This window comes from Ursus arctos, unplaced genomic scaffold, assembly GCF_023065955.2.
Source record: "Ursus arctos isolate Adak ecotype North America unplaced genomic scaffold, UrsArc2.0 scaffold_19, whole genome shotgun sequence".
Classification (NCBI taxonomy): domain Eukaryota; kingdom Metazoa; phylum Chordata; class Mammalia; order Carnivora; family Ursidae; genus Ursus; species Ursus arctos.
Window position 1 is genome coordinate 33,378,967 of NW_026622863.1, and position 253,850 is coordinate 33,632,816.

The 253,850-nt window shown below is 45.7% G+C and overlaps 4 protein-coding genes, 1 long non-coding RNA gene and 1 pseudogene across 10 annotated transcripts; 2 read left to right on the forward strand and 4 right to left on the reverse strand.

The window, feature by feature from the left end:
* Nucleotides 1-2,067: 2,067 nt before the first annotated feature.
* Nucleotides 2,068-18,950, reverse strand: GCSH (glycine cleavage system protein H). The gene is made up of 5 exons (XM_026495297.4): nt 18,672-18,950; nt 14,927-15,006; nt 13,648-13,711; nt 7,396-7,527; nt 2,068-5,455 (listed from the first exon to the last, which is right to left on the reverse strand). Exons 1-5 carry the CDS (start codon nt 18,817-18,819, stop codon nt 5,358-5,360), a joined length of 522 nt encoding a protein of 173 aa, XP_026351082.1. The 5' UTR covers nt 18,820-18,950; the 3' UTR covers nt 2,068-5,357.
* A 4,089-nt stretch (nt 18,951-23,039) lies between these two features.
* LOC113252530 (polycystic kidney disease protein 1-like 2) lies at nt 23,040-111,724 on the reverse strand. Its single transcript, XM_048224010.2, has 43 exons — nt 111,345-111,724; nt 108,838-109,002; nt 106,276-106,455; nt 103,018-103,128; nt 100,436-100,583; nt 90,482-90,702; nt 88,304-88,708; nt 86,073-86,150; nt 83,637-83,686; nt 81,793-81,910; nt 80,067-80,274; nt 78,726-78,846; nt 77,871-78,012; nt 76,725-76,901; nt 75,965-76,110; nt 75,106-75,300; nt 72,278-72,409; nt 70,795-70,977; nt 69,006-69,130; nt 67,868-67,994; nt 67,078-67,209; nt 64,238-64,460; nt 63,459-63,652; nt 59,181-59,411; nt 56,908-57,009; nt 54,368-54,546; nt 52,546-52,692; nt 49,859-50,058; nt 48,999-49,216; nt 48,077-48,293; nt 44,359-44,587; nt 43,725-43,929; nt 42,375-42,471; nt 39,563-39,700; nt 37,869-38,054; nt 36,627-36,954; nt 34,898-35,031; nt 33,181-33,308; nt 30,504-30,664; nt 26,758-26,968; nt 25,149-25,250; nt 24,463-24,594; nt 23,040-23,316 (listed from the first exon to the last, which is right to left on the reverse strand). The coding sequence occupies exons 1-43, from the start codon at nt 111,643-111,645 to the stop codon at nt 23,206-23,208; spliced, it is 7,338 nt and encodes a 2,445-aa protein (XP_048079967.1). The 5' UTR covers nt 111,646-111,724; the 3' UTR covers nt 23,040-23,205.
* Nucleotides 88,694-160,681, forward strand: BCO1 (beta-carotene oxygenase 1). The gene is made up of 21 exons (XM_057314673.1): nt 88,694-90,560; nt 91,599-95,052; nt 96,024-96,257; nt 96,827-96,976; nt 97,667-97,994; nt 99,836-99,945; nt 104,206-104,302; nt 110,474-110,607; nt 115,446-115,541; nt 118,358-118,465; nt 124,676-124,944; nt 128,648-128,776; nt 137,160-137,289; nt 139,126-139,273; nt 140,873-141,020; nt 143,708-143,928; nt 146,369-146,626; nt 154,239-154,344; nt 155,211-155,305; nt 156,485-156,596; nt 158,527-160,681. Exons 11-21 carry the CDS (start codon nt 124,881-124,883, stop codon nt 158,754-158,756), a joined length of 1,641 nt encoding a protein of 546 aa, XP_057170656.1. The 5' UTR covers nt 88,694-90,560; nt 91,599-95,052; nt 96,024-96,257; nt 96,827-96,976; nt 97,667-97,994; nt 99,836-99,945; nt 104,206-104,302; nt 110,474-110,607; nt 115,446-115,541; nt 118,358-118,465; nt 124,676-124,880; the 3' UTR covers nt 158,757-160,681.
* LOC113252532 (uncharacterized) lies at nt 124,995-180,301 on the reverse strand. Of its 5 annotated transcripts, XR_008960204.1 has the most exons (6): nt 179,170-180,301; nt 173,410-173,472; nt 138,598-139,701; nt 138,353-138,417; nt 131,026-131,140; nt 127,949-129,881 (listed from the first exon to the last, which is right to left on the reverse strand). It is a non-coding gene; the product is annotated as an uncharacterized LOC113252532 (long non-coding RNA). The 5 variants fall into 5 exon arrangements; XR_007191061.2 differs by lacking the exons at nt 138,353-138,417; nt 138,598-139,701 and adding an exon at nt 124,995-125,605 and having other exon boundaries at nt 129,460-129,881; nt 179,170-179,972; XR_007191059.2 differs by lacking the exon at nt 138,598-139,701 and having other exon boundaries at nt 179,170-180,232.
* GAN (gigaxonin) lies at nt 179,525-241,359 on the forward strand. 2 transcript variants are annotated; one of them, XM_026495298.4, is made up of 11 exons: nt 179,525-179,863; nt 206,207-206,321; nt 208,912-209,262; nt 211,291-211,508; nt 211,732-211,853; nt 215,292-215,404; nt 217,183-217,332; nt 218,215-218,351; nt 218,800-218,928; nt 228,479-228,588; nt 228,676-241,359. In XM_026495298.4, the coding sequence occupies exons 1-11, from the start codon at nt 179,697-179,699 to the stop codon at nt 228,855-228,857; spliced, it is 1,794 nt and encodes a 597-aa protein (XP_026351083.1). In that variant the 5' UTR covers nt 179,525-179,696; the 3' UTR covers nt 228,858-241,359. The 2 variants fall into 2 exon arrangements, with proteins under 2 accessions (XP_026351083.1, XP_044238457.1); XM_044382522.3 differs by lacking the exon at nt 206,207-206,321 and having other exon boundaries at nt 179,584-179,863.
* On the reverse strand, nt 183,577-192,788 carry LOC130544100 (40S ribosomal protein S21-like; annotated as a pseudogene).
* Nucleotides 241,360-253,850: the final 12,491 nt, after the last annotated feature.

Genomic DNA, 253,850 nt, shown 5'->3' on the forward strand with positions numbered 1-253,850 from the left:
CTGTGAAGTGGTCTGGAGCCTTGCCCCGGAGGCGGGGAAGCGGCCGCGGCCGCTTACACCCTTCTGTGGGCCCCACGGGATGGAAGGTTCCGGGACAGGTAAGTCCCCGCCGGCAGGCGAGGGCTACAGTTGCCCTGGGTTACGGACGCGCTGGGGGCGGGGCCCGCGGGGGGTTGTCGCGGAAGTGATGCAGAGCCCGCCTGGCGTAACAAAGCTTGAGCGCGGAAGGCGTCGCCGGCTGATGGCTGTGGGCACGTGCTCCCGAAAGGCTCTGCGCGGCTGCGCACCTTCCACCCGCGCCTGAGGAGACGCGGCCAGCTTTGAGCGCCTGAGGACGCGTTTGAGGTAAGGTAAAAGACCAAGCGCGGGTCAGGGAGATAGACGCAGCGGCCGGATGCCCCGCGGACCGTGGAGTTAGAGAGGGCTCTTGGACCGGCTCCTCCTCAAAGACCCTGGACCTCACGCCCCTCACTGTTGCCGTCGGGCCGGATGGTGCTGGGGGTGGGGGATTGCCCTGCGCATTGTAGGATGCTCAGCAGCACCCGTGGCCCCCACCCTCTAGATGCCCAGCAACCAAAAAGGTCCCCAACTTTGCCAGCTGTTCGCAAATCGCCCCTCCTCCAGGAGAGCGACTGCGGGTCAAAAACTTCCTAGTGGAATCTACTTCTCTTTAACTTTTGGCCCCCGCTTGCTTGATGGGGCAGTAATAGTTTGAATCCGCTTGGGGCACCAGGTCACGCTCGTTGAATTTGTGTCGTGTTCCTGTACAACCCTGAAGGGAAGTAGCCTCACGCCCTTAAGTCAGACGACGACTGATTGAAGACAATGCAAAGCTACCCACTCTTCCCCTCCTTTGGTCCTCGCACTTTTGAACGCCTAGAGGTGCAGCCAGGGGTGGGACCTCTGGCCAAAGCCGGGTATTCAGTGGTAGAGCCTGGATCCAACTCACATCTGATTCCAAAACCGGTCGCTTTCTAGTTTTTTTTTTTCAAGTCTGAATATCTCTGTTGCATAAAAGCATTAGAATGTCTTTTATAACACTATGATGAAGAGGCAGTTGGAAAAATAGCTATGTATTACTTTTTTTCCCCCCAGAACCCACAGTTCTGTAATTAGAAAGTAATTAGAAAGCTTGGAAAGTCTATGGAAAGACAATTGTGTAACATTCTGGGAAGTTAGAACAAAGTACTTTTCTAGACATGACCACTTTTTTAAGTGTCATTTCTTTACCTAAAATATGCATATTTGGATCTTGTATCTCACAACCTGGAAGAAATGGTATGCCTGCATACTTCTAAAAACAGTTGTACAAAACTGCATTACTTCATTGTGCACATTTGTTTTAAAACCTAAAACGTTCATAAACTTAAATGGTAGCAAAGTATCATAAATCTTGGAGTTTAAAAATGTCACACCCCAGGGCACCTGGGTGACTTAGGCAGTTAAGCATAGAACTCTCGGTTTGGCTCAGGTCCTGATTTCATGGGTTGTGAGACTGAGCCCTGCATCCAGCTCTGCGCTCAGCAGGGAGTCTGCTCGGATGTTCACTCCCCCTGCCCCTTCCCAAACTCATGCTCTCCCTCTCCAATAAGTAAAATCTTAAAAATAAAAATATTACAACCCTCTTTGAAAAGTACTGAAAGAAATCTAATGACAGTTTGATACCCATCAACATCTATTTTAAAATATAAACTAATTAAAAGAAATTCTTTTGCTTTTTCTTCTTAAATTCATAATTGTATTCTTATTTTACTTCCTACACAGAACTTCATTCTAACGTACCTATTATGGTCAAATGGTCAAGACTTATTGAGTAGTCTTATCAATTGGATGTGCAAAAAAAAAAAAAAATTTTGAAGTGAAACTTAAAAGACGATAAGGCTAAAACAGTCCATTGTTTTTCCAGATCGAGAATTGTCTTTCTTCCCATTCAGCTGACAAATAGTAGGAATGTATTACATGTGTTGATAAATATTGTTGCTGGAAGTGTATCAGAATGAAATGGGTGGCACTGTTCCTCCCTCCACAATTCTTGTATCTGTGGATAAATATCACATATGGCTAGAATGAGGCATATTCAGTCCCAATTTTATTCATTTTTAAAACATACATAATCTGAGATATCTTGTTCATATGAAGATGCATATGAAAGAGGTTTTGTTATAGCAGTCTCTCAAGTTTTTAAGAGCTCCTTTACACAATTCACAGTTAACAACAAAAAAAAAAATTTAATGATCAGGTGACAGTTTGGCTAGGTCCTCCTTCACTTCTTTTGAAAACAGAAAATTTGAAATCACCTGACTAGTGGAAGGCTTTGTTACCCACTCATTAAAGCTACTTTCTGTTTCTGGGAAGTATACCAAAATTTTTAATGAAGTATTTTACTAAATGACTCTTAATTAAACTTGACTGTAAGATTGTTCTCATTAAGCACATGTGGAAGTTGAAAGATGGTAACTGATTTCCTTCAAAATAACTGTGCCTGCACACTTTGCTTTTAAATGGGCTAGCGGTAATCACTCTTGAAGTTCAGCAGGTAAGAACCTTGATAGCATGACTGAGTATAAATGTTAAGGGACAACTGTTTAGTCATGTTTACAAAAAGCCATTATAGACTGAATCAAGATATCAGAAGCTCTAGTAGAATAAGATCCTAGAGTTGGCCAAGGAATGTTTCTAAAACAGAAAGATGGAGGCAAGAGATATATGAAAGCTGTATTTTCTATTTAATTTTGCTATGAACCTAAATCTGGCCTAGAAAGGGAAAATACTGATGAGGATAGGTAGTGAGTAGTAAAGCCACTTGCAGGGAAAATAGATTTTAATCTCCTTGTAAAGTGAGGGCTCTTTCTGAGGAAGGCATGTGTATGATTGAGTCTGAAATACAGTGATCGTTAAGCAGTAATGAGGACAGTTACAGTTAGCATAATTTTTTAAAAAGATTTATTTAGAGAGAACACAGAAGCAGGGAGAGGGGCATAAGGAGACTCTCAAGCAGACGCTCTGCTGAGGTCAGAGCCTGATGCAGGCTGATCCCAGAACCCTTAGATGACCCCAGCTGAAACCAAGAATCAGATGCTCAACCGACTGAGCCACGCAGGTGACCCTAGTACTTTCTTTCTTAAAACTTAATGTTGTCAAGTTCTTTAAACTCAGGGAGGTGATAAAATTTTTAAGGTGATAAATTTTTGTAATACCTCTAGGGTAACCTGTTCCATTTCTTGAGTTTTAATTATTAGCAAGCATTATTCAAAACCTTTATTAAACTGCTCTATTAAGACCAAAACCATTCAAAAGGAATATGAGGTCAGAGAAATTAAATTCTCTTTATATACTTTGGGAAGGCCAGTCAACGCCTGTTATTTTTGGCAGCACTACAACAGAAATGAGTGTTGAAATGGTTCTATATTCTAAATAGCAAAAGAGCAAGTTGCCATACTGTTTGGCTCTTTGAAAAAGCTCAGAGGGAGCCTAACAAAGCAAGTGTGTGTCTTTGGGAAAGGATGGGAGAATAAAAAACTGCCCATCTCTTTCATATTATAATCACTGATGTCCTTTCACTCCGAAGTTGCCATTTTTTGCTTGCTTCCCCCCTCTTTAGAGTATTCATTCTCCCTCCCCACCACCCCTATTCCAATTTAAGTATTTTTATAGTAACATTAGCTAAGGAACTGATAAAGAATGGACGAGGAAATGTGAAAATCCTAACCATGGATTTTTAAGTGTCCAGCTCTATAAGTGTCTTATCCTTTCCACTATTTTTCTTTTCTGTGAAATGGTGGTATTTATGGATCTGTCCTACCTAACTCTGAATATTGCTTTAATCATCAAAAAAGGTAATGTATGAGAATACTTCAAAACAAGAGTAAATTTGTGTAATTATTACTCATTCTTTTCTATTTCCAAAGCAGAGTAAATTAATTTTTAATAATTAAAAATTGACTAATAATTATTTAAACAAGGAAACAGTCATCCAAAATATTTTGGATACTTTCTTGATAAGGGTGCAAAGATATAGCTCAGCAGGGACATGGCCATTTAAAAATGGTTTCTTTCTCCTGAGCAGGAAAGATTTGTTATTTACCTACCTACTTCCTCTAGGTTTTCACATTTGCAGTTTACTCACAGTCAGAATGTGGTAGTATTTGAATACCCTTTTCCTGCATTAACTGGGAAAAATGATAGAGGTATGTCTGCTCTTGCTGTGTGTGTGTGCATTTATATATATTTATAGTTATGTGTGTATATATAATATCCCCTTCAAAATATCAGCATATTATACTTGGCTTAGAAAATATGCTGTTTAGCTACTTAAAAACACCCCTGGGCACTGTAAATTGCTTAAGCTGTGAAGAATATTCACTAAGTCAATGTGTGAGCTCATACAAAGTTTCACTATGTCCGTTTCTGTCCCATAACTTAAAGCGGAAACCTGAATGTGGTTTATTTTCTTAAGGATGCCATATGTTGTGCTTATCAAACTTATACTTTCCTTGTTTTTGTCTTCTGTCTTCTAACTTAGCAGCATTAAAAAAACAAAACAACACAAAAACCACCAAAGTTAGTGCTTTCTTTTTGATTAAAGATGACCAAAAATGGTACTTAATGCTATCAGGCAGTTAGGTCTTTAAGAAAAACCAGATTTGTGACTAAAAGGAAACATTTTCTTAGAACCTTTCATTGTTACGGCTTAAATTTCCTTTAAAAAAAAAAAACTTTCCATAAGTTAAAATTAGCATTTTCACAAATACTAGCAGAGTCATTAAATGAAATATTAAGAGCAAACAAAAAAACATGTTAAGGAAGAAGTTGAATGTTTTATTATTAAACTATTTATCTTCCTGCAAGGCTGTTGCTTCACTGTATAAAAATAGCACCAGCAAGTGCAGTATATTGCAAAATTAAGGTAGCATTTGTTCTTTATCTGACACTACACAACTAACAAATCTTTCTCTACTTCCAGTTATTTCCAATGGAAAGATTATTTGAGTATTTTGACCCCCATCCAGGAATAGATGTAAGCAAGTTACAATATTCCCTAAGACTTAAGGTAACAATGTCACCCCTGAATTACATGATTTTTATGACTAATTTTTAACCACAGATAATTTCAGGATTCTGAATATCATAACTGGAGCATAAAAATCAGAGGGTGCTGCAAAACAGATGCATATTATATTTTTTGCAATCATTATAAAGTTAAGGGGTATTTTCTTCTATTAGTATTGTTGCAAGTAGTTTCTTTTTCTACTGGTATTGCTAAGTAGTTGCTATTTGAAATCCTCTGTGCACCACTAATTTAAGACAACTATGCTAGATTAAATTGTTTCATACTAGTTTATTTAGGGGTTCCATTTTCACTCCTCAATAGATTTTATGTATTTCTCGTATGCTTCTTCACTCATTAATTCATCCAGTTCTGAAGGATTACTGAGTGCTATCTTGATCAGCCAACCTGCAACCGAAAAAAAAGTATCATATTTCAAATTATCTTTTTAAAGAGTAAAAGTCAAATTCATTCAAAATGTAAAATCTTTGAGTTCCTCAGAATTGATCTAGCTAGTATTCTTTACATAAACCACTCATTATTTGTTTAAGGAGCTATATATTTTTAAGGAGCCTTAAGAATTCAGTTAATACCCTTGCATAGCACGATTGAAAAGAATTAAAGCCAGAACATATTCTACTATATGGATTAAGAACTCTTAACCTCACACCTGTCAGAATGGCTAAAATAAAAAAACACAAAAAACAAACAAGTGTTGACTAGGATGTGGAGAAGGAACCTTTGTGCACTCTTGGTGGGAATGCAAACTGGGGCAGCCACTGGAAGACATCATGGAGGTGCCTCAAAAAGTTAAAAGTAGACCGACCTTATGATCCAGTAATTGCATTGCTGAGTATTTATCCAAAGAATACAAAAACTAATTCAAAGGCTATATGCATCCCTACGTTCACTGAAGCATTATTTACAATAGCCAAACTATGGAAGTAGCCCAAGTGTCCACTGAAAGATGAATGGATGAAGATGTGGTGATTATATATATGTGTGTATGTGTATAAAATGGATTATTACTCAACCATAAAGAAAAATAAGAAATCTTGCCATTTGCAACAACATGGATGGAGCTAGACAGTATAATGCTAAGCAAAATAAGTCAGAGAAAGACAAATACCAGAGGATTTCAATCATGTGGAATTTTTTTTTTTAAAGATTTTATTTATTTATTTGACAGAGAGAGACAGCCAGCGAGAGAGGGAACACAAGCAGGGAGAGTGGGAGAGGAAGAAGCAGGCTCCTAGCGGAGGAGCCCGATGTGGGGCTCCATCCCAGAACGCCGGGATCACGCCCTGAGCTGAAGGCAGACGCTTAACAACTGAGCCACCCAGGCGCCCCCAATCATGTGGAAATTTTTAAAGTAGGCTCCGCACCCAGCATGGAGCCCAACATGGGGCTTGAACTCACACCTCAATCAAGACTTGAGCTGAGGTCAAGAGTTGGATGCTTAACCGAGTGAGCCACCCAGGCACCCCTCATATGTGGAATTTATGAAACAAAACAAAGGGGAAAAAAAAAAAGAGACTCGAGTATAGAGAACAAACTGATGATTATCAGGACAAGGTGGGTAGAGGGATGGGTAAAATATGGCATGGGGATTAAAGAGTACATTTATCATGATAAGCTATGAGTAATGTGTAGGATTGCTGAATCCCTATATTGTAGACCTGAAACTAATATAAACACTATGTTAATACTAGAATTAAATTTTTAAAAATTAAAAAAAAAACCCTTAAGTTGTCATAACCATCAACAACACTGATGGATCCAAATATACAAGACCAGGGATATCTTCCTTTAACAGAAGGAACAACGACACTAACTGATGAGGTGAAGGGGAGCAGGGAGCAGAAAGCACTACTAAGAGTTAGAAGGGCTAGGTGACAAGGCAACAGAGAACTACAAGCTAATCTTAATTTTGCAATTCATGTAAAAAAGGTGAAAATTGCTGCTACCGTACTTCACTGGGTTATTAAAAAGATGAAAACGTGACAAAACTGATGCAAACAGGTATTATTCTTTTACCACCTACACTACACAGTATGACTGGACACCTTTATGTCTGAAGAGGTAAATACTTTGCAAGTGTTCATAAAAAGTCTACAACTTTAATACTAAGAACTCTGTAAAATAAGGCAATGCTTTTATTGACAGAGATATTAAACCTAACCCTATATATTCAGCTAATCTGTTTCCCTTTTTTAAAGCAAAACATCCCTACTTAGTATCAAAAAGTACAAAAAGATGAAGTTACAACCTGCTAAGGCTTGCTGCTTTAAACTCTAAATGTTAACTGCAGCAGTAATCCTTTGAAAAAATTTCTAGCAACAACTTACCATCTTCATAACAAGATTTGTTGACAAGTCCTGGATTTTCTGCAAGAGCTTCATTAATTTCAGTTACTTCTCCTGATAGAGGAGAATAGAGTTCACTAGCAGCTTTCACACTTTCCAAAGCACCAAACTCCTCTAAATTGAGAAAATTAAAATATTAGATATCAAAAGTCAATGACCTGAAAATATAAAATACAGAGAAGTAGTCACCTTTAGTACTGGCATGATAAAACATTCTAAGTATCTTTAAAGATTTTACTTATTTGAGAGAGAGGGAGATAGCAAGAGCTCGAGCAGGGAGAAGGAGAAGCAGACTCCCTGCCGAGCGGGGTGCCTGACATGGAGCTTGATCCCAAGACCCTGGGATCATGACCTGAGCCAAAGGCAGACGCTTAACTGACTGAGTCACCCAGGTGCCCCCAAACATTCTAAATGTCTTTAAGAAATAAAACCACAGGTTTCTTCATGCTCTTATCACCTGTGAGAAGGGTATGAATATCCTCAATAAAGTGGACCTATCTGTTTTAGACGGAGTCAACAACAAATGGTGATCTATCTGAATACCAGATGTACTTAAACCCAGTAAACTTAATTTTCTTCCAATTTACTGTGGCTCCGAAAAAGCATATGAAAATTTTAGGAGATTCCAGTAATGGTGAAGTACCTCATCAGACCAGCCTTCTTGCAGACAATAATTATAAACTCTGAACAAAACAAAAACAATTGTATGAAGGCTCTGAAGAGTAACCAAAGGAGGAGTCAGTCCTTAAAAAGGGGCCCAAAGTGGGTGAGATCTTCATTTATATAACTTGTACTGACGACATTACCCCATTCAAAGTGCACAGTGTAACTAGAACACAGAGAAACCAGTCTTATTTGCTTGAGAGGTCAGAGGACGGAACGTGGGCCTGCCAAGGTGGCTGGAAATGGAGGGCTGAAATCCTATAAAAGGAGCCATGGTTAAAAGAAAAAGTAGTCAACAGATTCCAAAATGACCCACAGATCCACATATTGGAATAAGCAGAGAACCTAAAAGTAACTATTACAAACATGTTCAGATTTTTAAAAAGATCATCATGCATGAACACATGGGGGAATACCTGCAAAGAAATGGAAATTTTAAAAATGGACACTCTAGAACTGGAAAATATCATATCTAAAATAAAAATCACTAAATGACAATAAGAGCAGAAGGGTCAGTGAACATGAACAAAGAGTACCTGAAATTAACCATATTTCAGTCTTTTGACTGAAATAAAAGACTGAAAAATTAACAGAGCCTTAGTCACCTGTAGGACAACACTGAGTGATGTGAAATGAATGATACTGAGAATACAATATACCCAAGTTTGTGGATATTGCTAAAATTGTGCTTAGAAGGAAATTATCTTTAGGTCTCACTTACAAAGAACATCTTAAAAATCAATGACCTGAGTTCTAAAGACACTAGAAAATGAACAAAAGCAGTTAGTTCATGGAAAGGACACAACACTTGAAAGAAGGGACAATAGTGATTTTTTAAAAAAATGGCTTTTGGCCTGAAGACAGGCATCAATCTATGCCATTTGGGGCAGCCAAAATTCTGAGAGAAATCTGTCTTAATTGGCTAACGGACCAGAAGACAAGTTGAGGCCACCATAACTACTGGGAAGTGAGGTGGGAAATCCCAAGGAGAGAGACTAAAAGGGAGAGCCCCAAATCCTGTGTATAAACTCTATCCATGTCTCTGAATGATGCCTGAGCTATGCATGCATAGCTGGTGTCCCAGCTAAAGCTAAAAGAATTAAACTTAGATTTTAGCTGCTACCCATCACAAGGGAAATGATGGCATTTTACAGTATGGGTAAAAAAAGTACTTACTAAAACAAAGCCCCAATTTTCTACCGAAAGAAAAATTAGAGCAAATTAAGTCTCAGTTGAAGGAAGAAAACAAAGATATGAGCATGAAATAAATGGACTATTAAAAAATTAACAGTAAAAATTTGCTTCTTTCAAGATTAATATGATTGATGAATACCTAACAAGACTGATGAAAAGAGAAAACACACAAATTACCACATTTTTACTACTGAATTTGACAATATAACATGGAAAAATTCCCCCCAAAACATAACAAAACCAAAGATAATGTAGAAAATATGAATAGTCTTATATCTATTAAAGAAATTAAATTTGTATCAAAACCTTCCCAGAAAGAAATCATCTGACTCAAGATTTAACTGGTTAGTTCTGTCAACATTTAAGGAAGAAATAATACCAATCTTGCACTCTTTCAGAAAAAGAGAGGAGGTGAGAACATTTCCAAACTTAGTCTAAGAGGCCAAGATAGGGACGCCTCGGTGGCTCAGTCGGTTAAATGTCTGCCTTCAACATACAAATGGCTAACAGACATATGAAAAAATGTTCAAAATCATTAGCCATCAGGGAAGTGCAAATCAAAACCACACTGAGATACCACCTTACACCAGTGAGAATGGCAAAAATGGACAAGGCAGGAAACAACAAATGTTGGAGAGGATATGGAGAAAGGGGATCCCTCTTACACTGTCGGTGGGAATGCAAGTTGGTGCAGCCACTTTGGAAAACAGCGTGGAGGCCCCTTAAAAAGTTAAAAATTGAGCTACCCTATGATCCACCCATTGCACTACTGGGTATTTACCCCAAAGATACAGACGTATCTTTGCACCCCAATGTTCATAGCAGCATTGTCCACAATAGCTAAATCGTGGAAAGAGCTGAGATGCCCTTCAACAGATGACTGGATTAAGACGTGGTCCATATATACAATGGAATATTACTCAGCCATCAAAAAGAACGATTTCTCAACATTTGCTGCAACATGGATGGGACTGGAGGAGATAATGCTAAGTGAAATAAGTCAAGCAGAGAAAGACAATTATCATATGGTTTCACTCATTTATGAAACATAAGTAGGAAGATTGGTAGGAGAAGAAAGGGGGGTAAACAGAAGGGGGAATGAACCCTGAGAGACTATGGACTCTGGGAAACAAACTGAGGGCTTCAGAGGGGAGGTGGGTGGGGGAATGGAATAGGCTGGTGATGGGTATTAAGGAGGGCACGTATTGCATGGAGCGCTAGGTGTTATACGCAAATAATGAATCATGGAACTTTACATCAAAAACTAGGGATGTACTGTATGGTGACTAACATAACAAAAAATTATTATTAAAAAAAAAAGTGTCTGCCTTCAGCTCAGGTCATGATCCCAGGGTCCTGGGATCGAGTCCCACATCGGGCTCCTTGCTCAGCAGGGAGCCTGGTTTTCCCTCTGCCTGATGCTCCCCCTGCTTGTGCTCTCTCTCGCTCTGACAAATAAATAAAAATCTTAAAAAAAGAGGTCAGTATAACTAATTCCAAAATTTGACAAAGCCATCATAAAAGACTAATATCTTATGAATATTAATACAAAAATGATTAATTAGCAAATCAAATCCCACAATATATTTTTAAAGATAATTTTTGCACCGTAACTACCAGGAATGCAAATCTGGCTCAACATTTAAAGATAACTTTATTCATCACATTAGCAGAATAAAGGAGAAAACCCTTATGATCTTATGATCATGTCGGTAAGGTGGATGAAACAAATGTGACAAAATTCAACATCCATAAATGATAAAAACTGTCAGCAAACAAGATGGAAAAGAACCTCCTCTTCTGATAATGAGCATCCATCAAAACCCTCCTGCTAACTATCATGCCTAAATGATGAAATTTTAGTGTATTCTCAAGAATCAGGAACAAGGCCAGGCAGGGTAATGATGTCTACCTCACTGCTTCTACACAACATTATACTGAGGGCTCAGGGCTGAGCAATAAGGCAAGAAAAAGAAAGAAAATGCATAGGGGTGCCTGGGTGGCACAGCGGTTAAGCGTCTGCCTTCAGCTCAGGGCGTGATCCCGGAGTTCTGGGATCGAGCCCCACGTCAGGCTCTTCCGCTATGAGCCTGCTTCTTCCTCTCCCACTCCCCCTGCTTGTGTTCCCTCTCTCGCTAGCTGTCTCTATCTCTGTCGAATAAATAAATAAAATCTTTAAAAAAAAAAAAAAAGAAAGAAAATGCATAAAGACTGAAAAGAAATAAAGCTTTTTATTTACAGATTACATTATTGTTTACATAGAAGATCCAAAGGAATCTACAAAACTGTTAAGAATCAGTGAATTTAACAAGGCCTGAAAATGAAAGCAAAAACTATGTGAAGTTTCAAGAAGAAAACACAGAGAGTATCTTTGCAAACTTGGTATAGGCCAGAGTTGCTCAAACTTTCTCGGTTCATAGTGCCCTAAGTATCTTAGTAACATATTTTTCATTTTTAACTACAACTATTTATTTATAATGTGTGTCTGTTGGATACTATACAATTTCTCCATCAGGGAATCAGACTGAACACCAACCACTGTCTTATTGATGATCCTTGCTTACTTTCACGCAGTATTTGCTTCAAAGACACATTACCCAACATAACAGATCTGATATTGGAACTGTTAACTCTATCGAGCTATCAGTGTGTGGTGTCCAAAAGAGGTTGAAAATTTTAAATATCCCATAGCTCTAGGGTATATAGGATGGGAACCATGGAGACAAAGATTTCTTAGAAAAGATGCAATGTTCTATACATAAATAAAAACATTAATTAACTTGGACTTGTTAAAAATTAAAAGCTTATCAAAACAGTTAAGAAAATGAAAAAACAAAATCACAAACTATGACAAAATTTCACAAAATATAGATCTGAAAAAGGATTTGTACCTAGCATATACAGAATGCCTAAAAATCAATGGTAAAAAGACAGTCCCAATAAATTTGGTAAAGGCTTGACTAGAGACTATAAACCAAAAAAGATGTGAGTGGCAAAAAGCACATGGAAGGGTGCTCAAGAATAATTTATCATCTCACAGTGAGATCTGCAGTGCCTAGAACTCTCTCATATTGCTGGTGAGAATGTAAAATGGTACAATCACTTTGGGAAACTGGCAGTTTCTTATAAAGTTAAACATACAACTACTACACTACAAGCCAGAAATTCCATACACACACACACACACACACACACACACTCTCACACACACCCCCAAGAGAAATGAAGACATCTACAAAAAAGTTTATAGTAGCTTTATTTCTAACAGCTAAAAACTAGAAATAACACAGAAACCCATCAACAGGAGAAAAGATTAAAATGTCATATAATGGTACACTATTCAACAAAAAAAAATAAATTGATCAAAAAGAAAAACTGATCACTCAACATAAATCTCAAAATCATGATATTGGACAAAAGAAGCCAAACATAATATAAAAACTGTGTGGTTACTTTTGAATGAAGTTAAATAATAGACAAAACCAACCTATGGTAACAGAAATCAGAGAACAGGTTGTCTTGAGAAGGGTTTTAATTGGCAAGGTTTACACAGTTGTTTGTCAAAACTCATTGGATTATACACTTCATTCACTGTATGTAAATTTTACATCAATTTTAAAAAAGCCTTTAGCAGAAAAGTTTAAAGACAGTATCCATTAGAGATACTTAGGTTAACATAAGTTTTTTAAGCACAGAAAGCAGGTTCATGCTGCTCACTTGCTGTAAAGAGATGTTCAGAAACAGGATCTCTTGCTTAAGAGCAGCAGAGTGGGTACAAAACATGAGAAACAAGAACTGATGTATAGAACACAGAAAAATGGACAGATAAAGATTATTAATCACAAGGGTCTTATGATATCAGAAAAAGTTCATACGAAGACCTTCAAAAAGAGGAATATGACCTAATATTATGAGAGCCAGGAAGCAGAAAAAGTTCAAGCAAGATAAATGATGGGAAAAGTTTAAGTAGAAAAAAACCAATATTGTCAAAGATATTTAGAAAAACAGATTCTTTACTCCCTCCAAAGAAAAACAGATTTAACTTTCTCATCCTACTTTTGGATATGGCCATTTGAGAAAGTGATACTTGAAGATTTTGCTGCCATTTTGTGAGCTCCGACACACCAAGGCAGAAAAAGTATGAAAAGAGGTCATGTCCTTGATGACCCTTCACTGTGCCACTAAGCCAATCCCCTGTCTCCACCCATCTCCAGACTTCTTGAAGGAGATAAAATAAACCCCACTGTTTAATCTTTTAGGCGAGTTCTCTGTTACTTGAGTAAAAAAGCACTCTACCTGGTCCTAGGTACAAACAAGTTATTATTCAAGGTAAAGAAAACATATGGCATGAATAATATACCAAGATGAGAAAAATACCTTGTTTGTTCAGTTTTGTCCCAACGTCAGGCAGACTACAGTAAACAACATCTCCCAAAGCTTCCTAAAACAAACAAAACACAATTCTTTAAGAAATCAAATTAAACCTCCTGGTGAATAGAAACAAGTCAAACACTAACCTTTTATAATTCAGACAGTACATATTTTACACTTGAGGGGCTCCATTCTTTGATTTTTCTTACAACCCTTCAAAAATGCAAAACTATTCTTAGCTCAGGACCTGCAAGAAAACAGGCCACCAGCTAGCCTGGCCCATAAGCAGCAGTGACTCCTGTCACAAACCATATCCCCCTCACTCCCCTATATACTAGGCTTCTCTGAGAACAAACACACCTTGTGCTTTTTCACCTTTGCAGTTTTGCTTAGGCCATTTCCACTGCTGTATTTGCTGAAATACCCACTGATCTGTAAATTATAGTCCTCATACCTTGTACTCCCTGAAGACCTTGACTGCAAGTTAAGAAGTGAGCTCTCCAGGTGAATTACAACCCTTGTACTACTCAGGGCATCCATCACATAATGTTTTGTGGGTCATTTTCCATGTAGGTGATTCCCCTCATAGACTGAACTCCAGGAGGTGAAGATAACACTTTTACAGTACTGTACACAGTACCCTGTACTGGGGCTCAGTAGGTACACAGGCCAGTGAAGACAGAATCGTCATTGATCCTCAACACCTGAGAGTCCAACACTTCTGAAGAATAGTATATACTCCTATCAGTTAACAGTTTCCCCTTCCAGCCCCACTCCACACACAGCCTCAGTTGAAAATCACTGACTCATACTTGTTATTTGGCTTCCCATTCTCTTTTGCATAATTTCTCAATATGGGATCAGTGGGAATACCGAAATTAAGAGAAAAAGATTGGCTAAATAAAAGGTTTGCCTTTGTCTAATCTGTGCCAGTCTAGGTTTTCCTTCTTCATGCCCCAGGGTTGTGCATGTATCACAATATCCATAAACACTGTCGACACTCCCATGCCTTTTGCTTGCTCTTATTTTTTCCCTTAATTGCCCCAACATGAAACATATTTCTTTCTTGAATAAGGTATGTTTACTTCTAAGTGTTAACCTTTTAATAATCTCTTAAAACACTATATACTGCCCTAACTAAATTTATATTTTACTTGTTTACTTGACTGGTGTTCCTTAAAGGGCCCAAAATAATGAAGGGCAGAATAAACAATTTTTAAAAGGCAGAGACAATCCAATTTAGGCAAGAGCAGACTGTTTTAAGTATTTCAAGATAATCCAATACCTGTGCAAAATTGCTGATTCCCACTGTTCCAATACCATTTTCTGTTGTTATCCACTCATGTTTGTCTGTGAATTTACGCACTAAAATAGAAGACCAATATTTCAGAAAAGCAGTGGTATTACTTCTTAAAAAGCACTTTTCATATCAATACTGTCAAAAGGCAAGACTTTCCCGGTATTTATTTGACTTACTGACACTGCCTTTCAATCATACACTGCCCAGGAAAAACCAGATCACATGAAAAGACGGAACATCTTCTCAAGAGTAGTATTTAGGCAAAGATGGCTTGAAGTGAATGAACACCTTGTGCATCTTCCGGAGATTTGATTATTCCAACATTAGTCTAAATCACACATACAAACTATTTTGGAGCGTACTTCAAATGTATACTCATCTATTACTGGTCTGTCTTACAGAAGGTAGTCTGTCCCTCTGTAGACTTGGGGTGAGCATAAATGCTCATAATGCTTATAAATGCTCATAAATGATTTAACCTGAAGGAAAAAAAAAAAAGTGCCTCTTTAGGTAGAGTTGACCTAAGAGCGTTTCACTGCAACTTGTTATAAAGTGGAATCTTACATGAATGAAATTGATCTGCAACAATTATAACTTGACTAAGTTCTTAAAATTCCATTTTCCCTGAATTCAAGCCTGCCCTTGAAGAAGATGGCTACTATCATATAAAGAAACAAACTATAAGATCAGAACTCAACAGTCACCTCAGAGCTAAGGCATTAACTGGTGGAAAGTCAAGCTCTGCTCAACATTCAATGGACAGGTTAGCCCTTGCTTGGCTTTATGAGCTGCTTCTCTTCAGAGACATGGCCCAACTACTCAAGGATTCCTGGAAAAAAGACTGACTGAAGTTCAAGACATGTGAAAAAGGCTATTTAGAATTTAATGTTAGAAGTACTCTAAAGAATAAATAATTTTTAGGAAATCATATGCTACCTTCTTAAATATATGTATCACATTCTGAGGCCAAGTATTTTTCCAAAAACAATGCATCAGAGGTTAATAGGACTACAGTTCATCAATTCAAATGCTGTTTTAGAGTAAGACTTTCTAGTTCACTCTTACTCTTACCCAAAAAAATAGCTGTACTTAAAAGAGCATTAAATTGCTTTGATTACACAGCACTGATACACAGCAGAATGTAACTTACTGCTTTCTTTTTCCCCTAACCATTAAAAAACATTAATTTCATATTCTTCACTGGAAGAAGTTGTAAAAGCTGTCACAAAGGAACTTGCTTTGCTTCATTCCACTTCAAATAACTAAATGCTTCAGGTCAATGTGATCTTTCCGTAAAGTTTCTACTTGGTGTTCTGACTGTGCCCCCCCCCCACCTTCTCTTGACTACTACAAGTTTAGAAGCTCTTTCCTGCCAGAGGCTCTGTAGCCCTCCAAGGTTCCTAGGCCATCCAACTGGCTCCGACAGCACTCTGCACCACTCTCCCCGATCCTGACCCTACAACACACAGCACTAAGCAGCTACCCTTTTGTCCATTCTCCCCAGCAAGGAGATGAAGTACAAAGCAAGCAAGAGCACGGTTTATCTCATATTCATCTGTATTCCCAGTTCTAACACAGCACTTACCAAACAGTAAACACTCAGAAGTTTAAGGAGTGAAGAAATTCTTTAGTTTTAATTAAGTAAAGGAGATTCTGAGCAAAATATATAGGTATTTGGCTACACTCAATTCTCCCTATCACTCTGTTACAACTCTAGAACTGGCTGATTACAATACAAATTATGAAAACTTTAAATCTAAATATACCTTTTTAAAGTAAGGGCTGGACAACAATAAATATGACTTCTCTGAGACTATTTTCTCAATTTTGGCCTTGGCATCTTGCCTAATTGTAAAGATAATCTTAGGAGTAAGGTTGCTCACACACACTCAGTTTAACAACTGAGGAAACACAATTTTAGAGGAAAGACAGCAACATTAGTAAGGTAAATGCATGTTAAGTCCACTTAATTTCAAAGTCTGGGAGACTTTTTACAAGGCCAAGCTGTTTAGGCTAAAGACAATGATTAGTTTAACTCTCCTTTAACCCTCAGCTCAATAGGAAAAAAGTGGACAGATTAGGTAAATAATTACTTTCTTACTGAGCCTTTAAGAACATCGTTTTTGGCCTCAAAATGAGGCGTTTTCAGTAATTTATGAAAAGTCTGCATTTTCCTCTTTTCAAAGTCACTAGTCAAGGGGCACCTGGCTGGCTCAGTAGGTGGAGCATGTGACTCTTGATCTCAGGGTCGTGAGTTCAAGCCACACGTGGAGTATGGAGCCTACTAAAAAAAAAAAAGTGTTCCAAAGTCACTAGTCAGGTAGCAAATATTGGCCAATTTTTACCTACTTGATTCTATAATATTTAATAACGAGTAACATTTACCAAGTACTTACTATGTGTCAGGCTATATGTATAGCAGTTACACTATTTCATTTCATCCTCCCAACAACTCTGTGTGGTAGAGTTGTTATCATTTCCATTTTTCTGATGAGGGAAACAGACTAAGAAGTTAAGTGACTCTGCCCAAGATCACATAGCTAATAAGAGGTATATCAAAATTGGAACTTCGGTCTCTCTGTTCTTAAAAACCTTAGTGTTCAACCTGATCGTGGGTATTGATATTTTGGACAATATTTAACTAGCTAACTGGAAACTGCAAAAAGCCAGCAAAAGCATCACACTGAATAACCAAAAAACAAACAAACAAACAAACAAACCAAAAAAAAACACAACAACCCCAGACTTGAAGTTCATTTCTTTTCTGAGGTATGCTTTCCCCTTTGTATTCAAATTGGTAATTACTGGTATGTGTCACCAACAGAACTAAAGGAATATATTAGCAAAGGGAGAGAAGCATCTTTATGTTTCAGACTGTAATAAGTGTTATCAAGTCTTCCATTTCCAAACAGGTTTCTAAAACAGTGAACTTGGTGAGACAACAGCCATCACAGGCCTATGCACCCCTAAGAAAGAAGCCTGAGTTCTTGGAGGTGCAGTTAGCGTCTCAAGCATTTGCGCACGCAGTAAGAAAACTTTTTCTGCTGCGGTAACTATGCTAAAGTATAAAGTAGCACAGATGACCAAGACATTTGTGGACAGGGGCCCCAGTTATTTCAACTGCATGTACGTGTGACGCCTCATTTCTATCCCAACACATCCATGACTCAATATAGACTTTGGCGGAATGTAAGCGTCCAAAAGATTTTATCTCACTGTTTTTAAGAAATAGCGGATTCTTCAAAGTTATGCTCACTTGCTAGTTAAAATCTAGCTCAGATGCTTTAATTTCACTAACTGCTCTTTAATTTTACTTCAGAGTTCTCAGTGACAATCGACGTAACAAACTAAAGCCTACCATGTCTCCGATTTTAGGGCCCACGATGCACACACACGCGAGATAACCTAAGGTCGCGAAGGAGCTTAGCGACGCTTGCACGGTTCTCCAGCAGCGAGCGGCCAGCGATCCTGCCGGACGGAACGAGCCCGCACTTGGTGGCCTCGCGTGTGCTCCAGGCTTCCTCCTCCTGGGTCCCCAACCCGCAGGACAAAGGCTGCGGTGTCGGCCACGCAACTAGGGATCCCAGCAGTAGAAAGAAGCGTGGGCAAGGGTCGCCTCGCTGGCGGGTGGTTCACTGGGGATTCGAGGTAAGCAGCGGCCCGGGAGGGAGGAGTCCAGCCCCGTCGCCCCAAGCAGCCCGGCTCTCCCCACGTGCCCGCCCGCGCTTACCCGAGAGCAGAGCGGAGCCCGTGCGCAGTGTCCGGACGGGGCCCGCCCTCAGTCCCCAGGGCCGCGGTAGGCAGGGCGCGGCGGGTGCGGCGGCGACGCGCAGGCTGCGAGTCGCAGCCCGCACGCTCCGCACCGCTCGCAGCGCCATGTTCACAGAGGTGCGGGGGTCGCAGTGCAAGCGGCTCGGGAACGGGGCAGGGGCGGGGCAGGGGCGGCCCCCCGGACCGGAGCGAGCCGGAGCGAGCCGGCTGGTCCGGGGCGTGGAGGCGGGGCTTGGTAGGGTCGGGGACGGGGACACCAGGCCGGGCGCGGCCTCGGATAGGGCGACGCGCGCGAGAGAGGCGGGGATATGCGCAAGAATTTCGGCCCGGAAGGGGCTGGGGTGGGGGCGGGGCCTAGCGCGGTAGCTGGTTGAAGGGGTTGGCGGGGTGGGGCGGGGCGGGGTCGGCGGGGTGGGGCGGGGCGGGGCCGGGCCCTGTCCCCTGGAGTCGCTTTCCGGCAAGGGAAAGTGCAAGGTCAGCACCTTCAGCTTTGCTGGTTTGGGGGCCGCGCCGGAGCAGTGAGAAGGGTTCCCGGCAGGGATGGCTTCGCGGACGCGCATTCCTGTGCCAATGGGTCCCTGAGGTCTCCAGGAAGGTAGAGTGTCCCCAGTCCTGTTAAAGGATACCCTCCCCTTCTTCTACAGAGGATCAAGGTCACGCAGAGTAGGGTTCATAGCTAGGTCTAAACTGAGTCATTCCAAACGAAGCCTATTGTTGGGCATGGGCTAAAGGAGCTCTGACACATAGTGTTTCTTTGACATTTCAAAATACCGGAAACAATCCAGGAACCCACTTTATTACTTTACAGATCCCAGGAGGCCTGGGTACCCCAAACGGAACAGATAGAATCAAGAAGCTCAGAGGTGCCAGGATTTGTCTAAAGGTCGGGAGCGTCTAAAGGTCCTTGGTGGAGACTGGGTGGGAACTGTCAGCTAATGCAGGAGCCATTATAAAGCAAAGTTGAAACCCAGCATGGTCAGTTCCCTGCTTACGTGGCCAGACCCATGACCAAGGCCTTTCCAGAAAAGTGGAAGACATGTTCCCATTCAAGGGCACAGAAAATAATTAAGTCCTGGGAAAGACCTCACTTTCAATACAAATTTTATGGAGTGGGCAGGAATCAGCAAAGAAACACCAGAGTGAAAAACACCTCAAGCTCCACATCTTCATTAGGGGTTGGGCGCCTTAAAGTGATGTGTGTGCAGGGCTGTTTGGGAGACTCATGTTGCACTGAGCTTCCACCCCGCTCATAAAATGGGCACTGTCAGCACATCTGTGCAGTGGCTTGCAAAGGCTGTCATGCTCCATTTTCCTTTCCTTGATATGTGCCAGGGACTGTGCAAGCATTACCTTTTTAATCCTCTCCAAACCCCTTTCTGGATATTACTTTCATTTCATAGGTGAGGTACTGGAGGCTCAGAAAAGTTAAATGACTTGCCCAAGAGTGGAATGGGGAAAGCATTTATAGCTTAAGCAGCTATTAGGTGGCAGTAGCAGGACTTGACCTCTAGTTGGATTCTGGGTCAACGGCTCTTAAACTCTGTTCTATGTGCCTCCTTTTGGGAAGCTGACTGGCTCACAGTGGTCTTCTCCAGACTCCAGATCTCGGCTAGCTTCTATGTCAATATTCTGTTTTTATTGTTGTTTTGTTATACCCCAACATAGCATGCTGCAAACCATGCCCTAAAATATTTATTCCCAGCTCAACTAACGCATTTGGTGGCAAGAACAAGGTCACATACCAGTCTGTGGACCATATTGCATGCCCTTCCACCAAAACAATAGGAAATGTGTCAGTTTTTAAAAATCTAATAGGCATTAGGGTAATCAGAATTTTTTTTTCTAACTGATCATCTTTGTAACATCCATGGCTTGAGATTTGAAAGGTCATCTCATAGTACATTTGGTACAGACACCTGAAAATTGCTGGTGGTCTTTTCATTCAAATATCTCAGAAGGGGCCCACTCAACTCTTTAAGCTTTTTTTTTTTTCTCTCATAACAATACAATTGAAGGAGTTGACAGTTTGATATTTACAGTCAGTAAAGGAGTGGAGAGTAGATAGGAAAGATGAGAGAGATGAAGAACTTACAACTTCTCCAGATCTTAGAACTTTCCCTATTTAAAACAGACTGTATGGGGGCACCTGGGTGGCTCAGTTGGTTAAGTGTCTGCCTTCAGCTCAGGTCATGATCCTGGGGTCCTGGATTGAGCCTCACTTCAGGCTCCCTGTTCAGCGAGTAGTCTGCTTCTCCCTCTGCCTCTCCTCCAGCTCATGCTTGCTCTCTCTCTCTTTCCCTCCCTCCCTCCCTTCCTTCCCCTCTCCCTCATACATAAATAAAATCTTAAAAAACCAGACTGTACATATCTGGGATAGGTGTCTGTACCAGCCTATTGGGACGTGTGCATATACCTTGTTATGGGTTATTTGATGAACATCTCCGCACATATAGCTGATGTTCATACCTGACACAATAAAGAATGGACGATGGGGTTTGGCTGGATAGAAGATGATGAAATCCCCAAGGTTTTCTGTATGTTCCATGTTGTGTGGCTCTTTATAAAGGATCCTGGATTTATTTGTTTGTTTTGTTTTTTATTGTCAGGGTGGGATCCTGATTCAACTGTCGTAAAAAGTCATTTAAGCTCTCATCCAGTTAGAAAGCAGTAGTTCAGCTCCAGGGTTGATTAAGTCAGTCATCAAGCATTCATCTTTCTGCTTTGCTATCTTCGGATTGCTCCCCATGGTCTCAAGATAGCTGCCAAAGTTCCAGGAGTCTTGCTCAGACCAGACAATATCTGGCAGCATAAGACCCCATGTCTATGTGTCTCTTTTTATTAGCAAGTAGACCTTTTCAGGAAGTGTCCTGGAGACTTCAATTTTCATTGGCTGGAATTGGGTCATGTGACTACCCTAAATCCCTCACATCAAGGGAAATGGATTATTATTACTAAGACAAATCAGCATTTACCTTAGGTAGCTACAGGGTCACCTTCCCATGAGTTATGTGGGAAAGGGATAGAGATCTACCTGAACAAAGTTGGGTTTTGATAGCAAGGAGGAAAGCATGAGATGGATTTGGGGCAGGCAGCCTGGAGGATCTGTTACCACAGGTATGTGAGGAGGAGGGACCAGATGGGTGAGCTGGAGAGGATATGTGAGATGTGTCCCCTGCATGGAGGAAGAGAAATGTGCCCTTATCCACACAGACGCCTGAAAGCCTTTTATTATCTAGATCTGTGGTTCTGAGAATTTAGAGCATGTTTATCAAGTCTGACTGCACATTGGAATCATCTGGGGAGGCTTTAAAACTGTTGTTGCCTGGGTCCTAGCCCAGAGGTTCTGATGTTTTGGAATGAAGTCTGGGGATTCTAGCATGCAGCCAAGGTTGTGAGCCACTGGTATAGATCAACAATTCCCAAAGTATCATCTAAGGAACCCTAGTTCTGACTGAGGTGCTGCAATACTGGATGCCTGGGTCAGAAAAGTTTGGGAGTCATTATACACATTATCTCTCCTGCTCATTTCATCCCAGGAGACTCACAGTGCCCGTTTAGCATATTAAAAACTCTGACAATTCCCATACCAAAGAACTTGTATAACCTTTTATACAAGTGTGTTTCTCACATTTGTTTGATTCAGAAAGATTTCTGAGGGAATGACACCTGTTGTGTTGAATTTTGTTCATTAGAGACATGTTGAAGTCCTAACCCCCAATACTCAAAATGTGATCAAAATTGGAAATAGAGTTGTTGCAGATATAATTAGTTAAGATGAGGTCATAATGAAGTAGGATGGGCCCTCAATGCAGTAGGACTAGACAGCTTATAAGAGGAAAAGAAACACAGGGACAGACAAGGAAGAAGGCCATGTGAAGACACAATCAGAGATAAGAATGATGCATCCTCAAGCCAAGGAACACCAAAGGACACAGAAGCTGGAAGAGAAGCCTCTTCTCCGGAGTCTTAGAGAGAACATGTCCACATTGACACCATGATTTTGGGCTTCTATCCTCCAGAACAGAGACCATAAATATTTGTTATTTTAAGTCACCTACTTTTTTCTGGCAACTGTAGCCAACTTACATGACGGCCGTTAACATCTTTCGGACACAGTTTGAGAAACCCTGAACCAGAATCATTCAGAAGCAAATCCCTGACCAACCAAGAAGATGAAATAGTCCAAAGAGATTATTTTTCCCAAACTCCAGACAATATTTATTTTATTTCTAGAAGGAAATACATTTGAACAAACAGTCTATCATAGTAGTGGTAATTGCACATATATGTATATATTTTTTTCTTATTTTTTCACTTGCCAGGCTTGGTGAATTTTCTATGCACACAGAAAAACATACAGAAAGACTGTAGAATCACCAGTAAACATAGGTCTAAGGCTCTGGCCTTCCCCCTCTGTGGATGCTTATGTGTGGACGAAGAGCTTAACCCTTGGGTGCAGCCGGTACAGGTGGAGGGGACTGGGCCTCTGACTGCTATTTGGGCTGCTCACTGCTGTTTCCAGGCTCCTCTCTTTTACATTTAATACCCAGGAAACCGAGTATTTTCATCAGCAACAAATCGGCAATCTCTCCTTCCTCTGACAGCTGAAGAGGGAAAAAGAACCGTGTGACATACATAGAACCATCCTCTTTGGGGGCTTCTCTTTCTTTCTAAGGGTAAACCATGGTTTTATTGTCCAATTTGGTTTCTGCCAAAGTCACTTCAGTATTTAGAGTCAATTTTGTGTTGGGAGTCCCCTTCTGAGAATCCCAAGGGTGTGTGCTCCCACCTTTATCCCCATGAGGTTCCTTCTTACCCAGTGATGAGAATGATAAAATTCCCTCTATCACCCCCAACAGAGGCTCTTAGGAACTTATGTGCAAAGACCCTCATGCCTTGCTGCTGGGAATGTGAAAGTGTGCAGCCTCTTTGGGAAGTAGTTTGCCAGCTTCTCAAAATTTAAACTAGTTACCATATGACTTGTTGAAATAAACTTCTGGGCCCAAGATGGAGCTGCTCCTCCCTGGCCTGCCATGACAGCAAACTGAAGCTTACAGAACTTTTGTGTCCCTGTAAATTCTCCCCTGCCCAGAATGCAGTATATCAGGTCAACCAGTCCCCAAACACCAAGCCACCTCTGAGCTCTATGCTTATTTTCTTTTCTGTCTCACCCCAAACAAGGTTGACTGTGTGGCCCCAGCCAATCAGGTTTTTTTTTCTTTTCCTTGTTCTTTATTATTTATCCTGTAAATGCTTCCTGCTTTCCATCCCATTTGTACTTCTCTGAATGGAGACTGTCCACTTCATGAAGTGCTAAAGTTTGTATCGCCAAGTTATCTGCTTCAGTCATTTTTTAACAGGTTCTCAGCCTCGGCTGTATATTAAAACCACATGGGAAGATTTCAGAAATACCAGTGTTTGACTTATTCACGCAGGGACTCTGTGTTTATTGGTCTCAGTGCAGTAGCAGATGTCCCAAAAGCCCCCACGTGATTCTAATGTACAAGCAAGGCTGAGAATCACTGAGGTCATGAACAAAGTGCCATCTTAAGAATTCGGAGACCTGATTCTAGTTTGCCCTTCATTTGCTTGTAATCTCAGGGAAGTAATTTCCTCTTTCTGGACCTGTTTCCCCTCCCATGAAATGAGGGCTTTGGGCTACAGTGGTCTTTCAAATCCCCTTAATGTCTAATGCTGCTCAGTCTCTTCCTAGTTCAAGGTCAGTTGAAAAATAGGCCAAAGGGACTTACCTGATCATATTTTTGCTCCTCATTGAAGGCCACCAGGATGACAGAGATAAATAGATTCAGCACCACAAATGTCATGAAAATGATGCAAGACCCAATCAAGAAGGAGCCAAGCACTGGGCTGTAGTCCAGGACCTGTGGGGGAAGAAAGCCAGAGTCATGCCCAGGAGTCCTGTATCCTAGTGGCCACTTCCCCTAGGCACCCTCAGAGGAAAAACTGGTTCCCAGACTAGGCAGAGCCTGGAATCAGGAAGGTCCCCTTTTGCCTGGCAGCTGAGAGTATGGGCAGGTGCTCTCAAGAGCTGCCAGGAGAGAAAAAGGACAGCACCCCCTACTCCCTACTGCTGCCATTTTCAAATTTAGCTACCATATCTGGCTAGGGCCAGGAGCACTCCCTTCTAGAGACCTCCCAGCACAGCCCTCTCCTGAGTAGTCAGTGCCTGATGTTCTTCTGTAAGCAGGGGTTCCCAGGGCAAACTATGGGCCCTAGTATGGGGCTGTCTGCCTGGAGGAAGGAGAACAATTTTATTTGCCCAAAGTTGCCCTGTGCTTGCCAGGCCATGGACCCAAGGACTAATATCCACCCAGGAGGAAGCATTTGAGGAGGGTGCTTTTTCTAATTTTTATAAAGGCTTGGTATAGACAGCAGTGTCTATGTTCCCCACCCCTACCTCACCACACCCCATTACCTCCTCGTAGTTAAAGATTCCTAGCTGAAGGCTGATCATCGTTTCTGCTGCATCAAAGAGGGTTTTGTAGGAACGGAGTTTCCAACCAAATATTAAGTTTGACTGTTATGGAAAGAGTTCTCATGAACAGAGAAAGAAACCAAGTGATCCTCCCACCCCACCCCCAATGCCTGTTGTTTGACAATAAAGTCAGCGTTCTGGGTCAGCCATATCCTTGACCTGGCTGTACCTACAGCGGCTTGCAAGTGGGTGTATGTACATACCCAGTTCTGTAAGGGATGCGTATGCACTTCAGGGGTTCACGCATCATCTGCTAGGCCACTATTATGTTCAGTCACGTGGCTGACTCAGAGATGAAACTAGGCTCTTTGAGGCCCCCAACCTCTCTGCTCTGGGGCAGTTGAGTTGAATAACAACAGGCTTCTGCCTGGGCAGGGCCTTATGCCCCGCCCCCACCATATTTTCTCCTCACCACTGCGCTCTTCCCCCCAAAGATTTCCACTATTGTGTCAGGGAGGCCCAGCAGTCCCTTGGCTCTGAGTTGGTGACTTCTGGTCCCAGAGGACACTGCAGTATCCCTGTAGCTCCTGCACTGCAGATGGAGAACTGAATAAATCCATGTGAATTGAGGGGTCAGGTGAAGTATTTTTGATAAAACCAGACACCAACTTTTTAGCATATACCCTCCATCACTGCATCAACGCACCTCACCCCATTTCTCAGGGTGAGAGAGGAAGATGAAGTAGGGTCAGAGAGTAGGGAGTCAGGGTTGAGGTGATAGGGACAGGAAAAGAATGAGGAATGGGGAGAGAGTTAGAGAGGGAATGGGGACTAGGATAAGAGGGACCCCTGGGTGCTGTGGAAGTCAGGGATGTTGGAAGGTGAGACTGGATGGGGCCAAGGCAAGAACTGGGAGAGGGGTTGGGGTAGAGAGTGGGTCAGGATTGGGTGAAGGGTCACAGAGGAGTGGGAGCCCTGGTATTATGGGGAATGTGGGCTTGGAGAGGATGGGGGCATATTTAGATGGAGATCAAAATGTGGCAGAGGGTCTTTGTTTCCCACATTAATCGATAATAAAAGAGTTGATAGTACAACATTTTTTTTTATTCACAAAAGAGATGTGATTGCCAAGAATCTCTCAGTGTCAATTGGACTGAATGAAATGATTTTTGGCCCTATTAAGTTCATGCCTCATGTGTTAGGCATCAAGCAGTGACATAGTCTGCAGATGTGTCTGTCCTCACTTCCCCATCTCTGCCCAATTCATCCCCCATCCCCCAACACAGAGGGAATGTTCCGTGTATGTCTGAGCAATTGGGATGTCAGGAGAATTGGCACATCCAGGCAGGGTCTAGATACAGAAAGGAATCCTTTATTGGAGGTAGTCGGCCCTTTCGGTCTTAGAGACTATACCTCCTCACTCTTACCCAACTGAGGTCTCCAGCCTTTGTCGTTTGGGGTGGCCGGTTTATGAGCTCCCAGCTAAAAAGCCCTGGACTCAGAAGCTCCACTATCTCCCTCAGGTACCAAAGTCATCTTAACCGTAACCCTCAACCCCCCACCACTGAGAAGCCTTTGCTTCTAAGGAGACTAGCCCTGAAGCACTCACCGCAATGGAGTAAGCCAGAAGCATGATAAGGATGACGATGATAAACCCTGAAATGTCCCCCCAAGCATGGCGCAGGGCTGAAGTGATCATGTTCATTTTGGGGTTCAACCTGAGCAGATGCCAAAGCTTCACTGTGGACAGCAGTACCAAGAAGGCAATGATGTAGCCAAGGGCAGCATCAGCCGCTGCTGTCTCACCGAAACTGATCCCCCTGTGGGACCAAAAGAGGAGACTGGGTCTCAGAGACTATGAGAAGCTCAGCCAGAGCTCATTTGGGCTCAGCTCATCCCAGGATGCAGGATTAGATTTATCATGATCTCAGAGGCCTTCACTTCCCACAGTAGGTCTGGTAGATAGAACTGGTCCAATTTCCCGAGCTAGGTAATGAAGAGCTGGTGATGATGGTGATGGTGGGGATGATGGTTATGCTATGGATGACAATAGTGATGGTGGAGGTGATAATGATAAGGATGATGGTGGTAGTGAGGATGATGTTGATGGTAGTAAAAAGGATGGTGAGGATGATGCCTATGATAGGGATGATGATGGTAGTCACAGGACCATTACCTAACATTTCTGGTTAATGGCTGCAGAGCTGTGAAAGAATGGCAAAGGAGGAATCCTCCCAGTGCCAAGAAGATGGAAGTGAGGGCATTCTGTGAGCCTCCCCTCCTGTGTCGGGATCCCTGGATGCCATGTCCTCCCTCACACTTGTCTGAGTGTATGTCTGCACTGTCCTTGCACTTGAAGGAAGGATGGAGGTACCATTCAGTTTCTGTGCTAAGTAAGGGCCTAATGAACCTCAACTGCATTATCTCAATTGACTTTCAAGGCCACTGGATAAGGTAAGTATTGCTGTCTGTTTTACAGATAAGGGCAAAGAGTTGGAACAAGGTCACAGAGCTAGTGACATAAGTAGTGGTGGAAGAATGAAAGTTGGAATCCAGGCATGTCTGATTCCAAAGTCTGGGTCCTTCCTGCCCTCCCACCCTGCCCTTCATTCCCTTCTCTTCCTGTATTTGTACTTTTAATTCAGTCTTAATATTGGTGTCTCATTAAAACAACATAGAACTAAGGGTGCCTGAGCAGCTCCGTTGACTAAGAATCCCACTCTTGATCTCAGCTCAGGTCTTGATCTCAGGGTTGTGAGTTCAAGCCCCATGTTGGGCTCCACGCAGAGCGTGGAGCCTACTTTAAAAAGTGCAATGTAATAGACCTATATCTGGTGACATGGGTGGAGAACAGGTTATTGTTACAGGATTTGCTTTTCCTTTGGTGCCTATGGTTCTTGGTCATACCACTTCAAAGAATGAAGAGGTAGACCAGACAATGAGTGGTGGGCAGCAAAGCAAAGTTTATTGAGCAATAGTAAAGTGATAATACAAAGCTCCTGAAGAGGGAGGGGACGTGAGAGGCTTGCCACTGGAGTTTCTAAGTCTAGGGGTCTTTATGGGCTTGTTGTCCAGCTGTTTTAATCTGATAAACCCTCCATGCACCTGTCATCCAATCAGGTTTTTGCCATCCATCAGCGGGAAAGGGTGGAGGGCTCCTTCCAGGGTGGTGTAAAATCCTTTTAAGGGTGGTTTCCTCTTAGGGCGGGGCCCCTTGTCCCTGTCTGCCTTTCTTCCAACTATCCTTTGTCATTAGGTAACAAAATCATATGATCTCAAGTTTATAAGAGCATTTACTATACATTTATAATGCCAGAATGAAAGCTACCCTTCTACCTATTCTCCCACCTTCCAGAATCTTCCTTCCCTTTGAGCCAATTAGGGCTACTGGTATGGATGGCTGCTTCCTCCTTTGGCTCCTGCAGCACCTTTTTCCTGCCTCTTTTAAAATACCTAATCCTCTCTTATGCCATTCAGAGCTCAGTGAGGGTTTGTGAGCTAAATGAGCCAGCCTAGGGTATAGGTTAGGAATGCCAAATTCAAATTACAGGCCCTGCATTTTCATTTCCAAATTCTGTGACCTTGGACAGACATCCTTTCTGAGCCTCTAATCTCCTTATCTGTAAAAAAAAAAAAAAAAAAAAAAAAAGATGTTCATAATTCTATCTTTTAGAAGTTTTGGGAATATTAAAGTAGATGAGATAATGCTTTTAAAGTGGTGTTTTCATAACAGTGTACAACATCCAACAATAAATAAATGTTATCCATATCAATAAAATCAGTGGGTGAGTCAAGAAACACAATGGTTTGAAGTAAGGATTGGGATCCTAGAGACACACAAGCTAGGTTTTGGGGGTTTAAAAAAGTTTTTTTTTTATTTTTTAAGTAATCTCTCCACCCAACATAAGGCTCAAACTTATGATCTTGAGATTAAGAGTCACGTGTTCTACTGACTGAGCCAGCCAGGTACCCCTTAAAGATTTTATTTTTAAGTAATCCCTCCACCCAACAGGAGGCTCAAATTTACAACCCCAAGATCAAGAGTTACATGCTCTACTGACTGAGCCCCTCACATAAGCTAGGTTTAAGTTACTTCTCTACCACCTTTTAGCTCTGTGGCTTGGGGAAGTTAGCTCTGTAAGCTTCAATTTCTTTTCTTTTTTTTTTTTTAAGATTTATTTGTTTGTTTGTTTGTTTGTTTATTTATTTATCAGAGAAAGAGAGAACACAAGCAGGGGGAACAGCCTGCAGAGGGAGAAGCAGGCTCCCCACTGAGCAAGGAGCCGGTTGCAGGACCCTGGGATCATGACCTGAGCCAAAGGCAGATGCTTAACTGACTGAATCAACCAGGCATCCCTTCAATTTCTTTATTTGAAAAATGGAGTAGTGTTAATGTAAGCAGAAAGAGTTAGGGTCCCCAGGAACAGAAAGACCTAGCTTTCTTGACAATAGGAAGTCATTTTAGGCCCCCAGTCATCTTGTGAATGAATATAAGAATAAAACAGCCATTATCAGGCCAGGAGACAGTTTGATCATCACGGACATTCAGTGCTAAAACAAAGCCAAGATTGGTCTGATGTACATTCTTGAGTTCTCTTTGCAGGATCTAAACTCCCTTGAGTACTCAGATACCAGACCAACTAAAGCCAGAGAATTGATAATGCTGACCCTAGTGACTTTGACCTGGACTCAGTTACCCTAAGATGACTTCTGCCCCGATGCCACGCTGTATTCCCCATTGTGCACACAAGCCCTTTATGAATATGTTTTCACCTTCACCTGAAATCTTCCCCAAATTTGTGGTTTGGGGAGACACTGCTTTGGGAAAGATCCTTAGTGTTCTCCTTTACTTGTTGCAAGTAAGATCCTTCCTTTTCCTACTCTTTTGGCTTGGTCGTGTCTTTTGGCTCGATATCCACCAAGAGGCAAACCCACATTTGGGTAGTAACAACATCTACCTCCGTGGGTTCTCGTGAGCATCTGGTGGACTAGTGCATCCTGCCTAGCAGAGTGGACACTTTGTAAATGGTAGCAGATGTAGGCAGACTGGTGTGCTACTACATCTTTTGGGCAGGGACCTTCACAGGATGTCGCATGATCTTATGTTTTGGTAAGATTTGCTACAGTAAGATATTGTTCTATTTTGTCTTAAAGAGCCCTCTCAACTGCAGATATGTCAGGCCCCAAGCCTGAGTCTAAGTGGTAGCTATAGTTATGTTTTTAAAGAGTGACCCTGATCCTCTGAGGATCAACAAGATTTCAAAAGCCGCACCCCACCCCCGCCGACCCTGGGGCCACAGAGCCCGAGGAAGCAGGTCTAGTGTGGGAGTTGGGGGCAGAGGCAGAGCGACTTACTCTTGCCCATGGTTCCGGTAGTGCTGGATGTCACGTTCTGCAAGGATGGCCCTTTTCGCAAACATCGCCAAGGCACTCCAGCTGGCCAGAATGATGGTTAGCTCCAGAAGATTCCACTTGCTATGGAAATAGGACCACCTCTGTTTCCTCATGAGCTTGCCCTGGGAAAGGAGCTGGAGGTTCTACCAAATGCTGTAGCCAGAACTGTGCCTCCCCACCCCTTCCACCATGGCTGTCCAAACCAGCCAAGATGACCCTCCAGCCAGGGCCTACTGTATCCTGGAAAGGCTTTTCTTTTCTTTCTTTCTTTTTTTTTTTTTTTAAAGATTTTATTATTTTATTTGACAGAGAGACAGCCAGCAAGAGAGGGAACACAAGCAGGGGGAGTGGGAGAGGAAGAAGCAGACTCCCAGCAGAGCAGGGAGCCCGATGTGGGGCTCGATCCCGGGACCCTGGGATCATGCCCTGAGCCGAAGGCAGACGCTTAACGACTGAGCCACTCAGGCGCCCCTGGAAAGGCTTTTCAATAGAGAAGCCATAGAGTGCCTGGGACCTCTCCCCAGCCTTGTGCACAGACCCCATCTGCTTTCATCACCAACTTGGGCTGCAGAATTTGGGGGCACATAAGAGTAAAAACAGCATCTAACAAGAAAAACATTTAATTATCTCTGATGCAAAAAATTGGGGAATGGGAACGAGCCTCTCAGCCTTTCATAGAGCATTTACTTTAGAAAACTTGTAATTGTGAAATCTTTCTCTGGACCTTTGACATGTATGTAAATCTTTTTGAAAGTTAAACTAGCCTCAGGAATATTTTTTTAAAGGACCTGGGGGCTTTCTCTTTGAAGTGTGAACCTGAAGGAAGGTAGTGCCCTTCACTCCCAGTTTCCCTGGGAGCGTAGAAGCCAAATGGTAGGCACCTGGCTCCAGGTTGCAAAATGACAGCCTAGTGTGAACATGTACATTTATTTTTCCTTTTGATAAAGGCAGTTAGCAAACACAAGTGACCACCCCAGTTACCAGGTGAATTTAGGGTGGACTAGTGGGACAGAAGATGGCATAAATCCTCTTGAGGATTAATTACTGTTTATCTTAAGGATGAATATGTAATGGGTCCTCTGTGCCCGGCAAGATGCAAGGGCGAGACCCCTTTCTGTCTTTGGAAACTCTTAGTGGATTGCCTAGGATGCGCAACACATTCTAGTGTAATGCTTATTCAACAAGAAAAGTTGTTTTCTTAGGGGGAAGTCGGGAGTTATTGTTTAACAGGTACAGTTTCAGTTTTCTAAGAGGAAAAAAATTCTGGAGATGGATGGTAGTGATGGTTGCGCGACGATGTGAATGTACGTAATACCACTGAGCTGAACATTTAAAGATGTTTAAAGTGGTACATTTTATGTTACATATATTTATCTACCACAATTAAAAATGAGTAATTTTGTTAATATAGTTTTTTTTTCTTTCTACCTCTGTGGAGAGGTTTTCTAGATTGGCAGGAGACTTTGTTTTTAATCCTCTTTCCCCATCAGGTGTCACACGTCCAGAGGAATTATGCTGTGCAAGACTAGGCCTCCTTCCCGGTTTTTTCCCTCCCACTAAAGAGAATCTTCCATGGTCTGTTCCGTTTCCCTCCTCCTCCCTACTTATGGAGGAAGGATTTGTGCTTGACTGCTAAGAGGCTGAAGTTTGCCTCCATTATAAAGGGATGGAGGAGGGGGAAGAATTTAAGAATTGCTTAAGTGGCATTTTGAGAAAGATTTGAGGGCTTTGGAAAGAAGTGTTTTGTGGCAGCTGCAGGCAGAGGGTGAGGGCAGTCCAGATGGGTGGAGTGACCCCAGGGATGCGTGGTGGAGGGGCCTCCTTTGATGTTTTCAGGTTGTTATTTGATGACTGTTCCCTGTTGGGTTTGCATTGGTGATGCTCAGAGGCCCTGGGGGATCCAGGTTCATGAGTCTGAGGTGCGACAGAGGGGTTGAGTGTCGAATTCAGGGGTCAGACTCTCTGGATTCAATTTTGGCCTTGGATAAATTCCTTAATGTCTCTGGACTTCAGCTTCCTACTCTGTGAAGTGGAGCCAATAGAATCTTTCTCCTGGTATTAAAGGGGAAAATCCACTCAAGGTTCTTTGCACAATTTCTATCACGTGGTAAACACTCAAAGTATCATTCTTACTTTAAAGTGGTTGTTGCGGCTGTTGAGCAGGGGATGGGGATGCCCTTCAAGATGTCTGATTTGCATTTTTGGTGGGGCAGGGGCGGGGGCATATACCGAGCTTCAAATAAGTCCCCAGCTTCCTCAAACCACCATCGTTATCAACATCTGCACCTTCATTTTGCAACATGGTAGTATTTAAAGGTAGCAAAGGGGACTTTTCCTAATTCCCAGGGACCACATGTAAACTGCCAGCTACTTTTGACATTTTTCGAAGGTCTCAGTTCCTCTCCCTTCCCCACCCAGCAAGGACTACCCTCTGAGTCCCAGTTCCTGACAGGTGCTGAAAGCTGGTCCCTGAGCTGGGTCAGCCCTCAGGACTACAGAAGGACCAAACGGGTGCCATGGCAAACAGGTTAGCAGAATGCTCCCCCTCCCTTCTTCAGGCCTCACTCTGGGGAAGGTGTGTGAGAGGGGACAGGGACACTGCTGCCTCCATCCCATGGAGCTGTAGTCTACCCCTCACCTGCACAATAATGTAGTAGAGGAGGAACAGGAGGTAGATGGCCTCTGCTGCTACCATGAAGGGGTGCCAGCCGTCAGTGAAGGGGTACAGGCGCAGGCTCTGTAGGTTCACATGTGTAAAGAAGGTTCCTGGGAAGCAAAACATGCTGTGCTCACTCCCGGTCACCCATCCTCTCAGAGCCACCGCTTCTGACTAGAAGTCATCAGTGGCACGATGCAAACTCAGGCCCTTCTGAGGGCTGGCCAGGGTGAAAGAGAAGGTAAAGGTCCTTTAGACCTACAGACCCAAGGGACTGGACACATAGTGGATGTCACAGACAATGAACATATTAGAGGGGATGCAGGAAGCTGGGCTGGAAGAGACACTCCCTATCCTCTGCATCTGATGTCAGTCATTTGTGCCTTCTGTCACCTCCAGCCAAAGCCCACCCACCTACTTAACATTCATTTACTTCAGTCTGGCTCACTTAAAGCTGGTTCACCTAAAGAGAGTTCACTAAAGATCAATTTACCTATTGACCAATATACCTAAAATTCAACCTTCTTTTGAATCATCTTTCATCCATTTGTGTGTCTTTTCCTTTTGGGGGGATATTGTAACGATATTTTAGTAATGATTTAAAAAAAAACCCAGTTTGATTAGGCTGCTGCCTCTGAAGACAAAGCCAACCCCGAGAATGTCAGAATGGAGAGACACAAACAACCTGAGTCCTTGCCGACATGGAACTGCTTGAGCCAACCAGACCTGAAACCCACTCCTCACTTCTCATTTGTAGAAACACATAATTTAATCAGATGTGTTTGAGGACAGGCTGTTTAATTGGTCCTTAAGGGCCACAAAGGTGGCAAAAAGAAGTAGGAGAACACAAGGATACAATACCCCCCCACAAAAGGATTTGAAAGAAGTGTTTGACAGTGGCCAGTGATCATGGAAGTTGAAGGCCTTTTACTTTTCAGTTTACACTGTTCTGAAATTTAAGGAACTACAGGCATGTACTAGTTTTATTAAAAATGTAATTTGATACTAAAAACTTTAATTTTTAAAGGAGAGGCAGTTGAATTTAGGAAAATTGGTTATTAGCTGAGGAAGCTTTAGGTCAGTGTTTTCAATAGATTTTGGTAGCGTTAAAAGAAGGTGGAAGATAGGAAATGGGGAGAAAGAAATAGAGCAGAGCACAAAATATCAGAGTACCTTACATGTAGTGAAGGGAAATATTTTTGAAGCTTTTGTCTCAGTTATATATCGTGTGTGTGTGTGTGTGTGTGTGTGTGTGTGTGTGTTGGAATATGCTGTAAAATATACTTCGCCCTGTAGGTTGAGGTACTCATTGTAAAATGTTGTTTTAGGTGAAATTATCTTTTACCAGGTCACCCCCTCCCCAGCCCTTCACTGCCAGCCCCCCTGCCTGCCTTCTCCAGAGCAGAAAGCTCAAGATGATGGGCTACCTTCAGACTCAACTGGGTTCCCTCCGGGTATCTTGGGAGACAGGCCAGAGAGAAGTGGAGGCAACTAGGAATAAGGCTGGAACAGCCCTGGAACCTGGCCTTTGGGTGCCCAGGGAGAATAAGACCCACCCATGAATCTCCTAAACAACCATTGGCCCCCGAGCTCTGGCCCTGGGGCAGCGGGGCCCAGCCTGGTCAGGAGCCCTGGCCCAGAGGGAGGGGTGTCTGTCTTCCAGGACACTGTAGACGGGGTCACAGGCGAGGCTGCCCACCGAGGGCGCTAGTCTCCAGGGTCAGAGTGATGATGCAGAACAGGTTGACGTTGGCATTGTAGACTGTGAACTCCACAAAAACGGCTCTGGTCAGGCTGTCCAGCCAGGTGTTGTCAAAGAGGTACTGGAGAATTCTGTAGGAAGAGGGCTATTTAGGGACATCAACTACAGTGGCTCCCTGCCCCCTCCGCCCAGGGCTTCCTGTAGAAATTTCTCCCTCTGGCTCTGTCTGCTCCATGCCCTGGGCCATGGGCTTTGGGGCTGCTTCTTGGAGTGATCACAGTTTCCCACCAATGGTGCAGTGTCTTGGCACCCATGGTCTCCTGGATGCTGGAGAAGAGGTCCTCAAAGTGTGGTCCCCATACTGCCAACATCTGCATCATCTGGAAACTCTGTAGAAATGCAGATTCTCAGTCCCCACCCCAGATCTCCCTTAAACAAACTCCCTTGGGGAATCTGTGTTTTGGGGATCTGTGTTTTGGGGATCTGTGTTTTGATGAGCCTTCCAGGGGATTGCGATGTTTTTTCAAGCTTGAGGGCCACTATGTGAGAGGAACTGCATAGAAAATCAGGGGCTTAGGCAGGCAGCAGTAGCAGCAGTAGAGAGACCCCTCTTGGGTTGGCAGTTCACAAGAGACCAGTTCCTGGAGATCTGTCCACTGCTGTTGTGGAAAGAGCATGTGCTGGAGGGACCAGGGTTCAAATCCTGACTGCCTCCTGGACAAGCTAATAACCTCTCCAGGACTCCATTTCCTCATCTACAATGGCGTTAACACCAGTGCTTTGGGAACATTGTGAAGAGAAAATGCAATAGCGCGCGCGCATGTGTGTAATAGTGACAGCTGTTATTACTGGCAGCAATAGTGATGGGCCTGTTTTAAAATATACCCTGTGCCCACTGGCTCTGTGTCCTGCTTGGTGTGTAGAAGAGAGAATATCAGTTGTTGCAAGTGGCAGGAAAATACCTCTTATGCTGAAATTGACTATTCCTGTCCTGTCCTTAATCCCAGAGGACCCCTGCCAGTTGCTCTCCTTGGGGGTTTGTTACCTGTGCTCCTTGAGAAGACTGAGGTGCACGTGGGTTCACTAACTTGCCTGGGGCCACACAGCTAACAGGAGCAGTGCCAGGGCTTCACACTGAGGGCTTTCTAACTCTGGAGTGTGCTGGGAGAAGCGGTCTGCATGGGCTCTGGATGTCCATGCACAATCATGTTGGGTATTCCAGGAATGAAAGGTCCTGGTTGGGCTTTACACAAGCCATTTCTTAAGGTTATGTTTGTAGTGAGCAACCTCGAGGGATAAGGTGACCTCCTACAGACAAAGAGCAGGCTTGCTTCTATCACTATAGAAACAGTGAATGCTCCAAACTCAGTGTTCTTCCTTGGTACTGTAACTCACTGCACATAAAAGCATGATTCTTGGCTAAGGTTAAGAGCCTTAGCCACTTCTTACCTGCCTGTGGTGGCTTTGTCTGGTAGAGTTCCCCATCCCTATACTGGTTCTAGCAGAGGCCACCAGACTCAGCCCACCAGGCTGAGAGTGCTGGAGAGGGACTCTGAGATTGCAGTTTCCAGGGACCTCAATCTGAATTGGAAACACAATCTGAATACTTCCGAGTCCCCCAGTCCCTCCCTACAATGACAAGAATGAGCTTTGCTGCACCTGTTAATCAGACCTGGACTCTAACCAATGGCTTTCCTTGGCCATACTTGAGTCAAGTGAGTCTTACCTTGATGCGCTTTTACGATCAGTCCCCAAGGGGACCACATAACCTCCTCCCCGGTACACAGTGAGTTTGCCCCAGATGGGATACCCTCGGCGTTGGCTCTGGCTCTGATACTGCCAAGCCTGGGAAAAACCACTGCTGTTATTGGGTATGGAGGCATTCCAGCCTTCCCCATAGTCTGACAGGTCTTCAATATCCAGGGAATATGGTGCATGGCATCCATCAAGAGAAGCCTGCAGCTGTGGGGCAAGAGGGCACGAACTTTCCTGGACCCTCACTTGGCGAATCTGGGCACTGCCAACCAGCTTAGAGTTCCCATCAGTGATAAAGCCTGGAGAGTAAAAACAGGTGGGTCAGCCTAGCCATCAAAATTGTCTTAGTGCATCCTGGCCTGGATGCTAATGTGAACTACAGTGTACCCAGTGTAGAAACAGTCAAGAGTAAGTAGTTCATGGCCAATCACAGGCTATATTCATCACCATCTTCCCACCTGAGGTGTGAACTACTTCCTGCATAACTTCTCTTGAGGAATGGTACCCCCACCACCTAGTCGTCAGCTGGGAGACCCTTTGTGCCCTTTATCGCAATGCCCACATCCTAGTGGTCAACAAGGCTCATCAACTCACCTCTTCGCTGTTGTCTGCACCCGTGCTCATCTCTCTATTCACCCCTGCCTCTCATCCCTGCATCAGCCCCATCATTTCTCCCCAACATCCTAACTACTCTCTGTTCCAACTTCCACATGATTCTGGAATGATCCTTCTTAAATGCAAATTTGATTGTATTACTTCCTCATGGAGAAACTGTCAATGCCTTCTCATTTCCTTAAGCATAAAATAGAACTTCTGACGCCCTTCATGATCTGGCCCCTATTTCTCTTTTCTGCTTTGCTTTTTACTGGTCCTCAACTCCTACCTTACACTGCAGCCACATGCAATGCTTTGTAATTCCAGGAACGTGCTGTGGTGTTTCAGCCTTGCCTTTTTTCATGTTGTCCCTTCTGCCTGGTATACTGTTTCTGCCTAGCCGATTCATGCTCGGTTATCTCTCATTTAGGAAGTCCTCCACTCTGCATCAGCCCCTCTCTTGTGTACACACAGCCTTTTGAGGGTCTCTCCTTCAAAGCATATGGCCCTGTGGTTATTAGTTCTCTGTAAGGGTGATGGTGACAGTGACCCACTCCTGTTCCTAGAAAGGAGTCTGCACAAGGGGGTTGACACATGTCCTGGGGTGAGGGGAGAGTACCTGGGTAATGACTGTACAGGTTGCTCACAAGAGTGGTGTTGGCCCATATGAAGAACTCCTTGAAGCTTAACACAGCTGAAAAGCCTTGGGTGAAGCTGTGCTCAAGGTGTCTGTTGAAGTAGTAGGTGCTGGGGTCCCTCTGCCCATAGGCAACCAGCAGCAGCATCCACAGGAAGCCCAGGTATGCTGAAAAGGGAGGCATAGTCCCTGGTTAGGCAGAGTCCCCAACTCCCACCAAACCCAACGTAATGTAGGAAATGGAATGGCATATAGCTCAGAATAGTCGAGGACTTGTAGATCAGCTACTTGCCCCGCTAGTGACAGTGGAACCAATCCTTAGACATTGGGAAGAAGTAAAGTACATAGATCATGAACTTCCTGCCTGGGTTCAAATCCTGACTCTGCCACTTCCTATCTGTGTGCCCTTTACAAATGATTTAACCCCTCTGCTTTACTCTCCTCATCTGTGAAATGGGGATAATAATTCTCTTTCACAGGGTCGTAATGAGGGAGTCAACAAATTCATATTCATTAAGCACTTAAAAATAGTGCCTGCCCAGAATTCATGCTATATAAACGTTTCTTAAAAAGAATCTTTTAAAAATGGGGCTCTGTTGCAATGGGGCCATGTTGCAATATTGAGGATAGAGCAATGAAAATGACAATTGTGTTCCCTGCCCTCATGGAGCTCACCTGTGGACAGGTGAGTGTGATGTAAGGGCCCCTTATGTACAAAGATTTAGGTTAGGATGTCAGCCATCAGATTGTGGGGGATGCAGAGCCTTACCCAGAATCTCTGGGTCCAGGGCCTGGGAATATACATCCCAGTAACCCCTCCCTGGGATGAACTGGGGCTCTGCCCACACCTCTGGGCTCTCTTTATTCTGTAACATGCTGCTACTCCTATGCAAGCTCCCCTGCTCTCTGCATTTGTCTGGCTGTCTGTGCTTAGCCATTGGGAAGGCAGGGTGGGAGTGCTGCAGGGTCCATGTTCTCCCCGAGAGCAGCCCTCAGCAGTGACCTGTGAGTGACAACCCAGGACTATGTACTGCATGCCCCCACAGAGGTCCCCAGAGGACTGAGCTCCAGTTCCCCCCTGGAACCCACTCATCATCACACGTTCTTTCACCTCCCTTCTCTTCTGTACTTTCCTTTTCTCTACCAGCGTTTCTCAGCATCACCTCCCAAACCAACTATTTGTACCCCAATCTGCTTATGGAGAACCCAGACTAAGAAACACAGTGATGTTTGAAAGCTTCTGGTCAGCAGGTCTGGGGAGGCTTTCAGTCTTTGGGCTGAGAATTACAAAATCAAGAATTAGCCAGAAGAAAAGATGGGGAGGAGGGGAGGCACATTCCAGGCAGATTAGATTAGCCTGGGCAAAGGCCTGGGTCAGAGGGCAAGGAGTCCCAGGAGCAGCAGAACATGGTGTGACTGAGCTCAGGGCACAAGGGACTGCAAGAGGTGACCCAGGGTGGGCAGAGCCACAGTAGGGAGTTTGGATTTTATTCTAAGGGCCACGTGGGGCCACCAAGGGATTTTAAGTGTAGGGGAGAAGCAGGGATGAGTTGGTATTTAGGAAAACAGGCCCAGAAGCAGTGTGGGTTTGTCAAATATTACAGCTTTGTCTGTTCAAGTCTGTGCTGACAACCAGCGAGTGGGGAGACTACTTGTGGGTGACCTTGGTTGCCTACCCAAGATTTCTCTGATGAAGGCAAATGCCTTCTGTTCCTTGAGATGAGTGGTTTTCATCTTCTCGATGTCAGTGGCCAAAGGTGGCTGGTAAATATCTTTTCTGCTGCATCTTCGTGGTCGGAACAAGGCAGAGGGGTCTGTGAAAGCAAGAACACAAGGACAGTCCCCCAAAGGGCAGTGGAACCAGCCTCTACTTTTGCAGCCAGAAGCCTCTTCTCTCACCAGGAACAACAGGATCTGCCATTCTTCCTCCTCAGAGCCATTTCTCAATGCTACCCTCCATGCCTTTGCCCCTGCTATCCTTGTGCTCAGAATTCTGTCCCTACTCCAGCGGGAGGATTCTCTTCGTACTGAAAGCACAACGCCCTCCCCTCCCTGTGCTCCTGGACCCTAAGACAGATCCCAGTGCTCCCGGAACTGTAATGGATGGAAGAAGGAGGATCACTAGTATTTCAAAGTCTGGTCATGTCTAAATATCTTCTTTTTCAAGCCACTTTATTGAACTATAATTTTCATAAATTTTCCCATTGGAAGTCTACAATTCAATGATTTTAGTACATGTATAGAGTTGTGCAGCCATCACCACAGCCCAGTTTTAGACCATTTTCATCAACACAGAAGGTTCCCTCACGTCCCCATGAAGTCAGTCCCCATCCCCAGTCTGTCCCACCCTCAGCCTCATTAATCTGCTTTCTGTCTCTATAGATTTTTTTTCTGGATATTACATATAAATGGAATCCTACAGTGCATCGTTTCTTGTGTCTGGTTTCTTTCACTTAGCATAATGGTTTGGAGTCCATCCATGTTGTTGTGTAATTAGTATTTAGTTCCTTTTTTTGGTGTGGATGCACTCCTGTTTGTTTATGCATTCACATCTAGGTTGTTAATAGTGTTGGCTATTAGGAATAATGCTGCTACGAACTTTCACATACAGGTGTTTGTATAGACACATATGTTCCTTTCTCTTGGGTAGATTCCTAGGAGCAGGAATTTCAAATGAATGTGCTCTGAACATGTATATACAAGTTCTTGCATGGAAATAAGTCTTCATGTCTCTGGGATAAATGCCCAAGAATGCAATTGCTGCAGCATATGGTGAGTCCATTTTTAGTTTTGAAAGGAACTGCCAAACTTTTCCAGAGTGACTGCACCATTTTACATTCCCACCAGCAGCGTGTGAATGCTCCAGTTTCTCTACATCCTTGTCAGCATTTGGTATTATCACCACTTTTTACTTTAGCCATTCTGATAGGGGTGTATTGTCCCAACTGTCTTTGAATCCATGCCTTTCTTCCCACCCTCACTGCTAGGACATGTCACCTCTTGCCTAGGCCATTCCAATAGTCTTTTCCCCACTTGTACTTTTGACCCAAAACTTCTGGTTTCCTAAGAGCAGCCACAGTAATTTTCCTCAAATCACAAGATAGATCATGCCTCTCTCCTATGTAGCACTCCAGAACCCCAGCACTGACCCAGGTGCTATAAGGCTCTGCTCCCCACCCGCCTCTCGGCCCTCATTTTGAACCATTCTCCCCCTAATTCCCCTTGTTTGGGCCACACTGTCAGTAATCACTGTAAAATGATAAGCTCTGTCCCACCTCAGAGCCTTTGCAAGGGCCCAGTGTGCATTCTTTCCCCGAATTCTCACACTTATGTTGTTTACTTGTTTAATGTGTCTCCCCCTGTGGGCTGTACTTTCCACAGGCAACCTACTCCAGCCAGTGCTGTGTTGACAGGGGTGAGAGCAGGGATTGGCTTCAAATGGGCAAGAGGGAAACTTTGAGGATGATGAATTAAGAGGATGGTTGCACAACTCTAGAAATTTACTAAAATCAATGAATTACGCACTCATAAAGAGTGGATTTTATGTAAAGCTTGTCCTTAAGCCATCGAACTGCCTGGCACACAGCAAGTACTCTGCCAAAGAGTGGCTGCCGAAGAAATGACTGAATGAATATTTAATTGTTCTGGAAGCTGGCGTCTCTTTGGACAAAAATTACTCTTTTGTCTTGGGAGGATTTTAATGGACCTTTTGGATCTGCAAAGCCAAAACAAAAACAAACCTAAACCCTATCCTAGAGTGGAAGAACACAGGCCCATGAGGAGGAAACCACACAATATAATAATGTCAGTACAATAATATAGGTCTGCCTTTTGTTTATTCCCATTTTATTTTCCCTGAACGTCAAAATCTCTGCATAGACTATTAGAGTGTTGATTCTGTTCTGTTTGCTTGTTTGTTTTTGTGATTATCTTATTGTAGGCATCCTCGAGAGTTTAGGTTGGGAAGTGAGAAATCAGGTTGGGGGGCTGGGTGCTGCTCAGTGGCCTCCTCCAACAGGGGTCAGAATGGCTCCGTTCTAATAAAACTTCATTTATGAAAACAAGCAGTGGGCTGGATTTGGCCTTGTGGCTGTGGTTCGCAGACCCTTATCCTGGAACTCTCTGCAGCCCATGTGCAAGCATGTTCTATTTTGGTTTTCATTCTAAAGACCAGGGTCCCGAGCCTAGGAGGAGAAAGCTGCTTGCTTGGGATTACACAGAGAATGACAGCCATGCAGAGCGCAGCGCCCGAGGGCCTCTTCTGGCCAAGGGGTTGTGCTTGGGTGCCAGAGAGAAAGGCTGGCGGTAGAGAGGGAACAAGGTTGCTCTAGAGACAGTGAAGGAGTCATTAGGTTTCGGATGGTTTGGGGGTGCTTCCCCAATCAGGGGTGAAGGAATGATGGGGCAAGAAGATCAGCAGGTGGGCTCTGTAGGGCTCTCTCAGCTTCATCGGTTTCCAGGCCCCTGCCTCTGCCTATGCACCATTACCTGGGCCGAGCAGATGTCCCGGGAGGGAGGCCACAGGCTCCTCCTCATCCTCCACTCTCTTCAAGACCAGTGCAAAGAAGGCAGCAAAGCCCAGCACCTGGAAAAGACCCACTGTGAACCGCAGGCCTGGGTTGAAAACTATCAACTCCTGATCTGAGAGGGGTCAGGATCAAGGCCACGTCTGTGTCCTAGGCACCAAGCCATGCTCTGAGGAAGTCAGGTGGGAACCAGGCCATCCTGTTGCAAGAGGGGACATGGCTGTGAAGGGAGAGGGCCAGGGCACCTGGCCACCAAGCAGATACTGTGAAGCCTGAGCTCATCCTGCTTCTCATACCAGAGCTTTCCCACCTGCGCTCCCCTGTTGATAGAGCTCCCTCTTATCTCTTATACTACCTCTAGTGCTGAATTACATCTCCTTCCTCCCTCCGTCCCTCCCCTTTTCTTCCTGTATTAAGTAATTCATCCCATTTATGCCTTCACCTCTGCACCTGCAGGGTACAAGATTAGTAGGATTCTGGGATTTGGTTGGGAACAAAATGGCTCATGACTCCATTCTCACTGTTCTCAGACTAGACTGGAAGAGATGTCGGGAGTTGTTTAAATCTTCTGATAAAGGTTATTCAGAGCAGAACTGGGGACTATTAGGTAAAATGGGGGTTAGGGATTTGGAGAGTCTCATAGGCGTAAAGATTCACAGTAAACGTCCCTTCCTTTCTGTAATACCCCCACCCCACCCCAAAACACACACAGTGTATTCCTACCACTTAACTCCTTCCAGGGGGAGCTGTGGCTCCAAGCTCCAGGATGGGGCTCAGTATTTCTCCAACTCTGACAGTAACTTTACATTTCAGAAATAGGAGTGCATCTTGCAAATGATGCATAGGTTTAATGACGTCGTGTTTTTGTTTTGTTTTTTCTGAAGGTAAAATTCCTGTAAATTTCTGGCCTGTCTCACAATTAAAAGGATCTTTAGAATTGAGGAAATGTGGTATTATTCATATTTATACATGTGACCTAGGGCAAGATGTTTGTGACCTTACCTTCCTAACCTCAGGCTGTCATTTATAGAACAGAGGTGAGGACCCTCCTGAGGGTGGCTCTGATGCTGATTTGTCACATCTTGGTAAGCCACTCGGCCTGGCATAGAGTCTCTGTCCCAGAGCCCCTGTCCCAGAACTTGGATTATCATGGTGAATCAGTTCATTATAATCCCCTACCCGGCACCAGCACCACCTCACCGACAAGGTGCTGTGTAGGTTTGTAATGAATAGACAAAGGAACGACTGAGCCTAAGGACAGGGCAACTGGCAGGAGGGAAAGCGTGGACAGAGGGGTCCAGGGCAGCCTGACCTTCAGGGGCTGGGTGACAAACACGCTCTCCACGAAGGAGACGGCCATGGAGATGAGCCACTTGAGGGAGCTGGCCCGTCCATAGTGCAGGCCGTAGAGCATGGTGAAGAAGGCCGCCACGCTGCTGGTGGCCGCCACCAGGAGCCAGCCCACCAGGACGCACCACCAGGGCAGGCCTCGAGGGCGCTTGCTGATCATCGGGAAGCTGAAATGCAGGGTGGGTGTGATCAGAGTGGCACCCGCCAGGCTCAAGTTCAAATCCTACTTCACCCCCACCAGATGCATAACTGTGGCCAAGCTCCTTGACCTCTCGAACCCTGTATCTCATACCCACCACAAAGGGCTATTCTGTATGCTATCTGGCATCTTGTACCCACCTTTGTATCTGGTACCCACCTCAAAGGGCACATTTAATGACTTGGTGGTGGTTGTTTGTTTGTTTGTTTTTTCTGAAGCGTAAGTTCCTGTAAATTGTTGGCCTATCTCACAATTAAAAGGATCTTTAGAATTGAGGAAATACGGTATTATTCATATCATGCATGTGATCTGGGTGAACATCCTTTCAAGGTGGCCTGGGATACACTCTCTCTGCAGGGGAGCAGGTGCCCACTCAGCACCCAGGGGAGGGGATTACCTGGTGTATGCTGGGGGTGGGGTGCCCAGCTGTCCCCCCAGGCAGCCCTTCAGCATCTGTAGCTGGCTGAGGGCCTGGGCGTGATTCTGGCTCTGGGGGAAGCCACAGGGCCCCACCAGCTGAAGCTCTTGCTCCATGTGCTCCAGCTGAAGGTAGAGACACTGCTTGTAGGCATTGTCCTTCTGCGGGTCACTTGGGCCCACCTCTGGCATCAGGCATCTCATTTGTTCTGGAGGACAAGGGAGAGAGAGCATCAGCTGACGCCGAATGACGGAGCAGACTGCCTGCCGTAAAAACAGTGTTAGTAACAGCTCTCTTGTATCGAGCACTTACTATGTGCCATGCCATGAGAGATCCAGGCTCAGAAAGATGGGGAAAGGTATCAGGCTCCCATGGCCAGTTAGGATTCATATGTTCCTCTTTAACCTTTTATCAAGGGCACTCTCAAAATTTCCTCACACATCGACAAAGAGAACAGAATAAATAGCTACCACCTGCTGCCACAAGCACCAGCCTTTGGCTGATCTTGTTTGTCTCTGCCCACTCCCTCCACTTCCTTCTTTTTCTGGAATACCTTAAAGCAAATCTGAGACATGGTATTATCTCATCAGCAAATATTATTTTAAAGATTTTTATTACTTATTTGTCAGAGAGAGAGCGCGCACATGTAGGGGGAGCGCCAGGCAAAGGGAGAAGCAGGCTCCCTGCTGAGCAACGAGCCCAATGTGGGACTCCCAGGACCCTGGGATTATGACCTGAGTCGAAGGCAGACGCTTAACCTTCTGAGCCATCCAGGCATCCCAGCAAATATTTTAAAATATACAAGATTTGCCTGGTGCCAAAGATACTGTTAGTCTTAGTCTTTTGTTTTCAACTTATTTTTATTATGAAAAATGTTAAACTAGAAAAGTAGAGTAATGAGATGAACCTGCACACACCCACTACTCAAAATCATGAACTCGTGGCCAGTCGGGTTTCCTTGGCACCTAGCCCACTCTCCACGTGGATGATTTTGAAAGAAATTCCAAGGCCGAGGTCATGTCACTAAGTATTTTAATTTTAATATGCTTCTACAGAAGATAGGGATTCTTTTTAAAAATAAAACCATGATGTCATTATCAACCTTTAAAATGAGTAACAATAATCCCTTAATAGCATGAAATACCCAGCGAGTGGTCAGGTTTTCCCCCAATCATCTCATGAGTGTTTTCCTATAGTTGGTTTGTTCAAATTTCAGCTTCCTAAAAAGTTTTAAAAGAAACAAAGGTATTGTTTTAAATTACTCATGGCAAGAAAAAAATAAACTTGAACATTTCCACTATTCCCCATACCTTCTAGGGGAAGCTTGGTCTTGGCCTCTCCAGGCAGAACCAGGCCTGGGACTCTGACCCTGAGCTGGGTGACTGGCACCCCAGGACATCTTCTCCCAGAGCAGTAAGGGCCCAGGTTGACCGGACTGGTGTTTGTCTTTGCAAGAGGAACGTGAAGCCAGATATGGGAGGTGGCGGGAGAGAGCACCCTGGCCCCATGGCCCCTCCGCAGTCACCAGTGAGAAGTAAATGACTGGGAAGGTAACCAGCAGTGTGGAGAAGGGTGCAGCTGGGCTTGGGCTCGATGACACTTAAGGTCTGGGACATCAGCTCTGCCTCCCTCTGACTCAGGCCGCCTCCTTCACCCTCTTTGCTGTAGCCACAGCTGCAGGTTCTGACATCAACAGCCTTCCTATTGCAAGCCCTCTGGCAATGTTTCTGGAAGATACCATCACTCCAGATCAAACACCACTTACTGAATACCTGCTTTGTATCAGGCTGGGTCTAAGGTTTCATGTGTCTTATGACCTCATTCAGTCCTTGGAATGAGCCAAGAGGCAAAGTGGATCAATACTCCCATTTTACAGGGGAGGAAGCTAAGTCATGGGCTGAGCAACCTGTCCAAAGTTGCACAGCTACTGTTGAAGCTGGGGGAGCCCCAGGGCCTGGCTGATTCAACAGTCCATGTTCTAAGGCCTCTGCTATGAACACCAAAACCCCCAAACTCAAGGCCAGGTGTCCAGTGCAGGCATCAGCAGAGCTCCTGCAGGACGGCCTTCATGGGCAGCCCAAACCCAACTCTCTAGGACAAATCCTCCAGTGTGGCTGGAGCATGGGGCTCAAGGTGGGGCTGACCACGGGGTCAGCATGAGTCTGGCCAATGAGGACATGGGATCTTGTCTTGAGGGCACTGACTCTCAACATTCAGTGTTCTTGAAAGTCACCTGAGTGACTGGTTAAAACTGCAGATCCCAGCCTCAGCCCCAGAAATGTAATTCACTATATCAGAGGTGGGGCCAAGGTTTATGAATTCAAATTCCCCATTCTGTAGACCCCATGTCTGTAGTCTAAACAAGGTTCAGACAGTGCTCAGCCTTACGTATTAAAAATGGCAGCATTCTTTACCCACACCGGCCAGTGTGACAGCCGCTGGACCCATTAATTGATGGAAATTAAGATAAGAAATGCAGTGTTTCAGTCATACCAGCCACATTTCAAGTGCTCAGTAGCTACATGGGGCCAGTGGCTGTCATAGTAGATGACACAGATACAGAACATTTCCAGCACTGTGGGCAGTTCCATTGGACAGCCTGGTCTGAACACTGGTGGCACTGATGTAGGTAGAAGATGGACAGGAAAGGGGCAGGAGGGGAATCAGAGAGACTAGTCCAAGCCAGAATAATGTGCCAAATGTAGAACTCAATAAAAAATGAAATAATGTTACCAAATTCTAGCTGAATACTGTTTCAAAAGGAGTTTAAGATCTCTCTGCCAAACAGAACAAGTGTTAAAAAGGTGTTAAAGACACACTAGTACCAAACTGAGATTTGCTCCTAGAAAGATTGGAGGAGTGACTTTTTCACTCTGCGACTCAGTGTTCTTTAATGTTTTTTACTGCCTTGTCCATCATCTTGTATCCTGCCCCTCACATTTGGAAATGGATCTGGTTTGACTTTGCATCCCCCAACGCTTTACAGAAAAAGAACTGAGGCACAGAGAATTGGAAGTAACCTGTCCAAGATCACACAGCCCATTAATGGCCAATGCTCTCCTTACCATAAATGAAAGGACATCATGCCTTTTTGCTTTGTGCTTTCCATAATGATCTATGTGGACATCATCCCATGCATGTTTGTTGCGTGCTTTCTATGTGTTGCATGGGGCCAGGCACAAGGGAAATGGTGGAGACAGGACTGTCAGATGGCTCTGACCTCACAGAGAGCTCAAGGTCCAGCAAGGTTGGTTGCAGACTTTCAACAGCTCTTCACACAAGTCATGATTTGGCAGCAGGCAGTATAAAAGCAATGCAAGAGATGCTTAGGGGCTGAAGAGTATGTGGCTGGAGATCCTATTGTGGCCTGGGGGGTGGGGTTGTTCCCATGAGGAAGGAGTGCTTAAAACAAGACTAAAGCCTGATTAGGAATTAGCTAAGAGGGGAGAGGAGAAAGAACATTCTAGATGAAAGGAGGTGAGAAGGTCTTTAGTGGGAAGGCAGCTTGGTGTTGTGAAGAGAGCGGGTTGCCTGTGTGCAGAGAGAGGGAGGTGATGGCGAGTGGTTGCAGTGGAGGTCGGTGAGGGAGACTCCGTAGGACTTCTGCACTCCCTAGTGATACAGACCTGGCCCTAAGTGCTGTCTCCACCTGGTCCAGACATGCCCCCTTTGTCGGCTCAGAAACATCAGGACTTACCTTTCACTCGTAGAGACCCAAGAGGGAGCATTAAATTGTCCTTTCTCTGTTTGGCTTCCTCCCAGAACTCCGGCCCTGCCATGTTCTGCAGACAGATGACTTCTTCCACCAAGGCCAGCAGTTGATTGATGTCCATTAGGGTTGCTGAGTCCCAGCCAGAGGCAGGTGATGGCACCTTCAGAGCTTTAAACAGGGAGCTGACGAGTCTCCACATATCCTGCAAGGTTGGGTAAGGCCCAGGTTGGGGAACGTGAGCTAAAGGTAAGGGGGGGTGGTGGGCAGCATCATGGTCAAGAGCATTCACCCCGGGGCTTGGCAGTCTGGGTTTGAATCCCAGATTTGCCCACTGAGACATGATGTTGGATCACCCTGAGCTTCCGTTTTGTCACCTATAAAATTCCTCTTCTAGGATTTGAACTGATGCATTCCAGGCTGTATTTCTCAAAGTGTGTCATGTAGGCAGTGCATGAATGCAGAGGGAGTCCCTTCTCTGGGTTTCCAGCTGTGATCTATGATAAAGGTGTAAAATTTTGTACACACTAGGTACCCAAAAAGTGTGTGTGTGTGTATGTGTGTGTATGGTAGGAGTGTGTGCATATGTACGTGTGTATATGTACAGGTGTACAAAGGTATATATGTTTTTGTATGCCTTTGTATTATGTATGTGCATGTGCATGTGTCTATAGGTGTGTGCACGTATACACACACACCTGCACAATGTGTATACATGTGTGCACTTGTGTACACAACTGAACATGCATGCGTGTGTGTATGTATACACACACACGTGTGTGTCGTTGATGAATCTTGGTGACTGATGCTGTCAGACATCATGGAGTTGTCAGGCCTCAAGCCACAGTACTCCCCCCGCCATTTCTGCCCAGGCCAGAGAACCCCCACACCGCCAAGGTTGAAGACATGCCTTGGTCACCACTTCAAGTGTCAGAAGGCCATCGTCTAGGGGCTGCAGTGAGGAGGCCAGGCTAGGGGAGCCCCTGTCCCATTTCCCAGTGTTCTGCTCCTTAGTGACTCGAGGACGGGTGTTTCGAAAGATCTGAACAATCAGGAGATTGATGGGGAACATGAGGAGAGAGCTCTCCAGTCCAATCATCACTTCCTGCCAAGTGAATTCAATTTTACCTGGGACAGAGGAGGAAAAGGGTTAATGGTGGAGTCTCCTCCACCACTTCCAGAAGATGGCTGTGCAGTAAGTATTAACCTTGCTCAAAGAGGTGTCTGGCCCTTGAGTGGCTCCTGGGAGGTGACCTCTAAGCTCTTAGAATGTTCTGTCTTGTAGGTACACCTTTGTTTACCTGAGGTCTTGGGCACATTATATAGTCTATGTTAACAATGATTTATGGTGTGAGTCTTGGCCACACAGTATCACCTTAGACTCTGGAGGGACTGGAGGCTAAGGTCAGCCATGTGGGGGTCAGCCATGTCTATGTGAGCAAGCTCCAATAAAAACTCTGGACACCAGGGCTCCAGTGAGTGTCCCTGGTTGGCAATACTCCATGTGTGTTGTCACACATCATTTTTGGGAGGAGTGAGCATTGTCACAGCGCCCCTGGGAGAACACAACTGGAAGTTCTACCCTGGTCTCTCCTAGACCCTGTGCCATGTGCCTCTTTCCTGATTTTAATCTGTAATGAGTGTAATGATGTTTCTGACTTCTGTGAGGAGTTCTAGAGAATTCTTGAACCTGAGGGTGGTTTTGGGACCTCTGGAATTGTGTGGCACCCACCAGCCACTAGCTCTGACTGTCATGACATTGGGAGTTACCCAAGTCCATCTTTTGCTCAGCTGGGTCCTTGGGAACACCCCAGAACATGATGCTGGTCAGCATGGTGCAGAGGAGCAGGGAGAAGCAGCAGGACACCCTCTGGACACGGGTGAAGTTGCTCCGAGCTGAGCAGCTGAAGATGGAGTACCAGATGTGTCCATCCTGGAAGCCCGTGGAGGTCTTCATGAAAAACAGGTGGCTGTGAGAAGGCAGGGAGAGAGGGGTAGGAATGGGAGAAGGCTGGTCTCTTGGGATGAGAGGGAAGAGTTTGTTTCTAAGATTTATATTCTATCTTCTCTCATGTGGAAGACATACAGCATCTTAGCATCACTTAGAGTTAATGATGGGGGTTCTGAACAGAGTGGGTTGGAATCACTAGGTGGTCCTCCTACCCGCTGTGTGTTTTCAGGCGAGTTACTTTACCCTCTGCACATCAGTTTACTCGTCTGTAAAATGGGGGTTCTAACAGAACCTGCCTCATGGGATTGTTGAAAGGATTAAGTGATGCTTTTTGTAAAGCATTTGGCAAAGTAGCTGGCATATATGTGAGTGTTCATCAGTATTGGCAATTATTATTTTTGTTATAATTTTAATATAATCATATAAATTTATTATTAGGTTTATTATAATTAGTGCATTAGAGGATACAGGTTAAAAATCCCAGGCTCTGGGGCGCCTGGGTGGCACAGCGGTTAAGCGTCTGCCTTCGGCTCAGGGCGTGATCCCGGCGTTATGGGATTGAGCCCCACATCAGGCTCCTCTGCTATGAGCCTGCTTCTTCCTCTCCCACTCCCCCTGCTTGTGTTCCCTCTCTCGTTGGCTGTCTCTATCTCTGTCAAATAAATAAATAAATAATCTTAAAAAAAAAAAAATCCCAGGCTCTAATTTCAAAGTCAGTTTGAGAGAATAAAAATTGCAAGACAGGGTTTCTGAAAATGGCACCATATTCTCCTTAGGCATATGTGTTAGTCTAGAATTTAGACTAAAATTTAGTTAGTCTAGAATTTAGTCTAACCACAGGACTTCCACAGGGGCCCAGATTCTCCTGAGAGTGTGCGGAACTGATATTCCCAGCTGGCACCTGTTCTGGTGGCTAATGCCAGCACCCCTCAGGGTTGTACGGTACTTTGACCATCATTCTGTGCTGTGGGAGTGGCCTGGAGTAGAGGCGCGTAAGGAGAGAGTTGCCAGCAACAGTGGTTTTCCACGTGATTGTTCTACTCATTGTTCTATTGACAGTTCCACAAATATTTTGTGAGCCTGGTGCTATGTGCCAGGTGTTCTGCTGGGCACCAGGATTCATGGGGGAATGACATGGCCCTGCCTTCAGGCAGCTCCTTGTCTAGTTTCCAGGCATCACAAGCTTGATGCATTGGGAGAATCATATCTGCTCCTGTAATGGAGCACTTACTATGAGGCCCTCACTGTGCTAAGTATGCTACCCACATCATTTCACAGGAGCTGCACAGGTCCTCTTGGGGGAAGCTGACTGAATGACTCATTTTTCAGAAGTAGAAGCTGAGGCCTGGAGAGGTGAGCTGACTTTTGCAATGGTATGCAGCAAGTCAGAAGCAAGCATGTGGAACTGTGTGCTGTATGCCCACATCAGTGTTCTGCCTGTCCTCGGGTCCAAGTCTCTCTGACTCAGACTTTTTCCCTTTGCAGACTGAGCTGTTCCCAATGGCAGCTAGGAGGAAAAGTCACCTTTCAGTAAATGCACTAGAAATAGACTTTGTTTTGAACCTAACTCAGAAGCCATTTGAAGTAGAGCTCACAAACTCAAATGCTTAAAGGGACCCAGATAGATGTAAATAAGTTAAATGAAGTGGGTTGGGAGTAAGGTACTAGGGATTGGTGAGGATTGTGACAAAATGGAGAACACATGGCCCTTCAAAGAAGAAAGCCAGTAGTCCGCTCCAGCAGATTGGTGTCAGGAAGGAACACTGGCCCAGCACCTTCATACGTGCCAAATTTAGCGTAATCTCTTGATTTTTTAATATTGGTTGGGAACAGTCTAAATGTCCATTGATGGGAGAATGGTTTAATTAATTGTGGGACATCCAGTCCGTGGAATATTATGCAGCCAATAAGGAAAAGTTTGACCAAAACATACTGTCCTGGAAGGATGTTCATGGTCTGTCATCAAAGAAATAAGGTGGCATATTTAGAGTAATGCCATTTTAAAAGATATAAAATACACAACAGTCTGTGGTGTTGTGTGTGCTCATGAGCGTGTATGTGTACATTTGTACCTGCTTTTATATGTTTGACCAGATGTGGAAGGAAGGAAGGAAGGAAGGAAAGCCAAAGGACACACATGCTGAAACACCCATCTAGGGTAAAACTGCTTGAAGAAGGAGCCCCAGATGGCCAGACATGCAATTCAAACCAGTCTGTTCATTCATATAAAATATATTGTTCTATGACATGTGTAAGGAAATATGGATAACTGTTCAACCACTTCACCACCTCAAAGATAATTCTGTGTCAGAGGGTCCATGTCCCTCCAGGGCCTCTCAATCCCAACAGGAAAAACCGATTGGTCATTAATGTCACATGCTTGAAGCTACCCAGGCCCAATAGCTGAAACGTGCTTTTATTCTGCTTCGACTGGATTGCGGTGCAACTTCTCTAGGGATGAAAGAACAAGGTAAACAGCATTTGCTTACAAAGAAAAAAAAAGTACCTGAATTGTTTCCTGTCCTGTTCTGTGGCCACCGGAAATACTTTGTCAAGGACACAGTCTCCGACATCGATGGACAGCCACGAGTTGCAGAGGAAATGCCACTTCCGGTCCCTAGCCAGGTCATGCACCAGCACCCGGCTCACATACCTGGAGAAGGGACCCACACTTCTGAGGACAAGGTTAGGGGGTGAGGCTTCTTTGGATACCACAAAGGTTAACATCATTGCAAACATGTGTTTTAGAACAAGAACTCCTGAGGAAAGAGAGTTTGTATTTTTCTTCCTTGTTCTTGGTGCCTTAACCAAAATGCCCTGATCATGGACTGACTTGGCCTCATGTGGGAGCTCAGCTAATGTGGAAAGCCAGCTCTTGGAGGCCACCATGTTTTCACAGATATGTTGCAAGAGGGTACATTCTGAAACTATTAACCCTGGTGCAGGGCTGCAAGCCCAGGGCCAGCGTCCAGATGGAAGTGAGGAAAGCCAAGTTGTCTAAGTTGTGTGTGTTCAGGGAGGCGTAGACATAGGCACACAAAAGCTGGTCTTCTTGCAGGCTTCCACCCTTAGGGACTGAGCCATCTATTTTGGACTCAGTACTTCATGGGTATCATCTAACCTGATTTAGGTCTTTGAGACCTGGGGAAGAAATGAAATGATCTGCTAGAATGTCAGATGCAGGAGCAGCCATTTCCCCTGTTGCCTTACAGCCAAAAAAAAATAGTGATAATATCAAGAGTCCCTCTTTACTGAGCATTTACTATGTAATGATGACTATGTTTGGAAGCTCCAGACATTCTCCTTTCCAGCAGGACAGCCCTGTCAGGCACACAAGAGCCACTTCCATTGAGTCACACACCCTCCTGGGGAGGCCAACATCCAGTGACTGGTGGGTGCAGTTTCCTGGGTGTGATCAAGACCTGGGCATCTCCACCCAACTCGGGACACTCCAGAGCTTCCCATGGGGGTCAACCAAGCTATTGTGCTGCGTCGAAGCTCTTCTCCCTCTGCTCATCCTGCTTCCTTCTCTCCCTTCCCAGGAGCAGGTCCCAGGCACCCTGCAATCTCAGCTCTATCTCAGGGTCTGCTTCCCAGGAACCAGTGTTGTATAGCACTTAAAGTAGTAATGTTTAATCCCTTAGGTAAATTGAAGACAGCAGTATAAGTGCTCTGTTTTCTAAAGTTGCAAGCTGCTGATAGGTGGGCAGGCTGGAAATGACTCATTTAGGTCACTAGTTTTGGCCTCACACAGAATCCTCAGGTGGATTCTCATCTCTGAGCTTGCCAGCTGTGTGACCTTGGGCAAGTCACTTATCTTCCCTGAGCTTAGATTTTCCCACCTGTAAAACAAGAATGAGAGTACTTGTCCTTGAGGAGCTAATGAGAAAAGGCACAGAAACAGGAAGGCTTAGCTTAATGCTCAGCAGTGGCAGCTGTTTTTACCTCTTCTACTAAAGAACCAGCCCAATGTCTCATTTAGTCTCCTCTTATTGGGAAAGGTTTGTCTTCAAAATGGGCATCTATCCCCATTTTACAGATGGGAAACTGGGGGCTAAATGAAGGTTGATGCTGCACATATGCCAAGCGTGGGCCTAGCACTGGACCCCAGGCTTACAACCTCCAGTCCTTCTCCTAGCTACTGATCCAGTCTCTGAGGCTCATGGGTGGTTGGGTCTCTCTAACCCTCAGTGTCTCTATCTGTGAAATGGGGATCCATTCTATGTGTTTGCGGAGGCTTGTGAGGATCAGCCATGTAGCAATTGCGTAGTGCCCTGCCCTGGCGTGGCAATTAGTGGGTTCTCAGGGTGTGCCCACCCCTGACTTACCAGGATGGCTGGTCCCCTGAGTTGTCATGCCACAGCCGCAGACTTGTCAGTTCCCCCAGAGGGAACAGGGTAGAGAGTAAGAAGACATCCACTCCTCCTCGTTCAAAAATTGGGATGTCAGGGTCTGACAGGTGGTGGGGTTCACTCTCTCCATCCAGGCCATATAGAGTGACAGTCACCTGAAATCCAGAGACTAGGAGTGGCCAACTCCAGATGGTAACCAAGCCCTGGTGGCCATGTTTCATTGGAAGTGTCCAAAATCCAACGAGAACCAACATTGCAAGGCCCCTTCATTCTCTCCTCTCCTCCCATCTTGGGCCTGCTTGAGTTATTTTTCATGTGTATGAAGATTTAGGGTGACACTGCCTGCATTTATGTCTTCAGCATGAGTTATAAAACACTTCTTGATAATTTTTTAAACTTCCCATGTAGTTATTTCTAAGGGCTCTAGGGTAGGAACTGGTGTCCCCCCCTAATAATTATATTCCCAGGGTCTCCCAGAGTGCCTGGCACTGAGACATGAATGTATGAGTGCCCATTATCTCAAAAATACATATTCCTAGGCCCCACTCCAGACCTACCAACTAAAAATGCTGGGGACAGGGCCCAGGAATCTGCTTTTCTGCAGCTATCCAGGTGATGCTGATGAGCATTCCTGATTTCCTAAGCCAGACAGCCACAGTTCTGCCACCTGTGCTCGGCCCACATCCCTCAGCCTCACTGCTGCAGCAATCCCTGCACCCATGTACAACTGCCAGCAGCTGCAGTGCTTTCTTGGGGGTTCTTGGGCCGTGAGAGCAGAGACTGGAACTTCCAGAGAATTAATGGTGCTGCAAGCTGTCCTTCACCCATAGCTCATGGGATTGGTGGGTAAATAAACCAGCTCCCTCAGCCATCAGTGGGGATGACTTTGAGGCCCATGTTGCTTACTATTTTCCAAAGTCCCATCGTGGGATTAGCTCCAGCTGCCCAGATAGGTTAACGGATTGGCACCCTTTATTGGTTCCCTCCCTTCCCTGTTGGCTTCCTGGTTCTCTACTGAGGTGTCCTAGGAATCCCCCCCCCCCCCCGCCCAAATCAACTACTTGCACTCGAATCTGTTTCCATAGCAGGGTTTCTCTACTATAGACATTCCGGACCCAATAATCCCTTGGTCTTGTGGCTTTCCTATGCATCGTAGGATATTTAGCAACATCCCTGGCCTCTGCTGGATACCCAGACTAAGACAATATCAGACTGAAATGTGACTGCAACTCTGCAGAAAGAGAACTGGCCTGTGGGTCACAAGTTTTCACTCCTTTCCTATTAAGGTGGACTCTTAAATGTTTAACAGAAATGAGATGAATGTTTCATTAGATGGATGAGATTAATTCCTATGTTTATTCCACAAGTAGTTACTGAGCGTTTGCTCTATGTTAGACAGCTGGTGGAGGACCTAAGACAATAAATCAAAATAAAACAATTTTTAAAATAAAAATAAGCTTCATAAAGTAAAAAGTAGACAAATGCTCCACTCTAATGAAGCTTAATGTCATTTTTTAAAAAATAGAGCTTTCTCCAGGATCGTATAGACAGTGCCAATGGTTCTCAAACTGTGTTCCAAGGAGCCCTCGGTTTTAGTAAAGGAACCTTGAAGGGCACTGCAGAGGACAGTATATTCTGATGAGGTATGTGGCACAGGCCAGACTTAACTAAGGATGCTGAGACATTACAGAGACAACCTGTTGTATGCTCCACAGCTAAATGCTGAAGAACCTCAGAGAATTTATAAGTGAGTGAAATAGTTTTCTTCACTACCTCTAGTCAGTCTGCTCAAAGACAGATGCTCAGTCTGACCTCTTAGCTAGATGCCAGCTAATCAGTTTACCAAAAAATGTAACTCAAGGAGCGCCTGGGTGGCTCAGTTGTTAAGCGTCTGCCTTTGGCTCAGGGCGTGATCCTGGAGTTCTGGGATCGAGCCCCACGTCAGGCTCTTCTGCTGGAGCCTGCTTCTTCCTCTCCCACTCCCCCTGCTTGTGTTCCCTCTCTCGCTGGCTATCTCTCTCTCTGTCAAATAAATAAAATAAAATCTTTAAAAAAATTAAATTTAAAAAAAGCTTAATTAAAAAAATGTAACTCAAGACTCATTGTTTTCAAGTGGTAGGTATTTCTTTCTTTCCTTTCTCCCTTCTCTCTTAAAAATTCTGTTTTCTCTTTAATCATTGATAACAATTTACTGACTGTTCTTCATATGTGAGTAGATTTATCTGCAGGTTACCAACTAACTGTCTGAGTTATTCTTTGGTAGGCATAAAGGAGATGACCAGTGGCACAGTGCTAGACCCCAATTCTCCCTTAACCTAGTCTCCTTTATCTTTTTAAATATTGGGGCTTGGGAGGATGTTTTGCTTGGCAAAAAGATTCTTTCCTTTAAAAAACAAACAGGAAAAAAAAAACACCTTATAACACTAAACCCATTGTGCTAAGGTAACTAATGGGCCAGCCAGTGCTTTGCAGGGTGGGACATACTGATCAACCCAGGGTCTTGTATGGTCACGTACCTTGGAGGAAGTAGCTGCCCCTCTCCGGTGTCCAGTGTAGACTGTTACCAGGTAGTGGTACTGGGCAAAGGGATCGTTGTCCTCCAGCACTGTGACCTTCACCTGGACAGAAGGATGGCATTGGGAGGGCCCTGTTCAGTGGGTTCATCCACTGCACAACAGCCAAGAATGAGCTGGTCACTCATGACAAAGGGAGAGAGCAAAATTATGTATGTTATTTATTCATTTCATCAGGTGAGAGCAAGTAAAATAAAAAACTTAAAAAAATAACAAAATGCATTTAATATTAAATATAACTCAAAGTAGACTGGAAATGAACTCGGTATTAAGCTGAGAATATTCAGTGTTTGATCCGGTGAATGATACGAACTCTGTTTATATAGAATTTCTAACACTGGTGACCAGATTGGGACGCCAAGAGAGTTTAAAGGGAATGAACATTAAGGTGGTTTAGCAGCAAAACAAAACAAAGCCAGACTCTCTAGGCTGCAGTGGGCTCTGTGATGAATGAGCCTCCCAGATCTCCTGCCAATGGAGGGCATGTTCTCCCCGTTGTTAGGGATGCAAGAGCCACCTCTGTTGAGATCAGGTGCCCTCCTGGGGAGGCTGACACGCAATGGCAGTTTGATGTCGTGTCTGGGCATGATCAAGACCTGGGCATCTTGACCCAACTCAGGGCAATATCTGGAGCTCCTAGTTCAGTTTCTCTCTCTGCTCATCCTGCCTCCTTCCCTCCCTTTCCAGGGGCTGATCCCAAGTACTCTTTGTGAAACACTGAATGCGCAACTGCATGGCAGAGTCTGCGTTTTGGGAACTAGCCTACAGGTGAGGCACTTAAAGTATTAATGTTTAATTCCTTGGGTGAATTGAAGACAGCAGTATAAATGCAACTACTACTAAGTTTCATACCACCTTAACATCCTGGGAGGTGTGGCTGTGTGGGGGAAGGGCAGGAAATGGAGAATGTTTCAGAGCTTTGGGACAGTGCACCCTTGCATTTGTTGATGAGCACAAGATACACTGTAGCTCAAGACACAAAATTTTATTGAAGGCTCACTCACTAAATGTCAGACATGGTGCATATATTGGAAAAATAGTCAGAACTTTTTGTTGGCAATTTGTTGTTTGATCTAATTTCTTTTTTTTTTTTAGATTTTATTTATTTATGTGACAGAGAGACAGCCAGCGAGAGAGGGAACACAGCAGGGAAGTGAGAGAGGAAGAAGCAGGCTCCCAGGGGAGGAGCCCGATGTGGGACTCAATCCCAGAACGCCGGGATCACGCCCTGAGCCGAAGGCAGAGGCTTTAACGACTGCGCTACCCAGGCGCCCTATGTTTGATCTAATTTCTATCCTCAGACCTGTCTTATCATCAGGCAGGTCTGGGTTTGAATTCTGGCTTCAGGGAGGTGGCTGTAGACCAGTTAGTCGCCCTCTCTGGTCTTTGGTCTCTTCCTCTGTAAGATGATAGAGGACCTGTGCAGTAAAGGGGGATCTCAGAAGGCCTGGGCTGTCCAAACCCTACACATTTCAAAGAAAGACCTGGCTTTTGGCCAGGTCCTGAAAGATAACCCCTGTGTCCTCGGAATATCCTGCATGATGAGTGCCTTTGAATACGTTGGTCCACACCAGGTGGTCTCTGCTAACAATGTGAGTTACAGTAAGGGCTTTGGGCCATGCTGTATCAGTCTGACCGCTGGATGGTGGTGGTGATGGTGGGTGGTTTGCTGCAGACTGAGTAACTAAACTGAGTTATATGGGCACTCCGTATGTATGTAACTGACCCCCAATTAAACCCTGGACACCAGGGCTCAGGTGAGCTTCCCCTATTGGCAGTACTTCATATGTACTGTCACACACCATTGCTAGGAGAATGAAGTCTGTCCGTACAAGTCCACTGGGAAAGTACAGTTGGAAGCTCTTGCTGGATCTCTCCTTTGCTGATTTTAACCTGCATTCTTCACTGTTATAAACCATAATCATGAGTATAACAGCTTTTCTATATTCTGTGAGTCCTCCTTAGCAAATAACTGAATTTAAGGATGGTCTTGGGGACTCTCAACATGGTACCTTCCTAGGGCTGTGGGGGAGCATTAAATCCTGACAATTTGATAAGAAAGGCCATTTTACATATGAAGCTGAGGAGCTGGCTTGCCTGGGACAACCTGGATTTGCCGCTAGCCCTTTGGCTCCCCAGCTGGTTTCCATCCCCTGGAATCCTGCAAGGGAACACCCTGCTCCTTCCTCCCATTCCTAAGGGCCATGCAACCTCACCTTGGCCTGATCCTGAGCGTCCTTCCTCCTCGCCCAGATCACCACCAGCACATAGGCCACACAGAGGCAGCCCACGGTGGTCACAACCACGGGGTTGTCCTCGAAGGTGGCAAAGAGCTCGGCAGTCTGGCAGACGTCAATGTTGTTGGGCATCACCAGGAACGTGCTTCCAAAGAAGGTGAGGTGGTTGCAGAGGCAGTGTGTCTGGGAGTGGGTGGTCCGTGGCCCCACCTGCAACCCCAAAGAGGCCCTGGTGGGAATGCCAGCGTATCTTTGGCTCCCTCCAGCCCGGGGGAGGTGGACACCACCATAAGGGGGCGTTGGGGAGAGCAGCTTTAGGAACCCCTTGAGCTTTTTGATTTAACTAACAATTTAAAAATGCTGAGAATATTATCTATAGCAATTATCTTTATACTCATCATTCTCAGCGGGCAACTGTATATCTTATCAGTCTTCTTTATCCTTTTAAAAAACTATTATGGGTGAAGTTGAAGTCCCCTCCGCCCCCCACCCTCCATAAGCGGCCATTATCACAACTTTGGTATGTATCATTTCAGTACATTCTCTGCCTGATGCTTACTCAGTGGACAGATACATGTTGAGTGCTAATTCTAGGCCAGGCAACAGGCTAGGTGCTGAGAGGACGTCTGGGGTAATCAGGTCATCTCAGTTTCCCAGGGATTTCCCTTCTTCTCAACATGAAAGTCCTGTGTCCTAGGAGGCCTCCAGTCCCGGCCACCCTGGGATGATTCGTCATCTCACAAAAAACAAAAAACTGAGACTGGGGAATCATGTAAAGAAATGGGAAGGACAAGTGTTTAAATCCTAAGCTGGTGTCTCAGCACCAGGAAAGCATTTCCTAAATTTCACCCCTTAGATCTATGTACCAGGCGCCCCTATCCTAGGCTCATGCTTTGAGCAGTGCCACTGTAGCTGTCCTCAGGCTGCACACATTTGTACAAGATGGGGAGCCAGGGGGCCCCGGGGACGTGCCCACCACAGCACATACCACCCAGCTGTGTCTAGGGTGTGGCCCTAGTTGACCCCAAGAATGAGGCCCTCCTTAAATTTTGCACTATAGATGCCTCACGTGCCTTACCCTAGTCCTGGCCCTGGGACTCCCACTTCTAGACATTCGTCTGGGGACCTGGACCTGGAATTCCTTGCTTCTAGGGCCTATGCAGACCTGTTCCTCAGGATCACTCTTCCCTGGTGGGCTGGCCACTGGTGTGCCCACCCCTAGGCACAAGGGTGACAAGATGAGGCTATGGGGGACAAGGTGTGTGGATAGAGCTTGAGTACACAGTCCCCTGTGGTATAGGATAATGAGGTTGGGGTTGGGGAGACAGGAATGGGCCAGGGCAGGGAGCTCCATCTGTGCTCTTAATTCCCACCCTACACTTAGGGCCTTCCCTAAATCTGTCAACTAGCAAATACCCACCAGGGCCGTTTGGTGGGCAAAGCAGCTTGCATTCAACCCCACGACTCAGCTCCATCTTTTCATTCCAGGATCTACCAGGAGATGGTAAGGTGGGAGGGAGCAGAAAACACTGGCATGCAGAAAGTTCTTCTCTGCTCAGCACATGAGGAGGAAGAACCTGCTGGGGCCCAAACTGCCCCAGCAGGTAGCTCTTGTCTCTTTTCCTTAACGGGCCACTCAGCAAAGGCTGACCCCTGCACATGTGCATGACCCGAACTATTTATTGACAGATTTTAGTTCTGTGTTTGCTCCATTGTTTTTCTGTTTCCCAATCCTGGTCAGCATTTGGCATATCGCTGTGGGGCTTATGGGAACACCTGGCACACCCAGAGGGGGTGGAGCTGGTTTCAGAGAAGAAACCCATGTGGGTGCTGGGAGCCCAGGGACCAGACTTTCTATGCCTACATCTTTGCCTTCCTGGGCTTTCTCAACCCTTCCAGCATGAGAGTCTTGAACACCGGGAGTTAATGTGCTCATACCCTGACAGTAATTGTACCTTTAGTATTCTTTGAGAAAATATATAAGCGACAACTCTGCCTTTACCCCCTGAGAAGGTCTATAGACCATAGATTTGGAGCTTTCTTCAGCCATTTAGAGAATTTGGTGCTGGTTTGCCAACCAAACTTGATGATCTCATTTACTTATTTATGGTTCCTCAGTGATCTCTATATATCTATATCTGTATTTTCATCTATATAATGAGCATCAAGTACTCAATATTGGATTCATATAACTTTTGGTCTATGACACACTCCCACATTCATGTATGCATGTATTAGTAGGTGTATTATTTTCAATAACATAATAAGGACCTGAGAACCCCCTATCTACTCAAAAGCTAGAAACGTTCCAGTAACTTACACCTAGCTAAGTGGTCCTCCCCCAGTCTGTCCTCATGCTCCCCCCACCCAGCTGCCACCCAAATCCCATGTCCATTGTTTCCTTGATTTCCCTTTTATATGTAGTTTTGTCTTCTCTATGTTCAGATTGTTCAACGTAGCCATTATTTTATTCTGAGCACTCACTGTGTGCCAAGCACCACACTAACTACTTTCTCCCCCTAATCTTGTCTAGGTCCCACTCCAACTGTAAGTGGTAGCGAACCTTTATCCCCATTTGCAGATGGGAACACTGAGAGAGGTGCAGTGACTTGTCCAAGGTCACCTGGCTAGTATTGATGAAATGGGATTGGACCTAAATCTGTCTGATGGCAGAGCCCATGCCCCCAGCTGCTGTACCATCCCCCTTTATGAGCCTCAGGTCTCTCAGGACAGCCTTGCAGGGCATCCCAGGCCAGCAGTGTGGGCGTCAGACAGCTGCTGGGAGTGAAGGCCCTGGAAGGTCGCAACACACCCAGTGTCTTGTTCATGAAGTACAAAGGCCTTTATTACGAGCATGGGGAACACACTGTCTCTTGGACATGTCAATGCACCCGTTTCTTCCTGACACTTGGGGAACTCCCTCTGTGTGGTGGCCAGATGCCAAGGCAGAAGTTGACAAGGGAGCTCTGAGTCCCCTTCCGTAGCTCTGCTGGGGCCTGGTTTGTTACACGACTTGTGACCATTGTCATTTGATTGTGTGCCATTTGCTTCTTGGCTGTGCCCCCTGGTAGGTTGAAAGCTTACTGGTTTTTCTAACCATTATATCACCACTGCCTCGCACATGGTGAGTATTTGTTGAATAAATGGAAGAAGGTATTTATGCTCTAGTAGTTGGAGACAGGTGTGTGATAAATTTCAGCTAGTTGCGGTGGTTACTGTTCTCGGGGACAGTGTGAAGTGCTATGGAAGTCCAGCAGAGGGAGACTCCCAATGTCTGGAGGCTCCCAAGAAGTTAGCATTAGAGTGGAAGATCAAAGGGTGAATAGTTTTCTAGGCAGGGTAGGTTGTCCCCAGGAAGAGAACAGTATATGACAGGCATGGAAGGGGAAAGAGGAACACCAATGCCCCAGAGATGGCCTCCGATGGCCTCAAAACCAATGGCTGGACATGTCATGGGTGGAGCTGAGCTGACCTGAGATAGGGATCTGATTGCAATTAATAGAGCCACGTGCCATCCAGGGGCTTGGTGAGACTGGGCTGGGGGCTGAACAAGCAGTGCCTGGAGCTCCAGAGACAGACACACTTGGGTTTGAGTCCCAACTCTCCCACCTACTAGGCAAGGGATTTGGGGTAAGTGTGTTGACTTTCCCGAGCCATTGTTTTACCACCTGTAGAATGGGAATACGCATACTATCTTAAAGGTTATTGTGAAGATCTGATGAGGTAATGCAGGTAAAGCATGCAACACAGCACCTGGCATAGAATAAAGGGCTCAGCTCTGAGTTTGGTTCCCTGAGTTTGCAGCCCAGAGTCAGCAGGGCTTCTCAGTTATTTGTCCATTTGTTTAATGGTCATTTGTTCCCAATGGTGAGCAAAGCACACTATTCCTGACTTGTGGGGCTCCCAGTGCACCGAGGGAACAGACATGATTTCAGTGGTCTCCTGAGTAGATATGAAATGGCTTAGTGCTGTGTTAAGTGCTGTGAAGGAGCAGATGTGTGTACCAGGAGAGCCTACAGTGGGAAATCTGACTTAGCCAGGGTAACAGTTTTCTCAAGGAAGCGACACTTGTGGCAGGGTCTGAAGGAGGAGTTAACTAGACTGGGGAGGGGGGCATTTCAGACACAGGGAATAGCACAGGCAAAGACGCTGTGGAGGGGTGCAAAACAGCCACCAGAGGCACTGAAAGGTGACCCTAAATGAGCTGGACACACCCAACGAAGCTGCTCTATCTTCTTTTTTGTGTCCTCTCCTTACCTGGCACCCAGAGTTGTCCCAAGTCCCCCGGACCTCATCCCAGAACACACAGTGGGATAGGAAGGTGGTAATGCCAACTGTGAGGTCCCTGCCAGGGGTCAGCTCCAGGTCAGACTCGGGGACCACGGTCAGATAGTAGACACCTTCTCCAAAATGCAGGTCCTCTGGGTTCAGGATCCATGTGGACAGACCATCTGCAAGAAAAAGGGACCAGGTCAGCCTGAACCCTTGTGGAGACTGGGGCTAACAGCATGGAAGAGAGTAACCAAGGGGACCTGGGAGGGAAGCTGAACTTGATGGTCTCTCTAATGTCCTAGGAAATCCCTCTTCCCCCTGAGACTTGGGAGCAGAGGAGAGGAGGCACCCTCAGGTCAGTGTGCAGAGCACACCTGCCAAGTCAGATAGATGAAGGCTCAAATTCTGACTCTGCCCCTTCTTGGCTGTGTTACTTTGTATCAGTTACTTAACTTCTCTGTTCTTATCTGGCAAGAGGAAATGTTCATAGTATCCATCCCAAGGGTTGTAATGAGGATTATAACAACGTTAGTTCTATAAGTGCTTGTCAGTTTCTTTCGGGCATGTAGTAATTACTCACTTAATGTTGCCAAATAAATAATAATGAGAATAGTAGTAGTAATAATAACACCAAAAAAAATCAGCACTGAATGTAGCAAATTGTTTTTCTTTTTCTCTTTGGCTTCTGACTCTCAAGTTTTAAGTTGGTCTTCCTCTCCCCATCCCCCAGGAAGCTCAAGAAGCTGGCCCAGTTGTTGGACTACCTGCAGTAGCCACTGGCGGAAGGTGAGCTTTTGCGTCATAGCTGGTCTCATTGGGGTGGTAGCCATAGCCCAGGCTGAGTATGAGTGGGATATCAGGTCTCCAGTGCAGCTGGAACCCCAGAGCTGCCCCGTCTGAAGTCAGGTTCACCCACACAGCTTCAGGACTGGTCAGGTTTAACACAGTTGGCTCACTGTGTCCTTCCGAAAGCCGGGGCAGCAGGATCTGTTATCAAAAACAATCAAATCAAGGTGTGCAGGGATGGGAATGCCAGTAAGCATCAGGGCTGCTGGGCAGAGCAGGGCAGGGGGAGCACCCGGGGAACTGAGATCCACTCTCTGCTGTGCTCATTCTATCAGTTTCCTGGGGCTGCTTAACCAATGACCACAAACTTGGTGGCTTACAACAGCACAGATTTGCTGTCTTACAGTTCTGGAGGCCAGAAGTCCAAAATCAGTTTCACAGGGCTAAAGTTGGCAAGCTGATGCTGTCTGGAGATTCTAGGGAAGAATCCCTTCCTTGCCTTTACCAGCCTCTGGAGGCACCCGTGTGCCTTGGCTCATGGCCCCTCCTGACATCACCCCAACATCTTGCCTTGGTCATCAAATCTGCCTTTTCTCATCTATAGTTAACTCTCCCTCTGCCTGCCTCTTGTAAGCCCTGTGATGACATTCGGCCTGCCTAGATCATCCAGGATCATCTCTCTGTCTCAAGATCCTTAACCTAATCACACCTGCAAAGTCCCTTTGGCCATGTCAGGTGGCAAATCCATGGGCTCAGGGATGAGAATATGGACATCCTTGGGGGTGCTATTGTTCACCTCCCCTGCTCATCAAACTGTGTACTACGGCTTGGGGCTGAATCTGCACAGAAAGAGGGGAGACTTCTAATTTGCACAAAGGTGCTGTGTGAACTAGTGGTCATGTTGATGACAGTGTTAAGCAAGTAAAGTGTAAGTTAGGAGCACAGGCCGTAGAGGCAGAGAGCTCTGTTGGGATCTCGGCTCTGTCCTGTATCGGCTCTGGGACCTCTGGCCAATTAACAAACCATTCTGAGCCTCAGTTTCCTTGTCATCAATAGAACACATAGACTCATTGAGGGTATTAAAAATGATATTGTATACAAAATATTTAGCCAAGTACCAGATACATAGTAATACTAAAAAAATTTGCAGCTGTTATTATTCTATTACTTTTACATTAGAAGTTCTCATAATCATTCTCCATTTAATCGGCTTTCCAGATTAACTGATGCTCTGTGTTCCCTTTTTAAAATAGACTGATTGATGCCCACTGTGCACTGTTTACTCCTGGTGGTCTTTTGTGTTAGACACAGGAGTGGCTCACCCTGCTTCCCCTTCCAGGAAGGACCTGCTGCCCAGTCACAGGGAGTGTGGTCAACAGACCGGCTCCAACTGTCAGTTCCTTAAGGGTCTGCCCCGGCTGCAGAGACCCATGTTGTCTGAGGCACACTCTCCCTGGGGCCGCCTGTATCCAGTGATCAAGGAGAGGAGAGGGTACGAGGCCCAGACATACTGGCCTGCTGTGGGACACTTTTCTCATTTGTACCTGTGGGATTTTAATTTATGGAGGTGTCTGAGTGATGACATGGAGGGGCCAATGCCATTGAAAGAAGAATTTATTACTTACATTTCCTGAGAGGAGGGGACCACCATGCCATGCAGAGCCACAGGGGAAGTACCTGGTCAAGGGGCAGGAGCAGGTGCAGGGGAAAGCTCAGGTCAGGGCTGTTATTACGTTCTCCATGGGAAAGGCAAGGCAGGGCAGAGTACATTCTTTAGGATTGGCCCATTTGAATAATTTTGGCAGGGTTGGGACTTTAGGGATGGTCTCTGGTTACTTGGAACATGGCCTTGGGATGGTTTAGGACAGGGAAAATGTTGGCTTGGTGTGTGAAACTCAGATAAAGGGGCTGGTTGTGGATATGGGCTTGGGATTCGTTTGTCTGCATATGAAAAGCGTGCCCCGGCAAAGCCCTTTGCTACCTGTAAGGATCAGCTGGCCCTGGCAGGGGCAATTTCTTCCTCACCAGGAAGATATTTAAGATATCAAAATATCAAAAGATACAGAAAATAATAAGGCTGATTAATACAGGCCTGATGGCTAATACTTTCTACAGCACTCCTCTCTGGGTTGACTGGGGCTTTGTGAGTCTGGGAATTGCAGTCTGACTTCTCCTTCTGTCCAATCCTGGTGTCCTTCTTCCTTCTTCACAGGGCTGGGTCTCTAGCAAACATCTAGCACCCCAGGCTCTTTCTCAAGAGCTTTACTTGTGCTTTTCCCAAGCTCTTTACTTGTGCTTGTAAAGGTCGATTTTAATGATATATTCCACAGAGTGGCATAGAGTGGCAAAGAAGTAGTGTGAAAAACATTATTTACCGAAAAACTTAAGTTGAATGCTTTGAGAAGACACAGGAAAGATGAATTGTTAAACATTGTTAGTGGTCATTGATGAGAAAACTAGTAGATTAGAAAAAACTCACTAACATCTCAAAAGGTGTTAAACTCCTGTTGCATCATGGTGTGCTTATGTTTTTGCTTTATTTTAAAGAAAATCTGACATTTTAGAGGCTGCATTGTAAGAGTGGTTTATGTAATGAAGATGATTAAAATTCCAATCAACAGATTTAAAGAAATGTTTCAATTATACGCCCAAAGATTGACAATGATATACATTTATAGTTTTAAGTTAAAATACAATGTGTAAGATAGGGTGAAGCCCATTCTTAGTGATTCTCCATTTTAATCAACTTCTGGTCCCAACCAAGTTGAAGAAGAAAACAGAAGCGACACTGACTTCTGACAGCACCCCCAACTTCTACCTCGATATTCTCTGACAGATTCTTCATGGGTATGAGATGTCCACTAGGGCTGGTCAGACAGAGGCCACCAACAGTTCCACTGACGTCAAAGTGACTCTGGGCTGGGAAGGGGCTCTTTAGGAAGCTTATCACCTGAAACCAAGAACAAGGAGTGCTGGCCAAGGTCCCCGAAGGCTGGAAGGTGACTGCATCTCAATGCAAATGATAAGGTTTCCTAAGATAGGATGGACAAGTGGCCTTGCCCTGTGGGGTGAGTGGGGGATCCCGCTGTTAGGGGTCTCTGGCCTTGCCAGTGTGTGTCTGCCCTCCAGGACTGAGGACCCACTCAGACCCATAGCGCTGTGCGGCTACTGGACTGTGAAACCCTCCCAGCCTTTCTTCTTGGCGAAGCCAGTAAGTCCCCAAGGGAGACATACTTGTCTGCCTTTGTTGGGACTCAAGGAACAGAGAATCGGATGGGAGCGAAAAGAGCTCTGGGTTTGCCATTTCCTAGTTTGGAACGAAGTCTGAAAAGCTTTATTTCCAGTAACTAATTCAACCAGGGCTGCTGGAGAAATTCCACAACGCAGTGGAAGAAGGATGGATTTGGGTGTGGGAAGGCTCGAGTCTGTATCCCAGCTCTGCCACTTTGCTTATGGCATTGGGTGAGTCACTGAACCTCATTTGTAAAATGGGTTTAGCAATACTGTGGAACTAACAGGGTTGTTATCAACATAACTGAGCAAACACACGTGAAAGTGCCATATAAGCTATAAAGGGTTGTCCCCAACGAGGTTATTCCTGCTATTACCCTGATGTCCACAGGCTCCTGGCTGTCCTCCATGGAGCCAAGGGAGGAGGCAGCAGGCAGGGTAAAGGTTGCAGAGTGGGCAGCTGCAGAGTGCACAGAAGAGCCTCGCCAACTCCAGGGCTGTATTCTGGCCACAAGGTGAGAACAGGTGTCAAGAGACAGACAAGAAAGCCGGTGTCAGAGAAGATCTCCTGTACTGCAGGGAACCCTGGCATTGCCATCAGAGTGGGTGGCTCTATTTCAGGCCCCTTAGATGGTTCTGCATGTTTGCGTCAGTAGGAGCAGCAGGAGAGGCAGCTGATGCCCCCAGCACTGGGCTGGAGGCTCTATGAGGACAGGGCGTTAGCCAGCTTTGTTTACTGCTACACCCCCAATACCTAGAAGAGCACCTGGCACGTAATGGTGGTCCATACATACTTTGTTGAATGAATAAATGAGCTTTCATGTGGACATTTCTCCAGCCTTATCCTACTTGATCTCTGATGTCATGGGCTTCTAGCCCCATCTTCTCTCGCCTTTGATGTTGTCCCATCTGATTAGATTGGGGAACTAGTTTCAGACCCTAGCTCTGATCAGGATACTGGTTTGGGACCCTGTCCCTGGCCCCCAAGAGGGTAACCCTGGCATGAGGAATCAAAGAATGGTGCTCATTGCATGGGTCCCAGCAGTACCTGCCCCTCCTTGTCAGGTGGAGGCCTGTAGGGTGGAGGCATCCTCAGGTACTGGAGGGCACAGTGAGAGACGGACACTCCTTGAAGAATTCCCAAGGCCAGTGCATCTTGAATCCCCACAGCTCTGTGGAGCGATGGGCTTGGCCAGGCGCACCAGAACGTGGTTAAAAGTGGGCAGGCTCCCTTCATTCAGCCTCCCTGCCTGCACGGCTCCAATATGACCTATCTTTCAGGACTCATGGATGGCTCCACGACAGGACTTGGCACTCACCAGCTCCCTTCCTACGCTGTACAAACACCCAGACCTTCTCTCAGTGAAAAGTCCTCCTGCTTCTAGCTCCTCTCACGTCTCCCACTTCCAAATCTGGTCTTCTGGGCTCTGCTTCTCACAGAGTCTTAGGATATGGGTGTGGACCGAACCAGGTCAGGGGACAAGCTTTCTTGGGGATCTCAGTGCAGCTAGTTACCTGTTTGTGTATATGGAGATGGAGGGGGTGACCAGAGTGGCTGGGAGGCCTCCAGGCAGTGTCCCCAGAAGGAGAGCAGCTTGCACATGCTCCACAACTCTAAGCAGCTGGGGCACAGAGGCCATCTGGAAAAGAAAGCAGGGGATACTGCTGGGGACCCATCTCTGTATGCTGCCTTTGGTTACTGTCGCCGTGCTAGTGTGGGACCTTCAGCAGAGACTGGGACAGGGCAGAGGAGGGAAGAAGGGACAGCACTGCTGTTTATTGAGTGCCAAACTCTGTGGGGAGTGAAAAGTAAGCACTTATGAAGATTCCAACCCCTTTTAGAATGTGAACCCTTTTCATCCTCATGACAACTCTGGGAGGCAGGTGCTCTCACTTATACCTATTTGGCAGATGGGAAAACAAAGGCACATAAAGGATAAGTGACTTGTGGAGGTCACATGTTGATAAAGGTAAGTGCCAGGACTCCCAGTGAGGCAGCCAGGCATCTGGCTCCTGAGTCTGTGCTAAGCTGTCATACTGTGTGCCTCTCTGTGCTGCTCTGTTTGGCCCTGACAGCCACCCACAACCCAGGTCTTATTTGTGGGAAAATAGAAAGCCACAGGCAGAGCCATTTCACAGAGTCACCTGGGCTTGGACTGCTCCTCACCCCACCCAAACCCCCAGATGAGGATGCAGCCTCGCCGAAACCAAGGCTGGTATGAGGATCCGAGAAGGGCTGGATGTTTGCATAGTGTGTGTGTGTGTGTGTGTGTGTGTGTGACTGAGTGGATGTGAATATGAGTATGTGTGTGTTTGAGGGTGACCTGTGAATATAAGGAATTGTATGTGTGTGAGTATCTGAGGGTTAAGTATGTGATTGTGTGTCTGAATGTGAATGTGGGTTTGAGGGTATGTGTGACTATAAGTGTTTGAATGTAAATGAGTGTATGTGCATGTGCTTTTGTGTGTGACTGAAACCATATGCGAGAGTCTTTTTGTGTGAGTGTGTATGACTGTGTGGCCATTGTGAAGATATGAGTGTTAACATGCATCTCTGTGAGTGTGTGCAAGACTGTGTGCTTCAGGGTATGTGTGAGTGTATAAGTAAATGCTTATAAGTGTGTGTGAGTGTAGGAGTTTGTGTTTGTGTGAGTGAATGTGTTAGTGTCTGTGGGTGTGTGGGAATGCATTGGTGTAAGTATTTGAGTGTGACTCTGTGTGTGTGTGTTCCCCACATGCTAAAGGACTATGGAGCAGCAAGAAATGTGTTTTCCACTCTACCATAATGCTGTCCTAGGAGGCCCTTCCCCTTGCTCCCCCTCAGGGGTGCTGGGGCTGCATGAGACTGTGCCTCATCTGTTCTCACTCTAGCGGCTGCCTCTCTTCTAAAAACATTCTCTGTTGGGGTAGACATGTGATCTCTCCAGTTGGTAGCTTATCTGGGATGAGGTGGAATGCCTTGATTTACAGGGGTGAGACTGAGGGAAGTTACATACTCCGCTCAAATCTCAAGGTTTGAAAGTGACAGAAGCAGGATTGGAAAAGAAAAAGAAAAAGAAAGTGACAGAGGCAGGATTGAAAGTCAGGCTGCCTCACTCCAGAGCCTTTGCTCTGCCTCCCAGAAGCTTGGTCTCTATAACTTTTCTTCCAGCTCCCCAGAGAGGACTTTAATAACCTCTGTGCCTCAGTTTCCTTCTCTGCAAGATGGGGAAAAAGATCCATCTAGAAAGGCTGGTGTGAACTGGGCATGTGGTAGCTGGGTAGCATGTGGGCATGTGGTCTGCATCTGGGCTGAGACACCTACCTGGCTGCCCTTGGCCTCTCCAGGGTCTTCTGGTCCCTCCCTCAGGGAAGCTTCCAGCACACTGCCCACAGCCTGAAACAGGTCCTTGGTGGCTGCCTGGCGCCTCTGGTCTTCAGGATGGGCCCTGGAACTCACTGCCAACAGGGCTTCACTGGCATGCTGCAGAACCCAGGTGGCCTCCCCCTGGGTTCACCCAGAGAAGGAAAGGCAGCATGAGCCCCTGCCTGATAGACCATCCCTACACCATTCAAAGGGACAGGACTACAGTAGAGGGGAGCTAGGTGGGGAGAAAAACTAGGGAAAATACGGGCCCATGGCCCTTCCCTACAATGTACAAGTTCCTTCAGGCAAGTAGCCTCATCCATCTCTGAGTCTTTCCAGAGTGCCTTGCACAATGCCTGGTACATAGCAGTAAACATTCACTAACAGGCAGGATGGGTGGAAGGATGGCTGGCTGGCTGGCTGGCTGGATGGATGGATGGATGGACGGATAAGACACTCATTCCAGTTTTGTAATTATATCTGTATTTCTGAAATTATTTCTGTAAAGTCTTGCGGCCCCAGTACTCTGAAAGTGCTGAGAGGGCAGAGCCTATGTCTGTGTGACTTGCTGAATTCTTGATGCACAGTTTGTGCACAGTACCTGGTATATACTAGGCATTCAGGAAGCATTTGTTAAACAAATGAGTAAATGAATGCAAGGACAAGTGAATGGAAGGGTGGAGGGATGGATGTACCCAGGCACTGAATAGATGGATGCGTATGGATTGGATAGATAAGCAAATGGATGTGTCAGTGGCAGGTGTGATGTTTACAGCATCATGGCCCAGAAATAAAGGTCAGCCTTGCTGGCTTCAGGCTGGAGAATGTGAGGGGCACAACCTCCTGCAAATAGGGGGAGCAGAGCCAGGGGAGTTCTCCCCTCTTATTAACTTAAGGCTTTTTTTTTTTAACCTTTAGCTACTGTAACACTGGCAGTATGATGATTTAATTTGAGTTCTCCAAGAAGCAGAGCCTGAGGCAAGGATTTAAGATGTGGGGAGGCAGAGTGGCTGGTGAGGCAGGCAGGGGTCAAAGAAGAAAGAAAGGCAGGAGCTGGCAGCTGGACATCAGTCTGATATGTACTGGGGAATGTGGGTATGTATGAAGTGGGGAACATGGGTAGGTTAACCGCAGTATCTGGTCACACATTTGAATGTCACTCAGTGATTAGAGTCAGCTACTCCCTTGAGGTGTCACTGGTAGGCGGGGGAGTAAGGTATGTGAGCACACAGGCTATGACACCCAGAATGAGACACAGGAGCTGCAGGAGGATATCTCATCTCTTTGGCACCACCCATGCAGGACCCTTGGAAACAAGATGGTGGAAGCCTTGGGGGCCCTGTGATTGAGGGACCTTTGACCTGGGGTGAGTTGTCAGTTACCCACTGCAGAGGTGTGTGTCCCATGGCTTGGCCTGGGACAGCAGGTGGGCCTCACTTACCTGGGCCATAGGTGTGAGCTCCTCACTGAGGTGGGTTGCCTCTCTCAGCACCTGGGCCAACTTTTGTACCCTCTGTATGTCCCCCAGGGTGGCAGTGACCGCAGACAGTGACCCCAGCACATGCTCTCTGACCTTGATGCCGAGGGAGGAAGATGGGGAGAGAAAATGTAATTCCAGTGGCTTGATGAAACCATTTCAGAAAGATGTGGAGTCAGATCAAGTGACCAGGCTCATCTGGGGTTTTTCCAAAGCCCAAAGACCTCTGTTTGCTTCGTAGGATGTGTGGTGGGCAGAGTAATAGCCTCCCAAAGATGTCCACATCCTAATCCCTGAAAACTGTCAATATGTCACCTCACATGGAAAAAGGGACTTTAGCAAAATTGTTTTGGAGTTTTATTATTTTTTTATGTACTCTCTACTCCCCAAACATGGGGCTTGAACTCATGACCCTGAGATCAAGTGCTGCATGGGTTCCTCTGTTTTGGAATTTTAATTAAGTTAAGGGTTCTGAGATGGGAGCAGATCTGGATGAACCAGGTGGGACCAATGTAACCACAGGGGTCTGTGTAAGAGAGAGGTAGGACAGCCAGAGTCAGAGAAGATGTGTGGATGGATGCAGAGGTGAAGAAGAGGCTGGGGGAGGAAGGGAAAGGAGGTGAGAAGGGAAAGTTTGGGGAGGGGAGGGAGGAGGCACTGGAGGGGTAGGAAGGAATGGGGGAAGGATCTGAAGATGCTGAACTGCTGGCTTTGAAGATGGTGAGGAGTGTAGAGGCTTCTGGGGACCACACTTTCTAAGCCACAGAGCCCTAACAAGGGCTGGCTGGGGGCTGGGCTTGGCAGCTACAGAGAAAAACTAAGACTATGATTTCAGCCCTGCCCAGGAGAACTTTGCTCATTGATGGAAGGGTCCTATCTTTTCACTGTCCACTCACCAGAAGTGACTGTTGAGCCCTTGAAACGTGGCCAGTACAACTGGAGAACTGAATTTTAAACTTTATTTCATTTTAATGCATTTAATTTAGATATAAGTACCTAGATATGGCGAATGGCAACCATGTGGCACAGCACAGATACGAGTGCACAGTCCCCCTCTCTTGGCCTGCTGCTCACAGTTCATGCAGCCTACCTGTCTGAGAGCCTTTCCCGGCAGCTGCAGAGTATGCGCGTGTCTCCTGTTAGCTCAGGGCGCATCTAGGCTCTGGCTTGGATGGAGGAGAGAAAAGGCCAGTATATGAGGGGACTCTCTCTTGTCAGAATGTTCGGGTAGGAGAAATTGTGTTCGTCTCTGCGGATCTTCCCTCCCTCCTTTGTCACTGTCCTGGAGGCAGCTTCCATGCAGATGCCACTGGCTCCTGACTCTCTGGCCAGTGGATTCATTCAGCAGGAGATGAGAGGGCAGGAGGAGAGAGTGCTAGAAGCTGTTCTCCTGGTGCCTGCCTGCCAGATGGGTCAACTGCCTCATTCTTCAGAAACCGTTGCTTCCACCAGGGTCTCCCTTCCATGCAGCTGCCCCCTCCAGATTCTGGTCACTTCAGGCTGAGCCCCAGCTTTTATCAACAGAGCCCTTCTTAAATTCTTCTTAGTCATTCCATTAGTGTTTTATGCCTGCCTCCTGCCAGGACCCCAGTGTTTCATGAGGAGACCTTGGGTGGCTGCATAGTCTGTGTGCTCAGGGACCACAGGACATCCAAATGGAAGTCCTCCATAGATAATGTTCAGAGTGAATGCAACCAAGACTGAGAACCAGGGGGGTGTGGGGTGTACAGAGGGGCTAAGGTGAAACAAGGGCAGGGGTGAGAGGCTTAGGAGGGCAAGAGGTGGACAGAGGAAGAGCCAGTCTGGGTTGGAACACCATCTTCACCGCCTTCTTAGAAATGTGGGCCTGAGCAAACTTTTAAAATGCTCTTACCCGGTTTCCTCTTCTGTAACATAGATGGGGATCTCACCATTTACCTTGTAGGGTTTTAATGAGAATTACATATCCCTGAAGCTCTTGGGGCTGGCAGCACATAGTAGGTGCTCAATAAATGTTAGTTATTTATAAGTAATGACTATGACAACCACCACTTCTTTGTATTAAGTACTTACCACATGTCCTGCACCATGCTAAGTACTTTCATGCAAACCCTTCAGGGGACCAGAGAAGTCTTTCTTCTCCATGCCCGGCAGGTGTACGTGATGCTGTGTGTGTATGTGTGTGTATGCACATTTGTGTCTGTGCACCCACACATATTCATACAGCAGACACCAGGAGTGAAAGTAATTATACACACTGCGATAGTTGTTTGGCATGTCAGGTTGTAACACATGAAATGGCCATTCTGTGGATTAAAGCTAGTTGAATATTGGTAATTTCAAATGGTTTAACCTAACCTTATGAGGAAAAATACTATTTATTATCCCCATTTTCCAGCTGGGGAAACTGAGGCTTAGAGAAGTTCATTCACCAGCCTGTGACAGTACAGGTGGCAAGTGACAGAGGTGGGATGACAGAGGTGGGACACCAGACCATTAACTATATATGAGTGAGGCCAGGCCATTCTTCTCTTCTGGCCTTCGTGTTGTCATCTTTGACAGAAAGGCCTGGAATGATACTCTTAAATTCCCTCCTGCCCTAGAAGCCTTTGACTCCATGAGGCAGAGCAGGGAAAGCAGGTTTGCATCATTTTAGGTCACTTACCGAGAAAGGACCAGAGAGGGAGCTGATGTCAACACCTCGGCAGATACTGAGGCTTTCCAGCTCCGTGAATTCCACTCCCCACCCTGAATGGCTGTGTACATACCCCGGGGCCCCAGTGGATGGCATGAAAGGGGCCCATCTTGAGCACCTTCTGTCTGGTGTCCATGTTCAGTAGCCACCCGCAACCGTGCCCCTGGCACTCCTGGTCTAGCGTGGACAACACGGCTCTGGCCAGCTGGAAGAGCTGCTCCGGGTCCTGCTCGCCTTGCAGAGTGGTGGTGATGTTCTCCAACACTGCGGCTTGGAATGCCACGTTGCCAACATGGGTGTCTCCAAGTCCCACCTAACAGGGAAACCAGAAGCACGCTCAGGGCACGGAAGACCTCCGCTCACCAGTTCTTGTTCCAAAACCTGGAGCCTGAAGTCACAGTCTCGCGAAGCAAACCAGAGCAAGGCTGGAAGGCTTTGCACCTGGTGTGGGGTCTCTCCTGCGGCTGAGGGCAGCTGGGCCCACTTGTAGCAGGCAGCCAATGGCCACTGAAACCAAGCCTTGGGCAAGTCACTGCTCTACCCTCACTGCCCTCCTCGTCATGCCCCAATCCCTTCCTGCTCCACCTGGCCTCTCACCTTTCAAATTTACCCTGATTTTATCCATCCTCAGCCTTGTAGCCCTGATGGCTGATTTTGGTCCTCCTCCCTCTAGACTCTGATGGCACTGGTCTGTCCCATCCCTGCGTCCTCCTGCTCTGTCCTCCAGGGCCCTACCCCTATTCTGGCCACTGAGATGTAGGGTCTGCAAAGGTAGAGACCATGTCTGTTTTGTTCACAGCTGTGTCCCCAGGGCCTGGCACATAGCAGGTGCTCTGAAAATACTAGTTGAAGGAATGAATGAATCATTGATTCATCTGGTCATGCCCTTGGCTCCCTTCAACCCTTTCTTGGTGAGGTTCATTCAGCTGGGTCAACAAGTTTTCTCAGTAAAGAAACAAAAGCCTGCCACTACCCACCTTTACTGCTGCATGGGCCTGCTGTTTGTCCCCTGCAAGACTGGAGACAGAAATGACCACTGTCAGCATGAAGTTATTGTTTACTTTCCCAAGTGGCAGATAAACTGACGGGAGGGCAGGCTCAGGGCCACAGTGTAGACAGGAACCTGGTAAATGGAAACTCAACAGTTAGGGGGGCATCTCCAGGCCCCAGGGAGACTGGAAAGCCACCAAGGTAGAGCCTGATGACAAGGACACGAAAGCCGCAGCTTATGAAGGCAGGGCAGGCACTCAGGGACTCCATGCTTTCAGAAAGAAGACAGACATCTATACTGATCCCCTGGTCTCTCCAGGTAATCACATGCCACTAGGACTTTGGAATAATTTTACTGGAATCCATAAAAAATTCAAAAAATATTTTCCCTCTTTACAGGCTTAAAAAAAATTCAAGGTAGCAAACCAAATTACAAAAAGGAGAAGGAGGAAGAGGAAGAGGGGAGGAGGAGATCTTAAAAAGTAGCTCAAAACATATCCAAGTGCACTCAAAAGTCACTTCCTGTACAAAGGCCTTCCCAGGCTGGTTGATCTAAACTGCTTCCCCCCCCTCTCTGAGAAGTGTGGCTGGGTCAATGCGCCTGGGGCTGGTGTTAAGGTGTAGGGGGTTCTTCATTCTGCAAACCTCTCACAGATGGAACATACTTTTTGCTGTTTCCACAGGGAGACAGACCCCTGTTCTGGGAGAAATGGAGCCCAGCAGCTGAAAGGAGAGCATAGCCAGTACCTGACTCCAGACAGAAGCAGTACTCCAGGGGGCCCAGGGCCGAGGATGTGTTGCAGAAGATGGTGAAGCTTGTCAGAACGGTACCCTCCTTCGGGGTGATGGTGCAGGTGGGCACCTCGGGGGGAGGCAGAGAGCTGATCACAATGGTGTCCTCCCCATAGGCATGCCCAGTCACTGCTGGGGAGTGAAGACAGAGGGTGCTTGAGGGGCTCTGTGGGTCACACAAACCACCATGCTTCAGGATCGCCCTGGCAGCTTGTTAAGCATGCAGATTCCCAGGCCCATCTGCTGACCCTGAGCCTCAGACCTCTCTGGAGGTTCTGGGGTGGGGCCCAGTAATCGGCATATCTAACAGCTCCCCTGATGCAGGGTATCCTGGGGCCTCACATTTTAAGAGTTAGTCCTTCATCCGTAAAACGGGGCTAATATTAGTAGCTTCCTCGCAGCTTTGGTGAGGAGGAAGTCTAATGGGAAGCAAAATGACTTGCTCAAGATCACCGAGCTCAAAAGGGCCATGGCCAGAATCTAGAAACGGGCTGATCCCGCCCGAAGCCTTGTTCTTTCCAGGCCCATACCTGCGCCAGCATCCCACACCCCCTGGTATTTCAAAGAGTAGGCACCTAGAAGAGCTGGGCATAAAGAGAATTTTAACCAATTAAAAATGATGAGTGTAGACCTAATCCAGAAGGTTTACGGCAAGCCTGGGAGTGTTCATTTTAAACTAGTACCCCAGGTTGTCCCAGTGTGGAAGATCTGTGGGTCACGTTGAGAAAAACTGAATCAAATGAATCCATTAGGAAAAGAACCCATCATTTGTCTCTTTGAGAATATACATTTCCCCCCACACTGGGTTTGTTTAAAGTGAGAATCTTCCTGGCAGCACACGCAGGCTGCACCACCTCAGAAAAATCTGTCTCATCCACCCTGCATAATGCAATTCAGAGGCAGGAAACTGAGGCACAGAGAGTTTAAGTGCCTTGCCTCCCAGCTAGAAAGTGGTGGCGATGGGATTAACACCAGAGCCTGCGTATGGCCCCTGACCATACGGCACTGAAGTCCCACATTTTAGGGCTTCTGGGTTTGTCTTGGTTCACTTTCTGTGGCAGACAGGATCCGTGACAAGAGACTGAGGGGAGACCTCCACACCTGTGGCTCTGATCCGGATGGCCTGGCCCCAGGTCTGCAGGAAGGAGCTGTTCAACCGCAGTGTGGAGTTGTTGCTCTGAAGGAGGATTAAAGACCTCAGCCAAAATCCATGGAATCTGCAGACAGCTGGGAGAGGCTCAGCCTGAAAGAGAGCATCACCCAGAGCCCCTGAGGCTTCAGCCAGGCTGCTGGACCTCAGGAGGGTGGTGGCTTCTCACCTCTAGGAGGCCTTTGAGATCTGTCTCTGCTGCAAAGACACCACCTGCTTTCCCCCGAGTGAGCCCAGATACCCAATTTCCATTCTGGTGTAGCTGTTTGTCTGAGATCAGGTTCCCCTGAAGGAGAGCCTGAGACGGGGATTCATGTGCAGGTCATTTACTGAGGGAGGGCTCTTAGGAAAACCAGAGCAGAGAGGGAAGCAGAGTAGGGCAGAGAATGAAACTCCGCAGAGAAGTGGTTTCAGGTGGTGTCCAGCCAGCCTCAGCCTGATCCCACAGGGAGCCTTAGCCACATCACAGAAGTTCTCTTATTCAGAGGCAGGGGGGCTGGACTGTGAGACCCCCACCTCCATCGGTTACTGGCCAGCAGTCACTCCACAGCAGCTGGGGATGGGTGCGTCAGCCTGGGAAGAGGAACTGGGCTGGGGAACCCGCAGCATCTGCTGTGATGTTTCTCCTTACTTCTGCTTCCTTGCATCTGTTCTCCCTCCTGACCAATGCCCTGGTTTTCCTCTGGGGAACGCTTACCACCGTGCCCCCCCCCCACCCCGTGGGCTTTGACCCACCCCAGCTCAGTCCTGGGCCTGTGACACAGGGTCTGGTCAATCAAAGTGGGAGTGATGGCCAGTGTCCTCACCTTCTCCAGAGAGGTATCCTCTAAATACCAGTTGAACATGGCCACTGAGGAGTCATCCCCCACGGTGACTCTGAGCAAGACGTCTTCACTGGCATTCACTGGTCTGCAGTTCTTCTCACAGCTGAGAGGGAGACAGAATGGAGTGCGGAAGCTCACTCAGGCCTTGTGGCCTGGTCCTTCCCAGGTCCTTTGCAAAGGTGGCAAAGGGCCTTTTTTCAAGTGAAAGAGGGAATAAAAGCAACCCATGCCCCAACCAAAAACAGGACATAACATCGGCCATGGAGATGGAGTGATTTGTGCCTGACTGAATTCCTATTTCATTCCCGATGAAAAATAGTACGGAGAGTACATGAAGCCCAGGGTCCTCAGATACTGTCCCTGCCTTGTAAGAATGGTCACCTTGCATGAGTCACTTAAGCTCTGAGCCCCAGTGTCCTCACCTGCGAAGTTGGGGGGGAGGTCAGAGCAGACGATATTTCTGTGACTCCTTCTAGCTCTAACAATAATAAAGGAATGCTATGGTTTTATCGCAGTGGCTGTGTTCCTCTAAACAAGACCGCAGCTCCCGGGGGTTCCAGCAACGCCATCCACCACTCCTTACTTCTGCAGTCCTAAGAAGGAGAGTGGCTTCCTCCTATCGTAGTCCTGCACTGTCATCTCTAGTTTGTTCCCTTTGTTTGCCCACATCTGTAAATAGACCCTTTGTCCAACTCTCATCAATTCCCAGTTTGAGGGAGACATCTACTTTTTGCTGAGACCCAGCTGATAGACCAGGCTACCTTGAGCTTTCACCCTGACTCCTGTAAAAACTCAGCAATCTCCTGGAGCCCTCTCTTGCCCTCCTCCAACCTGCTCTCCACCCTGCTACCACAGCATTTTGAAGTAAGACGTAATCATGTCCCCAGCCTGCTTGCAACTCTTGGGTGACTTTCCAGAACTCTTCAAAATCATGTCTGCGACATAACCCACAAGGTTCCACCAGAGCCAGGCCCTGCCTTTTCTCCAAGTTTCTTCTTGCCCCTCTCTCTCCTTCCATACTTGAGCCATACCAGTCTCCTTCACTTCCAGCTTATTCTGTGCTCCCTCCCTTTGCTATCCAGTTTCCTTTCCAGCCCCCCTTTCCTGCCAAGCTAGTTCCTCTTCCTTCTTCATATCTCTGCTGAGGGAAGCCTTCCCTGATCCTGAGTCTGGGAAGTTGTCATTGGGATGCACTGTCTCCCTGCATTCGTTGGGGCAAATCACTGCTGACCACCAGGGAGCACTCCCTTTGAGAACTGCGACTGGCCTAAATGGTGGCTGAAGGGGTGGCAACACCGCAGATGTTTGCTCTCTTGCCCCCACCTGACTCGAGGCCTGAGTTCCAGGGGGGCGGACACATAGAGGCACTGCTCCTCCTGGTTTTCCAGCTCCCCGCCTCTCCAGGTGGCCAGGCGCAAGGTGATGGCAGAGTTGGGCGGTGGCAGGCAGGACGGAGGAAGCACCAGCTCCCTTTGGTCTGTGCGGAGCAGCTGCCTCTCAACACAGTAGCTCCACTGGGCCCAGCAATGTCCTGAGAGAGAGGGGCAAACGCTGTTATCCATCCAGGGAGCCTTCTGGTTTGGGGTTTTTAGAAGAAAAGAGTCATAGATAAGAAAAGCAGCTCCAAAGAGAGAGTTTGATTTTTAAAAAACATTCTCACTTGCAGGGTGCAGAAACGGTGCTGAGGAAGGATGCTTCTGGGGAAATGAGCGGCGCTTCACCCTGACTCTGAGCAGACCTGCAGCGTACGTCCACTTCTTTTGCACCAGCCACTTGCACGGATGAATCAATGGGCAGGCATATAGCAGGCGAGTGGCCAGGAGGATATACAGCTCTGCCTGGGAGAGCATCCAGGGCAGTTTCCTGACTCTGGTGTAACTCTCACTCCACTTGGAAGTGATTGTCCTCAGCTCTGTGTCCCTGTGGGTACACTGGGGACCTGGGGACTGTATCTCCATCTGAGAGGCCGCATGTCACCTCCGGCTTTATGATACTGGCTCGGTAAATCCCTGTATCCTTTGCCCTTCATCTCTGTTGATCAATGTTTATCTATCAATCACCTCACTTCCCCTGCCCCCCAGCATATTAGTCATTCACAAGACATGATCTAGGGTCAGGCCATCAGCTCAACTACCAAAACTCTATAGGTGTGTCCTCTGTGAATTCTGATAAGAATTAACAGCCAAAAAGATGTCCTGAACAGTTACCAATGGATATCGAAAGGCTTCAAAGTTTCCGTGACTTTAAACCCAGCTATTCCACGTCTTGAAATTTATTTATTTTCTCAAAACTAATTTATGAAAGTAATCACAGAGGCAAATAAAGATATAACTACAATGATGTTCATTACAACGTTGTTTATAAGGGCAAATAATTCAAAACAACCTAAATGTCCCAAAACGGGGCACAAGTAAATAAACGATCATACATCAACTAGACAGTCTATTATGTACTTAGGAAATCAAGATGGAGAAGATATCATGGCATTAAAAATGCAGGATTTATTGTTCAAAGAAAAACAGCTAACAAAAATAATATGTACAGTAGGGATGGCATTCATTTCCAAAAGAATGTCTGCCTAGCTAGGATATATCCCGACAGAAAGGAGGACAACCGTTTCTAAATAATGGGTACTGGTGCTACTCTCTTGGTTTGTCTGAAAATGCCTCCTCACTTCTAGACTCTCTTCCCAGAGACCTATCAAGGGCAAGGAAGTGAAAGGAGGGATCCACCTGGAGGGGAGGAATTGTTTTTATTTTATCACTGAGGTTGTTTGTGGTGAAAATAAAGCAGATTGACTTTTAGGATTAATTACTGTTCTCAGATTCTTTACAGATAATGCATCTCCTTGTTGCCTGCCTTCAGGGCTACCTCTGCCTCGGTCTGCCACTGCTTCCCCCCTCACCCTCCCATCTCCATGGAATTCTCAATCTCTACCCATGCAAAGTGCACAAAATGGCAGGTGTGAAGGTTAAAAAACAGCAAAGCTGACCTCTATCCATTACTTTGCGGTGAGATAGGACAGTTCCAGAGCTCTGCAGCCACCTACCACATGACCACTGGAAGCGTAAATCCTTGTCACTGTCTGGCCAGCCCAGAGTCACAGTCGTGAAAGGATCCACGTACTGACCAGGTTCCACGTACACCTGCACATCCCCTTTCTCTCTCTGCAGAAAAAGCACAGGCTGTTGAGACGCCCCTCCACAGTTGGCACCCCACCGCCCACCCCACAGCACTCTGTGCCAAGGTTAGCCACAGCATAGGGTGTGGAATGGAAACAAACCCTGTATGATCCACCTGGCTGCCCTCTAGGGATGAATCACGGGATAAGTAACTTTAGTCTGAAGGTTGAATGGAAACAGACCCTGTATGATCCTCCTGGCCGCCCTCTGGGGATGAATCACAGGATAAGTAACTTTAGTCTGAATGGGGGCTCAGTGCTAAGGGTCCACCATGCATCCAGCCGTTAACAAAGCCCGCTCTGGGTCAGGCCCCATGCTTGATTGCCAGAGATACAGGAATAGAGACCTGGGCCTTGCCCTTAAGTTTGGGAGGGAAGACAAACAAGGAAACAGATAATTAAAACACAGAATGCTAACTGCTAAAGAGAGGGGGGGCCCAGAGGATTATGAGAATGTGTAAGAGGGAAGCAGTAGGTTGAGAACATCTATTCCTGTGAAGGTTTGATAGCATTCAATTCCTGGGTTGCTTGGACTAAATGAAAGGAGCTAGTGACATGTTTCCTATTGTGTCTGGAACAGAGGAAGGCACAGAGCTATTGTGAAGGAGGAGGAGCAAGCCTGTGGGTTCTAGGAGGAGAGATTGGCAGGTATAAGGTGTGCTCCTGGAGTAAGTTCTGGTAGGACCTAATAAATGGCTAGGCCTAGAGGGCTTAGCCTGGTGTAACAGGAGACTACATGGCAGAACTCAACCCCTTAGTGGTCTCCCATGGCCTGAGAGTAAAACCCAAACCCCTTTCTTGGCACCTAAGACCTCATGTGATCTGGCTTCTCTCCATCTCTCTGTAATTTCCTACACGCTCTACCCCCCATAGTCCTCAGGCCAACTTCTAGCCCCAGCGCCTTCATATCTGTGCACCCAGAAAGCCTTGTTCTGCTTTCCAGCATGACTGACTGTCTTATCTTCAGGTTCCCACTCCAATGTCACCTTCTGAGAGGCTTCATCTGATCACATTTGCTGGGCCACCCTGTGTTGGTTGCTGTCACTGCATCCTGTTGCTTCTAGTTAGACACTTATCACAATTCCTAATGAGATGCTAAATTGTTCAGTAGTTTCGCCCACTAGGCTCCAAGAAGGCAGGGACCACAGCTGTTTGTTCACCTTTGTGTCTCTAGTCCCTAACGCCAAGCCTTGAACATTGTAGATGCACAGTCTTTGTTATTAAACAAGTGCACGGGCAACGTCAACAGCAAGGAGTTGAGGACTTAGTCTTGCTGTAAAACTAAGGAACCTGGGCCTGTTTTTTAAGTTAAGCTTTATAGCTATAAATTTCCCTCTGAACATTGCTTTAGCTGTATCCCACAAATTTGGATAGATTGTACTATCATCACTCAGAAATATTTTTAAATTTTCCTTGTGTATTTTTCTTTGACCTGTTGATTTTTTTCAAGTGTGCTGTTTAATTTTCAAGATGTCTAAAAGATATGTACATATCCCAGGTATCTTACTACTGATTTGTAATATAACACTGTTATGGTTGGAGAACATGCTTGGTTTGACTTCATTCCTTCTGGATCTCTTTTCAAATGGAAGAACCTCTGTGCTTCCTAGTATTCTGGGTATTAGCACCAACAAACCCAAACTCAAAACTAAAGCAGGGTACTTAGACATCTTTTTCTTGTGAGGTTAAGTGTTTAAAAAACAAATACTCACATTCTTTTCCTTGGCATTTGTTCCAGATGTTTCTTGCAGACTGGAAGGAGCTGTAAGCACAGTGGGAACAGGCATCAGATTTTGGTTGTTTATAAGGTTGCCAAAGAGCAGAGTCAGGGGTATGCTCAAGATGCCCTAGGGGATCCACCTGTCTTGCAAATGGGTTAGGGAAATTTGGCAAACATTCAGGCCATAGAAATGGGTAAAAACCCAAACCATCATGTCCACCATTGGACTAAAGACACCTCTTTGGATGTTAAGAAAGAGGCAGGCAGTTGCCAATGCAGATAACACACAAGATTTGGAGACAGACATGTGGGTGTATGCTGTTAATGTTTAACTATCAGTTTAGGGAAGGAGTGGGGAACTCTGATTTGTAGTGTTTGCTAATTTCTGTGGCACCAGTATTCCCACTAAGGCAGATTTCAAGCTACCAAGCTGACCTCAGTGAATGTAGAGCAAGAGATGGACAGAACCAGCTCTGAAAAGCTGTTAGGAGCCGGCCTCAGCACACCATGGTGCATTTCTGGGTCCTCTATTGGTCTCTTACTGGTTATGTGAACCTTGGAAGGTTAGTTATTCTTTCTGAGTCTTAAGGTCCTCACCTGTTATGGAAAGGCAATCCCTATTTCTTAAGCCTCCAGGAGGGCTGAATGCTATGCTTATGTACCATTGCTTTGTAATATATATATATATATATATATATATATATATATATATATATAAAGAGTATTGGTATATCAAGTTTAAAAAAATGGAAAATGTACATGCACTTGATATGCTCTGAAAATATTCAACTGTGAATATGTTAATGTCTGATTAAAGGTAGCGATTAAGATAGGAATGTGTTTTATCTGCACTGGCAGATCCATGTGAGTCTTAAGATCTGAGTACCACTGATCTTTAAAAAATTCTTTCCCAATGAATTCTCGTTCAGAGAACTCTAACTTCGAAGGTCTGTAAAATTCTACAAAGCAAAGCTATGATGTCAGACACAGAGGACCTTCTTAATCTTAAGAAGGAAGAGGGTCCAGTAACCCTGAATGAAGAAATCAAGAGAAATAGTTGCTGCCTCTGATCCTGCCATGAATTAACTGAGTGACTTTTGGAAACTCATTTAACCTCTCTGGGCCTCAAATTCTATATGTGGAAAAGGAGGGCTGCGGACAGTAGGGAGGACATCTGATGTTTTTTCCCCTGTCCTGGCGTCCAGGCCCCCTTCTTTTGGTAAGAGCACTTACAGGTAACATTTTCCCTGAGGAACCATCCCTTCCCAACTCTCAAGTCCTTGGTTTGGGTGAAGCTGACTCTGCACCATGTTCCAGATGGACATATGATTCTGGTCTGCTTAAACTGAATACTACTTTCCCCTGGCCTTAGCAGTGGGTCCTGGAGGGAACATGAACCAAGCTTGGACCAGTAGAGACAACCTCAGGACTTCTGGAAATATCCACCAAGAGGCGCTCCTTCTCTAGGTTAAAGATTGAAGCCTGGGGCCATCCTGCTCCTGCTCGGGAAGAGGGAATCAGAATGAAGCCTAAGTAGAACCAAGAGATGGGGAGACAGAGATTTCTGATGAAATTGAGTGACTGGATCAAGCTGTGCCTAAACCCTGGACTTTTACTTTTCTGAGTTGATAAAATTTCCCTTTGACTTGAGCCAGTTTGAACTGCTTTTCTGTCCCTTGCTACTCAAAGAGTCCTGGCAAACACATTTGCGATGAACTTTCAGCTCTGTGATTGCTACTGTTGGTGGCCTGCCCAGCAGCCAGTACCCCGCCCTTCTTCCTGGTTGCCAGAATCCACCTTCTCCCACAAAGCTGGAGGCGCTGGATACCTGCTTTCCAGAATCCCTTACAGCTGGGGTGCATGACCCCAGCTGACAGTATCTAAGGGGGAAGATTGTTGGGGATGAGGGGGAAAATGTCCCCCCTAGTAACAAGAGCTACAGAGAGGGAAATGGGCTTGTGCAGCTGCTGGATAATGCTGGGCTGACATATGATGTCTGGAACTGCAGTGGCCATGTTGATGAAATGCAAGCCTAAGGACAAGGCAGAAGCTCTGAGGATGGCAGAACAGGACAACAGAGTGAGCCTCGTCCTTGCTGGTGACACTGAGCCACTGAACCAACCCTGGGATAGCTTACCTCCTAACTTCTTAGTATGTGGAATAATAAAGCCTTAAACCTAAAGCCACCTTGGTTGGGCTTTCTGTTGCTTGGAGCCTAAAGCAACATAACGAATACAAACTCGGATGTTTTAGAATTCTGTAACAATGGTTGAATGTTTAACTGCATATATCACTGTCCCTTAACATCTACAGAGCAAGGTAAGTATTCAGAGTTTTGTTCTGAAGAGTCCCTCACTGAATCGCAAGCAAATGCAATGCCCCAGACTCCTGGTCACGAGTTCTATACCCCCTTGCAGAAATTCCTTGCCTGTGACAGTGATGCTTCCGACTTCCAAACTTAAGTTTGAGAAGACATTCCTCACCGTCACAGTGACCAGAAAGGTGCCTGCAATGCAAAGGGTGGAGAATTATGGCTGTTGCAATAAATTGTTTAACTTATGCTGAGACAGCTCTCCCAGCATATGCTTCTCAGATCCACTGATGTCAGCATTTGAATCTTTCATCCTCTGAGCATTTAATGAACCCCTGTTGTATACCAGGCATGGTGCAAGGCTCTGGGGACACGGAGATGAATGAAATGTGGTCTTTGTCTTCAAGGTCCTTATAGTCTAGTAGACATGCAGGAGACCAAGTGCCTAACCATGGTTGAAATTGGCATGGGGACATTGTGGACACAGAGCAGGGGGTCTCTTCGTGGATCATGGTTTATGGAGGGGCTAAAGCTAAAGTCCAAAGGACAAGTAGTGCTCATTAAATTAGAGAGGAGATTCCAGCAGAAGGAAAGACATGACAGGACTTTTAAAAGATTGAGGGGTAGAAAAGAGAGAGAAGGATTTATAAGACTTATTTGGGGTAAGAGTATATTCCTCCTCTCCTCCCTCATGGGGAAGGGTGGTGGGTGCTACCTTCTGAAGTCTAGAGGGAAACTCATCAGAGGGGACCCTTAGATAAGCGGATATGTGCTCTTTGAGGTTGAGGACCCCCATGGAAGAGTTCTATACTCATGCCCTTGAAGGATGGTCTATGACAGGGGGTAGAGTGAGAGGGAGGGAGGAAAGGTCTGCATTTGGAAACAACTGCAGTCACTGGTAGCAGGCCAAGGAAAAGGTGAGAGTTTCCTACAGACCAGATGTTTGTCTTGGGGAGAGGGCATGCTGGAAGTGGTAGCAGGAATGAAAACAGAGTGACTTGGTTGGTGGTCCAGAATAAGCAGCAGCTGGGCAGATGTGGCCAGCTGAGGGAGAGGCATCACCCCAGTCCCGGAGGCTGAGGGACACAGTAGGGGCTTCAAAAGCCCATAGAAGCTCCCACAAGAGGCAGCAGCGAACATCTGCTGGGCCCTGAGAGCAAGGCCAGCCAGGACTGGGCCAAAGCCACCAAGTGAGGGTCTTCCTGTCCTACCTGGTTCCCTCTCCTTCCTCCTCACCCCCTTCATCCCTGGAGTCATCCAAATCTGTTTTTCTTGTCGGGAGAAGACTACTTATCATCTAAGAGTGAGCCAAAACCTTACAGGGCCTGCAGAGATTTTATCTATTATCCCCTGCCAGGCAACTTTTATAGAAGACAAAATTAATTTGCATTTGATTTATAGCCTATATATTGTGCATATTTTCCATTGTCATTTCATTTCATTCTGGATTCTCTCTGTTTCAGGCTGGACCTCTGACTGGCAAAGGTCCAATGTTTTTCTTCTCAAATCTGTCATTTAACCTGCTATTTCTTTTGCCAGCTCTGCTGCTGAGGGCATGGTAGCCCCACACCTGCATAGTGTTCCCCTCTTTCTTACATACCTCTGAGACCCAGGGCCAGGGACCCCCAGGGGGTGGGGCAGGGTTCTGGGTGGGCTGGAGACTCTGTGACCCTCCTCACATTCCTGCCTGCTGACCTCACCACACTGCCCTGAGGGACTCTCTGTTCTCTCCAGATTAAATGCAAATGTCTGCTGTGGTCTCCTCCCCTGGTGGTGCCAGCCAGTCTGTCACCCTATCTCTGTTCCAGCCATCATCGTGACACTCCCTCTCTTCTCCCTCCCTCTCCCACTCTTGTTTTTTTCTCTCTCTCTCCCCCAAGGGCATGGACTAGTTTCCTGAACCACACTCTCCTCTAGAAATGATGGAAAAATTGGAATACTCCAGCTCTCCTTCAGTGGTTCTCAGTGGGGCAGATTTTGCTGTCCAGGGGACAGTTGGCAATGTCTGGAGGCGTTTCTGATTGTCGTGACTTAGGGGCCTGGCGCTACTGGCATCTAGTGTATAGAAGCCAGGGATGCCGCTAAACATCCTACAATGTGTGGGATAGCCTCCACAACAAAGTATGATCCAGTCCCAAATATCAGAAGTGCCAGAATGAGAACCCCCATGACTCTGAACTCGATGAGGGCAGATAATATGTCTCTTCCTTATCTTGTGACCTAGGCTGGATGTTGTGAACCAGGTTTGTGACCAGGACACACCGAAACTGGCTGGCAGGACACTGGATACCTGAGTCAGGAAGGGAAGAGGAGGGAAGTTTGGAAGGGGGCCCACCAACCCCAGGTACCTTCAAGAGGAACTGCCACATGGTAAATCCCAAATGGCCCCTCGAGGCTTTCTTCTTGATGGAAGAAGGTTGCATTAAGTCCTACCACTTCAAAGGTCAGCCCCTCCGGGATGCCATGAGCCACCGAGACGTTGACTAGTAGGTCCTGTCCAAGCTCCAAGTGATCAGAACCCCAGGAGGCCTGTAGCCCCGACAGAGGCTCCATGAAGTGGACTGTGATGTTTCTAGAGGGTACAGAGGTGGTGGTGTTGCTGGTGGCTCTGATCTCCAGGTGGTGCATCCCGGGGCCCATCCTTTGCTGGGCTGCTCGGTCCAGGGTCAGATTGTAGGGTAGCAGGCCACTCGGTGTGGTGAACTCAGCCAGGGTTGTGTTATCCGACAGTGCAGTGTAAGTCACCCCAGTTCCTATGTAAGGTAAGAAATATTTAAGAATGTTGACAACAACCATGCTGCAGATTGTACCGAGTTAGTTGAGACTCAAGCTCTGAGGTCAGATTCTGGATATAGCTAGGGACATAGTATAGCCATAAAGACCTGTTGAGGGATAAGTCCCAACCGCAAGTATTAACAGTGATTATCTCTGAGTAATGAGTACATGACTGATTTTTCTTTTTAGGTCCTCTCTGCTCATCTGCACATTCTAATTTATACTATGCATGTGTTACCCGTAAACTTAAAGGTTTGTAATAAAGATTTGAGAACATTTTGTTGACAGGGTAGGTCTTGGAGGGAGAAAGGCTAAAAACGGAACATCTCCCGAAGCTGATGGCTGATTACTATGTGTGACAATTAGCCCCCAGTCTTGTTCTAGGCAGGAGCAGGTGAAGCCGTTTCCTTCCACCTCCATGGCAGACTGCCTTGAACCCTGTTCCACAGGAGCACGCAGCCTGTCCACATTAAGACAGGGCTCCCATACGGTTGGGGCTGGCTGTCCTAACTGGATGCTGAATATTGTGGTTGACTTTTAAAATCTGATATAAACCACCAAATTAGGATTCTTTCCAATAGAAACCAAATGAGTATATTTCTTGTGTGAGCGATGATGACGATGCAGCTGATACTGCCGAGAGTAAGGTTAGCCGTCTGAGTCTCATGTTTACTGCTCCCTCTCCCCACACTTGGCAAAGAGCGGGCACTCAGTTATATTTGTAGAATGAAAAAATAAATGAAGGATTATTTTGGGTTTCCCAGGTGCACATAGCAGCCATCTTCAGCCAACAAGCACACCAAAACGAGTATCGTGTTTAAGGACCTGCGGTGGCTCTGTTAAGTCACTGCCGAGTGAGGCTCCAGGAGCTGCGAGGTCAGACTGAGTCATGTCCTCACCTCTGCAGCTCTGCACCATGTGGCTTACCTCAACAGGCTTCTGTCCAGATCTCAAATTGAACCTGTGCCTACAGGAAAGATGCTGCTTTTGGTGAGGATGGGTCTTAGTAGGTAGGGTCTCTATTGAGAAAAGGGATGATACTCAGAGTATTCAATAACTGAAACTACATGGGTCCCACCCAACCAAATTAGATGGATGTTCTGATAAACCAGAATGGACACTGTGACCAATCAGAATAGATGCTGTGACTGATTGGAAGGGACACCTTGCCTAATCAAAATGGACATGATGGCCAATTAGAATGGCCTCTGTGACCAATCAGAAAAGAAACTGGCTAATTAGAGTAGACACCAACCCTAACAGCTGCTGTGGCTATAGCAGTGTGTGTCACTGGATAGCAGTCCTGATTGGGGCAGCATCATTATGCCAAGCTGGTCAGGGCTGGCCGCACTGAGATGGCCTCAGGCCCAGCTGGTAGCTCTCCTGGTCCTATTCAAATTCCCCCAACGAGAAGTGACTTGGAAATTCAGTTCTTCTGATGGGACTATGGGCATGCAAAAAAGGGCATTTGGAAGGCTGAGAGTAGCTTACGAGGCTTGTGACTTTGAGCCAATTTCCGAACCTTCCCTCCATTTCTTCATCTGTAAAATGGAGATAATAGTAATACATACTGGGTGGGCTAGTACATGTAAACCACTTAGACTAGTTCCGAGCACATACTAGGTGCTATTGAGCTAAAAAACTGGCTCGGTACGTGAGTGCTGTTAGTATTTACTAAAGCCTGGGTGTTAGATGGATGGATTTGGGGAAAATCAAGGTTGCCTTGACCTTGACCATTTCTGCAGACTCACCTCCATCGAGTACCACCTGAATCCACAATGGGTCCCCGAAGATAGCGCGGCAGAGAGGGCTGGCTCCTGACTTGGACAGGTTGGAACACCCAGTCACATTGAGCCTCTCCATCTTGTCTCGGATTGTCACATGCTTCTGAGCCATCACATGCCACTCCGTGGTTGTGCACTCAGCAAACACAGTGAATTCTCCAGGGGCTGTGAACTGGTGGATCACGTTGCTGGATGAACTGCCGGCAATAGTCAGTGTTACCAGTGTTACCAGTGTTAGGGACACACAAACACATGCATTCACACATGTGCACACGCATGCACTCACCTCACCTCACGCTCCCCTGCTCTGCAAAAACAAACAAATGAAGAAATAGGTGCCACTCAACCAAGCTGTTGGTGTTCATGAAGGTTACATTGAGATGTGTGGAGCACGTAGGAGTGGAAGAAAGAGAAGTGACCAGCCAGGGAGTTGAATATTTGGTTACACATCCTTTCCTCCCCCGCGCTTTGGGTCTTCCTTACTTCATTTGTTTTTTTTTTTTTTTTAATAATGATTTTTTATTATATTATGTTAGTCACCATACAGTACATCCCCGGTCTTCGATGTAAGGCTCGATGATTCATTAGTTGTCCTTACTTCATTTGTAAAATACTATGCCCCAGGCTACCTATCTGAGCCATATTTTCCCCATATGTAAGAAGGGATCCTATTCCAAATGTATCAGAATTATGGGTATGTTTTCCTTCTCATTTTCCCAAGAAAACTAGTTAAAAATCTCTCACATGGCCTGTAAAGACCCACATGACCTGCCTTCCTGACCTCACCCCCATCTCCTGCCACACTCCTCTAACTCTGTGTCCACTCAGACCTCTTTTCAGTTCCTGGAATGTGCCACCTCCTGTCTGCCTCAAGGCCTGCAAGTGTGCTGTTCTTTGCTGGGAAGGCTCTTGCTCATCTCTGCTCACACTCATGCTGCTCCTTCCATTCTCAGCTTGAACATCACCTCCTCAAGGAAGCCTTCCTTAGGTTCCCTATAAAGGAAATGCTGTAGCTTCGCTGCTTCTCCTGGGTGACACTCATCCCTTGTGTGCTTGCTCAATCACTCTTATTTTTCTCCTCTAGATCATCAACACAGATAGTGTCTGTCTAATTCTCGGTTATAAGCCTGGCACCTAGCACAGCACCCAGCGCAGAGTGGATGCTGAGAAACATTTGACAAATGAACATATTTGTGAAAAAGTTTGGAAAACAGGAACCTAATTTTTGGTGCCAGCCACCACGGAGTAAGCCCACCATAGCCTATTTCTTCCATTGATTACAACAAAAAACCTGGGCAGATTTCAAAAAAAATCTTCCCAAGGATTCTGAAAAGTAAACAACAGCAGACAGGTGGGGAAGAAAGTAAAAACTTTAAGAATTATCCATAAAGATGGGATTTTCTTGTTTGTGTCTTTTTTTTTTAACCTCTTTTATCTTTTGGCTTTGTCCCTAGGGTAGCCTGAGTCACGAAACTGCACAATGACTGAAGAAAACAAAAACCTCAAGAGAAATCCCCTCTGTTTAGCCAAAGAACCAGGAAAAGGGACCCAATGAGCTCGAGAGCACAGGGACAATATGTTTTTGTTTTGTGTTCTCTTTTTTCTCCCTTGGCCCTGACCCAGGCTGTCCTCCCTCGGAGCTACATTGACTGCGTAGGGTGATGCAAACACCAAATCCCCAAGAGAAAACCCATCTTTCTAGCCAGAGAAGTGATGAAGAAAGACCTGTGGGAGCTGGAGATTGTGGAGGGAACCCTGAAAAGGAGAGATATGGAGACAAGGATCCCCCACTTCCATGAACAACCCAGCACAAACCATGACCTCACCCACAAATTATGCAGGTGCAAAACAGACCCAAAGACAGACAGCCACGGCTTTGTTGAAGTCAAACTACAACATAAACACCACCTAGAGTGGCACATGAGTGGGGCAGACCCAAACAGCTTTGGAAACTGAACGGACATGGGAACCACTGCTCACAGAAGGCAAGTCATAAAATGCAGTCTGAATTTAACTGGGAGTGGCGGGGGAAGGGGCTGCCTGCTAAAATAAAAATCCATTTTCCAGAGGATTTTGACAGGATCCAGAGTCTCAGACGCTACTATCAAATTGTCCAGAATACAATCCAAAATTGCTTGATATACAAAAAATGAGGAAAACTTGATCCAATCTCAAGGGAATACATAATAGATGTCAGCCTGTAGACAACTCAGGGGTTGAAATTATCAGACAGACTTGAAATCCGCCATTATAGCCATGCTCCGTGACATAAAAGTAAACCCTCTTTAAATGAATGGAAAGTTAGACATTCTGAGCTGAGAAACAAACTATTTTTAAAAAATGGAGGTTTTAGAAATAAAAAAAACACAATATCTGAAATTTTAAAAATTCACTGGATACTTGCAATAGCAGAATAGTGACGACAGAGGAAAATCAGTGAACTTGAACACAGAGCAAGAGAAAGCATCCAAGTTGAAGAACAGATAGTAAATAAATTGAAATATTAATATAAAAATTTTAAAAATGAGCAGAGCATCAGCAATCTGATGTGTGTGACAATATCAAAAGATAAAATATTTGTGTCATTGGAGTACCAGTGAGAAGAGAGAGATAGGTATAGAAAAATATACTGAAGAAATAATAGGTGAAAACTTCCCCGATTTGGCAAAACACATACATTTAAAGATTCAAGAAGCTCCATGGACCCCCCAAAGGAAAAATGTTAAAGAAAACCATGCCCATATGTAATCAAACTGCTGAAAATCAAAGATAAATGAGATAAATCAAAAAATCAAACTGCTGAAAAAAATGGCACATTACATGCAGAGATGTGAGTGACTATAGATTTCCCCTAAGAAACCCATGGTGGTCAGAAGACAGTGGCAACACTTTTTTTTTTTTTAAAGATTTTATTTATTTATTCGACAGAGATAGAGACAGCCAGCGAGAGAGGGAACACAAGCAGGGGGAGTGGGAGAGGAAGAAGCAGGCTCATAGCAGAAGAGCCTGATGTGGGGCTCGATCCCAGATCGCCGGGATCACGCCCTGAGCTGAAGGCAGACGCTTAACCGCTGTGCCACCCAGGCGCCCCCCCCCTTTTTTTTTAAAGAAGTGGCAACACTTTTAAGTGTTGAAAGAAAAGAACTTTCAACACTTAATTCTATATCCAACAGAAATGTCCTCCAGGAAGTGAAGCAAAATAAAGACATTCTCAGGAAAAAGAAATCCTCCAAGAGAATTTGCTGCCAGAAAATCTGCTATAAAAGAAATGGTTAAGGGAGTTTTCCAGCTGATGGGATATGATGTCAGAGAGGAACCTGGAAATTCAGAGATGAAGGGAGAGCACAAGTAATGGTTAATTATTTTGGTACATGTATAGGCTACTTTTCTCCTCTTAAGTTCTTTAAATGTGTATGACTGTTGAAAGCGGTTTTCAATGTATATAAAGGTCCTACATAGGACAATTATAAAGGAGGATTGGCAAAGGGAACTATATGCCAGTAAGGCTTCAACATTTTACTGAAATAATATTTACTGAAATATTAACTCCACGTAGACAACTAAATTTTGGGTATGTGTATTGTAATCCCTGAAGCAACTACTGAAAAAGTAATAAAGAGAACCAAAAAAGCTAATAGATATGTTAAAATGGAGTACTAAAAATATTTAAATACTACAGAAGAAGACAAGAAAGGAGAGGAACAGAGGGAAAGTAAACAGAAGGGCAAAGAGAAAACAAATAGCAGAATATAGTAGACCTAAATCTAACTATATCAATAATTGCATTACTTATAAATAGTCTAAACACAACAGTTATTGTACCAGATGGGATTTTAAAAAACCAAGACTCAACCAAAGACTGTCTACAAGAAGCTCACTTTAAATATAATGAAAAAGATATGTTAAAAGTACAAGTATAGAAGCTACACCAGCAAACACTAATGGAAAAAAAAATGCTGGAGTAGGCTTTATTAATATCAGACTATGTAGATTTCAGAACAAGGAAACACTGTCTCTTTAGAGACATGTGAAGGATGGTTTTGAATAGCAAAATCTGGGCTGTTTTTCAGGGATCTGCCTGGAAGAAGCAACTCATTCCATTCTTTGAACTCTGCTGCCAACTGAAATTACCCAGGACTAAACGGCAGAGAAACAGATGTTTCCTGATTTGTCTCCCGGTGAGCTCACGCAAGGGAGAAGACAACAAAGTGGTTTTAGAAACTGCTGCCAGCAAAGGGAAGATACACTCAGAGTACAAGCGATGGAGGCCACAACTAAACGTTTTGTTATGTTGCTGTGAGCCAGCAATTCCACTCCTGGCTGCAAACCCAACAGAAAGTGTACATGTGCGCACCAAAAGACAAACTCCCAAATGTTCACAGCTGCACAATTTGTAATTGCCCAAATGGGAAACCACCCAAAAGGACTATCAACGCTGGAGTGGATAAGTAAACTGAGGAATGTCTGTACAATGGAATGGTGTACAGGAATGAGAAAAATTATAATTAAGCACAACAATATGGAAAAATCTCAAAAAGGTACTATTGAACAGATGTCAGACACAAAAGAGAATACACTTTATGATTCCATTTATAGAAATTTCAAACAGGTTGCACTGATTGATAGTGGTAGGAATCAATACCCTTGGAGGCCTGAGGAGAATTCCTAGGAGATAGGTCATGTTTTGTTTCTTGATCTGAATCCTGGTTACATGGGTGTGTTCGCTGCGTAAAAATGAACTGAGCTGTGTCTTTTTGTGCATTTTTTTGCATGTATCTTATGCTTCAATAAAAAGTTTAAAAACTAGTTTAAGATACTGCCGGGCGGGGGGTAATCAGAAGGGGGAATGAAGCAGGAGAGACTATGGACTCTGAGAAACAAACTGAGGGCTTCAGAGGGGAGGGGGTGGGGGAATGGGATAGGCTGGTGATGGGTATTAAATATTGCTAATAGTCACTTGGTAATTTAAGGACTAAATGAAACTACAAAGAAGAAAAGAATTGGCACAGAGTTGATTCTTAAAAATGGGTCACTGTTGCCATTACATTCATATTACATAGAAGTAGACACTACTTTTATTTTTAAGAGGCTAAGTGGCACAAATGCCATCCTATTGTACAAAAAAACTACAATATTTGAGTCTATTACATGCCACATACTTACTCAGCCATGGTCTCATGTAAACCTTAGAGCAACCCAGCCAGGTATGGCTCTTGCCTCATTATATGGACAAGGGCCCTGAGACATTAGGTTATGCAGGTGACTGATGGAGCCCTGGAGACCTCACTTCCAGCTTCCTACACTCTCCATTCCACCACACTGCCCGATCTGGTCAGAGGGCTTTGTCCACCAGTCTGGCTAGGAACTTGTGAGTGACACTAACAAAATGACACAGACCTTGGTATTCTTAACAATTGGACATTATGAGCAAAGATTAAAAATGTGAGCTTTTCTCCATTTTCTTTCTTTTTTTTTTTTTTAAAGATTTTAATTTTTATTTATTCGACAGAGATAGACAGCCAGCGAGAGAGGGAACACAAGCAGGGGGAGTGGGAGAGGAAGAAGCAGGCTCACAGCAGAGGAGCCCGACGTGCGGCTCGATCCCAGAACGCTGGGATCACGCCCTGAGCCGAAGGCAGACGCTTAACTGCTGTGCCACCCAGGCGCCCCTCTCCATTTTCTTTCTTTTTAAAGAAAAGCTGCATCCCATTAATGTCTACTACGAAGCAGCATGTACAAATCGGTGAGTGGCAGTATCTTCACATCCATGACCTCCCTTTCTCTACCTCCACTGCTCCTGCCTGGTTCCCCTGAAAGACTTCAGTCCTTTGTGACCATCACCTTACACATAATTCCTTTGAGCCTCCCAACATTTTGTGTACATCTAGGTCACCCTAAGTTTTGTGTTGTCTTGAGAATTACCGATTTCGTGGGAAGTCCCCCCTAAAGACTCAGCTGTGTGCAGAGGCAACTCTGAATAGAACCAAGAATGATGGCAATCCCAGGATATGTTGGTAGGTGGCGCTAAGTTACTCAAAGCTGGACAAGGACAAATTTCACCTTAGCAAATTGTTCCGTAAGGCGCATAATAAATTTCAGAAATATAGAAAGTTTCCCACAACAAAAACAGTAAAGCAAAACAGACTGATGTTCAAATGAACACAAGACATGGGGAATGCAAGGCGAGAAGGAGCTGCAAAAGGAGAAATCCTTTGACTTTTATTATGCTGTTTCTATTTGAGATTGGGTTCTCCCCAATCAACTTACGCTATTTGTCTACAACAGAACTGAGGTATCTGATTTATGTTTTAGCTTAACAAGGAGTTAAGCAAAAGCAGGGTTCTGTGCTGGAAGAAGCTGGAGAAGCAGGAGAAGAAACGCCTGAAGAAGGAGAAGAAACGGCTGGCCGCCCTGGCCCTCGCGTCTTCAGAAAACAGCAGCAGTACCCCGGAGGAGTGTGAGGTCAGTAGGCAGGCCAGCCCTCAGCCCGGGGTGAAGACCCTGGATGTGGGTTCTCAACAGCAGAACAGAGGATGTGCTACCTCAAGCCATAGTCTTGAGTCCAGGCTTTTGGACTGAAATAAGGACCTGAAACATCTCAACTACCTCTTGATTCTATAGGAAGGAGATAGGTGCAGAGAGAACTGGCTCAGGAGCCCAGAGAGCTGGTTGTAGCACCCCCAGTCCCTGGGCAAGTGTTCTGTCCTCAGCTGCCTCCCAGGAGTCCTCCACCGGGGGTAGTGTAAACCCCTGCTCTGTGCGTTCTCAGCCGTGTGTCGGAGGCAGTAGCCTTTCCTAGTGGGGCTTGGGGCAGGGAGGTCTCCACCGATGCTACATCAGGGTCCCCCGCCTGGGATTTTCATGGAGTGCCCAGTTTGTCAAGTAGTTTTTCAGGGTCCCCTTTGCAACATGGCATGGTGGTTCTATCGTGGTCTTTTCTATAAGCTATTTCACAGGCTTAGAGAACATTCTCCCTAAGTGGGAGTCACCCTTGGGGTGGATTTCCAGTGTCTGTTAAAAACCACCCCAGAAACACTGGGCAATTTTCACATTTCTACATCTTTCTGCCCCAACTGCTTAGTTGCTGGAATTTTAATAGAGCTGTGTTGTTCATACAATGGGTGACAGTTTCACGCCTATTTCGTTCTTCAGGAGACAAGTGAAAGACCCAAAAAGAAGAAAAAGCAAAAGCCCCAGGAGACTCCACAGGAGAATGGAATGGAAGACTCATCTGTCCCTGTCTCCAAACCCAAGAAAAAGAGATCTTTTTCCAAGGAGAAGCTGGCTAGTAGTGACCTTGAAGAGACAGCTGGCAGTGTCAGTCTTCCCAAGAGGAAGACATGTGCCCCCAAAGAGGAACCAGGTAGTGACGCTGAAGAGGCGGGAAACAGGAGTGTCCCCAAGAAAAAGAGGAAATTCTCTTCCAAGGAGGAGCATGAAAGAAACACATGAAAGAAAAGCACAGTGACATTCACACAAGGTATGTGACTTCTGTATACTTAAAATTCATGCCATTTCTAAAATTCTACCTGGAGGCTGCTAGTGCTGATAAGAGAGCATCAGAAATATATCCTCCAAAGTTAACATTTTGTTCTATCTAACAAAATGATAGAAGAAGGTGGGCAGGTAGTTTCAAAGTCCAACACGTTTTTAAAACAGATGAAATTGGGTTGAGAGGAGTGAGGGCAGAGGTGTCACCATCTATTTCTTTTGGAAAGAAAAAACATTCCAGTGGCTTTTGCTTCCAGCTAGTGCCCAGAGGGATTGCAAATGTAAAGCACTGATAATTGTTTCTCTTCAGTTATCAAAAAATTTAATCACAGAGACTCTAGAGAGCAAGATAACAAACACCCTTCGCCTCACCATCAGAGTTGACAAATACTAGCATTTTGTCCCACTTTCTCCAATTTTTAGCTACTGTTTGTTTGTTACTGGAATGTCCTTGTTCAACTAAAGGTCTTGGCAGGGCTATCGACAGTCAATTTTGCCAAATGCAAGTTGTTTAAAATTTGGGGTCCGGAAGATTGTGTAGTTGAGCATTTGTTGTTTTACTGATGAAATGGTAGCAAGCAGGAAGAAACCTGCAGAACAAAGCCATGGGTATTTATGTCACTTAAATATTTTCCCCCAAAGCATCTTGACATGTAATTTCTTGTTTTACTCCATGAACCAATCAAGGCAGTCATCAATATAAATGCAACAGGGAAGGAAATGGAAACCTAAGAGCAGGGATTGTGTTGCATAGGTTAGCAGCAGCTGAGACTAGAACCTTAGCTTCTGGACATGCCATTTTATTTTGACAGCACAGCAGGATGCCTTAGAGCTCAGAAGACTGTTGGGTTTGAAACCAGCACTCACTGGGACGGATTTGGGCCATGGACAGGGCTGGCCCCCTCTTGGCCCCACCCAACCCAGGGCTTCCTGCAATGCCGAGCATTCACAGGGCTGGATTCAGAACCTCTAGCTCCCACAAGGTAGAGCTGCAGATGTTGTGGAGTTAGGAGAGGGGCTTAGGGATTCATGTTGAACTGAAGACCCCTGTAAGAAGCCCCCAAATGCAATGAGGATCTGGAAATTTTGAAACATTCTCGGGCACCCAGCAGAACAGGATAGAGTTTACCCCAGGCCCAGGTAGGACTTTGAAATATTATGAATTGGGTTCAGCCTCTATCAGGTTGGGGAGGCTCTGCTTCCCTAGAGATGCAGAGTGCAGTGTCTTCAGGCCCTGATGCCCCATGCTATGGAATCTGCTGGGGGCTTCAGAGCCTCAGGTTTGATGCCTGACAGTCCTGGCTTGCCTCACCATGCTGCCACTCACTAGCTGCATGGCTTGGGCAATGCCGCTATACCCCTCTGAGCCTCAGTTGCTTTGTCTGTAAAAACAAGATAATAATTACCTAGCTCAGCACTGTCCAATAGAAATACAGTGTGAGCCGTATGTGTGTATGTTCTGATAGCCACATTGAAAAAGTAAGAGGTGAAATTAATTTTAATAATTTATTTTCTTTAACCTAATACGTCCAAAATACTTCCATTTCAACATGTAATCAATATAAAAAATTAGATATTTTACATTTTTCTTATGGGAGGTTGGAGAGGGGAACTAAATCTTCAAAATTCTGCATGTATTTTACATTTACAGCATATCTTAAGACCTGGCACATTTCAAGTGTTCAATAGCTCATGTGGCGGATGGCTATTCTATTGGATAGGGTTTTGGTTAGGATTAAATGAGATTATGTGTGAGATTATATGTAAAAGCTACTTGACTGTACTGTTTTTAATGTTGCTACTATTATTTTTTATTATTCTTGCCAACAGAAAACATATCCACACCCAGGTGAACATCATCTTCACCTCAGTACCGACTCCTTGGACAGTGACCCAGGAGAGATTCTACCCAGAGCTCATGACTGTTCATGAGAAAACCTGTGAGTGCCACTTCTTCCCATTCCTGTATGTATGCCCCTTGGTGTTGTGGCTCTGCCATTCCTTCCGTTAACAGGTGGAGTCTGTTTCTCCACCTGTTGAACCTGGGCTTGGCCATGGAACTTGCTTTGGCCAATGAGACATTAGAAAATGTGACACAAATAGAGATTTGAAAAATGCTTGCACATAAGGCCTTGATCTCACTTGCTGCTAGAAACCCTCAGACAGCATGCCAGTGAGGCTAGGCTAGCCTTTTGGGTGGTGAGCGACACACACCCCTACCCAACATTCAGCTAAACACCAGACATGCAAATGAGGACTTCTGAGGCCATCCACCCCCAGCTGAGCTGGCCGAGATAAGCAAAGCCACTTAGCTGATCCAAAGAACCAAGAGAAATAATATTATTATAAGCTACTAAGTTTGGGAATGTTTTGTTATGCAGCAGAAACTGACTTATACATCCTGACTTAAGTCTCAGAGATTCCTCTTACCTGGGGGGGTAGTAGGGATCGAAAGTGTGGCCATCTCCTGTACTAATTATACATGACAGATTTCCAATGAAGGGAGAGAGGAGCCATGTCAAAGAGATGGTGACATTGTCAAAGATGAAACTCTCGTTGGACACCATCAGCTGCAGGCCTGTAGATCGAAAAGGAAAATGCTATGTACCATCAGAAAGCAAAATTTCATGCTTGTTTAAAACCTACTCTCTTCTGTCCACCTGTCCGTCATCATTAGGTGGGGCTTTTAAAGTTTTTTAAATTTTACTTTTAGTTTTTAAAGTTCTTTTGAATTTTATCTTTCATTCATAGGTAATAGGTGACCGAGGTACAGAATTTGAAATGTATACAGGGTACAGAGTAAAAAGAAAGCCTCCCTTCCCTCCTTCAGCACCCCTGCCCCAGAGGCAATCATTGTTACCAGTATCCAGAATCACCTTCCAGGGATATCTACACATTCCCAAGCACATACATACTTTCCTATTTATACAAATGGTACAGGATGTACCTTCAGTGTTTGGCACCTTCCATTTTTTTCACTTAGTATATCTTGGAGATTGTTCTGTATGAATTCAGTTAGAGCTGCCTTGTTCTTTGTAATTGCTGCACAATGTACCCTAACTTACTTAACCAGGATTCTGTTGATTGTCTAAATGTATTTTATCATGTTTAAAAAGACAAAAGGCAAAGCACCTTTAGGAAAATCTACTTGGCTAGGGTGGCCAGTGATTCACTGTAAGCCATTTAGTGCACATTAAATTTTATAAAACCTGAGCTTTCAAAGTTAGCATGGAGGATGGGAAGGGGAGTAGAATTTGCTTGGGGCTTCACACAGCCCTGGGCTAATTTGTGTAGCATAATCTTTCAGTTTCCAAGCACAAATGAGGAAGGGATAGATAGAAGGAGCTGAATGCAAATGAAAAGGACTTTCCTGAGCTGCTCAGAAAGTTGTCACTGTCCTGATTCGCAGCTACCTGAGGAAACTCGGACCGTGGCTAGGCTCTTCTGGGCAGTGTGGTGAGGGCCACGGGGTGGGAAGGATGTTGGATAAAGTGTCTCCTTTTACAAATCAGAAACACTGTGATCAGAACACACCGGTTCACAAGGGGGCAGGATATTTGAAATCAGAGTTGGGGCAGAAAATTTGGGCCAGGGTCTCCAGACCCAGTACACCCACTGGCCTAAGCAATGCATTGTCCAATGACAGCCACACTGCGACTGGCAGATCTTCAAAGGGCACCCTTTGTACATTAACAAAACCACCAAATGGAAAGCACTGCCAAAACACGTGGCCTCTTCTTCCCAGAAAACAGAATGAAGACATCCTGCTCACTCTTACTCCACCCAAGCGTGTCTAGCAAACTAAGGCCGCTGGTGAAAAGTCCTCTCCTCATCTCTGTGCAGTCCTCCCTCCTACGCCCACGGACCCTGCTCTCCTGGATGGCCCCTGGGGACCTCAACATTCCCTGACTCACTTCTTCCCTTCAGAGCTCCCTGCACCATCACTCACGCTCTCAATAGAATGTGCTGTTGTGATTGACTAAGTGGCACTCGAGTACACTGTTAGTGGGAATGTCAATCAATGCAGCCATTTTGAAGTGTAATTTGGCAGTCTCTATTAACATTTAAAAAAGCATATACCTGTGACCCAGCATTCCCTCTACCAGGGATCTGGCCTCTAAAAATAATCAGGCACATGTCAAGATATCTGCACAAGAATGAGCGTTGCAGAGTGATACTTAACAACAAAAAATCAGAAGCAACCTAAATGTCCATCGGCAGGGCACTGGTCTTATGATGGGATACTATGCAGCCATTAAAAGAATAAGGTAGTGACTTGGAGAGATGTCTAGGATACATTATTGAGTAAAAAAAAATTAGCTGTAAACTAAGATATTTATCATAATTATATTTTATGTATATACATTCATACATAATCATGTCTATGAAGACAGACTAAAAAGCAGGGAAGAACTTATTCTGAACATTTAACAGTGATTTCTTTAAGGAGAGTAGGACTGTAGAATTGAAGGGAGGAATTCTTCCTTCTTGATTTATAAAATTTTTATAAAGTGTAGTAATATGGGTTATTTTTATAGCTTTCAAAATTTGTAGTTTTTACAAGTCCCTGTGTGTTCTAAAATGCAGCCTACGGTCAGGGTGGTGGTTGAGTGGGTGTGGGGTGTATGGTAGAAAGACATCTTTTGACTTCTTTCAGTCAAGTAATGTTGGTCTTGTCTGATGTGTTTATTGGGTCACCCCATGAAATTTAATTTGAAGGCTCCTGGGAGTTTAAATTTTATTTATTTATTTATTTATTTATTTATTTATTTATTTATTTATTCTTTAACTTCTGGCTTGACAGCTCATTTCTGCAACAGGAGCCTCAAACTCTTTACCCCAGGAGGCTAAGCCAGGTGGGGAGGTCAGGCTGCAGGGAATCAGCTGTGAGTGAGGAAGTCTCTTAGCACACAGATCAGCCCCCATGGGAGGCTGCTCCCTCCGCTCCAAGTAGGGCTGGACCTGGTGTGGAAATAAGGGAATTCCCAAGTCCGGGCAAGCTGGGGACTCACCTTCCTGGCATTGGTACTGCACCCACAGGTAGCTGCCCTGGGTGGGGCACATGTTTCCAAAGTAGGTCCCATCTGCTGCCACTTGGCATACTTGCAGCCCCTGGCACTGGCCTGGAAAGTGCCCGAATCCCAGCAGGAGCAGGAATAGTGTGAAGGACAAAAAGGGACAGATTTAGACAGAGATGAATGACCTCTCGTTCATTCATTCATTCACCCACCATCCTAATGGCTATCTGCTAGTATCCACTGAAGACTGGACACTGACCTAGGTACTAGGGGGAGAGAGAAGTAGTATTCTTGCCCTCAAGCAGCTCAGGGTCCAGCACAGGGGTTCTCAAATCTTAGAATACACCAGAATCTCCTGGAGGGCTCTGGAAGGCACAGATTTCCAGACCCTACCCCCAGTGCTTCTGAGTCAGTTGACATGGGTGTCAGTGTAAGAATTTACTTTTCTAACAAGCTCCCAGGTGATGCTTATGCTGTTGGCCCAGGCACCCCACTTTGGGAACCACTGGTCCAGTAGCATCCAGTCAGATGGACTAAAGTGGGAACTTACATTTTGAGAACTGGCAAAGAGGGGAAAAATCAGGAATCCTGCCCAGGTGCCCACAGGAAAGAAAAGTGTGGAAAGCCCAGACCAGAAACTTCAGGTCATCCCAACACCTCTCCCTCCTGCCCGGGCAGGTGAATTACATGCCTACAGAGACGCCTAGGAGGAGGACAGGCAAGTACTGCACCCCTGGTTGTAGGACTGAGCTCCCATTTCTGTGCTGGATATCAGCTGGGACCCACCCTTAGCTCCTGGAGGCTGTTCTCTAGTCCTTGTGTGTGGCCCTCTGTTATCTCAGAGCCAGCAATGGCGTGTCGGATCTGTCTCACACTTGAACTCTGATTTCTCCATCAGCCCCATCTCTGGCTTCTAATCAGAGACACTTATTTGCTTTTAAGGGATCATGTGGTTAAATTGTGCCCACTTGGATAATCCAGATTAGGAACCATAACTGCATCTGCAAAGTCCCTTTGCCATGTAAATTAACATATTCACAGGCATGGTATCTCATCATACCCAGAGTTCCAGGGATTAGGGTGACAAATCTTGGGGGCCATACCTCTGCCTATCCCAGACAGGAAGACATAAGAGGGCAGAGTGCTTTTCATCCTGTCCTTTCATCCTCTCTCTGACTGCAGCTCCTTCTGGGCAGGCCCTCCCTTGTGGTCCTCGCTTCCAAGGGCAGCCTCCACCATGATTCTAGCACCTGTTGGATGGCCCTGACTTCTGATTTTGGTAAGACCATCCCCTCCAGTTGTCCCTCCCGCCCTTAGGGGTGGGTGGCAGTGGCTTTCTGTTGCTGCTAATCTCAGGGTTGTATCATTATCCCCTGTTTGACTTCTCAGCACTTCCATGCTAGGTAATCAGTTCCCTGCATTCAGTTTCCTCTGCTGAAAGACCTGGCATGGTTTCTGTTTTCCTAATGGGACCTAGCTTGATACATTCCTCAACTGGAGTTCTATACCCCTACTATGTGCATCCATAGCTCTAGACTACAATCTCCAAGAGAGAGGGAGTGTTTTGTTTTGTTTCTGTTCATTGCTCTATCTCCACTCCACTACACAGAACAGTACCCAACACGTAGCAGGTGCAAATACACAGCACCTTTGCTCCCTTCTGTTGTTGCATTCAGTACAGTACTAAGTGATCGCTTGTATCTGTATCTGCCTCACCATTAGACTGCCAGCCCTTTGAAAAACAAACTGTTTGATTTGTCCCTTTATCGACAGAGCCCAGGTTAGAGCCTGGCACATTGTTGGGCTCAACAAATGTTTATTGACCAACTGATAATGAATGAGTGAGTGTGACACTTAGATACAGATTCCCCTGGGATCCTGCCCAGCTCTGTTCCTCTGACCCTTCCCAGAAGGATTCAGGGCTCCTCTCCAAGGTGCTCTCTGCGGTGTGGCTGCAAGATTTGGAAACTTGCATCTGGGCCTTTGTGGAAATAGCCCACTCACTCCCCTCCAGGCTGCCATGAGGGAGGCACATCCTTCAGCCCGTCCAGCCCAGGCCTTTCCCCCTCAGAGGAGCCACAGCCTCAGGGATAGCAGAACAGCAAGGAGAGTGGGTGGGAGCCAAGTGCTGATTTCAGCATTTCCTCCCCCCCACCCCTCGCCCCCCGCCCCGGCCTGATGTAAGGGGACCAGGGACAATGTGGGCCAGACGTGGAGGGGAGAACAGATCACTTTTCCAGGGAGACACGGCACACTTCCCCAAACGGGACGAGGCTGCTTGGCAGGTTCTGGGAGTACAGGGCATTCCTCCCTGAATCCTCACAGGGCCTTTGGGTAGAGGCAGAGCCCCTCAGTGAATTGCTGAGAGGCACATGTGGGGAGATTCAGCCTGAGGCCCCAGAGCTTCCAGCTTGGACACAGACTGCTGTGTCCTCCTTTGGCTGAAAAGCAACCGACCTCCTGTCTTCCAGGCACCTTGTAGGCCCGACAGTACTAACCACAGCAGAGAGGAGGGGCCCCTCTGTGTCCTTGACAGTAGACCCCCAGGAAGGTGCAGGGAGCCCCCAGCATCCCTGAAACTGAACCCTTATCACCAGGCAAATGCAGCTTGGAGGCAGATTTAATCTGATTTAGAAAGACAAGGACATGGAGAAACTCTCCCACATGAACAAGAGATGCCACCAGGAATGTGTATTTCAGCATTATTCATAACAGTGAGGATAAAGACATAACCCATTCAACTCTCAAAAGAGAGACACGTTATGGCATAGTTATACAATAGAGTAAACGAATAAACTGGTACATGTATCAAAGTGGATAATAGGAAATTTAAAACCATACGCAGTGTTGAAAGGAGGGGACATTAAGCAAATATGGCATAATGTTAGGATTTAACAATGATGGGTAGTGAGTCTATGGGAGTTCACTGAAATATTTTTATATAATATATTTAATATATGTTTGGAGTGCTTAGAAATTTTTAAAAAATAAAAAAAGGCAATGTTTCTTGCACCCAAGTGGAGTGGGGAGAAAATGCCCCCCTGGCCCATCCAGGTGGGTTTGCTGTTGGGTCAGGAGGTGACCCACAGCCTTCTTGCTTCCCTGTATGGTGTGGTGGGCAGAGGCTGGCCCATTTTCCTAATGTTGGAGGCCCAGATATGAAGATTGTTTAAGCCTTCCAGACCCCTTTGCTGGGTATGGGATACCAGGAACTGCCCTGCCCCCACAGCCAGAGCTGTCCTTAGGTCCTACCTGCCACTTCATCCTTGACGCTGGTCCAGCTGCATTCCTCCTCTGAGGGGCCTGCGGCACCCTGGGTGCAATAATGGGGGGTCTGGCGCCCGTAGAAGGCATTCTGGATCTGGATGACCTCCCCTGAGCTGCAGTGCATGGTGGCACTGAGGCCAGCACAGGCCAGACTCTGGCCAGCACCTGTCACAAAGGGAAGGGGACACCTTAGGAGGGATCATGATCATGGCTGGGCAAGTGCCTGGTTGACGTGAAGTGGAAGGTTTCCAGGGGTCGGCACTGAGATGAAGAGACAGAGCAGGAGCCAGCTCCACAGGGGTGAGAAATAGAACGTGGTGGGCATGAACATGGCTCTGGAGCCAGACTGCCTGGGAGCGGACACCGCCAGCCATGCACTGGCTGTGTGACCCTCTGCAAATTAGCTTCTATGTGCCCCCTCAGCCTGGGGGAGTGTTAGCACCACACCACATGGGGTCTTTAGGAGGATTAAATGCGTTTATACATGCGGAGTAAGGGCTATACAAGTGGCAACTATATTCTCCTATTTTTTTAAAGGTTTTATTTATTTATTTGACAAGGGGGGGAGCAAGCAGGGGGAGGGGCAGAGGGAGAAGCAGTCTCCCCACTGAGCAAGGAGCCCAGTGCAGGACTCAGTCCCAGGACCCTGGGATCACAACCCAAGCTGAAGGCAGCTGCTTAACTGACTGAGGCTTCCAGATGCCCTATATTCTCCTTTGTTGTGCACCTTCCTTGAGACTTATCTGAAAGCAATGCCTGGTGTATGATAGATGCTAAACAAGCATTTGTTGGATGAATGCGTCTTCATACCAACCCTAGAAGCTGGGCTACTAACCTCCCCACTGGGAACATCAGGCCGGGGGTCACTGTGCCGAGACCCCACTCCAAGCCAGCTCCTGGCATGTGGTCCATGTTTGGTAAACATTTGTTGGAAAAGAACAATCTGGCTCAGATGGGCACAGCCAGAAAGTAGGAAACTAGATCCAAAGTCAGTCCTGTCTGTCTGGTGGGCATGCCACAGGGTGGGGATGAGACCAAAATCTGTGTTCATTTCCTCTGGCTGCTGCACAAACTACCACCAAAGTCATGGCTGAATCCAGTACAAACCTATCATCCTCTAGTTATGAAGGTGGTAAGTCCAAAGTGGGTCTTACTAGGCTAGAATCAAGGTATGGGCAGGCCTGGTTCCTTCTGGAACCTCTAGGGGAGGCTCTGCTCCCTAGCCTTTTCCAACTTCCACATTTGTTGGATTGTGACGCCTTCCTCCATCTCCAAAGCAAGCAGCACCGCATCTGCCAGTCTCTCTGACGATAGGCAAACCCAGGTTCAGGTCTCATCATTGTCACTTCCCAGCTGTGTGGCCTTGGGCAAGGAGCTTACCCTTTCTGAGCCTCACTATTCTTAGCTTTATAATGGGCCTACAACAGAACAGCAGAGGTACTTCTACTGTGATGAATACACACAGAGTGCACAGGTCTGTGCCGGAGGTCCTGCTTGAAACGTGTTAGCTGTTCATGGTGTGACCTCGGACCATGGCTCCAAGACCCTGGGGGCTGGCAGATTCTGAGACAGGCTTTAGATTGGGGTGCAAAAGGGGATGTGGCTTTGGGAGGGCTGTGATAAGAAGAGAGGGAAGTTGTATGACCCACAGGTCTCCGAAGCTACAAGTTTTTAGAATTAGCCAGGCTGGGGGCCTACATGACACCTGTCTAAACCCAGACAGGGGGAAATGGGGCAGGGGGTTCTGTAAGTACCCAAACTCGGAATGAGCCCTGGAAGCTAGGATTCTTCAGTGAGGGGCTTGGAGGAGGAGGCTGAGCCCAGGAAGCCCGGAATCTTCTGTCAAGCCTGTCTTGAAAGTCAGGGGGCCATGGAGCAGCTTGGCTCCGAGGCCAGGCCCCTATGCCAGGGCCCCCCATGGCAGGCAGGACCCAGCATGGGACCGTGGGCCTCTCATGCCAGCTCTTAGACGGAGTCCTGAGGGAAGGGTCCCCAGGGTGCAAAGGGGGTCAACCATGGACAGCAGCTAGAAAGGACACAAGAGCAGAGTGTGGGGGAATTTAGGAGTCTGGGATGGTGGGTGGTAGGGCAGCAGGAATCAAGGGTGAGAACAGCCTCCTGGGACCACATCTCCTTCATAGGAAGATTAGAAAAAGAGAGTAAATAGGCCTGGGCATTTGCCCCTAGATGCAGGTATCTGATAGGAAGATGGACAGGAATGAGACTAGTAGGCAGGTAGGCAGGTAAGTGGACAGGGAGAGGTGCGGTGTGAGCTGGGGAGACAATATGAGACAGGCACAGAGTGCGACATAGACAGAGATGAGTGGGCATTTAGGGAGACACAGAGATAGAGACAGAGACACAGAGAGACAGACACACAGAGACAGAGACACAAAGAGAGACACAGAGACAGAGAGACATACCGAGACAGAGAGACACAGACACACAAAGACATAGAGACAGAGACAGAGAGAGACAGACACACAGAGGGACACAGAGGGACACGGAGAACAGAAGGAGGGAGACCCCGCAACAGAGGCAGCTCACCAAACTCGCAGATGAAGGCAAACGGCTGCGTGCAGTTGTCTGAGGCCGCCCACCCAAAGGAAGCATCTCTCCCGATGTAACCACAGGTGTTTGGAGCAGGAGTGACCTGTCCTCCGCGCCAGTGACTGTAGCTCACATTTGAGGTGTCCAGCCAGATCCCCGGCCCTGGGATGAGAACACAACCACCAAGACTTGGAAACGTTCTTCTGACCCCTTTTTATGGACAGGGCTTGCCTCAGCTCAGCTCCTGGTGTGCAGGAGGTGCTCAGTTAAGGCCGACAGACTGAAGGCCCCTCTTTCCCATGCCAACGAAGGGACGTTGCTAGCTGTTATCTTCCAACACCCAGACAGAAGAACTCAACCTAAAAACTGGGGCGCCAAGTCAGGGAGCCCAAACAAAGTGATTTGATTTAGTACATGATGCTTCCAGTTCTGTCTTACCATAATCTAAAAAAGAGCACAGAAGTATGCCTTGGGATGTTCAAAAGTATTCCGCAGAGAGGCAGGGGCCCTCGTCAAATATCTCTGGGCCGTGCTGAATTAAAATGGAAGCAGTTTTCCTTACTTCAGGACTCTTCAGCCCCTGGAACACACTGATGTGCTCTTGAAGAAGTGCCCTGTGTGTGTGTGGAGTACAAAGGTGTTTCGAGGACACTAGAAATCTAGAAAACACTAAATGTAAAATATTTACTCTGAAGACTCAAAAGTGTATTCATTTTTTTAAAATAAATCCGTACAAATGGTTTAAACAATTTAGAGCAAAAAAGGATATAAAATAAAAACATCTCCCCTCTCCCAACCTACAGGTTACTCTCATTACTGGTATGTTTCTTGTGAATTGATCCAGACTAACTTGTATCCACATATCAGCATCTATGAGTGCCTGAAATCAATTTACACAAATGCCATCATATTGCACATGGCACCCTGTCCCTTACTTCTTAAATAAGATTAAATAATGGAGGTGGTTTCATGTCGGCCTACACAGATCTACCTTATGTTCTGTAACAGCCACGTGGTATCCCTTGGTGATTTTTGAATAGACACAACTCCTTTAACTGCACATGAATAGACATTCAATATACAGAAATCCACAATTGCTACATCTACAAATCAAGAAACCATTCAATAGATATTGCCTGAACATGCATTTTAGTTTTTTTATTTTTTGCATTAAAATTAATTTTTTATTATAATAATATTTTTATTATATTATGTTAGTCACCATACAGTCCATCCCTAGTTTTTGATGTAAAGTTCCATGATTCATTATTTGCGCATAACACCCAGTGCACCATGCGATACGCATTTTAGAATTCAAATCCTGAGGCCCTGCATTTCCTAAAACAAGCTTCTTCAACTGCCCCCTAATTAAGCCTTTCCACTCACTCATATTAGCCTAGATCGAGTTACTCATTTCTAAAACCCAGTAGCTTCGACAGGGGAATGTGATGTGGTGGGACACTGGCAGAGTCCTCACTGCCCTTCACCAGGGGCATCATCTTGAGCAAACCATTTCCTCCCCCTGGACATCATGTTCCTCATCCATAAAATAAGAGCAAGCAATGTGTACCTCGTGGGGCAGGTGCAAAGATTAAATATGAATGTTCATTTGTCCATTCTCTGCTATGTACAGGCACTGGAAAAACAAAATGGCCAGAATGTGTTTCCTTCCCTTGAGGAGCTCATTGTCTAGGAAGGAAGACAGACACCTAAAAACTTGAAGTCATGCTAAAAGTACCCTCACGGGGGTGTGGACAAGAGAAAAAGGTAAGGAAGAGTTTCTAGAAGGACCATTACAACGAGACTATCTAACATGAAGGGAGCAGTGCCACACTCTTAACCTGCTTTAATCCCGTAAGAAATGGGGAAAGGCATGTGAAAGTGCTTTAAAAAAAAAAAAAATTTATTTATTTGAGAGAGAGGGTGGGAGGAGGAGCAGAGGGAGAGAGAGAGAGGGAAACTTAAGCAGACTCTGCATTGAGTACAGAGCCCGAAGCAGGGCTCAATCTCATGACCCTGAGATCACAACCTGAGCCAAAACCAAGAGTCAAGACGTTTAACTAGCTGTGCCACCCAGGGCCCCTGGAAGTGCTTTGAAAATAACTTAGTAATTATTTCCTGAGACTCTGTTTTCTCATCTGTAAAATAGAAGAAACAATATTATCTCACTAGTTATCATAGGGATTCAAGGCAATAATGGACGGGAAGTACTAAGGATAGTGCAGGGGACTATTCCAGCAAGAACTGAAGAAGTCATAATTAGTATTAGTTTAAGGCACATTCAAACAAATGAACGTTTGCAGAGCGTCAGAGCTATGTGCCGGATTCTGTGCTAGGTACTATACATGAGTTATTTCATTTGATCCACAAAACAACCAAAGAGGAGGGTATCCTTACTTTAAGATTAGGATATATTAATTTGTTCCATGAGGCTCTGGGTAAGAAGCAATGGTGAGAATCACAGCCATAAGCTTCCCATGAAATACAGCTTTCACAGCACCTACCTTTTGTAGTTCCATTCTGAGCCGAGTTACCTATGAGTCCAATCCACCATTCCCTGTCCTGGGAGAGGTGCTTCTGCAGAAACTGCTGGGTGTTTTCATCGTGAATAAAGACCAAGTGGCCCCCTTGCTCCTCGCACCAGCTCTGGGCACCATAGAAGGTGCGACCGAGAGGCACAAATTCATAGCAAGAGTCTCTGAAGGCCACTTGGCTTTCCGAGCAAAAGCTGCCCTCCTCTGGTTTAGAGATTGTGGCCCTAAACCTCAGAGCAAGCCCCAAGAGCACCAAGCCCACTGCGCTCATCCTTGAACCACTGCTGGAGCATCTGGATGCAGCTGGCACTCTGGTCCTTCTTATGCTGGTGCCTCACGACCATCTGCCATCCATCTTTCTTTCTCTCTTTGCATCAAGTAATAGCTACTACCTCTTGTTTAAGAAACAAAAAGCTCAGGGTGAATGTGTCTGCATTTTTCCTTTGCCCAGCTCTTTGTTCAGTTCCTGTTCCAAATCCAATTAATTTGCGAAATGGTCTTCAAGAGAAACATATAGCTGCTATCTCACCTGTCTGCTTGTCATTCGATCAACTGTTAGCTTCCGATAAAAATTCCTTGCTATTGGTTTTATGTTGTTCTTTTCACAGGAAGCCATCAGCATGTGGGAAGTATGTGATAAAAGAAAAATGGCAGGGGAGTGAGAGTGATGGGATGGTAAAAAAACAAAAACAAAAACAAACAAGTTGCACTCATCTCCAATGCTATTGTCTAGAGTGGTGCCTGTGCCCAAATGATAATCACATTCTCCCCAGCATGGCTTAAATCCTAATGGATATGTCTCCCTCTCTGACTCATCACATGACTACTCATGCCTGTTAGAGAAAACAAATTTTCTACAAAATTGTTTTGATATCATCATGAAAACAAGCTTTTAAAGCTTCAAACCTGCCCATCCTCACCCACTGCCTCACCCACTCCGGTGAGGGTGTCCATGGTCTGTGGATCAAGTTCAAGCTTCTCAGCTTTGTATACAATGAACTGGCCATTGGCAATGTTTTCAAACACACCTCCCAGATGTGGGGAAATAGACTCACCCATTGCTGATGGGAGGGTAAATTGGTTCAGACCCCATTGTGGGCAATTTGACAATATCTATCAAAAAGTTAAAAAACAGGAGCTCTGTAATCTAGTAGTTCAACTTCTAGAAATTTTACCTACAAGTAAATTCATACGTGTGCAAAATGTCATATGCTTAAGGTTATTTATTACAGAATTTTGTAAGAAGGAAGGATTGGAAACAGCCTAAATGTCTATTGATTAGAGAGTGGTCAAAAAACATGGTACATTCTCCATATGCCCCCAAAATGAGCAGCTTCTTTATATAGAAGTTTGGAGGGATATCTAAGATTTTTGCTAATATTGGAAGCAAAGTATGAGACATTATTGATGGTCCAATCCCATTTTTACAAAAACATCTATGATTATTCAAAAACATCTATGAATATTTATTTGTATTTGTGGAATATATCTCCCAAAGGACTTATAAGAGACTGGCAGTAGTGATTGCTTGGGTCAGGAGTGGAGGGAGCTAGGTAAGTGGAAGACGGAGGAAAGAGCAAGACTTTTGTTTCATTGGCCACATTTTTGAAACTTTTTCTGTCTTGTACCATGTGAATGTCTTACGTGTTCAAAAATAGTAAATTCTTTTTAAAAAACATGTCATGGGTCCATCATCCCCCTAGCAGTTCGAAGCCCCAGCTCTTTCTATCATAGTTCACTGCTGGCAACCTTCCTTGATGCCTCTCTGTGCTTGTGCTGTTCCCTCTGCCAGTTTCATTTTCTCTCTAGTCCTGCCCTGTCTTCACAACTCATCTCAAACCTTAGTTCCTTTGTGGATTTTGTAGAACTTGTCACATATAATATGCCACTCTCCTCTGAGTTTCCTTTTTCTTTCTTTCGATAAAAAATTAAGACAGAGTTCATATACCATACAATCCACTGATTTAAAATATGAAGGTCAGTGGTTTTTAGTATATTCACAGAGTTGTGCAACCTTCACCATGATCAATTTTAGAACATTTTCATGACCCCAAAAGGAAACCCTTCACCCCTTGGCATTGACTCCCAAACCCCCCTTCCATAGCTCCTGACAGCCACTAATCTCCTTTCTGGCTCTGTGGGTCTGCCTCCTGTGCACATTTCATATAAACAGAATCACATAACAGGAGTTTTTGTGACGAGCTCCTTTCACATAGCGTAGGGTCTTCAAGGTTCCTCCATCTTCTAGTGCGGACCATTACTTCACTATTGTACTCCTTTTTTTTTTTTTCCTCTTGGCACTCAATAAAAGTTTATAGAATAAAATTGAATGAAGAGTTTACCAGAACTAATATATTTTCCACCTTAGCTCCTTGTTTGCAGAGTAATCAGGATAATTTTCCAAATTAATTGAGTTTGACACAATTACTAAGTTGCTTTAGTGGTGGGAAAATTTGTTTTAACTACTAACACCAGAGTTTCTTTTGGGCACTTTTTCTTTAGGAAAATACCTAGATAGGCCATTTGGGTTGGGATAGGGAGACACCAAGGGTATGGTTTGCACTATTACAACAAAGCACAATGCTGGATGACTGGTCTGCATAAGACATTAGTGATTCAAGATTGGAGAAGCGACTACACAATGTGGTAGGACTCTAGAACCTTCAAAAAAGGTATTAAGTGGGGTGGCTGGGTGGCTCAGTCAGTTGGGCGTCTGCCTTTGGCTCAGGTCATGCTCAGGTTATGATCCCAGGGTCCCTGTTCTGCAGGGAGCCTGCTTCTCCCTCTCCCTCTGCCTTTCTCTCCTGCTTGTGTGCTCTGTCTCTTGCTCTTTCTCTCTTTCAAATAAATAAATAAAATCTTACAAAGAAAAGCCATTAGGCAAATAGTTTCTTACAGCAGGGTGGCCAAAGACTTCAGAGAACATGGTTATCAAATATCTGGCTTTAAATTATTCCCTTGCTCTGACATAACCCAACTTTTTTTCCTCCCCAGTCCCTGGCAACCACTACTTTCTGTCTTTATGGATTTACAGATTCTAGACATTTCATGTAAATGGAATTGTACAATATGTGACCTTTGGTGTCTAGCTTCTTCTAATTTTTTTTCCAGGGTCATCTATGTCGGAGGGTATATTAGTACTTCATCCCTTTCTATAGCTAACTAATGTCTTATGTATGAATATACTACATTTTGCTTATCTATTCATCCATTGATGGACACTTGGGTTATTTTATTTTGGCAGGAAAAGGATAGTCTCTTAATCTCTACCCATCCCATGACTGGCACACAGTAGGGCCCAATGAACATTTGCCAGCCTGGCCCCATCTCTCAGGTCCTTGGGTATTGGGAGAGGTCAAGAGGATGTGATTGCTAGTTGACCCATGAATGGGACCCAGGCAATTAGAAGCTCCTCATGCCCTCCCTGTCCTTGGAATGTGCATTCTGCTTGCCTTCCCCACTTCCAGAAGCTGTCCCAAGGACACAGCCTTGAGATAGTGATATGGTATTGAAACCATCTGGATGATATACATGACTGAACCCAGTTAAAGCCCCTATATAAACTTTTCAGATTTGGCCGGCGAGTATGGAGATTTGCTCGTCTTGCAGCACCCAGCACAAGACTTTTATGTGAAGTTCCCCTGCTTATTAAACCTGCCACCTACCAGTCTGGAGTGATCTGCTTCTTTCTTCGGTCTCTCCCTGCCCTACATGTACAGAGGCCAGTTTTTGAACCAACATCGGCACTGACCCTTGGCCCCCATCCCTTTCCCAGAAGCCTTTCCAAGCCTTCTGGAGTAGACCTGCCAGTAGCCCAGGGAAGCACTCAATGTTGTTGCTGAGTCACAGGCTAGAACACAGAGAACACTGGTTTTCTTATCTCTGAGGGCCAAGCTTCTAATGACTTTTATTAGAAAACTATGTGGAAGGCCTCATACAGCGATAATGTATCTCCTGGGTAAAGGCTTAATTTATGTCCCTCACGGAACATGCTTGGAGACACTTGATAACAAATGCAAATCTGCAGGCTAAATTCCACTTTTGCATTCTTTACATTCTGATAAATTGCAGACTCCTAGGCACGGAATTCGTCTTGGTGATGTCAGCTCCCAGTGTGCCTTAGCATCTGTGATGTGAAGAAAGGAAGCAGGGCACGGCTGGACCCATGTAAGTCTGTTTCCAGTGATCTGATCCAGATGCCTGGGCCTCCAAACCTGATTTTTGGGACCAGCAGATGAAAACAGAAAGAGTGAATTTGGTTTAAATGGGGCCTTAAGTCCATGAAAAGAACCATAAAGATGTTCACGCCCTATGGCCCAGTCCTGGGAACGGACCCATTTTAGTTTGGGTTCCCTTAGAAGTTAACTGAGGCAAGAATTTTAGAGCAAGCAATTTATTTGGGAGGGCATGCAGGAAACAGTGACAGGGGAGGGGGCGAGTTTTTGCTTTATATGAATTGGTGTTTTTATTGGTCATAAACTGAATTGAGTCTTTGCCCTCCATTCACCTGGAGGACAACATAACAAGAGTAAGTGGGAAGTGTCCTATGAACTAATTATGTGCACACTATAGTTGTGCCTGGTCAAACACCCATCTCCAAGGCAGGAAGTACTTGAAGGAACCACAAAGAAATGAAATCGTATTGGGGTAAGGGGACAATTCACACCTGGCTTTAGATGGTAGGCCTTTTTCTGTGTTTCTAAAGGGCTTTGGAATTGGCATGGTGGGGGCTGTGCTTCCTTTCCCTGAACAGACATTTACTACACCATTCCCACAGTGCTGGATACTTTGCGTGGTTTTCCTCATCTGTTTGTTATGTGTCCAGTTTTGCAATTCTAGTCAGCACTGCCTAGAACATCTTCTTGCACTTGCCATTCAGTTTGAGCTGAGTTATCTCCTGAGTGTTGTAGCAGATATTATCAAGGACTCACCTTAACCCCTCACACTTACTGCATAAGGCTTCTACATGGAAGCCCCTCTAGCTCTTGGCCTCCCTCTGCACACAAGGGACAGGATGGAGGTGCCCAGAAGTTTGCGCCTCTTGGGAGAAACTCTCACCCTTGATTGGCCATTGTTGGTGGATCAGGCCCCCAGATCCTCAAGATAACTCTAAAGCATGTTCACACCCCATCTCACAGCCCAACAGCCAGACTGAGCTTCAGTTGCCCACGATAGTAACAGCCTTGATGATGCACTGCTAACATCTTCCCTCCCTGTTTCCCTTCCTCATGCCCTTGCTGGCATTTCCTGGCTTCAGCTCCCAAATAAGCCAGTTGCACTTGAATCTCTGCCTAGCGCACAGGACACAAACATTTCATGATTATTGCTACGGACTCAACACTTATTTAAACCAGATCAACTATCTTTGGGCTTTTCATGTTGCTGATCCCACTTGAAGACTCAGACAGCCAGATCAAATCCCAGGAAATATGCTCACACAGCTGAGCTGTGTCTTGCACACTTTCCTGATGGCTTCAATTCTATACTTGGGGACCATCTCTGAGCAACTAATAAGACCTCAGGCATTGGAATGGTGGGTGGTATTCTCTTGTTTTTTTTGATGTGTATGTAAATGAGTCCTCCACGTTTGTTCACCTATGCTAAGTTGTTCGCTTCTGTAAGAAAGAGGAGAAACAACACAGAGACGAACGGACACAGAGGGAGAAGGCCATGTGACGAGAGAGGCAGAGCCTGGAGCCAGGGACCATCAAGGGTTGCTGGCAACCACACCAGAAGTTAGAAGGATCGAGGAGGGATTTTTCCCTAGAGACTTCAGAAGGATCATGGCTCCACTGACACTTTGATTTTGGACTTCTGACCTCCAGAACTGTGACAGAATAAATTTCTGTTTAAGCCACCATGTTTGTGGTATTTCTGTCGTGACAGCCCTATCAAACCAGTATGATGATGATATAGCACAATGCGGCCATGTGTCATTCATTCATGCTATAAATATTTGCTGAGCACCTACTATGTGCCAGGCACTGTGCTAAACTCTAGATTTTAAACAGGACAGTGATATGATCAGGCTCGCATTTCAGCCAGGTCACCTGGTGGCAGCAGGGAGGGTAGATTGGAGTAGGTGGGACTGGAGGCAGGGAGGCCAGGAGGAGGCTGCTCCCAAGAGTTGAGCAATAGTGAGGACGGTGGCTAGGGGGCTGGAGGAAAAAGGAACAATCAGAAAGATTAGTTAGGAGGCAGAAACATCAGGACTACTGTTGTTATTTAAGTTGCATTTTTGTGAAGCTTCACTGACTAGGCCCTGAGGATAACACAGTGGAAATTAAAGTTTCAGCTCAGGCATTAGAAGGCATTTCCTTTTCTACCGGTAATGTCCTGTGCGTTTCAATCTTGTCCCTTCTACCTCCCAGGCATGTCATGTTATAATAATAATTATTATTTGCTTTCCTTTTTTCTCTGTTAGGCTGTGTGTTCATTGAGTCCAGGAGTTACAATTTCCCATCTTTCTATCTCTAATGCCCAATATGACACTAGTCTCTGCATCTACTAGGACTTTGTGGAATTGATGAACCCTCCTAAGTGTTAATGGGGTACGTTGCGGTCTTTCGTTTTAGTGGTGAAGCGTGCACTCCAGGAGTCCTAGGGCCGCTCTCCCACCCCTCCCTACGTCCTGCTTTCTGTAGAGGCCTGTGGAGAGTGTGGCATTCTGGAGCTCACCACTGACACTTCTCCCTTGGGGAGGCCGCTGCCACCTCTCCTGGGACTTTGCCTGTCACCTTGGACCCTGCTATCCAAGATTTCCACGTTCTCCAGGCAGTTTATCACCCTGGCTAATTAAAGGCACCATTTGAAGTTAACTTAATTGGAAAACTGCAAAGTAATTTAGATATGATAACATTATCTCCATAAAGGGAAATATTAACTCCTTTTTGGCAATGACTTTATAAGAGGATAAACAGAATTGCAAAATAAGGCTTTCTTTTTTTTATATATAACACAACAACTTTTCTTTTTGAATTCAGTTTTTACTTCTACACCTCATGACTGCTTTATGGATGCAACACATCCCATGGAAAAAGTGGCCTCTGGAAGGCATCCTCCTCTTCCCTGCTCCTTCCCCAAATTATAAGGTAAGAGGATCCCACGTTCAAATCTCCCACCTCTGCTGCATGTTGTGTGAACCTCATGGAGCTTCAGTTGTTTCCTTGGTAAAAAAGGGGATAATAATAGTACTTGCCAGGTCTGTGCCAGAATTAGAAGATATGGTGTGTGCAAAATACAGAGGAGGGGGCACACATCAGTGAACTGCTCTCCTCCCCACCAAAGGGAGGAGACGAAGGCTTCCTGCTTGCCCAGTGAGCGTCTCGGACCCTATAAAGGGCAGACCGTGTGGGATCCTGTACCAAGTCCTGCACCCCCTGGGAATGAATCCCCATCTACAGTCTCTGCATCATTGCTGGAGGCAGCATGGCCAACTTGTGCAAATGTGTATGTGACTTGGGAGGAAGCCCGGGAGATACCTGACCCGATTCGGGGAAGAGCCTGCCAGGCAGCACCTTCATGGAATTCCTGCTCTCCACTGGCTCTCTGCTTCTTCCTGTTTCCCTCTCGGCAACCCCAGCCTCTAGGCCCCAAATCTGTGAATATTCCCCTCCTCCCTTTCCGTGTCCTGCGTCCATCTTCCTCTGGCCCCTGCTCACCTCTCCTGCCTCTCTCCTGCCCCAGCCCCACCTCTCCAATAATCCAGAGCCATGTGGGGTGGCTGCGCAGTGTGATGTCTCCAGGTCTGCACCCTTTCCAGGACCCCTCTTACCGGCTTCTCTGCTTGGCCAACTCCCAGCTGCCATTTTCAGGAAGTATGGACATCCCCTCTCTTCACCCTGCCCCTCAACCTTGGAGGATTTCCCCCACTTCCTCTCTGGTGCCACAGCAGACTGTCACCTCTGATGTACAACTACTCCCATTGGATGGGTGGCACTCCATATTTGAGGGACAGATGAATGAGTGAGTGAATGAATGAACATGTGGGCTAATTCACATTTTTCCCATTGCCAACCACGGACTTCTCTGACACTTGTACACTCTAAACTGGCCTGTCATGCAGCCATACCTGCCTCTGCCCACCTTGGTCATATATAAATGCCATTAGCAACTCTCTTGCTAGCTCAGCACTGTCAATAGAACTTTCTCCGATGATGGAGATGTTCTTTGTCTCTGCACATACCAGCATGGCAGCCATTGGCCACATGTGTCTGTGGAGCCTTTGAAATGTGGTTAGTACGAATGAGGGATTTGATTTCATTGTAATTAATTTGTCTTTAAATTTATATAGCCAGCCACGTGCTATTAGTGGCTACTGTACTGGACAGCACAGCTAAGCTCCCACGTTAATGCCTTCTTTGGACATGGTCTCTTGACTTAAGACATCATTTTCTACAGTACGAAGCCCAAATTCTTACATGCCTGCACAGTCCGATCCCTAAACCACTTTCCACCCCCATCTCAGGGGGTAGTGGAAATGAACAGTGATTGCAAGTATGGCCTCTAGAGTCAAGCTGCTTGGGTTCGAAGCCCAGTTCCAGGGTGCCAGCAAGTTACTTAACTCCTCTGTGTGTTACGTCCATTATCTGTAAAATGGGGTTGAATACGTACTTAGGGTTTTTATGAGGGGGACATGCATTCTTATGTGCCAAAGACTTAGAAAAATGCCTGGCATATAGGAAGCTCTCAATAAATGGCACCTATAAATATTATTTCTCTCTGTCCCTGGCAGAGCTAGCCTTGTCCTCACTCTCCCCACTAGAATTGTCCAGCTCCACGCCATCATTCACACCGGTCCTCCTCTTTGCCTATCCAAACACTTCCCACTCTCAAGTCTCAGCTCTGCACCCCCTCCTCCGGGAAGCCTTTTGTCCCAACCCTCCCTAGCTTGAGCAAACTTTCCTTCCTTGGAACTCCCATAATACTTCCTACCTGTGCCTCTTCTAGAGCAGGCGTAATAGGCAACTAGTTATTACGTACATGTCTTCACAGCCAGACTAGAGCAAACTTAAAATCCTAGACTAGATCATGGACGTCTGTTTTCCTTTCAGGGACAGGCCAGAGTTGTATGCATTGTAACTTGTAAAAAATTAATATTTCTGATTATCATATTGGCTTTCCAATTTTTCTCTCTTGCCCAAGAAAAAAAAAGAAAAGGAACACGCTATAAGCTCCTGTTTTATTCTAAGCCCCACAACAGACATGATCAGAGTTTTTACAGTTTAATTTAAACCTTTCAGCCACCTGGTGGGACAGGTATTCTAATTCCTGTTTTCAAGATCAGGCAGCTGAGGGTCTGAGATTTAAACAAGCAACACAGACGCTCAGCTAGTAAGCGGAAGAGCTGTGGCTCCAATGCACATGGGTCCATTGGGGTTGCTAGCGCCAAAGATGGCCCAACAAGGGACCGCACCGCCCGGGCACCATGTTCACACCCTTGCTTAGCGCTTCCCAGCTGCCTGTTGGCTGGTTCTGGGATTTGTGCTAACCAATAGAAGGCAGTGAAGTGAAATTATGCCAGTCCTGGGTGCACCCTGACAGGAGGCTGGAGCCTCTGCTGCCTCTCTCATAAAACACTTTTGGGAAGCTTTTGCTGTCATGGAAGGAATCAGCTATCCTGCTGGAGAGATTCCATGGAGAGGGTCAAGGACAGGCCCTGAGACTACATGGAGAGGGAGAGAGGCCCAGACCCAGCCCTCCTAGCATACCAGTCAACTGCCAGCAGACCTGCAACCCCAAAAGGAACCCCAAGTGATGAAAGCAGAAGCACTCCCAGCAAAGCCCGATCAGCCCACAGAACTGAGCCCAGAGAGGTAAGAACAATGATAGTTGCTTTAAGCCACTAAGTTTCAGAGTGGTTAGTTTCACGGCAGTGAATGACCAAACCTCTTGTTTAAGATGAGCTACTTCCCTCCCTGTTCCCATTGCCCTGCTCTCTTATGCACTGGCCAGTTTTCAGTCCACTTGAAAGCAGCAAATGCATTATAAAAACTCTCTGTGGAACACCCACCTTTGCTGTCCTCTCTACCTCTGGTCCTCAACCAGAGACTTCAGCAAGTGGTAAGCATTACTGTGTAGTGCGGGGGAATATGCACCGATGAGCCGTTGACCTGAATCAAGTTCCTTCCTGTCTCTGAGCTGTAAAAATAAGACTACGAATGACTCCCTTGCAGGACTATGTAGGAATTAAGTGACATGCTGCTCATCAGACACCTAGCATGGTACTTGGCACATGTCAAGCATCCAGTGAATGGCGTTCACGAGAGGCTGGAGAACAGGCCAGGAGAGAGCTCCTACTGGTGACAAGGCTCCTGTCCCACTCTTCCCTTATTAGCAAAGACCTAGAAACCAGGGGTCAGATTTTCATGGGGCCAGAGAAATGCCAGAGCTTCTTGAGAAAGAGCAGCTCCTGCTTGTTATCTCTGTTTACGAAGAGGGAGAACGGACATTCAACATAAAGGCTGTCCCTTGAACCACTCACTGCAGGACCCCTAACCCCTTTGGGAAATGTATGTCCCTTGGGATATGAAGATGCTGCCTCCCAACAAAAAGGACATCACGGGAGTGAAGAAGGCAGAACGGAGTCTCATTAGCCACCTCTATAACTCCAGAGCTTGGCAACCACTTGATGTCTGAGACAAAGGCACATCCTCAGGGTTTCTGCAGATATTGTTACTTCCAGCCAAAGGATCTTAACTTGTTGAACCTTCATGATATCATTATGGGCTGAATCGTGTCTTCCCCTACCCCCCCACAAGACTCACATGTTGGAGTCCCAGCACCTTGGAATGTAACTGCATTTGGAGATAGAGCCTTTAAAGAAGTGATTAAATTAAAATGAGTCCATTAGGGTGGGCCCCAATCCACCCTGACTGGTATCCTTATAAGAAGAGGAAATTTGGACACACAACCAGGGATGCATGTGCCGAGAGGAATGACCATGTAAGGACATGGTAGAAAAGATAGCCATCTGCACACCAGGAAGAAAAGCCTCAGAAGAAGCCAACCCTGCTGACACTTTGATCTTGGACTTCCAGCCTCCAGAAGTGTAAGAAAACAACCTTGTGCTATTTAAGCCATCCAGTGGTACTTTGTTATGGTTGCCCTAGAAAACTAATACAGATAGCCATTGTTATGATCAATTTATTATTCCCATTATCAAAAAATCCTGACCTTACCATGTAATTGTCCCCAGGGTGTGGTTAGGGCCTGAATAAAGAAAGCTGGCCTTGGTTTCTCAGTATTATATAACAGGGCAATGATATCAACCCAAGACTGGCCCTCTCGCGTCCTCCACCCATCAACACATACACCCATTACTTCATTCCACAGAAATCTAGCAAACATCCATCATGCATTAGCACTGAGTGGAATTGTCACAGAGTGTATACTTTGGAGTCAGGCTGCCCAGCTTGGCTTCCTAATTGTCTCCTAGTCACTGTGTGACCTAAGGCAAGTTGGTTATCTTTCCTGACTTTCTGCATCTCTACAATGATGCGAAGAATACCCATCTCATAGGATTATATAAAGTCAGAGCAAGCTAGCACATGTAGAGTGCTTTGCAAAGCACTTGACTCAGAGAAAGCACTTGAAATGGTTGGGGGCCATTGCTTTGCTGGATATACAAAATGGACAAGAAAGGAGACACGGTCATGTTTTCCCTTCTGTGATTTCAGTATTGTCCTCCCCACAAACCCTCTGGCCTAGGTATTGCCACCCTGTTTTGCAGAGTAAAGTGAGGTTCAGAGGGGTTGTGACAACAGTCACACTTTTTAAATCGCAGCCCTGAGATCCCAACAGGTCTTCCGACCTCTAAGCCTTGAGCTCTTTTTTTTTTTCCCCTGCACCAGAGCTGCTGCCTGGTGCAGTTTTTTTTTTTTTTTTTTTCCTGAGCCCATAGTTTATGCCAGACATTCTCACTTAATCCCCACGAAGACACAGCTTCCACAACCTAGGAATAATAACCCTGACATGGATACACATGTTTAGACCAGACAGAAGAATAAACTGGCAAGTTACAGGACTGAATGGAAAATGTGGGTCAAAGGGAACAGCCTTCTGAGCGAATGGGGAGGAAAGGGTAATAAATGGTAGCTGTTTGGGGCCAGGTGCTTTTGCTAGACCCTTGGTTTACAATACTTTGGGACTTTGATATCATTACACCCCCATTTTACAGTTAAGGAAATGGAGGCTCAGAGAGAATAAGGCAGACACATAGAAAAGGGAAGACTGAATCTAGTATCAACCCCAACGTACAGCATCTTCCCCGGGACCAGGGCTCCTCAACAGCTGCCGAGAATCAGAATCATCCAAGACATGTTTAACACCACCTTGGGCTGGGCTCTGCCTTGAGAGATCCCACAGCAGCGGGTGTGGAGGGAGGCTCAGCACCGGACCCGGGAGCATGTGCAGCCAGGTGATCGGAGTGTGCAGCCAGGGGTGGGCGCGCAGCCAGACCAGGCGGCTGTCCGGACTGGGCTCCCAGATCCAGGAACGCGGTCTCGGCCCAGACCTGACAAGAACTGTACTCAGCAGCCACACAAAGACCAGCACCACACCCTGTCTTCCTCTACCGAGAGAGGAAACAGCTGCTTCATTCTTTAAGCAAGAGGAGTAGAGAGGAGTCCATTTGCTCATCATCCAACATTCAAAGCCCCTTGAATATGGATTTTAGGGAATGGCATCACACCAAGAGGCACAAATACAGGGGACCTCTCAAATCTCAGATGGGCATCCTTTCTCTCTCCTGTTAGACCAGGAAGTCGAACTGACATTTGTTTTTTGGGTATTTGTTTTTAACAATTCCTCATTGTTCTCGGGTAGAGTTTTTGGTTCCCTATATTTAAATTGGTTTGAATGGGTTAACATTTTATGTTTACTTATCCAAAAGAGAAATATAATAAAGTGCTCTTTGAATATGATTTTTTAAGGAGGGGGAGGCTCAGGGACCTTTATTCAAAACAAAACAAAACAAAACAAGCTCTCTCTGCTGAAGAAGTTCCCACCATGTGCGAAGGAATTCTAGCGACTGACGCACTCTTGGCTCCCCTAATCCCAGATCCTAACAGTTTCTCTTCTTGTTCTGATTGTAAATCATCTCCACCTCCTGGGTTGGATTATTTCAGGCTGCATACCTACGCAGAAAGCACCCCCTGAATTATCCCGCCAATTTAAACCCAGCAGAAGACTAGCTTTTCTTGCTTAAGCCAGAAGTGGAACTGGAAGGGGAGTTGGGGTTACAGTAAGAGGGTTAAAGATTAGACAGGACTCATGGCTGGGGAATTGACCTTTGACCACAGATAAATAACACCAGAGCCAGTGCAGCTTCCCTCTGTGCGCGAAGAGATACCAGGCACTCAGGGCATCAGGAGGGAAGGAGAGTGAAGAGAAGTAAGCTGCAGGAGAGCAAAAAGGAGAGAAAAGGAGGAGCCGAAGAGCAGTTGCCTTGAACACAGCAGAGTGTCTGCTCACTGTCAACATCACTCCCGCTCAGCGCCCCATGCCATGGATATAATATTTGGCAAAAATAAGAAGGAGCAGCTGGAGCCTGTGAGGGCCAAAGTAACAGGTGAGCGTTTGTATAGATGACTGGCTCTTCTTATATGTTTAGACGTACACTTTTTTCTGTTTATGTAAGTAATATTTATTGTAAATTATTTTTTGAAAATCTGGAGAACAGTACATAGTGGGGAATGAGCTACAATCCAGACATATTTTCTGTGAAAATCTAGGTGTGCCTTTTATACATGGAACTGTTTCCAGGGAGAGAGTCATTCTCACTACTTCAGGCAAAGAGCCTGGAGATGCTACGATTGGCAAGTACACAATGGAATTATTCGGCAAAGTGTGGCCCATTCCAAGAGGGGGGTACTTTTGTGCAAATATGTGCATCCTAAGTTAATTTCAAAATGGCATGAGAAGCATACATGGGCTTCCACTTTCGCATGTGCACGCTGGAGGGCATGCAGAGTGTGTCTTCATTTCCTCGCAGGAGCCCACGATCTGGGCCTTCGAATACCTGCAGAGCCGTAAGACAAACAGATCCAGAGTGGGACCCTCCACGAGAAAATTCCTTTAGCGGGCTTTGCACCTCGTTCTCTTCATCTGTTGTTTCTCTGGCTCTCTCTTCTGTGCTGCCCCTGAGAACAGCGAGTGGGCTGGCTCAGGCAGGAGGGCGGTTTCATCTTCAGATACTTGGATCTGGAGGCTTTTCCCCAGTGAGCATTTCTCTGTGAGGAAAGTCAGATTGGACATTTCAACCAAGGAATTGCCTTGGAAGGCTTTTGAAAGAATAGATTTTATGTTTGTTTTTCTCTGATTACCAAGGTAATGTATGATCTATATGTGTGTGTGTTTTATATATATGCACATATATAAAAACTTGAAAGTGCTAATGGGAACAGAGAGGGAAATAAAATCAGCTCTATTTCCATCTCAAGCACTCCTAATATTGGAGTATTTTAAGTTTTCAGAAGATAGAGATTGTATAGACTACAAATATTTTTTCAAAAACAAATGTATGTTTACTATTAATTTTTTTTTTTTAAAGAGAGCCTCCGATGCCTCTCCTTTTATGCTTTGGGATGCCATGAACATGTTGCCCATAATCCTTATGTTTAATGATAGCATGGAAATCCTTGGACATTTTAGAAAGCGGGAATCCTAGAACCTACAGATCTGAGTGGACCGCTGGATCCGGATCAGCTGTTCTCCCCACCTCCACCCCACACCTGCAGCCTTACCATCACCTGGGCACTTGTTAGAATCACAAATTCCTGGGTCCACTCCAGAGCCACGGAATCAGATATGCGGGGGGTGGAGCCCAGCAATCTGTGTTTCTACAAGCCCTCTGGCTGCTTCCAGGTGTGAAAACCACAGCTGTAAATCACTCCTCTCTCCTTGAGGGAAGCTGAGGGCTGAAGAGGGGCTGTGACTTGCCCAAGACCAGCCGGCCAGCGAAGGACAGGCTCCCAACTCTCAGTCCAGGCCTCTAGTCCTGGGTCAAGTCTAGTCATTGGCTGACCGCTAACTAAAGATTGTGCCTATGTGGCCAAGTCTGCCCACAGAGGCCATGTCCAGGCTTCATGTCTGGCTATGCATTGTTGGCTCCGAGACCTCCTTCGCCACTTACTTAAGCATTTCCTGCTTCCGTTCCCTCTTATGTCAAACAGTCTGCAGGTACCATATAGAGTTTCTGCAATGACTTTATATAGGATTTAGGATTTTAGGATTTAATGCACCTGCCCCCCAGTGCCTGGCGAATGGTGCTCAATATGTGTCCTTCTAAGGTTTTGTGCTCAGCTTCATCTCTCTCTGCTCTGCCTCACCTGCTCCTTCTCCTGCATCTGGGTCTCTGTGAATAGCCCACTATTCACTTGGTTGTCCAAGGCGGGAGACTTGGTGGCACTTCGGGGTGCTCCCTCCCCTCTCCCCCATATTCACTCAAACTCCCAGTCCTATCCATTCTACATCCCCTGACTCTCTGCTCTGTTGTTTCTCTCCATCCTCTCTCTCGTCCTCCCACCTGCTCTTGACACCTTCTCCCGCCACACTCTACACCACAGAGACAACTTTTGAAATCCCAAATCTGAGCATATTCCATTAATATGAGCTGTCCAGAAGAGGCAGATCCTTAGAAAGTAGATTAATGATTGTCAGGAGGACAGGACTTTGTTTTGGGGTGATGGAATGTTCTAGAACTAGATGGCGAAGATTGCATAACATTGTGAATATATTTAAGACCCCTGAATTGTATACTTTAAAATGGTCAGTTTTTTTGTTATGTGAATTTTATCTCAAGAAAAAAATTGCACATGCACAAAAATCTGATCTTCTCATTCCCTGTTTTAACTGGGCAAGCTGTCCCAGTCTTCTGAGCATCTAATCAAAGCCCTTGGTGTGGTCACATTGACCTTTGTCACAAAGTCCCTGCTTAGCTCTCCAGCCTCAATACTTATGCTTCCTCACTCAAAAATTGCAGACCAGTCTTGCTAAACAACTGGCACATCTCCTGGTCTTTGAGCTGGTCTTTGGTCTCTTGGTTCAGGTCCCCCCAGAGATAAGAATTCAGATGTAAGTAGTTTAATTTGGGACGTGATCCCAAGAAACACTGGGAGGGAAACCAATAAAGGGGACATTGTCAAGCCACTGACCACTGTGAGCCATCAGAGCTGAACCCTCTGGGCATAGTGTAAAACATGCCTCATATGGTCCCAGCTGAGGGCAAGGAAGTGGTGACATGTGATGCCCAAATCCCCATCCATCATTGGGTGACAGCCACTTCTAGGGGCATTAACTCCAAGTTGTTCCAGCTTGCCCAGTGTGTGGGCAGAGCAGCTCTAGCAGTGAAAACAAAGCCCTCAGGCACAGAGCTGCAGGTAGTGGCAGAAAGCAACCTTCAGGGAGAGGTCAGTGCCAAAAGGACAAGGGTGGGGCACAAAAAGTGTCTGCTCCAGCACCCCACCTCTAGAGCAGTGCTGTTCAACAGAGATACAATGCATGCCACATGTGTAGTTTTAAATTTCCTAATAGCCACACTTATAAAAGTAAAAAAAAAAAACCAAAAAACAAAACAAAAAAAAAAACCCACCAAAACAGGTGAATTTTAATGGTATATTTTTTAAGGCAATGTATCCAAAATGTTGTAAGTTCTCCATGTAATCAATATTTTTAATTGCTAATGAGATATTTTACATTTTTTTCATACTTAGCCTTTGAAATTCAGTGTGCATTTTACACTTTACAGCACATCTCTGTTCAGACTGGCCAGGTTTCAAGTCCTCAGCGGCACATGAGGCCAGTGGCTACCATATTGGATGGCAATTCTAGTTCTAGAATGTTCTTTCCTTGTGCATTTGTGAGGCCAATATCTAATCCCACCCCCAAGACTCAGCCAGCAACTCCTCCAGAAAGCAGTCCCCACCCTCCTGCTCTCACCCAACCTGGGGGTGAGGTTCTGTTCCAAACAGCCCCCTTGCTGATCCTGTCACATTGCCTGTGTGTGGTGTGGTGTGGTTTGGGTGTCTGTTCATCCATCTGCTCTGTGGGTGGTGAGCGACTTGAAGATAGGGATGACGTCGATTCATCTCGGTATCCTCAGTGCTGGCACAATCCAGGCATATCCTACCCTTTCTGGAAACGACTGCTGAAGGAATGAGTGGGTGCAGTGAGTTGTGTTGGGACTGTGACCTCAATTCCTTTCCATGGCCACATCTCGTAGCTTTTTGGTTGGGTTGTGAAAACTGGAAACAAAACATTCTTTCTCTTAACAGGCAGGATTCCCACATGGCTGCAGGGCACCCTGCTCCGCAATGGGCCTGGAATGCACACAGTGGGGGAGACCAGATACAACCATTGGTTTGATGGCCTGGCCTTGCTCCACAGCTTCACAATTAGAGATGGTAAGAGTACTGTGTTGGTTTGCTGTTGCTCCTGTAAAGACAGCCACAAATTTAGTAGCTTAAAACAGTACTAATTTATTCTTATTGTTATGGAAGTCAGAAGTCAAAACTGGGCTAAAATCAAGGTGTTGGAGGCTCCAGGGAGATAACCCATTTCCTTGCCTTTTCTGGCTTCCAGAGGCTGCCTGCATTCCTTGGCTTGTGGCCCCACCTATATCTGCAAAGAGCAGCAAAGCATCTTGCACACCTGCTCTCTCTCCCTCATTCTCTCCACTTCCCTTGCCCCCATAATCACAGTTCCTTCTCTGACCCTCCTGTCTGCCTCTTATAAGGACCTTTGTGATGGCATTGGGCCCACCCAGATAATCCAGGATCATCTCCCTTCTCAAAATATTTAATATAATCATATCTGCATTGCCCTATAAGGTAACAACTTCATAGGTTTCAGGGATTAGAATATGGACATCTTGGGGAGGCCATCCTTCAGCCAACCACAAGCACAAACCTCCCTGGAAAGGCAGCCAAGATTTTCTTTCAAAAGAGTCCAGCCTGCAGAATGATACGCATTCTCATTAAGATGGGCGAGAGCAGGAAGAGATTACTGGCTTTGGAGTCAGACATACCTCAAATCAAAATAGGAAAAACACAGACCTGAAAGGAACAGAGCTGAATATATTGCTCACCAGGCAAGGGAGAGCCAATCACTCAAGCAACAAGCTCAGTGGCTCTCCCAGAGGGGAGATTGAAATGGCTGAATAAGTCAGAATTCTGGGTTCTGGTGACCGGTTCACGGGGTGGATCGTAAACTCTTTGCTGTTGGCCATTGAGCTGGTGTATGTCACAACAGCATGCTCTGAGTTCTTAAAGAGGTCCGGGGTGGGTCACATGAGGCTTTAGCAGGCTCAGGGTCACCTGCTGGGGAAGTCTGTGTCCACGTGCTTCACCTTGGTGACATTTTCTTTAACCCCTGCATTCCAGCATGACGAACTGGTCACTTCACCTTCCTTGGCCTCCATTTCCTCCACGGTAAAAAGAGCTCGATGATCTCCTCTGGAGAGCTGTCATGATCATTAGAAGGGCCAGGTATCTAGCAAGGGCCTGGCACCTGGTAGGTGCAGAATAGATTGAAAACCACCATTAGTGTCACTGGGTTTGAATCCCATCTTCATCCTAGCTAACATGCACCCAAGCTGTGTGACCTTGGCCAAGTTACTGACCCTTTCTGTGTCTATCTCCCCATCTGTAAAATGGAGATATCAGAGTTGCTATGGAATTTAAAGGCATTAATATGTGTAAAGAGATTTGTATAATTCCTGGCACAGAACACGTGCTCAATAAGCATTAGTGTTATTATTGCTTAATTACTATTTCTTCTAAGCCAGTCAGCAATTATTTTTTTGAGTGCAGACTCTATGCCAGTGGCTTGCTCTAAGATTTCATGAATAGAGACCCCATGTGTGAAAACCATGAGCTCTGAGTCTGCAAAAACTTAAAGAGATTTTACTGAGACTCAGCTACAGAGTGGTTGGTTCCACATTTCCTGACAGCCCTAAGCCTTAACAGTCCCCTCCTTTCCCAAACAGAAGTTACCAATGATTCCTAGGGAAAGAAATGCTGTTCTGGATGATGTGCCTGAAAGGTAAAGTACAGTGGCTTCCTTTCCATGAGGCCCTGCTTCACTGGGCTGCCAGGTCCCTTGTGGTCCATTTCAGGTGCTCATATTTGCTCTGCATGGGAGGTGTGCTTGTCCTCTTTCCAGATGTGAAAATGGGAATTTTAGAGAGGTTGAGTGACTTCTCCAAGTGAGGTCACTGAGGTAGGGCTGGGATCTGACTTGTGTTGTCTAGGGTTCAAGCTTGCAACCATCCCTGCTCTCCTCTCCCCAGCCCAACACAACCCTCTGAGAAACGGCAGGTAGCTTAAGTGACCCCTCACAGCTTACTGAATGAGGGCTTCCACATCCTTCCATAGAGACTCTGGGGACAAGAGAACTAGCAGGGGATGACCAAGCCATGGCTGTCTTTCAGAAGCATGGCTGCCATCCACCAGAATCCTTGAGTGGGTTAAACAGGCACATGACCAAAGTTATCCCATGCTACTTAGACTTTCTAAAAGTTTCTAGTAGATTTTCAAACTAAAAATTCATTGTCAAAGGTAAGTAGCTGGTAAGTCTTTTATGGGATGGTCAGTTAGGTGTGACGACAAAGAGAGACAGAGAGAGGCTTGGGAACAAAGCCTATTATACTCACAGGTCCTAGGAGGCAGAGCACGTCATGCTGGCCCACAGTGGATAGCACCAGGGTAGTCCAGAGGCATCAGACAGGAGCAGGGGAAGCACATAGGCTGTGACCTGTCCTGAGGTTTCTGAGGGAAAGACAAGATGGGGCAGAGTAAACAGCTTAGGATCAGCTGGTGTGAATAGTGTTGGCAGGCTTTGGGCTTCGGGGGTGGTCTCTGGTTGCCTGGAACCTGGCCCTGGGGTGATGAAGGCAGAGGAATATTGCCTCCTGGAGGGCATGGGCCAGAGAGAGGAGATCTGGCTCTGGATTGGTTCGTTTTCATCTCAAAGTCACGCTGGGCCCTCTTCTACCTTTAAGAATTGGCTAGTCCAGGGAAGGACAGTCTCCTCCAACCAGGAAGGTTTTTAAAGATACTAAAACATAGTATACAGAAAACTAAAAAAAAATACATGCAATAGCATGAAAGATTCAATTCTGTGCATAATCTGGAACTGGCTGGAAAATGGGAAATACAGAGAGTCCACTCAGTTACTCCCCCTTCCCCATCCTGTTCTTGAACCTGGCCTGTGTCAAAGGTACATGCCCCACTCTGCTTTGCAGTCATCAGCTTGCCATTCTCCAGCCTACGGTGGGAGGCCCCAGAACACAGGGTTTCTGTTCAAAGTGTTGTGTCTTCATCACCCAGCACTGGGCCTGGCCCAGAGGGGCACTAGGAAACTCTTTATGGAGCCCAAATGGCACAAACGAGGTAAAGGTTGTTTTGGGAGAAAGAAGCAATACGTTCCCAGTTGATTTCTTCAACACTCACTACAGGGAGTGCTTGCTGGCCATTGGCCTGAGTGCTTTGTGCCTACCCACAACAGCCCTCACTACAGCTCCTGAGGAAGGTACCTCTTGATTTTACAGATGAGCCTGAGGCCCAGAGAGGCCAGGTAACTTGCCCAAAGGCACACAGTAGGAAGTGGTGGAGGTCAGATATAAACCCAGTGCTCTCTAAATCCAGAATCTCATGACCTAAGCATTATGCAGTTCTGCTCCACTTTCCACTCCTGCTGGCTACCATCTCTCCTTGTCTCTCCAGACAATCCTCTCGAGACTGTCAGATTGCCAACATTGGTGTGGCACAGCCTGGCCTCGTCTCTCCTCTCCTCTAGAACTCTCAGAGGTTCCCCATTCTACTCCCCAAGAGTAGAAACACAAACCAAAAATATTAAGTACTACTATACATGATTCAAGAGGGCATGTACAGGGTGAGCAGGATCCTCTGATTTACAGATAACACAAAGCCAGTATTTCTCAAAAGGTGGTTTGTGTACCTCTGACATCGGAATCCTCTAGGATTAAAGTTGCAAATCCTGAGACCCCACCCAGGGCTGAGTGAATCATAATCCTGAAGGGCACAGTCAGAGCATCAGTGTTTCTAACACATTTCCTAGATGGCCCTGAGCACAGTGAGGTTTCAGAAAACCTCCATGGTGGACCTCCAGCTTCGATGCCCTGTCCCACCCAAGACCAAGTTCATCAGCATGCCGTGGAGGTGGGGCTCAGGCTTCTGCCACTGTTTCAAAGCACCAGGTGATTAGTGTACAGCCAGCACGGAGAACCGGAATCAGTGCCAAACCAGAAAGCAAAGACTGGAATTAGAAAGAAAGATACAAAAATGGTCTGTGGCCTTCAGCAGAAGCCAGTGAAAGTTAATGCTTTAAAAACCCAATAAAGACTTAACTAAAGGAGTAGAGTGGAGGAGAAGCCAGACAGACAAAGGGTACACAGAAGTGCTTAAGTCTAAAGTCACTTCAGTTTTTGTTTTTGTATTTTTTATTTTATTTTTTTTTAGTAGGCTTCACGCCCAGTGTGGAGCCCAGTGCAGGGCTTGAACTCACCACCCTGAGATCAAGACCTGGGCTGAGATCAAGAGTCAGACACGTAACCAAATGAGCCACCCAAGCACCTCTAAAATTACTTCAAAATAAAAAATTTTTGTAAAGTAGGCATAGAGATGCATGAACGCAAGTCTCCCTCAGCAGTACATTTGATTATTTTTTTATTTAGAGGTAAGGTCGTTGTCCCACAAGGATTTGAACATGTAAATTCCAAAAGCCAGCATCACCAAGGTTTAGAGACAAAAAGAGCTCTCCAAAACTTTACCTTTCCAAAGCTGACTTTTTCAATTATTTTAGCTCTAAACTAGCCTTTTGGAAGTTTGCTTAAAATGGAGGCATATATAGATATATATATATAAAATCTCCCACTCCCCCCCAGAATATAAAACTTGACCCAGTTCTAGAAGATTCCAGGCAGGAGCACATCTGTTTACTTGTGTCCCTTTAGAAGGAATGTGGCTAATTGGGGCTCATCAGGGAGTGGGGTTCTGGGGAATGTGTGGTGGCCTTCTTTAATCTCAGCCTCAGAGTTGAGTGTCAGCCTTGAGCAATTGCAGAGACACGTTTTCCTGTGGCCCCTGAGCCCTCCGTGCATGCTCTGGGGCTGGTTGTTTATAAGAAATGGGACGCCTGCGGACAGCCAGCCTGGGATGGGTGTTTACATTGCAAGTGAACTTAATTAAGCGTTTTAGGCAAAGCACCTTAGCTACTAGTGCTTGTAGGTGGTGACCCTCCGAGAGTGACCAGCAAAGGACAGGCTTGCTCAGGGGGAGACCAGGGTGGCCATGAAGTAGGGTCTGTGTAGCATGTGACCAAAGACCAGTGTGTGTGGCCTCACCAACCCCCAGCTGAGTCTTCCTGCCTCCAGGATTTTGTTGGACAATTCAGAATTTCCACAGCCGTTACTTAGAAAGTTCATGCTGTGCGCCAATGGGCCAAACTCCTTATACCATCCCATCTCATTTAAAACTTCCAATCCTGGGGCGCCTGGGTGGCACAGCGGTTAAGCGTCTGCCTTCGGCTCAGGGCGTGATCCCGGAGTTCTGGGATCGAGCCCCACGTCAGGCTCTTCCGCTATGAGCCTGCTTCTTCCTCTCCCACTCCCCCTGCTTGTGTTCCCTCTCTCGCTGGCTGTCTCTCTCTCTGTCGAATAAATAAATAAAAAAAAAAAATCTTTAAAACTTCCAATCCTATCTGGGGAGGGCTATGTGATCCCTAATTGCCAGTTGAGAAAGCTGAGTTTCAATGAGCTAAAGAGACTCACCCTGTCACGTGGCTGGGATTAGGACTAACCCCAGAACTAAAGCCTGCCTGCTCTACCCAGTGCATCTCAATAGCATATGTAGCTTTTATTGAGCACCTACTATGTGCTAGGTGCTTTACAAGCCTTAAGCATCACAGCAACTCCATAACAAATATATCATGATCCTCACATCAGAGTAGAGAGGACCGTGTCTTGACTCTGACACAAGGTCAAGTGCGTGGTCGGTAGATGACAGAACAGGATTCATAGCCACCCCGAGACTTGAATCCCCTCAGGGGTAGAGATGTGCCTGCCCTGCTCACCCCCACTTCCTGGCCCACCAAGATGATTAATAGATACTGGTTGAACACACGAACCCAGGGCTGGGTTAACCCAAAGCCATTCCTCCCTATTTCTTCCTGCAGCCCCAGAACAGAGCCCCCGCTCCTGAAATATCTCAGTGATACTTACTTTCACAGCAGTCACCTGTGAAAAGATGTTTGTGAAGAGGATAGATGGTTGTCTGCCCCGGGGCTAGACAGTTTACCTCCCAAAGGCTGGAGAAAGAACTAGAAGGTCTTTCATGGTCTCTTCCAATTTTATGAAGACTAGCATCACCGTTACTGCTATTATTTCCATCTAGGTGCGCAAGCTGGAGTCCTTACCACTGAGACAGATACGTCCTTTGGAGATGGACATGATCATAAACACAGTCCTGAGGGCAAAACTAATCGAGGCGATTAGAGGTCAAGATAGTGGCTCTTGGGGCAGGGAGGGGCAGGGGGACTGGTGACTGGACAAGCTATGAGGGGCCTCCAGGGGGTTCTCATGTTCGGTCTGTTAATTAGGATGTAGTTCATATGGGTCGGTTCAGTTTGTGAAGCTTCAGCAAGCCATGCAGTTATGGGAGCACATTTCCATAGGTGCGTTTTTAATAACAAGGGTCAGATGGAACGGTCAAACTGACAGTGGTGGCTGTGTCAGCTTTGGATCCAGCTTACCCCTCCCTGGCTGTGTGGCTTAAAGCAAGGTACTTAACCTCTCTGTGCCTCTATTTTACTCACTGGAAATGGGCCTGCAGGGCCATGAGGGCCTAAGCCCCTTGTACTTCATTTGGTAAGAAATTTGAAACCTTCAAGTGTTGTTTAAATTTTGTCTTATTTTGTTGTTGATTAGCAAATGACATTAGGTTGATTTTTTTCCCCCTTAAGAATACATTTCTGGTTGGTGTATTCTACATACTTCCAATGCTTTAAACCAGAGAAAAATACACATAAAGTGTCCACACAGTACTTAGCACACACATGCTCAATAAATGTTTCCTCTTAGCACTGTTTCCTTTCTTAGGTATAAAAAGTCACCAGACAAGAATTTCTTGGGAAGGTGTTCTCTCCTAAGCCCATCATCATGGCAGTGGATATGTGATGGATATTTCTCTGATCAATTTGTTTTATGGGAATGAAATGTCAGTATGACCTGGGTGCTACTTTTTTGCATATTATAGTTGTACCAGCATTGGAAGCATATATTATACTATAGCAAGGAATGTATTCTATAGCAGGGAAAAATCAACATGTCACTTGCTAATTAACAGAAAAATTACATAAAATTTTTAAAACCTAGAGGTTTCAAATTGTCCGCCAAATGGTTTGAAGGCCTCATATATGTCAGGAGGGCCCCCGCCCCTTAACCTCATCCCATTCCTGCTGCTCCCAAGCCCCTGACGCATGCTGAAGGCCATCTTACTCAGCTCCTGCAGGAGGTGGGCTGCCTTTCCCACCTCCAGGACTTTGCTTTCAGATTTTCTAGGAAGAGTGAATGGAAACACATTACTCTCTCTCTCTTACTTGCCACCCCCCCTCCCCACCAATCTATGGTGGGCAAATACTTTTACTCATCTCCCAAGGACTATTTCAAGTGCCACCTCCTCCAGGAAGCCTTTCCTGATCCATCCATTCCCCAGCTGGGCCTCCTCAGCTCTCTCCTCTCTTCTCCCCCACCTCTGCTCCCCTTTCTTTTTGAGAAGGAACCTGTGAATATATTACGTTACTCTGCAAAGTAAAAGGGTCTTTGCAGATGTGATTAAGTTAAGGACATTGAGGTGGGGAGATTATCCAGGTGGGTTCAGTGTAATCACAAGGGTCATCACAAGGAAAAGAGGGGGGTCAGAGTCAGAAAAGATGTGACAACAGAATCAGAGGGCAGAGTGATGTGACCACAAGCCAAGCAATGCAGGCAACTTCTAGAAATTAGAAAAACCAGAAATGGATTCCCTGCTGACATCTTGCTTTTTAGCCCTGTAAGACCCATTCAGGTTATATCTTCCAAAATGGTAAGATAAAAAATTTGTGTCATTTTAAGCCACTAAGTTTGTGGTAATTTGTTTCAACAGCCATAGGAACCTAATACAAGTCTAGAGCTATACATACATTTTCAGGGTGGTCTTGAGGAACTGGTCAAGAGACCCTGCTTTTATGCAGTGAGTTTGATTTTCTCCAGTGTCTATGTGAATGAGACATCCACACAGGTACTGATCCTTTACCATACGTGGAATCGGGTACTAGGTCACCCTCTGATTGTAGTAGGTATCAAATGTTACTCCAGGGGCTGAAATGGCCAGTGGAAGGTTTCCAGGGCTGAACCAGGTCCTGGGGAAACACAGCCCAAGTATGAGGCCTTCTGGACCAGTCCTCCAAATCCAGACCTTCGCTGGAGGGATACTAGCATGGTAGAAGAGATAGTCAGTGGGCCAGGTCAGCACCTCTTGGCAAGTCGACTGAACATGTCTGAGCCTCAGTCCCCTGCTATGTAAAATGGAGCTCATAGGGATACTCACCTTGCCCTATTGTTGTCTCAAGTGAGGAAATGTGTGTGAGAGCTCTTGTATCCAGCACACACTAAAGGGGACCATCCTAGTGAACTTACCTTTCCTTCCCTAATACCTTTACATGGCTGAAATTGACCTTAAAGCTCTATAAAGTTGTCAGCCTGGGATGATTCTGCATCTTTTCTTTTAGGTGAAGTCTATTACAGGAGCAAATACCTGAGAAGTGATACCTACAATGCCAACATCGAGGCCAACAGGATTGTGGTGTCAGAGTTTGGAACAATGGCCTATCCGGACCCCTGCAAAAACATATTTTCCAAGTAACTGTCCGTTTTGAATCTGGTCTTGCTTTTTGATATCCTCGGTGGTCAAAACAACCAGTGTCTGCTCCCCTGACAATCCTCTGTAGGGTACATGAAAACCTTCTCCTGGCCAGGCTTTGCCCATCTATGGCATGCAGTTCTTGATCACTGATAGCAAGAGAGGAAAAAGGCATCTGACAGGTTATTAGGTATTTTTCCATATGGCTGGTAGGAGAGCAATTTGGAATCATCTCTCAAAATGACAAACGCACATTCTCTTCAGTCTAGAGATAGGCTTGCTTGTGTCTGGAATGGCAAACGTACAATGTTATCTATGGCTGCATCATTTGTTATAATGAGGAACTGAAAATAACCCAAATGTTCATCAACAGAAGGGCAGTTAAATAAATAAGAGTGAAACTGTACAAGAAAATACCAGGCAGGAGCAAAAAGGGGGGGGGGGTGATAAGAATGCTCTATATGTGCTGAATGGAAAGTTTTCCCAGATACCTTGTTGAGTGGTGGGCACAGGGTGGACTAAGGTGTAGAAAGAGCATATGTTATGCTATGTTTTGTGTAAAAAAGCAGGAAGAAATCTGGATTTATTTTTGCTTGTATGTGCATAGAGAAAGTGGGAGGATCTGTGAGGTGGGAAACTGGCAAATGAGAGAAAGACATAGGGAAAGGTTTTCAGCTGAATACGTTTCAAATCATCTGGGCTATGATGGCTATGAATGTATTACACGCTTGACGATTAAACGGTTGGCTGGAGAATCAGATCCACTATCAGTAACTCCTTCCTGATATTCTCGAGATATAGATGAATTAGGAAATGTGCTAGCAGTAGACTGGCCCAGAGATGGAAGATTGCTCCTGCTTTTCTGGAACTGACGTCATCTTTCCCGTTCCAGGATCCCATGCTGGGGCTGGCACACAGCAAGCCCTGAACTCGCATTTGCAGGCAGGGGAGGAGCCAGGCAGGAAGGCGGGAGAGGAAGGGAGGGGGAGGTAAGGAACACAAACGCTCCACCGGTAGGGTGGCTTCGCTGCTTCTCCATTCGCCAGCAGGGGGAGCACTAACCAATACATGGATCCAGGATCTTCTGATCAAACTAACGATGAGTTTTCTCTCATTTGTTTGCTTTCCTTTAAAGAAAAAGAAAAAAAAAAACTAAACTAATTTCCCGGACAAATTCAGAGTGTCCATTGTGGACTCTCATTCCTTCCAAAAGCAAGGATTAGTTGTTTTGCTAGCCTTAGGGGGCCATTATGGCTGGGTACATATGATTTCTGTAGAACTTCTTAAAATACTTCAGAACAACCTACCAGCTCTTGGTGTCTCTGGTGTGGAAGACCTTTGGATTTTTGAGAGCCCAGGAGGGTTCAGTTGGTGGCCGTCTTGTCCCAGATGACTCACTTCTTTTTTTTTTTTTTTTTTTTAAAGATTTTATTTATTTATTCGACAGAGATAGAGACAGCCAGTGAGAGAGGGAACACAAGCAGGGGGAGTGGGAGAGGAAAAGCAGGCTCATAGCGGAAGAGCCTGATGTGGGGCTCGATCCCATAACGCCGGGATCACGCCCTGAGCTGAAGGCAGACGCTTAACCGCTGTGCCACCCAGGCGCCCCCCAGATGACTCACTTCTTAGCTAATTCAACATGGTGGTATCTTTGGGCAACTTGATCTCCAAGTCCTCCAGATTCCTCAAATGATCCTTTGGGACTTGGAACTTTTTCTCCCCTTAATTGAAGTAGAGCATTTTAAGTAATAGGAAAACTAAAGCCATCTTGAGCAGAACTTTCCATCTGGGTAGACACAACCATTAATTAGCTCTTGACCTGCTTTCCTCCACAGAGCTTTCTCCTACTTGTCCCATACCATCCCCGATTTCACAGACAACTGCCTGATTAACATCATGAAGTGTGGAGAAGACTTCTATGCGACCACAGAGACCAATTACATGAGGAAAATCAACCCACAGACTCTGGAAACCCTGGAGAAGGTACCAGTGAATCTACTACAACCAGCATCAGTTCCTGGCTCGTGAGAGGGACCCCCTGGGTTGGGCCATTGGGCTGCAGGAACTCATGGGGGCAGCCTCTCCTCTAATGCCATTGGATCCTGAGCTTCCCCAGCACAGCACTTAGCACTAGATTCTAAGCTTCCCTGGAGACTGTGTCATTTCATCTCTGTGTCTGTGTTTGTTCTTAGGGCTACCGAAACAAAGTACCAAAAAGTAGGCAGGTTAGAACAACAGAGATTTACTCTCTCACACTTCTGGAGGCTGGAAATCTGAAATCGGGGTGTCCTCAGAGCCATGCTCTCTCTGAAGGCTCCAGGGAAAGATGCTGGCTTGCCTCTTCCGGCCTCCGGTGGCTGCCAGGAATCCTCGGTGTTCCTTGGCTTATAGATGCATCACCCCAATCTCTTCTAGAGATACAAATCATTGGATTAGGGCCCACCTCCATCCAGAATGACCTCATTTTAACTTGATTACATCTACAAAGGCCTGTTTCCAAAAATACGTACCAAGGGTTAGGACTTCAACATATCTTTTTGGAAGACACAATTCAACCCCTAACAGTGTCCACTGTCTTGGCACCAAATGGGAGCTTAATGGCAATTTGAATGAATGACTGTACTGGATTGCCTGGACTGGAGCAGCCCTATGTTGTATTGCCCTGAAGAGGGAGGCCTTCGGCAGAGAACAGGGGGACAAAAATAAATGCCCAAGCAGGTACCTTTCCTGGGCAGAATCAAGTCAACATTTTCATGAAAATCAATAGACCCACTTATTTTTTTCTCCAGCTGACTATTCAAAGCCTCAACCTCTTCTCAATACATGTTAACGACCTGTTAAAGGGAATGCTTTTCTTAGTTGCAAAATTATGTGCAGCACCTTTTAAGCTGGGCGGCATAGGTCCAACTGATGTATGCTTCCCACAAAGCCTCAGAGAGGCAATACTAGGAGAGAATGAAGCCTTGCCTGACTTTTGGCTGGAGGTCATGCTATTCTGGGGGAGGAGAGGAGGACAGCTGGTTCCCCAACCATGCATTATTCTGTGGCTGTGCCCTGTTAGGAGTGGGGGGTCATTACTGAGCTTGTTAGTCAAGTTTCGCTTTGACCAAGTGTTTTTGTAACTCTTTGTTCCCAGAATAATTCTACGAGAGAGGCCTGGAGATTTATGCCTCTGTGGCATGCAAAAGGGGAGAATTTAAATGACGTAACCAGAAAGACGCAAAGCAGCAGTTTAGATGAGCGCTAAGTCTGCCTCTCTGCGCAGGTCATTGCTCTGTGGCGAGGCATTCTGCTGCCATGCTGAGGACACCCAGTAGGGCCAGGGGGCAGGCTTGCAACAGCCACCACAGAAAACACACGCAGCTCAACTGACTCCCCTGCGACCTCTATGCTGTAGGAGGCCGCCCATGCGGTTATATCAGATCACACGGGTAGACATCCTCTTTAAAGCTGAAGTCTGCCTTATTTTCACATCAGGAAATATGCAAAAGTAGCCATCACCTCTCTGAACTTAGAAGCAGCTGCTTTTCACCAAGTTTCACCCTCCCCCATTTTTAAAACCAGGTGGCTGTCATTTTGCAGGTTGATTATCGCAAATATGTGGCTGTAAATCTGGCAACAGCACATCCTCATTATGATGCAGCTGGAAATGTTCTTAATATGGGCACATCCATCATGGACAAGGGGAAGACAAAATATGTGATCTTTAAGATACCTGCCACTGTACCAGGTAGGTTAATTTGGGGATATAACGAAGGACAGATGCCAAGGGTGGCTACCTCCAAAGAGTTCTGATTTTTATTGATGACACAAGACTCAATCTGACACTTTCCCTCATGGGTGATTCAGATGACCATGAACACACTTTTCTCCTTCAGGGGAAAAGAGATGTTAGTGGGCTTCATTTTGAAAGAATGAATTCCTATTACTTTACTATTCTAACCTGCTTTTCTTTAGGCTCCAATTCATTGATTCATTAATTTATCCATTATTCATCCACCATCTACCTATCCATCCATCTGTCTGTCCATTCATCACCCATCCAACTATCCATCATCCATCCATCCACCTGTCCATCCATCATCCGTCCAACCATCCGTCTGTCCATCCACTTGCCCATCAAACATCGTTCCTTCCATCCATCCTTCCATTTTCTTTTTTTAGTTTTCGAACATAACTTTGCATGCCAAAGCTGTACTGCCCACTTTCATCCCATCCCCTGAAGCCAGATTCCTAGTGTTGTTATGGGAGCTCAGCCCTGCTTCAGATCTTCAGCCGTTCAGACCCCCCACTCATTTCTCTGGGCCTTCTGAACCTTCTCCATTTAAGGCCAAGAACCTGGAGCAAAGCCTGGGCCAATTGTGATTTTATGTTCCTGAGGGGAGGAGGCTCCTGACCCTTGTTTTTCCAGGACCCTCCTGGGAACCACATCCAGGAGACCAGGCCTCTGACGCTGGTTGCACAGGGCTCAGGAGACAGGGCAGAACCAAGAGGGTGCTTGGCTTGACCTGCCAGTTTAGGAAAACTGGCTTCCCTCTGTGATCCCTGCTGGTCCTCTCCCTCATAGTCCGTAGAGTCTCCTGAGCTTATTACTAGGCTCTACTGGCATATGTGAGCCCCTAAGGTCAGAAGGCACAATGAGAGGGGTGCCTGGGTGGCACAGCGGTTAAGCGTCTGCCTTCGGCTCAGGGCGTGATCCCAGCGTTACGGGATCGAGCCCCACATCAGGCTCCTCTGCTATGAACCTGCTTCTTCCTCTCCCACTCCCCCTGCTTGTGTTCCCTCTCTCGCTGGCTGTCTCTATCTCTGTCAAATAAATAAATAAAATCTTTAAAAAAAAAAAAAAAAAGAATTATGGTAAGAAACCTTTAAAAAAAAAAAAAAGAAGGCACAATGAGTATTCTTGTTAAATGACACTCCCATGAATTAAGCCAATAAAGGAATAAAGGGTCCAGCCATACTCCTAGAATGTTAGACCTGGGGATGGTCTAGGCATTTGAATTTGCCACCTCACAGTACAAGGAGGAGGATGAGGCCCAGGGGGATCAGGTGACAGGCCCATGGTCACAGAGCTCACAGGAGCCTCCAACATCATGTCAGCAGCTCCCCACTGAGCCCCTGCTGCATGCTGGTGGCTTCCCTGGGATTCACGCCTGTGTCCTGCCTCCTAGGCCAGGGTGCTTTCCATTTCAGTTTGCTTTGTGCTCCATTTGTTTTGTGAAGAAAAGAACCACCCCACAACCCCACAGCATCCCTCCCACCACCCAGCTGTTTATGGTGTGCACAGGTGGCCACAAGAAAGGTGGGGACGCTTGCAGATAACTCATTATAAACCAGCCCCAGGCCTGGGTGGGGAGGCCTTTTGGCCAGTGGTGACTCATCCTGACAGAGGAATAAGAGCACGAACATGTACTGCGCACCTTTGCTGTCTGGACGCAGGGCGAGCTACTTGGACTACTTCATGATTTCATTCTGTTCTCTCTCTCCACTCTGTGAGTGTTATTATCCCTAATAACAGAGGCGGTGGCCAGGCTGAGAGGGCTGTGTCTTCTTGGCTTAACCTTGTGCCTTTGGCCATAATGATAGACCATATTCCATCACGCCTCAGTTTTCCATCTGTAAAATGGGGATCATACAGTCTACTTCCATTCTCACAAGATGTATAATAGCCCCTTAACACAGTGGGTGCTTAGTCTCACCCCCAGGTGCGTTAGAATGGTCAGCACGAAGAGAAATTCATGGAAACCCTGGGAGATACATCTCAAATGATGGTCCTCAGCAAAATATCAAAGTTGAAGCCTGGGAACCCAGCCCATCCCCTGGGTGCTTGACAGAAATGCAGAATCTCAGGCCCCAGCCCCACATACTGAGTCAGACTCCACACTTTGGTTATGATCCCCAGTGATCCGTGTGTGTGAAGAGGTGTTGTTCCAGAGCAGGGGCTGACAAGCTTTTTCTGGAAAGGGCCCAAGAATAAACAGATGAGGCTTTGCAGACCTGTGGTCTCTGCTGCAAGTCCTTAGCAAAGCCGTTGCAGCTTGAGAGCAGGAGCAGCCACGGACCCCACATGAAGGAGGGAGCGTGGCTGTGTTCCAAAGAAACCTTGATGCAAAAGCAGGTGGAGGCTGGGTCGAGCCCCCAGGCTGTCGTGCAGACCCCTGGCCCAGAGGCCTGGCTCCGGGGCTCCGTGTTTTCAGATTGTAGCCCAGGGGTCGCAGGGCAGGGGGCACTAAGTGGGAATACCCAGAGCCCCTGCGTCAGCCGGGCAGCAGTTCCTTCATTGGTTCACTCGTCAGCTCTCATTCAAAGGTTCTTCTCAGCAAGCAGGTCAGCTTGAAAGGCTCAGCTGCAGGTGGTGGTGGTGTTGTCTGGGGGCGGCCAGGTTCTGTGCTGCTCCTGAGGCTTGCCTTTCTCTAGAGGACAAGAAGGGGAAGAACCCCTTGAAGCACACGGAGGTGTTCTGCTCCATCACCTCCCGCTCCCTCCTCTCCCCGAGCTATTACCACAGTTTCGGAGTCACCGAGAACTACATCGTTTTCCTCGAGCAGCCTTTCAAGCTGGATATCCTCAAAATGTCAACCGCGTACATCCGGGGAGTGAACTGGGCCTCCTGCCTGGCTTTCCACAAGGAGGACAAGGTAAGGCCTGGCTGGGACCCCCAGCCCCGCTGGGCTGGCCCATGTGAGGTATCCTGGGAAGTAGACTGAGGTGGAAGTTGGCATGCAGGAGGTTTCCTAGGGAGGGAGGGTGTGAGCTACCGTGCAGTCTCCCTGGAAGCATCAGCCAAGCTTCCAGAGAGTTCTGAAGCTGAATGGTCCTGCAGAGTGGTCTCAGGTGGGAGCAAAGGGGGCTAGGGCCCCAAGTCAATGAGTCAGTAGAGCAGATGGTCCCTGTCAGAGGAGCATGTGACCTCAGGCAAGCCGGCTCTCATCTGCCAGGCAGTCCACACCAGCTCTGCAGCCAAGGGCTACTCCTCAGTCCTGACCCATGTCTGGGCTCCTTGCAGCTTCCACCATCCACGGACAAGACCCTTCCAGCATCCCGGCAGCCACCGGGTAATGTCAAGGAAGGGGTGCCGTAGGTGATTTAGATATCATAATGATAGAGCGTTCTACCAGATAGATGGTACAGCCAAACATCTTCGGGCACACCTGAGTGCTCCAAGTGTGGATGTGTAGATACGTGTGTGTGCCTGCTTGTGTATGTGCATGCCTGTGTATACGGGTGTGTGTGTGTGTGTGTGTGTGTGTGTGTGTGTGTGCGCACATATGTATGTGCATGGATATGTGTGTATGTATTACTTCCTATTGAAATGAGTAAATTTTTACTTGTGATAAATATCAAGTAATTCTTAGTGTTCTTTATTCAAACAATGTACAAGGAGAGAAAGTAACGTGTCAAGTCCCTTGTCCTTCCCCTTGGCCGCCACCCGCCACCTCTCCAGAGGAAACCACCACTATGTGGCTTTAAGACCTGCCTTTTTTTCTCAGGGAGGACAGTGAGGTCCCTCCTCTGCTCAGAACATTCTAGTGATTTCTCATCTTCCTCAGAATGAGATCCAAAGGCTTCACTGACCAGTCTGCAAATCCTCACAGACCCACATCCCAACCACTGGGTCCTTGCTCACTCAGTCTCCTTTTGGTCCTCCTGTATCTCAAACCAGCCTAACATGTTTCTGCCTCAGGGCCTTTGCGTTTTCTGTCCCTTCCACCTGGAATATTCTTTCCCAGAAGGCTTCCTCCCTCAGTTAATCCAGATCTCAGCTCCCTGAGGCCTTTTGTGATAAACCAATCTGTAACAGACCCCGCCCCAGGCTTCTTCATCCCCTACCAGCTTCATTTTTCTCAGTAGTGCTCATTATCCTTGGCACATTATTTGATCATTGACTGCTGGCCTCTCCCCCACGAGACTATAAGCTCCATGAAAGCAGGGGCTTGGTTTTATTCGGTCTTTCCTGGAAAAGTATTCCTGAAAAAGTGTCTGATGTGTCCTAGACCCTCTCTATATATTTGTGGAATGAGTGCTGGGGCAAGAGGGCCAGCAGGGAAGCCAGCTGTAGTCGGGTTTGCTCTTCAGCCCCTGGACATCCCTTGGCCCTCAGAGAATCCAGTGAGAAGACTAAGCAAGCAGGCAGAAAGCCCTGGGAAGGGCTTTGGAATGCTTTTAGAAGAGAGCTTCCTGAAAAGTTCCTGTGCCCAACCCAGGGACTGGGGTCATGGAGAAGAAAAGAGCTAAAATAATTCTATATTCACCTGCCCCCCCCCCCCCCCCCCGTTGTCAAAGCCTTCCTCCTCTGTACTCCCACTTAATGTTCAAAGCTGGATTCTGGGGAAGGAGAAAAAGAGGCACATGAGCTGGGAGGAGGTGGCCAAAGAACAGCCTGGAGTAGTCCCTCCCTGCCTTTCAGAGGGAGGGTGGTTAGGCCAGAGCTGCCAAAAGAAAGAACCCCCACACATACTTTGGATTAGGCAACTGGGGTTGCAGATATGGCTAATTACCACCCAGAGTGATACCGCCTTGTGACACCCAGAGGTGTGTGCAGATACCCATGTGGGCCCCTTAACTAGAACAGGTCACTCCACACTGCAGCCCCCAGGATAAGGGAGGTTGCCGTGACAACTGCATTCTGGCAAACCAGGCAACAGGTGGACGGTCGGGAGAGGGGACCCAGAAAGGCTGGTGTGATTTTAGGGTCTTAGGGGCTCCGGCTATGGATAGAGCCCAAGGAGGGCCAGAGGACTGGCCAGTTCTCTCCAACATGGCCATTGCCAGGGAGCTAGCTCATCACGGCCCACCTAGAGTCACAGTCAAGTGAAGTGTGGGGAGGGATGGTATACCCTCAGGGGCTTCCCCCAGACTCTGTCCTCCTGGTGATGCAGAAGCCCCAGCAACAAAGCCTCCCTCTGCTCCATCTGAAGGAGGTGATCAGGGACTGGCAACAGCCAGGAGCTCTGGGGGAGGGGATGCTCCAGGGTCATAAGCTAGTGGAGGGCAGGGCTGGGTCTTGTCCTGCACCCACTGTCATCATGCCGGGATGGCAGAGGGAAAGCTGACCCCTGGTTGCACCTCTGCTTTCAGACTTATATTCACATCATCGATCAGAGGACCAAGAAGCCTTTGCCCACCAAGTTTTACACAGACGCCATGGTGGTCTTTCATCACGTCAACGCCTACGAGGAAGATGGCTGCCTTCTGTTTGACGTCATCACCTATGAGGACAGCAGCCTTTACCAGCTCTTCTACTTGGCCAACCTGAACCAGGACTTTGAGGAGAACTCCAGGCTCACCTCCATCCCCACCCTCAGGAGGTTTGCCGTGCCCCTCAATGTGGACAAGGTAACGGCTTGGAAGGGGACCCATTTCATTCCTGGGGAGTGGTGAGTCCTAGTGGGGAGTGACTTTGGCACTCATTTGATTGACATTGAAATCCAAAGTGAGGTGTTCTTAAAGACAAAACATTTTTTCATTGTTTTTCCAAAAGTGGTGCATATTCATTGTAGAAACCTAAGAAAATATAGATTAGGTAAAAAACAAAACAAAACAAAACGGAAAAACCCATGAACCTATGAACCTATTATGGATATATTTGTTTTCCTTTTTTTTTTTTTTTAAGATTTTACTTATTTATTTGAGAGAGAGTGAGTGAGCAAGAGAGAGAGAGAGCAAGAGCGGGGGTTGGGGCAGAGGGAAGGGGAGAAGCAGACTCTCCCACTGAGCAGAGAGCCCCATGCGGGGCTCCATCCCAGGAACCGGGGATCATGACCTGAACCCATAGCAGATGCTTAACCGACTGAGCCACCCAGGTGCCACTATTATGGATTTATTTGTATTGCCTCCCACATCTCTCTCTGTCCCTCTCAGTAGACAGACAAACAGACATATTGGTACACATGTTGATGTATCCGTGTGTATGTATATATAATACACATGCCCATTGATACATATCTCAATAAAGCTGTTAAAAATTCTGTGTAGTAGAACTTCTCTAAAACTTATATACATATATATATGTATATTTTGTATATATTTTATGCATTGCTTAATTTTAGAGAAGGAAATCATGGAGAATTTTTAACAGCTTTATTGAGAGATCATTTCACATACCATACATTTAAAGTGTACCATTCAGCTGCTTTTAGTAACTTCACAGAGTTGTGCCGCCAGCTGGATTTATTAGCCTGGGAAGAAACCTCGAGCCCTTCCACCAACCTCCCCCCACGCCTCCATCCCCAGCTCCAGTTGAGCACTAATCCACCTCCCGTCTCTGAGGATCTGCCTGTTCTAGACACATCACACATGCGCCAGGCGGTCTCCCGTGGCAGCTGCCCTCCCGCCACTGTGTTTCTGAGATCCGTCTCTGCACAGCGCGCACCAGCCCTTCCTTCCTTTTCATGGTGGAATATGCACATACTGTGTTGTGCACTGCTTTTTTCCCACTTATGTGTACGTCTAAACATCTCTCTGTGACATTCAATATTCTTCGACAACATCATTTTAAATATTTGCGTGACAGTTCCAGGCCGGGATTCATCACTGTTCACTTACTTAATACCCTCCTGTTGATTAGTCCCCTTCTTGCTTTAAAAATGACCACTAGGCCAGACATTATCCTCAATTAGGGTGATGCTACCAAGGCTCTGGGCTTGGTTTTGGAGGCTACAGAGATTCCTGGCTCCAGAACTCACTGACTTCATGACTTAATTAATTTAAAGGAAAGCAAATTCAATTCAATTCAATTTTGATGGCTCCTATTTACTAAATGCACTCTATGTGCCAAGTACTTTGCTAAGCATTTTATTTTCCTTGTCTCAGTGATCAAAACAACCTATAGGAGAGGTTCTCATATTAGCCTCATTTTACGGATGAAGAAACTGAGGCTCAGAGAAGTTAAGGAATATGCCCAAGGTCACACAGTCCCCAGGGGCAGAGCCATGATTAGCACCTGCAGCAGTCTATCTCTCAATCCATACTTGTAGCTGGTAAAGGTACAACTCTACAGCTCTCCCCAGCAGGCCTAAGTCCTGGAAAGAGCCCAGACAGGTCACCCTGGCCCCTCTCGGGGCTCTGCAGGCCTGAGAAATGGAGGACACTCCTACAGAAGGCCCAGAGAGCCTTCTCACGCCCTCCCTGCTGGGCTCCTCAATGCAAGTGCACAGGCGTGCTCTCACCCAGTCAGCAGGGGCCTGCCTGTGCACCCAGGTTTGTCTGGCTCCAGAGTTGGGGTTCTTTCCCATCCTTCCTGCATTTCCCCATCTGTAGTCATTGGTATATCTCTGTCACGATTTTCACTATTATCTCCTATCACCTTGATTTAATATTCACAAAGTTGTGTTTTGTTTAATCAACTCACTCTTGCAAGGAAACCTATCACTGGCCAAAGGAAAGCTAGCACTGCTTGCTGCAAGTAGAAGACAAGCATAAACACAAAGCAGTGGAAAAAAAAGCAGAGATCTGAAGCTCTAGCCAGATACTGTTGCTTGCCAAGACTTAATCTATTTGTTACAAAGAAAGTTCTAAAAGCATGAGGTGTTAAAGACATAGTGGCACCTCACTGAGACTCTCTGACCCAGTCAGAAAGACAGGAAGAGAAAAAGGAATGAACCTTCTCCCCACGTGGTTCGGGGCTATTGAATGAACAGCCGCCTTCCACAAAATCATCACGTGGGCCATACCGCAGTGCCATGCTTGGTCTCCTGGTTCCAGGAAACAGTGGGGGGTGTCATAGAGCACACAGGTGGCAAATCTTGAGGCCCGGCCCTGCCTCACACCGACCTCGGCACCGGGATGGAACAGAGAAAGGAAAGGCTCCCTCCCACTGCCCACACACCGAGGGATTTTATAACCTTTTATCATGCTTGAAAAATGATTTGCTTCCTTGGAACCAGGCTAAGAAGTTCAGCATGTATATTTTGAAAAGCTGCCATGTGAGCCAACTACTGCTTTGAAACTAACAAGTGTGAGCCCTGGGAAGTGTAGCTCTGGCCATGCTTTTTAATTGCTATTTATTGTCCCTTAAAACATCTTCTTGCTTCACTTTCAAGTTGCCCTGCTTGCATATTGAAATCAAAAAGTTGAGCAGATGGACATGCGGACATGTCCAGATCTGGCAGCTCTAATTCCGTCCTATCCAAAGGCTAAAAGGACAGACCATGGGAGACACCACCTTTTCTCTGGCACCCATCCATCTGGGGCCTTTGCATGTCACTGTCCTCTGTTTGCAACCCTGTCCTCTTCCCATCAGGCGTCTGCTCCAGTCTTGGCTGCAGGTTGGACTGGGGGCTTTGAGACCACACCTGGGCTGGGGCCTGGGGGTGGAGAAGGGCAGAGCATGGTCTCAGGCTGCAGGGGCTTCTAATTTGCAGCCAGTCTAACAAATTCCAGCTCGGCCTTCAGGTGTCAGGATCATCACTCCCTTTAGAGGAGTTTGTATGCTCTGATGGCCCCTGCAGCTCCTTGCTGAACATTTGTCTCAGGTAAATGAGCTTGTCCAGTCACCTGCCCTGGGAAAGCTTTGAGAGGGCCAGAGCCCTTGGTCTTGTCAGCTGTTTATCCCCTGCATCCATCACAGGGCCTGGCACTCAAGAGGGTTCTCATTAAGCTCCTGACTACTCTAAATCAATGAATGAAAGACAAATGGGTGAGAAATGTGAAGAGGGAGTCTCCAAAGGGACAGAGTCTCTCTTTAGCATTTGGAACATTTCCCAAGTGGAAAGTGCTTTCTGTATAGAATGGTCAATAGTGAAGTATGGGACCTCCCAGCTGCCCCAGATTCTCTTGTGTTTGGGCCAGCTGGGGTCAAAGGAAGGTGGGGCCCCTTGGCACCCTTGGCCTGTTTATGTAGGGTGGCACAGATTTGTCTAAGGCGGGGCTGGGCTGGGAGGGATGTGGACGTGTACAGACAGTTTGGGCAGCCGCCCTGCCCTCGTCCTGCAGGGCTCAGTGCGCTGCCTCCAGGTGGGTTCATAAGTACTTGCCTTCCCTTCCAACAGCTATCCATGCGTAAGGGGCCATCATGGGAGAAAGCATTGTGGACTTACAATGGGTGGTTTCAACTCCTGGCTCAGTAGATCTGGTTTTTGTCTTGGCCCCAAGTGCAAAAACAAAGATCCAATAATAAAAGAAACTGCCATTTACCAAGAGCTCATTATGTGCCAGGCCCTGTGTTAGATGCCTTTTTTCCTCTTAGACCCCAGCAGAAAGGGCCCCTGCTCTGGCCTCGGCATATGGGGGGGGGGGTTGCTGATCCAGCCTTTCTCTGGTAGTGTCCCTTCCTCCCAGAGTGAGGAGTTCATAGGGCCAAAGGGCTGTGCCCACCCAGAGAGGTGCCCTCCCCTGCCGCAACCATGAACCAGCTACCTGGGATCCCTGAATTCTCTGACCAAGGAGCCCCAAGACTGCTTCTAGCACCTGCCTCTCTCTTCTAAAAGCAGGCTGCGCCACTGGTGTACTGGCCTCAGACCCACAAGGTGGCCGGTGTTGTCTGTTGGCTTGGTCGTGCTGGCTGGGGGATCTGTGCAGTGGGAAGAAAAGGGGGCAGGAAACAAAGAACCTGGGTCCAGGGGCTGGCCCTCATTCTGCCTCCCTATTCTGGCTCAGAACTTCAAGGAGTCCTAGAATTCCAAATTCACACATCCTTCCAGACCAGCACTGTGCAAATGAATCCACTGCAATGATGAAACATTGTCTGTCTAATGCAGTAGCCACTAGCCACGTGGGCCACTGAACCGTGGCCAGTGCAGCTGAGGAACTGGATGTTTAATTGTACTTAATTTTAAGTTGAATGTAAATAACCACATGTGGTCAGTGGTTACCATATCGGACAGTGCAGTTCCACATTATGAAGGTCTCTGTATCAAGGTAGGGGGAGAGAATGGAATCTCACTTAACAATTTGCTCAGTGTATTTAGACATAGGGTTGGTGGATCTCCACTCTTGTCCTGGGTCCTGCAAATTTTAGGAACTCTTAAATGCTTTGCATGCTTCTCACCTAATCAGTAGGACACCCCTCTGTGTTGCTTATTGTTCCCATGACTACAGATGAGAAAGTAACTTGCCCAACATTGTAGGAACATCTGTGGGGTTTGTGTTGGGATATGAATGCATATCTGTCTGGCTCCGAGTTACTAACTGATGTGCCTGGCCCTGGACCAGGTGTTTTTATAACCATTATTTAATTGTAACCATAGTCTTTAGACACCATTCAAAGCAACCCCACTTACGGTCACCACCTGTCAAAAAGTTATGAATTGCCCCCATATTTTACAAACCAGGAAACAGGCTCAGGGAGGCATGGGGGCTGAGGGTGGGGAGAGGCTGCTCAGCTCACATAGAAGCCCATAGAGTCCAATTTCACACACAGGGTTTCTGAACCCAAAGTCAGTGTTTTGGGGAATTACCAAGATGGCTGCTTCTCCCGAAAGTTCCCTTGAGTTGAGGGATTTCAAAGCAAACCTGCAGGATTTTGTTGACATTGAGCTGGAAAGCCCTTTCTCCTCAAAGCTGAGCACACTGGCCACCAAAAGCAGCTGAGTCATGTTCATTACTGTTGCATGGAAAAAGTCAGTTTATCCCTCAACCAGTCTGACCAGTTTCAGGCTGGAATTAGAAGACGTCTCTGCAGATGGACTCCCTGCGACGCAAGCCCCGGGCATGCACAACAGGCCTGTTGCTGTCAGGTGACTTAGCAAGACACCAGGAAAAGCCTCCGCTGGTTTGTCGTGCTGTGGAGGTGGAGGCATTCAGAGCTTCTGTTTATAAGACGCCAGCGATGTGCTGGGTGCCGGGCGACTTTTTCCATGCATTTCATCTCATTTAATTCCTACAGCCACCCTGTACAGCACATGTTTTGCACCTTGACAGTGGAAGGAAAGCTTATTGAGTCATGCATTCATTCATTCATTCAGCAGTTACTTCCTGGGAGCTATGTGCCATGCACTGAACAAAATCTGGTCCCGTCTTCAAGGGGAAGACAACATAAAAGAAGGAAGCAGCTCCATACAGGAGATAATTACAGCTCAGGATAAATGCCTTGGTGACATTGCAGATGGAAGTGTTAAGGAAGGGGATATTTGAGCAGAGACCTACAGGATGGGAATGGGCCAGCCTCAGGGCCTTTGCACCTGCTTTGCCCTCTGCCTACAGTGCTCTTGCTTCTGAGCAGAAGAATTGTATTGCAACGGGCCCAGACTCTCCTTTCCTCTGTGTGGCCTTGGGCAAGTCACTTTCCTTCTCTGGGCCTCGCTTCCTCTTCTGTCAATTGAGGGATTGAACTTAACAAATCTCAAAGGCCCCTGCAGTTCAGCTGCTAGGATGTAGCAAATTTGCCCCTCTTCCCAGCAAAAAGCTGCTATCATTCAAATATTCTTTTGATTATAAAATCCCATTTTGGAAAATTTGGAAAGTAGAGAAAAGTTTAAATGAGAAGAAGTCAGCCATAACAATAATTCTCGGCCTAAACTCCATGAAGGCAGAGACTCGGTCTTATTTTTTCTCCTTCATTGCCTAACCTGTACTCACCACCAGTATTAATAATAATAATAATAATAATAATAATAAAAACAACTATGTAGGGGAGCCTGGGTGGCTCATTCGGTTAAGCATCTGACTCTTGGTTTCGGCTCAGGTCCTGATCTCTGGGTTGTAAGACTGGCCCTTCATTGGGTGTTCAGCGTCAAGTCTGCTTCAGATTCTTTCTCCATCTCCCTCTGCCCCCCCCCACTTGCATGTGCATGCTCTCTCTCTCTCCCTAAAATAAAGAAATCTTAAACAAACGAACAAACAAATCAGGGTGCCTGGGTGGCTCAGTTGGTTAAACGTCTGCCTTCAGCTCAGGTCATGATCCCAGGGTCCTGAGATGGAGCCCCACATCAGGCTCCCTGCTCAGCGGGGAGCCTGCTTCTCCCTCTCCCTCTGCTGTTCTCCCTGCTTGAGCTCGCTCTCTCTCAAATAAATAAATAATCTTTAAAACAACAACGTTATCAACTGCAGCTAACATTTATTTGGCACTGACTGTTAACCAGACCCTCTTGTAAACCATTTGTATGGATTATTTAATCTGCACAATAATTTGGAGATGCGTATACTCTTGGCATGATGCATCTACTGTACCTTATTATACAGATGGGGACACAGAACTCTCCAGAGATACTAAGTCACTTGCTCAAGGCCCCATAGCTGATATGTAGGGAAACGGAGTAATAGAAGCCCAATAAATATTTAATCAATTGTTTTAAATCCCTCTCCAGCGTTACCATGATGATGGTAAGGCACTAAACAAAGTCTGATTATAAGTTGAGACCAAGGAATGCCCTCCATAGATCCTTCACTCCCAAGCAATTCTTACTGCCTGTTTGTTTTCCTTTCAGCAGTGGTACATTTTCATAGGAGAAAATCCTGGAAATACAGATAAGTGTAGAAAAAGAAAGTCCCCATAATCTCACCACCTGCTCTCTTGTTAATAATTGGTATATTCCCCCCAGGCTCTTTTCAGTGTAAGTTCTTTTTAAGCTGATTGAGCTCAGACTGCGTATGCAATTTACTGCTTTTCTCAGTATTCTATAAGCATTTCCCATGTTATTATGAACTCTTTATAAACATCCCTTTAATGACTGATGCAGCCTTTTATACAGGTGAATCAACCAATATTTAAAAAGTGAGAACCTACCAGTACATTAATTTCACCTGTGGAAGATAAGGTAGCCCAGAGTGGGAGAAAAGAGCCAGGAGTTCAGGGACCCTACTACCCACCAGCATCATGGTCTCAGAGAAAAAGAATAAAAATACCAACAATATGATAGCTGCTTCCTGTGGTTCACATGAGGTCACAATAAGATGACATTCACTAAAGCACTTTTTTTTTTTTTTTTTAACATACACAGTAAAGCAAGTGTTTGCTCTGGATAACAGTTTTCAATTTTTTTTTTTTTTTTTTGAAAACTGATTCTTTCAGAATGCGGAAGTGGGCTCAAATTTAATCGAACTGGCATCTACAACAGCAAGAGCCCTAAAGGAAAAAGATGACCAAGTCTACTGCCAGCCAGAGTTGCTTTATGAAGGTAAGATGCATCCTCTTTGCAGATGCTTAGGGAAGGGGCAGGCTTTCGTGAATTCCCCTGCGGCCTCTCTGCACCTCCTTCTGACACAGAGGAGCAGTGCACGGACAGGAACCCACGTTATGGTCTTTTTTGTATACGAAAAGAGAATTCTTGCTTATTGTGGCAATCTTGGGCAATGCTGAAAAGTATGGCAATAGACAGAGCCCTCATAATCCCTTCACCCATGGCAACCCTTTGGAAATACCCATGGTTTTTCTGTCATGTCTGGGTTGCTTGGCATATGTCAGGCCCTCTTCTAGAGCTTCCCAGACCTCACCCCAACAGTCTCATCTTTTTATCCTTGACATCAGATGAGTTTGCAAAATTATTATTAAAAGAATTATTAAAATTCTTCATGAACATTAGTTTGACTTAGGTTATTATCTGAATTTGCCAGATTTATTTAACTATTCCCCATGGACACCACTCTCCATGGCTTCAGAAGTTTTTTCCACACCCCCACACACGTGCATGCACACGAGTACTTTTTTTTTTTAAAGACCTTTAAAAAAATTGCAGTAGCCTACCTCTGATTTTAATCATGCAATTCTTTTTGATTTCTATCTTGGATAATTAAAGATGCTTATACTTAAAAAACTAGGTCTATCTTTCCTTGTTCCTGAACCTTCTAATAGAGCCAGGGTAATTATCAGAGGTTCCCTCCCCCTGCCCTGTTACCAACCTTGATCTAATCCAGGGCCTAAAGCAAGTTCAAGGATCCTGGGTTGGGAGCTGTTTTTGTGGACAGGATGCCCAGCCTGGCATGAAGGGTGGATGCTCCCAGCCCTCGGTGATGGGGGCTTCATTGACTGTGTCATTCTTTCCAGGTTTAGAGCTGCCCCGGATCAATTATGCTCACAACGGGAAGCGATACCGCTATGTCTTTGCTGCTGAAGTTCAGTGGAGTCCCATCCCAACCAAGGTACGGATCCCTAGTGACTTGGGCTGGCGTTCCCTGTAATGACTGTGTCTGCCTGCAAAGCTGGCCCCTAGGTTCTCAGACTGGGTGACCTTGATCAGAAAAGGGAGGTCCCTTTGGGGCAGAGGGCAGACCCTAGTGTGAAGTCCGTTTGGGACAGAATACAATGGAAGCAATGACGGGCCGTCCAAGAGAGGCAGCCCTATCTGATGGACTGAAGTGCAGCAAAGAGATCACAGCTGTAGGTCATCCACTGATTTCTTTATTCAGTACGTGTTTATTGAGCACCAACCATGTGCTACAGCATGGCGGCAGTGAGGATAAGGAAGTGAACAGGGAGATCCCAGTCCCTGCCCTCAAGGAACTCACCCTTTCAAGCAGAGGGCTGAAACTTGGAGCATTTGGTTATTGTTACTTGTTATTATTTGTTGAACACTTACTGTATCCCAGGGACTATGCTAAGTGTACAGACATCACTTGTCTTTAATATCTTCATTTTTAATAATAAATGGAAGAGCTTTTCTAAAAAATGCAAGCAGTGCAGAAATGTACAAAGCAAAAAAATTAAGGTTCACACACGCACACACACTCCCCACTAATCCCACAGCCTAAGGGGAAACAGGTCTATTAGGGATTAAGAGAAATCCAAGGATTTGCACTTTTAAAATAACAAAAGGATCGTGTTACACTTTAAATGTTTGCATGGAATACATTCATTTACTTAACACATACAAAAATTGCAGTGTAGCGCCAAATACCAGATAAATTTAGGATTTTTTTTGAACAACCATTTTTATTCCATATGATTCAAAACATTTTATAAAAGAATATGTGAAAAATCTTTTTAACGAGTGTTTCTTATGATATTTAAAGTCAAGAAGTCATCCTTAAAAGTCTGAATCATCCTGGGGTGCCTGGATGGCTCAGTCAGGATTTTTATTTTTAAAAATTCAGTACCTAGTGTCAACTATGGAGTGGCAGGAGGACCTTTGCTTAAAGATGGAGGAGGAAGCTAGCTGCTTTCATTTCTGCTGTTATACTGACCCCAGGTAGATGTCATTTGGAGTTTCTGCTGGAGGGGCTTGATCCCCTCTGTCTATGCACATTGATGTCACCTGTTCCCAGGGAATGAGCATGCTGTCCAACAGGTCACTCCCATGTCTCTCCTCTTTGAATGTACAGATACTGAAATACGATGTTCTCACAAAGTCATCCTTAAAATGGGGACAAGAGCATTGCTGGCCAGCAGAACCCCTGTTTGTACCCACACCGGATGCCAAGGACGAGGATGACGGTAGGACTCCAGGAAGGGGAGCCCGCTTGCTGCACTCTGCTTGTGATCACCCCTCAAACAGAGACAGCGTTTGGGGGCAGCAACCCTCCCTCTACAACCCCCACATCAGAGAGCTGGTGGAACCAGGTTTTGAAACCCAGGTCTGTCTGAGTCCAAAGCTGTGAGGTGAAGGAGTCCCTCAAAACACCCTTACTTCTCACACCAACTGCAAGTTGAGGGGTCCCCAAGACCACCCTCGGTTTTGATAGAAGGACTCACAGAACACTGAAAACTGTTCTATTCCTGGTTACAGTTTATCATAGTGAAAAGATGCAGATCAAAAGAAAAGATGCTCGTGGGACAGAAATCAGGAGAATTCCATTCATGGAGTATCTGGTTGTCCCTGGAGGTCACAGCCCACCCCAACTCCTCCAACAATATCCATGGAATGTCACCAACCAGGGAAGCTCACCCAAGCCTTTGTGTCAGAGTTTTCAAGGGCTTGTTAATGTAGACGTGTTTGGTTAGCTCTGTGGTTGACCTTTAGCCTTCAGCCCCTCTGGAGGTCAAGCTGACATCGAAATCACTTTGCTAGGATAGGTCATCAGGCTGGCAAAGAAAGTCTTATGAGGCAGGACATTACAAGGGCTTAGAGGTCACCTCCCAGGAGCAAAGGTCAGACCTCCCTTTGGGGGGCATTAAATTGTTTACTACACAAAAGCCCACTCCCTTTCCACTTTAAAATTCATTGTAATGACTGGGACAGAATTCTTAAGCATCTCAAAGCATGTATCTTCTGCACGGAGCACCTTTAAATGTGTATTTGTGGCCCACCTCTCTTTTCTAGATTTCCATATTACCAAATGGGCTATTCCTTCCTTGATTCTGCCTTTGCCCCAGAAATCCCTGCCCACACTCCTGGGGATGCTAAGGAGGGCAACCAGAACCATGGTGGGGCTGTCCCACTGAGCTGCCAGCTGCTTCTCTTAGGTGAGGAGGAGTGGTTTTCTGCCTGGGCTGTGTCTTCCTACTGATCCCCCATGGCATGGCACACTAGGCGGGGACCCCATGTTACTGTCATCTCTGAGGTGGGGGATTGTTGGTAGCACCTTCTGCTGAAGCTGGCCTCCCACTGGGCCGGTCCAGGGCTTCCCCCACAATTCTCTTGTGGGCAGGGAGTAGCAATGTCTTCATTTCACCAAAGGAGAGGCTGAGGGAGGGATGCAATTTACCTAAGGCCACACACCCAGTGCCTACAGAGTTAGGATTTTAATCCAAGCCAGTCTGACTTCAACTACGTTCAACCACCCTGAGACCCAGGAGGCCTTGGGAGGAATCATGAGTAGTTGCTGGAAGTTTAGGGGCATTATTTCGTTTAATCCTTTATCCCTTGAGAATGAGTACTTAGAATATGTCCATTTTACAGAGGGAAAGGCCGAGGCTGCTAGTGCACTGCATGTGCATAAAGTGGATTGGGCTCATTCAAATGTCATTGAGTGCAGCTAGCCTGAGTTTAGCTAAGTGCCATATATTAGCCTAAATGCAGCATCAAAACTGATTCTCTATAATCAGACTTTCTAAATTGTAGGCAAATAGCCATTTTCCAATGCATGCAATACTTTACAAAATGCTTTCATTATTCACCATGCAAGAGATTCTCTGAGCAACCCTGTGGGGGCAGGGAGGATTCTCCTTACTCTGCAGATGAACAGACTAAGTTTCGGAGAGGTAAAGGGACTATCCCCAGCAGGGCTGGAACCAGGTCTTCTGATTCTTACTTCCCTGACCTTTCCCTTCTGTTCCCACAGAATCTCAAGTTCACGTTCCTTTTGTTTTGATTCCATACTTACTTCAAAGAGGACAGGGAGATAGAGCTGAGAAACTTATCCCTGCAGTGGGAGGAAGTTCAAGTCTGCACTTCTACAAAGTGTCTCTTTTTGTTTCCCCAAAGGGATTGTCTTATCAGCCATCGTCTCTACTGATCCCCAAAAGCTGCCTTTTCTGCTTATTCTGGATGCCAAGAGTTTTACAGAATTGGCTCGTGCATCCATTGATGTAGAGATGCACCTGGATCTCCATGGGTTATTCATCCCGGACACAGACTGGGACGCGAGGAAGCAGGCCCCTTCCCAGGAAGAGCCGGACGGGGCTCCAGACTGCTGCGAGGCCCCGCAGACCTGACTGGGCTGGGGCCTGGGCCATGGGCCCTGGGAAGAACTGCTCCCCTGGCAGGCTCCCACAGGACTCCAGGCTTGCTCCCTCTCTGGGTGAAGGGGAGGTCCTGCATTTTGTTTTGCACTTACTCTTTCTGTGGTTGCTTTGAGACAAAGGTATGGAAATAGTGCTTGTCAGTGTCTTTTCTTTCAACTTATTTTGGCCATAAAAATCTCGTTTGAAACTGGATCAAATATTTATTGATTAGCTCAAGCACTTCTAAGAAAGCCCTTTTCCTTTATTACAATGACAGTGACCAGAAATTGTATTAAGTCACATAATCATCCTTCTTAGAATGAACAACCACTGACATCTCAGAGAAGAGACAAGTAAATATTTATCGCTGCTCCTTCCTGCTGCCCCTTCTCTCCCCCTTTCCAGTAGACTAGCTTGTGCATCTAGTAGTTCTAGCTTTCTCCACCATGCCCTGTTAGTAAATTAGGTGGCCAGGAAGACATATAGCTTTGTGGTCATTCCACGCAAGACATGGCATAATACAAAATAATAAAAACTTTAAAGTCTGTTCCAACCTTATTTAATTTTTGCATGGCTCCTTTCCTCTAAAGTTCTTCTGAGACAATAATTAATAGAGGAGCTGGACAGTTTGTAGCCTGCTAGATGCCCCACTGGACAACCAGTGGGACAGCAGATTGGTGTGGGTATCCCCCTTTGCAGGAGGGGGTTGAGAGGGTGGATGCTGACCCAACTAGCTATGGCCAGGGAGCCAGAATCCAGGATTGAGGCCCAGGCCAGGGCTGGCATGAAGAGTTCTTGTCTAATGCTGAGAACTAGGGCAGTGAGCCATGCCAGTGTCTGTACAGGAAAGTAGGTTCCCCAAGCTGAATGTGCTGCCAGATGGGCCAGGTGTTTGTGCAGAGGTGAAAGGAGGTTGGTGGTGGGGATGGTGGAAGCTGGGAACAAGCCAAGAAGGGTCCCATGTGAGCACTGGGAGCCCCATGGGACAGTTGAGTCTCACCTTTGTAGTCTAGTGGGTGCCTGGTTTAGAGACCCAAAGGCAGTCTGGATAATTCCAACATATCCTTGTCATAGGGTTGGGGGAGCTGGGAGCCCACCCTTATTCTGCACCTGCCTGCTGCCCTGAGTCTGGATTTCATTTGGTCACCAGTAGGGATTCAAAGACATGTCTCGAGGACAGGAAGGAATCTCTGGTGACACTGCATGGAGTACCCCAGAGGGAGCAGACCTCTCAAGAATGGTCTTGGCTTTTGCCCTCTGGCCGCCATAAAGCCATACTTAGCTCCCACTCAAATGTAGGCTCCATCAGGTCTGGGAGTTGGGTTTTGTTTGGGGGGTGGTTTTTTTGGACATTTTTATTGGAATAATTGTAGATTCATATACAGTTCTAAGAAATAATACAAAAGAGATCCTGCATGGACTTTACCAGGTTTTACCAATAGTAACATTATAGTGTAGTGTTGCAACCAGAAGGATCTTGACATTGATTCAATCCACAGATCTTTTTCAGATCTCCCCTGTTTTACTGGCACTCATTGCTATATGTGTTTAGCTCTATGCAATTTTATCACGTGTGTAAATTCCTGTATCCACCACCACGGATGGTGAATGAATGGCTCATCAACACAAGGATTTGTGTGCTGCCTTTTTACCCCTATACCAACTTTCTCTCTCCATGACCCCCCACTTCCCTAGACCCTGGCAAGCACCATTTCTAAAATTCTCTCATTCCAAAACTGTTACATAAGTGGAATCGCCAGTATTCGCCTTTGAGGATTGACTTTTCCTAGCAGAATTGCTTGGAGATTTATCCATGTTGTTCTGTGTTGGGTAGGTTTTTGTTCACTACTGTATCCTCGGCATGTAGAACACTATCTGCTGCATGACAGACTCTCAATAAATATTTGTTGAGTGAATGCAAGAGTGAATTCCTTCATCAAACAGGTTGTTATTCGATAGTGTACCAACAAGAAATGGATATTTTCCAAATGATCTCCTGGGACAATGAGGAAGACAATTCACAGGAAATCCAATGACAGCACCCAAGACTCCCCATGCAGGTTCCTCTCTCTGCCATCCCTGATCCCTCCTCTCTCTCTTTCCCTGTCAGTTCCTCAAAACCCCTCTCCCACCCCAGCATTTCCACTTCACCCTTGGCTTCTAGATCACATTAAACAAAAACATGGCCCCTGGGAATGGCAGAATGAAGACCATCTCTGCTTCCTTTGGGGATCCCAGCACCTCCGGCCTTCATGAGATCAACTGGGAGGAAATACCAGCTATGGTGGCCTAAGAAAAATGTGACTGAGATCTGCATTCAGAGAGCAGGAGTGGAAAAGAGGCGACAAATGTGACACCTACTCATTACTCTACTTCAGATATTTGAGAAGAGGGTGGAATTAAGAAATGCTTCCCCCACCCCCATTCTCCTCAATTCCAATTGCCAAACAGTATCCAGACCTACTCACGAAAAAGGGTGCAGTTCTGTGGGGAAGAAAAATATGTCTGTGGTTTGTTTACCTTGTTTAAGATGACAGGTGAGATACCAGACTGATGAGGAAGGCTGGCACACCAAATCTTTTTTTCTCAGTTTCAAAAACACCAAAGGTCGATGACAGGATACCCGATTTATCTTGAATCTTAACACCATCGTGTTTCATTATGCACAGGCCAGAGTAATTAGCTCAAAAGGCCACAGGAGCTAAGACGCATGTGCCTTTCTTGAAGGCACCACAGGACAGTGCGTATTCCCCTCCGAGCCTTCCTTGTTGTGCTTCATGTGGGTGTAACACGTGACCAGGAAGTTCTACAGGAACAATCAATCACTCAGATTTGTTTATTGCTTTGATAAAGCCACAGCATTTCACAAGTGCCCCGAGATGTGTCAGGTACTCGGTAAGCCCTCAAATGTTCGCTGACCCACTAACTTTTTCCTTCAAAGGTTTTTCTAATTTGATTCCAGTTCAAGAATAAGCTGGATGTAAACTTGGACAAATCAACTCACGACCGTCTAAGTGCTTTCAAGCTACATCCGCATTACCGGTTCACACTCACTTCCTCCCAACCAAAGTTACGGAGCGTCGGGCTGACTCCATTAAGAAGGTTGCTGGTCCAGGTTAAGTACAAACACCTTTGATCACTTCTTAAGTTGTTTAAAGACTGTTTGGGTGGTATTTAAATGGCCAAGGGAAGTCTTTCCTGCGGCAAATTGGGACATGCAGACAGAAGAGTCATTACTAGCTTCCTCATCAACAGGGCTGAGACCTGTGGCCTCTACAGCTCAACTTCCTTCTAGGTGTTTGGCCCAGCCAGGTGCAGACACACAGGCACACACACACGCACACAGGGTCGGCTGAGGTCAACCACCAGCAAAGAGGCTGGGGATTTTCTTGGACAAGGCAAACAGAGAGATGTGGAAGCACCATGTTGGGCAGGGTGGGGATGAGCCAGCCTTCTTTCCTCTTTGTGACCAGGAAAGGCCTCCTGGAAGAGTGTGCCTTCAGGAGCTGCTTGAGTGTTTGGAGGGAGCACCTGGCAAAGTTCTGGTCCTTTCAGGCTGATAGTGTAGCTCGTGAAAAGGATTTGGGGAAGGACGTGGGTTGACTGAACAAAGCAGGTGGAGGGTGACTTCCCCAAGAAAGAGCAGTTGAAAGAGTGAGAGAGAATTAGGTGAATTTTTGTGTGTGTCTGATTATAAAAATCATATATGTTCATCGTAGAGCACCTGGTTACATTAAAAAAAGAAATGAGAAAGACACCCATAGTCCCACTATCAAGAGAAAACCCCTGAAATCATTCCAGTGTGGTTTTTCTTCAGTATTTAAAATATTTTTGTGCACAGCGTATATAGTAGCAATTGGTTTGTAACCTACCCATCAGTTTATAACCTGCTTCTTTCACCGAACATATACTACAGGTATTTTCTCAAAGTACTAAATTCTTCTAATGGGAGCACGTTACTTCATCTTTGGGACATGGCATGATGTACACTATCCTACTGCTGGACGTTTAGGTTGTTTCCAATTCTTGACTATTATAAATAATGCCAGATCAGTAAGTTTGTGCACACGTTTGTTTCTAGAGCTCACCCCTTCCCCCGCTCTGTATTCAAGTGGTTATTATTGCAATTTTCTTTGGCTAGATTCCCAACTTGGTATTTCTGAGCCAAAGAGTAGAAAAACAAGGTTTTGGGTGTTCTTTGAAAGGCCTAGGGTTTAGGTTTGATTCAGAGGAAACTGAGAAGCCACTACAGAATCCAAGAAGCTCACATGGTCAAAGTGGCTGGAGGTCACAGAAAGAATAGGGGGTACATGGTAATATAACTTTCATCCAAATCCTCCCTTCCTCTTCTTCCCTATTCCACCTCCTTCATATCTTCCCACTCCGTGCAGACACTTGCTCTTTTCCAGGTATATATTCACTTCACTCACGCATTCACCCATTCAGTGATAACCAAGACTGTGTTGGCATTTAATGGTGAGCACAACTAGCACCTCAGAGCACCTCAAAGCACAAGGGAAACAGACCGACACCATTCAGTGGAATGGCGATAAGAAAAGGGAACACCCCAGGGGACACGCAATGCTGCCTTGAAAACGAGGGACGGCTCATATGGGAAGGATGGCAGCAGGGAACTAGGGGAAATGGGCGATTCCAGTGCTGAGGCCTGGAATCAGGGGAGGAGTTGGCAAATTTAGAAAACTTGAACTGTGGGGTAGAAGCTGGGCAGAAAAGGCAAGTTTCAGCCAGAACCCCAATTTATCTGTACTCATGTAAGAAATGGAATTGGCATTAACGAAAGAGAAATTTCTAGTGACCTCTTCAAGGACAATCAAGGATTGATAGTCCTTCTTCTTCTTCTATTTTTTTAAGATTTTATTTATTTATTTAGAAAGAACAGGGGAGGGGAAGAGGGAGAGAGACTCTCCAGCAGACTCTACCCTCAGCACAGAGCCCAACGCGGGGCTCAATCTCACGACCCTGAGATCATGAGCTGAGCCGAAATCAAGAGTTGGATGCTTAACTGACTAAGCCACCCAGGCTTATATTCAGTGCTGTGTAACAATCACCACTAATTTTAGAACATTTTCATCACCCCCAAAAGAAACCCTGTCTCCATTAGCACTCTCTCCTCCTTCTGCGCCCCCAGCCCCCAATTTTAGACAGTGACAAATCTGTTTTCTATCTCTGTGGATTTGCCTGTTCTGGACATTTCATGTAAATTGAATCACACAAGGAATGGGTTTTTTGTGACTGACTTCTTTCACGTAGCATAATGTTTTCAAGGTTGGTTTATGTTGTTGCATAAATCAACACTTCATTCTTCTTGTGGCCAAATAATACTCCATTGTATGAATACCCCACATTTTGCCTATCCGTTCATCAGATGATAGACATCTGGGTTGTTTCCTCTCTTTGGCTATTGTGAATAACCCTGCTATGAACATCATGTGGACATATGTTTTCATTCCTCTTAAGTATATTCCCAGGAGTGAAATTGCTGTGTCATGTGATCATTGTGTGTTTAACATTTTGAGGAACTGCCAAGCTGCTTTTCAAAGTGGCTGCACCATTTTACATTCCACCAGAAATATATGAGAGTTTCTGTCTATCTACATCCTTCCTAACCTGTTATTGTCTGCTGTTTTTATTTTAGGCATCCCAGATACAATGAAGTGGTATCTTATGGTTTTGATTTGCATTTCCCTAATAACTAATGATGTTAGACATCCTTCCATGTGCTTACTGGCCATGAGTATGTCTTCTTTGGAGAAATACCTACTCAAATCTTTTGCCACTTTTTTTTTAAATAGGCTCCATATCCAGCGTGGAGCCCAATGGGGGCTTTAACTCACAACACTGAGATTAAGATCTGAGCTGAGATCAAGAGTCAGATGCTTAACCAACTGAGCCACCCAGGCACCCCTCTTTTGCCATTTTTAAACTGGGGTATTTGTCTTTTTATTGTTGAGTTGTAACGTTTTTTTTATATATGTTACAGATGTAAATCCCTTATCAAATATATGATTTGCAATATTTTCTCCCATTTTGTAGGTAGTCTTTATTTTCTTGATGGTGCCCTTTGAAGTACAAAAGTTTTAAAATTTTGATGAAGTCCAACTTATGTAATTTTTAAAAATTTCTTCTACTTTTCGTGTCATATCCAAGAAACCATTACCTAATCTATGGTCCCAAAGACCTATTCCTATGTTTGCCTCTATGAATTTTATGGTTTTAGCACTTACAGCTAGGTCTTTTGTCCATTTGGGTTGATTTTTGCTTACAGTGTGAGGTAGGGGTTCTACTTCACTCTTGCATATGGATATCCAATTGTTCCAGCATAAAAGTTCCTTTTTAGGGTTGATAAATCTTCCAGGCAGAAAAAAAAACGTATCACCTCTTCCTCCATCATTCCCTAGATGTTTCCTTCAACCAGCAAGAAGAAACTGTAGGACAGCTCTTGGCTGATCCGAGCAAGGCCTTGATTCAGAAACAAGGAAACCACGATGGAAGGCTCAGTCAGTAGTGCATGGCTCCTCTGTGATGGAAATATAATATCTTCCTCCATCTTCATCACTGGGTCCTGGCAAAGTTCCAGGTAAGTCCAGCATATGTGTGCTTATAATTAGGAGTCACAAGCTCTGGTGGGATTTTCTAGTATTTTCTTTCTTTGAGTACATCCACTGTGTTCCAGGAGGGCTGTGGGTGACTGGTCTTCCTAGAGATCCTAGTCCATCCCAGGAGGAAGGAGAGCTGGTAGGTGGCTTTGGGGCTAGTGAAGAGCATGAGTTCCCTGATTTTGTCTTCAGTCTGCCATTTGGGGTGAGCAAGCTGGAGACCTTAGCCTAGTTCAAGGTTCATTAAATGACCATGGGAATGAACATGGGAGGAAGTGATGTCTGCATCATTTGTGGATCTTCTCTGTTAAGGGCAGGAACTGAGCTTTCTCATTATGACAACAGTATAACAACAGCTGACATGTATTGACAACTCATGTTCCACCAAGCACTGTGCTTAAGCACTTCATGTGCTCGTTCTCACATAACCCTCAGAATGCCCTGAGGTAGATCTCGGTACCATTCCCATTTTATGGATGAGAAAACTGAGCCTCAGAATAGTTAAGTGACTTGCTCAAGATCACATAGATGGTTCCTAAGACTCCAAAGTCCAACTTTTTAAACACTACTTTTGTTGCCTGAATCTTACTCACTTCTCCACCTTCGGGGCTTAGTACAGTGCCTGGGATAAAGCGGATCAGTTATCTAACTTCTCTGTGCCTCTGTTTCCTCATCTGTAGAATGAGGATAGTAATAGAATGTACCTCACAGGGCTACAGTGAGGATTAAACAAATCAGTGTTTTTAAAGTCTCAGTCCAAATCTGAGTTAGCTGAGGTTAGGTGGGCATTTCAGGCAGAGGATGCTCCTCGTAAACCCTTGAATAAAGGCTGGTCTTCCTCTCTCTTCCTCCTGCTGTGGTGAAAGAGGAAAGGGTCCGCCTCCCAGGCACCCAGAGTGGTCCAGTGCACCCCGCTGGCCAGTGGCATCAGAAATGACATAAGCAGATCATTGGCACACCCCAAATAGCCACCGCACAACAAATAGTTTAATCGGGCACGGGCAGAACACAGTTGCAATGGTTAGAGAGCAGGCCCTCAGAGTTACTTGGTTTCAGTTCGAATAGCAGCCATCTCCTGGGGTTGATGCAACAACTAAAGGGCAGCACGTGGCACAGGATGAGTGGTCAAGAACAGGAAGTCCACATGGCAGGGATTTTCGTCAGTTTGGTTCATCACCATATCCTTGTCTGAAATAGCACTGGATTGTTTTCTATGGCTGCTGGGACAAATCACCACAGATACGGTGGGGTAGGCAACCCAGATTTATTCCTACAGTTCTGGAGGTCAGAAGTCCAGAATGAGTCTTATAGGAATAAAATCAAGGTGCAGAAGGGCAGCTTCCCTCTGGAGGCTGCAGGGGAGAGTCTGTTTCCTTGCCTATTCCAGTTTCCTCATCCCCTGGCTCGGGATCTCACACCACCTCCTGCATTGTCCCCCTGCTTCAGCATCTCTTTCCTCCTTCTGTAGTCAAAATCTCCTACCTCCCTCTTATTAGGGCCCATATGATTACATTTAGGGTGCACCAGATAACCCAGGATACCCTTCCTATCTAAAATCCTTAACTTTATGCCATCTGCAAAGTCCGTTTGCCACCTAGGTGATATTCAGAGGTTCCAGGGATTAGGACTTGGATATCTTTCAGGACCATTATCCAGCCGACCCCAAGCACCTAGCTCTTCATGCACTCAGTAATTACCTGCTGTGTGAAGGCGCAGAGGCCAGACACTGAACAGTGCCACCGGCACCACCTTGGCTCGGCCCTTTCAGGAATGACCGCAGCAGCACACACAGCCTCCTCACCTTTAGGTCCTGCTCAAATCTCACCTTCAATGTGGATTTCCTGACCCCAGTTTAACACTGCGACTTAACTCCACCATCACATACACTCCTGACCCCCTTTATCCCTTTTAACTTCGTTTTCCCTGAAGCACTTTTGGCCTTCAAGCACACTGTAAAATTCACGTGTTTATTATGGCTGTTGGTATTTGTCCATCTTCCTCACTGGAAACTCAAGGATTACTGACGGGGCAAGGGCTTTTCTGTTTTAGTTTCACATGTCTCCTAGGGGTCTACAGCAGTGCTGGGCACATAGCCAGTGCTCAATACATGAGTGTTGAACGAAAATAGGACCTGTATGGCCTCACCAAGTTTCTCTCAGCGGTGAGTCTGGTTCTTTATCTTTTGTGCTTGATCGTGGCTTTCATAACAACGAAGGCACTGCCTTTGGTGAGGCCAATCGATTCTAGGCAACCTATGTATTATCCTGTTCACGGTCTCCACCCCGTTCCATTCACACAGTTGGCAATTTTCATCTCTAAAATACACATAACCTCAATTCTTATCTCCACCAAGACTTGCGAAAGTCTGGGAGGGCAATCGATGATTTGGTTATGGATATTTACAGAAGGATGAACTTTTGAGAATTCAGGTGATACAGAGATGGGAGGGTGAGTGATCCCTGGCTGAAGTTTCTGGGGTTGTCATATTGAGTTAGACTGTTTCTAACTAGTCTGCCTGGAGATAATGAGTTTGTGGTTTCTGCAGTTGGTCAGGCTTAAGAGGTTGGCTGCAGAAGGGTCTTGAGCCCCTGAGGGGGCATGGGGGAGGGGCTTCACAGTGCCCATGAGCTTCCTGAAACTGCATGTGAACTCATGTATATGTATGTTCTTAAGGAGGGTAGAGTCCATTGCTTGAATCAGCTTCTCAACAGGAAAAGAGGAGAACTTCTGCACTGCCCCCGCTGTGAGGATTCTGTGAGTCTGTGACTGATGACATACAGCTCAAATTAATAGGCTGCACACAGCTCAGGAACGAAAGGCATGCCCCCGTCTCACCACCCTACCCGCTAACAAGTCCCCACGCTATTGTGTTAAAGATGCTGAAGCAGGCACTGGTTCAAATCTCAAGTTGACCAGTCTCAATTTTCGCAAGACTCTGGGCATTTCTTGAGGGCCCAATTGTTCACATTGGTAGAATTGGGATTCCTCTACTATCTTCGATTTTTGTGTGAATATGAAAAGTCTGCAAGGGTACAAAATGCTGTAGAATGGTGAAGTATTAATGATAAAGAAAATATGTGCCCTTTTGTTGCTATGTGGCAACAGAATGGATTGTTTCCTATGCCTGCCTGCCATCCATCCATTCATCTATCCATCTATCCATCCACCTATCCCATAAATATCTGCTTCCTCACAACATGCATAAAAGCTACTGTGTATGTGATAAAAAGCTTTGTATTAAACACTAATCCTCATTTTAAAAAGTCATGAATAAACCGAGGTTCAGAGAACTCAAAACTCAAAACCTATGGGGTGCCTGGGCGGCTCAGTGGGGCACCTAGGTGCTCAGTCGCTAAGCGTCTGCCTTCGGCCCAGGGTGTCATCCCAGAGTCCTGATATCGAGCCCCACATCAGGCTCCTCCGCTGGGAGCCTGCTTCTTCTTCTCCCGCTCCCCCTGCCTGTGTTCCCTCTCTCGCTGGCTGTCTCTCTCTGTGTCAAATAAATAAATAAAATCTTAAAAAAAAAAAAAAACTCAAAACCTAAAAAGTGATAGAGCAGAGCCTGATTGAAAACCTAATTCTGACTGCTACAATGGCAATATTCACCATCATCACCCACCAAAACACTCCTGAAGGCAGAAGGGAGGGGAGCTACCTCCCGGAAGGAAGGCAGGAGGACAGGTCTACCAAAGATAGCACCTTGAAATCTGTGTTTTATCTTACAATGCATGCGCATGCTATAGTACATTCCATATTATGCCCATGCTCCTTTGAATATCAAAGAATTTTCCAGCAATCTTTAAGTCCAAGTAATACTCTGGGAAGGGGGTTTCCCCCCATGTAGTTCTGCTACAATCCGCACCCCAAACAGCATTTTCCACGTCAGATGTTGGTTGTTTATTTTTGAGACTTATCTCCTGCATTGGACTAGAAGTTTCTGGAGGGCAAGAGCTGAATCTGATTCCTCCTTTCTCCCTCCTGAGACCAACTCCAGCATCCAGCATGAAACAAGCACAGAGATCATGAATTTGGCAAATACTTATTGCATGCCTGCCTAACCAAGTTCAGGTGCCATGGGACATTCAGACGGATCACTGCTCTCAAGACATTTACAGTTGAGCTGGAGAGGCCAGGCTTCCAGAATCTGCCTGGAAAGAATCTTCCCAAGACTCTTGGCACAACATTTTATTTATTTATTTATTTATTTTTTTTTTTAAGATTTTATTTATTTATTCGACAGAGATAGAGACAGCCAGCGAGAGAGAGGGAACACAAGCAGGGGGAGTGGGAGAGGAAGAAGCAGGCTCATAGCAGAAGAGCCTGATGTGGGGCTCGATCCCAGATCGCCGGGATCACGCCCTGAGCCGAAGGCAGACGCTTAACCGCTGTGCCACCCAGGCGCCCCGGCACAACATTTTAAAAGCTTGGGACTGTAATACAGCAATAGGAGAAATGGTAGGTAATTAGACACCAAACAAAAAGTGTCATTAAATAGGACAAATTTTGTGAAAAGTGACAACCTGTTCCTCTGGAAAGGCAGCACTGTGTCAATTAGAGAGCACACCTTGCAGTCGCAAACTACAAATTATTGCTGATGAAACGAGTGTTTCCCAACAGGGAAAAGTTGAAAGCACAGTCACCTGCTCTAGATGCTATCTATTTTGCCAGAAGGGTCTCAATCTCTGATTGCTTGGCCTTTTAGGGCCACATTCAGAACTTCAGCGGCACAGATAAACCTGTGTCCCTTTCTGATAAACATGGGTGGGTTCTGGATTTATTAGACTGAATTCGATTCATCAGATATTTACTGAGCTCACTGTGTCTGTGCGGGCCACGCCACGAGAGGCAGGGGTACGTGATGAAGGGCTCACAAACTTGGCAATGAAACAGGGAGTCAAAATCCTGGCTCCTTCGTGAATCCGCTGAGGGATGTGGAATGGAGATTTTAGCTCTCTGAGCCTTGGTTTATTAAACCATAGCATGGAGATCCTAATTCTTATCTTGTAGGTTGTTGTGAAGGTTTGTTGGGGTGATGGGCAAAAAGCTCTCCACACAGGGAACTGCATACAAATGGGCACAAGAAGTGGTGATTGTGGAAAAATTAAGGAAGTGATTTCTAATTTTAAGAAACCTCAGGTCTGGTGAAAAGACCAGTATGTTAACAGGTAAATGTCATTAGTGTTGATGGGTGCCACTATTTTTTAAAAGTGAACATTTATTGAGCACTTACTGTGGCCCAGACACTGTGCTAAACAATTGTAGCTGGATAGGCTCATTTGTTCTGCACAAAACATTGTATAGCAGGAACCACAACTGTTCCCAGTGAAGAACGTGAGGCTTAGAGGCAGTCTAAGTAACACGCCCAGGGGCACACAGCTGGAAGGTGGTAAGAAGCAGAATTTGAACCAGCAATCTAACTCCAGAGGGAGATTTCAAGGCACAACAAGGAGAGAGAAAGAAGCCAAGAGAGGCTTCACGGAGCTGATACTAGAATGGTGAGCAGTTTTTCAGGCACCAGTCAATGGAGAAGGAGCCCGGGGAAGGAGGAAAAAGCAGCTGCAAACAGCAGGCGGGATGAACAGCTTTTTCTGTTTGGGAATTCAGGTGGGTGCATGCAGAGGGTTTGGGATGAGGATGGTGGGGATCTAGAAGATGAAGAGGGGGGCCAATGGGGACACCTCAGATGCCAGGCAGAGGGACTTGGACTTTAACCTGGAAGAAATGAAGGACCAAAGAAGGATGAGAAAGATGGGGTCACTGGAAGGCAGGGAATGTGCCCGTCTGTTAGGTTCAAAGAGGAAATGACTCTGCATACTCTATTGGAATATTCAGGCCATATCACATTTTCCAACTAAATTATGACTTTCTAGATACTGTGTGTGTGCAAGTCTCCCCTCTCCCCTACTGGCCAGTGAGTTCCTTAAATGTAAACTCTAATTGCTTTTCTTCTCCCACAAGGGCTGGGCAAGTGTAGGTACTTGAAGAATCGGATGAATGAGTGATGGCAAGCATGAACGAATAAATGAGAACTGAAGTTGTAAACTGATTTGTGAGCTGCATTTAAGAAGATGCATGTAGTTGGGGTGGGTCATGAACCTAAATGTTAAAGGGAAACAGAAAAACTTCTAGAAGAAAGCATAGGAAAATAGCATCGTGGTTGCAAAGATTTTCAAACAGAACATGAAAAGCACGAGCCATAAAAGGAAAGAGTAATAAACTCAACTTCAATAAAATTAAGAGTGTCTGTTCACCAAAGACGCTATTTAGAGTGAAAGGCAAGCCCCAGATAGAGAGAAGAAATGCATGTTCCCATATATATGACAAAGAACTCCTAAATATCACTTTGAAGAACCAATTCTTTAAAAATGAGGGACAACTCGAACAAGCACTTAAATACATGTATTTAATATATATATACACACACACTTCATAAATACATACATATATACATATATTAAAATACATACATATGTACATATACCACCACACACCCACCAGAATGGGTGTAAGTAAAAGACCAACACCACCAATTACAGAAGGATGCGGAGCAACTGGAACTCTCATGCATGACTGGTGGGAGTATAATTTGGTATAACCACTTTGGAAAACTGTCTGACAGTGTTTGCTGAAGCTGAATATGCCCGCCCTATGACCCAGCAGTTCAACTCTTGGGCGCATCAACACAAGAAAAAAGTGCCAACAGCCCACCCAAAGGCTTGTTCATAACAGTTCTATTATAATAGCCCTGAACTGGAAACAGTCCAAACATCCATCAACAGGAAAATGGACAAACACAGAGTGGCACAGTCACACAATGGTATAGTCACATTTATACAAAACCGACTATGGCTACAAGCAACCAAATGGAAGATTTTCGAAGACATTGTAGAGTGAAAAACACTGGATGCAAAGGTTCAAGAACAGGAGAAACCAATCAATAGTGACAGAAGTCAGACAGTGGGTTCCTCTGGGAGGTGCTGCCTGGATATGGGTCTGTGGGAGCCTCTGGGTTACTGGAAATGTTCTTTATCTTGAATTGGCTGGTGATTCCACAGGCGTGCTCATATGGAACAATTCACTGAGCCATACAGTTAAGATTACTGCACTCTATGTTACACCTCAATAAAGATGTTTTGATAGATAATATATCATACTGTTAGTTTCAAAACTTGCTGAAGAAGAGGTCTGACATATTTCAGAAAATGTAGGAATGAATTTAAATGTTAAAACAATAAAATTAAAGGCATGGAGCATGAAATACAAGGACTAGAATGGGGTGTTTCAAGGCTGGAGCAGGAAAAGGGAGTGTTAGAGGGAGTCAGAAAACAGACTATGGCTACCTAGAGCCCAGCACCAGGGAGAAAGCCTCAGAAAGGTCGTCAACCCAGATCTGCAGGGGACCGGGCAGGAGGCGAAGAGACTAGATTCTGGCGTGGAAGTCAACTTGAAGCTAATCATTCCTGGGGCTCCTTGGTGGCTCAGTCAGTTGAGCGTCTGACTCTTGATTTCATCTCAGGTCATGATCTCAGGGTTATGAGATTGAGCCCTACGTTGGACTCTTCTGAGTGTGGAGCCTGCTTGGGATTCTCTCTCTCCCTCTGCCTTCCTCCCATTCATGCTCTAAGTAATTAAATCAAATCTTTAAAAAGCAGCAGCAGCAGCAGCAGCAGCAGCAGCAGCAGCAGCAGCAGCAGCTAATCATTCCTGAGCTGGGCAAGGATGCCACTGAAAACCAGGATGAGGACTGGTGGCAACAGCGACAACCAACATAACACTTAGCGTTTACTGAGCACCTACTATGTGCCAAGCCCTGTTTTCAGCACTTCACTGGAGTCATCTCCTTGAATCCTCCCAACCATTCTGTGAAGTTACTCTGGTTACCCCAAGTTTATAGAGTGCAGTAACTTCCCCAGGGCCTCCAAGGGTCAGAGAAAGAAACCCAAGGCAGGCAGGTAGGAAATCCAGTGAATTAAAGGAATTCAGATGACTTCAGACTTTTGAACAGGTCTGAGGAACAGATTACTTACATGATACAGATTCTGCAGGATAGACCAGCTCATTGTACATCCAGCAGCGTATTGACCAGAATCCTAGGAAAAGAGCAGAAACTGAGTATTTTTTTATGCTTTCAGGTATGTAAACAACATGTAATACCCAAACTAAATTTAAAGGGTACAGTGTGCAAAAAGGTGCGGCTTGAATGGAGAAAGTTAAGGTTGTTGCACTGAACTTGGTTTGAAAGTAGATATTGGGGCAACCTATGCCAAGAGCTGTTATATTGTGACCTCTTACGATCTAGGAGTTTCATTTCGTGTCCTTCACGTCACTCTTGACAATTCGTCTTCCTCCACGTTGGCAATGTCAGGTTAGGCAGCAAGGGATGAAAAGATCCAGGAAGCTCCCCACTCCCCACCTTCCTTCCTTCTATTTCTTTCTTTTGATAAGTGTATTTATTACACACATATTATATTCCATGCATTGTTTTAGAGGCTGAGGATACAGTGATGAATAAAATAGGAAGTTCCTGACAGGCCTCATGAAACCTGTATTAAAGTCAGAGGAGACACACAATTCACAAATAAACATATATAATTTCAGGTAGTGATTGAATGCAGTGAAGAAAAATGAAGTTAGTTAAGTGGAGGCCTTTCTGAGGAGTTGATGTTTAAGCTCTGATCTAAGTAGAATGAAACAGCAAGCTATGAGAACATGAGGAAAGAGACTTCCAGGATCAGAAACCAGCCAGTGCAAAGGCCCTGAGGTGGGCATACCTAAGGCTTGGTCGGAGAAGAGCAAAAAGGTCAGTTTGGTTAGTGTACACTGAGGGAGAGGACAGTGGTAGGAAATGAGGTCACAGAGAAAGTAAAAGCTCACATAGGGCTTTGGAAGCCACAGGGAAGCCATTGGAAGGTTTTGCATGGGAAGCAACTTGATCTTAGGTTATGAGGAGAAAGAACTCACAAGGAAGCAAGAGAAAAAGCAAGGAAAGCAGCTAGAAGGCCATTGCAGGAGTCTAGGGGGAGTTGTTTAGAGGCTCTATCAGGGTGGTACTGGCAGAAGTTGTAAGATGAGGCTGGATTCAGGAGACTGTCTGCAGGAAGAGCTGCAAGGTTTGCTGGTAAGAACGGTATGAGAGACAGAGATCAAGGATGTCCGTAAGTTTCTGTCCTTCAGTCCTTAAATGAATGATGCTGCCACTGATTTGGGGGAATGATTAGGTTTAAGGGGTAAACCAAGAGTTTAATTTCTGACATGTTCAGTTGCAGATGCCTATTAGATATTCACTTGGAGTTGCTAGCAGGCTGTTGCTCAGTGTTCAGTGAGGGAATCATAGGAATCATCTGAAGTAATCCCTTACAGACAGAAAAATCTCAGTTCTCCCTAGTTATTAACATTTATTCATTCAGTAAATATTTCTTCAGTACCTACTGTGCGTCAGGCACTATATGGGGTGCTGGGAAGTACAGCACGGATTTGGTCAGAAACAGTCACTACCTTCATTACAACTTAATTAGTTCATTGGTTTCTGAGATACTTCTCTGAATATTGTGTAAATACATGGAATCAACTCTCAAGAGTTATAAATACGAGATGCTCTCTGACTCAGCAATTTGGAAGAGCTTAGATTTTCCGAAAGAAAGGAGCTATAAATAGATTTGGACAAATGACAGATATACCCATAAAATATGCGAAGACTGCCTTAAAATGAATCAGAAGAGACTGTTTCAACCAAATTAATGTTTACGAAGAGTCAACTTGGTGTAATGGAAAAGCTTACAGGGCTGGAAGGCAGAAGGTCTGGGCCTGTGTGTTCTGCTTCGACTAGATCACATGTATGACCTTGACTGAGTCCTTGACTCATCTTGCGTCAGTTTTCTCTTCGATAAATTAAATCTGAGAGTCGATGTTTTCTAAAAAGCCCCCAAACTATTAAGTTCTTTCTTTGCATTATTTCTTTTACTGGACTCTCATTCCTCTTTCCAACATTTATTAAAAAACAAAACCCCAAACTCCAAGGTGATTCTTCTCTTTTATGAGGGCTCATTTTTCAAAGCAAAATAAAGCTGTTTTTTTTTTTTCCTTTTTGCAGCTGGAAAATTTTCTTCTGACTGTAAAGATGGTCCGTGATCAGAAAAACACAGAGATTGAAAAGTCTCTACAATGATACCACTGAGGTAACTATATTTTCACCATCATTGTATCTACAACGTATTATGGAAGGTGCTGAATAAATATTTGTTGAATGAATGACCACTGCTAATATCTTGTGAATTTTAGTAAAAAAAAAAAAAAAAAAAAAAAAAAAGAGGTGGGAGAAGAAAATCCTTTGGGTGTTGTTTAGCCACTAAAGCAGAAGGGGTCAGTTAGTCACCAGGGACTGAAATGGCTGGGAGCCTACCAGATCTCAAATTACTGGTTTCACAACAGCTGAGGTCTGAAATCTATGGAATGTGGGGAAACAATAACACCAAATACACCATTCTGATGGCTGTAAACAGTATCAAGGGTGGCTCAGTTTAAGCAATAACAAGAAAGGCTACAAAACAGTCCAAGGGCTGACCAGGAGTGGCTCCTGCAGCTGATGGGAGGGCAGTCTCTGCCCCACAGATCCTTCCTCCCACGCTTGAGCCCTCTTCCTTCCATGCGTACAGTACCAGGATGAGTTTTCTTGGGGCACCTGAGCTGACCTCAACACTTAGCATCCTTTTGATTGTTAACTCCCCTCTCAGTAAACCCAGGTGATTTTCTGATTACCTCTGGAAATGAATTAAAGCCAGAACTTGTCTGCAGACCAATGCTGCATCTTTTTCTCCCACATAGAAGGAGGGCCTAATGTTGAAAAACTGGGACATTTGACATGTGGATCTGAATTTTCAGATTTCTTGAAAAACCACTGGATTTGGCCCCACTGGGCCCTTATCCCATGGAGCAATCAGCTAGAGCTGAAGGGCAGCCTCCGGTTCTGGACGGGGTGTTCCTCAGCTCCCTGTCATTCTCCTGACCCCACTGTGTTAGTTACATCCTGCCTACTGTGCTCATTTACCCAACTTGCTACCTCTAATTATGCAAAAGTACTCGAGCGGCATCTATTAAGTACCAGTCAGGGACTATGAAAGTCCCTCGGAACATAAGTGAATACAACACAGCTCCTACCTTGGAGGAGCTCACAAACCCAACTTAGAAACCAGTTAATTACAGTGTGGTAAGTTCAGCACAGAAAGCAGAATATGGCATAGCACAGGGACTCTGCCCTGAGAGGCTGCTTGGAGACCTTCATGTTGAGCTTGGTTTTGAAAGATGATGTGAGTTACTCAGGCAGGTGGGCTGTTGGGAAATATTGCCAACAGCGGGGCTGATTCTGAAAGCACATATAAGGTCTTCTGCTGATCAGCTGCCTGTTGCACAGGTGACCCTCTCAAGCCAGCAACTATTTTTTCTCTGATTGATGCAGGTCTGTCTACAGCCCTCTGCCCAGATGTCCCCTGGTAATAAGAAAATCACCTTGGTTTACTGAGAGGGGAGTTAACAATCAAAAGGATGCTAAGTTTTCATGGGGGCACCTGGGTGGCTCAGTCGTTAAGCGTCTGCCTTTGGCTCAGGGCGTGATCCCGGCGTTCTGGGATCGAGCCCCACATCAGGCTCCTCCTCTGGGAGCCTGCTTCTTCCTCTCCCACTCCCCCTGCTTGTGTTCCCTCTCTCACTGGCTGTCTCTCTCTCCATCAAACAAATAAATATTAAAAAAAAGAAGAGGATGCTAAGTTTTCAATAAAGTGTTGAGGTTGGCTCCGGTGCCCCAAGAAAACTCATCCTGGTGCTGTAGGTATGGAAGGAAGAGGGCTCAAGCGTGGGAGGAAGGCCTTGGGGGGCAGAGCCTACCCCTTCCTTCCTTTTGTCAAAATGCCAGAGAAGATTCACCTCTACGAGGAAGAGCCTACCTGACTAATCCCCAGTCACCTCCAGTTATTTCAACTAAGGCAACACTCCCATTCCGGGGAAACTAGTTACCCGAGGGTAATTCTGTTATTTGGACCTTGTTTTGTTTTGGAGCCTCCTGATAGCTGAAGAGTAGACCAACATTCCATGCAATTAATAAGTATTCATCAAACATCTATATTGTATAGAAAACTCTGTAATATACATCAACTTTGACCCCCAACAACCCAGTTGAGAATGAAGGCAAAGACAAACTAAAAACAGAAGATAAAATTCAGAAAACATTTATTAAGTGCCTGGTATTCAAAATTTTGTTAATCCCTCCATCCATCCAACATTCAGTGAGCACTGCTAGGGCCCGGCACTGTGCTTAGCATAGGGAAACCAAACCACTAAAATATACAAGCTGGCCGGTGACATGGATAAATAAACTCATTTATAATAAGCTACCTGTCAGAGCAATGTTCAAAGTACAGCAACAACTTGGAGAAAGGAGTGTTCACTGCTCCCAGGGACACTGGGCAAGTATCATGGAGAAGATAAGTTGGAGCTGCTTATCTCTCTTTTTTTTTTTTTACTTTTATTGCGACGTTTTACAACATACACAAAAATACAGAAACTAGTACAATGAAACTCTATGTACTCACAACGTGCTTTAACGATTAGTATCTCATAAACACTTCTGATTCATCTATACCCTCACCTGCTTCCCTCCATCCCTTTATTTTGTTTTGAAGCCAGTCCTAGACACTTATCATTTCACCCATAAATGCTGAGCTGAGTTCGAAGGAGGAACTGGAAATGTCTAGATCTTCTGTTAATTTCCTTTTCCCCATCTATTCTGCCAGTGACTCTGCCAGAGTTATATACTCTGATTTCTGCAGTGACTCCAGAGCCTTAGCTGGTTCAGGGTAGACTCAAGGCTGTACTGGACCCTTTCAGTTGGTTGAAGAAAAAGATTGAACTGATCCAGTGAACCCCCCCCCCCGCCTTATCTGAAACGCTGACCATTCTTCAGGTGCTTGGTCCTAATCGTTAAGTCTTCAGAAAAATTGCTAATTCCTTGGAAGCTTATTGAGGGTTGTACAAATGAACTATGTTTGTGCAATCGGGTTGTACAAACAACCTAGTGTTTGACAAAATGGTGGCTACATTCCAGACTCCAGTGTGCCTTTAACCTCCAGGGAAACCTCAGACCAAAGGGGCTTGCCCTGAGCTGCCCCAAAGCTGCTTCCTGTCACAACTTTGATCTTCACTGGTTTGGGACCCTAGTCACATCCGAACATCTGGTTCTCTACACACACCCTCCACCCCTTTCGCATTTCCTATCTGTCTGGAAGGTCCCAACATCCACGCAGTTACTCAACCAGACCATTATCCTGGGCTCCCTCTCCCTCACAGTTCTGTCTACTCCTTTAAAACCACCCATTATTATCCACGTCCATCACCATCTTTCAATTTAGGTCCCCGATCCCTTCGTTCATGTACTGCAATACTTAAGCATCTTTCTCCCTTTGGCACCACCACCCTCATGCTCCACGCAGCTGGGTGATCTTTATAAAACACCCTGTTCAAAACCCTTTCATAGTTCCTAACCCCTGCAGGGGGTTCTTTACCATGAACTTCTTTACCAGACAAGGAGGCTCTGCAAAATATGTTACTGCTCCAGCTTCATCCGCTACATCTCCTCCGTAGCCGGCAACCAAATGCTCTGAGGGCCTGCTTTCTCGGGTCTCTGTGCTCTTACCCGAGAAGCGCCTTTTCTCTCATCAGTAAGAAAAGCTACACACACTGCGCCCTTGCTCACACGCGTGAGATCACACGAGTCCACAACAACACGAAGAAGTCATCACCTTCATTTTGCAGATGGAGAAATTGAGGTGGGCACCTTAGCCATGGCCACACGGCTACTGAGTGGAAGAACCAAAGCTCGGATTCACACTCATGGCGCCAGAGGCCCCGGCTGAAGTACAGAGCCCCAGGTTCCCGTACACCTTCCACCGCCGCAGCAACAGTTCCTGCCGGCGGACAGCCCCTGGCGGCGCTGGGACCGCGACCAGAGGATCCAGCAAAGGAACGAGGCTTCTGATTGGCCGCTTCCGGCGACCGCCGGCGTGAGGGAGGGACCGAGGGCGCGGGGGCGTCGCGGAGAAATGACGCAACGCCGCGGCTCCTTAAAGGCGCCAGCCCCTTGCGCCGCCGATGGCGCAGGCGCGTTCCGGGGGCTCCCGCTGCTTCTCCGAGCGCTGAGAGCCGGGCCGGACGGGCGCGCGCGCGCGCGGGCTGTGCAGACAGGGCGCGCGCCGGACGCGGGCCGCTCGAGGGGTCTGGCTGGGCGGCTGGGACAGCTGGACCAAACGGCTGACGAGCCGGCGCGGAGATGGCCGAAGGCAGCGCCGTGTCCGACCCTCAGCATGCCGCGCGTCTGCTGCGAGCGCTCAGCTCTTTCCGCGAGGAGTCCCGCTTTTGCGACGCGCACCTGGTCCTCGACGGGGAGGAGATCCCCGTACAGAAGAACATCCTGGCGGCGGCCAGCCCGTACATCAGGTGAGGATGGGGTCCGCGGCGGGCCGGGGCGGGGCCACGCTGCCTAGATCCCGGGGGCGGGCCGGGCCGGGCGTGTCCCCGGAGCCCCTGGTCCCCACCCCCCAGCCGCCCCGGTCCTCCCCGGTCACCGCTTGGCGCGGTCTTTCTCCGGGCGGATGCCCTGCCGGGCCCCCAGGACAGCCCCTTAGCTTCGGTCACCCTCGGGCCATACCCGTGCCTCTTGTGGACCCCCGGTCCCCTGGAGTTGACCCCGGAGCCCGGGCCGCAGCCCTCCCGTCCTCCCTACTCCGGTGCCCACCGCCCGGCGCTCGCCCGGGCCGCCGAGCCGCCGAGGCCCCCGGACGCCGTTCTGGGCCGCCCCGGGACCCGCACCCGCGAGCAGGGCGGGGCCTTGCCCGGGCCCGGCCCCGGCCCGCGGAACCCGGCTGAAGTTTGCCGGCCGCTCGCCTCCAAATCGCGCAGTGGGCCGGGCCCGCGCGGCGGACGGAGCCGGGCGCGCCCCTCCCGCGGAGAAGCCAAACAAACACTTCCTTACCCGCTGTGGGCAGAGGGAAAAGCCCGTGGGATCTTCTCCCTGGGATCGGCGATCCGACCCCCAAGGCCAAAGTTCCTGTCAGGCGTGTCTTTTTCCACTCCCGGTGGGAGCTACATTTAAAAGCAAGGCTGTGCGTTATAGACACACGTTAAAGTAAGCTGTAGCTAATTTTAGAGCACTTACTGTAATTCTCAGGATGCGGTTACAAGCGAGGATCATGAGATTTTGAGAGACTCAGAGGGCATTTTAAAACTTAACTAAAACAAAGCTTAACCTGATATGCGAAGTCAACTAACTAGGTTAATTAAGGGTGATAACATGGTGCTTAACCAAATGTATCAGATCTTGCAGGGGGCTATATTTTCTTATAGCAACTTTCTGCATACTGGGTTCCTCTTTTAATAAAAGAAAAAAAATACTAAAAGCTGGAGAAACTGTCCAGTAAGCGGGTTAAATATAGACTAATAGTAGAGAATGTCACTAGAATTGACAGGTCAGAAAAAGCATAATGTTGTGTACTGTATTCTTATAGTGCTTTGTCCCAGCACAACTCAGCACCCAAACTCCATTTTAACCTTTGCATTAGGAGATATCTATGCCAACTCAGAAGCAGTTCAGGTGCTCTTGCAACTTCTCTTGGCTGCGTTCTGTACATCTACTTGCACTGTTTGTGGATTTAAAAGTGGGGTGCAGGGAGTCTTCGTTAGTATGGAATTTGGATTGCCGGAATGATAGACAGCTCCTAGCTGGCAGTTTGAAGGTTTGAGCAATCAATATCAAATTGGAATCAGCACGTCAGAGTCTTTTCTGTATCCAAAGTATTCCCTGTTTGGGGAGATACTTAGCACCACTACTTTAGATACATTATTGTTGTAGTTCTGTAAGTGGCATCCAGCAAGCTTAAAATTACAAATCGTCAAACACATGCTCTCTGTCCCCTTTCCATGTTTCAATTTTCTCCATATCTCTTTCCACGATAATATACCCTCTATTTCACTCATTTACTTTGTCCATCTTCCCCAACCACAGTGTAAGCTCAGTGAGGCCAGGGACTTTTCTTTTGTCCATTACTGTATCCCTGGCAGCCAGAAAGAACAGTGCCTAGTGGTTCAGCAAATATGTTGAGTGAGTGACTGCCTGCCTTTCTTCCCCAGCAGGTTGGACATTAGGTGATTGGCTCTGTTATATTTCATTTCGGTTGCTCAGTTATCCCTAATTGGGAAGAGCACTGGGCCTGCTTTCTCCATCCAGCTTTTACTCTTATAGCTGTGAGCTATGGGCAGATGACTTACTCTTGACTTCAGCTCACTAGTCTGATAAATGAGGGATAAAGTGTTTCTTCATCTCATTTAATATTTGACCTGTGTAGTAATATGAAATAGTGCTTTGAACTCCTCCAGGTTGGCACACAGGTCTACAAAGGTAGTGGTATTCCCTGCTGTATCTGCTGCATTAGGAAAGGTGTGGTATCCACTTGTGACATGGTGGCAAATAATGAGAATATTTAGTAATGTCAAATGTCAAATGCTGCTATTACTTATAATAGCAGTAATTTAGGTGTGAAACCTTACTAATCAAAGTGGCCAAGCGGAAAGGGACTTCAGATCTTTCCTTGTCTAATTCTGTTATTCAAATAAGGAAATGGGGCTCAACGGGCCTTCATGATTTGTATTATGATGAAGTTACTAGTACTTAGTGGTTGAACTAAGATTAGACTCCTACTCTAACCATACCAAGTTACAACATTAATTCTTTGTGTAAACTCTACTGCTTATCAATTCACAGTATGTCGTAATTTAAATACTTATCAAGTACTTTTACATACTGTCTCATTTTGATTTTCACTTCCATCTTGTTTAGTAGGTAGGGCAGATATTTTTGACATTTTAATAGGGAAACGTGAATCAGTCAATGTGCTTTTGTCAGTGACTGATTTTAAGTTTATTTGACTGTTGAAGTCATGGAATGTTCTTGGTTGTCTTTTAAAATGATCAATCTCACGACTACAAAGTAATTTGATTAATCTTTATTACTACTTAGAAATAAACTGTTTAGTTATTTTTGACAGCTATGATTTCGGGCTTTTATAATGTATCCGTCTTGTTTGAAAGGAACTTTAAAGAATTGTGTTGAAACAAAATGAACGTGCATGTTCTAGCACTTGATGTTTCTTACTTTCCTTTTTGAAGCTTAAGCCTTTAGGTCGGTGATATCATTAATATGTGGATTGGGTGTTCAAAAGTTTGGTAGTCTCTGACATTTTATAAAAATTTGAGTTTTGTTACATTAGCTTTAGACTAGTTTAAGTAACTATCCTAAGCAATGTAAAGTTGTATGGTTTAGAAACAATGTTATGTATTGCTTCTGAAATGCTCAGCAGAGGGAACCAATTCAGCTTCGTCAGAGTCGGAAATTAAAGCAACTCATTTGGCATACTTTCTACGTAATATAGAAAAGTCTTTTAACCTAACTTACTGGTTTAATCATTTCCTGTGCTTTATCTTTTGTTTAGCATTTATTTTTCCTCCGGATGGTTTTAGCTATCATACACTGGAAAGACTTTCAGTATAAAAGGAAAAAAACAGAAATCTCCACTTTAGCAATAGAGCCCTAATGATAACCTGAAAGAAGGTTGTGTAGTGTATGTGTCATGCAGTGTTAGGATACAGATGCTCCTGGAAGGCAGGCAGGACCTTCCACAGCCCATCATTAAGCCCAGTAAGTGGGTGCTGCTTTCCCAGTACGCCCTCTTCCCGGCTTTTCCTCATTCTGATCCTTGAATGACGTTTTTTTTCTTTGGTTTGTTGGGAAAACTAAATCTAAATGTAGCTGACGACTTTTAAGGATGGCAAAATTGAATTCGTTGGTCTGATGACCCACAGACTCTTTCCTTTCTCAGCAACCCTGAGACCTTCTGGGAAAGGTTCCCTGAGGCTTATAGGAAATTTCCCTTTCTCTTGAATATTGCAAAGTTTGCTTTGCTTCATGTCTGAGGCTCTTCTGATTCTGGCACAATCCCATTGATCTGATAGAGAGTTCAGACTCTTTTGTGAGCTGTGGTTCTTTGGAAGTAATGTATGTGAAAAGGATTTGAAAATGAACCACTGTACAACTCTGCAGGGACATGTGCAGGTTCCTATCTTCTATTCACTTTTTTTGGAGGGGGGTTGCTATTTATTTATGACAAATATTCCACATGCATGATCCTCTCTGGTCGGAAGTTCTTTGAAATGATGCCATTGGCCTTGGCCAGTCAGAGGATAGCATCCTCTGACTCACCCAACCTGCAAATGGCCCCACAGATAGCATAGGTTTTAAACTGGCTGTTGAGGCTGCCTGTCATCTTGTCAGCCTCAGCCACGTTCACCTGGATGGACGCGTGGTCCTTGGTGCCGATGATGCAGTTGCTAGAGGAGTATTTCCACAGCACGTACAGGCGCACGAACTTGCCTGTGTCCTTCTGCACGTCGAGGGCACACCTGCTACCACCTCCATGATCATGGGCCCAAAAAAGCCTCTATTCACTTTTGAGAATTTAGGGTTTTTTCTGGGGATCTGTTGGAACGTTAATTTATTTAGCTTTTCGTCCTGGAGAGTAAAGGGAAGAAAGATTCTCAAGATTTTTAGATCGCTTGGGTCAGCCACCAATAAGAATGGCAGTTTTTCCCCCTTGTTTTTTCAGGGAAAGCTGGTCTTGTGAGGGTAGAGTGGAGACATTGGGCCCAGAATCCAGTCTAGGTCATTTTGGTCTCCTTTTCTGGGACTTGGTCTCCTCATCTGTCCAGTGAGGTTGGCTGGGCCACATGAACAGCAAATCCCCTTGAAGTCTGAATTGTGTGGCTCCGTGCTATTTTTGTTTTGCTTTGTGTATATATGCTGCGGAGAGGGGGTCTGTTTCTCATCTTACAGCTTTATTGTATCATTTAAAGTTTTGTTGTGCATTGACACTGAAGCATTTCCTTTGTCCTGTCCTACAGGATTTGGTTGGGTATTCTGCTCTATAAACCCAGCCCCGCAGAGCTGTTTTGTAACAAGCATTTATTTTATGCTGTTACTCTGGATGTATTCCAAGGCCTAATTATCGATGAGCCTGTTTTGCCATTTAAATCTAAACTTTGACTCATAGATGACGCTGATGAACTACTTAGGGAGACTAATATGATCTCTGTAGGAAGTCCAAGTTTCAGAGCAGCATAGAAATTGTCATCATCCTTTCTTTGGGCACCTGAAACCTATCTTGTACTTGATAGGCACTAACGTCCATTAGTTTTGTCTGCTGTGTGCAGAGCATGCTGTTAGTACCCAAGTCCCTTTTCTTTCGCTTGTGCTTTGTGTTTGTGGTCACCTGCGTGTGGCTGCTCCTGTCACGGGATCTTGAATGGTGACTGTAGCCTGTTACATTCCTTAGTGCCCACGGAAGGCACCCAGTTCTGAGACTTCTGCTGAGTCTTGAGCATTCTTAAATTCAAATGATGACACCTGCATCTGCTGTTCCTTCATAGTGCTGGGAAATACGTCAGGCCTGAACATCTTTTAATGGATCGGGGCCTTGTTTTCATCCTGAACAACTACTTCACAAGATGAAATCTGTCCCGAAGGCCTTACAGTCGCATAATACAAAATGATTTTTTTTTCCTTCTTCTCTTCTTCCTCTTTCTCCCCCTTCTCTTCCTTCTCTTTTGCCTTCCCCTCCTTTTTAGTCTTTGCAGTCCTTTTTTTGATTAAACCTCTTTCTTATGTGAGTTTTTCAGAACTGATATTAAAGTATGTTCCATTTCAGAAGACCAAAGCAGTATCTTCTCTGGCTTCTAAGGAAACTAAGCACTTTCACATTGGAGCTCTACGTTTAACATAGATTACTCATTTCAGCTTAAACGTATTTGTTTATTTATCTGAGACTGTGGTTGTCTGCTAGTAGCAGTGAATGCTCTAATTCTGGAGAGGTTTTTGGAAGGTTTCAAATGATGAAACAAATCAATAAGATTCTTGTTAGACTAGTGAATCTGACATAAAGTTGAAATGTTGAGTGTTTAGACTTACTGTAGAACTTTCTTGAGGATTGCTAATTTGAGTAATAGTATATGTTATAGAAGTAAAACATCTCTCGTTAACACTGATGGATAGGTTCTCATTCTTTAACCTATGCCCTTTGACTTCTTCCTCCTTGTACACTTTGTATTTTCCCCTGTAAGTCCTTTTCAGTGTCTTTAAAGTAATTTCTCTTACGTAATTTAGAAAGTCAAGCAAAGTGCTTTTCCACAAACTCTGGTTCTTACAATGTAGATTTGGATAATATAGTCTAAGCATCCAGATTACAAAGCCACTCTATCCATTGTTTAAACTGTTAATCAGTTTGTCTCATGATATCAAAGTGAGGCTTAAAATCTATTTATAATCCATAAAGAAAACATAATTAGGACAAATAAGGGGTCATTTGGCTTATGAGTACTGTGAGGTTAGTCCTTCGGGGAGCCGCATGATCTTTCTGCAAGAGACAAGTCTATCATTTTGTGTACTGAAGCTGTAATATAAATGAATAATTTGTAAGTTAGAATTCTAGGTTAAGGGTGGAGACACGGAGGTGTGGGATGTGACAAGTGGCAGACTGTGGTGGCAGCCTTGAATTCACGTGCTTCCATGGGTTCTCTGTCCCCTGAGACAATGCTGAGGCCAAAGAAGGAAGGAAGTCAAAGGCTGAGGTAAAGGTGCTGTCTGTAATTCTTCGGGGTAAAGGTCATGTATCTGTCTAATGCCCTCCAGTGCTCAGCTGGAGCGCTTGACCCCTGTGCTCAGAAGAGCAGGGAGTGAAGTCTTCTTTCTTGGTATTTAGTGCCAAAAAGTGACTTAGCTATAAAATGATGGTCTAATGTTTGCTAATTCCATTCCTCTGTGGGAATAAATTATATTTTTCCCTCTATTCAAAGATATTAGAAAAATAAAATACTTAAGGAAAATAAGATCTTGGTAAAATTTTGTTAGATGAAACAGCCTTTAAGCAATAAAGCTTTGAGAGGCAGCATGTATGAAAAGTGGAAGAAGAAAGGACTGGTTTTAAAAAAGAGACTGTTGAGTAATGGGATATAGACAAATAAAATGTCCTTCGTTTTCCTCTGTAGAGTTAATGTGCTGTTGGGTATAGAACCTTAAATGTATATTTTTTGCCCACAGGTATTTTGTGATTCTTCTCAAGTACCGAGTGTTTAGGTATCTTTTTAGGAACAATTTGAAAGACCGTTTGATGCTTGTGATTTTCATGTTAGCACGGTAAGAGGACTAGAAATGTTGTGGAATGTGGTTTTGTAGTCACATGGGCATCGTCAGTAACCGGTTGCCTTTGCCTCTGAATAATTGTAAATTGTTTAGTATTCTTGAGCTCAAAATATTTTTAGACTTTTGTCACTGAAATTGTATCTGTCGGCCCTTGAATTGGAGGAAACCTCCCATTTAGGAATGTGGGGTTGGTACAAACTCTTCTGACCTGTGGAGCACGTTCACTGGGAATAGCCAGAAGTTTGAGCAAAGCAGTGCTTTGAGAGCCGAGGGGATCCTTGGTTTCCCTTTTCTCCTTGCCCACTTCTACTTCGGGTTGGAATTGGAGGCCAGGTCTTCTTGTGTAGTCTTCCATTTGGTTAGTAAAAGGAAGCGTTTCTCACCAGTGCCCAGTTTTCTTCCTACACCCAACCTAGTGTGCAAAGTTTAGACCTACCCTAGCAGATACGGGACATTTTGGGTGTGGTTGGTTGGTTCATTGGTTGGTTGGTTTGTTTGCTTGTTTTCCTGCCTGGCTCCTTTTAAGTACTAGTACAGCCTTGTGTGAACAGAACTACTAAGTTTGTCCCCTGCCTGAAAATGATAATCCCTTGGTTGGCAGGGAGGGAATAAAATCTTAGTTTTTTCATCTCCTGCGGTTGGGGGGTAGAGGGGCAGGAACAAAGTAGTTGATTTACTTCCTTTCTCTACTGTCTCCTTTGCTATTGATAGGAAAGTGAATTATGAAAATATGTACCACTGTCACAGCTGTTGGTACATTCTTCAGAAATGTCATCACTGCCTTAACCCATATGCTTGTGGGATTGTGCTTACCAATAATAATACACTACAGTTCAAGAATTAACTTTGTCCTTTTTCCAAAGAAGACACAGATGGCCAACAGACACATCAGAAGGTGCTCAGCATCACTCATCATCAGAGAAATGCAAATCAGAACCACAGTGAGATATTACTGTATACCTCTTAAAAGGGCTAAAATCAAAAAGACAGGAAATCACAAGTGTTGGCAAGGATATAGAGAAGGAACCCTCATACGCCATTGCTGGGAATGTAAACTGGTACAGTCGCTACAGAAAACAGTATAGGGATTCCTCAAAAAATTAAAAATAGAAATACCATATAATCTAGTAATTCCACTGTTGAGTGTTTATCCAAAGAAAACAAGAAAACTGTTCAAAAGATATACGTACCCCTATGTTTATTGCAGCATTATTTATAATAGCCAAGATATACAAGCATGCAACGTAAGTGTCCGTCAGTAGATGAATGGATAAGGAAGATGTGGTATATGTACACAATGGAACATTACACAGCCATAAACAGGATGAGATCATGCCATTTGAAGCAACGTGGATGGACTGAGACGGTTTTATGCTAAATGAAATAAGTCAGACTGAGAAAAACAAATACCATATGATTTCTTGCATAAGTAAAATCTAAAAAATTAAAAGCAACAAATGAATAAACAAAAAAAGCAAAAAATCAGACCTGGAATTACAGAGAACAAACTGATGGTTGCCAGAGGGGTGGGAGGAGGGGGTTGGGCAAAATGGGTTAAAAGGAGAGGGAGATACAGGCTTCCAGTTATGGAATGAGTAAGTCAAGGGAAGAAAAGGCACAGCATAAAGAGTATAGTGACTAATACTGTACTAGCCATGTGTGGGGACAGATGGTGGCCACACTTGTGAGCGTAGCATAATGGAGAAGCTTGTTGAGTTACTTTTCCACCTGAAACTAAGGTAACAGTGGGTGTCAGCTATACTCAAATAAAAAAGAAAAGAAAATCCATTGTAAAAAGGTTAGCATTGTCCTAAAGTATTGAAATGTACTATGTATCAACTCATCGCAGCTAGAGTTGGCCATAAAGGGACCTGATATCATTAGTGTTAACGGTCTAGGGGCTTGATTATAGGTTTAGCCATTTGTTCATCAAATACACAAGAAGATACTCAGTGACAGCCAGGTGCTGCGGAGACTGCGGTGACAGGTGATAGACAAGGAGCTCGCGTTTCACTAGTTGACAGGGTATCGCACTTCCTCGGCTTGGTTTTCTTTGTGTGCTGGCTGCTGTTTGCATCTCCCACAAACAGTGTCAGAACTGAGACTGAGTACGTAGAGACCTAAATCACTCAAGTTATTTTTTCTACCTCTGGGGGACTAGTAAAGGAAATAAACATAGGACCAAAGACTTTTCAACTTACTTTTGACGTTCACTTAATTTTTCAGTACTGTATATCCTGATGTTGTGTGGTACTGTCCATTTCAAGAACGGGGAAAGAATAGATTGACTTTATTTTTGGAGGAGATTGTTCTGAAAGTCTGCTCTAAAAGTATATTTAAATGACTCATCTGATCGTTCACTACTACATTAGTGACCCCAGTTAATCACATTTACAGAAACAACTGTCTTTAAGTAGAGAACATAGATCCTTGGTCAAGATTCCCTAATATGCTCGTTCATTCACCAGACTTTTGTTGAGCGTTTTTGTGCGGCACAGCCGTGCCCTGGGCACCTAGGGCTCCAGCATCCGTAGAGTCCATCTGAGGAGGCAGACAGTGAAGACACCTGCCACGGAGAGATGTAAGGGATGGACATGGTTGCTGCTGCAGTCCGGGTGGAAGGAGCACCACTCTGAGGGTCTGAAGGTGGAGGAGGGGTGATGTGAGCCGGGGTGTGTGGTCTGATGGTAGGTAGGGCAGGGGGCACAGGAAACCGAAGTGCCACAGGCCAGAGACCAAAACAGATGGGCATGCCAGATGGGGTGGGGGGCCGAAGAACACCAGCATGACGGATGGTGAGCAGTGGGTAGAATGGCATGAAACAAGATTACAGGGGTGGGCAGGACCCTGTTGTCCTGGATAGGCACTCATGTTGCTCTCTGGCAAGATTAAACTTTCACTGTAGCATTTCCCTGAGCTGCTGGATGTGTATTGGGAGCCAACTGGGGAGATGGTGTGGTGTGGGAAAGGGACCCGATATAATCTTCCAACATAGTGTAGTTCCATGCAGGAGTTTAGGTTTTCGTTTAAGAGTTATAGATAGACATTGAGGGGTTTTAAGAAGGAGAAGATGCAGTCTTATTTAGGAGGGTGCTGTACTTGTTGGGACGGGAAATAAGGAGGCCCCGGACTAGGGTTTGTCACTGAGTTGGAATAAACTGTCTGGATTAGAAGTAGTGGCAATAGGACTTGTCGGTGAGAAGACCACCAAGGAGAGTCTAGTTCCATGTCCTCACGATCTCCAGTGAGCAGTGCTTATTACTTACGGTGAGTATTAAATTAGGAACAGCTTTAAAAGGTTCTGTAAAGCACAGAATCTGTTATCAAAGTTTACAGCTTAGTTGTGCAAAGACAAAGTATAGGACAGTATTTTAATTGTATAGATGCTTGTGGCTCTTGGAGTTGTGTAGAAGAAGTGCTTGGTCATCACGTAAGGTTTTGTGCAGGAAACAGAATTTGGGTAAAGCCTTGACGAGGACTAGCGGGTGAGTTGGGGGGGTTGGTTTACGTAAAGAGGGGCAAGGATCATTCGGGCGGGAGAGAGGTGTAAGCCCAGGATCAGAAGGTGTGCACTCAGGTAGTCAGTAGACTGACGGGACTAGACTCGAGGCTCAGCTAGGAATGGTGACAAGTGTGGATGGACAGGCAGGTAAGAGCCATATTCTAGAGTGCCAGCTAATTAGTTTAGATTTTTATTCACTCATTAAACACTAGTACTATGAATGGAGCTCCACTTCAGGAAGGTGACTTGGTAGTTGTATGTCCACAGGACTGGGAGGGCCCTGGAGTTGCTGGCTGATGTGGACCGCCCTCCATGGCCGTGTCCTGGGCACCGGTTAGAGGCCAGTATCCGGATTAGGGAGAAAGCAGCCTGCGGTTGATTGAAGGTGGGGACCAAGGACGAGGAAGGAGGAAGAGGTAGCAGGTTTTGAGCCTGGCTGGCTAAGGACAGCGGGAAATATAACATTCTGTTTTTGTGTTGAATTTGGGATAACATTGCTGAATAAACATCTTAATTATACTCTTCTGGTTCTTGAAGATTCTGCGAGTGCTTCACAGATCTGTGCACATGTGTGTTTATTTTTGCACGTGTTTCTTGTCTCTGCCTTTCTCGACTGCCTCTTTTCTGACAGATACATTTGTACTCCTCCTTCAGGACCTGGTTCTGATATCCCTGCCTAACATTTTCCCAGTTCCACCAAATAATCACTCCCTTTCTACAGACTCCTTGAGCATAGCACGTGTGCCTTTAGTGCTGCCTGTCTTTAATTCCGTGGGGCGAACTAGAACAGACAGGTGCACTGGGTGCTTTCAGAGTCCTCGTCTTTATCTCTAGGGACAGAGGCACTAAGCCCATGACTGGAAACCCCATCCACAAGACAATTGAGTTGACTGCTGTCTCTAAGTACTGATGAAAACGTGGAAGATCAGAGTCCAGGGTGCTGGACACACTGCTCCCAGACAAGGTTCCACTTTTTCCTGTAACATTTTGCTGAGTACCTGAATATGTGCTGGGGATGGGGCAGAGAGACAGAATAAACCAGCCTACGACAGAAGTTACTACAAGAGAGTCTTTAATTTGCCATTTTAGATGCACAGTCAACCCAACAGGCCATTTCTGGTGCCAAGAAACCTGGAGAAGAAGGGACCAAATTCTTTATTCAGAAGGAGCAGCTCAGGAGAGAGCTTTTGTTACAACATGACTAAAGAATTAATTGAGAAGCATTCATTCCCTTGACAACATTTTGGAAGCACTTTCAGCTTCAAGTTGTTTGGAGAAGTTTATAACAGTAGATTGTAAATTACGGAGGCGCCAGAAGCAAGAAGGCGGCTTGAAGCTGCTGGAGAGGTGTTCAGCCCACCCTTTTTGAAAGGGAACTGACGGGACCGTGTTTGAGGCTGTGTTTTTGTTTCTGTTTTTCTCTACCCCCGCTATCTCCTTTCTCAAAAAGAAAAAGAAAAAAAAAACATTTCTTAACCTTCACTTCATGCTTTGGTTTGAACTGCTTTGAAAGGATGAATACAAACACATTAGATTCGTAGAAATTCTCACATTTCTTTGAGCTTATTCGGGAGCATAAATCCTCCTTCTAACTCTTTACGTTGGGAGAGAGGGAGTGGGAGATGAGTAGAAACACAGGAGTTCTGCAGCACTTCGTGCGATTTGTATCCTACAGTGACAAAGAACCAGAGGAGCCAGTTTTCCCTTAGAGAACCCTTGTCAGAAGTGCCCCCAAATCCCAGGGCCAGCACTTGAGAGGACCGGGTGCATGAGGTCTTCAAAGGGCACAGAAAGAGCCTCTTTAAATATTATCTGAAAATGCATCCTGAGTAGAAAATCTGGAACTGTCTTGACAGGTTGTGGCATGAATGTCTGTCTTTTACATGCATTTCCAGAAGGTCAGGGTGTGACCGGAGTGAGGGCTCAGGCTTGTTTCATTCTAGAGGAATTTTTTGCTTCACAAGTTTGCTGCATCATGATTCTGCCTTTGAACTCATCTTAAAATTTTAACGTGCATTTTCAAACCTTGTCTTCTAAGAGGTAAATTTTATGGACTGCTTTACTTGCAGGATAACAAGAACCAGATTTAAATTTTAAGAATCTTTTTTTTTTTTTAACACAAAAAAAATCATGGACCATACACGAGAGTTATTTATGTCCCTCTGAACTCTGGTTCTGAACAGTGTCCTTAATTGTTGTCACTGTCATCCAGATAGACCTGTCACTTAGGTTCATCTTTTCCTTTCCTTTCTTACAGCTCAATATCACGCCCTAATCATCCTTTTTAATAGCCAGTTGTTAACTACATCATGTTGCTGTATGATGCAATTTACTTCATTGTTCCCTTTTGACATTTTAATTTCCAGTTCTTTTTTTCTTCTGAATAGTGACCCTATAAGCAAATTAGGAAAAAACAAATTGGTTCTTTTTTTCTTTGTATTTTTTGTGGGTACATGTAAACCGACTCTGGGGGCTCTATGCCCAGTGTATCTGTTTCTGAAGATAGAAACAGATTCATTATTAGAGAATAAAAGCAGATTACTGTCCAGGAAGACTAGATTATCATGTAAAGACCCTGGCAGTGTATCTGAGGTTTTTCCCCTCAGGCCTACCGCCATGGCCTTGTCACTTTGGGAGGTGTTTTCTCAAAGTTATTGCTGTTTTGCCTGTCTTTTAGACTGGATTTTTAAATGGTGTATGCTTGCTACTAAAAAAAATATTTAGAAGAGGGTTTGAGAAAGTTTTTCTGGAAAGAGATGTTTTAGGCTTTTAAAGCCACAGGTGGCCTCTGTCACCTAGTCTTGTTTTTGTTTTAACAACTTTTTAAAAATATAAAAATCATTTTTAGCTTAGAGGCCCAACAGAAACAGGCTGTAGGTTGTAGTTTGTTGATTGCTGACCCTAGAGTATTAAATTTTTTTCAAACTTGGACATAGAAACTGTAACTCTGAAGATCATCTGTAAAGCTGTTTAAATTATGTGATGACGACTTGCAGGCCAGCCTTGGGTAGAGCAGAGATCCGCAGTCAGAGCTGATTCTCTCTGGCCCACCCTCCCATCTTCTCCTCTTCTAAGTGGTTTTTCTGTTGCATATCTTCTTCCTTCTATATTTTGTGTTTTTTCCCTTCCCTTCTGGCTCCTTCTGTCGGCACAGAAGCATGCTTGGGCCGCTTCCACTGTCTGGTACATGGGAGACATACAAATGTCCTGCGGATGCATCTCTGCGTCCTTTGCTAAGAAGCACATGATTTTTTAAAGATTGATTGATTCATTCATTCATTCATTCAAAGTAGGCTTCACACGCAGCATGGAGACCAGTGTGGGCTTGAACTCATGATCCCAAGGTCAAGACCTGAGCTGAGATCAAGAGTCAGATGCTTAACCAGCTAAACCACCCAGGCGCCCCACAAGCACATAATTCTTCAAACAAGAGTCTCTATTTATCTTGTCCACGGTCTCACCACCTCTTTTTTCTTCCCTCTGCTCCTATCTTATCACGCCACTAAACCTGTTTTTAAAAATTGCTAAATATAATTGCTAAATCTAGTAAAAACTTGGAAGTGTTTATCCGACTCGACCCGTCTGCTGTATTTATCACTCTTGGTCATTTTCTTGACACTTGGTCTCTCCAGGCTTCTGTGACCCTGCTTGTCCTATTTCCCCTACAGTCAGCTTTTCTGGCTCTCCTCCCTGTCTGTCCTTATACGTGATGTGGCATAGGTTTCTGTCCTCCTTCACTCTCTCACGACATCATCTACTCCAGAGATGCCGCTACCTCAGCTTCTCTCCTGAGCGCCGGGCCTAATATACCCGACAGCCTGCTGCAGGGCTGCCCTCCCCAACCCAGGCTGGCTCCTCTCCCCCAGGTGGGTGGTCCTCCCTTCACTGCGCTGGTGAGTGTACTGCCAGACTCCCTGGGAGAAATTGGAGACCTTGGGGATGAGCCCCCCTCCCTCTGCACCTAAGTGATGCCATGGCCCATCATTTCGCCCTCTCAGATCTCTGCAACCTGTCTCCTCTTCACCATCACTGCTGCTCACATTCCAGCTGTTATTAGTTCTGAAAGGTGAAAGAACTGGTCCGTCTGCCTCTGTGCTCCGTCCGCATCAGTCCTCCACACTGCGGCTGCCACAGTGATGCTTCTAGAATGTAATTAGATAATGCCTAGAACTAATGGTTTCTGAGACGAGGTTGATGCAGGTACTGGAGCAGGAAAAATACACCATGAGCCTAGAGTATTTGTGCCAGAAAGTAAGGAGGTGCCCAGAAGATGAGAGAACCAATGTGAAAGAAGTCTCGTGGCCAAAGCTGTGGCAGTTTGAGCAAGGAAATGAATATCAGTAACATTGGATTATAAACCCTAGAATAGAATACATATCCACATGTGTAGGGATGAGTAAATGAATGAGTGGGTGAATAAATAAATGGGGAGAAAAGATAGCTTTTATTTTTCAGTTTTATAAAAAAAATTTTTTTTGAGAGAGAATACGCATGCACAGGAAGTGGCAGAGGGAGAGGGAGAGAAAGAATCGTAAGCAAACTCCATGCCCAGTACAGAGCTTGATGTGGGGCTCAGTCTCATGACCCTGAGATCATGACCTGAGCTGAAATTAAGAGTTGGAATGCTTAACTGACTGAGCCACCGAGGCGGCCTGAGATAGCTCTTGCTTACAGAAGAATTTCCATTAATAAATGTAGATAAAATAAAAGAATAGAAAATCATCATTTGAGCACCATAATGATAATGTTACAGTCAAGATCCACTGGCGGGGGGCACCTGGGTGGCACAGCGGTTAAGCGTCTGCCTTCGGCTCAGGGCGTGATCCCGGCGTTATGGGATCGAGCCCCACATCAGGCTCCTCTGATGTGAGCCTGCTTCTTCCTCTCCCACTCCCCCTGCTTGTGTTCCCTCTCTTGCTGGCTGTCTCTATCTCATAAATAAATTTTAAAAAAAATCTTTAAAAAAAAAAAAAAAAAAGATCCACTGGCGGACACTGAAGTTAGTGGGCAAGAGTTTGTGTAGAGGAAGGATATTTTGGGGCACCTGGGTGGCTCACTTAGTTGAGCGTCTGCCTTCGGCCCAGGTCATGATCTCAGGGTCCTGGGATCCAGCCCCGCATCAGGCTCTCTGATCAGCCGGGAGCTTGCTACTCCTTCTTCCTCTCTCTCTGTGATCGCTCTTGCGCTGTTTCTCAAATAAATAAAATCCTTTTTAAGAAAAAAGGTATTTATATTTCTAAATTATGTTCTTCAGTGGATTTAATAATACCAAAGGGATAAATAGTGACTTTATCTTCTTAGTGGAGAAACCCAGCAGACGCCATCATAGCCAAGGGCCAAGGTTAACCTCATACACATCAGCATCATGATATGCTGCACAGAAGGACATAACATCACTTCTGTAGGGTTCCTGCCAAAAGGATATAAACTCAGTCTAATTACAAGAAATTAAAACCATCTTGAGGGACATTGTACAAAATAATTGACCACTACTCACTGAAGAGTCAAGGTCTTAAAAGGTGAAGATTTGAAGGACTGTCACAGGTTAGAGACACAATCATGAACTGAAGTTTGGAACCCTAGATTGGACCCCAGAACAGAGAGAAGACATTAGGGGAAAAACCGGTGAAATCTGAATAAAGTCCATAGTTTATTTAATGGTGTTATACCGATCTTTAGTTTTTATTGTTAATAGTTGTACTAAGATTATTTAAGATTCTAACATTAGTGCAAGCTACATGAGGGGATACAGGAACTCTACAATTAAAACTTTTTTGTAAGTCTAAAATTATTTCAAAATAAAATGATTTAAAAAAACACTGCTCATGTACAGCTGCGTTTCCCTCGAGGTGAAGTCTAGTTTGTGTGTGCACGTCCTTCAGGAGCTGGCTTGTCCCCACCCTCCTTCACCATGTGCTCCTCTCTCCAGCCTTGCTAACTTGCTTGCCCCTGTCGTTCCTTGGACGGACAATGCTTACTTCACTGCCTTTGCTGTCCCTCCTTCCTGGTGTAAAACACTCAGCTAAGGCCTGATTCAGGCACCACCTCCGTGGGGCCTTTTCTGACCTCTCTCCCTAGAGAACTGACTTTTTGCCTCCCTAGTACTTCGCACAGTACCTGCTCCACAGTATTTACGGTGATTGACTTGTCATGTCCCCTTGGTCTCCTCCTCTGTCGCTCCTGTGACAGTGCCAAAGTCTTTCCTTCTCTCTCTTAGCCTTGGCATGTGGGGTGGGTACTGAGCAGTTGTTTGGTAGATTGTTGAGGAACTTGGGTTTGTTTGATTTCTTACAGTTAGATTGAGGTTCTGCATTTGTGGCAAGAATAGCACGGGAGTGACGTTGCGTCCTCCTCCGTGTACCCTGTCAGGGTCCCATGATAGTTTGTCCCAACATTAGATAACGTTCGTTGGTCACGTGTTTAAAGTTGGCATCCACTGGTTTAATCCACTGTTTTTCTCTTTGTGATTAATAGTTATGGGGCGATACTTTGAGATTGTTCAAGTATTCCATGCCTCATCAACTTTCACTCACTAAGTTTAGTGTCCACTTGTGCTTTGTAACTCAGTCACTCCTTCTGTTATTTATTAGACTCCTGTCAGGCTTACGCAGCTGGGTAGAGGATAGCACCTCATCCTAAGATGGGGACAACCTGGGGAGGAACAGGCTTCCAGCAGGCTGGGAAAGAGATTTATTGTGGGACATAATGCTAGAAGCTTTAGACGCCTAGAAATAACTCATAACATTTCATTTTACTGACGTGAAGCCCAAGATTAGAGGTGAGGGCTTGTTTACTTCCTTGAGATTGGGGCCCATCAACTAGCTGTGATCTGATCTCTGAATCCATACCTGCTGCTTGATGCTGTGCCGGAACAGCAGAGGGACCCACAGCAAGGTCAGTGGCCTGGCACGACAGTTTTTACGGGTTTGGTTCCACTGCATCTTTCTCCCTTCAAGGGTCACCGTGTCTGTGCGGGTGAAGTGAGGTCACTTGTAGCTGGGCATGTCCACAGTCCCTGTGCTGTGCTGTGCGTACCGCCGCCCCGCCCCACCCGCATCCCCCAGACGCACACCCTGCGGAAGTTTTCTCAAGCTCTCCTCCTGCTGAAGATAATTCACACATTGCATAGTCTCTTTTCTGAAAACATTATCTCCCTTCAGATAAAATTTTCCTTTGTGCAGATCACATGACTCAAAGGCATACACTTTCTGTTCTGTATTTCTTCCAGATATTGATGTAATTGGACATGGTTACTCAGAGCAGGTCTAAATTGGAGCACTGTATTTCGTCTTCAGAGTGGATGATGTGCTAAATGGAAGACATTTCTGTGATTCCGTGTGCGCCGCCTGGTTGGCAGTGGGCGGTTAGGGAGGTTGTCAGGGGTGGATGGCACCGTGGCCGCAGCCTCTTCGGACTTGAGGTGGTTCTGCTTCAGCTTCCTTACTACGGGGCTGGCTGGTGGGATGACACCTGAACAGTAAACTCTTGGTTTTCCAGAAACGTTTCCTCATCTTTGCATTTTTTAATGCAGTGCGCTAGTGACGGTGAGCAGAGGTCAGTGTGGTAGAGATGGAATACCGGCCAGTTAGGCAGGTTCATGCACAAACCACAGACCTCCCCTCCGGCCAGCCTTACGGTCCATTTGCCCTCAGCACAAAGGCACATGATGTCACCATGGACATTCAGGTAGCTTTGCTTTGCAGCAAGGGGACAGTCCGTTCTTGAGTTGCTGACTACAGCACACACAGGTTGGATGCTGGGGGAAGCATCCCCTCCCCTCAGTGTGGGCGAAGCAGCGGGGTGCAGCTCAGAAAAGCTCACAGTTGTTGGGCTGGTCAGTAAAATGCCATTTCTGCGCTGGCGTGCTTGTTTCGTTTCATACCTGACCTTGCAGCAGTGAAATCCATTGGTCCCCCGGCCTGGTTGTATGCTGCTGTTGATTCAAGTCCATTCTTATTTGTCAGGTGCCGTTCGGTACCAGGTACTTCGTGAGGTAAGGGGATAGAGTGGTAAACAAGACAATGTCCCTATCATCATGGATATAAACATTAAACAGATGTGGTTTATGAAATGGTGATAAATTCTATGAAGTGAAGCAGGGAAGGGAGTAGAGGTGTTACTTTCAGTAGTGTGGTATCTGGGGCTGCTCTTCGAAGCAGAGACCTGCAATGAGTGAAGTATTAAACCATGTGATTAGGGGAGTAGATGCTGAAGGGAACACTCCAGGGTGAGGGAATGTGTCACAATAAGCTGGCAAACTTTTGAAATGTACACAGTCTTGGAACCTGACTCAGTTGGTCTGGGATGGGACCCAGGGATCTGCTTTTCTAGAAGAGCTTGCCAGAAGATTCTGGGAAGCCAGGTTCAGGAGCTACTCTTAAAACCCATTCAAATTATGACTCATTGCAAGGTCTGTGTGAGGAGGGAAGTTTTGATGGTAAGGAAGTGAAAACGAATCCGTCTGGGTAAGAAGAGCCATCTAGGTAAGAAGAGCCTGGAGGTGAAGAGAAAGGAATAGAGGGAGATCAAAGGAAATAACGACGGAGAAGCTCCATTCTCCGTTAGCACGGCAGGCTGGTAGAGGCTCAGCTCCTAGAATCATAACAGGAGAAATGCGGCCGAGTCCCACTCCCACTTTGAAATCCCTGCTCTCTGTGTGCAGTGTTAGGCTGGTGGCAGTTCCTGGCCAGGTCTGCGGCATCATGCCCGAGCTTTCCTTTGGTTTCTTCTCTTCACTGCTGCCTGACTTTGGTCCTGTAGGAAGAGCGCCTCAGTGGCTGGCTTGTGAGCCTTTGTGGGTTCTAGTGCCCGGGGAAAGAGGGCTCACCTAGAGGTCTGTGGCACCTGGTTCATAGTTCACCAGGCCTGGGGGCTTCGTGGGGCCTCCCTCTGAGACCCCTGCTCCTGTCTCAGATACCCGTGTAAATCACGTAGATGGCATTCTTGGGTGACAGGAACCATTAGAAAGCCGGGTTCTTGTTTTCCCATCCATAAAAAAAGCAGGCCATAAAAGGCCTTGTGGGAGGATGCCTTCTGTTGATGGAAATATTACCTGCAAATTTATATTTCATTAAGTGGAATGGGGACTGAAGCAATATATTTTTAAAATAGACTTTATGTTTTAGAGCAGTTAAGGTTCATGGCAAAATTGACCTTTCAATTCAGGTACAGAGATGTCCCGTCTACCCTGTGCCCCCCCCCCATGCATAACCTCCCCCATTATCAGTGTCCCCACCAGAGTGGGATGTCTGCTGCAGTTGATGGACCTACACTGCCACATCACTCTTAGCCAGAGCCCATAGCTTACGTTAGTGTTCACTCTTGGTGGTGTATATTGTGTGGGTTTAGGCAAATGTATGATGACGGGTACCCATCATTGTAGCATCATACAGAGTAGTTCCACTGCGCTGAACATCCATTTCCTATATGGTTTTGAGGAGCTCATGAAGATGACAGAGGAGGGGAGGAGCATCTGTAAAACCAATTCCCCCCAGGAGCGTGAATTAGGAGTTTGGCTTAAATGGGCAAGTGCAGTGGTGAACCTAAGCCCCTCTGCACAGATCTCAAAGAGCCTGCTGTCAGTAGCTGCACAATTTGAGGCGACATGAATCACTTGAAACCATATGAGTAATGCCCGTGAATCACCCCAGAATTTCTATAAATCTTGACTTAAACATTACATTCTCTTGCATTCTATTTGAGTACATTTCCTTGCTTTTATTGGAGACAAGCTTTTGCATCAGAGAGGAAGAAAAGTCACTTAGATTTATTCTGTCATTGTTACATCAAATCCCATTCAGTGATGTCTAAACTGGTTCTTGGAAGAGTAGAACCAGGCCTGGTTACCTGGGCATTTAGACACATTGAACTTTCTCAGCAATTGGAAGCCGGTGAGGAAAGAACTATTTATAACCAACAGTTTACTTTGGCTCTATTATACGCACTTAAAGGTTGTAGGCCTCTTTCATGGATGCAAAATTTTGAATAATACCAGCTTCTTTATTAGCTAGTAGCCAACAATGCTTTTTTTTTTTAAAAAAAAACAAAATCTCTTTTCAGTGTTGCCAAGAAAAAGAAAAATTGATTTTGTTCCACATCTGTTCAACTTTAATAGGACAGAAAATATAGGCCTGCCTGCCCAGAGGATAGGTGATTGGAGGAAAAATAAATTTGTCCTGTGTATTCCACAGCAGGCGTGTTATAAATCCTCGATCCCTGATTGAGTTGGCGGGACTTCACCCTCTAGGACTCCACAGGATGCCTCCAGAGCCAAGTCTCTGCACGAGCTCAGTGGCCTGTTTCAGCAGTGTTGTCCAGAAATGTTTGGGGGTGGGAGAGCTCTCAAATCACCTTATCTAACCTTTTCTTTTTACAAATGAGAAAACGGGCAGAGGGGAAATGTCTTGCCCTAGAAACAAAACTGGGGAAGAATGTGACAGGCATGGATATTTATATCTAAACACCCGAGGCCCAATTTTATGATACTCTCAATTATTTCTAGTGTTTTCAGTGTGTGATGAAATTCTCAAAGCGATATTTTAAGACTGCTGCATTCTCCAGGAGAGAGTTTGTAAATTGACATCATATCATAATAAAAACAAGGATATTGCTATTTGCAGTAAATTTGCGTATGACCCTATAGCTTCCTAGGGGAGAGATGAAGAACACAGAAAATAACAGTTGATTTACCTCCTGTTTTTTTATGGGCTAACTTTCAAAACAGAACTGTCAGTTATTAACGCTTTGAATGAGCTTTCTTTCTTTTTTTTTTTTAATTCATTAACTCATTTAGTCCAGTTCACCGAATTCTCTGTAAGCAGAGGACAGAGAGATGACATGCCAGATGAGAAAATTCTAGATAAAAAGGGGGAAGTTACAGAGAAAATGTATTGGGCTGGAGGGTGAGGACCGTTAATTGGTGGATCTTGGGCAAATTAAGGTATTTCCTGAAGGAAAGAAATGTCAGACAGAATGACAAAAACTAAAGGGACCGAGAGACTTAGCTGGGAAATCAGAAAACAAGGAAGACAAAAGGAGGCAGAATAAGACACATTTGAGGTTACTCAATTGAAAAGGGATGGCAGCTCTCCAAGAGATGGGAGAAGGAGGTAACAGTGACGGTAGGCTCTGGAGCAAGACTATTTCGAAATAGATTTGAGTGACTCTTACCAGCTAGGATTGGAAGAGACCCGAGACCAGCTTTCACCATATTCTTGACAGATGGGTGGTCATCTAGCCTACAGGGACATCACCTGCACAGTGGTGATGTTTGGATAACAGTCAGAGATCATACAAGTACACACATCGAGGTTAAGAGTTTTGGGTTTTTTTTTTAGATTATTTATTTATTTATTTATTTGAGAGAGAAAGAGAGCACGAGCAGGGGTGAGGGGCAGAGAGAGAGAGAGAAGCAGACACCCCACTGAGCAGGAAGCCCAACCTGAGGCTGGGTCCCAGGATCCTGGGATCATGACCTGAGCAGAAGGCAGACGCTTAACTGAGGGAGCCAGCCAGGCATCCCGCCGAGGTTAAGGGTTTAGACACTTGTAGCAATTTAACAGAGTAATTTTACGCCTGTTGAATCTGATGATAAAATAATTGGAGCCTGCATTTTATATGTCTTTTTATTTCATTTTTCTAATCATTCCTTCATTTTTTAATTGAGGTATAAGTGACATAACATTGTATCAGCTTCAGGTATACAACATAATGATTCGATATTCGTATACATTGCAAAACGATCGCCACTGTAAGTCTAGTTTATCTGTCACCTTACATAGTTATAAAACTTCTTTTCTTGTGATGAGAACTTGTAAGAACTACCCTCTTAGCAGCTTTCAGATATGCAGTACAGTATCAACTGTAGTCACCATGTGGTACATTATATCCCCATATAGACTTTTATTATATTTTACAAAATATTCATCTGGGATGGATTACAGGTACCAAACACACCGGGGGTAATTTGGAAGCATTGATTAACCCCTTGCTACTCAGAGGGGTCTGGAGATCAGCAGCATCTGTGCTGCCTGAGACCTCGTTACCAGTGCAGAAACTCAGTCCCCACCGAGACCTTCTGAATCAAGACCCCTAGATGACCCCCATGAACATTAGAGTTTGAGCTTCTGTCCTTTCAGCATTGGACAGGTGCGATCATTAAAAGTTCTTCCTCATATCGCTTCTGGTTCCACTTCACGGTACCTGAGGTCATGCAGGAAAGAAATCTCATATGACAGTACTTTGGGTATTTAAAGACCACTGTGAATTCCAACACATGCTTTACAAATAACCGTTGAACATCTATTCTTTGTGAACCACTGGGCTCCATTGTCAGGTTACAGTAATAAAGAGGACTCTGGCCTCAGGGAACTTAACGGTTAAATAAAGGAGATAGGAAATGGGATATGTACTTAAATACCACAATAAGAACAGAACTCGATAAAGTCATAAAGGGCTTGGAAAATCTGTGGCAGGAGAAATTATTTTTACCTGCATGGAGGTGGGGGTGCGGGTGCAGCCTGTGGCAGGGTGGAGTGATGAGGAGTAACTTCTTGTGGACCGGGCATTTCAGCCAGTCTTTACAAGATGGGTAGGAAAGGGCTGTGCACAGGTGGTATCAGGAGAGATCAGACGCGGGATAGGAAGACGGAGAGTTTGGGGGCAGGTGTAGGGATCTGAATTTAAACCGTAATTAAAGTTTTGTAATTTAGGCCTTAGATGTGTAGAGACTTGATAGTACAATGATTCGTTTTTCATGGGCTTTGAAAAAGATCTGATTTTAGAGAGGTCTGAAATGGTCAGTGCTCATATCTACAGGAATCTTTGTCCTGTCCTCTTAGCCATGTCTCACTGAGAGAGGAAACTGTACTCTTCATTGTGAAAACGTGTGACTGTATAGTCAACTTCAAAAACACAGCACTAATGCAGTCTCATGGTTGAACACTGAAAGGGGGCAGCAAGGAAAGCTCTGCTCATAGCCCCTTCCACCCCGCCCCAGCCCCCTTCCACCATCCACCATCCACCATCCACACATGCACGGGCAGGCACAGGCAGCCCTTGTGTGAACGTGGATTACTTTAAAATAAGAACAGGGGCACCTGGGTGGCTCAGTCATTAAGCGTCTGCCTTCGGCTCAGGGCGTGATCCTGGCGTTATGGGATCGAGCCCCACATCAGGCTCCTCCGCTATGGGGCCTGCTTCTTCCTCTCCCACTCCCCCTGCTTGTGTTCCCTCTTTCTCTAGCTGTGTCTCTCATTGTCAAATAAATACATAAATAAATCTTTAAAAAAATAAATAAATAAAATAAGAACAGCTCCAGTTCTAGGTTGAGGCTCTTCCACGCGAACATGTTCTGGGGCTACAGCCTTTAAGTAGTGACTTTCTTAGTCTAAGTCTGGTCAGGAGAAAAAGTCCACATAGTAACTTCAACAGTGAAAGCTTAATATAAAGAATTATAAACTGCAGCAGGAGATTGGAGTACTGAGGCATTAGCTAGTAAGAAGTAAGGAAAACTCTTAAAAAAACACAGGAATCGCACATAGAAGGAGCAGCCTCCACCTCAGGCTAAGCTCCACACGTTTTGGACAGGGCACAGCCACAACTCCCTGCGTGGCACCCAAGCCACACAGGTGGAACTTGCCAGAAGTCTGTCCTTGCAGGTGCCTGGGAAAGCTGTGCATGAGAGGTGTCAAGACTGCCCGAGGGAGTTCCCGGGAAGACTGGCACGTGCTGCCAGCAGCTGTGTGCCTGCCGCAGGAGCTCCGTGCTGGGAAGGCTGGCCGCACATCGAAGCCTTTCAAGCTGCTAGACCAGAACCAGGAAGCACGGTCTTTCCAGTGCTCTCTACCGAAAAGCTTAACATCATGCCAGTTGACAAAGGAAAATTATTTAAGAGGCTCAGATACATTTTCACAGAGCATGCAAAAAGGGAAAATTCGGAGTTGAGAGGCAATGCGTTGATAACCAGCACAGTGATTGAGAAATGCAAATAGTCATGACATCCTAAGTGAAAAATTCCATATGTGCTGCCAGAAAGACTATACAGTGCATTTCAGATTTGGGTCTTAGTCTTACCACTAATACGATTTTTCTCTCTTGGTTGAGAATTGACAAAATTTTTTTCTTCACTTATTAAAAGTGTCAGGCATATAGGTAAAACCAAGGTGCAACGAGTAGAAAGGAAATAACTTTTGAGCAAAACTATTTAGTTCAATAGAAACTGTAGAGGCAAGAATAGCAGACATGAAATACAGGAAGGAAACAAGATTGTCTAAATATCTTCTTCATACCTCCAGATACATTGTCCCATCAATTTCATCTTCTCCAGGGTCTCCCAAGGCCTCCTACTGGCTGCAGGACGGACTGGCTTTCTTCTGCTTGTACATACCTTCTGGCCCAAGACCATTCTGCACCATTCCCTGCATTGAGTTCCCTTCTTTCCTGTATTGGAGCATGTCATTTAGTTACTGAAATCTTCCTCTTTCTTGATTCACTTCCTTTTTTGTTGGGGCACATTTTCTAGCAGCACACTGAGAGAGGTTGCAAGGGAGATAATTTGTTTTGAGACCATGGGTAGCTGAAAATATGTATTCTATCCTGACATTTGATTGGTAGTTTGGCTGGTTATCAAAATCTAGGTTGGAAATAATTTTCCTTCAGAAGTTTGAGGTCATGTGCTCTTGGGGCAGACCTATGTCCATAGCTTTAGGTCTTTCCTTTCAGGGCTGGTCAGATCCTCCAAAGAGTCTTCCAGTTTCTTACCTGGAGAATGTAGGTCTGACTTTCAACGGTTAAGAGCAGAATTGAGGGGAAAATGATTGGTGGTCTCAGCATTTAGTATGTAAACACTATATTTGCTCTCTCTGTGTTGGGTGCAGTGCACTTACCCTCAGATGTGTCTGATATCCCCCCTGTCCAGAGACCCACCCTCTGTTTTATACTCTTCACAATGTAAATCACTTATCTGGCACTGGAGCTGGGTGGGGAGGGCCATATGGGGATTTGTGTATATATGTGGAGACAAGACCTGGGAATTCAGCTCCTTATTACGGCTGTCCACCTGTGTCTATTTTTGGCTCATCTTCACCCTCCTTCCACAGCTACCTCATTTGACCAACTCCCAGCCTCGGGGGATGGGGGTTCTTAAGTGCAATCTAGATTGTGTCTTACCTTTCCTCACTGCTAAATTATAACCATCATTTAGACCTTGGGTAACGTAACAGTTCTTAAACAAGACACAAAAAAACATTCACCATGAAGAGTTGCTCTTCAAGTTGTTCATTGCCTTAAACAAACGTGTCAAGTCTGCCAAAGATTTAATATCAAGAATCTAATAAAGAACTCCTAGACCTCCATATGAAGACAATTAACTCAATTTAAAAAATGAACAAGAGACTTGAACTTAACATGTGTTTCACAGAAGAGGAAATTTCGCATGTGGCCACAGACATGAAGAGATGTTCCACATGTGTGTGACAGGGCTGTGTGGATCACAACCACAAGGAGGGTGGTTTCGTGGGTACAGTGATACTAAAAAGCAAGGGAAGATCAGACATGGGATTTAGGACGATAGTTACTTCAGATGGGGAAAGCAGAGGGATGGGTGGTGAGAAGGAATGTTTGGGTAGAAGAAGCAGGTTCTTGGCAAGGTCCTAGCTTGTGTTTTGGGTGGGATATTCGGGGGGTCCTTGTTACATTATTGAAAATAATTAGATAATTAAATACATGAAAAAAAAAAAAAAAAAGCCTGACAGGTCTGGGGCTCCCAAGGTGACGTAGAGATCCTTACTCAGGTGGCTCTTAGTTCTGTGGTTGTCTGTTTTTTTAAGAAGTAGCATTCCAAATCCTGGAACAGATGTTTTTTTAGTCAGAACTTATAAATAAATTAATTAATTAATTAATCTAAAGTTAACAAATTACATTTCCTAGGTGGGGTTCATATGCTGATAAATATCTACTTCATAGAGTTTTAGTGCATAAATATTTATAGCTATTTCTGTTCTTTCATAGAAATTTTACATTTTTTTCCCTTTCTTAGGACAAAGTTAAACTATAATCCTCCAAAAGATGATGGATCAACCTATAAGATTGAACTTGAAGGGATATCGGTAATGGTTATGAGAGAGATCCTGGATTACATCTTCAGTGGGCAGGTATGATGAGACACACAGGGAGGAAGACAAGTAGAGGCCTCTCAAGCTCAGGGTGAGGGTCTCCTTCAACCATTCTGTGACCCAGCAACACTGTCCTCTTCATCTGTCATTGTCGGCGTGACGCGTTTCTCCTAAATGGTGCCCACCTGTTCTTCCAGGGCTCTGCTCTTAGAGGAAAAGCAGACTGAGTAAAATCTTAACCCAGTCCCAGTTTTTGTATTTATCATTCTGAGCTCCACTTTCCATTGTGAGATGGGAAGGACCTGGGGTGCTCCTTTCATGGCTGTCTTTATGTTTTTAAACCTTAATTCCCATCTTGCTCTGTACCCCATAACCTGGAAATGGGAGCTTCCTTGGGCGGTGGGAATTATTTTGTAGAAATGAAGAGTTTGAGAGTCACACGGGTGACAGGCATCTGCGTTGTATTCATGATGCCTGGGTCCTATTGCCTCAGGAGCAACATCCTTATTGCACCCCATTCTTGCTGATGTCCCTTTCCTCTCTGCCCACTTATACTTCTGGGGATTTAATGAAACCTAGGTGATAAGTGATGAGACTTCTTTCTTTTTCTTTGTCATCCTCAAGCCCCCAACCCCTGATTTTGTGACTTAAAGTGTAGCATGAGGGCTCTTACGAATAATCTTAGGTTGTACCAGGGCTAGTTTTTTATTTTTTTTATTTATATATATTTTTTTAAAGATTTTATTTATTTATTTATTCGACAGAGATAGAGACAGCCAGCGAGAGAGGGAACACAAGCAGGGGGAGTGGGAGAGGAAGAAGCAGGCTCATAGCGAAGGAGCCTGATGTGGGGCTCGATCCCATAACGCCGGGATCACGCCCTGAGCCGAAGGCAGACATTTAACCGCTATGCCACCCAGGCGCCCCTAGGGCTAGTTTTTTAACAGGAAAAAGTTAGTGTATCTTACATTGGTTATGTGAGAACGCATTTTGTCTGTACTCTTTTTGAGAGCTTCTTTCCTACTCTCTCCCGTATTCCTTCCTCATCTTATTTTACCTTTCCTGTTTGTAAGAGCCTCCTCCTGCGAGTTTTCTAATGCACTGCTTGCCTTCTCTGGGTATTTTCATTCGGTCAGCCTCGGTGATTGTCATTATTTTTGAAGTTCTTGGGTTAATTTCATGATGTTATCCCTTCTCTTTTCTCCGAACACTAGGTGGGGGGTGTGTGCTTGTAAGGTTATGTGTATGATTGTTAAAAATAAATGGATTTAGATTGATTTTGGGACAGTCCTTAAAATACTGAAGATACTTGGAAGCATCACAACACCAGGCTGAGGAGCAACCTCATGTAACTTTTAAAATCAGTTCAGCAGCAGCTATAACAGGTTATAAGCCAGTAAGAACATATTCCTGTTGAGGCTTGGATTTGAATCTTGAAACCTTATTTACAGATTGACTTCTGTGTTTTGTTCCCAGTTTAAATTAATTATGGTTTAAGAAAAGAAAAATAGACAATAAAGTTAATTATGATTTAAAACCATAGTTGCAACTTAAGTTATAACAAACTCCTGATTGGGCAGTTCAGTTTTATCAGGATGGAATGTGGTGGTTTTCTCGCATGCCTGCATCTGACCGGTGTACGGCCATCCACGGTGGTGTGGCTGAATTTAACACGTCAAGTAAATGCGACCTTTTTCCTTACTTGTTACTTACTTGACACACTTCTTTCCACAGTTCTGTTGCTCGGTTGATAAGGTGATTGGCAGTCACACATTCTTTTTCTGTATCTGCGGTACACAATGTATAAAATGTGACAAAACATTTCTTGCTGTCCTGTACTCTAGAAACTCTCCTTCTCTTTCTGGGTGTAGGACAAGCGCCTATTCTTTGGGAGAGGAGAGTCTGGGCCGTGATGATTGTGGCAGTATTTTAGAGGCTTATTTCTTTACATCGCCTTAGTGTTGCATGCAAGAACTTGTAAAGTGGGGAGAGGAAGAAGTATCAAAAGATTAAGGAAAAGTGAAGTTCATAATGATAAACAAGAAATCTTACCAGACGGATTTCTTCCAGAAAGTAGCTCTGACACCTGAGTGTACGTGTTGCACTGAATGCGACGTTTGGCATTGGGAATAAGGTCCTTGGGCCGCGTGGCCCTCTCCTCTCCAAGGGGCTGGTGTGGTGTGTCTGGCATGCCATCTGGCAAAAGACAGAATGTGGTGTATCTGGGAGGCAGGATTTGCCCCAGTTCTGGTGCTGGTGTTTAAAGAAACCCCCTTCAGTTTACCACAGAAGGCGGCACGTCCGCTTCCCAAGCATTTCAGCCACTTAGGCCTGGAAGTGAGCAATGTGGACAGTGCACCCAGGAAGGGCTCGTGATAGTTAATATTGGTAAAGCAAGGGAAGTGCTGGCAAGTCAACCAGCCATGTTCTGTTCACATTGTTTGAAGGTTCACCGGCGCCCTCAAACTCCTTGAAAAAGCAGCACTAGGCTGGACTGTGTGAAATTGCCAATATTTGATCATCTTTGACCTATAGAAGTGGAGCTTTCATGTGGTTTAGCCTAATAGGTTAGCGGTGTGGGCTTTAAATACATACATTGAAAGGTAAACTATGTATGATACTTTTGCAGATCCGGCTGAACGAAGATACAATCCAAGATGTTGTACAGGCAGCGGACCTGCTCCTGCTGACGGATCTTAAAACTCTGTGCTGTGAGTTTTTGGAAGGCTGCATCGCCGCCGAGAACTGCATCGGCATCCGCGACTTTGCCCTGCACTACTGCCTGCACCACGTCCATTACCTAGCCACGGAGTACCTGGAGACTCATTTCCGAGACGTCAGCAGCACAGAAGAATTCTTAGAACTCAGTCCTCAGAAGCTGAAAGAAGTGATTTCTCTCGAGAAGTTAAATGTCGGCAACGAAAGATACGTGTTTGAAGCAGTAATTCGATGGATAGCGCATGATACGGAACTAAGAAAGGTACCTGAGATTTATAATATGCTCTGACTCTGCCTTTTTACTTCCTTATTCCATTCGTTCATTCATTCATTTGTTTACTCCAAAGCGTGGGTGTTTTCTATTTCCCCTTCAACTTGGAAGGCTTACAAAGTTGTAATCTAAAAGAGGTCTGGGGGCACCCGGCTGGCTCGGTCGGTTGGGCCTCCAACTCTTGATTTCGGCCCAGGTTGTGATCTTGGGGTCATGAGATTGAGCTTAGGTCAGACTCCATGCTCAGAGAAAAGTCTGCTTAGGATTCTCTCTCTCCTCCAACTGCCCCTCCCCGCATGCTCGCTCGCTCTCTCTTTCTCTCTCTCTCAAATAAATAAAATCTTTAAAAAAAATTAAATAAAAGATGTCTGTGGTACATCTTTGCATAGGATCATTGAAGTGGTTGTTTTTTTCAGGCCAGACTACAAAAGCTCATGTAACTCATAATATGGCAATGAAAATATTTTGTGGTCCTTGTGAAGACCATAATATCCTTTCTGCTTTGCTTTTAGCAGAAAATGCATTTCAGGCTTGAGCTTGGGATCATAGAAATTCAGTGTCCCCACTCTCCTGTTCAGCAACCATCTCCGCACCATTACTGGGCAGACCCATGCAGGGACTCCGATGCAGGCACCAGAGTGAGAGGGGCACACACAGCTCTGGCAGAGGGGTGAGGGGAGTGGACGTCAGGAGCCTCTGTGGTGTGGGCTCTCCCTGGAGTCATGAACACCACTCAGCAGAAAGCAGGAGAGCACTCTGCAGTGTGGCAGTGCAGTTTCAGAGAGGGAATGTTCTGGGAGCAACATCTGGGAAGGAAGGGTCTCAGAGACTCTCAGGTATAGATCCAAACTGTCACTGCACTGGGGGAGGGAGCAAAATCACAGAGCTTTTAAGTCCAATATTTATAGACTCCAGCTTCAATTACTATATTCGAAATAAGAGCTATGTTAGGTTTTAGGGAAGTCTTCAAAATGTATAATCATGTTAATGGTTCTCAGCAACTGTTGACTTGGGTTTTAGTGAATATCTTGTAATTTTTAAAATTCTATAGGCCTATTTAGAAACTATGGACTACAGTGATATAGATGGAAACTGTTACACAGTAATGATAAAGAAATACACACTTCTGTATGGTTATAGGCTCAGCATAGTCAGTACAGCTAGCGTTCGGTTTTCCACGTTAGCTGGGTGGACGAGGAGAGGAGATGGGAGAGTTCCCAGCTCGCTGCTGCTCACAGAGACCACAGTCACTAGCTGTGCCTTCCTTTCTTCTTCAAGGGGTGAGGTTGCCGGGGAAACGAGGCAGGTCTTCATCCTCCGGTTAATCTGAACCTCATGCCTTAAGGACTCTTGGCTTTTACCACCTGGGATATGGAATAGTATACCCTAAAATGACTATTCTAAAACCAAGAAAAACACGTCACTAAGGAGTTTCACCTCGTGTATGTAGAATGCTGTAGTCCATTAGTTCAAATTTAATGAGCCATCATGAAAGGTGTATAATTCATATTATGTGTGTTAGATAGTTTTTAACAATAATAATTGAAGAAATACATAGTACTCAGGATTTTTCTGAACTCTAGCTTTTGTGTTTTTCTTGTGTTAATGTTGATCCATTTTGATTATCTGTTTTACTGTATTGAATCAAGCTATTACTGTGTATAATGTTCCCATGAACGTGATTGAACTCCCGGCACATCTAGCTATGTGAAATAAGGCCACTGCAGTCGAGTGACCCTTTAGGGTGTAAAGAAAGCTGCTTGAAACTTTTCCATGATACCTCAAATACAAACCTGAATTGAGTATTTTTTAAGTTAAAACTGTCTTTACCAAGGCTCTGGGGAAGTAGAAAGGAAAGGGGCCAGTAAAGCATATTCCAGCAGTGCTGGCCCTTGTGACTTGTCCGCTGATAATCCTTTGACAATTTCAGCTTCTCTGTGAGTCAGAAAACGTATGTTCTAAAAACTGTGTGCTGCATCCTACATTTTTTCTCCCCATCCTTCCTACCCTCCTGTGCAGGTCCACATGAAGGACGTGATGTCAGCACTGTGGGTTTCAGGGTTAGACTCCAGCTACTTACGGGAACAGATGCTCAACGAACCATTAGTACGAGAAATTGTCAGAGAGTGCAACAACATACCACTGAGCCAGCCACAGCAGGGGGAGGCCATGCTCGCAAACTTCAAGCCCCGGGGCTACTCGGAGTGCATTGTGACTGTTGGCGGAGAAGAAAGAGTGTAAGTATGGGGGTGCATTGTTTCAAAAGTCATATAAGGGAAGAACTATTTCCATAAAAACAGGAATTCGTGGTATTTTTTTTTTTTTGGTATCTAAGCATAATAGCAATAGATTTTTTAAAAATGTTTTAAACGTTCTTTAGAGCAGTGAAACTAGTCATAGTTATTATAAGCACAACTATATAAAACACATTAACTGCTAATCAATTATTTATTTCCTTAGTTCACGGAAACCAACAGCAGCGATGCGATGTATGTGCCCTCTTTATGACCCTAATAGGCAGCTTTGGATTGAACTGGCCCCTTTAAGCATGCCAAGAATTAACCACGGAGTTCTCTCAGCAGGTACCATTCTGTGGTCAATTTTACTTAAACACAAGATCGAGTAATATGTAATTTCAGGGTTGTACAGAATGACTCGAAACCTTTTAGAGGTTTAATTTTAATTTTAAGAGATAATTTCATTTTCTCCATGATGACATCTTCTGTGTAGCTCTCGCTTTCAAAACTTTGTAAGGAGAAGAGTGTCTTCTGTCAGTCTTTATTGTTCGTGAATCTTTAGTGTGTCGCTGTTTTAAAGACTTTAGTAGAGGAGCATTCTGCTTGCTGACATACTGGTAGAAGAGCAACATTCAGGGACTCTTACCACCCGTTAGCTGTGCGGCCACACCTGGAACACAGAATTCCCTTGAGCCGTAAGAGTCCCGTTTTTTGAATTCATGCAATTCAGAGTTAGTAACTGCATGAAAAATAAAGGTGTTATGTCAAAGCAGGCATTTCGTGTGAGACTTAAGAAAGCATTACTTATATTAGCAATGGCTTCAAGTTATTTTACTGCAGAAAGTATGTTTCACTTGACCTTCGCAAGTTTGAAAACAGCTCCATGCTATTCAAAGCTCTCCCTCAAGGACATGATAGAAAAGCTTGTACTTGCTGCCTTCCGGCTGTTCGCCGCCTTTCCCTTCACCTTGCTGTGCTCTTTTGGGTTCACCCACAAGTGCCATTTCACTACATTCCTAATTATCGTTATCAACAGTCTTCCTGGAATCCTCCATATTTTATAGTCTCCACTTGCCCACTAACATTACTTTAAAGATTTTGAAAGCTATACTGTACCATTCAGTATTATAGAAATGGCTGAAGCTATGCTATAGTACAGAAATGGAATCATTTTATGGGTTCCAAGATGATTGAAGTTATTGTCGGTAATAAGCAGCGGGATGCAGTGGTGTAGCCAACAGAATGTGAGCCTGAAGTTCCTGTTCTCTCTTCTCAGAATTAACTTCCTATTATTTCCTTCCCATGATATATACAGCTATTCATAATTTTCACACACGCACACCTGGCACAACGTTTTCTATGTCACAGATTTTCCAGGATTTCCTATGGTACTTTAGAAACATTGAGCAGTGAGGATAGGGTTGCGTCCAGTTGTAGTGAGCGAAACTATGGCATGACTGAGTGGTTCCTATTTGTCCAGCCGGTACTCTGCTCCTTCTTTTCCCGCCTTTTTTTTTTTTTTTTTTTAACTGTGAACTCTTTTTTTTTGGTCATTCACTTTATTTCCTCTCTTCTAGGTTAGAAGTTATATTCTTTTTCTATATTCCTTCGAAAGTCATCATAGATACCATAGCCTATATTCTTAAGTTATAAAAGCCCAAGTACACTTCTACTGTTTTTCATGTTTCACAGTCTTGCAATATTAAAATGTATGACTGTTTATGAATAAGTATCTACATATAAACATGTTTGATACATCTATGTTTTGAATATATGTATATCTATAGAGTGTTTAGATTTACCCACATATTTGCCACTTGCCTTGTTTTTCCTTCTTACTCCTCAGACCTTCCATCTAGGATTATTTGCCTTCTCTTGGAGGTCCATCCTTTTGAATTTCCTTTATTTTGTGTCTACTGGTAGCAAATGTTTCAATTTCTTTGTCTAACAATGTCACTGTTTTGCCTTCATTCCTAAAGGATACTTGTGCTGGGTATAGAATTTTAGGGCATCTTGACTCTGTGGCTTGGCCTTTCCTCAAATCTGGAAAATTCTTACTCATTTTACATCTTCAGGTATTGCCTCTGCTCCATTGTCCTCTTTCTCCTGCTTTTGGAAGTCAGATTAAACATGGCTACACCGTTTTGCTCTGTCCTTAGACTCCTGCCTCTGTTTTGTTTTCCATGTTTTTGCCTCTCCGTGTTTTGCCCTCTTTATGATTTCTTTTGACTTACCCTCCAGTTCATGAGTTCTCTTTTTAACTGTGACAGATCTGCCATTAAACCCATCTCTTAATTTTTTTTTAATTTTATCTGCTTTTTTCCTTTTTTATTCCTAGAGATTCTCTTTAAATCTTTTTCAGATCTGCTGTGTCACTTCTACAGTCCCCTTTTTCCAAGAGTTGTCTTAAAATTTGTCTTTCAGGAGCACCTGGGTGGCTCAGTCAGTTAAGCATCTGCCTTCGGCTCAGGTCATGATCCCAATATCCTAGGATTGAGTCCCACATGGACCTCTCCGCTCAGTGGGGTGTCTCCTCCTCCCTCTGCCTGCGCCTCCCCCATGCTCATGCTCTCTTTCTCTCTCTCTCAGATAAATAAATAAAATCTTTTTTTAAAATTTGTCATTCAGTTTTTAAACATAGTAAAAACATTGTCATTTTATCATCTTTCTGGTTAGTCCAATATTTGACATTTGAAGTCTCTGCAAGACTACTTTCTCTTGTCTGTTGTTGCCAGTTCTTCCTCATAGAGTCTAGTTTCTGTGTCCTAGTATCTTTGGTTGGGTGCTGATCATTTTATTTAAAATTATAGGAATAATTTGATGCTTTAAAATCTTAGAATATTAGAATCTAAAGATTAGGTAAGGATACTTTATTCCACAGAAGTGTTGCATTTGTTTCTTCCAGTTGCCTAAAGGCACTGCACATTTGGAATTGCATTGCTATAAATCACATTCAAACCTTGAGATCTCCTAGACAAGAGAGGAGATTTAAATCTGGGTTCTGGTTCTGGTTGAACTTTGGAGAGGCTCTCCTGCCAGAAGTCACACTTCCTGTGGGCCTGGGGTTTTGATTTTTGTCCCTTTCACACCCTTAAAGCCATTATAAGAAAGGTTGGAGATTTCCCAGGTTGGTACATGCCCTCAGCAGAATGGTTTCCATGGGTGGTGATCTCTCTAGCTCCCACTTTTCCTTTCAGCTTTGCCATATTGTCCTCTTGGCTTCTTCTCTTTCAAGAGTATTTTATTTCAAAAAATATTTTGTCCAAGAAAAGAAAACAAAGAAAATATGTTTTGTCCAGCAGCTTAGCCGTTTTGCACAAGAGTTGGTACAAATAATCTATTCCATCATTACCTGAAATAGGAAGTACAACAGTGACTCTTAGATCCTGTTTTGAATATGAAGCGCACAGGTGCTCTTGGGTCTTGAATGAGCAGATGTGGGCTGTGGATCAGACGTTGTCTGAGAATCACAGAGGCGGAGTAGGATAGCTAGAGCTGCTGGGTGTCCATGAGGGTGGTGCCAGTTTGGGTTGCAGCTGTAGGGTAGTGGGAATCCACTCAGATGCTGAGTGAGGTGAAATGGCCAAAGTGACCCACAGATGTGAATTAGCCTCTCTCACCAAGGATCAAGTGAATTGTGATGAAGACCTCAAATCTACTGTTGTCATTAGAGAAGTTGCCTCCACATACTGTCTCTACAGCTGTGCCATTTATATTCAGCAGGAGATGGGAATTGAAGGCTGACGTTTCAACTTTCTCGTGTGTCTTGTTTGATTTTTACAGAGGGATTCTTGTTCGTATTTGGGGGCCAAGATGAAAATAAGCAGACCCTGAGCTCAGGTGAAAAATACGACCCAGATGCAAACACATGGACGGCGTTGCCACCAATGAATGAGGTAAAATGTTCTTTTTCATTTGTTTGGTGGTGTGTCTTTCTTCCCTTTAGCACTTGCATTTGTTTTGCATCTGTGTATGTGTGAGGAGAGAAATGGTGACCCTGCCACACACCCCCGCTCACTACACTAGTGCCCACCATCCCAGCTCTTCTCTCTGTGCCTGCCTTTGGTCCATCAGACCTCCTCGTGGTTCCTCAAACCTACACACACTCTTGCTTTGGGACCTTGTGGCTCTTGTGCCTCACTCCTTGCTTCCATCGGTGTTTGTCCATGCGGGGCTTCCCAGGGAGGCCTTCCCTCCCTCCCCTCAGCTCTCCCATCTCTGCCCATTTTCTTTCTCTTCATACCACGCATCACCTTCTCAAATACTGGGTATTTTTTAATTGTTCACACAAACTCCTTGATGGCTGGTGATTTTGTCTGTCTGCTGAGGGCTCTGTCTTCAGTGCTAAAACAGCATTGGGCACAGAGGGGTTGGCAGGGACACTGAGCAAGCGTTTGTTGACAAATGACCCCTCAGGCTTTTGTCATTCCAGTTGGCCATAGCAGGAGCCTGGCCTCCCCATGCCTCTCCTCACCTCAGACAGTGCTCTTGCTTTGGTTCTTCCTTATCTTTTTTTGTTGTTGTTTGTTTGTTTTTGTTTGTTTGTTTTTTGTCTTGGTCTGACATTTAAAAAAAAATTTTTAATTATGATATGTTAGTCACCATACGGTACATCATTAGTTTTTGATGTAGTGTTCCATAATTCATTGTTTGTGTATAACTCCCAGTATTCCATGCAATATGTGCCCTCCTTAGTACCCATCACCGGGCTAGCCCAATCCCCCACTCCCCTCCCCTCTGAAACCCTCAGTTTGTTTCCCGGAGTCCATAGTCTCTCATGCTTCATTCCCCCTCTGTTTACCACCCCCTTCACTTTTCCCTTCCTTCTCCTAATGTCCTCCTGCTATTCCTTATGTTCCACAAATAAGTGAAACCATATGATAATTGTCTTTCTCTGTTTGACTTATTTCACTTAGCATAATCTCCTCCAGTTCCATCCATGTTGATGCAAATGGTGGGTAATCATCCTTTCTGATGGCTGAATATTCCATTGTACATATGAACCACATCATCTTTATCCATTCGTCTGTTGAAGGACATCTCAGCTCCTTCCACAGTTTGGCTATTGTGGACATTCCTGCTATGATCATTGGGGTGCATGTGGCCCTTCTTTTCACTATGTCTGTATCTTTGGAGTGAATACCCAGTAGTGCAATTGCTGGATCATAGGGTAGCTCTGTTTTTAACTTTTTGAGGAACCTCCACATTGTCTTCCAAAGTGGCTGTACCAACTTGCATTCCCACCAACAGTGTAAGAGGGATCCCCTTTCTCCACATCCTCTCCAACATTTGTTGTTTCCACCTTGTCAATTTCACACCCACTTGGAAACACTTAACTGTAGCCATTGCTAAACACAGATAAGTTTTGTTGAACCATAAGGTAATAGTTCTTGCTGTTGTGAGCTATGGTGAGTAAAAAATGGTGATTCCACCAGTGAATTTATCATGCAGGTAATTCCCTTGTTCTGAATAAGTCCTGGATTAGGTTCTGTCTCTTGTGACAGAGGATGAGCTGCTAGGAAAATCACAGATGTCTGAGAGAGATGGTTTTGAGCATGGCACCACTGTAACTCTGGAATGTGACGGTATCTGTGATTTTTATTAAATGCTTGGATATCTGCTTTCAGTCTGGTAGTTGGCCTTTTATGTACAGAGATCTTTGATGTCTTTTCAGCCACGACATAATTTTGGAATTGTGGAGATAGATGGAATGCTGTACATTTTAGGAGGAGAGGATGGTGAAAAAGAGCTAATATCCATGGAGTGTTACGACATTTATTCTAAAACCTGGACAAAGCAACCTGATTTGACCATGGTTAGAAAGGTGAGAACCATATCTTGTCATTACAAATTGGGTTTTAAAGTTAGCGTTTCTTCTTTGCCACATAAGCCTCTTAGTACCATCGATAGTGTTGAAAGAATGGAGGTTGTAGAGTTCTGTCGCTGTCGGGGGGGGGGGGCGCGGGGGGTGGCTTGCCGTCGTTGTCATCAGCCGTACAGCAGGACAGGAGATGGAGTGTGTGTGAGAGCGCACCCTGATGGAGGGCTCTGCGCTGCACCGCCGTGTCCACGCCCGTGCTTGGCAAACGCTTGGTGAGCGCACTCACCTAGGAAGCAGCCAGGTCTTCTAACCCTATTTTCTTAGTCATTGTGCAGGCTTGAGGAGAAACAGTCAGCAGGTAAGCACGGCCATTTGGCCTTGAGTAGAGTGAAAACATGGCTCCCGTTAGCTGTTTAGAGCACGGTCTGTCTTATTCCCATTCCCTGGTGTGGGAGGGAGGGGCTTTTCTTCACACCGAAGCTTCGTCCGGTCCTCTGGATATTTACACCTCGGGTGCTGTGCTCCCACTCTGTGCTCAACTCAGTTGGAGCAGGAATTGAGTGACATGTTGCTCGACAGAATCTAAATCTTGGAATCTTCAAATAGTGGTGGAAGAACGGAAAGTCTGGAAAGTTCCTTTAATAGTTAGGGTCATTTACGTATCTCACTGAGCACAGTCGTGTCACATGGAGTTAACAGTGCGTGTACTACCTCCTCTTCTCGTTTTTAAGATCCTGTCTTCACAGTATTAGAAAATACCATAGTTTTACTACTAGAAATCGAATCCTTTCCTAGACACCCTACAGTGCTCTCCAGACTAAAGTTAGTTTTTGTCTAATGTGAATAATAAGTGTTGCCTCCCCAACTCTCGCTTTCTCCTTCCAGATCGGCTGCTACGCGGCTATGAAAAAGAAAATCTATGCCATGGGTGGAGGGTCGTATGGAAAACTCTTCGAATCTGTGGAATGTTACGACCCGAGGACCCAGCAGTGGACTGCTATCTGTCCGCTAAAGGAGAGAAGGTACGAGAACATGGATATGAAAGGCTCCCCCTTTCTTTCAAATGAACCTTTCTTTTTTTTTTTTTTTTTAAGATTTTATTTATTTATTCGACAGAGAGAGACAGCCAGTGAGAGAGGGAACACAAGCAGGGGGAGTGGGAGAGGAAGAAGCAGGCTCATAGCGGAAGAGCCTGATGTGGGACTCGATCCCATAACGCCGGGATCACGCCCTGAGCCGAATGCAGACGATTAACCGCTGTGCCACCCAGGCGCCCCCTCAAATGAACCTTTCACTTGACTTGGCATTTGGTTTCTATAAAAGTAAATAAATAATCCATTTCCTAAAAAGGAAGACCCACATATTCATGAAACCTTGAATGTTGCAGAGTTAAAACAAGCAGAAGCAGAGTTAGGGAATCGGCCTTGAGTTGTAAATCCAGTCGCTGATGTGCTCCGTGTGGCCTTTCAGATTTGGAGCCGTGGCCTGTGGCGTGGCCATGGAGCTGTATGTGTTTGGGGGAGTCAGAAGTCGTGAGGACATCCAGGGGAGTGAGATGGTCACTTGCAAGTCTGAATTCTACCATGACGAGTTTAAAAGGTAAGTATGAGCGGTTTCCCATAACTTGTACAACTTTTCCTTTCTGCTTTCAAATTCATGTCTTAGATTTGTTTAGTTTTGTTTTCAGCTTACTTGACAGAATTATCTTGTCTGTTTAGGACATAAGCCTGATGCCAACTAGAGATTTCAGCAGAGATATCAGAAGTATCCGTAGCTTAAAACCATAGAAAAGTGTTTCTGAAATCTGTATCAGACCTTGACCCTTGGTTGTTTAAAATCATTCATTGGCTCCTTATGGCTTCTAGGAGAAAGTTTAAACTCCTTAACCTAGCACATACGGCCTTCTGTGATAGGGCCTTTCTCTATTCTTTTTGCTACTAATCAACACAAATGCTTCACTTGAGTTACACTGAGCAACATTTTCCCTGCAAAGCAGGCTCTGTGCTTTTGTACTACTCCTTTGCCTAAAATTTGCCTTCCAATATTTATCCAGTTAATATAGCCTCTTCCAAAACTGTGCTTAATTATCACTGCCTAGAGAAAGTCTTCTCACACCTCCCAGTCTGGTTTAGGCTCCTGTATCTGTGATCCCATAACATTCAGTTCATGTCTCTTGCATTGTAATCGTTAACCATAAGATTCCTTTTTTTCTTTAAGATTTTATCTATTTATTTGAGAGAGAGATCACGAGCAGGGGGGAGGGGTAGAGGGAAAAGTAGACTCCCCCCTGAGCAGGGAGCCCAATACAGGACTCGATCCCAGGACCCTGGGATCATGACCTGAGCCAAAGGCAGACATTTAACCAACCAAGCCACCCAGGCACCATAACCATAAGATTCTTGAGGGCAGGTTTCGGCCCAGCTGTCTGTGGATCCTAGCTTCAACATCAGACCTGGCCTGTGTTAGACGCTCAACAAAAGGTTGATTCAGTGGATAAAGTCTGGTGTCACAGAGTCTTAAAACATCTGGCAGGTTGCTGTACTGGTTTTGTAGAGTGGGCACCCTCCTACCAACCTCCTTCCCTTCTCTCCTCTCACACGTTTTATTGTGGTAACCACTAAACGGGACTATCTAAATCTTGGAGGGAAAAGGTCATGTGAAAATTCATCTTGTTACAGTATTTCAGTCCTGTTACCAGAAGGGGGTGCCGTAAGGCAATGTTTAATTTCATACTAGTTTAGATTAGGGCAACCAATGAGCAGTTACCAAGACTTTACAGATACATGTAAATGTTACCTAACTTTTAATGTATTTTAAATTGAGAATATTTGCATAGCCTTTCTTCCCCCATCAATTATAGAAGTAGGCCATTTTAAGAAAATTTATTAGACAAAGTATGAGAGCAGTTTAGAAAATATCTGCTGTGCTGGGGATGGAGGCAGAATTTCAGACTTTTCTGCATTTCTCTTGATATATTACTTTGAGGGTTGATTGTCCAACGTATAATAAGCAGTGGTCAGTGTGTTTGGTCCCTGATGAAATATTGACCTGTGCCGTCTTCATAATGACTGAGTTACTCTTTGGGCAGTGTGAGCTAGAGGCTGCCACTTGTTTGCTGCAGGAATCAAGGCTGCTTATGCCTCACCCTTCCCTGTCCCTGTTGTTTATAGGACTTAAGTGTGGCTGCAGAGTTTCTCAGTCTGCCCTTGATATGCTATCAGTTGCTAGAACTTCTATATTTCTGTCAGGTTGTTTCATACTAATAGTTGATAAGCTTTCAACGTAAGTGTATTACTTGCTTTCAGTTCATAAGTATTGGACATAAGAATATGGCTCCTTCCTTGCTTATTTAAAAGCTCTTCCAAATAAACTCATGGATCATTTGTTTCCTTGCTGCTGAGCTGTCCAATGTTAGTTTTTAAAGTAAGCTCTAGGCCCAACGTGGGGATTGAATGCAAAACCCTGAGATCAAGAGTCTCATGTTCTATTGACTGAGCCAGCCAGGGGCCCACCAATGTTAGTTTTGTTGTTTTTTTTTTAAGATTTATTTATTCATTTGACAGAGATAGAGACAGCCAGCGAGAGAGGGAACACAAGCAGGGGGAGTGGGAGAGGAAGAAGCAGGCTCCCAGCAGAGGAGCCCGATGTGGGGCTCGATCCCAGAACGCCGGGATCACGCCCTGAGCCGAAGGCAGACGCTTCACGACTGAGCCACCCAGGCGCCCCTAGTTTTTAAATAATAGAATGAGGAGAGCTTAATTTCTTTGGTCAATATGATGTATAGGATTCTTACTTGTTTGGGTGACGCTAGACACATACATAACAGTAAGTGCCATGTATTAACTCATTTGTAACTTATTCAGTCTTCAGAACAACCCTCTGAGTCCCTTTTAAACCAAAACACAGAGAGGTGAAGGAATATGCCCAGAGACACACAGGTAGCAAGTAGCAGAGCTGGAATTTGAACTTGGGCACTTTGGCCCCTGAGGCCACCTTTTCAGCCACCACACTACATCACATTAAAAATACAGGCTTTCCCATAAATATCCATAGGAAGAAAATAACATATAGCAGTACTTTATTTCTCAAAAGAGCAGATGTTTCCAACTATGTTATATTTGCGTATTGTGGAAACTGTTGCCAGATGAGCAAGCTGTATTAGTTTGGAGACCATTTATTGTTTTTAAGTAATCTCTTGTCTTTCCTGTCTTTGTTCCCTATTTTTAGGTTAAAACTTTCCTGGAAAAATGCCATATCTTATTTTCTGTGTTTCTAACCAAAAACAAAACTGTTTGAAGGAAAGCAAAGAAATTGCCATAAGTTCTATCACGTCATAGTAACAATTTAATAATATATCCGGAATGACAGGCAGCTCTGTTTCTGTTCCCGGTGTCCCTGCTCTTCTAATCCACCATCCTCCCAGTTATCCATACTTAAAAAAGCTCATCTTTGATTCTCTCTCTCGTGCTTCACATCTCATCAGTTGCCAAGTCTCATCTTCTTTTTTAGACTCCGGAATATTTTCCACATCACCCACTTTCATTTCTCTGCTCCTGCCCTACCATGTTCACTTTCCCACGTGTGCAATGGCATTAGCCTTCTAACCAGTTTTCCTGGCCTGTTTGTGTTTGAAAGATTAATCCGACTTTGGTCATTCCATTCTCCTGCTGGAAATTCTTGGTATTTCCCCATTGCTTACCAAACAAAGATAATAGTATGTAGCCTCCTGCTGGGGTCCTCCATCGTCTGAGGTTAAGAGAAATGTTCAGTCTTTTCCGGTCTCTTCCTTCCCATGTCCTGCACTCCAGCTCCCTTCTTAACCCATCCTGTGTTTGACTGCCTCCATGCACGTGCTCAGCCCGGATGACCCTCTTTTGTTTCTCTAGAACAGTCATGGTGACTGTTGAAGTCAAGACCTGTCAGTTTCATCTTTTGGTCCCTGAATGTATAATTGAACAGACATACTTGACAACGGGCAGAATCCCCATGTTGGTTCTCTGACCCATGGGGTGGGGGCCATTATGGTAGGAAGGGCTGCATGGAAGTCTCTGTAACTTTCCTACGAAGACAGAAAACCAAAAGCAGTTCTACATCCTTGAGGAATTTACAGAAATTAGTGCCACCGTCAAACCCTTGAAAATGCAAGAGTGGAGCTACCTTTCACATCCCCACTTAATTCACTTAGAAAAAGTAGAAAAGTCAGATGGGTTTTGGAAAATAACCATATGCTTTCATAAACATAATTCAGTGATTACACTGATCACAGATTTAGTCCCAGATGTAGTGTCTTTCTCCAGATGTTGTATCTTTATGCAACACGGACTCTGGCCTTGGTGTGCGGCTGTTGACCCAGCTAGTGCTTTTTCTCCATACCAGTTTGCAGGGACCACCAGAAGCAGTTTGCTTTTTCCCAGCAGGGCCAACAGGACCCCTGCACTGTCTGGCCTCAGGGCTGTGCCAGTTCTGCTGTCTCCATATAGGTAGCATATGTTAGTCCAGGGAGATCTTGATCACCTTGGTATTCTGTTAAAGCATCATATCAGTCTGCCTATTGACATTATGGTGTTTGGATCGATGGTTAGGAGGTAACAAGTACTGCAGATGCCTTTGTAAGACACGGGGAGCTGAACTGCACTCCTGAGCAAATCCGTTTCAGTCATGGTCCAGTCAAGAGACAGAAACCACACCAGTAATCTCATCAGGGAAAATTTAATTCACATAATTATTACCTAGTAAGAGGTGGTTAACAATGAGTGCAGAAATAGCTACTGTAGGAAGCAAAGCTACGGCTACCTTTAGGGCTGAGGGAAGTACCCTAAGAAGGAGCAAACTGGGAAGAGATCTCCCCACCCTGCAGGGGTGTGGTGTGGCTGCTGCATGCAGGACGCTGCCTGTTGGGTGGCAGAGGACCTTGCTGAGGGCAAGCACCTCTGGGCGTCCTGCACACTGCAGGCAGCAGCCTGTGGGAGGAAGGAGAAAGGCAAGCCAACCCCAGGAAAGAAGCCCTTTGCACTACCCAGCCTTGCAGTCCCTCCGGCGCCCTCTACTGGCAAAGCCTACCACTGCAGTTATCTTTTCAAGGCTGTTCATTTTCTCCACTCTTTTGCATTTCTTTGGTTTCTGCTCTTGTCTATATTATTTCCTTCTTTTTACCTTCTTTGGGTTTATTCTGTTCTTCCTTTCCCAGATTCTTCAGGTAGAATTTTAGATTTCTTCATTTCTTTAATGAAATCTCCACCTTTTCATCCTAAGCATGTTTCCCTTTCTCTTTTGAATGTAGTTCTAGTAGCCGTGTTCAGGTCCCCACCTGATAGATAATCCAGCATTCGGTCATCTTGGAGTTGGCGTCTATGTATGGTTTGTTCCCTTGAGAATGGGTTCTCATTTGTCAGGCTTTTCTTTTGTTGAATAATTCTGGGTTGCATCCCAAACATCCTGAATGGCATGTTGTCGGGGCCCTAAAGTCTTCTCGTGCTTCACAGTGTCGCACTGAGAGTTCTAGCAGGCCACGCACCTGGTTGGACACCTGGCAGGCTGTCACAGCTGTGGTGCATGGCAGCTCAGACCTCTCTCCGGCTCTCTAAGCCAGCCTCCGTTACAAGCACTCATGATTCCGGGTCAAAGACTTGAGACAAGTGTATGCATATAAAATGAGGCATCCTTCTCTGCCTCTCGTCTTTCTGAGACTTCCATACGCTCTGGAGATTCTGGTTGCCTCAAGACACTCTGCCATGATGGCAGTGGCCACAAAGACAGCAAGTCTTCTCTAGGGGTTCCAGCTACCTGGAGCTGCCGGCGTCATTGGCCAAAGCTGCCAAAGATCCGGAAACTCCCTCCATGTGGGTTGCTTGTTCAGCTTTCACTTTCTTTCTCGAATCTGCCTGCTTTTGCTCGTCTCCAGAGGCCTCAGGCCATTGTCTTTTGTATCTTGTCCAGAGTTTGTAGCTATTCCTCGCGGGAGGATCAGCTTGTTAAGGGCTTCTTTCTCCCCCTGGAACCAGAAACCTCACTAAAGCTCCCTCTATCTTTCCTTCTCTCCAGTTGATTGCCCCCCGCCCCCCGCCTTTTTTTCCCTCCTACTGTGCTCTTGCTGAAGCTCGCTGCTACAAGCCAGGCTATATTCTAGTCTTCTCAAGGAACATTGCTAATTCTGAGTTACCAGAGGACACATCCTCGCAGCCTCAAGTCCAGATAAGCCCATGTTTGAAATCATTGTAACTAAAGGCGTACTATTGCTTTGTGCTTTACAAACATGACTGCCACGTAGCGGTGCCTGCTCTGTGCTGAATGATATGTCAGGTTCTTTACACCGGCCACTTCGTTTCATCCCCACAAGTCATTGGTTGTTAGTGGTAGTGTTCGGACTCCCCACTTTACAGATGACAGTTAGCTAAATTGTCCACGGTCATCAAGGTGGTAGATGTCTGAGAAGGAAGGTGTAACCATGTGCCTTTTATACCTCTTTTAAAAGTAGCAGCTAAGTACGTGCTGCAGTTAAGTTTTTATGTTAGTTTCATTTCATTTGAAGCTTCAGCGTTATATGAAATACAACACCTAGGATTATTTTTCTGAAACCTGGGAATTCTGAGTCATTGATCTGCTTTGGACCAAATTTGGTAGATCATCTACACAGACTGATTTCTTGAGCTTTGTTTAATCATTCCAGGGAGGAATAATATGAAATTCTCGACTCTACAAAATTATGCCAAAATATTGTTGTATTCAGTAAACAGTCTAGTCATAGATGCTCATTTAGGAGTGCCAGCTACCCTTGCGAGCACACAGGTGGCCCCGTCCATCACGGATTCGCCCAGAAGAGTTGTGTGTCTCTCCACCGGGGTCAGGCCTGGGTGTAGGGCTCAGCCTCAGGCAAGGCCTGGGGACACTTCGCGGCTTTGTTTGATTCAGAACCTGGGAAGAGTTTAAATGTCAAGGTTTAGATATTTAGGTTTAGCCCTAAAGACATAAAATGTGAATAAACCAGTTATTGTAGTTTGACGTTTTCAAACATTTTCTTTCAAAGGCCTATTCAGGTCCCCATTTTTACCTTTCCGTGAGAGCTCTTGAATTTGTTCCTTCCCCTATGTCTTAGAGACGTACTGAACCTGGGGCCAAACTGTATTCCCAGTTCCAGCAAACTGCTGGATACCAGTCAACGTTCAGATGGAAGAGGACTCCAGTGCTGAGTGAAGGTGTTTCGAGTGTGGCAGCTGTCCGCTAGCCATGCTTCTGAGTCGTTGTGTGATCTTGGACAGGTCATTTTGCTTCTGTGTTTCCTAGAATTCAAAATATGGAAGCTGCTACTTTGTAACGATCTGGGAAGAGTTCTTTGAAATAAAAGTGGTGTTCTTGGTAAAACAGTTTCACCTTTGTATTTAGTATCCCGACGCACTAGGTCTAAGCACTAGATTAAGCCACTGGCTTCTCGGATACTTCCTAGCAGAGTTAGAGATACAGGAATAACGTCCACATGCCGTGCGCTCCAGTAGCGAGTGGAGGCCTGGACGCTGGGCGTTCTTGAGGGTTTAGATACATTCCCGAAGTCTGACTGGGGGCTGCTATACCCCAGCTATGTCGTTAGCTATTAAAAGGAAATTGTTTGGTCCAATGACCTTAAGTGAACATTATTATATAGCAGAATCTACGGTTGTTGTGGTGGTTGTTTTTTAAACAAAAACCACTTTTATTTTGGAATAATTTTACACTTAAAGAAAAGTTGCAAAAATAGAGTCCCCGTTAAACCATTCACCCAGCTTTTCTTCATGTTAACATCTTACATAACCACAGTACAGATATCAAAATCAAGGTATTTATGTTGGTACAATATTATTAAGTAAACGACGGTCTATATTCGAATTGCATCAGCTCGTCCACTACTCTCCTTTTCCCTTTGCTCTGGGATGCCACGCGGGATCCGACAGCACATTGAGTTGTGTCTCTTTCATCTTTTTTAACCTGTGATGGTTCCTTGGTCTTTCCCTGCCTTTCATGACCATGATATTCTTGAAGGTAATTGGTCTGTGTTTTTATAGGCTATCTCTTCATTTGGAGTTGTCTGATGATTTCTCATGACTAGGCTGAGGTTAGGCATTTTTGGCAGGAATACCATGGAGGTAATGCTCCCCATCGAGGAGGATGTACTGTTTCCATGTCTTATTACTGGTGACGCTAACCTTGATTACCTGGTAAAGGTGGGGTCTGTTGGGTTTCTCCACTGTAAAGTTGCTGTTCTTTCCTTTTAATTAACAAATATCTTGGAAGAGATCATTGAGAACATGCAAGTACACCATTTCTTCTCACACTTTCACCACTAACTAAGCACCCGTCAGTGGACCCACCGGCAGCAGTTACAACTGTGGTGGTTTCCTAATGCTGATCTTTCTATTTCCCTCATTTTGTCTACATTCATTAACTGGAATTCTGTAAAGAAGACCTGTCCCTTCTTCCTATTTTTTTAATGTGTTGAGTTACTTACTGATATCAGTATGGACTCGCAGACATTTATTTTATTCTATGAGTTATAAATCCAATACTGGCGTTATTTTGTTGCTCAGTTGTTCCAACTTTGGCCTTTGGGAACACCTTCCTATTAGCTCTGTGTCCTTTGGACACACCCCGTCCTTCTTTAAGCACTTCCTGTCTGGCAGCACAAGATGCTCCAGACTTATCTTGTATTTTCTCTCTCAGCTGGGGGATTGGCCACCTCTTTATGGAGCCCTGGATCCTTTCTGTGGTTAGTAAATTGATTTTCAACGGAAATGCCAAGGCAATTTAGTGGGGAAAGAAACATCTTTTCAGCAAATGATGCTGGAGCAACTAGATAGCTGTATGGAAGAAAAGTGAACTTCTACCTCATGACATACCCAAAATTCAACTTGAAATGTATTGTAAAACCTGAATGTAAAAGCCAAAACTATGAAATCTCCAGAAAAAAGCATAGGAGGAAAACCTTTGCAACCTTGGAATAGGCAGGGATTTCCTAGAAGGACACAGAAAGCATGAACTATTTGAAAAAAATAAAATAAAAAAAATAAACTGGAATTCATCAGAATTAAAAACTGTTCTTCAGAAGGCTCCATTAAGAAAATGAGAAGATAATCGACAAGCTGGGGAAAATATTCACGATATATGTTGTATCTAACAAAGGACTTGTATCCCCCAAACAAAAGAATCTTGTAGTTCAGTAGGAAGACAGAAAACCCAGTTCAAAAATAGGCAACTCGGGGCGCCTGGGTGGCATAGCGGTTGAGCGTCTGCCTTCGGCTCAGGGCGTGATCCCGGCGATCTGGGATCGAGCCCCACATCAGGCTCTTCTGCTGTGAGCCTGCTTCTTCCTCTCCCATTCCCCCTGCTTGTGTTCCCTCTCTCGCTGGCTGTCTCTATCTCTGTCAAATAAATAAATAAAATCTTTAAAAAAAAAAAAAAGGCAACTCTTTGAGCAGACATTTCACAAAAGAAGATAGGTGCAGTGGCCAGTGAGCCCACACGGAGACAGGCATCCTCCTCCTCAGGGAAGCCCACACCACTAACAGCTGCGGTCAGAAAGCCCGACAGGAGTGAGAGCAGGCAGTAATGCTGAGCCGTTGCAATTCCCAGATGTTGCTAATTGGAATGCAGAATGGCACAACACTTCGGAAAATAGTGCAGCGTTTTCTTATCGAGTGGAATATACCTTAAAGCGTATAACCAATCAATTCCGTGACATAGTATCCACAGAGAAGATTTGCAGTCCAGTGTCCACAGCAGCTTTATTCACCGTAGCCAAACCCTGGCGGTTACCCAGAAGAACACAGACAGGCGAATGGGTAAATCAATCTGGCCTATCCATATAATGGGACACCACTCACAAAGAAACGAATTATTGATGCAAGCATCCGTGTAGATGAATCTCAGGAGCAGGTGCTGAGCAGAAGAAGCAGATTGAAAAGTGCATGCTCTTTACATTTCAGTATATGTGGCGTTCTAGAACAGGCAAAACCAGTATCCATAGTGACAGGAAGGAGCTCAGCGGTTACCCGGCAGTGGGGATGCGGGTCGAGCTGAACTGGCGCGGTGCCTAGTACTGTTGGCTCACCAAGGTTGGTTGTCTGCCTAGACCTTGTGGTCATCCTCTTGACTTCCTTGGTTTTGCCCGTGTGTTCGTTTTCAGGTGGATCTATCTTAACGACCAGAACTTATGCATCCCCGCCAGTTCCTCTTTTGTTTACGGGGCTGTACCCATAGGAGCCAGTATTTACGTTATCGGAGATCTTGACACAGGTAAGAACGTTGTGGTGATGTTGCTGGATCTGTCTCCTGGTGACTCCAAGGCACGTTGCCTCACCTCTGCTGCTTCTCACGGTCTAGGTACCAATTACGACTACGTGCGTGAGTTTAAAAGAAGCACGGGCACCTGGCACCACACGAAACCACTGCTTCCGTCCGACCTTCGCCGCACCGGGTGTGCAGCCTTACGCATTGCCAACTGCAAGCTTTTCCGCCTGCAGCTCCAGCAAGGTTTATTCCGTATCCGTGTTCATTCACCTTGAAGAGGAGGCAGAGCAGAAGCAGAGCTCTTGACCAAGCGCACCGTAACACGGCTTTCTGCGAGGGGGACAGAGGTGGCCGCCGAAACTTGCTCTGTGTGCCGGGCTTTGTATGGTAACTCTGCTGGTCTTACTCTAATGCTTAGAAGCCTGAGCTTCCGCTCTCGTTTGGGAGAACCCATAAATGTTGAAAAAGCTCTCTTGGAGGAATCCGTTCCTCCAGTTAGATGTGTCTGCAGACAAACGGAGGCTAGTCAGTGTCCAAAGGAGAAGGGAAGTGGGAATCGGTATCATGTAAAATATTGACGTTAAAGTCTGAAGGTGCATTTTCCCTGAAGGGAACTCCTATCTGAGTGACTGCGGTGTTCAAGTACCTGGCTTTGGTAAACAAACAAAAATCCGTATATGCAAATCAACATATCCAAACATACCAAGATTGCTTTTCTACTGCACTTGGAAGGAAATATCATGCCTAACCCTGCCCGACAAATTAAGGTTTGTGCCTAAAATGTTAGATTGGACTATATGCCAGTTAGTGTCCATTTACTACTAGTACTGTGTCCGAAGAATCTTTTTTAAACTATATTATCATGAATTGAAACTAAGATAAAATTTGTCTTTTGTGACATTCTATCTTAGTCATCTAAAGGCTCAATAAATCCATGAGTCAGGTTGCAGCCCTCGTGTGAATTTAAGGGAAGTTGTTAACTTCTGTATTAATTCAGATACATCATGCCATAATTTCTGGGGTAGTGCTCTTGGAGTTGTGAAGGATCTCATGCAGTGCCATTCCTCCTTGCAAATTATCAGAACCATTTTATAAACACGAGGTCATTAAGCAGAGTAGGAGATCTTCTAGAAGAAAGACCTAAGTCAGACAAATCATAAAGGTCTGCTGTGACTACAGAAACTGTCCAGATAAAATATATAGGGATCAAAAACTTCAATCTGTCCAAAAGCACACAAAGTCCTGTTTACTACTGTTTAGGATTGAAAACTTGTCTTAGAATGCGCACCTGCGTTAAGAATCTAGTCTTTGTAGCAGAATTTTCTCAGTGCTGTTCTCTAGCAAGAGTTTTACACAAATTACGTTATAAGTAAAGTTTGGCTGGTAGAATAAACTACCTCAACTTAATTTCATTCTGTTCATAGTAGAGCAAATTTGTCTCTTCCTCCTCCCTCTGCCCTTTTCCCTCACTCCTGTGTCACCCCAAGCTACCCCACTTCCCATTGGGGGAAAAAGTCTGTCTTTAGTAGCACTTATCTTGTAAGGTACTTTGTTTTCCATTCAAATTATGCCACCTTAGTGTGCAATCAGGGACTTCAAAGTGCTTGATGATGTCATAATTTGAATTTTATGCAATATCAGATTTCTAATCAATTTAATACAGAGCTCTTCATTTCTAATAGTTTTCTACAGCTTTTTTTTCCCCCTCTTGGTAAATGGCTATAAGAAGCAGTATTTTGTCTTAATGATTAATAAGTGTATAAATGTATCCTTTGGTTATAAATTTGAGAATAGGAGTTTCTTCTGGAAACTTCCTAGATGGAATGCTTGTATGCTATTAACAACATGCATATGAAACATCGGTTATGTTTCCTCACCCATGAATGGAAAAAAAAGGGTAACCCCCTCTCTGCAGTTGTTTTTCTTACACCTGTTAGGAGTCAGTACAATGCTATAAGAGTTGCTGGAAGAAGGCTTGCCTGTGGGGGTTCTAAAGAACGTTGTGTGTGGCAGAAGATCCTAGTAAGAGAAGGCATGCGGCGTTTGTCTTCTGTGCTGGAGGCACTAGGCCAGATCCACCACACATTCACGTAACGCAGTCGAATTCGATGTATAAAGCAAAGCTGACCTTTTTTCTTTGTATTGTGTACCAGTCATCTGTAGTCTGCACACCTTCCCAGTGATGCCTGGGATATCTTTTCATCAAAGCAAGCCACGTGGCCACCGCAAAGAAAGCAAACTTCTTTTTCCAATTAGATATTCATTTTTTAAGGGAAACAAATTGCTAAAAAAGTGAATTTTCTTTGGTAACATATCCTGTACAGAACAGAACCTTGGCCTTCAGAAGTTGCAGTGACTGATGTCCTGTGAAAGCCATGGCGGTCAGCAATTCTGTCTCTTTAATTTCTGAAGTTTAAAATTCTTCCCAGTCTACGCCAGGCCTCTCCAAGGAGACAGTTCATTGTTTAGGAGTGAATGGGTCCCTGTTGCAATATTTTCAGTGCCTGCATGACTTGGTCGATTCATTTTATAAAAACAGTTCTTTTTTTAGTTTTTTATTCAGTTCATTGACACGGTAGCTGCAGAAATTAGGTAATGTTTTTTAAAATAAATTTGCCACATAATATGGGATGCTATAACCAACAGAAGCTGCTAAGTGCCGAACTGTTATTTTCCTATATATAATATATATATTAAAATATTATGTTGAAGTGTAGGCATATATTTAACTTTATTGTGTTCCAAAATTAATCATGACTTTTTGTAAATGACAGTTACTTCAGTATGTGAAATAAATTTTAACTCATTTCATGCAGGCTTGTTTTAACATTCCACTTATGCCTTGAAACATCTTTTCTTGATAAATTTTTAATACTTCTTTTTCATAAGGCACTTTTACCAGGCATAGGTTGGAACTGGCAGTTGAGGATAGATCTTAAATTTTTAAATAAAATACCTTTGGGGGAAGTGCAATGTATTTTCATTATCCCGCCAACAGAAGGAAAGTTGTCTCAGGTTAGAGTCAGTGAATACTTAAAGGATCTCTCCTAGGCTGCAGTCTAAAACAGGCTTGTTTGTTTGTGTGTTTAACGCATCCAAATATAGATTTTCCGAAGAGGTGTTTAATTTAAAATGAAGTGTTTTTTTGTGAGTGTGTGAGTGTGTGAGAGTGCTTGTAATCCTGTGAGAGGGAGAAGTGTGAGAGGGAGAGAATGTGTGTGTGCTATTGTGATTCGGTATATATGTTTACTTTTTCAATTGTAGTTCCAGACTACATATATTACTGTCTCCTGGTGCTTCAGATAAATTCTTGAGCCCGTGGCCCTTCAGTTTATACTACTGTGTTAAACTCACATCGGGTATAAATATTCATGGAGTTGTAGTTTGTAGGAAGTTTTACTTGGTGTTTGCATTTCTTTAGTGAGATTAAAAACAGTGTTTACCAACTAGTATAGTTGGTAGGCTATAAAGACTTGGCCCAAGAAATGTTTTAATTCATTGTTTATTTCATAAGTTCTTTATTTCATTGCTGTGAGGAACTGAGAGCTAACAGTAGGCTTTGCTCAAACTGCGACAACCAACAAAGAGTCTTTGGGCGGTGATGGATGGTATACTCTTTGTACTGAAGTGTCTCGTTGTATCGCCACTTCAATGATGATTTGAAGGTGCCATTTTTATAATTTATAATGGGGTAGGTTCTCTAGGCAGCATACAGGAAGCACGTCCTTATATTGACCTGGGAGAGATAGGGCTGTCTTTGCTGTGGTGCCTCATTACGCATGGTAGTAAGTTAGGTTTCTAGAGAAATTCTTTAACTGCCTTGGTCCTTTGGGGTTCCATTTGGTGCATTCTTACCTACTTCAGTGTACCAAACCAAAAAGTTTTCCAAGGAGTGCTAAAAACACTGCAGTATTACCTTCTTGCTGGCCTGCTTGATTCCAGAGGAGAGCCTCCTGTAGTCAGATGAAGACATTTGATTATCTGGGGAAAGAATGAGGTGGCGCTTGGCATGGATTTAAAAGGTGCTGGAACCCCCTTAAAAAGCACCTGGTGGGAGAGAAGGGTGAGACTGCCTTGTTCTGTGGCTGCCCCTCATATATTTGAGCCTTCGGGGAGCCAGGGAGAGAGAAGACTCTGATTAGTGCAGAAAAGCTGCCCTGGGTTTAATCAGCAAATGCTTCTAGAGCACCCATCAAGAATTCTGTTTGGATTTCTGGGGAGCTGTCACGCTGCCTTCTCTCTGGATCATAAAGTCCTTGTGGGCAGCGACCCTGTCTTGGCCATCTGGTGATCCCAGTGCTTGGCACATAGCAGGTAGTCAGTAAATGGTGGGCCACCGCATCCAGTACCCTCGTAATCAAAGCAATGTTCTTCACAGGACTGAGAAGTCCTCTCCATGAGCGACTTATTCTGCTGGATTTTAAATGAGAAACTTTATACACAGATGGGCTGGTCTCATAGAGTAAGAAATTAGTACAGAATAAAAAATGCAAAGTGCCTGACATATGGACGCCAACCTCTGTGGTATTCATATGTTCTGTACAATTTGAGGGACCGTATCCTCAGCACACCTAATGCCATTTATCACATTTCACGTTGGGTTTTATTTATGGTTTTTTATATGTGGCTCCAAGCCTTTTCCAGAACATAGTGCTTTGATCCTCACATCTCCGTGATGGATGCAGTGCCCCCCGCCGTTAGACAGAGAGCAGTCTCTGAGGCCCAGTAGGTGTGGCCCCGTTTCCCACCTCACATGTGAGTAGAAACCAGAAGCAGAATCCGGGTCTTTGTATTACCATTTCACTGTTCAGCCTCTCAGACTCCCACTTAATTTTCTAGGCATACAAGTATTTTTAGTCATAGAATAATCATTTGTGGTACAACTTAAGCCCCCAAACATGTCCTTTGCAAGTTACACAGATATAAACTGAAAGATCTTTGGTTTTCTTTGTCAGTTAGCTATAGGAAATTTAAGAATTTATTAAGGTCGTAAGAACAGAAATACTAAGTATTTGTGTTCGACAGAGAAGTACTTTTTCCTTTTAAAGATCTAAAGCTTCATTTATATTGCTTTTCTTGCCACATCTAATTAGGGAAAAAAGATTGTGTCTTAGAATGTTGGAGAAAGTATTTTGCTAGCTTTCTAATAGCCCTTGAAGTACTCTTTCTAGCCAGTTGAGAAATTACAGAAATGTATGGTATAAAGGTGAGGGATGACCCATTTGCCCATATTGGAGAAGAACATGAAATCAGGGTGAGGTTTCGCTGCCTGCTGGTGGTAAAGTCAGTAGTATTGAAATAGAGACTTCTGCTACTGTTTTGGCAAGCCAACTGGTAAAACTTGTAAAACTTTTGTATTTTTCGGACGTGATTCTATTTTAAATCTTAAATCTATCTCAGCTTTGTCTCATGGCCATCCTTGTGTTTACGTGACATCTGAGGAGCTTAGTTATGCCTCTGTGTTCTTTGGTCTAAGCGCACACAGTTGAGGAAGGTTTGTTTGCCTTTCATACTGTCGCTGAAGTTCTCTGAGTGACTGGGTCTTTAAACTTCTCCCCTTCCTCATCACATCACATATGTGATAAATAAAACAGCATTGCATAATTACCTAGGGGGAAAGACCTGTCGCCTTCTCTCTTCTTTTTCTTTCTTTCTTTTTTTTTTTTTTTTTTGAGATAAAAACTTAATACTTTAAAATTGCTGCTCAGCCAAAATTTAGGCTAATTATAGTTTTCAATATTGATGTCCTCGTGGCCCAACAAAGCTGCTGTAAATTCTTCAAGTCACTGTGATGCGCGTTAGAGAAGTTAGAAGCCAGAGGAGGAAGGCAGCCCACACGGCCTGGGTGCGTGCTGCCTTCCTATCAGGCCGTTCCCATGACCCGTATGAATATGTGGCCACTTCAGATCATTCAGGCCCCAAGCAGATGCAGGTTCAACTTTCTTTCTGGTTGGCAAATCATATTTATTAGACTTTTATTTTTAGCATTTCCATACAGATGATGGGTTTTAAAATACCTTATTTTTATTGTTCCTACTCCTCATTACAAATAAGGCATACATTAGAGCCTTGGGTTACATTTTTTCCGGTCAAACCTGTGAACTTGGTATAAATACGACTCTGACTCTACGTAGCTCTCTTTATCATGTTTCCTGTTTAATTGGATGAGAATTGCATGCACTTATTCCCTTGTTCTTTTTGTTTATAGGAAAAACTCTGTTCTCGGCTACCTCATTATGTAGTGTTGTGCTTGATCCCCTGCCAATTTAGGAGAATTCAACACATTCTGTCCTTTAACAAAAGCCTGGAAGCAAGCAGCGGGCGGCCTTGAGGAATACAATTCTCTAAGGCATATTTTCCATTTTACTACTTTTTTTTTTTTTAAATAGGCACTTTTAATCAGGAGGAACAATCATTCTCCTAGAGCTGCTGCAAAGTGATTACTTGAAACTCAACTTGAACTTTAAAGAGTCTTTAAAAGACTATGTTTTCGTAACGTAGGAAAGTAGTATATTTAAACAGCACTGCTGCGTAAAACAGAGGGCTTACTCCCCATCCTGTTAGGATCAGACAGGAGAAGGTGTCTATGTGGACTCTAACCCAGCGTTTGGAGTTTAGATGCTTGGGGCCACTGTGTTTCATTGTCAACAAGGTGCTACTGTGAGCGGTTTAAGGAGCTATTAAGAGTGTTTTCATGAATTTTTTCCCCAAGAATCTTTAATTTTGATGAAAATAGGGGCTTATTAGTAGATTCCTCTTCTCTTTCGGTTCTGATAATCTAGGGTTTTAAAATGAAATCTGAAAGTGTTTCCTAAGTACAGGGTTGAGGTTGACCAAACAGTGCGGAATGGCATTATACTTAAAGTCATTGAGTGATTGGATTTGTTCTGAGCACCAGTGGAACGTGCCTTCTCCACGTGGCTCTGTCCTCGCCAGCGTCTGTTAGCTTCCCTGGTCAGTAAGTTAGGGGGAGCCGTGAGGCCCACCGATTCCTGCAGTCAGACCTTCCCTTCCCAGAGTTGTTTCTCACGGGAATTACCCAGCATCCCCAGTGCCCAAAAGAGTTACGCCCGTTCCTAAAAACCTAGCGTACCGGGAATAGCTTAGGGACCAGGTAAAACCTAACAACAGAACTGTCACTGTGCTCTCACATAATCTAGTTTTCCAGCCTGTACTTTTTAGAGCAAAAGGCAGAGTTTCTCCCCATATGACAGTACGTCAGCACCACGTGGGGCTGGCAGCAGGCATGAGACATTTCCCTAAGTGGTTTCCAAGAGAACCTAAACTTACCGCCTTAGAGCCCCAACCTTTTTATTTCAGTTATTTTGAGGAAAACGTGTGTAAATACTTTGTGTACTTTCCCAAGCAAACCCAGTAGCTACAAGCATGCACGGGCCATGGTGCCAGGTGCAGGTGGGTTCGAAGACTAGTACCACAGACTGTGACCTTCAGGAGCCCTTCAGCCCTGAAGCTCAGTTCCTTCCCTGCAGACATAGGAGAAACGGGGGTGTTTACTTCTTTGGGCTGCTCTGAAGATCAGAGATGTAATGAAGGTGAGAACCCGGGCCCGCCGTGGTTGAGCCGTAACCACTGCCTCCGTGGCCGCTGATTATGTGAGCCCCAGGGGTGGGGGGATGGCACTGCCCTCGCTGCGTGTCCTGGCTTTTGCGCTTCCCCATTCAAACGTCTGCTGCCACAAGGTCTATAAGTAAATGGATATATGTGTTGATAAAATGATTTACTTTCTAGACCTGTGCCACTGCTCTCCTTCCGCTGCTCTGATATTTGAATTCAGGATGATTCTATAGAGCTGAACCATCCCATAATACGTGCTTGGAATATTTAGAGTTGTTTTAAATAACCCTCAATTCAGAATTTGCCTAATGAAGCCCTCTAATAGATACTTAAAACTCTTTACCAAAGTTGAATCTTTCTTTTTCCCCTAAGATGTCACAAGTAGCAACCTATACTGGTTAGATAAACTGGAGATATTTTAGATCTCTGTTTGAGATCATTATACCTATTCTCTCTTAACTTGGATGCTATGTGAAACTTAAGCCAACAAACAAAATTTGTGTTACAAATGTGTGTGTGTGTAGAACTTTTGCACCTTTAGATAAAGTAGGGTTATTTAAGAAAATGATACGAAAAGTGAGCTCCTTAACCCTTCCATACAGTCACTTCCTCTCCGGTTCCCACCGTGGGACCGGCAGATGCGGCAGCATGATAGACATTCTGTAAAGTCATTCTTGCTCTCTCTGTGAATAAGAAAAGGAAGGAGAAACAGGGCTGACCATGCTGAGAACTGGACGGAACAGCTGTGCCAGAAGCGCTGCCGCGAACGACCGCAGGTGCTGTGGCTATTTGTAACGCTTTTCTTAGTGACGTGTATAAAAAATCTAGAAGGCTGAGAAAAGTGCTGGGAGGGATTAAGTGTTGGGTGTGAGGGTCCACAGCACCGTGACAATCTAATAAATGGCTTAATAGAGAGTCTTATATCCAGGTTCAGAAAAGATAGTTTCTAAATGAAAAAGAAGAAAAAAGGGGTGGGGTGGGAAATCACTGATAATTTGAACCTAAGCCAACTGTTTAAAAACAAGAATAGGGGCGCCTGGCCGGCTCAGTCGGCAGAGCATGTGACTCTTGATCTCAGGGTCGTGAGTTCAAGCCCTGTGTTGGGTGTAGAGCATACTTTAAAAAATAAATTAAAAAAACAAAAAAAAAGAATAGTGTTTGTATGTGGGACTGGTAGCCAGAAAAGGAAGTCTGTTCTGCTACTTCGTCCACCAGCTGCACTGGATGGGCACCGGGACCACGGCTTGTAGCTGTCAGTTCCAGGGGCCACCACTGGAGAGGCCTAAGGCTCTGGCCTGTGGGACGTCTTTAGAACAAGCAGGTGTGCGTGGCTCAGGCCAGCAGCAGACATTGAAACAGAGTGGCCTCATGGGAAGATGGGGGCCCTCCAAGGCACCAAGTGCTTGTCTCTGAACATGCTCCCTAGGAGAGTCCTTGCAGCTGTGACCAGTGGCATGACTGCATCGGGGAGAGAGCTATTGCTTTCTGACAGGATACTGGTCACCGTCTCCAGAGCTCCCTGCAGACAAACAGTTTAGTTAAAAAAAAAAAAAGGGGGTGGGTGGGTGAGTTTGTACTTTAACACTGATTTTGAGAAGAGTCTTTGTTCCTTTCAACCTGTGCTCCCTCTCCTTTCCTCCCTGTCCACCTCCTGTCCATGGCCTCCTGACTGTGAAGCCATGGCCTTCTTCAGCAGACCTTTCAGAAATAGGCACAGTTTTAGTGATTTCCGTAAAAGCATATTGTCAGGGATTCCATAAAAGCATAACAGGGATTTTTGCTTTTTATTTACTTCTTGCTTGAAATCTGTTGGTGCCTCTGCAGAGGTAAAAAAGCTGATAAGTGAAAATTGCATTCTTTCAAGTAGGGCCTAGGTGACCGAGGCCAGGGATGCTCTCAAGGGGGCTCGTGTGCTGGGCCCATTGGGCTGGCCGATCTCCTCAGGCCCCTTCCAGCTCGATAGAGTCTTGTCGTCCTTTGAGAAGTTTCCAAGGGATCCGATTCCTCTCGTGGTTTTGCTTTCCCTCTTCTATGAAGGCACAGGCAGTCTTAGTCCTGGAGGGAAGGGAGGAGGGAGGCCGCCCTTCACTCCACGTCTCTTCTGGCCCCACTGGCCTTGGCAAAGATCTGCCCCAAAACAGAGGAACCAGGCGTCAGCCGGGGCATGCCCCCAAGTCCTCGGGAGGAAGCCGTCTGTGCTCTCCCATCTCTTGGGTGCATTTTCTCCCGATTTCTCGAGTTGTCTTGGCTTACTAAAAAGCCCTGTTTGAACCAGTGTTGGCTTTCCTTCGCACGTCCCGCTGCGACTGCCCAAAGACCCCGCTGGAGGAGTCTCCAGGAAACAGGCGCCGCCTCGGTTGGCACGTCTCTGCACCAGTTCAGAGCCTTCAGTCAGGGTGGAAGAGCTTGTTTCAGTCTTGTTTTCAAGGGTCCTCGTATTTACACGCTCTGCTTGGCCTTCCCACCCTGCCCTCTGCTCCTCATCCCACATCTGGCCCAGCCGGGGGTTTTAACTGCTTATAAAGTATATATCCCCAAAAAGGGGGAAAAAAAGAAAAAACTTTTAAAAAAGACAAAAAAACCTCTTGTTCCCCAGACCATTAGCCTAAAAATATTAATTGAAAAGGCATTCTTCTGGGAGCTCCTGACCCAGCCTTTGTGACTAGCACTTTGCACAGCCAGCTGGCCCTGGCTGCAAGAGAGCCAGACCTGTCCTCGCAGGCCCCCGGGGAGCTTCCCAGAGGCCATGCCACCCTGCTCCTCCCGGGTTAGAGCTCAGGCGTGGGCGGCTGCAGAGCAGGGGCTCCTGAAGCAGCCGGCCTGGGGCCCCGCGCGGCCACCTCCTACACAGGCTCCTCTCTGGGCCAGGAGAAGGGGCTCCAGACGCCACACGTACTACCTCAGCACCCGGCCGCCAGGCACTGTGCGGGCCCCAGGTCGCCCAGCGAGGCCTGCTCGGGGGTGCCTGGGGAACACGCCTGTGCCGCAGCCCCCCCGCACACCCGCCACAGGGCCTCGTCCCGTGGGCTCGGGCCCCACACCGTCCTTTTGAGGGTTCGTGAGAGCGCAGCGAGACCGTGGTCTCCTTTTCTCTTCATTAGCTCTGACTTAAAAACACACGCCGCTCAAATTGTGAGTAGAATTGGAAATTAGAATTGCTCGTTTATAATCGGAGAGAGACCATCTTTTCATATTTTTTTCAAAATGGATTTTTGCTTCAGAAGAAACTTCAGAAAATACATGTATTACTATTAATCTAGCATGTGCTTATTGAATTTGACTCTTAACGCTTTGTAAAAAAACTATGTAGGATCTGGTACATGGGGCAAAAGGGTGTCCTCAGCTTAAAAACCAATTTATGTGGGTTCCCAGCATCTTTTTCCCTCCGTGGGACCTCAGAATTCAGGTTCTCCATGAAAACAGCCAAATTCCATGGGGCAGATAATTTTATGGTGGGAGATGTATCAAGTGGCCTTTAGTGGAGAAAAGCACAGACTTTAGCAACACTTGCTTAATTAAATCATCAGTGGCTTTTTCTGCTGATGGGATTCTTTTCCTTTTGACTCATTTGTAACACAGCTTTTGTTTGGTTCCTCACTCCTGCTCCCCTCCCTGTCGCCAGGGACACAGCAATACCTGTTTTGTTTCGAATGATACCATTTGTGAATTCTGACAACGGAACAGCAGGAGTCATGGCCTCGGCAGAAATGTCGAGAGCCCACGGCAGCCTACCGTGCGTGAGTGTGCCCCCACCGAAGTGGGGTGGTCCGCATGTGTAGCAGAAGCAGCTCCCCTCTCCACCCCCGTCCGCTCCCATCCTCCTTAGAAACCTTAGTAAAGAAGCATGATAGGCAGGCTCGGGCAGACTTCATGTTATCACTGTACGTTCCCGGTAGCGGAGATGCTTGTATCTCTCCGTGAGTGAGATCCATCCATAGCTCATGAGACGCCTGTAGATTCATTTGGTTTGTATCACTGATGCAGAGCTCCTGCTAGAAGAAAACCTTCACGGGAATTCCTAAAATGGGACTGTAAATTCAGTTTGACTCTCCCGAGACTCAGGTGGGCCCTGGTCCAGCAGAATGGCCAGTGACGCCCGTGTTGGCCGGTGGCCTGCGTGGTACCACGTGTAAATGCGTGACAGTCACCCTTGTCAAGAACTGGTTTTTAGCACGCTCTTGATTTGCCATTTTGATGATTTTCATGCCATAAGGAAAATTTCACAAATACAAAGTTCAGAAGACACCATATCAGAATTCATCTGGTTAAACAGCAGTCTTTGTTTAATTAACATATTTATGTTTTCTGACCTAGCACGTACAGTTTTAGTTTAAACCCTGCAGCTTTTATTATCTGATTAGATTCCAAGTGGAGCAGCTGCCCAGATGTGCGTTCGACTGAGGTGGTATTGTGTGTGATAGGTTTCCTCATCTTTCAGGAAACACCTCCTGCTTTAAAAAAACAAACAAAAAACAAACAAACAAACAAAACAAAACAAAAAGCCCACCGGAGATTTGCAATGAAATACAGAAGCTGAAGGAAAGACATTGTATGGACAGTTGAAAATATTTGCGGTTCCGGGAAGCTGCAGCTTGTAGAATTGTACTCAAACTCAGTAGGATAGTAGAGAAATTGTGCTGACTTGATTTCATTGAAATGTCATGTCTCAAACATCCTGTGGTCCAAATGTATTCGTTTGTTCTGTGGAGTAACTTTCTGTTCCTTTGCTGGTATGAAATTTAGCCAAGTGGAAGTAATTTTGAATTAGTAACTTTTGTTACAGCGTTGCTTTATGGTTTACAAGTAATACTGATGCAAAAAGGTTACGTTCACTCGTCAAATCCAGTAGCACGCACTTTGTTCACCTGCCTCAGTGTGTTGTGGGGTAACTGCGGTCTTTCCCTCTCTGCCAGCACGGGAGCTGTGCTTTGGGAACATCCGCAGTCGTGCCGTTCTCTTGTACCGAGGATCAGTGAAAGTGTTTTATCTTTTTTATGTAGTTTGTATTGACTGGATTTTATAACTGTAAGAAAACAGAAACAGAGTGTTGTATTTTGATCTGAAATTTGTCTATGGTAAAGTAATTTTGTTTTATGTATTGGAAGTTCATTTAAAACTTGAAATATTTTCTAGAAGGGTACCGAACAAAATGAGTCGTCTTTAAGCTGTTTAATTAACCTAATAAAACAATTTGATGGGGAAGGCATTCTGATTGGTTCTAATTTTTACAGTACCTCCCAGTAAATTTGCATCATTGATAAAGCTTGACTTGATTTCTGAACGGAAGTTGTCTTTTTTGTGCCATGGCTGAAGCGGTTTGGGTCTCAGCTGCCTCGGTGCTGAGTCTTGATGTGAGATCAACTCCTTGACGGCTACTCTCCATGGTCATTGCCTTGGTGGCTTCCAGCCCTACCAGAATAAGTCTCTACTGTGTCCTTCCCACGACAGTTTCAGATTTCCTTTTCTTGGAAGAGAGAAAGAAATTATACTTCAGAGTAATAGAGGAGCTTGATACCAACAGTGAAGTTAAATGTTGGAAAATTCCTTCTTTGGCAAATAGAAGTCTTCTCTATAATTTCCTCTTGCTGCCGTGCCCAGAGACAGCAAGCCTGCAATGACCAGTGCTGCTGAAGACTTGCCAAGGGGCTATCTCTACCAGAGGTCAGGGGCCAAGAGCTTAGAGAATCTACTAGTAATGTCAGTTATGTAAGTCTGCCGGAATCACTCCTGAAATCACAGCAAGACAAGAAGAAATGGAACATATGTAATGGAATGAATATATATTTCTTTCGTGTGTGTGTGTGTGTGTGTGTGTGTGTGTGTAATTCCTCCAGGGTCCTGGAGGAATATATTCCAGATTGCCTGTTATACATGGGGGAGGGGTACTTTGCTGGTTTTGATGCAGGTGGAGACAAGCACCTCACATGTTAACTCCCTTCATCCTCCCAGCAACCCATTTTATAGCAGAGAAACTGAGACCCAGAGAAGTTGTCACTCTGCCAAACCCATGGGCCTAGTGTTCCGGGAGGGGACAGAGCTGGGATTCAAGGCCAGGCCTTCCAGCGCCTTATGTCTCTGGGAAGGGGACAGACCTTTTTGAAAGCCACTCATTTGTTTCCTTAACGGCCAAGGGTGGAAAATCAGTTTTGGGGCTGAAGGGGTCAGATGGGGGGAGACTCCCCGATGGGAGCCCAATAGGAGGGTCCATGCTGTTACCGCCACCATTTTTAGCTGAAATAAAAGCCAGGGAGAGCCAAGGTCTTTATCTTTTAAAAACTAAGACCAGGGGTGCCTGGGTGGCTCAGGCGTTAAGCGTCTGCCTTCGGCTCAGGGCGTGATCCCAGAGTCCTGGGATCGAGCCCCACATCGGGCTCCCCCGATGGGAGCCTGCTTCTTCCTCCCCCACTCCCCTGCCTGTGTTCCCTCTCTCGCTGGCTGTCTGTTAAATAAATAAATAAAATCTTTAAAAAAAAAAAAAAAACTAAGACCAAGTTTGAGTGGGTTTGTGTGCATTTTGTTTTATTTTAAAAGAAACCTGTACTCGTTCATTTCTGTGTTTTGACAGCAAAAAAAACAAAAAACAAAAAACTTGTAGCTTTCTGGAGAACTTGAGGGAGTTCATTCCTGTGACCTGCCTGTGGTTCAAAGTAGCTTCTGAAATTTGGGTGTGAGGGGGGCGTGCTCTGTTATCTGCGCTGGATTTTTTCTGAGGGCGGGGTCAGCTGCTTCCGCCGGCCCCAGTCCGTTTGTTCCCAAGGATCTTTCTCTGCACACCACGCATTTCCTATTAAGAAAGTCGCCCCAGGGGCTGCAGGGGCTGTGGGCCGTTAGAGCAGAGGGTTCGAGTGCTAGGATGACCTTGGGAATCCATTTCCTGGGCTGGATCTGTGAGGTGGGGCTGATGGTGTCTCTGCTCTGCTTTCAAAGTGGAGGATCAACACTTGACACGCGCTAGGATGGCTATCCTAAAACAACGGAGGGTACCCAGGGCGGCTGAAGGTGTAGAGACATCGGAACCCTCACGCACTGCTGGTGGGGATGTGAAATGGTGCAGCTGCTGTGGAAAACCGATCGGGACTCCAATACGCGAACGTTCCCAGCAGCATTGTTCGCAGTAGCCACAAGGTGGAGACAACCCAAATGTCCATCAGCAGATGGATGGATGCTCACGCTGTGCCCCGTCCACACGGTGGAATATCATCCAGCCAGAAAAAGGCATGAAGCGCGGGTGAACCTTGAAAACATGATGCCACGTGAATGAAGCCAGACACAAAAGGCCACATAGGCTTCCATTTATATGGAATGTCCAGAAAAGGCAAATCCGCGGTTGCCGGGACCTGGGGGCAGGGGGTCTGGGGGGTGAGTGCTAATGGGCACAGGGTGATGAAAATGTTCTGGAATAGGTAGAAATGCTTGCACGCCATGGTGACTGTACTAAATATCACTGAACTGTGCACTTTTCAATGGTTTGTATTATGTAAAGTTCACCTCAATAAAAAACAATGAGGGATGGAATAGAGCAATGACAAAAACAGATCAGCTCGGAGGCTGCCTCCCTGGGGAGATCGAGGGAAAGGGGAGCCAGCTGTCAAACACCAAGTGCTGTGTGCTGCAGAGCCAGCGAACAAGATCTGGACGAAGAGGGCCACCTTGGGGGTGTGGGCAGGCCCCTCGGGGGTGGCACCCCCATGGGTCTGCCAGTGTCTGGGGTGATCTGCAGATGTTTTCCATGCCATCAGGAAACTGAAAGGAGCCTTCTGAACTACATTTCTAAATTAGGTTCAAGAGGAGCCAGCCTACCAGTTAAACACCAGACTGCTGGGTTCAAATCCAGTGTCTGCCACCAACTCATTCTTTGGCTAGAGCCTTCCCTCCCCCCCTCTCCATGCCTCGGGTCTCCCGGGGACAATGACAGGATGTGTGGCCACAGGGTTGTGGGGCAGAACTCAGTGAGCTAGTATTCAGCCGTGGCTGAGAGCCGTGGCCCATACTCGGTAAGACCCTGTGCTGGTTATTACGCTTTTGTCTCCTAGCTTCAGTCAGCACTGCTACTTACAAACAGCTTGGGAAAGGAGCTGTGTTTTGCACCCTGTTGCTACTGCCCAGCCCAGCCTGCCTCTTCTCCAGTGGCAGTAAGAGCCCCCTCTCGGTCCCAGAGTGTGGCAGGGAGGTGAGATCGCTCAACCGCTCACCACTGTCTAGAAACCTCTGCTAGGTTGTTTGTAGAAAAGGCAATGCCCATTCCCCCAGGCTGGAGGCAGGGATGCTCAGAGAATTCCCAGCCTGGGGAATCTTACCGTAAGGATAGATATATTTTTATCCAGCAGGATATACTTATCAGCTAGGGCCAGGAAAGGGGAAACTGACTAACAATTCCAGCCGGGCCAGATTCTCCAGATTCTAGAGCCACCGCAAGGGCTGTTTCCCCTATGCAGCCGTGAGGCAGGGAGGGAGGAGGAAGAGGAGACATCACCTGCCTGGGGAGTCAGCTCCTTAGCCATCTTCCCCCGCACCCTTTAAACTGCCCAGAGACTTGGTGGCCAGCATCCACTGAACACCCACCCTCCCACGCTGGGTCCTTTGTAGCTGGTTTTCTTCACAACATTCTTAAAGATCATGACTCTCACTTAATAGATGAGAAGGTCACAAGCTGTTTGAGTCCCTTGGTCCAAGTCATGTGGCTGGTCTCAGGCAAAGCTGGGATTTGAATCCAGGTCTTTGATACCCAGACCTGTGTTCTTTCTACAACTGTCCTTTTGCCTTTATGCTATCTCTTTTTGTCATTAGACACAACAGTGGGACTGGCGCTAACGAAGTGTCCCCCCCCCCCAGGGGTCCCCTCAGCACCTGGCCCCAAGACGTGACCAGAAGAGCCACCTGTGCTCGGGGACCTCCCTTTGGCTACACTCATTGTGCGGAAAAGCCTTGAGACACCTTAACCCCTGTGGCAGATGGGAAAATAACCCCCCCGCCGGCCGCCCTGCATCCCAAATATGTTCATGTCCTAATCTCCAAACCGGTGAACCTGTGAGCTGACCTAGCCAAAGGGACTTCACCGATGTGATTCAGTGAAGGGTTTTGAGATGGGGAGATGATTCTGGATTTTTCAGGTGGGCTCCAGTGTCATCACAAAGGTTCTTATAACAAACAGCGAGGCCAGAGGGGCAAAGAGAAGATGTTACAACAGAAGCAGCAGAAGTTGGAGTGACACGGCCACAGGCCAAGGAGCACGAACAGCTTCCGGAAGCTGGAAGAGGCCAAGGGACTGGTTCTTCCCGGCAGCCTCCTGAAGACAGACCACCCTGACTGCAGCCCAGTGAGACCCTTGTTGGCCTCCCACTTCCAGAACTTCCCTTTGCAATCTGCTATGGCGGTTTTTGGAAATCCCACATGTTACTCTCCTGCTTAAATACCCTTTGCTGCTGTCCCACACCTTGAGAAGAAAACCTAATCCTCACGCTGTAGGCTCTAAACCACTGCACTGCAAGGTGTCCCTTACCCACTGCTCCAGCCTCGTTTTATGACACCTCCCCTTACCACAGGATCCGTCTGTGACCACAGGGCATTGGTGCCTCTTCACCCACCACTCAGTCAGCAGTCAGGCTGGTTGTTGTGATGGGGGTGGTCCAGGAGGCGGCCAGAAGTGCCCTTCTGGAGGCGGGGCTGTGGCCCGGAAACCGAGGAGGGGCAGCTGGCCGAGGCTCAAGGCCTGGGGCCCTGCGGGGAAGGGCTGGAGGCTGACGGGGAGAGAAAATGCAGTTGGCACCAGAGCCAGACCCATCCTCTGTGTCGAAGATGCAAGCATTTCTTCCAAAGACACGAGGGACCACCAGTTTTCGCATTCGCGCCGGGTGCGCCCGGCTCGCAGCTCGTTGGGGATCCTGCTTCTCCCTCTCCTCCCTGCTCGGGCTCTTTCTCGCTATGGCTTTCTCTCTCAGGGTTGGGAATTCAAGCCGCACGTCGAGCATAGAACGTACTTTTTAAAATAAATATAAAAGAATACAATGGAAGATGAGCCACGACTCCAGGTTTCCTCTGGAGGGACTGGGTTAGCTGTCATCTTCAAAGTGGTGTCTTGTGACAAGGGGCTGGAATGACGAATGTTTATAGAAATAAACACTTATTCATTCTTCCAACAAATATTTACTGAACACCCACTGGGAACCCCACAAGGAGCAAGACACGCACGCTCGCGTGTCTTTGGAGGAAATGCTTGCATCTTCGACACAGAGGATGGGTCTGGCTCTGGTGCCAACTGCATTTTCTCTCCCCGTCAGCCTCCAGCCCTTCCCCGCAGGGCCCCAGGCCTTGAGCCTCGGCCAGCTGCCCCTCCTCGGTTTCCGGGCCACAGCCCCGCCTCCAGAAGGGCACTTCTGGCCGCCTCCTGGACCACCCCCGTCACAACAACCAGCCTGACTGCTGACTGAGTGGTGGGTGAAGAGGCACCAATGCCCTGTGGTCACAGACGGATCCTGTGGTAAGAGGAGGTGTCATAGAACGAGGCTGGAGCAGGGGGTAAGGGACACCTTGCAGTGCAGTGGTTCAGAGCCTACAGCCTGAGGATTAGCCACAGCCCACCTCCAGAAGGACACTTCTGGCCGCCTCCTGGGCCACCCCCGTCACAACAACCAGCCTAACTGCTGGATCAAAGCCACCACTTAACGCGTACTCTCTTCCGTCGTTTACCCTCACAAAAACCTGTGAGGTGTTTTCAGAGGAGAAAATAAAGACCCAGAGAGTTGAAGTCATCTGTAAAATGAATAAGGAGCCAGCATGTGTCATCCTTTGTGGGAGAGGGATTTGAGTGCTGTGAAAGGGGTGGGCCCAGACCACAGCCACAGGCCAGAGCTCAAAGGCCTCCTCGCTGAACCTGAATTTCTCCTCCCTGGCACATCCCAGGGAAACCAGGGGCCAGCGGCATGTGACTTAGACGGAAACAGGGTGCGTCCCTTCTCGGGAATTCTCAGGAACTTGGCTCAGTCCTGGGCGGATCTCCCACAGCCCTTGGCAGAGGCAGGGCTGGGATGACTTCATGTTTGCATTAGACGCTTTCAGGATGGGACAAAGCTTGTCTTCATATTTCAGGCTGATGACCTCGGTCTGAGTGGGTGACCTCCCTCCTACCTGATGGAGGGTGAGATCCAAACTCATCGGCATCTTGATGCTGAATAAAGAGTGACATAGACCCAAAGGGCGTCTGAGCAGCCCTCCAGCATTTCCTGACACCTGCTGGGTGCCACCCACTGTCCCTCGTGCCCAGGACACCACCCCTGCAGTGGAAACTCTGGCCCGGTGCATCTCGCTTTTGCTTGAGCACTGAAATCACCCTGCCACCTACACTCGGGCTCCACCTGAGACCAATTAAATCAGAATCTCTGGCGTGGGACCCACACACTGGCATTTTTCTAAAGCTCCCGGGTTGATTGGCAACCAGGGCTTAGAGCTACAACACCAATGAATAAAAGCCCACGTGTTGAGCATTTATCTTGTACCAGGCTCTAAGAATTTAATATTTACAAATATTAAGTCATTAACTCTTCACATGACCTCTTGGAGGGAGGTATTATTACCATTATTCCTATTTTACAGATGGGGAAACTGAAGCACAGAGTGGTGACATCATTTACCCAGTGCTGGTGAGTGGCAGGCCCAGGATTAAATCCCAAACAAGCTGATCACTGAGCCTGTGCACTTAAACACCACACACTGCTACCAGATGGGATAGGACAGGCTTCTGTAAACATGGACAAAAAGAAGATCTGGAAATCAAAGTGGGCCACAGGCCAAATACAAATGTCCCTTTAATGGAAAAAGCATGGATGATTTTGGAATGAGGAAAGGTCTGAGTTCAAATCCTTGACCTGTCGCTGCTCCATGACCTTGGGCAAGGAGATTAGTATTTCCATGCCTCAGTCTCCCCATGGGTGAATGAATGCCCACCTCGTTCAGAGCTGGTGAGATGGCAAATGGAAAACACTTAACACAGAGCCTGGCTAATGGGGTGGAGGGTGTTCAGTAAGGAATAATCGTGCATCTTCCTCCCTGACCTCCCCATGTCCACCTTGGTGCGTCCCCAGAGAGAAAACCTGAAGGGGCTCCTCTGAACCTCCTGGATCTTCATGAAGTGCTGTCTGCCTGGAACTCACCCCAAGGAGCTTAGAAAGGATGTTGTTGGAAGAGGCTGTCCCTCTCCAGCCAAGGAAGGACCTTTCTTTACTCAACATTCCCAGTCACGGAGATGGATGGGCCCAATGCCTTCTTCACTTTCATGCAGTCCTGTCATTCTCAGGAGTAATGGGTTCCGGGACGCCTGGAGAGCCCTGGCCTTCCACTCGGCAGTGCCGAGGGCCCTGCAGAAACTTTGGGTGAACAGGTACCAGGCCCCATGTCCTTCGCACCTACCCTGCCTCAGTTGCTTCTCAAAGAAGGAGCTGCCAGACAGAGCTGCAGAAGGTAAGTAAGCAGCTTTCGCAAGAACGGGAGCCCACCGCCTCCAGGGTGATTGATGGGTCCTCAGCATCCAGGGGGGGCCAGTGCTCTGACCACAGCTGAGGGGGCCAGCTAGGCAAAGGAGAGAGCACTGACCCCGGGGTCCAGCCCGGGGTTTCACGAGGGTCTGCACTGTGGGGCTCTGTGACTTTGGGCGTGGCACTTGGTCTTTGGGAATATCGGCTTTCTTATCTGGAAAATGGGCTTGATAATAGAAATGAGGACTGAGCTAGGTGATGAAGCATGGGGCACATCACAGCTACTCAGTCTGTGATAGCTATTAGCCCTAGTAGTTCTATCCATTCAAAAATTATCAAATAAATAGCCAATAACTAGGAGGTGTAGTTCTAGTCATTAAAATAACTTTTTTACCATCATTATCATGGGCTTCTATGAATCCAATAGCCAATGAATAATATCCAATATCTAACAAATAATATCGAGTAAACTATCCATAATAAGAGTAGTAATTCTATCCATTCAAGTAATATCCAATAAATAAGTTGGAGTAATAGTTATATCCATTAAAATAATTTTAATACTATTATCCTGGGCTACTGTGAATCCAATATCCAGTAAGTAATATCCAATAAAATAGGTAGTAGTAGCAGTTATATCCATTAAAACAATTGTGATAGTGTAATCACCGTGGGCTAGGGTGACTCCTAGGAGATGCCATAAAAGATGGCATGTGGGAGGGAGGAGTGGGGGTCCCGGCACGACGGACCCTTATTGATGGGGGCACAGGCACCGACATGGAAACCATAGGCTCATCTGCCCCGTGCCTTCTTTCTCATCGCTGGGGGACTGACCACCTTCTCCCTGGGACTGTCTGCCCCTCCCCACGCGAGGAGAGAGGAGACCCTCTTCCCAGCCCGCCCCCGCCCTCCCTGCCACAAACACCTAAAGATCCAATTCCAGAGGCGGGTCCCCGCGGCACCCGGCAAAGAGTGCAAGCGTCCAGCAGAGGGCGCCCCACACCCACAGGGCCGAGGGCTCCTGTCCACGGGGCCTGGGAGGCTACGCGCGTCCCCACTCTTCCCGACTCCGGCTGGTGTCTGGGTGAAAGCCAGGTCGCTGGTTGCATCCTCTCCCCTCCCAGCGAGGTCTTCACCAGGGGATCTACAGACTCTGGACAGGGCTGGGTGATTCCTGCGGGTGATGCTGGAGGCATGAAGGGAGGGGTGTCCTGCATGCTCGGGGTCCCTGATCAGGGCTACCCTGACCTTGGGAGGTTGGAGATGGGTGTGGTCCACCCCCTGCTTGGGGCAGCTGTGTCCATTCAGGAGGTACGTGGCTTTGCCCGGGACCTTCAGATGCTTCTCTAAGAACAGTCTTCTCCGGGAGGCGACTCTGCAGGGCTGCCTTCCTGCGTTTGCAGCTGGAGGACGTTTGAGTTCAGTCAGCCTGTGCGTGGTCAGGCAGACCCTGGGCAGTCCATGCAGACAGGCATTCCTCCTTAGCACAATTCCAATCATGGGACCTGTCAGGCCGCTGAAAGAGCTCTAGAATCTCTGAGAGGCAGATGCATTGTGACCGTGGTGGTCGGCCCTGTGCCCACAGCAAGGGCTTAAGTTCTGAGTCCCCATTTCCTTGTCTGCATACATGGTGACCCAATGGACCTGCCTTTGCTGGAGGATGGTGTGGGCAGTGCCTGCACGGGGCATGGCTGCAGAAGGCGTGCACATGACCACTCTCCTCGCTGCCATTTGTTAATCCAGGCCACTGTCCTCTGCCCAACTCCCTAGGGCAAGACAGGCCACCTCTGTCCCCCACCCCCACCCTCCAGACAACTCAGGCCACCTTCCTCTGCCCCTACTGTCATTTCTTGCCCCTAGACAATCTGGGCCACCATCCTCTCCCCCTGCCTGAACCCCCAGGCTCCCGAATGACCTCCCCGCCTCTAGTCTCAGCCCCTCCCATCCACTGTCCACCCTCTAGCCAGGATGACTTCTCTAAAATGCAAATTCGATCACGTAGCTTCCTCCTCAATATCCGCCAACAGCTTCCCGTTAAATTGGGGATTAAGTTGCAGCTCCTTGATGTGACTTCCAAGCCTTTGGGTCATCTGGTCAATGGCTGGCTCTCCAGCCTCATCCCTCTAAGTGACAGGACACAACCATCGGGGTCCCAGGCAGGTTGGAAATATGACACTCCTGTTGATAGTTTTTAAATATGTGCATGTTTCTCCCCGCGGAAACGACATTTTTTGTTAAGCTAAAGGATCTGTCTCTCTTGGTGAGTACAAAAGCGTGCACTCAATCCGAGTAGCCCGACAATTGGTCTGACAGGGTCTTTCATCGGGCCTTTCCTGCCCTAATGCGGTGGGTGACGTTAGTCAGTCACACTCCCGACAGGCTGTGTGTTAGGTGGGTTCCGTTTCAAAGTCTTCTCCTTTCTGACCTGAGTCGGTGCAGTCATGTGCACCCAGCTGGTCTCAGAGCTGTGTCCGCACAGAGATTCGCACATGAGAACGCAGATGGGTCAACATTGGGCAAGGTGCCTTTTCCGTTTCCACCTGAGGGCACTGTTTCAGAGGGGACAGCGTGACATGCAGGTCCCCCTCTCTGAGTCATGGCCACGTCACTGATCCATTCCCGACGTATGCGTGCTTTTGGGTGGGGGCCCTGAGGGCTGGCTGCTCTGTCCTTTCAGCCCTGGCTCACCGGCATGAAACCACTTCCCCAACCCCTAACTCCGGGGCCGAAAAACATTCAGGCCTGCTGCTGCTTTTGTAAAACGAGTATTTTGTGATGTGACTTTCTATTCTGAACTTGAATTCACAGATCTAGAATTCACCTGTACGGGTGCTTTCCAAGCCAGCAATATAATGCCCTAATTACAATATGAAGGAGAAGGATTAAAAGGGAGAGAGTTTGCCATAAAATCATATGGGGGGATGCTGGATCCCCTCAAAGACAGAGAGAGAAGGAATCAGAAGCTCTCCCCGTTCCAGGATCCCCAGGAATGCATCGGCCACGAGAACCAACGGTCACAGGTGTGCCTGTGGGTGAGGCCGTTGGTGATGGGGTTTTTAGAAATGGTGACCAGGTCTTGGCTAATGTCCAAAAGAAACAAAGAACAGCCTTCCCTCCATTGACATGGTGGTTGCCCTCCTAGAAAATTCAGTGACTATGATGACTGGGCAGGGAAGGGAAATTTGCATTTATACGTAAAATGAAGTTAGATTCTAGGCACAGATAACATCAGGCAGGGTTTCGCCTGCATGAACGCGGGTGAGCCGTCATGGCTCCCACACACCTGTTATCAGGACGGATTTCCAACCCTGGTAAGGGCAGTTCTGCCCCCAGGAAAACAACAGCTGGTGTGTCAGGCCGCCCCCCTCCCCAGCAGGTTTTGCTCATGCCGTCCCTCCCTCGCCTTCCCGTAGAGGGGCTATGCTTTCTGCAGCTCTTCTCGTATTTGTCATTCCTCCGGAAAGCCCACCCTGACCCTGCCAGGCTGGGGGAATGCCCCTCTCTGCTCCCACTGCCCCACACACCACAATTTGTCCATCTGCCCCCAGGAAGCCTGGAGCCGTTGCCTGTCACCTTTGAACCCCAGGTCCGCCTCAGTGCCTGGCGTACAAGAGGCACTCAGTAGATTCTTGTCTAAGACATGATCCTGGTAGTAGCTCCTGCCTCTGTGCTGTGCTCACTGGCTCCTCCTAACAGCCCAGGAAGTGTTCTGATTCCTGTTTCAGAGGAGGAGACTGAGGTTCAGAGGGGTCAGGTGACAGGCCCAAGGTGACACAGGGAACTGGGATGTGAATCTGCAATTTCAGATCCCCCAGAGAGGCACCCAGGGGCTCTAGAGCACAGACACAAGGATGGGGTCCCCCAACAGCCCCCCGGATGACCCTGCCCTTCTGGGGTATACGGCACCTGCCCACCCCACACACATGCTCGCTGCTCCTGAACACAGCCGTGCCCCTTCCTGCCAGCCTTCCCTCTCCATCCCCGCCATCTCCAGCTTAGCCACCCTGCACGGCCCACCTGCTGACCTGCTGCACCCCTACCCCAGCTCCCCACCCCAGCTCCCTGCCCTCGCTCTGCAGGCCTCCGCACCAGAGCCTGAGTTCCCGGTCCTCCCTGACAGCAGCGCCTGGCGGGTGGGGCCCATGCCTTACTCACTCCCAAGCCCTTCCCCTGGGCTCCGGCACAGGGCCGGGCCTGTGGCCCATCGCTGACCACATGCGGATGCTTACTGCTGGCCGGGCTCCCTGTTAGCCAAGAAACTATGAACACACGCCAGGGAGTGGAGGAGCAGGCCGGAGCATCTTCAGTGGTCCCCGAAGTTGCTGAGAAGGCTGCTGGCACCCAGCCGGACAGGGAGGCAGGCAAGGCTCGGTGTCTACCGACAGCACCGAGCCAGCCCTACGTCCCCCTCACCCAGAACAGAGTCGGCTGCACAGGCTTCAGTGAGCTTCCAGCCACGAGTGGATGAGGGCTTGCCCTCTGTTGGTTGTAAGGGACAGAGCAGGGAGCGTCGGTGGAGACTCAGGGACACACAGCAACCAGCGTGGGCCTCTTCTTTGCTGGGTCACGCCATAGCTGTAGTGACAAGTGGCTGAAGAACTAGCCTCTCTGTACCTCAGCTTCCTCATCTGTAAACTGAGAGTTTGGGAGCAGGTGACCGTCAAGGTCTCTTGTGCCTTTTATATTTTAGGGTTCATCCTACAACTGCAACAAAACTCTTTGAGCACCTACTATGTACCTGGAGAGTGAGATACATTCCAGAACAAAATTAAAGGGCCCATCCTACCTAAAATCAAGCCATCCCCACTCCCTATCTTCCATTCCCACTTTATTTTTCTCCTTAGCTCTTAACAGCACCTCAAACACCTTAGATTTCATTTATGTGTCTCCTTCGCCACGTGTCTCTGGCCGCAGCACCTAGAGCAGGGCCTGGCACGTAGTGGGCACTCAATACACACATGTTGAATGAGTGGAGGAACATATGAACTGTTTTCTGGATCAGATGATCTGAATGAGATCTACTAGAGTACGAGTTCACAAGAACAGCAGGTGAAAACCATCTTTTATGGTTTTTTAATTCTTTATTTAAATTCAGTTTAGTAAACATATACCGTATTATTAGTTTCAGGGGTAGAGTTCAGTGATGCATCAGTTGCATCCAGCACCCACTGCTCATTCCGTCATGTGCCCTCCTCAATGCCCATCACCCCGTTATCCCTTCCCCTC

Coding starts and splice junctions, on each gene's coding strand:
- BCO1 (XM_057314673.1), top strand. CDS start 124,881: ATGGATATAATATTTGGCAAAAATAAGAAGGAGCAGCTGGAGCCTGTG. Junction 128,777..137,159: donor CAGCTTCACAATTAGAGATG/GTAAGAGTACTG, acceptor CTTTTCTTTTAG/GTGAAGTCTATTACAGGAGC. Junction 154,345..155,210: donor GCCAGAGTTGCTTTATGAAG/GTAAGATGCATC, acceptor CATTCTTTCCAG/GTTTAGAGCTGCCCCGGATC.
- LOC113252530 (XM_048224010.2), bottom strand. CDS start 111,645: ATGAGCGCAGTGGGCTTGGTGCTCTTGGGGCTTGCTCTGAGGTTTAGG. Junction 78,013..78,725: donor AGGATACCTCTCTGGAGAAG/GTGAGGACACTG, acceptor GCTCTCTTTCAG/GCTGAGCCTCTCCCAGCTGT. Junction 76,111..76,724: donor CTGCTTCTGTCTGGAGTCAG/GTACTGGCTATG, acceptor TCCATTTACCAG/GTTCCTGTCTACACTGTGGC.
- GAN (XM_026495298.4), top strand. CDS start 179,697: ATGGCCGAAGGCAGCGCCGTGTCCGACCCTCAGCATGCCGCGCGTCTG. Junction 209,263..211,290: donor ATGATACGGAACTAAGAAAG/GTACCTGAGATT, acceptor CCTCCTGTGCAG/GTCCACATGAAGGACGTGAT. Junction 211,854..215,291: donor CCACGGAGTTCTCTCAGCAG/GTACCATTCTGT, acceptor TGATTTTTACAG/AGGGATTCTTGTTCGTATTT.
- GCSH (XM_026495297.4), bottom strand. CDS start 18,819: ATGGCGCTGCGAGCGGTGCGGAGCGTGCGGGCTGCGACTCGCAGCCTG. Junction 15,007..18,671: donor GGGCTCCGCTCTGCTCTCGG/GTAAGCGCGGGC, acceptor CTTCTATTTTAG/TGCGTAAATTCACAGACAAA. Junction 5,456..7,395: donor CAAATCTTGTTATGAAGATG/GTAAGTTGTTGC, acceptor TTTCGGTTGCAG/GTTGGCTGATCAAGATAGCA.